At 37.8% G+C, this 260,979-nt stretch overlaps 19 protein-coding genes and 1 long non-coding RNA gene across 54 annotated transcripts; 12 read left to right on the top strand and 8 right to left on the bottom strand.

The window, feature by feature from the left end:
* Positions 1-14,399: 14,399 nt before the first annotated feature.
* On the bottom strand, positions 14,400-28,312 carry LOC100113577 (multiple inositol polyphosphate phosphatase 1). 6 transcript variants are annotated; one of them, XM_031925415.2, is made up of 9 exons: positions 19,379-19,582; positions 19,035-19,237; positions 18,640-18,950; positions 18,439-18,564; positions 15,502-15,646; positions 15,323-15,423; positions 15,129-15,238; positions 14,838-15,029; positions 14,400-14,759 (listed from the first exon to the last, which is right to left on the bottom strand). In XM_031925415.2, the coding sequence occupies exons 2-9, from the start codon at positions 19,204-19,206 to the stop codon at positions 14,648-14,650; spliced, it is 1,269 nt and encodes a 422-aa protein (XP_031781275.1). In that variant the 5' UTR covers positions 19,207-19,237; positions 19,379-19,582; the 3' UTR covers positions 14,400-14,647. The 6 variants fall into 6 exon arrangements, with proteins under 6 accessions (XP_031781275.1, XP_032457486.1, XP_031781274.1 ...); XM_031925414.1 differs by lacking the exon at positions 19,379-19,582 and adding an exon at positions 28,198-28,310 and having other exon boundaries at positions 14,403-14,745; XM_031925413.2 differs by having other exon boundaries at positions 14,403-14,745.
* Positions 20,407-27,400, top strand: LOC116416548. 2 transcript variants are annotated; one of them, XM_031925412.2, is made up of 14 exons: positions 20,407-20,897; positions 20,980-21,277; positions 21,987-22,052; positions 22,146-22,181; positions 22,249-22,329; positions 22,438-22,709; positions 22,790-22,917; positions 23,014-23,221; positions 23,317-23,692; positions 24,581-25,047; positions 25,111-25,263; positions 25,391-25,555; positions 25,846-26,043; positions 26,269-27,400. In XM_031925412.2, the coding sequence occupies exons 1-14, from the start codon at positions 20,880-20,882 to the stop codon at positions 26,803-26,805; spliced, it is 3,003 nt and encodes a 1,000-aa protein (XP_031781272.1). In that variant the 5' UTR covers positions 20,407-20,879; the 3' UTR covers positions 26,806-27,400. The 2 variants fall into 2 exon arrangements, with proteins under 2 accessions (XP_031781272.1, XP_031781271.1); XM_031925411.2 differs by having other exon boundaries at positions 21,987-22,181.
* A 2,596-nt stretch (positions 28,313-30,908) lies between the features above and the next one.
* LOC100679774 lies at positions 30,909-32,067 on the top strand. The gene is made up of 2 exons (XM_003427414.4): positions 30,909-31,158; positions 31,327-32,067. Exons 1-2 carry the CDS (start codon positions 31,104-31,106, stop codon positions 31,971-31,973), a joined length of 702 nt encoding a protein of 233 aa, XP_003427462.1. The 5' UTR covers positions 30,909-31,103; the 3' UTR covers positions 31,974-32,067.
* A 70-nt stretch (positions 32,068-32,137) lies between these two features.
* LOC100121156 (facilitated trehalose transporter Tret1) lies at positions 32,138-42,694 on the bottom strand. 2 transcript variants are annotated; one of them, XM_016982402.3, is made up of 3 exons: positions 42,377-42,694; positions 34,228-34,514; positions 32,138-34,137 (listed from the first exon to the last, which is right to left on the bottom strand). In XM_016982402.3, exons 1-3 carry the CDS (start codon positions 42,457-42,459, stop codon positions 32,861-32,863), a joined length of 1,647 nt encoding a protein of 548 aa, XP_016837891.1. In that variant the 5' UTR covers positions 42,460-42,694; the 3' UTR covers positions 32,138-32,860. The 2 variants fall into 2 exon arrangements, with proteins under 2 accessions (XP_016837891.1, XP_001604742.4); XM_001604692.6 differs by lacking the exon at positions 42,377-42,694 and adding an exon at positions 38,943-39,524.
* Positions 35,885-58,258, top strand: LOC100121134 (carotenoid isomerooxygenase). 2 transcript variants are annotated; one of them, XM_008212908.4, is made up of 10 exons: positions 35,885-36,077; positions 53,003-53,268; positions 54,636-54,782; positions 54,886-55,030; positions 55,178-55,328; positions 55,416-55,645; positions 55,722-55,904; positions 55,999-56,418; positions 56,490-56,588; positions 56,710-58,258. In XM_008212908.4, exons 1-10 carry the CDS (start codon positions 35,925-35,927, stop codon positions 56,884-56,886), a joined length of 1,971 nt encoding a protein of 656 aa, XP_008211130.1. In that variant the 5' UTR covers positions 35,885-35,924; the 3' UTR covers positions 56,887-58,258. The 2 variants fall into 2 exon arrangements, with proteins under 2 accessions (XP_008211130.1, XP_001604720.2); XM_001604670.6 differs by lacking the exon at positions 35,885-36,077 and adding an exon at positions 52,400-52,888 and having other exon boundaries at positions 56,710-58,255.
* LOC116738647 lies at positions 50,011-52,263 on the top strand. Its single transcript, XM_032601594.1, has 3 exons — positions 50,011-50,176; positions 50,269-50,401; positions 50,502-52,263. The coding sequence occupies exons 1-3, from the start codon at positions 50,172-50,174 to the stop codon at positions 50,811-50,813; spliced, it is 450 nt and encodes a 149-aa protein (XP_032457485.1). The 5' UTR covers positions 50,011-50,171; the 3' UTR covers positions 50,814-52,263.
* Positions 57,336-93,894, bottom strand: LOC100121106 (chloride channel protein 2). 6 transcript variants are annotated; one of them, XM_031925487.2, is made up of 15 exons: positions 72,451-73,086; positions 72,122-72,209; positions 64,796-65,081; positions 64,140-64,403; positions 63,725-63,790; positions 63,322-63,592; positions 62,998-63,232; positions 62,678-62,840; positions 62,239-62,469; positions 61,722-61,945; positions 60,368-60,559; positions 60,127-60,269; positions 59,863-60,037; positions 59,550-59,777; positions 57,336-59,480 (listed from the first exon to the last, which is right to left on the bottom strand). In XM_031925487.2, the coding sequence occupies exons 1-15, from the start codon at positions 72,645-72,647 to the stop codon at positions 59,262-59,264; spliced, it is 2,982 nt and encodes a 993-aa protein (XP_031781347.1). In that variant the 5' UTR covers positions 72,648-73,086; the 3' UTR covers positions 57,336-59,261. The 6 variants fall into 6 exon arrangements, 5 of the variants coding, with proteins under 5 accessions (XP_031781347.1, XP_001604692.2, XP_031781348.1 ...); XR_004345204.1 differs by having other exon boundaries at positions 59,863-60,057; positions 63,322-63,790; XM_001604642.6 differs by having other exon boundaries at positions 63,322-63,790.
* LOC100119252 (uncharacterized oxidoreductase YjmC) lies at positions 83,648-93,637 on the bottom strand. 4 transcript variants are annotated; one of them, XM_032601591.1, is made up of 5 exons: positions 93,334-93,637; positions 87,427-88,063; positions 87,127-87,338; positions 86,168-87,052; positions 83,648-84,982 (listed from the first exon to the last, which is right to left on the bottom strand). In XM_032601591.1, exons 4-5 carry the CDS (start codon positions 86,555-86,557, stop codon positions 84,134-84,136), a joined length of 1,239 nt encoding a protein of 412 aa, XP_032457482.1. In that variant the 5' UTR covers positions 86,558-87,052; positions 87,127-87,338; positions 87,427-88,063; positions 93,334-93,637; the 3' UTR covers positions 83,648-84,133. The 4 variants fall into 4 exon arrangements, with proteins under 4 accessions (XP_032457482.1, XP_032457484.1, XP_032457483.1 ...); XM_032601593.1 differs by having other exon boundaries at positions 86,168-86,452; positions 86,530-87,052; positions 87,127-88,063; positions 93,334-93,447; XM_032601592.1 differs by lacking the exon at positions 93,334-93,637 and having other exon boundaries at positions 87,423-87,963.
* An 11,335-nt stretch (positions 93,895-105,229) lies between the features above and the next one.
* Positions 105,230-109,876, bottom strand: LOC100119212 (vesicle-associated membrane protein 2). Of its 4 annotated transcripts, none has more exons than XM_016983097.3 (3): positions 106,775-109,876; positions 105,923-106,248; positions 105,230-105,853 (listed from the first exon to the last, which is right to left on the bottom strand). In XM_016983097.3, the coding sequence occupies exons 2-3, from the start codon at positions 106,239-106,241 to the stop codon at positions 105,792-105,794; spliced, it is 381 nt and encodes a 126-aa protein (XP_016838586.1). In that variant the 5' UTR covers positions 106,242-106,248; positions 106,775-109,876; the 3' UTR covers positions 105,230-105,791. The 4 variants fall into 4 exon arrangements, with proteins under 4 accessions (XP_016838586.1, XP_008211112.1, XP_001600600.1 ...); XM_008212890.4 differs by having other exon boundaries at positions 106,907-109,876; XM_001600550.6 differs by having other exon boundaries at positions 106,920-109,876.
* Positions 109,877-110,238: 362 nt separating this feature from the next.
* On the top strand, positions 110,239-128,589 carry LOC100121081 (vesicle-associated membrane protein 2). 7 transcript variants are annotated; one of them, XM_003427409.5, is made up of 6 exons: positions 110,273-110,740; positions 115,223-115,449; positions 116,845-116,924; positions 117,002-117,053; positions 118,544-118,599; positions 121,376-123,513. In XM_003427409.5, coding segments are annotated over exons 1-5 (375 nt in total). In that variant the 5' UTR covers positions 110,273-110,738; the 3' UTR covers positions 118,558-118,599; positions 121,376-123,513. The 7 variants fall into 7 exon arrangements, 6 of the variants coding, with proteins under 6 accessions (XP_001604664.2, XP_003427457.1, XP_008211110.1 ...); XM_008212888.4 differs by having other exon boundaries at positions 110,347-110,740; positions 118,544-118,586; XM_031925520.2 differs by lacking the exon at positions 121,376-123,513 and adding an exon at positions 125,373-128,573 and having other exon boundaries at positions 110,350-110,740; positions 118,544-118,586.
* Positions 128,590-139,749: 11,160 nt separating this feature from the next.
* LOC100121033 (methylcrotonoyl-CoA carboxylase beta chain, mitochondrial) lies at positions 139,750-145,972 on the top strand. Of its 2 annotated transcripts, XM_031925330.1 has the most exons (10): positions 139,758-139,972; positions 142,297-142,550; positions 142,638-142,909; positions 143,534-143,681; positions 144,065-144,480; positions 144,670-144,678; positions 144,961-145,095; positions 145,282-145,418; positions 145,496-145,581; positions 145,663-145,972. In XM_031925330.1, exons 1-10 carry the CDS (start codon positions 139,859-139,861, stop codon positions 145,778-145,780), a joined length of 1,689 nt encoding a protein of 562 aa, XP_031781190.1. In that variant the 5' UTR covers positions 139,758-139,858; the 3' UTR covers positions 145,781-145,972. The 2 variants fall into 2 exon arrangements, with proteins under 2 accessions (XP_001604618.2, XP_031781190.1); XM_001604568.6 differs by lacking the exon at positions 144,670-144,678 and having other exon boundaries at positions 139,750-139,972.
* On the bottom strand, positions 145,860-199,610 carry LOC100121010. Of its 3 annotated transcripts, none has more exons than XM_001604547.6 (8): positions 199,267-199,610; positions 169,799-169,900; positions 166,614-166,723; positions 166,278-166,456; positions 149,439-149,669; positions 149,019-149,166; positions 148,557-148,701; positions 145,860-147,963 (listed from the first exon to the last, which is right to left on the bottom strand). In XM_001604547.6, the coding sequence occupies exons 1-8, from the start codon at positions 199,340-199,342 to the stop codon at positions 147,794-147,796; spliced, it is 1,161 nt and encodes a 386-aa protein (XP_001604597.2). In that variant the 5' UTR covers positions 199,343-199,610; the 3' UTR covers positions 145,860-147,793. The 3 variants fall into 3 exon arrangements, with proteins under 3 accessions (XP_001604597.2, XP_008211108.1, XP_016838384.1); XM_008212886.4 differs by having other exon boundaries at positions 145,860-147,939; positions 199,267-199,592; XM_016982895.3 differs by lacking the exon at positions 169,799-169,900 and having other exon boundaries at positions 199,267-199,592.
* On the top strand, positions 157,040-165,172 carry LOC107980730. The gene is made up of 8 exons (XR_004226908.2): positions 157,040-157,715; positions 160,710-160,916; positions 161,007-161,142; positions 161,222-161,369; positions 161,446-161,660; positions 161,724-161,949; positions 162,028-162,406; positions 164,637-165,172. It is a non-coding gene; the product is annotated as an uncharacterized LOC107980730 (long non-coding RNA).
* On the top strand, positions 175,740-179,075 carry SPH90 (serine protease homolog 90). 7 transcript variants are annotated; one of them, XM_031925329.1, is made up of 7 exons: positions 175,740-175,862; positions 176,235-176,529; positions 176,843-177,079; positions 177,173-177,469; positions 177,888-178,156; positions 178,250-178,413; positions 178,529-178,642. In XM_031925329.1, the coding sequence occupies exons 3-7, from the start codon at positions 176,865-176,867 to the stop codon at positions 178,535-178,537; spliced, it is 954 nt and encodes a 317-aa protein (XP_031781189.1). In that variant the 5' UTR covers positions 175,740-175,862; positions 176,235-176,529; positions 176,843-176,864; the 3' UTR covers positions 178,538-178,642. The 7 variants fall into 7 exon arrangements, with proteins under 7 accessions (XP_031781189.1, XP_031781188.1, XP_016837001.1 ...); XM_031925328.1 differs by having other exon boundaries at positions 175,742-175,862; positions 176,273-176,529; positions 178,548-179,075; XM_016981512.2 differs by having other exon boundaries at positions 175,742-175,862; positions 176,235-176,494; positions 178,548-179,075.
* Positions 199,611-202,542: 2,932 nt separating the features above from the next.
* Positions 202,543-214,739, bottom strand: LOC100120960 (protein artichoke). Its single transcript, XM_001604505.5, has 12 exons — positions 214,211-214,739; positions 207,477-207,730; positions 206,807-207,094; positions 206,466-206,703; positions 206,109-206,355; positions 205,763-206,017; positions 205,342-205,658; positions 204,971-205,268; positions 204,413-204,893; positions 204,065-204,328; positions 203,668-203,896; positions 202,543-203,338 (listed from the first exon to the last, which is right to left on the bottom strand). Exons 2-12 carry the CDS (start codon positions 207,724-207,726, stop codon positions 202,999-203,001), a joined length of 3,207 nt encoding a protein of 1,068 aa, XP_001604555.2. The 5' UTR covers positions 207,727-207,730; positions 214,211-214,739; the 3' UTR covers positions 202,543-202,998.
* Positions 214,740-215,459: 720 nt separating this feature from the next.
* Positions 215,460-222,545, bottom strand: LOC100679351. The gene is made up of 3 exons (XM_031925507.1): positions 222,542-222,545; positions 218,267-222,475; positions 215,460-217,998 (listed from the first exon to the last, which is right to left on the bottom strand). Exons 1-3 carry the CDS (start codon positions 222,543-222,545, stop codon positions 216,170-216,172), a joined length of 6,042 nt encoding a protein of 2,013 aa, XP_031781367.1. The 3' UTR covers positions 215,460-216,169.
* A 7,536-nt stretch (positions 222,546-230,081) lies between these two features.
* LOC103316907 lies at positions 230,082-236,166 on the top strand. The gene is made up of 3 exons (XM_008212917.4): positions 230,082-230,268; positions 232,982-233,119; positions 234,559-236,166. Exons 1-3 carry the CDS (start codon positions 230,103-230,105, stop codon positions 234,798-234,800), a joined length of 546 nt encoding a protein of 181 aa, XP_008211139.1. The 5' UTR covers positions 230,082-230,102; the 3' UTR covers positions 234,801-236,166.
* Positions 236,167-237,276: 1,110 nt separating this feature from the next.
* On the top strand, positions 237,277-240,200 carry LOC107980635. Its single transcript, XM_016981581.3, has 3 exons — positions 237,277-238,516; positions 239,171-239,268; positions 239,369-240,200. The coding sequence occupies exons 1-3, from the start codon at positions 238,273-238,275 to the stop codon at positions 239,612-239,614; spliced, it is 588 nt and encodes a 195-aa protein (XP_016837070.1). The 5' UTR covers positions 237,277-238,272; the 3' UTR covers positions 239,615-240,200.
* A 7,227-nt stretch (positions 240,201-247,427) lies between these two features.
* On the top strand, positions 247,428-250,220 carry LOC100120883. The gene is made up of 5 exons (XM_001604425.4): positions 247,428-247,539; positions 247,616-247,763; positions 248,593-248,724; positions 248,802-249,050; positions 249,432-250,220. Exons 2-5 carry the CDS (start codon positions 247,616-247,618, stop codon positions 249,923-249,925), a joined length of 1,023 nt encoding a protein of 340 aa, XP_001604475.1. The 5' UTR covers positions 247,428-247,539; the 3' UTR covers positions 249,926-250,220.
* Positions 250,221-253,339: 3,119 nt separating this feature from the next.
* LOC100120862 lies at positions 253,340-260,107 on the top strand. Its single transcript, XM_016981657.2, has 2 exons — positions 253,340-253,872; positions 259,027-260,107. Exons 1-2 carry the CDS (start codon positions 253,566-253,568, stop codon positions 259,368-259,370), a joined length of 651 nt encoding a protein of 216 aa, XP_016837146.1. The 5' UTR covers positions 253,340-253,565; the 3' UTR covers positions 259,371-260,107.
* Positions 260,108-260,979: the final 872 nt, after the last annotated feature.

Below are 260,979 nucleotides of genomic sequence, written 5' to 3'. Positions count from 1 at the left end.
TCTGATTTAATGAACAAATCATAGCTGTTTCAAGTATATCCGATTAATCTAACAAAAATTTTTTTTGAAACTTTACGAAGACCTTTACCTCTATGTCCATTAATATTAAATGGATTAATACATCTATCAACATGAATTGTTGGAAAAGAATGCTTTGCAGTAGACTCAGACATTATAAATATTTTAGATGCTTCAATTAAGGGGGCACACCACCTTTGAAATTAAAATCAAAATTTTTCATTAAAAATGTATAAATACTTATATAAATAAACCAAATTTTTATTACTATTCTTAGACATAATTACCTTTATTTTGATGGATTTAGACTTTCTATATACCTCTATAATACCTACGTATAGTAGGGAGTCCATAATTCACTTACCGTAAGATTCCAAAGGAACGAATGGCCCAAATGAGCCCAAACTCTAGGATATTGTTTAAAAGTACATTAGTTATGGTATGAATGAGGGGATTTAGTTTAAATTGGGCCATTTGTTCCTTTGGAATCTTACGGTAAGTTAATTATGGACTCCCTACTATACGTAGGTATTATAGAGGTATATAGAAGGTCTAAATCCATCAAAATAAAGGTAATTATGTCTAAGAATAGTAATAAAAATTTAGTTTATTTATATAAGTATTTATACATTTTTAATGAAAAATTTTGATTTTAATTTCAAAGGTGGTGTGCCCCCTTAATCATGGACAAGTATACAAAAGCTATATCAGCTTAAAAGTTAATTGTGTCTGCTTCAAACTAAATTTTCTGTCATTAAAAATACCATGTGGAAAGTAACAGCTAATAAATTTTGTAGAATTTGAAACAAAACTAAAGTATAGAGAAAGATTCTGGACTTCAACAGTATACAGAATAATATTATTTTAAATATACTTGAAATCAAAATTTAATAAATGAGAATAATCTAAACTTTGATTTAAATATTTTAAAAGAATTCTAGGTAAAACAACGTGTGATACAATTTTTACTAAAACTTTACCGTCAAAAAATATATCAAAGACAAGAGTAGCGTCTGCAACGTTTACACAGTAATAGCAAGTACAACTCAATTAATATCATTAAAAAATTATAAACTTAGAATAATTTTTAAAGTTTAGAATTTGTTGGTTGCATTGGACAGCAGATGAAGTTGTTTCGATGAGAAGGTTCGGTAACTTATATTTCCAAATAAACATACATAGCAACGAAGTATCAAAATATTATCATAGTTTGATAAAACGCGATTTATGCGAAACATATTTTAAATATAATAGTTAAGCAATTCCTACAATAGGTAACATAATTTAGAAATATTTTTATATTTTTTATTATAAAAATTCTGATTAGAAAAATATGTTTACCGCAGGCGAAGCGAGACCGAACGTGCAGGTGCTATGAAATTATCATTTAACTTGTATTCGTTTTTTTAACAAAAATGATAATGCTATTTATCTCTTGAAAAAAAGTAAGTAAAGTAAACTAACTTTACTATATGTCATAATATTTAAAATTAAAATGTAAATAAATATTTTGATATTTTTTACAATAAAAATTTTCATTAGCAAGTATCAAAACAGTACCAAATTTTGATAGTATTAAGTATACTGCAATCATAATATCTTATTGGCAATAATAATACTAATAATAATAATAATACTAATAATAATAATAATACTAATAATAATACTAATAATAATAATAATAATAATAATAATAGTAACTGCAGAAAAATAAAAAATTAGAAAAGATGTTTGATTGCACAAAATGTGAAATACGTAAAAAAAATATAAAAGGGTAGAAATCTGTAAAATCTTGTAAAGCATGCTTCTTTACGGTTCTCTACTATTTTTAGTATAATTTTATAACTAAACAGCTAAATTTCTTTTTTATTTTGGTAATTTTTAGGATATCCCAACTAAGGCTTTTCAGAATAAATTCAATTACAACGCGGGCTTTGTTCTGATTACTTATGAAGTTTAGTAATATTTGGTCATTATGAAAGTCATATGGAATTGACGTAATCGAGTTAATTAAATCAATAAATTTCCTAAAATGACAGGTATTTCAATCATTTTCAGTAGTAAGGGCTATGCGGGTTCTGCGCCACTTACCATCCGATCTGGCATTTCTACCATACCGACGCCGGTAACTGTCGGTATGGCAGTTCTGCCTTATCGGACCGCTTCCCTGTGTCATCTCGCGTCCAGTGGCACACTGCATTTTCAGCAGCCCGCGTCCCCTGGGTAAAAGAATCGATGATCTATAACGATTATTCCTGCCATGCCGACGTTTGTAACTCGCAGGCATATAAGTATCTGGCTGCTTATATATTTTTTTCATCCATAGGCCCTATGCCCGAATCCCGCGTCCCGATTTTTATAACGATTATTCCTGCCATGCCGACGTCTATAACTCGCAGGCATATAAGTATCTGGCTGCTTATATATTTTTTTTATCCATAGGCCCGATGCCCGAATCCCGCGTCCCGATTTTTTCTTCACGATTACAGGCTGCTGCCCATGGGCCGAGTCTCACTACAAACTTGATATTTATTAAAATATTAATCACTCTGAGTCTCACTACAAACTTGATGTTTATTAAAATATTAATCACTCGAGTCTCACTACAAAACTTGATGTTTATTAAAATATTAATCATTGAATTTTTTTGCGAGGCTAGCTCCCCACTTTCACGATCACTTTTTTTATATTCACTTTATATTAATTATAAAATAACACTGTTTTATATAATATAACGAATAATTCATCAACTGAATTTGAAATGAAGAGGAGTATAGGTTAAATAAATAAAATTTGCAGGTAAGATAATACATATAGTTAAACAAAAATTATAAAATTATCAGTATTCTTTTACAAAATGTCTTAAATTCACTAAGCTGTTTTTTTATTCTTCTTAAACGTCTATCAAATAAATTCAATTAGACAATTACCTAGATATTTTAATCTACCTTGTCTTTTTTTAGTATCTTCTTTCTCACCTAGTAGCAACTTTTTTCACGTCTGTAATCAAATACGATTTATTAACTTCCAAGTCTCTTAATTTCTTAGTTGGAAGGTAGATAAAACTTGGATTTAAACTTGGATTTTTTCCAGTCTGATTTAATAAATCCATAGTTTTGTTGATCTGTAAAAAGAATATATAATTGTATGAAACAATTAATTTTATTTTATTCACTATAACTGCACATATAGAATTAAACACTTACACTTTATATAGCACAAAAGAGAATTCACTGAACGCACAAAATCGAGTGTGCAAACTGGCGGCCTGCAGCCGATTTTATAGGCCGAGATGAAGGTCAATCCCACCCGTTCGCGAATCTTAGGCGCGCGCAGTGAAGGATACCTCCTACTCTCGCGCGAAGTCACCCGCCACCTCCTACTCACGCACTCATCCGAGGTCACTCACGGCTCCCCGCTCTCGCGTCATCCGCCACCTCCAGCATTCGCACACGGCGAAGGCCGCGCGCCACCTCCCCCTCTTTTCGCGTGAATCAAATGCGCGCGCAATCAAGGCCGCGAATCCCTCTTTTATGTGTGCGCTAACCTTGAAGGAAAATGCTACAGAAAGGCAAAAATGGTAAAACTGAAGTAAAAATGAAAGTGCCTACGATATGGAAGGAACCTTTAAGGAAAGAAGACTGTTATTTTTGTAATACGAATTTGCATGGAGTTAATAGTAAAATCAAGTCGCACATTAATTACGCTAACGTTGAAAGTGTCACGAAACCTATATATGAATCGTCAATTGATAAAAGAGAAGATCCACTGGGTACGTATGTAAGTGGAAGTATGGATCTTGAGGAAAATTTAGAAAGACATGATAAAGATGAAATGATAGAAGAAGAAATGGAGGAAGGAGATGTTATTGCGGAAGAAGAAAAATCGCCTGATGAAGACAATGAGGTTGCTAGTACAAGTGATACAAGTGACGAGGAATACATCCCCTATAATGCTAAGAAGGAGAAAGGTCCACTTACACAAGAAAAAGTGAATGATCTCATACGCGATTTGGGCCTACCAAAGGATGGGGCGGAGTACTTGGCTTCGGCTAAAAGAAAATACTAATGAAGCTGGAAAAATTCAAGTTTCTTACTACCGAGACAGAGATAAGAAATATCGTGATTATTTCGCTAAAGATGAAGAATTTTCCTTAGTTTACTGCAAAGATATAGTTGGGTTGATGAATTGCTTTAAACATGGATGTTACAACCCCAACGAGTGGAGATTGTTCATCGATTCGTCGACGAGAAGTTTAAAAGCCGTTCTGTTACACAATACGAATGTTTATGCAGCCATTCCCATAGGATATTCCGTAATACTGAATGAAGAGTACTGTAAAATGAAAGTAATATTAGACCGAATAAAATACAATGATCATAAATGGCAAATATGTGGGTATCTTAAAATCATAACATTACTTCTGGGGCAACAATCGGGATTCACAAAATATCCTTGCTATTTATGTGAATGGGATAGTAGGGATAGAAAGAATCATTACATAAAGAGTGTCTGGCCCCTTAGAAAAAAGTTCGAACCGGGTTCTAAGAATATAAAAGAAAAGCCACTTGTTGATCCATCAAAAATTCTTATACCACCTCTGCACATTAAATTGGGACTTATGAAACAATGGGTAAAATCTTTAGACAAAGATGGTAGCTGCTTTAAGTATCTGCGAAATCAGTTTCCCAAATTAAGTGATGCTAAAGTAAATGAAGGAATTTTCGATGGCCCTCAGATTCGTAAGATGATAAATGATGAAATTTTTGTTACGAAAATGAATCATACAGAGAGAGAAGCATGGTTATGTTTAGAGGACGTAATTAAAAATTTTCTTGGAAATCATAAGAGACCAAATTACGAACAAATAGTTTTAAATTTAGTAAATAGTTACAAAAATCAAGACTGCCTAATGAATCTAAAATTACACTTTTTATATTCGCATGTTGATGAGTTTCCAGAAAACCTAGGTGATTACAGCGAAGAGCAGGGAGAGAGATTTCACCAAGATATCAAGGAAATGGAGCGCAGGTACCAAGGAAGATGGGACGTAAATATGTTAGCAGATTACTGTTGGTCGTTAAAAAGAGATCTACCATCAACATCGGAGAAGCGGAAGCGTAATCCACTTCGTAGATCATTTGCCAATAAAATAGTTCGTTACCATAAAAAAGAGTAATGGGCTTAATATTTTTACGGGTATTTTATTGAATTGCATATACTTCTAACAAATTTAAAGTAAATGAAGGAGCAGCAAACTATGATATAGTTTTAAAGGATACGATTGTACTTGCATATATATTGTTCTTTGCTTTACGGTTTACATTACCTTTTGCATTGTTTCAGTTTATAACTATTTTTTTCACTCTCTTTACGTCCATGACCTTGAACTAACCTTGAACTGACCATAAATATAACCTTATGGGACTATACTGACCCTGGATTCGGATTCAGCGACCCCAAAAACCCCTAAATGTCATGGTTTGATTTTACTTTTTATGAATCTTTATGATTTAACCTTCAACTGACCTTGACCATGACCTGATAGGGTTGTAATAAGCCCGGATTCGGATTCAGCGACCCCATAAACCCAAAGATACCATGGTTTAGTCTTTTCTTAATGTATTTTGATAATTTGACCCCTATTTGACCTTGACTTAAGATCTGATGGGGTTAAAATGACCCTGGATTCGGATTCAGCGATCCCAAAAACATATAAGTACCGTGGTCAAGTTTTTGGGACTTACAATTTTTTTTTATTGTGGGGCTGTGTTATTAATCCAGTGCTTTTAAAAAAAATCTCACAGTTTTTTTAATACTAAGCAGAAAAATATATAATGGAAAGTTATGTGTATATATATATAAATAAATAAATTAAAACGAAATTAGTTATAAATGTTGTTTATTAATTTTTTTCCTCATTACAAATCATTTTTACTTATCCAACTATTATGTGTATCATCGAATCCTAACCATTTTACATAGTAATTATTACCGCGCTTTTTAACAACTTTTTCTATCAAATAGACATCCGGACACTTCGTATTTTGTAGTTCTTCTTCATAAAATCCTCCAGCTATCGGTCGATTTTGATAGTCTTTCAAGAGATAAGTATATGGACTCGTATGATGTACTCGATCAACAGTAAAAATCTCAGTAGACCAGTTGGGTGTATAACCTTTCTCAAAAATCTGTTTACTTTTACTTACTCGAACTCTATCACCTACTTTGAATTTAGCACATTTAAATAATGGATTTGGAACTTTTCGCTTCTTGATTTTGTCATATATACTAGATGCATTATCAACTGTGACATTTCTAGGTTTAATGCCAATTGTTCGATGCTTAGTATCATTATATTGATTTAATAAACTTGATAAAATTTGCAACCATTTATGATTTCCATTCAAACTAAACAGTTTCCACATTCGAGTTTTAAGTGTACGATTAAAACGTTCACAGATTGAAGCTTTCAGATTGCTGTAGGTAGAGTACACGTGTATTTTATATCGTTTCATGAGATTTTCAAATTCCTTATTATAGAATTCCTTGCCACGATCAGTTTGTAAATTTTTCGGAACGCGTCCTTTCTTCAAAATAGACAGCATCGCTGCTGCTACATCTTTTCCAGTCTTCTGCTTGATTGGAACTGCCCATGCATATTTGGAAAAAATATCAATTACTGTGAGCATATACTTATAGTTCTTATTGTCTCGAGCGTAAGGTATCATCTCGACAAGATCAGCTTGCCACGTTTCATCAATATCTCGAATATCAACTTTTCTGCGTGTATAATTACGTCGAGCAGGCTTATGCAATTCTTCCACAACTTGATGCCGTTGATCCATAGTTTTAGAATCTTTTATAACCTTGTTTTTCAGGAAAAGAATTAGTATTAATAGAATATTTCTCAGTACACTTCTTCCAGCTATTAGAAGATTGGCTATCTTTTGTTTTCTGATTTTCAAATGTATTGTTATCAAGCTTTTTATAACTTTGTTGTCCAGGAAAAGAGTACGTATTCGTAGAATACTTATGTCGATCCATATTCACTTTTTTTTTTTATTTCAAGTAGCAGTTTGTGTATTGTCTCAACCTTAACTGTAAGTATTCTTAACTTTTCATCAATTTCGTCTCTATGCAGCTCAACTATTTCATCTAAATTAGTAATTTCACTTTTTAGTTGTGATGTTGTAGCTTGAGTAACAGTCCGTAGAGTATTTAAGTTAACAGCATCACTTAAATCCTTAGGATCTGCTAAGTTGCATAATCTTTTATCTTGTAAACTATATTGACCGTCAGCAGTGAGTTTATATTCAATTCCTGGAGGACCTCGAAGGCCCTCTGAGCTATTCAAATGCCGTCCGAACAGGTCAACACTCATAGTTCAAATAGCTTGTTTTCTACTCAACTACTTTTATTTATACTCTCATCTAAGTTAATTGATTACCAGATGTTTCAATTGATTATATTAGCTTCACGGAGTTCTTCAATTATAGACTGAATTTCATTCAGATGGTTTTGATTGCCAGCTGATGTTTCAGCTATTAATAATCTCAATGGATTAACAAGTTCGATTCGATCATGCCAGTATATATAATTAGTATTTGTATAACGTCTTGCAATTTTGAAGGGAGGGGGTAAACCTGAACCTTCTTTAGACGTACGTTTATTATCCTTAATGACTGACATTTTTGCAATGTAGTCGACGAATTTTTTTGAATTTGAATCACGTATTGATTCCTCTTCCTTGTAATATTTCTTATGTGCACTAGCTTGTTTAACAATTTTAGCATAGTCTGATAAATCAGTTTTATTTATATTAGTGGATTCGGGTTATTTTTTAAACAATAATTCAATCAATCCGGGTCTCTTTTTATACTGTTTGTTTCCCAGAATAATAAACTCATTATCGTAGGAAAAAGAAGTGTTTCCAGTATAAAAATCATCAGATTTTTTATGTACACCATATATTAGATCTAATGCTTTTGTCTCACCTCTTCTTATCATCGTAATATATTTATCTATAACCAAATCTTTTTTATTACCTCTACTCAGTGTATTAGTATGTTTTACTATATCTACTTTTAAGCTTTTAGCTTCGACATACACTGGTTTTTCTTCTTCTTCGTCCACTACTTCCCTTTCTTCTTGTTTTAATTCATAATCATCAATACCATCATCGCTGTTATCTTCTTTTTTCACTATACCTTTTTTTCTTGAAACTTTACTCTGCGTTTCTGTGATATCAATCAATTTTTCAAGTGGTTCAACAATAGGTTTAAAAGTAGTATTTGCCACATGTTCAGCATCTAATTTACTTAATTTTAAACTATTATATTTTCGTTTGATAGCTTCTCGAGCTTTTTCCATCTGCTGAAGAATACCAATTTTCTCTTCAAAATTAGCCATGTTGACCTGTTAGTGTCTTACATTCAAATGTTTGATCTATTTCAAATTTGTCATATTTATAATGAATTGATCAAAGCCTTTTCTATATCTTCCATTTTCCATATTACAATCTTTCTTAATTACAATAAAGCTATGATTATCAGTCCAGCAAAATCCACAGAAATCTTTAAAGCGCTGAAATGGCATATCCGTATTAACGTGATCATTATAAATATGCTTTAGATTCATATCATCTTGACGGAATATAATTAAAAGGTTAACATTATCACATACAAGATGTTTAGGAACTTGAGCATATGACTGACAGAGGTAGAAAGAATCTACATACACACTTATGTCTACCCATGCAAAAAAATGCTTTAACATTATCTTGTTTTTCACAGGCAATATCATCAAATATCATTATCGAATTTTCTCGAGCTTTGTCTGGCGATACAACAAGATCATGTTCACTAAACGGTAGATATTGAATCCCCTCGATAGGTTCAACGAGTTTCCTTAATAGCTGATACTTAGGTTGATTCAAAGACTTTGAATAAACGTAAATATTCTCAAATTTCAATCCATTTGGATGTGTAATAAGAGATAACAGAGCATTTGTTTTACCACAGTTTGACGGTCCATAAAAAACTGCTCGGATGTTATCTGGTAAAAGATCCCCATGTCTTTTTCCCTTACGTCGATCTGACTCTGTCAGAGTGTCAAAATTTATAACAGGAAGTTTGAGTGATTGTTGTTTCACATCCATACTGTATGAAATCTAAATCGTAACTGACATACGAAATTATAAAAAGTAACATTTTATAACTTAAGTCCAGTAGTGTATAAATCATTGAACAGTCATGATCGTGCATCAAGGTCAAGGTTTAATAAATAAATTTATTAATAAGTTACCGTTTGAAATGCATATTCCAGGCTATCAATACTGTGGTCCAGGCACAAAGCTATATAAACGGCTAGCACGAGGAGATCCTGCCATTAATCCTCTGGACGCAGCGTGTAAAGAACACGATATTGCATACTCCAAAAATCGTGAAGATATAAACGCTCGGAACGCTGCAGATCGAGTATTGGCTGAAAAAGCTTGGCAATATTACATTGCATTATTATACAACTTTGCTAAAAACAAATACAAAAAATACGTATTTGTTTTTAGCAAAGTTGTATAGGTGATGCCTACCTTAGTCATTTCGATACTATTTATATATTTGTTCAGCTGATTCATTGAAGCATAGCATTTGTTATTTCAATTTAAACTTTAGTTATTGTATATTGTTACATGCCACATACATTACGCAAGCATGGCCTTTATCATGCATATTTAAATAAATATTATGTTATCTTTAGATTGACAATGCGTCTGTGGAACAAATTGATTTGTCTTTTCTTATGGTGCAGACACGCGTAAGTAAATAAATGATTCTAGTTTATAATTTAATATTACTTGTTTATTAATATGATGCTATATAATGGATATATTGTAGTGGCATTGGGAGGACTTTCATGAAGTTTCTGTACAGTATGATAGTCACATTGACGTCATTCTGCAGCTTTTGAAAAACGTAACTGACAATTCCTGTAGCATAGCAGATTTAAGAAATAAAGATAAAATGTTTAACCCAGTAAATGTTAACATTGACAAAAGTTTTGGTGAATTACTACTGATGACACTTAAATTTTCATTATCGAGTTCATTACCTTTAACACAAATCACGAATTTAATGAAGTTGATGAATATAATTTTTGGACAAAAAATATTACCTAATAGTCGTTAGGACATAAATAAGTTATGCAATAATACTCTACAGAATGAAACCTTTCATAGTATTTGCTCGATTTGCACTTCGTACCTTGGTGAATTCCAAAATTTTGAGGGATCCATTGTTTGTGAAAATTGCAATAATGAAACTGACTATCGAATCCATCAAATTCGTGTTTTTTTTTTGTAATGATCGATCCATCAGACGCCATTCGTGACCTCTTACAAATTCGTACGTTTTACGAAGGGAGCATGAGATATCAATACTTAGCAATATTACCATTAGAAAGAAATAGAGAAAATGCGATTGAATTTGCCGTAGCAGCGGTAGCCACCGGAAAACCAATGTTTGGTATTAAAAGTGCTTCTCCGCACTTCTTAATTTAAAAAGTTTTAACATGATAAGAGAATTTGTGCCGGACTACATGCATTGTGTTATTAACCGGTGTAACTGCACAACTTACCGAAAGTATTTTGTGAAGTTTATCAAAAGATGCATCGATAAAATTGATCATTTACTGGTGAATATCAAAGCACCTAACCAATTAAGCCGTTTAACAAGACCACTTAAAGATAGAGGAAATTGGAAAGCCCATGAATGGGAAAATTGGTTGCTCTATTACAGCGTACCAATATTTAATTTATTATTAAAAGATAAACAAGTTTTGAGGCATTGGTTGTTGTTAGTTGATTCGATGCACATTTGTTTAAGTACAGACATTTCATTTGAAGATTTAAATAATGCTAATCAAATTCTTCATATGTTTGTAACCCAAATTGAAAGTCTGTACTCATTGAAATCGATGACGTACAATATGCACTAGCTATTGGACATAGTTAAAAGTATATATGACTGGGGGCCATTGTGATCTCATTCGACATTCTATTTTGAAGCTGCAAATCACATTTTACTAAAAGCAATTCATTCGTCAAAAGGTGCGATATTGCAAATCTTAAGGTATGTAAAGCTTCAACGATTTACGCAACTTTTAGAAGATATGCTTTATCCTGATTGCTGTGAATCCGTAAAAAATTATTGTGAAACCATTCTGAGCTCTAAATGCAGGAAGATTTAAAAAATTTCTGAAATAACCTATTTTGGTCGTGAAAAAACAATAGATCAGTCAATATTTACTCAATTAAATGTTTCTTCAAGAGCAAAAGAGTTTCATAAAATAGTGTTTAATGGATGCTGGTTTCAGACGTCAGAAAACCAACGCTCATGCAATTTATACGGGTTACTAAAAATGGCAGTTACGTCAAATTTAATCATTTTGTAGTAGATGTAGCAAATAAAATAGAAAAAACAGTTTGTCAAATTGTGAAAACGAAACCAAATAGTGATTCTGATTTCATAAAAGAGATTATGCACGTACAAAATAGAATTATAATTAGACAAACAACAGATATCAGAAATTATATTTTTATGCGTATAGATAAGAAAATGTATATAGTAGCTGTACCAAACTCTTATCATTATTAAATTGATAATGTGAGTCATTATGTAATTTAATTATAATATGCAGATGTAAATAAAGACTTTTTTTTAAATTACTAAATCAATTGTCTACAACTTTATTCCCTATATAAAAAAGTCATGACAGGATGAAGTGAAGCCAAGAATGCGTCAATATGATTGGCTCATGTAGTGCGCATGCGTCAAAAGTATCGTTAGAATTTTTTTGTTTGTTTTTGATTTCTAAAATTGATTCTAATATTAAAAATGTAATATAATACTATAATACATATCAAATTATAATTTGTGTATTTATAATATTCTAGAGACATTCTACTCTCGAGACTATTCTATTCTCGAGACATAACCTTAAAATTTTAAAAGGAAGTTGGGGACGAAACCGCGGCAATTTTGAAATTTATACGAGCGCGAAATGAATCATATATCGTAAAGTTTGATGTATTTCCGTGATAGAAAACAAATATTAAAAATATCAATCAAGTATTTATATTCCATTTAATAATTTAATGAAATTATAGTCTACTACAGTGCGCGCAGCGCACTGCGCCAAGTCTAGTATCGTTAAAACAATCATGTATAAAAGATGAAGTCATTTCTGCTTGCTATAATAATAAGATTTTATTAAGTATATTTACATTTTTGTATGCTCATATGATGCTCATATGATAATCATATGATGCTCATATGATCGGGCCTTCACTTTTCTCTATTTTTTCTAATTGTTTTCTGATAAAAAACAATATATAATTGAAAACAAAATAAACAGTATAATTATTGAATAAACTTTTTATTAGATGTATACAAATACAAACTTTTTATTAGATTTATACCAATAAAAACTTTTTATTACAAAAATTATAAAAATACAAATAAACGGCCTTACTTGCATATTAGACTTGCCTAACCTTTTACTTTTTGAAAAGTTAATTTTTTTTAGAGATTTTTATTAGACTTGCTTGTTATTCCAATAAACAATCTCAAAGCTACCCCGGTAGAAACGTTCGCGAACCGTTCATTAACGGCTATTTTATAATGTTTGGCCAACAGTTCCAGCAGCCAATGGCCAAAAGACGCGTTTATTTTGTCACGCTTTTACACTATCCATTGGGCAACGGTTGTCCAATTTTAAAACTTATACATAAAGATAATAAATCATCAATGCCTGCTCAAATAATTTATTAATATGACTCTATTATTAATAAAGAAGCATTACACTGAAAAAAAACAGTCGTTTCTGCTGTAAAGTCCGGTAGTTTTAACCGTTCTGCCACCGTAACAACTGTTCAGTAAGAACAACGGTGTGCCACTGGTAGTTTTGGCGAGTCGCGACTCGTAAAATATGTCGCTTAAGCGGGACACCAGCAAAAATGACCGAACTGATTCTTTAAAACTGCTGAACTCTACGGTAATTTTGGCGAGTCTTCGTAAAATGACGGATTACTGGTGCGAGATCAGTTAAAATGGCTGTGTTTTATTTTCAGTGTAGATAATCGAACAATAATATGGTTTTGATATCGTAGAATTAGATTTTAAGTGAGTATAATTATTAAATTTTGGGGTTATGTGAAAAGGTGCACGCACAAATCAAAATTTTCCGCGAAGACTAGCACAACTAAAACTTTCTTACAACTTAAACAACGAATTTCTATAAAAATTTCCCGATTTTTGCAAAACTGTCCCAAATGAACATTTTTAAATATTCACAATTTACAACTTTTTACCAAATTTAAAATTATTTTCATAAATACAATAGATTTTTACAAACATTTTTTTAAATTGTTCACTTTTTTTAGAAATCTTCTAAAATTTCCGAAATCTTTTTCAACTTTGAGGTTTGTCTGTCTTTGTCCAAGGTTTACATGAACTTAACCAACAAAATAACCCAATAAAAACGTAAAATACTCACATTTTAAGTAATATAAAGTCGCGAGCTGTGCTACTCTTGACCGCATTTCTGAACTGTGCTACTCTTCGCGGCAAATCGTAAATTGTGCTAGTTTTCGTTTGAAATTTGACGATATGGTATTTATAAACATTGTTTGATAATTTTTACAGTATGCCTGAGTTAATATAATTGTTTAGTTGATTATTTAAACAATTCAAAGTACATTTACACAAAAAATTCAATCTCATTTTTTTTTTAATTTAAGGTGGTGAGGTCCCCTTAAAACTTACTTTTTTAGTAACTGTCAATACGCATAACCTTGCTATTACGACGAGTTGATTACACACATACACACGTATTTTTTAATTATTTATTGTAAATATTTTAGCTTACGGGGGAATCTCGGCTTGCTTCCTCGCACAAAGCGCATATTAAACAATGTCATATATTTTTATCAAGGTCCTAAGTGTAACAGTTTTTTCAAAAGTACATCGCAAAGGGACGGCATATTTTTGCGTTTACTAAGTATTTATAGCGGTAGACTTGAGAGCCCTTAAGAACGCAACATTATTCTTGAATATAATATTTAAATTATTTATTTTAACAGTGAAAATATTACACATTCTCATCTCAAGTATACAATCAGGGTCTACTGGGCCTATTGGGAAAAACTGTGGATCATTTGTTCAATTTAGCTTTATTATATAAAAGAATTACTTACTTAACAGTTTGAGATAAATCTGTGATCACTGATGAATCCATGTAGTCATAGGTTTGAATCTGAAATATTTGTATTCCTAACTATTTTTAATTTGATATCAAGTATTATAGATAAATAATTGAAACAATTATTTAAAAAACAAGTTATTATATATTTTTTATACACGTTTCATAGATTACGAATCGTATACTTCAGTATAAAAATACGCAACAATAAAAATAAATATCATCTTATCAATGTGTAATACATGTAACTATGACACTTTTATGTGTTTTGGAATATGTGTCATTACACAGCAGTCTCATGTTTCTTTACTTGAAGTACACATGGCATCGAATTGGCATTCTTGTTCAGTATCAGGCAGATGTTTTTTCATTATTGATAGAGGACACAATGCTTCCGGTGGACAACCAGAAATTTGAACTGGCCGTTCTTGATGTAACACAAGGACACTTGGACCTTGTACTTTACAACTGCAAAAATAACACTTCGGCATTTTATTACCAAATGTTTCTAAAAGTTTTAAGTTATCAGGGATTATTTAATCAAAAGATAGAAAACTTACTCATACAAAACAAAAGCTATGTTGCTTGCAAAAGCATCTATGAGACTGACTTTCCAATTTCTATCTTTATGACTTAAAAAGGATTCATGAGTCAAAGGATTTGTTTCTTTTCCTATGCCTAATATTGATAGCATCTTGAGTATTGTGCCAGAGTGAGTAAAATACGCTGTCACTAAAGACTTGTCATTAGAGCTATAAAATATTCAATATTACAATTAAAAAATATTTCAATGCACTTTTTATTAAATTAATATTTGTCGATAATAATGCGTTATTAAGTACAAGGCTTACTCAAAAAATGTGAACATATCTCTAAGAGCTGGACATGCTTGATTGTAATTAAGTTGATGACCATAGCCATCAACCCAATAATATTCTAAATCTTCCATAAATTCCAAAACCTGCAAGTGTAACATATCAGTTAGAGCTAGACTAAACAAATAAATAAAATGTGAATAAGTTACATAAATGAAATTCAATTAGACCTTCATATTGTCAAGTGATAATGTATCACACCATGGTGATTTGCCAGTTTTATTCCAAGCTGTCTCAAAAGCACATATCAAGTAGATCAGATTCACGCTTTCTGTAAATAATAATTTGATGTTTAATAAATATTGGTATTGTATCACAATTTAATCATAAAAACGTATAGATTTATTACCATAGTCAAGTTTTAAGCCTAATCGCTGGGAAATATCAGATACAACTTTTTGAAATGTCTCACTTTTGATGAATAATTCCTTTTCCTTGTAAGTTTCTGGATTTTTATCTATCTCTGTGCGCCAACGTTCGCATCTTTTATAGAACTACAAGGTACATAATTGCAGGGATATTACTTTTAGAGCATGTGCATTCATTTGTACGTGTTTTAAATATTTCTTTTATCAAGGGTTCCAGCTTGAGTTAAATACTGCAATAAAACAAAAAAATATTCGTCTGATTAGATTTTTTTCTTTTCGTGTACATAAAAAAAAATATCTACTCAAAATATTCACAATATACGCTATTTTTACCGAAAATATATCATATATATACCATACAGAATTACTGACCAAAATTCATGACATTTTACTATATAAATAAGTCTTTTTAGTCACAGATTTTGTATGGTATGCATATGATATTTTTCTATAGAAATAGCGTCAATATCATCCGTAGATATAAATATTTTTTTTTTAATATACACGAAAAGAAAAAATTTTTATCATACGAATATTGCGTTCTTTTTTTGCAGAATTTAAGGAGGTTCATCTGATTTAGAAATAACAAACAGATTCGGGGGAAAAAATTCAAACACGTATATATGTTAACTAAAAAGCTTATGCAAAATTTTGAGTCATTTGGATACCTTTAAGACAAAATATTAATAAAAGTATTTTTTACATTTTTACATGACGTCTTAAATGGAGAATCACATTTTCCTCGTTTTAATTTGCAAATAATTATTGAGTTAACAAACAGCTTCTGTTGCAAATTTTTGTATGAGAAAACTAATATTTGATGATTTCAAATTGCTTTTGAAAACGTTTGATGGGTACCTCTATGCATAATAATTAATTGGCCTAATAAAAAATATGTGCACTTAACCTCAGAAACGGAGTCAAATGTCATCTGTATTAAATTTTGTTGTCACATAAAGATTTCGATTTCTTTATTTAAAATCATTATTAGTTATAAATTAGCTTTTCATAAGTCCTAAATACATTATGTCTCTTGTATCAAAAGGAAATAAGAATTTATAAAAATGATCCTCTGATTGACTAGCGACGTACCAGATAAACCTCCTTAACTCAGGCTGAACCTCGTAATTCAAAGTGTGTAAATTGCAACTTATATAAAATTTTTAAAATCCGTAAAGTGCATAAGCGTGCAAAAGATGGTTTTGGACCGGCAACAAAATATTATATTTAGAAAATGCAATATTTAGATACAGCGCGCGAAAAATCTGATTGCACTATTCGCACCGATATAGGAATAATATATTACGGAAGTAGTTCGCAAAGTAGGTATTTTCGCACGGATGTATAAGTTCGTCACCCAAGCGAAAAAAAGTTACCTAATTCCGCGCAGTCGTTGCATATTTTATGTCTTAAAACATAAATCAAAAAATTTGAGTTTAAATTTGTCATCAGTATATGAGCAAATCCACGATCGAGTGGAAAAAACGCGGATGTTGGAAGTTGAGAATTCCAAATTGAGGGCACACCTACCAGAGCAACGTTTTTTTATTCTTTGGGCCATCTGGAATGAGAAAATGTGCGCGTGCATGGCCGATCGCTTGCCAAACTTTTTTCGGGGCAGTTTTAATTCTCTTATGGGAATTTAACACGGGAAAAATTAACGTAAACTAGCCACGATTTAACTTTACCCACTCAGTGTGTGAAGGTGCAAACCAAAAATGTGTATTACTAGGGTCGAAGTATCAGAAGAGAGCTTCAATTGAAGGGCTGGTAGGTTAAAAATGGTTGCCTAGGTGAAAAGTTGTTTAGGCTTAAAAATGGCAAATAAACAAAAATACTTAGATTTTTTTCAAAAATCGTCGATTTTTCTCTTAAAAATTCTCATAACTTTTGATCCGAGCGGTCAACTTTAACCATCCGGGACTCGAATTGAAGCTCTTTTCTCCCACTTTCGTTTTAAAAAATTACAGTAACATTATGTAACATATATATATATATAGCTGATCGTAAAATAAAAATGTTAATCTAAATATTCATAACGAAAGAAGAAGAAAAGAGCTTCAATTTGAGTCCCGGATGGTTTAAATTGACCGCTGGGACTGAAAGTTATAAAGATTTTAAAAATAGGAAAAATTGCTAATTTTTGTAAAAAATCGAAAAATTGCTAACTTTTTGACATTTTCTAGCCTAGACAACTTTTAACTTAGGCAACCATTTTTAACCTACCAGCCCTCAAATTAATTTTTTTTTATACTTTGATTCTATTAAAACACATTATTGGATTGCGCCTCCGGACAAAAAGTGTCAATTTTCTGGTTTTGTTTAATTTTCCCTGTGTTAAATTCCCATAAAAGAATTTCAACTGCCCCGAAAAAAAGTTTGGCAAACGATCGGCCATGCACGCGCGCATTTTCTCATTCCAGATGACCCAAAGAATGAAAAAACGTTAGTCTGGTAGGTATGCCCTCAATTTGAAATTCTCATCTTCCAACACCCGAGTATTTGAAGTGAATACTTCTATTCGCTTTGTTAACGCACCATCACCGACAACTAGTGTCCAAAAGGGGATATATATATATATATATATATATATATATATATATATATATATATATATATATATTGAACTCTTGCGTCGAAGACTATAAAGTACATTTGCAGTCCCGCTGCGAATACTACTACATTTCTCACTTCGTATACGTTTGATTCTCTGCCAACGAAACTATTCAAAATTTGCCAAAATTCCACACCATCTATTTAAGTATTCAGTTCTATCGGTTGTCCCCGAGACAGCCACATTTTTTTCCAACTACTAACTTTATGCGCGCATGTTTACTTCACGCGTACAAGTTCGAAGAATAAATACGTTACTTTATAAATACTAAAATTCTCAAACTGTTATATAAAATATGTCTTACCCTTAAAATAGGATCTTTTTGTTCAGGCTTTGGAAATGTAATGTTTGCACTGTGATATTGACCAAATAGACCAAGTACAAAAGATTGCGCGCTTTTTTCTGTACGTTGTGTGGCGGTGTATTTGAACTAGAATTAAACATTTAGGCCGTATTTGTGTAATTTACCGATATAGAAAAATCTGCTGGTAGAAAAATAACAAACCTTGTACAATTCTGGATCGTAGTTATCTACAAGTATATTTGGAAATCGTGACTGCATTCTTTCTGCAAGATCAATAAGTTCATTCTCTCCTTCGTTTGCTAAAATCATTGTCTGCTTTTCATCAAAAGATAGAGTCCACTTATTAAATTTTTCAATCGTGTCATGTGACAGTTCGGAGTTATTTTGATTGTTACTTTGTACAATTTTCTTTTTTAATTTTGGCAGTTTTTTTATCATTGGTTTAACGTGCTTTTTTCCAGGATATCTTGTTCCATGACGTACGACTAACCACATTTTTTTTTCTGAGCACCCTAAAATATCAATTTATAATTTATTGTATGTAACTGTTTTGAAATGACATTTTAGATAATGGATATAAAAAAAAAATATTTTACCAGTATAAATATACCGTGAGTCATTGTAATTGGCAATAAACCTGTATGGAGTTTTTGAGCCTAATTTGCAGTGGATTTGTTCACTATTTTCAAAACATTTTTGTGACAATGTCCCGTGTGTCAAAATCGTAGTAAAAATGTAAACAAACAATACTAAAATTGTTTTTACCATTTTGTTAACAATGTAACTTACTACAGGTAGCCTGTAAAAATAATAACGGTTTTATAACGATAATCTCTCAAAAAAATGCATAATTATTTTTCTTTTATCCAGTAAAATTAAAAAATATTAGCTTTGAGGTTATAAGCATCGATATGTATATATGAACAATGCAATTTTTTACCTTTTAAATAAATACAAAATTGCGTTTACTACTACTGTTACATTATCAATAAAACTTGATCACAAAACATATCAAAAATGAATAAAGAATCCACACGACATTGTTGTGTCACAGAGGTTAGCGAACCCAACTGATACCGCATTAGCAGGGAGTAAGAGAGAAGGAGACCAAACTATTATGGGGTCGCGTCGCAAAAGTGGACTGCTTTTTCCGCCGAAGATCGCCAGATCCGCTTGGCGGAACGGACGAGACCTAGCGAGTAACAGTGCCACCTGTTGGTGGCTGATTGTACTATAAGCAAATTAGTGATTGTACATACCTACCGACGATATATAGATATATGTTTGTTTATATTACTTTTGTTAATTGTTGATATCTAAAAATAAAGTGTGTACTTCAAAATAAACCAGATTACACAAATGATACTAAAATTTATATGTTCAGTCTTCATGTTACTTTCGATATTATAGTTAATTCTAGCTATTGTTGCATTTTTGTGATAAATTAATATCATTTTTTTATTATTAAAGCTATTTAAGTATAATAATTTTTCTATATACCACTTATGGTAAATATCTTATGAAGCAGTATATCTGTTACTCTTTACGAATATTTGGAATAAGATAAAAAAAATAATATCAAAACCTAATTATTTAAAAGTTGGTTTCTAATAATTATTTAATTAAATTATACCCATCTAGTTACGCCCACCTGAGCGATGAACATATGCTACTTCCAGGGATTACTAACTATTGTCACCGTGGCGAAGCGGTTATGATGCTAGATTCTTATCTTTTGTCCGCACGTTCAAATCCTAGTCTCGTCAATTTTTTTTTCTGTATTTCAAAATTTTTCCTGTATCTAAACAAAATTTAATTCTTTTTGCTAAAACAATTATACAATCTATTTTAAATTGTAAAATGTATGGTAAGTACCTACATATACATATACATATATTAAAAATTTAATCTTTCTTATAACGATAAGAAAGATTAAATTAAACATAATAAGTTTATTAATAACATTGAAAAAAAGGATAGATATTCCAACTTATTTTCAATCATATTTTAAAACGATCGTATTTTGTCTCGACTTTCTGGGAAATGTTTTTCCGTGAAATGTTGAGCAGCTCGCTCGTTCGAGAAGTCCGGGAATTTCGCGACTCCAGATCAGCGTTAGTGGAGTATATACAGCCAAACATTGCAACTCTGATCAAAAACATTAGACTGTGTTTTTTTCTCATACTAATACAGTAGGTCTGCAAGAGTGCAGTCGACTATCAGTTCAGACGTGAGTGCGTTAAAGGAAGAGTACATGGTTATATTAATGTGCAATACATGAGTGCTTAATATTTTACGTTACTAGACTCGATAATTGCATTACTATTGTTACGGAGTGGTGGTGGGTTACGTCCGTGACACTATAAAAATGTCGTGTTTTATAAGTGGATGTAAATCAAAAATAAAAAAAAAAGGACAACGACAGTGAACTGCGTATAGCTATGTTTAGGGCCACATCAGTAATACATTAGGATTTTGTGCAGACTTTCTACGCATCGATAAGTATCTATTTAATGACGATGTAATATATTTGTTTTATAGGATGAAATTTTTCGTTTATGGCAAAAAGCTATTCCAAACGGCAATTCGTTGCGAAAGCACCATCGCATTTGTGAACTTCATTTTAAAAAAGATGAAGTCGAGAAAGAATTCATCCACGTTCTTCCCGATGGCAGTAGATATACATTGCCAAAGGATAAATGTTCCCTAAAAAAAGGTTCGGTGCCGTCTATTTTTCCATTAATTGAGAAAGAAACCAATGCAGAAGATCGACAACCAGTATGCTGTGCTGTAGTCTCTGTAGAAGTTAATTATTTGCCGAAAGCAATTGGTGCATGCAGTATGTGGTTTATTATAAATATTAATAATAATTATTGTATAGTAGTTTGCGAACAGGTGAACAAATATTTATTTTTATATGCTTCCACACTGTATATCGAAAAGTACAATATATTATCGGTTTATAGAAAGAAGCACAGTTGAAAAGTTTTTATTAAAGCTAGCACATTTAAACGTGGTAAACCATCAGAGATAAATATTTTCGCGAAGATCACTGCAACCTGCTTGCAGTTACTAGCAGAATTTGCAATCCAGCGTTGAAAAGTTGCACAATTCAGATCCTAAAAAGATGTATGTATAATTTAACCACCGCGAGTTTTAATCTGAGATATGTTTTTAAAAAGTGGCAAACCACATCCAGAATTTGAAATGGACTGCAGTATATGATATAAAAAATATGTCGAGTATCGGTGAAAATAGCTTACCCCAAAAATTTGAATGAAACAAAAAAAAATGAATTCGAGCCAGTAGTCTAGGAAAATGCGTAAATTACCTTTTCACGGAAATTCCGCGAGTTATGCTAGTCTTTGCTGCAAATTCGTGAGACGTGCTACGTTTTGTGTAGCATTTTTTAAATATGCCACTTTCTGTGGGACATTCTCAATCAATAGTGCTCCTCTTTACTTGAAAATGTTAACTAATCTATAGATATTACGCGGAGTAACAATGTGTATCATAATAATTACTGTGTTAATTAATATATGTTATAGATGCTTCGTCAACTAGTCCGCTGTTACCTTCAGGAAGTAGTAACCAAGAGGTCGAAGTTTTTGAAAATGCCGGAAAAGTAAGAAATGAAATAGTTAACAAAGCTGCAGAAAATACGGAATATTTACGAAGTATTAGCCAAGAGAATGTAGTCCTTGAAAATAACGGAAATTCACGAAGTTATGAGATTACACTAGGTATATCCATTTCTGAATGTATCCTTATTGCATTAAAATCATTATGAAAACACATTATAATTTTTAGACAAAACGTTTAAAAGACAATGTTTAGACGAAACTGCAATTGAGCCTGCGAAAGAATTAACGTATAGCGCTGAAATCAATTGTGAGTATTGTTCAAAGTTGCCTCAAAATGCATTTATATTTTTCTTATACAAAAAAAATATTTGTTCATCGATAGTAATTACAACAATAATATATTTTACCTCAACAGTTACACCAACAATTGCGGGTTGTTGTCGGCAACATGGTACACTGCACGATCTTGCTGGTACTTTACGTGAATCGGAACCTCCTGCGGCGAATGCACAGTTTCAAACAATCTGTAATGATCTCATCAAAAATCCTCAAACAATTCCTTTACCTGCAACGTGGATTCCACAGGTAATAAGTACTGGACAACCATGCATAATGTGGGCGGAATGGAAAAAACAATACAGTGGAATATATAAACGTATCATCCTTTTTCCGGATATGAGTGTAAAAGTAATGAGTCATAATATTATTGAGTAGGTACAGTCTAAAAATAACATTGCAATAACATTAATTTATGTTTCTTTGAACAGATTTACATCGAAGAATGTCTTATTTCTATCGCCCAAATCAACAAAGTGGAAGATGTCGATGATATTAATGAATTAATATCCTTTGTTGCTCAGGCAGTGTTTCCTTGCCAGAAAATTGACGGCATAAAGTATAATATTTTTTTATGTCACTATAATTATTTACCTTGCATTTGTTTCAATATCCGTGAAAAATCTATTACTAATATTCGTATCTCAATTTTCAGAGCACCGACTTGCCCTGGGTATATTGTAACGAAGATTTCTGCACCTGGTCCAAAATTAAGTACATGCACGGATTGCACAATTCTACGACAGAATCGAAAGAAGACACTTACTGCTACTGATCAGATTCGCAAGCTTAGAGAATTCCGCAGAAGGCGTACGTTCCAAAGTCGTAATTATAAAAGAAACAAAAATAGAATGATAAAAAAGGTATGTTTTTGCGTTGAGTACAAGTTATTAATTTAACAGGATGAATAATCAACTATATAACTTTATTATTACACTTATAATTCTATGAATTTCAGATTGCTGATCTGAAAGATAAAGTGCAAAGTCTGAAAAGTAAATGCGCTATGGCAGATGGGAAAGCAGTACAAAAAGCTTGTGAGTCGTTACCCGAAGGTCAACGGACTGCCGTGCAAGCATGTCTTAACGCATCAAAAGTAAAAGATAAAAGAGGTATTAGGTATACAAACCAATGGATATATGAGTGCCTTCTATTAAGAACTAAGAGTCGAAAAACGTACAATCATTTACGCAATCATAATATATTAGCGTTGCCATCTTTACAAACATTAAATCGCTACATGAGAGTAATAAAAAGTTCTTATGGTTTCGATGCAAAAACTTTGGATGTTTTGAAGACAAAAGTCGAGTCCATGGATCAATCAGATGTACATGGTAAGTTATATTTTAATCACTGCATGCGTGAATATGTAATGAAACCTCTGTGCTTAGGCTCTAACAGAGTAACAGTTTCAATGTCTTTACGATCGTTATCGGCGGCTATAATTATTTGCTGCTTTTTATGTATTTAAAGTCGCTAATTCGAAATACTTCATGATGAAATTAACGTGCGCCCTACTACTCTTTATCACGAACGAATACAAATTCAAGGAAAGTTTACGAGGAAACTTGGCTATAATTATTTAATATTACTTTTTCATATATTGTGTTTGACTCTGTCGATCTTCCTGATTAGGCAGTATTACTTGAGCCGATAAGTACAGCCGACCCAGGGATGTATGATAATACGAGTCTTATATATCGTTCTACTACCCCTACTTACGAAAAATATTTATTGTCATATTAATCGGAAATGACAGAAAAATGTTCATTCAGTTATTTGGCGGGCCTGAAGGTTTTGTGTCCCCTATAATATGTTTGTAATTTGAGCGAACGATATTGGTCCCCGAGTGAGTGGTGTCAAGTTAAAGGCCCGAAATCCAAACAAAAATTTATAATCAAAGGCAGAAGTTAAATTTTACGTACGCAAAACGTTAACCGTTGTCATGCTTTTACTTATGCTATGACGAAGAAAACGGTTTATTCTTTATTGTGTATTTTACTGCTTAACGCGACGATTGTTATGAAAAAATTCCTTCCTTTCATTTATCGTAGACATGCATAATTATATCTATATATGTAGGTATACACACACACACGCGCATATTAATATCTTTACAAAAAGATAAAACATCGTTCTCTTGTATAAGAGATATTTTCCCTTTATAATTTTACCTTTATAAGATATATTTCAAAATATTTCAACTGATTTTATATCAATAGGTGTTTTACTAGTCGATGAAATGAAGCTGTCGAAAAGCGTTTCTTTTAATCGGCAAAATTTACAAATGGAGGGTTTCACTGATCTTGGCATATACACACCTGAACATCAGAAGGGACAAAAAGGTGACCACGCGCTTGTAAACATGTTCCAACCCTTCAAAGGGAAATGGGTGCAAGCACTAGGTTGCTTTCTCAGTAAAGGTAGTGCGAACGGCACAGTTTTACATCATATGATGGAGGCCATCATCTTAGCTGAGAAAGCCGGCTTAAAAGTCGATGCAATTGCCAATGATGGTGCATCGTGGAACCGTACGATGTGGGATTTGTTTGGCGTTACGGAAGATTGCGTCAGTATAGAGCACATCGTTGATCCAGAACGCAGATTATGGTTTTTTTCGGACTTTCCACATCTAATAAAGTGTGTGCGCAATTTCTTTTCGAAGCAAGAAAAACATGCTAACGTTTGGGTAAATATATATGAGTGAGTAAATAAAGAATGCTGTTGAACCATCTGATTTACTTTCTTTTAGACACCCGATGGACATGTTTCCTTAAAACATTGGTACGCTCTCCTAGCTATTGAAAATCCCAACGCATATAATTTAAAAGTAAATTATCACTTAAGGGAAGAGCATATTAATCCGCAATACTACCAAAAAATGAATGTTGCTCTAGCGTTTCAGGTAAAGCAAAACATTTTATAACATTTTAATTTGATGGGCAATTTAAAAAGAATTTATAATTATGCTACGCTATTTACAATTCAATTATAATAATAAGTTTTCACAACTATTTTATCTACCCGCACAGTTCTTTGGAGTTGCTGATAGTATGCAAATCTTTCAAGATAAACATCCGGATCTTACAGATTGTGAGGGATATATTAAGTTTTGTAGAAGGATTAAGTCACTTATTACCGCCATGAATAGCAGAACGCCTTTAAATAGCTTAAAGCCAGGCAACGAAATATGGCAGGTGATTATTAGTATTTTTACGTCTTTTATGTCATTTCACTATCAACGCTGCAAGCAATGAATAGTTGAGTTGCAATTTAGTCATATATATAACTCGTTAGCTTTTAAGCGGTGTCATACCCGAGTTTCCGAAATATTTATTTATTAATTATTAATAAATCCTTTTTCAAAATCATATAATATATCGAAGTACATTTCCAAAATAATAAATACGTAATATTTATATTACTATCAAATATATTATGCAATATTGATTGTAATCTACTAACCTATTAATTTATGTTTTTTCAGAGTATTAAATCCTTTTTGGTATATCTAAAAGAATGGGAAGTGCAAGCAAAATCTCGAAATTTTGAATTTATAACTGATTCGACATTTTATGGTTTGAAAGTGTCCTTGAAAGCGGCTTTAGAGCTTTGTACATTTCTTGTTGAAAAGTGCGATTTCAAATACGTCATGACATCTAGGTTTAATCAGGATAACTTGGAGGTATATATAAATTTGCATCAGTTCATTTTTTTTAAAGTATACTCTTCTGATTTCTACGAATACGAACATAGAAATAATTGTTTTTTTAACAGGCTCACTCATTCACTGTAGGTGCTTATTAAATAACACGTTATTTCTTGTTTCGGGCACACCAATCAACTTTAATTCATAAACCATTTTTTAATTCTTGAATCTTACTTTTATTAAACTATGATATTTTTTTAGAGATTTTTTGGCTTGATGCGCAACTGCTGCGGATCGAACGATCATCCCGACTCAACATTATTTATACAGATGTATATACTTGTGTCGACATATTCCCTAATCAAACCACCCAAAGGTTCTAATGTTTCTGGTGCTGAGATCGTGGATGTATTGCTCAGCATAAAAGACATTAAAAATGTGGATGATCGACGGGAGCAGTGGGATGCGCAAATCGACACTATTTTAGATAAGGGTGTGCACGCCGATACCCTATCTGACGTTGTAAAATTGATGGAAGAGCACGACTACTTCCAGTGTTCTACATCAGACTATGTGTTAGCGTACGTAGCAGGCTTCGTAGTACGAAAAGCTACGAGGTTTGCGAAATATATATCGAGCGACGGAAAGCCTTTAGTTTGTAAGGATTGTTTAACGTCGTTGGAACGATCAAAAAATGACGAGGAATCAGACATATACAAATTGATACGCATGCGAACTAAGGGCTTTCTGAAGGAACCTTCGATCAAACTTTTTAATTTAATAAGTTTATTGGAGTAAGCGACGTTAAATGTATTAAATACGCGTTCTATAAACGCAGATACAATATTCCATATAACGAAAGCTTTGGACGAGCTTGCTCCAATTCCGTTCGTCGGTTGTGACGTACATAAAATATCATTTACACACCGGATAATTAGTTTTTTTCTTACTACCAGAATGTTTTTTACAGCCAAACAAGAAAATAAAAATTACTGTATAGAGAAGGAAAGAACGAGAGAAAAACGAAAGCTAAGCAAATTGGCATACGCTCCAGACAATACTACAGAGTTGCAATTGCAAAACACGAATGCAACAAGAAAGCGTAATCTTTCAAAGACTCGCAAACCAAAAAAAACGTAAAACCGCCGCGCAATAAGTGAATGTATAAGAGCTATATTTCTTTCATCTACGTACTTTCATAAATCATGACGACAATATCTGTATGCATATATTAATATATAAGCCATAAATTACTTAAAGAATTATTAAGGTTCTTCATCATATATTGAGATGTATTATATCAAACCATCATATTATAAAGTAGCCTTAATGTAGAATGTTTTAATTATAATAAGTACACGATGTAATAGAAGAAACAAATTGGATATATATTCATGAAGTTGAAAAATATATATCTATATTTATATCGGTTAAAAATAATGTAAGAGTCAAATAAAAATCATTTACTCCAATTCAATTCGAAAAATAATGCATTCTATGTCTACTCATCTTAAGTGATTTATGCACTTCTAAATAGTTGATAATAATTTGCCTTCTTGATACCTATACATATCTAAATCTTTGATTTCAATAATAAAAAAATTAACAGTTATATAATAATTATTGTTTAAAGAAAAAAAAATGAGTTAAAAAAATTATTCTTTGTGCGGATTCGAACCTGGAAATCTTTAAAAATAATGAGATCGCTTAAGAGTACGATTAGCTGCCAACAGGCGGCTCTGCTACTCGCTAGGTCTCGGCCGTTTCATCGAACGGACCTGGCGATTTCCGTCGGAGAAAGCTTGCCATTTTAAAAGCATGGAGTTTGGTCTCCTTCTCTCTTACTCCCTGCGCATTAGGTTGGAGAAGTGCAGCGCTGACTCTGTACTTTTTTAAGTAATGCGCAAGCGCTGTCTGTGAGTAAAGTATAGCGAATAGAGCGCGAAATTTAGAAAAAAGGAATATCTCGTTTATGTTTTTTTGCTAGATAAATAATACGGTAATAAAATAGCATATTTGTGCCTGGTCATAGATACGATTTTTCTGAAAGAATGATTTGCATTTATGATAAAAAGGGAGAAATAATACGTGTGTATAATAAGAGAAAAATCCGCGAAAGATTACTTACAAGCTTACAACAGGCGGGATTTGAAGTTTGTGCATTAAATAATAAATAGAAGTAAAACATACCTTAAATTCGCTCGACTAAAATGCGTTCACTCGTCTATATAGGGCTCTTGATGTTCGCTCGTTCGAGGTCGCTCTGAGACTACCGCCAATGCAGGCCCGCGTTTCAGCTCTGCGAAGCTTAGCTGGGGTTCATTGGAGTTGGAAAAACCCATTCGCAACGTTGCCGGTCAGGTCAGCACAGCCGATCGAGGGCGTTGCACTCGAGGTCGCAGTCAGTCATTCATAAAACCATATAGTTTTATGCAGACACTCTTATTTACACGCATATAATATTTAATTATACGAACACGCTACATACACAGGTTTCGATATTTATATTCATGACCGGGTTTTTTTTGGATCTCAATATCTTCTTTCTATCTCTCAATGTTCTGTACAAATAAAACAGTGACAAACACCGTAATTAAGAATTTTTTAAGAGCCAGAGAAGTAGATAATTTTGTTAATAGGAGCAAATATAAAAACACATATATAAAGATATATATATATATATATATATATATATATGTCGAACCGCATTAAATTTATGAATGAATCTTTTATGTTTAAAGCAATGAACTCAAAATGAGCATAAATTCATTTCTTTTTGCGTTTGAATGTATATGAGTCATTCTACGAAATGCCGGACACTTTGCTGTCAAAAAATTGAGCTTTTGCAATTTTGAGGGACCAGACCAATTTTTTTACAAAAAATATGGGTGCCACCTTCAAACCATATGTTAATAAAAAGTTACGGGTCAATTTAACTACCAAAAAATAGCCTTTATTGCGCCCTGAGTAATTTATTACCTGGCCGAGCTAACATTATTTTTTCCGGCATCAATGGACAGCTGAGCCTGAGATCTTAATTGGATTTGAAAAAAAAATCGTTGAAAATGACCGTCTTTGTCAAATAAGTTGCGAGCAATTTAAAATAGGGTAAAGATCGTCGAAATTGGGAAAAAATGCCAAAAAGCCAGAATTTTTACTTTTTTTGTCGGTTTTTCGCACTTTTGGCAACTTTTACCCTATTTTAAATTCGCTCGCAACTTTTGACAGGGTCGGTCGTTTTCAACGAATTTTTTTTAAATTCCAGATCTCGGGCTCAGCTGTTCATTGATGCCGCAAAAATTAATGATTGCTTGGCCGGGTAATACATTACCCGGGGCGTAAATAAAGGCTATTTTTTGGTAGTTAAATAGGCCCGTAAATTTTGGTTGGCATATATTGGTTTGGAGGTAGCACCTACGCTTTTTGCATATTGTGTGTCGCCAAACACATGTAAAAAACTTGGTCTGGCCAGTGTGCCCTCAAAAATGTAAAAGCTCGATTTTTCGAAAATAAAGGTTCCGACTTCTTGTAGAATGACTTGTATACTTATATGTATCAAACGTAATTTTTCAAGATATTGCTTTAATTCTTGCTTTCTCTTAATGTCTCTAGCTCCAATCCTGGGAAATCTCTCTTTTGTCGTGCAAATAATTGATTAATAAAAACTAAGCGGGATATTTAAATTTCTATTAGTTTTCTAATTACCACATTTTTGTTTTAAATTAGTCTGATGCTTTGTATGTATTTTAAATATATTATCTTTATTGCTTAAGTCGCGGAGGAATAGAGTAATTTATCGCGGCGCTGATGTCTTTTTGACTTTGGGATATAATGCATCCGATAAATTCTGTGTGAATATAATTATTCTGAGCAATTTTTTTATTATTGGCCGTAAGAAATGGTCATTCTTAACGTTCACAAAATGGTACTTTTCCGTTCGGCTTGAACACAAAGATCTCGAACGTATCTTATATATTAGCATTTGCTTTTTACCTGACAAGGTGAAGCTCTCCATTGCACATATTATACGTTATACCGTATCGTCTCACGTTGTCATGGAGACTTACAGAGAGTCTAACGGGAATTGACGTTATTTTTAAGGATGCTGCAGATGACGGCATCGCAGGCTCTTCTTGGAAATTGCATGTTTTGGTGGTACTGAATGTTCAACCGTTTTGTCGATAAGGAGCTTCTTCACATAATTATTTTATGGATCACTGTTTTATAAACTTGATCTTTTATTTTACATACCTGTCTGATTTTTTTCTGAGATCGTCTTCAATAAGGATATTTTTAATCTAACTGATCAGAAAAGTTGGCAATGCAAAAATAAATTAAAAGATTATTTAGAAAATGACAAACATTCGTTTATGTACACACTTACAATGCATGTACGTACATACATACATGCGTATAAGTTTCAATCATACTTATTAATTTTTGTACTTATAACTTAATTGTAATTGTGTATTTGTGTCGTAATTAATGAGGAAATTTTAATAATCCATTTTTTTGTTATGCCAGAAACTCATAATTTCAAAGTGCATTGACATATTTATATATGATTACCAGTTATTAAATTATACGTATACTACAGTAAATCATTATTTTAATGACAGATAACAAAACATATTAGTCGTTACTTTGAGTGTCGATAAGTGGGGAAAAAATCGATAATCTACCTAGACCAAAATCTATAAAAGTTTCTTGATGATGAAAAGATCACCAGTTTCAATCCATCCATTGCAAAGTAAATAATTTTTAATTTATTCATTAGATAAAAATATTTGTACGAATATGTAAAGTTTTTATTTATTAATGTAAAAAATCTGTATATTAGTTGAGTTGAATTCAATAGGAAATTTCGCAAATGGAAGAGTTACATTTCTATGCTTGTTTGTAAATTCAAATATCCCGCGTCGCGTCATCAAATACTCGCGCATTCTCAAAGTCATCGACATTCGACATATTACTACACCAACACCGCGCGGCGTTCGATCATATTGCGGATTCCGGAGCGGAGCAGACGACTAAAAAATACGAACATGTTGATTTCTGAATATTATCTGTAAAGATATAGTTTTTTAACGTTAAAAATGGCAGTTTGCACGTTGTCAAATGCTTTCAGACGGCTCAATATATTCCGAAAAGGTAATTCTATAATTAATTACTATAAATGTTTGCGTGTTCGTAGAAATAATATATTTAAATAGTGCTATATTAGAACATAACCTATCGTACCTTATTTTGCTAATATGAGTTTCTTGATTCTTTCAAATCGTACAATCTAGTCTCACACGAGAACCTTATTTCTTCCAGGAATTATCTCAGCACATCTTTCGACGCAACATACCGAACTGCCATTAAAAGCCAATCTAATTTTGTTACAACCAGAGAAGCTAAGCAACAAGCATTTTGAAAACCATGTTACTTTTACTGCAAGATCGGTCAACCTCAACTTTGATATTCCAAGAAATGGCTTGCCAATAAGCAAAATTATTGAGTGCCCTATAATACCAAATTTTCAAATTGATGAGCCAGTAAAGAATAAGATTGAAAAAAGTGATATTATTCCTAACGAAGTTGTAGAAACACCAGGTACCAATATTATCGAAAAGCAGGCTGCAAGATTGATAGTTATCAGGCGAAAGAAAATGAAGAAGCACAAGAGAAGGAAGTTCCTTAAGAAAATGAAATTCGTAATACTGAAGAGGAGGCAAAAGAAAAAATTGTTGCGTGAAAGAGCTTTCCAAGCAGAACTTCAGGAAATTTATGCCAAAGCTGAACAGTTTGATCCTAAGGAATATGTTGCTGAACAACTTCACATTTTGAAAAGAGAAAGATTGCCGACTAAATGGAGAGGAGAAGTTGTACCTGAGTCAATGATCATACAGTTCATGAAAGAAAAAGCGGATAAGAAAGCTCACAAACAAAGATTGCATAACTATAGGTTAAAACTCGATTGATGTATGTAAGTTTACTTTATGTAAAGTTCACAAATCTTTATAATTGTAATATAAATTTATAAAATAAACTTTTAAGAAATTTAGGTTTCGCAAATTTTGTTTGTCTAAATCAAGTTTATGTACCAGCAAAAAGGAAAAGGTAAATTAATTTGTATACAAACAGCTTGGCATTACACGTAGTTTACTTGACTTTTTACAAAAATAAGTAACAAGTGCTTTTGTACTTAAATTCTACTATTTACAGTTATGATTCAATTTCATTACATTTTTGTACAAAATTTCCATTTTTTGTTAATTATTTATTAGCAGTAAGACTTTTGCATATACTGCGTAAGGATACAAATACAATATAAAAGCATTTATAATAAATATATCTTTTATTCGTACAGTTTCTAAATATAAAAGCTTCTTGTATAGGAAATAATACTATTACTCTAGAGATATAGAAGCATAATTTGGATTGTACTAGTTTCTTATGCAACAGAAGAAAAGTTTTCAAATGAAAACTGAAAGAAAAAAACAAAACTTTAAAACTTTGTGCATTCGCCAACAGTGGGACTCTATCGTACTATAACTGTTTTCCTATAATGCACCAATCGATTGGAAAGTAATTTGCTTCAAAGATTAAAAAAACGAGGAATCAATGCCCACTGCGCAATAACTCACTTTTAATATCATCGAGTGACAGTTATTGCAATTATATACTTTTTACGCTCGCACAAATAAGCAGTTCAACTAACATAATCCATTGCTTAAGAGCTAAATTTCTCATTCAGATTGATCAATGATCATCGTCGTACACTGTATTATTAAAATTCGTACAAGAAAACTGGTCATCTGGTGTGCATAATTTTTTTATCCACGGAGTAGGTATAACTACTATTATATCACGTAGGAAGCGTCTGGCCCTTTTTGACTTCCAAAATCTTTGGCTTGCTAACAGCGATTCTTCCGGTATGCAGGTTGTTGTTTCTGCCCGAGAAGTAGTCCTCAATCTCCTGGAGCGTCTTGTTCTTCGTCTCCGGCAGGCAGATGTAGAAGTATATAGTGCCGACGATCGAGATAGTCCCGTAGAGGAAGTACACGCCCTGCTGGCTGAGACTCGACACGAGCATTGGGTACGTCTTAACGACGGTGAAGACGAAGAAGTGTGTACTCATGGTTGTGAGGCCACCGGCGAGCCCACGGATCTGCACCGGATAAATCTCGCCGATCATGATCCAGGGGATGACAAGAAATCCGAGAGTGCACGCGATCGTGTAGCCCATGATGCAGACCACCGGGATCCAGGAGTAATTCGACAGCTGGTCCTTGAAGCTGACGTAGGAGCCAAAGCTGAGCATGGCCACGCCGCAACCGATCGACGAGATGAAGGTCATGGGCCGACGACCGAATCTCCGGCATGCGATGCAGGCGGCGATGGTCGAGGCCAGCCGCACGACACCCAGCAGGACCGCGACCAAGTACTTGTTCAGCTTGATACCGGAGTCGGCGATGATGTCCACCGCGTAGAAGGTCACGGCGTTAGTTCCCGTCCACTGGTAGATGAGGAAGTAGAGGAAGAGCAACGCAAACGGCTTGAGCGCGTTCGGCTGGACGAGTGCCTTGAGAATCTCTCTCAGGCCGGTGAGCCTCTTGAGGTTGTTCTTGTTGGAAAAGTTCACCAGGGTGTCCATCTCCTCGTTGAGGTCGTACGAGGTGCTGCGGAACTTCTGCAGGGACTCGCGCGCTTCCTGCTGCTTGTTCACGGAGATCAGGTAGGACGGCGTCTCGGGGAAGAGGAACATGAGGACGACGGCAGCCGCGGGGACGATGGCGCTGATGCCGGCTACGGTCTTCCAGTTGAGCACGGCGCCGAGCGTGTACTCGACGAGGACGCCCGTGCTGACCCCGACACTAGCGATGGCCGTGAGCGTGCCCCGCAGATGTGGCTGGGTCACCTCGCTCGTGTAGACCCGAGCCGGGGCTCCGACCATGCCAGAGCCTAGACCCGTGAAGAAGCGTCCAGCGTAGATCATCCGCACGTCCGAGGCGTAGAAGATGAGAATCCAGCCGAGCAGGGCCGGGATCTCGGTCACTATGAGCGAGTACTTGCGACCGAGCACGTCCATCAGGTAACCAGTGAAGAGACAGCCGATCGGCGTACCGATCGCCGACATGCTCGCTGTAATTCAAACATCGGTGATTATTACTCCAGGCTACTTTGCAATAGAGATACCTATACGGAATAGCGATCGAGACAAGCATCCTATACCTATCCAGGACTGTTGCGAATCGTCGATGGGTATGGCGCTGTCGTTGGCCTTCAGCTGGGGAATGGCTATGGCGGAGTAGGCGAAAACCATTCCGGTGTTGACGGTCCCGAGCTGCGCGACCAAGGCAGCCAGGATCTGCCTGTACGGGCTGCCTTTTCGCTTCTTCCTCTCGGGGGCGTCGTTCTTGTCGATGATGCCATTCGTCGAGGCCAGCTGTATCTTCGTCGCATTGCAGTTCTGGTCAAAGAGAGCGGCTTTCTCTGCATCGAGCACCACTGAATTTTTCCTGCAACAAAAACAAACAGAGATAACGTTACGAACTGAGCAAAAAATTGTCACGTATCGTCGCAAAGCGACACGCGTAAGTAATCGAATGTAAAAAGAGTCGTAGAAAAGAAATTCAATCGCAAACTTTCCATCGGCGTCGTCGTAATTTTTCTGTTTTTGAAGCGAGCACGTGGATCTACGCTGCTGCGTTATTGCAAATCAATTTCTTATTGCCTTATCGCGCTCGAGTCGCGAGAATGCCTTCGTAGCTTCACGTGCAAGTGTTTACAATCGTAAAACGTATAAGTATGCACGAGTTTTTTTTTGCTACGAGCAGGTATTTCTGAAAAACAAGTGCTTTGCGCTTAAAAATAACGCGCTGTTATACATCACTTTCGACGTTTGAAAAACAATAATTTCAAAAATAATCAGAAGCGTTTATCCATTGATGTAGGAAGTCGCAGCCGAGGCAGGGACCTACTGACCTTATAAAAATAAACAATGCTGCTGTCGAAATTGAGTTTGGTTTATAAAGCGATAAAAATTTTGTTCGAAATCTGTTAACAGCTTGCTAAACAACCTGCCAATCATAAATACCAGCTATCTCGGAAGAAAATCAAATTCATGAGTATCTAAATTTCAAAGTCGCGAAGTTTCTCCTCGAGTACGAATTAATGAGATAAACACGCGGCAGGCACGCCACCGTCAATGGGCGCGCGAGCGCGTCTGTTTCGTTTTGCACATATCTAACTCCACTATATAGCAAATCTAGCTATTTCTGAAGCATGCGCTGCATAACAAAAATAACCGTCGATAAGGTACCGAAGTATTCAGGCTTCGTTTCCGTGATTATAGTTCTGTTATCGTGTTTCCTCGTGATTGTAGTTCTTTGTTTGCAATTTCGTGCGACTGTCTGCTGTACTGACGTGTTAATTTTTCTTTCCAATAACAAACAGGTAATTGTGTTGAAATAAATGTTCATTCGTTATCTCTCGACTTCGCTTACGCGAGAAGATAGATTATAGTTATGTTCATTACAACAGTTCAAAAATACAACCAGACTGGACCATCTCAAGCGTTTATTGCGAAGTTTATTGTGAATTAGACAGAGCTTCTTATTTTAAATAGAAATCCTCAATAATTTTTACAATTTACAGCCGTGCTATCTGAAAAATTATTTAGATACCCGACCCAAGGTCCACACTGCCGTTCTCGGCAAATATAATTAACCGCTTTTTAATTTTATAAATGACCATCAAGGTCGCGCATTGAATACAATCATAAAAATCGCGGACATTTAAATTTCAAATTTTGTATATCGGCGCATTTGTCAGAGGCGACACCTACTGCCGACCGCATCAGCTGTATACTGCTATACTATAAGGAAATAATATAGTGTTAGTCCGCCCTGCTCGACTCTCGCAAAATCATGACTCTGCGATCGTTCGCCGCTTCTTCTCTTTCAAGTCTAGTTGCCATGGTCGTGATTCGTGTCAACTGGATTCTGCGTCGTTCGCTTTTTCGCGCTGCGCGAACTGATGGAAAGTTTATTGCTGACAGACGAATTTCCAGTATTTTCCCGGTAAGCTTCTGTGTTTGTGTCACTTTTTCGCATAACGATTGTTGTTGTTGGCGATTATCGAACGTCGCAGTTCTGGCAAAGACGAGCGCGTTCATTAGCACGATTTGTTTGGTTAGGTTGTTATTGTTTTCATTGAATTATTTTAGATAAAACCAGCGCCTTCGCATGTGCCGAAGATTTTTTTTACGATCGTATCTCGAGCGCAGGACTGAATAAAATCGGCGATAAATGTTTGAAGCTTTTTTTCTCTTTCCGCGCACTTCGTTCTCTCAACATAAACAAATGCAAATGTTGTCGGCTCGGCATCGCGATATTGTAATATATGTATATAGCCGAAGTGCGCTGGAAGAGTCGACGAAAGAAAGTCCAGTCGCTGGGTGAGTAAGTGCAGCGCTCAACAAAGAGCGGCATGTAAATATATGTATATGTGAATCATTCGAGATAAAGGTTTTGGCGCAAGAAAACTATACTTTACTCATACGGATTTGAAAACCCCGCCAAGGCTGCACACATGCGGCTTTAATGACAAGCGCAGTTTTGAGCCCGAGCTTAAATTAGATTTCTAATTTCGTATATAGCTATATACACAATGTCAAGATAAGCCGGCGCGCAAAGCTCATGCGCTTGTCGTAAGGAGAGAATAAAAATGGACCGTGAAGCTTTGAGGAAAGTCGTTATTGCTTAATTGACGGTAAATTATTGCAGTATAGCATAGGCTCTATGCACTATATACGTTCGCTTCAGGAAGAGGAAGCAATAGCTTCTTATAGAGCTTAAGGATTTAAAAATTATCCGAGTAGCTGTTAGTATTAAAGATTCTGTTATAGAAGTGATTATGAAAAAAGAGACAAATCGATATTATGCAATAAGAGTTTCTCCATACTTTGTTTCCAGCGAAGATTTTCTCGATAGGAGCATGCGTTTACATAACGAGCTGATGAGAAAACTCTTCGCTTAATTGTAGAGAAGCACGAAAATCCTAAATTACATTCATTCGGTTATTGAAGTTCATTAAACTTCAATAAATGTATAATATGTAAAACTGAGTGTTAACACGGGTATAAGTAAACGATATTGCCTAATCGCATTTTTAATTTAAACATTTTTTTTTCTAATTATTTTTCAATTTTATATCTTAATGGGTATGATATATAGTACTTTGACTATATAAAGCAAGCGCGTGTCCGACTTTTGAACGCAGATCATCCGTCAATCATTTACTTGCGTCGTCGATCAGGAAAGGAATAATAATAAGTTAATTGCATCACAAACTGCAAATACATACGATCGTTATCTTCAACAGGTAATAGTGTCTATGTAAGAGCACGACTATATACGTTTGCGATGCGCTATTTAGCGCATTAAGCGTCGAGTAGATAAAAACGAGTTTAGCGAATAATAAAAGCAGGCAATAATTAGAAAATGTAGTCGTATAATTCTTTTTTTCATCGCTATATTTCACCTTCTATATCATCAAATTTATAGTGAGACAAGAAAATATTTTTTCGAAGGATATGCGTTATGAAGATACGCGAACTGAATTGCCGAGCTTGTCTGCATAATAAGTACATCGTATTATGAAAATTTTCTTTCGATTTGTCAACGCTCATCGGAAAAAAACATACCGATCGTGAAACGCTGTGCGAATAACAAAGGTGATTGATTTCACCTGCGGAATTTCAACGAAACAAAACAAAGAACATTTTTTAACAATTTCCGAACAACGAACATGCAGCTCTTATACTTTTTTTTTCAACGTAAGTCATTAATGATCAAATATTATTTTAAAATATTATTTTCATGTTATACACTTTTACATGAAGCGCCGTGTAATGAGGAAATTTTTTTTTGGTGAAAAAACTGCCCAAGGCTAAAACTTGAAATTATTTACCGACGTGTTTACCAATAACTCAGTGGTCACGGAAATTTTTCTTCCGCGTCAATACAGCATATTCGCGACATCGCGACAATTCTATACAAGCTGGTGGAATCGTATGGCTACAGCGCTTGTTGTGGACGATTACAGTATCTCGACCAACTACATGAATCATTCCAAACGCGTGAAACACATGCGTATACTGGTTTCAGTGTATATAAAGTAGACTGGAAAAGATACTAAATTCAGAGAGTCCATTATGCTTGTACATGGAAAAATAAAATGATCAGACTCGGCAATACTTGAATCATTTAGCCGAACCCGGTTCATGACGAATGTTGATCCAATTTTTTTCTTTTCCAAATTAGTTTAATAATTATGATGAAATTGGCCGGTTTATATCGTTCAACTGGCAATAATTTTGACTATTCTTAACGTCAGTATAGATATTTTCAACACGTGCGACCACGCTCGAAGAGTTTATTTTTTATCACTTTTAATTGTTTTTGAAGCCCTACTTAGTTTTGGCAGAGCCGTGACGCAATCTTATTGATTGCCACGTGGAAATTGGCCACAAGGTACAACGACCTTCACATTGCTATATTCTATTTTAACGAATCGCGATCATAAAAAATTCGTTTTTTCACTATTTCGCAACAAGCACGCATCATTTCGCTTCGGTTTGGAATTTTTTTTGTAGAGCGTTTTTACTCTCGTGATATTTTTCTTCGCGATAAATCCCCGATAAAATGTATTTTTAAAAATTTCAGAGTTTTTTTATAAAACCCAAGCCAGATGCGGTCCGCTGATGTTTATCCGCGAACTCATTGAAAAAACCGGGTCAACGAAAGTTTGCAAACGTTCGCTCGCGCGCGTTCTAAATTTTAGTTCAAGCTACTCCTATTTTTAAAATGCAAAACCGAGCCATCCTTGAGAAAAAAAATGATGTCACTCGCGAACACTTGTACAGGATGGAAAAAAGTACTCACTCAGACATTGCGCAGCGTGCAGTCCTCGTGGAATATTTCTTACGGTAAAAATCTACTAAGTCAAATCATCACAGTCTCAAAATCACAATAGGTTCGTCCGATTCGCCAGCAGCAAAACTCCTCCGCGAGTCTACGACATTCGCGCGTCGTCCGCGACTCTCCACGCCGAAATCATTGGTCGCACTCACTCTTTCCACTCGCAGTCTCGTGTCCGCGAGCAATATTAGCTGCTGCTGTAGGAGGAGTGGTGTAGTAGGCTGCTCGAGCACGTGCTGTGGCGAGTGTCGCCGACGGGAATAATCTCATCGCACGCTTCTTTCGCCTGATGCACAAACTGATCAGCGCCGAGCTGTCTAAGTTTTCCCGCGGCGCTGATGGTCTGACTGATGGTCCATCTTATACGTCGTCGTTGTGGGCTCTCTATCCCTCTCTCTTTCTCTGGCTTATCTCTTTGTATCACGGCCTGCACCGGATTTCTTTCTTCCTTTGTCGCGCGAGTATATCTCGCTGTATGCGGCGACGCAACGCGCGGCCGCCCGCTTTTCTGTGTACGTGCTGCACGCGAGCCGAGCTTTTATATATAAACCGATCTTTTGGCGAACGCGTTGAGCGATGAGGCGCACGAGCGCGCTGAAAAGTAGGGGAAAAGAAGCGCGCCGACGAATTGTGTACACACGCGAATTTAGCCGAGAGAGCTCGAGATATGATGTAATCCATGGATATGTGTGCACGCGGGCTTGAAGCCGCGGTGGATGTACGGCTGATGCTGTGGGAGAGACGACGATAGTCTGCGATGATGCTACCGAGAGGTCATTTTTAGAGATTTCCCACGGTAGAAACGTCAAGGATTTGTTGGCTATTTTTTACTACCCTTCACCGGTCTTTCTATATTGTTTTATAAAAATATTAGTTTGGTGAGCTTGCATTGCATACTATTCTGCAAGAGTCAGCTTGAAATGCGTTTGTGCTGCGTTCTTATACACGCCATATCCAAACAGAGAAATTGTTTCCAAAATTAATCTAACTAAACAAACTGGAGGGGTGTTTCTAAATGTTTTAGCCGCATTCATTATTCATTACCGAAGCGCACGCTTATTGGCCGCGGCGCTTGTTTTTGAAAAAAGCGGCCCATATAACGTGAAAGAAAAGCAAAAGATGGTTTCTTCACGTGTCATTCCAGGAAGACTGTTATTGGGACTGTATCCTGCTTCTGCCTGGTAATCTAATGATGCGTTACAGATGTATTTGCAGTTTCGTGGGACTTAGTTACTTGGCGCGTATTTTTCGCTCCTCATCGCGATATTTTACAGCGAGCGAGTGAACTTGATGTTTCAGATACGGTTCATTTTTACGACTGTTTTGACCGTTCAGCGCCTTTGTGTAATAGACAAGTTGAATGTGTTTGTTGTGGGAAGATACAGCGGTACACATGGACACCAACTGATGACGTTTATACATACCAGACCCCTTATATATTTAGCTCTCTTATGGAGTCATCGACCTCACAAAATTCTTCAGAATTAGATATATATTTCTAAGAATTTGGGGTTTCACGTTTTTACCGCATATTATTAGAAATTTGTATTGAATGAATTTTAGATTATCTTTGTATGCAAATGCTCCTTCATCCACTAATGATTACATAAGTCAGTTGCTTCAGAATTTTTTTCTCGTTAAATTAGAAATATAGAAAATTTAAAACCTGATAATTCTAGGCACGCTTCAACTATTTTTCTTTCAATGCCATTGTGTTATTATTACCGGCACACGTTCTGACGATAAGGTAATATTCAAAATACTTTTGAAGTTTTGAAAACGATAATCTACACCAATATACCATCTTTATACTGATGTATTGATTGCGATCAATTTTTTATTTAAATGCATTTGTATATGATTATACAATGCAATATATTTGCTCCATATTAATGCCAGTTTCTAAGCGTTTCCTATTTATTTATCATGTTTCTTGTATATATACAAGCGCTTATTTTTGTCCTGACTGCAGTTCGGCAAGTCTTCACATTTTAAGGTAAAAATATTGGATCATTTGTCAAAACATTTGTTTTTGAAAATCGTGACTTTGACTGATGATTTGTGGTTAAGGAAAGATAAGACAGCGAATTCTTCTGTCATTGGATCCCTGTATTTCATACATTATTTTATCAAAATAGACGGTTTAGCAAATATTATTATATTCAGTTTTAAAAAAACACGGTTATATAAATCTGAATAAGAAAGATTATTTCAGAGAGGTTTAACATCCGTTAGAAGATGCGGTATTGTACAGTATAAGTCTGTCACAACATATATAAACATGCAAGAGAATGAAAATAATACCCATCGGCCTTAATAGAGATTTTTAGTGCTCTATTGTTCCGAAATAATCAGAATGTTTGTTTCATTCTTCTGTTTACACGATGACATCAAGTTGCCATACTACATTATACAAAGAGACTGCTCGTCTTGGTTCCGAAAGAACCTCGGGACAATAGATGTGCAAATTTACACTACACTCATCAATCAGTGCAATCATACGCGTACTTATTCACATGAAATCTTCCCCAAGAACCCCCATTTACGTCACAGATCGGGTATATTCCTAAAAAACACAGAAAAATAATTTCTATCGTACCGCGGAAACACCGTTCGTTCGTTTCGAGTTTTCGTAACCAGCAATACGACGATAATGCTCAAACGTTCAAAACTCCTCGTGATTATAATTATCTATACCCGCCTTTTTCATACGTCCGAACAATCTAAATCTCGAGTATAAGATATCGACGACAATGTCGTACAAGTCACTCGACTATATTCCAAAGTACATCATGTATTTATATACTTATTATCCGGAGCAAGGATCAAAGTGGGCGCGTGTGTCGCGAAAGAAATTTTATCTCGTCTTCCAAAATCTGCGAGCTCGTACGTATGTGCGCGGTCTCGTGATCGCGAAACTTGAAATATCTGGGCTTTCGGTGAATCACACATGAGGCACTTGAGAGTAGCGGCAAAGAGAAAAAATTTACACACGCTTCAGTCCATGCCAACGGATAAACAAGGGATTTTCACGTGCAACACACTTATCGGCTGCTTCGATAAGACCTCACGACTCGATTTCCAGAGAAAGACGCGAGATCCCGCGTGCAAACTTCTCGTAATAGGAGGTGTTTGTCGCTAATCGCCGAGAGGGAGAGAGAGCACGCGCTATCGGCTCGACCATCCCTGTCTTACGCCGGCTTATCAGTTCAGACGGAACTCGTGATTTGCCTATCCTCCTTCCGTCAGTCTGGCTCTTCTAAGCCAGAGATCGGCCTCGAGCGGGCCGCACTGACCACCAATCTTCAGACGCTCGCGCATCGACTGCTGATATTTATTTTTCTTCGTTACGAATACGACAATCGCGATTATAAAAAATGTGTGCAATGGACACTCACCGAGCTATTTGGTAGATGGACTCGTTGCTAGAGCTGGAGGTACTGGGCCGATTAAAGGTCTCGTAGTTCCTGGGACCGGGCATCTTGGCGCTCCACGACTCTCTGCCAGCGCCCGGAGCATATGTGTAAGAAGCGCTTAGTTTCGAGTCAAACGGACGTCGCGATTAAATTGTTTCCCTGCCCTTATCGGGCCACCGTCACGAGTCTTTACTATCGGAGTCAAGTCATGTGCTTCCAGTTTTTTTTCTTCTGCTCTGTATCCACAGAGAACGAGTCATATTACTCGAAGCGATGCTGCTGCGCTCTGTGGCTCCGATGTATGTGAGAGCGCGTGACTTCCTCTCTGTGTACTTATTTTATTTATTTATTGCGGCTGCAGACTCGAGGCGCTCTTTTTTCACACTGAGCTCTTGCGCGAAACAGACGTGCTCTATTAGGCCAAGCAATAGAGAGATATCCTTGACATAAAACTTACTTGCAAACCGCCTATACCATCACGTGCAGGACAGTCGATGGTTTATTCCCACTATGTTTCCTACTCGAAAACGTCATTTGTTAATTTTTTATAAACAATTATTATCAAAAAATCGCGTTTTTTTTCGTTTTTTTATTATAAAATGTAAACTATTGAAGCAATGTTAATAGTGTCAATGGATGAATTGTAGAGAATTGAATTACGACGAGAATTTTTAATATTAAGAACTGAAATTTTGCACAGTAGTAGCTATTCATGTCTACTTTATGTGTGCAAAACCTGGGATCTGTCGGATGTTAGGGTATCGGAAACTGAAGAATCAGCTCATCCTCGGATGTACAATCATCTTCCGAAATAATGACATCATTATTTATTACTAAATTGTAACACGTATCTTCGTGGCAGTGCGCATGGAATATCTGCTTATTCTTTCATCACTCATAAAATCTGAGTCAAGAATCGAATTCTTCAGTTTCCGATACCCTAACATAAAAAAAAATCAATCAAATATCAGCAGTAGACGCTGAGATAATTAATTGAAAAGAATTATAAGTTGCGCGCAGCGCGCGCGTATTACTATATATACATTTCCCCTCAGCCCCGGACCGTCCCCCCACCACTCGACCGCTCTCGCGCGCTCGGCCGTTTTTGCTCATGTTCGCAATAGCGTTTCACCCACTTAAACGTGTTTTATTGAAAAATCAGAATAGACGTTTTGTTGCTGTTCACGTCTACTTTCCAAATCCGTTTTCTAAATTTCAGTCGGACGAGCTCAAACGCATCCAGCCCTCCGCGAAAATATTGCAAAAAAAATTCAAACGGGGATTGTGCAAAAACTACTAATCCGACAGAGCCCAGGTTTTTCACACATAAAGTAGACATGAATAGCTACTACTGTGCAAAATTTCAGTTCTTAATATTAAAAAATGGCAGAGTTATGAATGTTTTAAGAAAACGCTACATTTTCTGGTTTTTCTGGGTTTTCTCCGGTTCTAATTGTCCAATCGAGTCGATCCACCTCTCATTCTCGTCGTAATTCAATTCTCTACAATTCATCCATTGACACTATTAACATTGCTTCAATAGTTTACATTTTATAATAATAAAAACGAAAAAAAACGCGATTTTTTGATAATAATTGTTTATAAAAAATTAACAAATGGGACACAACAGGAAACACAGTGGGAATAAACTATGGACTGTCCTGCACGTGATGGTATAGGCGGTTTGCAAGTAGGTTTTATGTCAAAAAATCAATCATTTGAAGCTCTATTGCTTGGCCTATATGCTTATATCTTCGCTGGTCTTGATTATCTGTGAAACATATTTTTCATATATTGACTTGTTGATGTTGGCTAATCGCATTTTTTTACTTTTTTTATTTTTACAGAAGCGCACGCGGAGACAATGTCTGCTAGAGAACTTTGTGTATTTCAAAACTTATTGACTTGTGGGATCATTATTCACAGTTTGTATTGATCGAGAGCTAATCAGACATGAGAGATAGTACGTCGATTGTATACTGAGCTTTAGAAACGCTGCTCATATACAATCAACGTAATAATTCGAGTATTAAAAACTAACGTATGCGCAGATAGCAATAGGCATAGTTTGCTATGGTCGACGTACTCAAAGACCTGTGTTTATGTGATCAGGACGAATAAGTATGAATTATCGCTGTATCTGAAATGAAAAAACTAAATATTATTTTCTGAAAAATTAATAGGTACATCAATTCAGAAATTTCCGACTTAAAAACTAACATCAACGACTTTTGTACTTGTTAAAAAAAAAAACGCTAAATAATATCATTTTTATTATATTCCAGATATGTCTTTGTTTCTACTTTATCGTTTCGTACGTACAAGTAAAGGTGATGATCATTAAACAAAATAATCGAATTCAAGAAATCTTAAAGAAAAGAGAGACTTTTTATTTACAAAGAAGTACGCAACTGAAATATTTTCTTTAGGCTTGAGTCAATTGTCTTTCGACAGTGACTTTGAGTTATAAATTTTATAGACAAGCTTTCGTAACGACCCAATTAAAATCGTAGGCAGGCCAATATTTGAGATGAGTCTGATTAATCTGGCGATTAATTTTTTAATTACAAATTTGTCTGATGAGTATCTCGTGACGGATTCAGATGATGATGCATTACTTGACAAAAAACGTTATCAGTAATACTTGAGCATTTTTCGAAAAATCAAAATACATTGTTGTGTAGATCAAAGTTCAACTTACTTTCATTTACACACAAAAAATGACTAAAACTCATTGAAGTTCTTGTTTTAGTATATTCCTAAGAAAATTAAAACAAATGCAAAATTTTCGACTCCAGACTTTACGATCTTTTGCTGCCGTTAGTGACTGAAACTATACGATCCTACAGTTCAATTTTACACCATACTTAGGTCTATAGCATATTATATCCCTTCTCACTGGTAAAGTAACGGGAATCTGCAGTCTGTTAATTACATACGTAACATACAGCTGATGAGTATCGACCGACAAACGTATTGGGTTCGTCTTCTTTGTCTTCCACGCATTCATCTATATTTGTATAAAAGTAAAACACCTTTTGTCGCATTCAAGCAAAAGAAGTAAAAATCATCTAAAAACTGAAATGGATAGTTTAGTGGGTGAATCATTCGTTAAACTAACAATTGTGTGTCACATCACAAACTGCCACTTTAGTGCGACGTAGTTGAGAAATAATTACGAATGAAGCTTACTTCCGCGGTGGCCTGTTGGCCATGTTGGCCTGTCACAGACATTGTAATGAAAGTTAATTTGATGTTAACACTCTGTATTTATAAATAATAAAGCAAATTTTTCGAAGCGTAACTTTTAATTTCTCTGTGGATGGGTCTATTCAGTGCCTTCAAGAGTAATAAGTAACTGTGATTATGATATTATACGTTGAACTTGATTAGGATAATCAAAATAAATAATGATTATTACGCGACCTTTAAGAATTAGTCGCAAAGTCATTGTAGATTGTGTTTGAAAGAGTTGATGAGTGCAAGCAGTTACCTAACTTCTGTAAACTTAAGGTTAATCAAGCATCAATGAGAACACTAGTCGAACGGGTTTTCAATGAGCGGAAAAATACGTTCGTACATTATACCAAGATGAAATTCAATTGTCTTTGCAAGTTTTAAGCTAGATTGCATGTATCATAAGAGTTATGAAATATTTGCGTAGATGCAGATAATAAAAAACTGAAAAGAACTCGTAGACATTTTCATACATTGTGTTCTATATTTAAGCAAAATTTTGATTGCATGGAATATGAAGAACAAGGACTGCAAGCAAACCACGATTTTACTGAATCAGGTTTTTAAAAAGTTACTGTATCAATCACAATACTCTGATGTATAGTAAATGACGATACCAAAAAAAGTTCGAAATTGTAAATAGATTAGTAGCAGATTTCAAACTATACTTTATAATATAGTAAAGGTTAATCTGGCTATCCGTATTTGAAACTCTCACATGTACTTGGTATGACATGATCTGCATTTGCAAACAGATGCGTCAGTCAGAGTCGGTCAGGGGAGACTATACGGCGCCTTAAAAATTTTAATCGAGTAGATATACGTTCAATGCTGATTCGAGTGTGATTCTTACAATTGAAAATTTGTATGTTGAACTTTTTCAGAATTTTCAGTCTTTTATAAGATAAAATTATTTAGAAATACTTAGACAAATTAAAAAATGTATCTATGTAATTTTCAGATTTCTTTGTATGCGATAAGATTATACCTAATAGTTTATATTGCTATCGGTCAAAAAAAAATGAAAACTAAGTTGTACAAAATTAAGTTACATTGTATAGACTAGCACGGTGAAAGTTATGTGACTCTAGAAATGCAAACTAAGATTCGTGTTATGTCACAAACCACGTGAGGCTTGATAAAAGCAGGAATCGCACAACCGCGTCAAAATACGCTTTATCTTATGGGCATTCGGGAACATTGACGTTTATCAGTATACATAAAGGAACTTTGTGCATGAAAGGGAATCGTGGACGATAGAAGTGATATTTATTTACTGGTACTGCTATCTTCAACGATTAACGATAATGTAGAAGTCCGACATTCTGAAGTTTTTCTGTTGTAAAAAGAATATATCGAAGATCAAGAAAATATATGATTGTGGAGCAAGAAAACTATATAATTTTATCTTCATCGCATGATTGTAGAAAGTTCCGTATTCTTTAAATACAATAAAATAAAACACAAACCATAATTTTCTACACATAGAACTTAGTTAAATGATATTTGAAATTCAACATGTCTTATGCATCGGTGTGCATTCTTTATACAAACGTTATTGAAATTTAAGAGAAAACTTTTTGTTATAGCATTGCCTCAAAGCATTGAGAATGAAGTAATGACTACATTAGGTATGCACATCAAAGCAGGTCAAGTCCAATTTTGTGCTGTAAAAGTTGTCAACTACACCTTACGAGCGAACCTGTATCTCCACCATTTATTAAAGAAGTCGGCATAAAAAGTGATTTAATTAAATATTTAACTATATTACACATTTCTTTATTACATCATGTTTTTTATGTACGAGTAATACCAGCTTTGTTTACAATGCAATCAAATTATATGAAATTGTAAATAATAAACAGTTAAAATTATAACCTGCAATTCTGAGCACGCCAAGATATAATTACTTATGATATGAGTTATTATACATTTATAATGTAATTAAAAATGTATAAAAATAAAAGTATAGTATTGCTACTATTTAGATAATAACGAAACAATCGGGTACCCGACTAATTCTTTGTTATCACGCGCAATTTGTAATCTCTTTGAAGTGCCGCTTCGATTGTAAAAATGTATGCAAATAAAAGTTTAATAGCAAACATGCGTCCAAACAATGCAATAACATTTATAACTATAAACTGTATGGTATTGATTGAGTTACGCAATAAATAGTTCCATTTCAAAATTAAAATAAACAGTATAATGAGTTTCCTTTCGATCTGCTGCAAAACTATTACATCCAAAATAGGCTATCATAAGCGGAAAATATTTTCCTATGTTTATCCAGAAATATAAAAATAAAATTTTCGACAAGTGGCTAATTGGTTCCGTTGTTATAAACAAGAACATAATATTGGAATATTCATTTATCACTTCGAAAAATTCTGAAATGTGATGCACTAAGTGTAAAATCACAGTTTGTCGAGTTTGTTGACATCTTAGCGATAGGTGAAAATCATAATTTGCTCAATTAAGTTAAAAAAAGACAATTAAGTTCAAAATATACACTGGCCTATTGGGACAAAATATCCGTTCGTTAATTTAAAAACAAGTATTATTGGGAACAACCTAAATCAGCTTGCATACAATTCTGAACTAAATATTTAAAGCTATCTACCTCTTAACTTTTAAGTAAGTTTGGTTTTGTAATCAAATAGCTGAAAACTAAAAACTTAAGTACAATTTCGAAATGGGATTGTGTGTTTATAATTTACAGTGTTCTCGTAGTGGTATAAATTGATGTAGATCGTATCATATTAATAGGTCGTATAAAACTGTTGAGCGACAGCTCCATGAAAGCTTCGCTCATCTTTAACTATTTTTAGTCTCTTAGATGCTTGGTACGAAGATAAAAATACAGCAACACTTGTAAACAACAAAGATCACTTAGTTTTTTTTCACCGCGTCAATTTCAAGAAAAAATAAACGAGAAATAGAGCAAGCATTCAACTACGGTAGAAATTCTGTTCAGGGACATTTAATAGATAAATACGAGAACACCATCTCTTTACAAGTGTATCATCTGCACAGCAGCCAAAACTAGGAACAACAATTTTTGCTATTGGCTTTAATCGAAAATCCATCATCGTTCAACATGATTGAATTTAAGCAAGCCTGTTAATAGTATAAACGGAATATCTTTATGTACAGAGACACTCAATAAAATTTTTAATTTCAATAAAATCGAAAACGTATAAGCGAAAAGCATTGATAAAGAATTCTTAAGAGCGCATCACATGCAAAAATAAAAATAAAATCATGATTTCGTTTATTGACAATAAAACATTGGAATATGCGCGTACATTGATGGCTCTGCTGCATTCTGGAGAAAAACAAGGGTATCAAAAGGCGCCTGGAAAACCTTAATGGATAAGACGACTAATTCAATTTTACTGTTCTTATTTGTTATGCTCGTGCGATGCTATATCATATACACTCGGCGCTGACTGTCGCGTTTAGCACGTGACTAACGCATGCTAGTGACGTGTGTTCGATACTGCACGAAGTGCACTGCAGTATATACGAATGATTCTGCCGTAATATGCTGCACAATTTGCACGCCTGCTTCTCAGACTTTTATACATTCGAAAAAAAATCGCACAATCGGTGTTATGCATATGGCATAACTAACTACTGCATTTATCTTTTTTTAAAGACGAGTATGTAGACTTTTTTTGGTATAACCAAGAATATAATAGGCCTCAAATACCAGTTACGTAACCTGTCTTCAACTGGAATTTCAATGTAAAACGTCGTTGTATGTATGAATTAAAAATATTCCAATAAGTATTTTGTTATTCAAGGTCATTAATTCTTTTCTAAAATAATTATTCACGCTGTCATAAAAGAGATCTATTAATTTTGTCCTTTGATCAATCAGTCAGTAAGAATGCACGTTAATTGATTTTGTATATTTTAACTTCGCTAAAACTTGTTCAAACTTTCAGCATCGCTTTATTTTATAAAAACGAACGAAATTACGAAATTCTGTTATCAGTGCGAGTGAGAGAACACGTATATCCACGCATGCTGAAAAATCTCCTGCGGCACCATAATCTTTCTCACTCGCTCCCACGGTTATAAACATTAATGAGCAGCAATTAAAAAATTAAAAAAAACTGCTACTCGGGTAGCTATACAGGCGCTGCCATTAACCAATCACATTTCTCGATTCATCAGAATCAACCAATCGATTTTCGGCTTCAATTTTCCGGTATCACTTTTTTAAAGAGGATAGATAACATTTTATTCTTTTAGTTATAATACTCATTTTATTAGGTTTTCCATTCTCATTATTTATGAATATTTTTATTCTCTGCTATCGTATCGGCTTTATGGCGAACGCTAAGATGACTTCATTAGTCTAAAAGTTATAAGCAAAAGTAACAAAAATAACGATTTTTTGTCAATAAATTGTCTATACATATCAAAGAAAGATTCATGCACAGTTCCTCTTGCGGAACTGATTCTATTCTTTCGAGTAGTCGTTACTCGAAGTTCGAAGGAGAGTCACTCGATTCGACGCCACTTCGGTATGAGGTATGAGGAGAATAATCGTTATTCCTTAAGTTGAAAGTTGGACGGCCATAAAGATGTAATTGACAATAATCTTTTTTTTGGCATTTATATAGGCAAGCCTTCGAAAATATTTATAAACTATTACGACCGGGAGGACAAGCTTTGATATTATTTGTAGCAAACCATGTAATTTTCGAAACGTATCCAAAACTGTACGACTATCCAAAATACCAGGCTTATATGGAGGTAGATCATGAAACATGTTTGAATTCATTATAATGCATGGAATTATATAATAGTATTACTTAATATAGTCTAATAATCAATCAAATTTCCATGTTGATAGGATTATTTAAACTTTGTACCTTACTTCCAAAATCACGACGACGCAGGAACAGCATTAAAGAAAATGATCCAAGGATCGGGTTTTGAGGTCCTACACTGTTGTAGTCGAAAAAGAACTTGTATTTTTAAAAATTGGGAAATCGTAAAAAGTAAGCAAAAAAATATATCAAGATTTATGTTTTTGGATAGTTTTGAAAAGGATATAAAAGGAAAAAAATACAAAGAGGATCTTTTGCGCGAAGTATCGAATTTCGAATATGCATTTCTGACGCAAGGCAACGAATTATCAGAACAGCCCAAACTATTTGGATAGATACAGCGTGCTAATAGAATATATTAAAAAGCCAGCAGCTTAATTTACTTTGAAAGAAAGAAACTGTTCAAGATAATATGGGTTTAATTCTTGATTAATAATTTTCTGTGCACCTGGAAGATATTTACTTGAAAGAAGAATACACATCCTTACCCGAGTAGAAATGATACTTCCGGGTAGGGTCCGCGCCGGATCCGAAGTCTGGAAAACGAATTACGGTCAAAAATAACACGCGAGATTTTACGGCACGTAACATGGCTGGCTTCTGGGCCGGATACGGTGCCGTAAAAAGTAAATTTCGTATTGCGGCGTGTATCAAATCTTATAAACAAACGAAAGCATAGTTTGTCTTCAAAGTTTTTACCTCCTCAAAGATTTGCAATGCGATTTTCAATTATGTATATTAAGTTAAACTACGAATATTGGAAGTAAGAGAAAATATCGAACACCAATAAAAATCACATTTTTGAGGTTATGTTTGCTCGGTCTATCATGGGTTTGACAGAGTCTTACTGCGATGTTCCGGGTACAGTCCGGCAGCAGTATGGCTGGACCCGGCCAGATCCGGCCCAGACATTTACCAGGTTACATGCCAGTTACATTTAGTCCCGGCGGCCGGATTAAATTTCTACTCGGGTAGGGCCATGGACTTGGTTAAAACTGAAAAAAAAAGAATTATAAAACTAAGATCTAACTAGCAGTATTATGTTGATCGTCACACACACACACACACACACACACACACACACACACACACACACATACACACAAAGGCTTTGTGTAGGCATTAAAAATTAATGCCTATACAAAGATCGCGCGCGGAAATGAACAGCCAATCATCGGGGATCCTGAGTACAAAATATAAAATTATAACTAAGATTAAAACTACTTATTTATTTTAAAACCTCTTACACAATCGCGTACGTTGCGTAATAATCTTTTATATTTCAGAGCAAAAAGTTTCAGCCGTTTATAATAATAAGAGTTAACTATACTTGATGCCGCTAAATTAATATTTCATTGGTTAGCTGAACAATTCAGTGAACACGTAGAGAAAAAGATAATTGACTTAAAAATTGAAGCCTCGTATACTAGAAACTGTAGAATACTTTTAACATTAAAATAATAACAAATATTCGATTAGTAGGAAGCCAAGTGTCAATGACTTATTGGCAGTGCTTTTATAATATCTGTTTGATAAAATAAGAATTATTGACTCGTGAACTAAGGTCACAAATATTGAAATTATATAGATGCATTAGTTTTATATTGCAACAATACATCACACGATAAAGTTCACGCAATAGGTATACCTTACTCTTCATTATAGTCTCTCTATGTCATTATAATCCGTATACTGAATTTATAAAATGTGTAATGCAGTATCCATGCAGTTTGGAAGATAGTGGTTGAGTATAGATTTGTACTGTTCTTGAAAAATAGACAAGAGCACGATCAATATTATCTGACCTCCGAATATACTAGATATACGATCACGTTATACTTTTCCACGTATGTCACTTCTACACAGATAAGAAGCCTAAACAATTCCACGTGCTAGCGGTTCGGTAAGGTTTCAGCGGAACGTCTGCGGCTCTAAAGTGATTACTAGCGTCGCCTTTTAAGGTCAAGAGTGAACCAGTCAAACGGCATTCGCTATTCAAGAGTGTTGGATGAATGATGGATTTCACCCACAAGCGTGTTCAACAAATACTAACCGCGATTTTAAGAGTCGACGAAGATGAAATTGAGTTAAACGAGGAAAATACACTTGACGAAGACTAGTGCCATGTATTAATATGATGAAACTAATAACGATGTGACTTTCGTTTCACCGTGGATTTCTCGCTCTTTGCTCATACAAAATTAGTTAATCGAAAGATTTAATATAATAGAAGATTAATTGCTATTTAACGTATTTTTCGCGTAAAATTTTCAATAAGTATAAAATAATGAATATCTACAAGAGATCATATTCAAGTTACGATCTTAACGTTTCGAAATTAAATATCATCGAAAACTTATTGAATGAAAATACTCCAAAATTAAAATCTTCTAAAACCACTATTTTTAGAGTGAGTTATATGAAAATAAATCGAGCACCTATAAATAAGAAATGTTATAACGTGTAAACCAATAAACATGATGCAACATAGAAATTTAAAACATGTGAACCTTTTTGATTCCAGAAGGAAGATGATTCAAAATCATCGACCGGTGTCTTCAACAGCAAGCATAACGCGATCGATGATTACGTCAATTTCTATCCAAATGTCGATACATCGGTGTGGATGCGTTCGTGCGAGCACGAAGTAATAGAACCGATTACTGGAAAAATTTCCGGAAGTGTTCCTGATTGGTTAAAAGGCTCTCTTTTGCGAAATGGACCTGGAAGTCTTAAAGTCGGCGAGTACAGATTTGATCATCTGTTTGATAGTTCTGCTCTTCTTCACAGGTAGAGAGTTTATTTATGCTGAAAAAAATGTTTTTTTTTTTGACACTGTGTGCGAAATTCAATTTCTCCTAGTTGCGTAGCGTGCGCAAAATGCCTGATTTTCACACGAATGCGCGAAACTCTGCATTTCGCGCATGCTCATCTGCTAAGAACAAAGATTCGCACACTCGTGTCGAAAAATAGTATACGATGCTCGTGCGTATAGGTGATCATCACACTCGCTTTTTTGTCACCCTCGTTACATCGGACGATAAAATGCGCTCGTGCGAAAATTACCTACTTCGCGCACTCGTATCGTAATATACTATTCTTTTAACCTGATACTGCAGAAATATTTTTAAAATATTTTCAACCTTAATTACATGAGGAATATATTCTACACAAAAAATATAATTTCTTGGCTTCAGAAACGTCGAAAAAAATTGTTGGCGTACGCACCCGGTCCCCGGACTACTTATTTTCTAATTATACATGTTTAAAACAATTCAAAAGCACGTTCTAAACTTGAAAAAGTGCCTTGTGAGACTATTTTCTCAGCCACTCAAATTCATCAAAAACTAGCCATTTTTGAACGGCATATGGGGAATAATAAAATACACTTTTTTGGTTGCCAAAATGGCGAAAAAAAATTGTTGGGGCACGCGACTGGTACCACTTATTTTCTAATCGTACATATTTAAAATAATGCGGAATCACGTTCCAACACTGAACAAATGCCTTGTGACACTGTTTCATAGACCCATTAAATTTATCGAAAAATAGCCATTGTTCAACGGCATTTACCTAATGCATAAGGGCACAAACAGAAAATGTATTACGGTAGAACGAAAGAACGGGAAAACAGCTTTAATTCGAAAAAATGCGCTTGATTTAGTCCAAAGTTACGCATAATTGAAAATACGGAAAAATCATAAAAAAAGATAAAAATTTCTTGACTTCGAAAAATCCTGCAATATTCATGATTTTTCCGCATTTTCAATCATGCGTAACTTTTGACCAAATCAAGCATTTTCGACGCATTTTTCAAATTATAGCTGTATTCCCGTTCTTTCATTCTACCGTGATACATTTTTCTCCACATCTGCACCGAAAGTACAATTTTCCTCCCGGACGCCTGGAGAGAAATTTGCATTTTCGGTGCTGGTGTGAAGAAAAATAGTATACGCACCAAGGGAGGAGAATTGAACAGCCCATATCTCGTGTATTTACGCGAGATATGGACTGCCCAAGTTTTTTCCTCTCTAGGACCGTAATCTACTATCTTCTGTAGAATTCACCATATATCATTGTAACTTAAAGCTATCAAAATAAGCATCAACTTTAAACTTTTTTGTTATAAATGTTTTGGTATTAACACAAATTTCTAGGTTCGAGATAAATAATGGCAGTGTAACGTATCAGAGACGTTTCATTCAAACGGATGTCTACAAGAAAAATCATGCCGCAAAAAGAATTGTCATCACGGAGTTTGGTACTAAAGCTGTGCCGGATCCTTGCCAAAGTATATTTGAAAGGTGACTCATATTTCTTGATAAAAGTCCTCAATACTATCTATGTAGAAGAAGTTTGTTTCTAAAAAATGTCCCCAGGAATAAAGCTAATTTTGAAATATTTTAGAGTATCCGCAGCGTTTAATCCAGCCGAAAATATGTCAGACAATTCGATGATATCAGTTTACCCATTTGGCGATGAGTATTATACATTTACTGAATCGCCTGTTATACATCGTATTGATCCAAAATCTTTGGAAACCTTACGCAAGGTAATTATTCTTAATACATTTTAATCTTGAAGTTATATCTTTTTTTATCTTGGGTTGTATGGTTTTCTTATAAACATCTTATTTGTTGATTATCTAATAGGTATAATTATAAGATTTATTCATAACGTAAATGAATTGTTTGCCCAGGTTAATGTAGCAAATTTTGTTAACATCGTAAGTCATACATCGCACCCGCATGTGATGAGTGACGGTACTGTTTATAACTTAGGAATGAGTATAACAAAGAGAGGACCAGCTTACAACATTATTAAATTTACCCCAAATATTTTTACAGATGGTACGTAATAATACTTCGTCCGCGCTGTAAAAATAATCGCGATCAATGATACAAAATATTAAAATAATATCAATTTATGATTATTAGACAATAGAGCAAAAAAACGAAAACTGACGATGTTCGAACAAGCAGAAATCGTTTCAACCATTCCTTCAAGATGGATATTCAATCCATCCTACATGCATACTTTTGGAATAACCCAAAATTATTTTATTATTGTTGAACAGCCATTAGCCATAGCACTGATGTCCATGGTAGCATGTCAAATAAAAAATGAACCTATGTGCACCTGCTTAAAGTGGCACGAAAATGAAAATGTAATGTCATAAGTTATAAAAATTCTCGTAGATATTGAAAAATATATCCTTACAAATAATATTCCTTGATTTCCAGACTCGTATTCATCTGATTTCTCGTGATTCTGGAAAAGTTGAGAAAACCTTCATTGCCGAGGCCTTTTTTTATCTCCACATGATTAACCAATATGAGACTCGCGATGGTAATTATGTTGTTTTGGACTTGTGCTGCTACCGCGATGCTAAAATGTTAGACTGTATGTACGTCGATGCTATGCAGGTATTTAGAAACTAAACTGCCTTTCTTGCGCCGTTTATATTTATTACTTCCTGAATGAGCACCTTCATTTTTAAACGCTTGTAAATTCTTACAGAGCATGCATAAAAATCCAGATTATTCAAAACTCTTTCGTGGAAGACCACTTCGATTCATTTTGCCTCTAAACGAGCCTGCGCAAAATACTTCTCCTGATGTTAATCTAGTCAAAATTAATAATGCGTACCAAAGACCCGATACTTTCAACGACAGATTAGATGACAAAAAATTAATGAACAAAAGAAGAGAATTGGATGAAAATAATAATAGTACTCACGACAGCAATAAGTACGAAAATTTGCATCAAAGAAAAGCAGCTGCATTCCGTTTACCAAATGGCAATATTTTTGTTAAACCAGAGTTGCTTTGCGATCTAGGGTGTGAAACACCTCGTATAAACAACGATTCAAATCTTGGCAACGAGTATAGATATTTTTATGCCATATCAAGTGATGTCGATATTGAAAATCCGGGATCAGTAAGTTTTATTTTTCTTGAATTCTAGATTTAAATCACTATTGAATTAACTTTATGAACCAACATTTACAGGTGATAAAGGTAGACACCAAACACAAAACAAAAAAAATTTGGTGCGAAAAAGGAGTCTATCCTAGTGAGCCAATTTTTGTACCTGATCCAAGTGGAAAGGTAATTAAATATACTAACTGTAATGCATTGATAATATTGATACAAAATTTGGTTTTATAGTATCATTTGTATACGTGAGTTTCATCTAATGAAGCGTAATTTTTTATTTTATTTTTTGTAGAACGAGGATGACGGTGTTGTTCTTAGCGCACTTGTCTGGGGTCAAGAGCGCGAAACAGAAGTCGGACTTTTAGTTTTAAATGCAGCTACCTTCGAGGAGATCGCTCGCGTCACCTTTGATACTCCTGGTCCGGTGCCAAAATGTCTGCACGGCTGGTTTAGCAATGTCATTTCATAAATCAATGTTGATTTTAAAAACTACGAACATTATATTTTTCTACAGTGAACTCATTCGATTAATAGATGTTTTATCCAGCTATTTTTGGAATTTTTATCAATTAATTTAGTAATGATGATTATAAATAATAATCGATATAGTAGGGTTTTCTATGAGTTTTTTTAAATTTTATATGTTCTTTTGTTCACACACTTGAATATAAAACACATAATATTTATATTTTTGTAACTAATAACATTTAATAACTTTAATGATGTTTATTATAAATAAAAATAATATATGAGTATTAATTAAAACATTGGCTTCTATTGTTAAAGAATTATAGGTATGTCAATGATAGAACAAATAAAATTAATCAATAAACCGAAATATTATATCTTACGCGTGCAAGTCACGATAGTTTATGAATGTGCAATCAACAGATTTTGTATTTTACATAACACAATAACTTATTTTTATATAATAGATTTTATTTCCAAAGAAATATAATAAATTACTGGTTTTCATTCTTCTTACAATACAGATTATTTACAAGTAATAATAAGAAAAAGCATCGCATTTGCTTGATTCTTAAACATTATTTCATAACTCACGAAGATATTTACAAATCTACTGAACTCATTCTTCATTTTTTGTGTGGAATGTAAGACGCGCGCGCACACGCATACAAAATAAATCCAATTTAATGTGCTATAACTACATAATGGTCATATTGATACGTAAATCAGCGTCACACATTTTCTTTAAAAGAGTTGGAATAAACATTTTTGTATAAGAGCATCTCATGTTTTGTATAAGAGTTTATGTTATAGAGTTTACTCATACAAAAACGGTGATTAAGGAATTACGTCTTATATCGTATAGGAAACTCATTCATATTAAAGCAATATTTATATCCCCAATATATGTACATATATAATGGTAGAACTTACAACTTCTATTTTTTTTTTTTTTTTTTTTTTTGTTCAATCACATCAAAGCTTTATGGTAATGCATTTGATGCATAGAAATGATGATTCAGAGTGTTTGAAGAATACAAAACATCACATATCATACCGTCTTATATGTTTCAAGAACAATATTATAGCATATTCTTTGATTGATTTACAAACTTTCTTGATTCTTAAAATTAATGGATTCATACTCAATGTTGTGCGATGTATTTAAATCTAATTTCAAAAAAAATGTTATTTTGTTTTAAATATCTTGTATCTGCATTTTAATGTAGGATGATAAAGACAGTAACAACTTTATATGAGATCGATGCGAGCATTGAGAGAATTCTTTAATTTAAACTAATTTTACAGAACATTAGCAATATGTTTGATTGGAGTGAGAATCCATAATAAATTTATTCATAGTGATTGAAGTATGCTAAATTGAGTTATTTAAACAATGAGTCCCTTTGAGTAAAAATATTTCTTTTTGCAGATTATTATCAGACTCCAAACTACCAAACTAATATTGTTGTTATGCGTCTACGACATATTCACAGGCATATTTTTACATTATATGCTGTTATTGAGTGATCGACTAATATAAAATGTTATCATTTGTTCGCTTTTAACTACTTAATTATCTCCGTGTGGAAATTTGTGACGAAATTTATCGTACGCGATGGCGAGGTTGCAATTTAACAAGATGCATATGAGTCGATTATTCATGTTGCTCTCGCGACGAGCAAAAAATATCGCTAACTCGAACTACAAAACCATATTCACTGTAATTATTCGATACGTGATGGCCACACGATGCCGATGGCATTCCATTTTATTCTGTTGAAATGATATCTTTAGAGCTATTATCTAATTATTTGTCTTATTTTACTTAATTAAGTACAGCCCTTATCGAGGCCCCTATAGGCTTTTACTATATGAAAAATAAAATTGACATTTCTAGCTATCAGTCCAGAATGCAATTTTTTCAAGTCGCCGCTTTGTTGACATTAGCTTTTGACAGTATAGCGTAATTAAAATTGAATTACAAACATAGAAAAACATTTCAGCTTCGGCTTCGTACATGAATCGGTAAAATATATAACAATTAAAGACGTAAATATATATTCATTACAATTGATAATTAAACTGATCAATGTCCACTGGCATGATAAAAATTCTACATAACAAAATCGTACAGCTACACAAGTACCACGACGAAAAGTATAGGAAACAAAAGAATCAAATGCGAATGCCATCAGCCTTTCGCGCATTTCATTGTTATACCCTCACGATTTGCATTAAATGAGAATTGAATAAAATCTCTGGCTGCAGTAGGTTCAGGGTCGCGTCGTCAAAGGGGACGATGCAACTATCACAATGGATTTATGATATATATCGGGATAAACGTACTAAGCTCCATCAACATTCCGGCGGTGCTCAGACTTTGTCAATCTTTTCCGTGTCGTCGGAATTCATGGAATTAGACTGATGGGCTAGGCTCGCGTTCGTGCCGGGACTCTTGGTCGTGTCGGTAATGCTGGAGTTGGCATCGCTGCTTCTGGCCAGACTCAACTCGGAGACCGTTGGGTGCGTGTTATCAGCGCTGTACTGCGTTGGCAGGATACCGGCGTTTGCGTCTTCTATCGCTTTGCGAAGCTGTGCGAACGAAATCAGAATAAGTTTCAAATTTGGACAGGAAGCGCAATAAATTGTGGACGAGCTTACCTCTTTCAAACCAACCACCCCGACTAGCCTACCGATGGCCGTGACATAAGCGTGATTAACGCCCACCATGCTAAACAGACTGTGGACCTTCAGGAGAGACGTTCTTTCAACGAGCTGGAACGGTGCCGGATCGATGTGACATCGAGAAAAGTCCACTTCCAGCGCCATCTCACTTTCCTCCCATTGCTTCTGATCTTCCGCGGACATATCTATCACTCGTTCACGGGGCTGTTAACAGATGATTAAGTGCTTATTTTTTGTTGTCAAATAAAATGTGTGTAAGTCGATTTATCTAAGTGCATCATTAACGTACCAACTGGACTTTTTTGGATGTCGCTGGACTAGGTGTGAGCATTGGCTGATGCGCACCACCATCGACGCTGTCGCGACGTCCATTTGGTATCGTACCAGAGCCTAGTTCAGGATCAGGATCGACGTCCTGTAAGGTTGCAGATTTGCGGAAAATCGCTTCAAATGCTAACCTTATCCTGGAAAATTAAATTAAAAGCTAATTGAATTTTAATAGTTAAATAATAATACAACTGTATGGTAGTAATAATATGCAATATATTATTACCTGCTTTCAGCTCCCGTAACCGTAGTGTAAGGTGTTACGGCAGGACTGACAAGTGGACTGAAGCCTTTGAGAGTAAACGAATTAGTCTTTTTGAGGATTGATTTCTTCGGTTGCGATCCGAAAACCGGTGTGTGGAAGGTGTGCTGAAACAGTACATTTCAATTAGTTACAATAGTTTAATATTTTACGAGGCTTACTAGTAATTGTGGTAGAATGACGATTGAAAAATACTTGTACTTACGTGATCGGAGTTTACTCCATTGCCACCTGACATAGTCAGATCGTTTACACTCTGCCGCTGCATTTTCAAAATGTCAGGGGCTGGAATAACTTCAAATCTTGATGGTCTTCTCGATCTCTCTTGCTCTCTCAGTTGCCTTTCCATCTCTTCTTTTGCTCGTTCTTCAGCTTCTTTATGCCATCTTTGAGCGACCTAGGCAAAGGGAATGATTTTCAATACCTCATTCATGTTAATATTGTTACGCAAAAAGAGCACCAACGTGTAAATCCGATGTCTTAATTTTAATCATTAAAAAAAACTGCTGCTAATTCTTTGACACGCAGCTTCCTCCAACAAAATTTATAGTTTCAATAACTAAAATATTGCTCAAATATCCAGTATATTAATGATTTTTAAAATACTTTCAAATACTTTAAAATCTTAATTATTTTACTGAAGGAACACCCATTACAATATCAAATCATATAATTTTCACGAAAAAATTTAAACTTTAATATTTTAAATACTAGGGTTCTCATAACCTCATAAAATCATGAATTGTCTCAAAACATTCTAAACTTTAGTTAACGAATTATAAGGTTTAACAAAAATAGTAATTTTCAGTTATACAGGGTAGACAGGGTGAGAGACAAAGAATTTAAATCATAATATCTTTTAAGCTAAACGGTTTTATAAGCTGCAAAAAGAATCTAGCCAAGGTGATCAAAAGATCGATATTTTTTCTAAAATTTTAACTTAATTAAAACCTTTTTGCTCCCGTAATCGTACGACATAGAAAATCCATTTTTCTTAGTTTTCGATTTTTAGCTCGAAAACTAGTTATATATTCACAGCAAATAGATGATATCGTTTTTCATCACCATAAATTTTTTCAAAACGTTTGACAGTTTAGTTTTGGAGATATTGAATTTTTTTCTAAATCACCTTTTTTATCATTAAAATTGAAAGGAACGGTCAATCTGGAAAATCTTGTACAAAACGATAGGCAATTTTATGCTCTTTTAATACACTATTTTTGAATATATTGTATGAATAATATCATCAAAAAAAAGCAAAAATACCTTTCCAAAAATCAAAAAATGGCTAAAATATGGCCATAAAATGGTCAGTTATAAAAAAAAATTTTTCCCGAATTCAGAATCATTTCCAAAAACTATACAGGAAAACGAAAACAATGATTCCCTAATTCAAGACATTGGCGCGCTTGCGCGCCTAATCAAACACTAGTTTTCTAAAAACGCATGATTCGAACTCTAAACACCTCCTAATGCGTTTCTACGAAGTTTTAGCGAAACAGAAAATTTTACTGTTGCAAAGCTTTCTCTAGGAAGAGGCAAAATTATAAATTGTTTACCTGCAGTCTCCTTTCTCTACCGATGTGTTTTTCAATTAGTTTAATTAACTCTAGCCTCTGGATTGAACCTAATAAAATCATGTTATCGGGATTATCCACTAACGGGAAACTGCGAAGTTTTCTGTTCTCCTTTAAAGTTTCCTTTAGCCTTTGATACGTTATTCCGTGCCAAATATATTTTACATCTCGTACCATAAAGTCTTCTACATAAATGTTGTACATTCCTGCAACAAGCATATGATATTTATAAGTAATAAAAATACAGATAAACCATTTTGCATATTTGCCTTTTGTACAGCGTCTTACCATACTCAATCCTAGTGGTAAGCATTGCAAAAAAAGTAAAATATTTTGAGTTTATTGCATTAACTTTTAGTCGGTAATAATTACTCGCGTTTGACACAGATTTTATCTTCTTAATAACAAAATTCAATGTAGAAATTCTTATTTTAAAAATCTATGGCAATAAAAGAAGAGTAGTTCACTTATATAACAATATCCAAATAAATACACGAACCTGAACCCGACGGGAGTAGGTCTGGCAAATAGGGCAGCTTCTTGATCAGTATAATGCTGTCGTAGATGCTTGGCTGAAGCAGAGCGGCAATGGCGTTGCTAATCAGCACGGCTATCATCATCGGCACGATGTGCGTGATCTGACCCGTCATCTCGAATATTATGACGCTCACGGATATTGTGTGGGTCACCGCGCCGGAAAAAGCCGCAGCACCGACCGTCGCGTACCCACCTGTAAATCCAGAATCATACACGCGATCGTTGTGAAATGTCGTTTCAGCGAGGTACAGATACTTAGCGTTGTAATTTAGATTGCTCTCGCAGATCAAGTAGCGTATTTTAAGTCCAAGCGGTATAGTTAATTTTCAAGCTCATTGCGAATAAAGTTATTATTTAATGAATATAATGGAATATAATAGGTCTTGCCCTGTTAAAAATACCTGGAACGATCGGCGTAACGACGCCCCCGTATCGAACGCCAGCTGGAAATTGTAAGGCCATCGCTTCTCCAACTGCTCTGCCAAGAGCAGCTCCGATTTTAAAAACTGGAATGAATATTCCCGATGGTACCGGCACCGTCGAACTAATTATTGAGAATATAAACTGAAAAAGATTGAGTGGATTTACATCACTAATCCAAGAAAATTAAAGGAAAACGTAGTTGGCATCAGATTTCGAAAAACTCGAGGCCCGTTTTATTTGTACTAATGAATCATGTGTTGCGTTTGCCAAATAAAACTCGAATGCATAGTCGTCTTACCGTGAAAGCTGTGAAGCTCAAGAGACCAACAAAAACATCGGAATGCTCGGTAGACCAGTGCTTGACAACGTTCTGCTCTTCCACGTTCAAGTCCGCTTTGGTCCACGTAAAGTTGGTGAAAAGCCCGTGCACTTGATCGTGAGTATTCAAATCGCCGGCCATGAATTGGCCGAGACCCAGAGGAAACGCAACAGATGACACCAGTAGCGAAACAATGCCAGGGTACAAAAAGCGGCTAAAAGAGAAATTCATTATCAAGATTCATTGTTTGCATCGCATTGAACATCGCGTCATCAATAGAAAGCGAAACCAAATCCTGCTCACTTTTTCTGCAGAAAACTGTTCATGCTCTTGTTCTTGCGCATGAATATGACGTACTGCCGATGCAACCACACGTAGAACGAGCCGCAGAGCCCACTGCCGACTCCGATTAGGGCGAAGATGAAGAGCTCCTGAGGGTCGAAGGGAAATTCCATGGTGAAGTTCGTAATGAACATAGCGGTGATGGTCTCCTCGCGCTGGAACCAGATGGCGAGTAGTCGGAACATTGTAGCGCCGCAGACAGCGGTGAAGAAGCCGCGCCAGTAGTTGCGCACTGCGAAGTACACCGTCGTTACTTCAATGCTGAAAAGAACACCACCGATCGGCGCCGCGAAACACGAGGCCACTCCAACCGCGCAAGCAGCGGCCAGCATCTCGCAGTTACGACTCTCGTTCTCGTAAATACCCTGAAAGCTCGTCACCAGCTTCGACAGCAGTGTTGCTACGATACTAGCGATGTGCACAAAGGGACCTGTAAACGCGTAAAAGATCGATTAAATTTAAAGTATTTTACTTTCGATACAGATCTCTTAAATCTCAAGCATATAGTTTTTGTCGCTATTTGCTGAGCTTCTTCTCAAATTTGGCAATGGTACAGAAAATGTACCGTACACGCGAATGTCACCAAGAGATCCTGTAAAATTGATTAATCTAGTTCGGAGTGCTAAACTTTACGGAATCGTTAATTGATTTCTTTGCAAGCTAGCTTTAATAAAACTTTTATTTGACAAAATGTATGCGATAGGAAAACTTAAAAAAATAATGAAAATGTATCGTTTGACTTCAATCACCATTTAGTAACTTTTTCTGAAATTGTATACCTTCCTTTCCAAGCGGCAAGCCCGAGCCAAGCGTTGCCGTCAGCCCGACGATCTTGGCAACTAAAGTGCGGAAGGTCAAGTACTCCTTCAGCGCAACGCCTCTGAGAATCGTCTTCATCTCCGGTATTCCGGAACCGATGCTTTGCGGTGCGACAATGTGGACGAAGCCAGCACTGAAGAGTATCAGGCAAACCGGTAGCGACACCCACGCCAGGTACTGCAGAGCCGGGTGAGACGTGAGGTCCTCATACAGCCATATCCTGGCTGGGGAAAGAGCACGATTATTAAAGGTAATCGCTTGTCAGCTCTATACGAGCATCGATTTATTCAGCCCGATGTACGCGGAAGATGATATATGAGAGTAGACTTTATGACCTTTTGATGAGATGACGGGATGGGGAGTGAAGCGTGTGTGACATTCTCGAATGGCGAAGTAGGCATCTAAAAATTTCGATTAATAAGATTGTATCGTTAATTTTCGTCGGTAATTTCGAGATGCTGCCACAGTTTTACTTGTGTTCTACGTGTTTTCCGCAAAAACGCGTTTCATTTTACATTTCATAGACTGGATCTCGCTCGTCGACTGCACAAGTAGTACACATTACTCAATAGTCGGACTGGTCGCTAACAATTTATACTCAGAAACGAGAACTGACCGTTGTTGCACATGGAAATGCCGCGGTCCATGGCGTAGCTGATGAGAGCCATTATGATGCCGAGCAGGGCAAGGAAGACCCAGTCCTCGCCGAGTCTCGCGCCAGTGTGCTTCCAGGCGAATGCCAGCAGCGCCAGGAGCTTACGACAGACAGGGCCGCGTCTCGACTTGCTGAACTCCTCGGCTCGCACTTTGTCGAACTTCTTGCGCGACGATTTGTCGTGTCGGAGTCGCCTCGCCTCTTCCTTCGCATATTCGCCCAGGTCCTTCGTGTAGCGGCCATACATCTGCGTCGTCGAGCAATGCGATATCGTTAGTACGAAAGTAATTATAACATAGGCATATTTACGAGCTATGATGCATGCTGAGCGCAGTGTGTTTACATGCGAGTGTTGTGTTGGATATTCTACCGATACTGTGTGCGTGTATACAATAGACATAACGGATGCACGTTCCTTTACTTTGAAATAATTTACTGTAGGCAGTTGCGAACGTTAGAGCAAAGGGTGGTGATAGCGCGCGTTTCTTTCGGAAATCATGAGTCTCGCGAACAATCGCGCCGACTGACGCGGTGTATAGTCATGCCACAGATAATCCAATCAAAGTGTATTGGAAGATGCTACAAACAACGAGTCAAAGTAACGAGAATAAATACTGAGTTACGTAAATGCGCCAGACTATAGCTCTGTGCGTTCTCTTCGCTTAATTACCAAATCGGCATCCTGGATCGCTCCGAACTGTCCGAATTTCATGTTGCCCGCGTGGAAGCTTCGCAAGCGATGAACTGCAGTGTGTCTCTCGAAATATCGGCAGATCAGTTCGCCATCGGTGATTCGAGGATTCACGTCGACTCGTGTTTGCTCGAGATTAGAGTGCTTTTATGTGAGCGCAGCGGGAGGAGTTTCGCTACGGTGTACAGTTGCGGAATTTCCAAATACTTTCCCGATGAGTTTCGATAACGGAGAGAGTCTGCGTGTTTGGCAGTTATATTGGCAGTTACAAATAACGATCGATTGTACTCGGAGACGCATAGTAAATATCGCGCGAAAAAAAAAACAACTCTGCGCGCGTGGATTTATGAGCAGTCGTAAGGGTAGAGCAGTTTTGCTTCTGACGTACGCGCGCTGGATGATGTATTTTCTTTTTACTAACTGATATGAGGTAGACGGCGCGTGCAGTGTGTTTTTAGATCCGACGCGTCATTTGTGGTGGTTTAATAGAATAGGGTGTTATGATGTTGTGAAACTTTGTCTTGATAATGAATTATTTGCATTTTCGTTTTGGACGTGCACTCAGAAAATACGTCGGGATTTCGGTGATTATTTATGTGCATTATTATAAAGGTGTGCATACGTGTTTACTTTCTAGTAAATGCGTCTCGCTTTTCAAGCTGCAACTTGATCTAGATTTTCAAATAACAGTAAAATGACACAAAGGCTATTCATCATGGAATAGTTAATAGCCAATGTCCGTAAAGAGTGTATTAAAAGCATTATTATAATTCTACTTTATAACTTTATCACTTCCGAAAACGTACTCGCTAATATGCGTCTACACAAATTTCTACTAAAAACATGATCGCTCTGATGATAAAAAATTTTTAGTTTGAGATAATCAATCGAAAATTCGTATCATCTATAAGCGCCTACTTCTTTGGTATGTGATAAAATTCAACCAAACTGAGGATTCCTATGTCACGTGTGCGTCTGTGACACCTATCAGATATTATAATATCCCTATTAAGATCCTACGAAAAATCCGGCCTTGATTTCTAGTCAATACACTCATTGAAAGCGTCACACTTGAGAGTCTAGAAGCGCACTTCATCCAAATACATACTAATATAACCCGCGTGTGTCTTATACATCGCTGCGTCTCTCTTATACAGATGCGACACAACACACGCCACACTAGTCAAGGCTGAATTTCGACTCAGGTGGCTTACACTTACAACGTAGTCATCGTTGCAGACGAAATAAGACCTGCTCGGCAAATCAGCAGACTGCATATATGCGAGCTCGTATCGTAGCACATACACACACACGGCAAGGCGATATATGCCCCTTTCAGAATAAGCAGCTGATGCACAATCTCGCAGAAGTCTCTCTTAGGTCACGGATGACCTGACGAAGTCGGCATCCTCGTCCGGCCCGAGCAGCACATAACGCGTTTGCATCTTCCCGCGACCAGCCGCCTCTCTCACTCGTCCGTCTAACTGCCGATTTTCTCGTGCGACTATCGGCGATCGTCGTCACGGAGAGATCGATGTGTACCGATCAGAGCGCGCACAAGGACACTTGGCGTAATAACGGTACGCGAATATAACGTAATACAGCACTCGTAAGCTTTACCGATAACAGTAGACGCGATTCGCGGGGTGGCTGCAGCCGCGAAATCGCAAATCTGACTGACCGAACGCACTGTCATCTCGGCGACGCTCTCCGGGTTGGCTTGAATTTGTCGAATTTGGCAAGACTCAAAACGACTATTTTTAGACCCACTCGCGCGCTCTGTCTAGCACTCTTTCTGTCGCTCGCTGTATATATTTGTGTGTCTGTGCCTCTGTGTGTGTGTGTATGGGTGTGTATGTATGTACGATAGCGCACTCGCGCGTGTTCACGCTATTTATCTCATTGTTCCTCGGGATCTAATTAGGCCGAGACGACGGCTGATTGACGGAACGGAGTTTGATACGCGAGAAGATGAGCTTTTGCAGAGTATTGTCAAGACTTGTGTGAAATGGACGGTGTGAGTCTTCAATGTCGATTGAAAGATCGGTATGGACGTTAATTTTTAGTTAATTTGTGCATCGAAACGATTGATTTAATTCGAGGGCTTGTCAATTTGATGCGGCGCAGTGTTTTTGAATAATGGATTTCGAAATATTGTTTGAATATTAAGTGTTATTATTCACAATATGAAACGGAGAATGTGAACTTCTACTTCTGCGTTAGGTAATTCATGATTCATAAGGATTATTTTGTTTGCGAGTTACATAAGTTTGATGAATCGTCTGCTACTAATGTTTTTAAAGTTATAACGTATTGTTTTTCGTGGTATAATTAAGGTAATTTTAAACATTTCTAGCCAACTGAATATTATAAGTGAATGTGATCAAGTACGGAAAAAATATGACAGATAAGCGATAGTTCGCGGAGAACTGGTTTGCTCGGTCATTTTTCGGTTATAACTGGTTTACTGGCGATAATAGCAATTTTGATGCGATTCCAGGGATTCTATTACATTGTAAATGTATCTTCGTAATTATGTCTTATCTGCCTTAAAGAAAGCATTTCGATATTTTAAAATGCTTACGAAATACGAAGATAACGACAGAAGGGGACAGACAACGTAGATATAGAGATACAAGACAGAAGCGAATAATGGCCGAACCTATCACAACAAAAACAGAGAGAGAAAGACGATGTTTGATCTCACAGTATATCCTACCTGATGGTACAACCTCAGCGTCTCTTCAAACGGGTCGACCCGAACCGAATTATCGCTAGTAGTCGGCGCGTCATTTTCAGTTTGAGTCGTGGTTCGTAGATGAAAGTGGCAGTACTACTTATATCTTGCTTTTTAGTCTACTAGAAATAATCTACACTTGGATTTTCTGATATTCGGAAAGGATAATAAATGCACCAGAACAAGTACAAAAATGCATAAGAACAGTAGACAGACCGCGGTGAACATGGTTATTTAAACGAAAATCTTTGCAAACTGTTCGAGATCTGAAATTCGTGATAAACTTTTTGGAGAAAATTCTGTACACATCACATATTGACGGAAGGCCTAATCACTCTCCTCGAACTCTTGAATGACTGATGACACTCATCTTATCGCTTCCCCTTACAGAGACTCTACGTGCGAAGTTTCTCAAGGCAATCAGACCGATTTTATTGTTTCCCTCGTTATCCATACGCGATTTCTCTCGCAACAGTCATTTTTGCAGACGATCAGTATGTGCTTAATTTTTTACCGCCGTATTATTTCTTGTGCCGATGCAGTAAAGTCGTAACTTTTCTTTCAAATTTAGTTCTGCTTTGGTTCTTTCCTTTTTGGTCTCAAACCAACTTTTTAAATAAAAAACCGGCAAGTGATTTTTCGCTCAACACCGCACCTAAGCAACGAGCATAAAATTTTACTTGTTCACTCGCTATTTCAAGGGTGCGACAGACGTCTAATTACACGCGGCCAGCGCGAAGTTGTCAGCAGTAATCGGCGCTGTTCATAAATGCGCCTGTTATGTCTGCACGCGTAGAAAGCGTAATCGGAGCAAAGTGTAGACGAGTGGCCCGACGACCGACACACGAGAGCGCCGAGAGTCGATTCCCATGCAGGTCACGCACGTCTAACGAGTCCTCAAAAGCTCCCATTCAGACCCATATGAAAGCTAAGCCAGCAAAGGCATTGTACGGATAGGTGGATGAATGCAGTCGCCGTCGCGAAGCCCCTCGTTCAAATTGGTTTGCGAGGACCATATAGATCGATTATCTAGAGTAAATTGAAGTCGATTGACTGGTAACGAGAATTTTACTTTAAATTTGTGTTTATAGGGGTTATAGGTTTATAGGGGGGTTTATTGTCAGTTATAGGGGCATACGATTAACGTAATCGCTACCGATTTTTCGCTGAATATCGAGGAGCTTATATTATTAAAGCAGTTACATCCAGTGGCTGCATTTTTGCATCTTTTCAAGCATAAAACCGCGCTCGACAGTGTATTTGCAATGCTAATGATTTGCAAAAGCTGAGTCTTGTGACTTCGGTAGTCATATGCTCTTTCTCTCTTTGAATAACTTCGTCGCCGGTCACCTGACTAGCCTGCACGTATTCTTTATCGTTTGCGTATTCGTGTTATTAGAGCTGTCGTTTTATTTTACATTCCTCTATAAACTGCGCGAGAACGAGTTTATAGTTAACCATAATGATGACTTCACGAAATTTGAGTAGTTCGATAATCATCATCGGCTAATAAATCACAAAAGATTTTCTGCCTCGTTGATTGACCTATTGATGAGTGTCGCAGTAGTTCAAACGGTATGCAAATTCTATTTGAATTACATAACGCTTCATTAGCTTGTTTGCTGTCCGAATAGTTAAATATCAAAGCCATACTAGTCGTTATCGCGGCTTCTGAAACTATTATGTGTATTTTCGTATCATTATGTAGCTAATAGGTGCGGGTCCGCACAGAGAATATTGGGTGCGAGAATCGTAATTCGTAGACAAGGTCGATTACCGGTGCAACACCTCAAGGCTGAGTTACATGCGTGCAAACTCTAACGATTGCTGAACGCGCACACGCGAATTGCAGTTCTTTTAAATAGATTTTTCATACTTTTATCTTCGCAGACGAGCGTATTTCACGTCCTCGGCTAAGAATAAAGGCTTTGGCTATTAATTTTTCTCGCGTTCTAAGCGTTACTGCAGTGAGTGACTTGATGCGCTTAATTACTAAGGTTAACATTATGTACTTCTATCAGATCGCTATCACTCGTTTAGCTTTATTGCTTTTGATCGTTCGTATCGACCAAACGATTTGCAGCTGATTCTCGCAAAACTCGCAATAAAAAGCTATGATTAAAAGTTGTGAATTACAGATACCTATGATAAGCGGTCCTGCGATCTCAATCGCCGAAAAAACGTCACACAAGAGCCGACCTTAGGCATCGAAAAGAGTCATCAGTATAAAAGGCAACCTATTTCCCGTAGAGCACGTGACACGCGTGCTTACCGCTCGAATCCGAATGACCATGTCGCGCGCGGCTAAAGAGAGAGAAAGAGGAAGAGACGATGGGAAAGCACGTGATGTTTCCTCGAACAGGTCTGGCGGCTTACCAAAGGTCAGCATATAGCACCGGCTGGTCTGTTGCAGTTTATGACCTGCGAAAAATCTCTCTTACCTAAATCGCTTTTTGATACACCCGGCCCGCGCTCGATGCCAGCTCGAATCTCTCATTTTCCAGCTTCGAATTTAGCCGCTGCAGTTTCGAAAAACCACGGCGTCGCACTTCCGGTTTATCGCGCTGCGCCAGAACCAACTAGGTGCGGATCGTATTTTCCCGTGTACGAGCATCCAAATTGAATTTCTAGCTTGTATGAGCTTAGTCGGTCATTGGGAGTTTAAACAAAATTATTTTGATGACGGAGTTGGCTATTCGATCCTCGAGCTAGAATTTTTTCTTGATATCGAGGTCAATAACGATAATTCAATTTTCGGCATTTAATAAATGGTCAATTTCAAAAAATTTTCAATTCACAAAACTTTATTAAATGTTTGAAAGCGTTTGCGTCTTGCTGTCGGTAAGTAAACACGGGAAATGTAGTGGTCATAAAAGATCACACTCGCTATTACTATTTTGAATGAAAATGAGGTTGCAATGCGATTTTTATTATGAGCGCTTAAATGATTCGAAAGAAAAATACAGCCTCTCTTAAGTTAGAAGGTTTTTGCCATTATACTAAGTGATAAACATCACCGAGTGCAATAAATAATCTATATGCATTATCCTCAAGCTGTATTGGGTTGTATTGGAAACAGTCATTATCGTAATGAAAAATTAGACCTTGATCACTTTAAATAGACAAATTCGACTATAAACAATGTTAATTGCAGTTCATCAGCCTTGCTCGTCGTTAGATATACGTCAACACGTTAGATTTTAAATAGTGATTCATTGGAAATTTGTAGATTATTGCTCTATAAAACCGGCGATATAACGGTTATTGTGATAAAAATAAACTTTTGTATCATTGAAGAATGAAAATTGTCTCGTTATACAGTATATCGATGCAGTCACAACAAGATAGTACGTAATAGTCTCTTTCTTTCAGAATAAGACCGGCAACACGTGGGCATTTAACGGAACAATGAGCGGGGAGAAAAGAAGCATCGCTAATTGGCAATGTAGATTGGTCTTTAGTCTGGCAAGCGTCTGCTGGTTTACCAATAGCATCGATATAAACACTTTGGATTTGGCTTTCGCTTTAAAACACTTATATAGAGTCTGAAAGAGCATTTCACAATGGCTTGGAAATAAGAAATATAGAAATAGGCTATAACAGCGATATATTATATAGCGCATAGAAAAATTAACATACTTGAGCCTATAATAATGCGGCTAATTGTGTTTTGCGTTATGTGTTCTTTCATGCTGGGATCTACATTCAAATTCGTACTTTGCACAATGTCAATGACACTTTTTTTATTTAGATAATACAAATTGATTTTTTTCGGAAATTTATATGAGAAATCGCAAAGTACAAAGTTTAAATGAGATCTGTGGAATATTCTTCTTTTTAAAGGTTTGTTGGCCCTTACGTAAGTGTTGAGATAGTCGAAAGGATCAAATTCCTGTTGTTCATCGTCGATGACGGACGGAGGGCAAGGGTAGAAGGCTTGCGACGGTCTAGCAAATTTATACATACATTTTAGTTTCTTCTTTATAAACTAATCTAACAATTTAATGAAGAATCGAAGAATGTTATGTATTTCGACAAAATGTTTCGAAACTTGAGATTGATAATTTCCACACAACGTTGCTTTCGTTAATTCATGAGATCGTCAGTAATTATTTTACAAAAAAGGACGCATTGTTGTAAAAGAAATTGCAAAAGAACCGCCGTCAGCCAAGCTTCATCACAAAGTACCTGTGCGATTGATGTTTACGGTTCTCCTTGAACTTCTCCATGAGCTTCGAGAACTCCTCCCATTCCTTGTCGATCTCTTCCTCGGTACCATCTGGATGTAAATGAAGGAGACTTTCCTTCGGAGGATCCTTCTTGTTCGACGCGTGGTGGTGGTGGGCCATCCTCTTCATGTCGATCTTCTCGTGGTTTCTCGCCATCGTGCAACGCTCTTTCCGCGACAACTCGGTCAGCACAAATCAACTAGTAGCGCTGCAACTGCATTTGTCGACGCAGAGAACGACCATCCCCAGAAACATCTTCACCCCAGTATGCGCGACATAATTTTATCTGACACTTGGTTGAACAAGAACGAGGCGCCCGGGTAAGCTGCGATAGGCCGAGACTCAGTGGCGTTCGATTTCTCGGCTGGTGAAGCCTCGCTTGAAAGGTGACATCTCGCAGCTGTTGTCGCGCAGACATCTATACCGGCGCAGTTGTTTCCTCGAGGCGGCGATTTTCAGAGGAAAAAACTTAACGTCACGAGAGAAGCGCTCGAAAAATTAACTGCACGCCATTGGCGTCGTGAGTCACAGACTGAACGAAGAGCTACCCAGCGGAGCTCGTAGAGCGTCCGCTCCGCACACGGCTCAATTTATAAACTCATTAGTCTCTCGCCATCGTACATACACACGTAGTCGTTGTGGACACACGCACACGGCCAATTTTCCCCTACGACACAAATTGCCCCCCCCCCCCCGGGATAAAGAGAGAGAGAGAGAGAGAGAAAGAGAGAGAGAGAGAGAGAGAGAGAGAGAGTGAGAGAGAGAGAGAGAGAACTATGTACACGGGCGACGAACACCTCGACACGCATCTCTTTTCCGATGTGTGTGCCTCCGACGCGCGCGTGTGTGTCTGACTTTGCGGGATTGGAGTGTATAGCATAACCACCGGCCGCTGCTGCTACTGCTGATGGCCGTCGTGTATGTGATGATTCAGGAAACGACGACGCAGACTCTTCCTGGCTGCGACAATGAGATATGCCACTGCCTCGTTGTCACGATCTAATACTGTACTCACTACTCCACTACCGCCTTTTTATATGACTCCCACGATTTCGCCTGACGTTCGACAGCTTTCAGTGTCGCGACGTTTAACTTTCGTTGGATTAAGGCAATGCCGTGTTAGAAGGCTATTATCCCATTATCTTGCTGGCTGAGGATGTCAAGATTGTTATAATTACTGTATACTTCTCACTGTCGTGTGCTTTCGTGCTGAAAGCAAATGGTTGCTTTTACTGAAGAGCGATGTGGTGTATGCATCAATGCGTATATTGTATTTATATATTTTTAACTCGATGTTGAATAAATCAGTTAGAAATTTCAAGTCCTAGGTGTCCAACCTCTCACATGCAGGCTGTTCTACTTGAATCTGATAATACTTTTCACGTAAATAAATGCTGCAGTATTATCATGAAAAAAATTTCTTTACAAAGTATAGATTACTTCATTCATTACAAAAAAGCAATATTTATTTACGTAAAAAAATAATAAATTAGCAAACAGTTGCGGTAACCCATCCCAAGTCTCATTCCCCAGCAGGATTTGTAGTAGCGACTGTACAAAAGCCGTTGGGTAATGGGCCACTTCCCTCGTCGAGGGCTCGTAGGAAGCTAACTTCAAAGTCACGAGTTATCATTGGCCAAAATTACCTTGTAATTTAGCTCGTCTTACTGAGCTGCTGTGGCTGGTACTCGTCGTTCGCGCTTGCTGCAGCAGCAGCAGTACAGCAGCGAGAGCGAGTGGGACCGCAGCTTGAATTTCACTTGTTGTGATCGATCTTGCGCCCACTCTTCTTCCTCGCGAGTCAGCTCTGAGGTCAAGTGTGAGAGGGCAAGGCGAGATCACGAGACCAAAAATCGGCACTTTATGTTATGCTAATTTATGCACATATTTATATGGAGTGCATAATAACTAATTTATACAGTTGAAAATATCTGTAGTTATTTTAAGTAAAAAAAGCAGAGATTTTATTGAGTGCAGATTATACAAAAGATAGATATGGTAGAAAACTCTATACTTGCAAATCTAGATCTTAAAAATAGATAATTATATAACGGCTTGAAAATTTCGAACTTATAGTATTCGATGCAATTTTTGCCTCGAAGACTAGTGTTTTCTCATTTGTAATTGTGAAAATAAGTGGGGTGGATGTCGTTAGCGCCACATATTGTGGTTCTTAGCATTTTGCTTAACTATAGCTTGCGATTACGCTGCATATGAGTAATTAATAAACTACGGGGAAAATGCCATTTTCTGGTTGGAGAAACCGAAAAAAACAAATGTTGGGGCACACTCCCGCAACTTTTTTGTTCTTATTGTGCATGTTTAGAACCATGCAAAACCACGTTCTAACATCAAAAAAGTGCCTTGTGACACTATTTTATAGGCCTTTCAAATTCGTCGAAAAATAGACATTGTTCAAGGGCATGTACCTAATGCATAAGAGCACTAACAGAAAATATATTACGGTAGAATCAAAGAACGAGGAAAGAGCTTCAATTTAAAAATAAAATGCGTTAAAAATGCTTGATTTTGTCAAAAGTTACGCACAATTAAAAATGCGGAAAAATCATGAAAATTGCAGGATTTTTCAAAGTCAAGAAATTTGTATCTTTTTTCATGATTTTTCCGCATTTTTAATTGTGCGTAACTTTTGACCAAATCAAGCATTTTTAACGCATTTTATTTTTAAATTGAAGCTCTTTCCTCGTTCTTTGATTCTACCGTAATATATTTTCTGTTAGTGCTCTTATGCATTAGGTACATGCCCTTGAACAATGTCTATTTTTCGACGAATTTGAAGGGCCTAGAAAACAGTGTCACAAAGCACTTTTTGGATATTGGAACGTGGTTTTCCATGGTTCTAAACATGTACAATAAGAGAAAAAAAGTTGCGGGAGTGTGCCCCAACATTTGTTTTTTTCGCTTTCTCCAATCAGAAATGGCATTTTTCACGTAAAATTCCCCATACATGTGCAAATTCAGAAAAACCAGACACTTCAGGGGTTCTGAGTGAACAAATTGGAAATTTGGGAGCACACCTACCCAAACACTTTTTTTCGTCCTTTAGGTCATACAGAACCCGAAAAACCTTGGGTTCCCGCGATTTCAAAATACTTATTTTTTGCCGGGCAGTTTAAATTCTCTTATGGGAATTTAACACGGGGAAAATTATCAAAAACAAGCCAAGATTCAACTTTACCCACTCAATGTATGAAGGTGCAATCCAAAAATGTGTATTGCAAGGATCGAAGTATCAGAAGAGAGCTTCAATTCAAGGGCTGGTGAGTTAAAAATGGTTGCATAGGCAAAAAGTTGTCTAGGCTTGAAAATAGTAAATAGTCACGAAGAGTAAGATGTTTTACGAAAATCAGCGATCTTTCTCTTATTCTTAAAATTCTTATAACTTTTGACCCGAGCAACCAATTTTAATCATCCAAGGCTCAAATTAAAGCTCTTTTCTTCTATTTTCGTTTAAAAAATTGGATTAACATTTTAATTTTATATCAGCTATGTATACTGTTACAATGCCGCTACCCTAAGCGGGTCTTGGGCGTTGTCGTCCAGATCGGACGAGTGGGTGCCTATCACCACTACACAGCGCGTCCTTAGGTTACGGATAGAGGAACAGCCCCTGAGAAAGAGGTTAGCTGCGAATAAATTGAATAAGCAGCCGCGGACAGCCGATAGGAACAGGCGTGGGTGTGATGAGCCCACACTGTCGAACGCATTCATCTAGAAACGCTACGCAAGCACCACAACAACAAAAACACTTCACATTATCTCTTATCTCTCAATCTATCTCTTTCCTCACACATTACAAAAATGGGCAAAAATCCCGCTGCCGAGGAGGATGCGGGAGCGATGACAACTGCCCCGAAAGGGGATGTGTAGAATGATTCGACACCTGGTCTTACGCGGTAACGATGCCAGCGAAGGCGCGCTGCCTTGCAGGGGGGCGTTAGGATGCGAGAATGAAACCGTAGTGTGTCTGACGACGAATTGACACATATCTGACACAAATTGATCATTTCCTCATTGAAAAAAGGCGTCATACAAATGTTCTTGACGTAAGGGCTTACAGAGGGGCAGATAGCGACTCGGACAACTTCCTAGTAGTAGCCAAATTAAGAGCTAGACTAGTAGCGAATCAAAATAGTAAGCGAGCAAACAAGGTAGAAAGCTTCGATATTGAGAAACTACGAGATAGAACAGAGCGAATTAGGTACCAGATAGAAATTAATAACAGGTTTCAGGCACTTGAAGAAGCAAACACATCGCCGGAGGGGAATGAGGAACCGAATAGCTTATGGGGGGACATCGAAAAAACGCGAACGCGAACAAAGTACTGGGTAAAAAGAAAAAGCCAAAGAGCAAACCATGGTTTGACGAAGAGTGCGAACTCTGGTTTGAAAGGCGCAAAAAGGCTAAATTAGATAGCTTACAAAATAGAAGCGATAGGACCGTAGAAGAGTATTCTAACGTAAGGAAACAGACGAGCGCGATCTACAGAAATAAGAAGCGGGAGTATCAAAAGAATCTTATTAGGAGAATAGAAACTAACAGTAAGGAAAATAACCCCCGCGAAATGTACAGAGGGATTAACGCCATCAGAAAGGGTTTTAGGAGTAGAGCGCAATTGATGAAGGACGAAAACGGGGACCTCGTAACAAATGACAACGAATTACTGTCGCTGTGGAAAAATTATTTCGATAAATTATTAAACGTGCACGAAAATAGCGAAGAATTAGGGGACGAAATTCACACTGCTGAACCCCACGTGGAGGAACCGAGCTACCAAGAAGTAGAGGCCGCGATTAAAAAACTAAAAAACAATAAAGCCGCGGGAAATGACTCTATACCAGCTGAGTTACTCAAATATGGGGGCGTCGAGCTCACTTTCAAAATCTATAAACTAGTATGTGCCATCTGGAAAAATGAAACAATACCCGAAAATTGGAAGGAATCTATCATTATACCGATTTTTAAAAAGGGGGATAAGACAGACTGCAATAACTATAGGGGTATTTCACTTTTAGCAACGTGCTACAAAGTTCTGTCAAACGTAATACAAGCTATACTCACTCCATTCGCGGAAGATATAGTAGAAGATTATCAGTGCGGATTTCGGCGCAACAGATCGACGAGCGATCAAATGTTTACCATAAGACAGTTGTTAGAGAAAAAGTGGGAATTTTGCGAAACCATACACCAACTATTTATAGATTTTAAAAAAGCGTACGACTCTATTAAGCGAAGCAAAATGTATCAAATTCTAGTACTTCTCGGTGTACCGAATAAACTCGTGAGATTAATTCAAATATGTCTGAACGGAAGCACGGGAAAGGTCCGAGTAGGCGGTAATGTATCAGAACCCTTCATGATATGCGATGGTTTAAAACAAGGGGATGGGCTCTCTACGGTGCTGTTCAACTTAACGTTAGAGTATGCCGTTAGAAAAATGCAGGTTAGCCAGCTGGGCGCAACGCTTAATGGAACAACGCAGATACTAGGCTACGCAGATGATTTGGATATACTGGGGGATTGTAGGGAAACGGTAGCAAGAAACGCGGAAATCCTCATAAAAGCGGTGGAGTATACAGGGTTAGAAGTGAGTGAATCAGAAACAAAGTACATGATTGTGGATAAGCTAGGCATCTACAGAGGGGAGGAAGATCTCAGAGTTGGGAATTTTACTTTTGAAAAGGTTAGCGAATTCAGGTATCTGGGTACGACCATAAATGATAGAAACGAGATTAATGTCGAAATAAATAAGAGACTCCATTCGGGTAATGCTTGCTTCTACGCCGTGAGTAATTTACTTAAGTCGAGGCTGTTGTCTAAAAACGTTAAAATAAGAATATACAGGACAATAATACTGCCGGTGGTTCTGTACGGGTGCGAAACGTGGGCTCTCACTAAGCAGGCGGACAACCGTTTTAGGGTATTTGAAAATAAAGTCTTGCGAAAAATATACGGGCCGCAGAAGGATGAGGAAACCGGGGAATGGAGGAGACTACACAATGATGGGTTACACAATCTGTACGCGTCACCAAATATTAACAGAATAATAAAATCGCGCAGATTGGGATGGGCAGGGCACGTAGCGAGAATGGGAGACGACCGTACGGCAGCGCGTGTCATGAAGGGCAGGCCGATGGTAACGCGACCTCTAGGTAGACCTAGACGTAGATGGGAGGACAACGTAATAGCGGATCTAGTATAAATAGGACGGGTGGGTGTCGATTGGAGAGGTGCATCTTGGGTGGGGTTGACACAAGATAGGGCAGCGTAGAAGGCTTGCGTAGATGAGGCGATGAACTTTCGAGTTCCAAATACCATGTAAAAAAAAAATCAGCTATGTATATGCCTATCAATTATGGCCATTTTTTGGCCCTTTTCATCGCCATATATATATATATATATATAGCTGATCGTAAAATGAAAATGTTAATCTAAATTTTCAAACTGAAATCGGAAGACAAGAACTACAATTTGAGCCCCTGGTGGCTGAAATTGGCCGCTCGAATCAAAAGTTATGAGGATTATAAAAATAAGAAAACTCGCTGATTTTCGTAAAAAATCGAAAACTTGGTGATTTTTTGCCATTTTCAAGCCTAGACAACTTGACTAGACCTAGGCAGCCATTTTTAACCCACCAGCCCTCAAATTAATACGTTTTTTTAATACTTTGATTCTTTTAAAACCCATTTTTGGATTGCGCCTCCAGACAAAAAGTAGCAATTTTCTGATTTTCGATTATTTTCCCCGTGTTAAATTCCCATAAGAGAATTTAAACTGCCCGACAAAAAATAGGTATTTTTTAATCTTGGAAACCCAAGGTTTTTCGAGTTCTATATGACCTAAAGAACGAAAAAACAGTGGTCGGGTAGGTGTGCTCTCCCAAATTTCAAATTTGTTCACTCAGACCCCCTGAAGTGTCCGTTTTTTTCTGGATTTGCAGATATGCATATTCAGTTATTTAGTGAAAAAGTATTCAAAAACGAATTCGTAAAATATCAATATCCACTAGATATGCTTATAAAATAAGTTCTAGAAAACTTCTTTTTGGTCCTTTAATCTCCGCGTGAAGATAACTTTAAAAGCACTGTCACGCACGCTAAATTCCTCCCTCGTAACAGTACACTCACAGAAAACTAGTACAATATAAATGAGTTCTAGTAAAGCTAAATTTGTAACGTGAAATCATTGCATTCAGACTTCTCGCAATTAATATCTAAGAATATTTCATTTATGTGTATCTTCTATAAATAATCATAAAATTTGTTACGTATGCGCATGCTTGATCATCAGAAATTCCGTCTGTACTATCTAAGTCTAACTCACAAGAAATTTCTAAAACGTGTATGCTCAAACATCGTCAGATTTTGACGTTCGCGTGATTTTATTTTATTCAATTTTTTGTATGTAAATGTTTGAGTCGCTTTGATTTTAATATATTATAATATGATTGTAATGTTCTTACCTTACTCCAAAAGCCACGTAGCTAAAACAGAGTGCGCACAACCGATCGGGACAAATCACTAAGAGTTAATCTCTTTTTACCTGCGCATTAAGGTGCATAGTTGGCTCTACTATGGGATAGCCAATAAATTAGCTTATCCGCTATATTTGCTTAACATTGCCGTAGCACGATTGTTTTCCGATCAAACAAAATCAAAGCAGCAGAGGCTGCTCGACGACAAATTCAAAGCTACCGCCGTCCATGAGAGATTATCTGGAGATACTCTTCATTTATATTTACTGATTAATTTTGCGATAGGGCGAGCTTGGTATCACTCGTCCTAAGGTAGTTATTTACATCGTAAATATATTTTCCCTAATTGCTTTGAGCTACTTTTTGGATTTGTTTTGATGGAAAATATAACTGCGTGGAAAAAAAATCTAAAAAATATATTGATAATTTTGTTTTTAATTGCCGTAATTTTACCTCCAGTAATATTAAATACTTATGTTCTTGGAAGAAAAGTGTACATCATTTATTATGGATTAACATTAATTCTATAAGGTCTTCTAATATTTCGTAAATAATATGCTCTTAGAAAAATTACGATGATCAATTTATACTTATTGAGATTTATAAGGTACTTGTAGTTATCTCATAGCCCATAAATTGTAGACACGTCCGCATTAAAGTGCGTTCTCACTTTCAAGTACTTCGGGAATGTGCAGCACCTTTTTAGTGAAATTATTTGTAATTTTATTATTTTACCATGGCGACTTTGACTCGATTGTTGAAAGTAACATATAATACAATTTATCAATCTAAGATTTCTTCGAGAAAGCCATTGAAGCAATAATGTCTTAGTATCGTGCTTGTAATGTACAAGTTTGATAGATTGAACCTCCTTGTGGCAAATAGACAAAGTAAGGAGCAAGTCAGCGCTTAGATTAATTAGGTAGCCGTAACTAAACAAGCGCATCGAATATCCGACGGATGGTTCTATTACGGTCCGGTAAATTGTAAGTCAGCGTCGAACACTTACCTATAGGCATGAGCGTCGTCCCATGGGTTCCATGAGCCCGTGACGGTATAAGACTAGTTCAATTACTTAATGCGAGTCACGTGGAGCAGCAGTGACGAATTATCCGAAGCTCTAATGCGCCAAGGGAATGCTTGCAGTTTGGACGGACAAGTTCCGCTGTCTTCTGCGGCTAATTTGCATGTAAGCGCAAGTGACATTGTGTTAAGTAATTCACAACTTGTATCAAGGTGTGTATAAGTATAAGTATCAAGGTAGTGCGTATAAGTAGATTGTTAAAAACGAACAAAATTATTATAGTTTCATCAACTTATCTTCGACGAGAACGTTGTAAAATACTCAAGTACGCGTTATCAGTCTCTTGACTAAAATTAATTTTATCGTCTTTAGTATTAAAATTCTTGAGATCAAGTTATATAAAATTATAATTGATTTCGATCTTGATGTGTATAGTATACAATTAAAGTCTTAAATAATTGATATGCGCAGGTTTTATTTTATTAATAAAACAGTATATTGCGTTATTTTATTGATGGTTCTTATGCAAATGTGTACTATATCGCCTTCAACGATATTCATCTTCTACTATAAATGAAAACACTAACAAACCCAGATTTTCAACTCTTAAATATTTTCTAGCTCACGCCTAGTTCCAAGAGCGTCATTTTTTATCGCGTCACGTGTAATAAGCAGTGCCAATTAGCTCGGGGAATATTTGTTTTAAAAGCTAATGCGTAATAGATGAGCGAGCCGTGATTTACGTTTTAGGGCGCAGCAGGTCACCTATAAGGCGTTAAGTAACGCTAATGTACATGTTCCACTTTATAATTCGAGTGGAGACGGATTCGGCACGCTGCTGCATAACGCCTGCGACAATAATAATTCCTTGCTGCGCGACTTCTTTTTGGCGTTTATACGTCGGATTGCTTATGCGAGAGCTTGGCTGCTGCAGTCCAAGAATAAGCTATTCGGCAACGGCCGATTGTTGTTTTCGAAAATATCACGAGGGATAGAAAGGCAAGGCGCCTTCGAATAACAAACTTTGCAACGATTAAGTGGGCTTTCTAGACGCCATGTGTTGTTAAAGAAGGTATAGATAGAACAGATCTTGTGTCTTTGTTAACAATATTTTTTACTATGCAAATTATTATATTTATGTACAGTATTTTTGATTTGTCTTACGAATATTTTATATATTATGCCCATATGATCGTGTTGTCAAAATTCATTATTATATGATACTAATCTTATAGATTTTTTTAATTTGACTCTATACAAATAATATAATAAGTTGAAACGGGATGTTTTCATACTCTTCTTTTAAAATGTTTTTAAATAATTGGCCGTTCAGCAACAAAGTAGTAAGACTTATCAGTTTTTTTTTCTTACTTGTCAAGAATTATCAATACATAGGATAAAATACAATTCCTTTTTTTTCATATAGATTTCAATTACGAAGACAGCGCAATTTTTCATCTATCTGCTTCGAGAACGTTTATTAAGATTGCACGGAATTCACAATAGCCGATAATAAGGTAATGACGAGGGCGGTGACGAAAATGCGATAACCTTAGTTGCATTGGTGTACTTTTAGCAGGAAAAAGATTTCGCAAACTTATGTTTCGCTGCATTTCTTTACTTATTGAACGCTGTAATCAGCCACCCCCAGAAGTAACTGGAACTTTAATTATTTATGATTGTGTTAATATACGTCATATCAGAAAAATTGTATATTTGTACGATATAACATACATATGCCATAGTGCAATAAATACACGCGTATGATTGCTAATACTAGTTGCAATCATTCTTTTTGAAGTAATGATATAATTTAAAAATTGTAGACTTAAAAAATGATCTATCGAACTATTACATTTCTCTTGATATGACATCATATTCTAGCCGACACAAAATTTCGATACTCTTATCTCTTGTAAAAGCACTTTTCTTACTCAATCCCATATATCTCATTTATCTCTAATATACTTCTGATACTGGATTAGGAAAATTAAATAATATTCAATAAAAAACATTAGATAATTTTTTTCTCTCACGGAACCTATACTATACGAACATTCGCATTCCACGCATTGCAAAACCTTCAAGGCGGAAATAAGTACATTCGAGCCTCGTTATCGAGACTTCCAGTGCAAGCTATATACCATTGCCTGCACACTTCTTACATGTATCCACGTATAATAGGTTGCCGATTGGCCGGACACGCATACGCTCGTGTCACCTGTCGGTGGGATCAAACTCACGTGACTTAATAGAGATTTGATGAGCAAAGCCAAGGTCGGCATCTTCGTGCGCGGCTCTATTAAACGCACACGAGGTATCGAACGCGCGCGGTTCGCCGCCGTTGCGTCAGACAGAACCTCGTTTCCATCAAATTATTAGATTACACACCGAGGTGCTGCTGCTACTTCTCGCGGTAAATATTGACGAGCTGCTGACGTCAAGTCGAACTACAACATACCTGCCCGTGGTACACCGCGCGTAGAATCTCACTTTGCTCTTTTTCCTATACAACTTTTTTATCTTGCGTGTGTTTTTGTTCGTAGTAGATCTTTCACTTGCGATGCTTTTAGTGGCGGAAACAATAGCAGGAGTTAAAAGTGTATTTGAAAGAATTTTTCGATTGATACAAGCGTGTATCAGTTGTTAATTTATCGTAAAAATTTATTGTGCAGTGCAGCTCTTCTTTCAGAAGGTCCATTGTTGTACAAATTACATTTTAAAGACTCTGAGAGCGCTAAGTGTCTTACTTATAAACACAAATGATTTCAGTTGAGTTGGCTGGCACAGTTTTTGTTCATTAGCAACGTCGATAATTGTGACATAAACACAATCGCTTCATTAATTTTACATTTAACAAGTTTGAGAAACGTGTTTTTATAAATATAACACAATAGAAAATTGAAGATCCGTTAAAAAATATAAATCTGAAAATTTCAACATGAATTTTGTACAAAAACAATTTCAAAAAATCCACAACAACAAGAAATGCTTAACAATCTATGTACAATAACAATACTAACTTTATCAAAGAGCAATAAAAATGCCAAAAATATTTCATGAGTATAATGCATCATATCGAAATACTGACAAACGCGTCAGTTTATTGTCCAATAAGCTTTTCTAGTCGATCTTCTTGACGAGTTTCATAGGCTCGATGCCCAACTCCTTAGCAAATTCCTCGGAATTCTTAATCTGGTTCTCATGGTACTGAATACCGCCTTCCTTGTCGACTTTCGCCATGGCAGCACGTTCAGGATCACCGGCAACGAGTACAGGCTTGTCTCCAACAGTAGGCAGTTCTCTAAGCTGCTGCAGAAGATGCGCCAGTCTGTCCTTGGATCCAGGCGCGAACACCTCCGGGTTGATAGCTATGAAGCACTGACCAAGATTGGCCTCCCGGTCGGCTTTCTTCCAGTTGCGGATGTTAGGTCCGTAGTTGCCCCCACTGAGAACGCCACAGAGCACCTCGACCATCGTGGCCAAACCGTAACCTTTGTACCCCGAGTTCTTTTCTTCTCCACCCAGTGGCATCAGTGTGGAAGCCTTGAGAGCTTTTTCGGAGTCAGTGGTTACTTTACCATCTGTATCCATAGCCCAACCTGAAGGGATAGGCTGCTCTTTCCGGTGAGCGAGTTCGATCTTGCCCAGAGCTACGGCGGTCGTTGCCATGTCCAGGACAAACTGGTCACCGTCGCTGGCGCCCATACCCAGAGATAGAGGGTTGGTGCCCAGAGCGCTCTGAGAACTGCGCGTCGGAGCCATCAAGGGACTGGTGTTGGTGCAGCTGAAGCCGATCATGTCCTGCTCGATAGCCATGAGACTGTAGTAACCACTGATTCCATAGTGGTTGGAACCTCGAGCGGTGACCAGGCCGATGCCGAACTTCCGAGCCTTGTCGATCGCCAGCTCCATGCAGTACTTGCCAACAATCTGGCCCAGACCATTGCAGCCGTCCACCAGAGCGATCGCCTGCGGAAAAAAGACGGAGGTATCGGTATGCAGCTTTGGTTTTTTATTTTCGACTCTGTGGCTTCTTTGGCTCGTTGTTAAAGTAAAAGAAATACGAGTGCAGAGAAGGACGAGACGTAGGCGAAGGTTTGCATACATTTGTGTTTGATGTTGGAGCATTACCGCGACTAACCTTGAAACTCTTGCGCTCTTGTTTTCAAAAGCCTTTGTGCGTATGTCAAATACTTTTTTACTTATAAGTTGCATTTTGCATTCCAAGTACAAATTCTTTTATTAAATGAGACAATAAAAAAAATATTTTTTTTCTTGAGATAAATAGAATATTTTATTATTGAATTAACATTTCAATGTTACTTGAATATTACAATGCTGGCATATTCTTTTCAGATGTACAAAAATTCAATGTAGAATGATTTGTACGATCTTTTTAGTGTGATAAGATATGAAGTATGCTCTTACTATAAAGCTTACATAAATTTTTATTATACAATAGGACTCTGCAAAATCTAATTAAATCTTGTATAATCATTTAAAGAAAAAATTGTACTAAAATTTGTTCTACAATAATTTATGATTTCATGAAAGTTGACAGCGAATCCGTAATCTCTCTTCAGGCGTGACATTAAATTCGTTTGTCGACCACACTGATAAAAAAGATAAAGACTATAATTATCTGATAAATAAGACCTTTGCAATATCACACCTTTTACGCTTTTGCCATCCAGATACAATTTTCAATCCAATTTTTCTATAAATATATCCCTATAAAATCGATAGGATTTCAAGAACACAAGAGTTTTGTTAGCAGAACAGCTTAAATAAAAATTAACATTGTCTTCTAACGTGCATGAATAACATCAAAATACCGTGTACAAGTTGTGATTCAAATTAATCGATACATGCTTTACCCGTAAAAATGTTCCGACTTTTTCAGCAACTTGCGCGGCATATTAGATCTCTTGCTTAGACACGTGATCGTTCACGCGTATATAGATTCAACCAATCTCGCAGTACTACTTTAAATCGCGCACTTTGAAATCAGCTGTTGCAGGCAAAGCAATAGAACGTCATACACATGACAAAAATTAATCAATCAAGAAGCCTCTACTTTTTTTCATAGTAAAGCTGCAGCAGTGACCTTCGCTATACTTTAACGAAAATAGAGTCAAACTGAAAAATGCGAACCTGAAAATTGTTGACGATTTGGGGCTTGGCAGTGGCGTCGGTGAGCTTGTGACGGATATCGTCGACGTACATCTGCATCCTGTTCATTCCATGGCTGAAGTGTCCCCTGTAATCAGCAGTCATGAGATGATGCGCGACGGTCACGGCATCTTCTCTGCTGGAGCCGGCCTTTGTCATGCAGTCCGCGATGAACCTGATGACCTCTTCCTTCGGCACAACCATCTTGTTGTACTCCAGGTTAGCGCTCGCCATTTTCGCCGCCTGTTGCTGCTGCTGCAAGCACTCCTGCAACTTGTGGAAGCTCGAAATACAAGCGACAGCTGCGTTCGCGTGACTCTGTAGAATCGTGGCGCTGCGCCTACCGTTTACCCATAAGCATCTGAGTGCCATTATGCCCCTCTCTTTGCACGACGCCTTCTTAATCTCTCCCGATCTCTCTCTCTCTCTCTCTCTCTCTCTCTCTCTCTCACTCCTGTTTGTTCTGCGGACTCTATTGTCTTTTTCGAGGTCTTCGCGCTTATCAAGATTCGCGGCTGTCTCTTATCGCAGTAAGAGAGGGAGAGAGACCCACCGCCACGAAGACGTCGCGCACGCTACTACTGCTGACGTTCGACCACAGCCATGGCTTTGCTGTAGAATGCGAGAGAGAGCTTCTCGCGCCTCCTCAAGCCGTGCTTGTATCGCGATCGTTTGCTTTGTGTCGATCGCTGATGCCCGCGGTTTATATGGAGGCGCGGTGCGTTGATTGATGTCGAAGCATTTGACCTCTCGAGCACTGCTTATCGCTGCCAAGCGTAAAGGGAGCTGACTTATCGACGAGACTGACTGCGTCGGCCTGTGGAGGTGATTTGAATTTTCCCGCGCCACTGGCTTTGATATCAAAGGCTGAAATCCGACGAGGAATACGTGTTAATTATAAATCTTGCTGCAATGAATGATAAATATATTCTATTCCTTACACTACTTTCTTCAGTGATACTTGTAGCTTATACGTAAAGTATCCGTTACTATACTGCAACACACATTTTGTCGGTCCATACTCATCTGTTACCACTTTCCAAGTTCTATTTTCATATACCTATTATACAATTTTTTATTTTTCTTGAGATATTGATAATATTCTAATTTTAATGCTGATTAATACCACGTCATTAATTATATGGTATTATATCTGCAATGCAATTAAACAGTACAATCTCATTGCACTCTACACACATGTGCGCATCAACTACATAGTTTTACGAGATAGACGTACTCACGCGCTAAAAGTTTATATAATCTGTTTCTCGCTCTCTTCACTGCGAGGGCATGTATAAAATAAATGAAACAGATATGTCTAACTCGGAGACATCCATCGGCACGTCGCGAACTGGTATCGATGATATCAATTACTCAGAGTCAGTCATCGCTATATGGAGTAACACTTTTCCTCATAACACAATATTATTGAAAATAAATGAAAATACAATTCACATCACCACCAACGACTTCACTTCTTCGTCAGAACACTTCAATTCAGCACCGCGTCAATTAGAAGCTGTAGGAGATCCTCGTAAAAGGCGGCTCACTTCCTATGATCTCAGCGCGCGATGACACTAGCTCTCGCCTTCGCCATTTGTTTGACATTATACCTCGCGCGAGCGCTTGATCGGCCGCCTATGGCGCTGTTTACTATTACATAAACCTTTCTCGAGCGCGTAAGTATATACGTTAGACGCGAGGTGAGACTAGGTGCGCGATCGGCGGCCTTCGCAACGAGTTTTCCTCGACGATGTCGTCGGCTGCTGCTCTGAGCTGGATGAGGTCGGCAGACTGTAGCAGACGCGAGATCTGGTTACGAAAATAGACTCTTTTCGGAGGCGGTGGATACTTTAAGGCTGGTGGTGTTGAATTGTTCTGAAATTGCAGTTTTCGAGGTTCAAGGAACTGTACATTAGCTTGAAAATATGGATATAATGATCTGATTATAAAAAATTAATGTGGCATTAGCTCTGAACGGTCCATCACAATTTTCATGTTTCTGTGTTATAAATCGTTGTAAATATTATTCCCGTTTTATCAAAGACTCTTGAATTCCACTTTTTACGTGAAAATACAAATGAGGTTTTTTACAGATTCATTGCGATGGCAACATATTATATTGCTGGAGGAATTTTTTTTTTAAATTCTTTTATCGATCTGATTGAATAAATGACAAATTTTACAACAATAAACTAAATCCTCAAACGCAACGTTATGGGTCATGATATGCAAGAAACGTCTTATAAATCACGATCATTTTGTGACTAAAAAACTGCGAATAAAAAAAGTCATGACGAAATAGTAAATGTTATTGCTATAGCCAATTCCAGCATCGAATAAACGATGTCGATCATGCATTAATATTTTCAAAACTATGCATAATATCCGTATATTCGAGCTTGGAGCTACCCTTAAATTCGTATATGCGCACGTGGCGCTTTCTTTTCACGAAGCATCTGAAATTCAATCTATAAAACCCGCATGTCCTCGTGAACTTGCATTATATAAATCAATAGAAAAATAAACCAAGTAAATAGTGTAACTCGAACCGCTATCGAATTACACATTGAGAGCATATACATGAGCAACTATGGCGTTGGGTACGCAGCAAATAGTTGGCCACGATTCGATCATAGAAGACACACCATTTACTCGTATCGAACCTCCGCGTGCTTTATCTCTTCCTTCTTGTTCGCCAACTCGTGCATCGGTCACTTGTTGGAAATAGCCTCGCGGCGCTTATTTATACATGTAGCACGCAGCCCAGCATCAAGTCGGCAAAGACGCGGGCAGTCGTACGACTTCCGCGTATGCACATCGGCATAGAAAATAGCGCATTACAGGTGAAAGCCGACGTTCAAGTGCGATAATAAGCCGATTTGGCCGATAGATGAGTCACGATCTCTCACTCGTGCCCGAGCGCGAGCTTGCGAAGGCGCGCATGCTCGAGGTGTTCCGTTTTAGCTGCTTAATTAGCTGTAGAAGGCGAATCGCCTGTTTTGTATATTTTCTGGAATTGTAGTAGAAATATTCTATAGTATATATCGCAAATTTTAACTTTGTATTTTAAATTCGTTAATTTTATAATAATTACTACTTGAATGCGTCGCGTACTATTTTTGTGTCAGATTTTTCATATATGCCGCAGTTAAAATGTCACCCGAGTCTTATTATGAAACTTCTACGTTTGAGAGGACCATTAATCTGCAGCTCAATACAAAGATACAGATACACTTGTAAAAAGAGATTTTTTTAACCTTACATGATACACGAGTAAAATCGATCAATGGGATTGAACATCAGTATACCGGAATCTAAAAATAATATGAAATTCTGTGCATGCTTTCAATCGGTAAACTACTCATGCATAAAAATTACAACTTAATCGAAATACTTATAACAGTTACATGCTCTCTATGCTCGCTATTTTACAAAATTATTAATCCCATTGATCGACGCTCATTTTTCTAAAAATAGTTGAACTTATCAATATGAAATTAGTTGTAATCTCAAGTAGCATTAATCTAAGGAATAGATAAAATCGCTGACTAGGTAAAAAAATTACGATTCTAATGTGTTGTTGCTTTTAGGTGAGACAAATGTTCACTCATATAACATGAATTGTTAGTCTTTCTTATAAAGCAAAGCTTTTTCTCTGTATTTTTTTCTATTCTACCACGTAATTTCGTTCGTATCTTTCTAACAAAAAAAAAAGTTCTTCAATTTGGAAGAACAAACGACTGCAAATCCGAAATGCTTAGATTTGCTCGAAGATTTTTACATTACGGAAGTTTTCCACGAAATTTCATTAATTCTGCACAACTTTATTGATTCGATAATAGATATTTTTCTTAGCCAATACTCTTTTGTATATGTCTTTAAACACAAAGGCTGCAGAACTATATAATTTTAAAAGCGTTTGTTGTTTTAAATTGTTTTTTGAATATTTACAATACTTGATTAGAAAATTTCTATACAATAATATATCTGAAGGTGTACTACAAGAAAATATTTTCTGTTACTTAGTCAGTAGATGTCATTCCTTACAGAGCTGGAAATGCAGTCACGAATAACGATAATGCACATCGCAATTTCATCGAACAAGGAAATCCTTGCTCGATCACCCGCGCGCGGACTTATCGTCGCCGCAAAAAATGTGTGTACGGTGCACGGTTCTGAGCTTTATACGTCGATGCATAATGCTGCATTATTTTGTACTGTCAACTGAGTACGTTTTTATGCTCGTATTCAATTTGGAAATATTATTTTATATCAGTATGAATAAATATGCTGGTTAATGATCTCGATATTAGTAATTATTTTTATCAATAACCTCAGATAATGATAAACTCTAATATGGATAAAAAATAAATGAGCTTTATTTGCAAATATTTTCATCACAGAAAATATTTTATCAGTATTTGGGAAACAAGTCAGCTTTTACCGCGTAAAAAATGATTACCCTTCGGGATTTTGTTTATACGAACAATGAACATTCATATTCATATTGTCGATAGTAAAGCACTTTACAACAGACGCAAAACCACTATAAAATGTTTCTGTTGTAGAATCAACCTTGATCGATAAGGCGACATGTGTGACACCGATAAGCGAAAACTAAGTTAATATGGTATTTTTTTAATAAAAGATAACAAGGTTAAGTGGATTTGTGTAGTTATAAAATAGCTTTTTTTTCATATGCATAACTTAATTGCTTAGTTGTACTAAACCTCTTTTAGTTTTCGAGCGTTATAAGTGCGTCTCAAGAAATGATAAGCTTACAGAAATCTGCCAATACGATATACACTGAAGTCGCTAACAGGGGAAAACAATTTTCGATAATATTTCTGCGTTATCATGTTATTGCCCCCAAAGTTCCTCTCAAAGTAGAGCCACCAATATGTGTGTATCAAATCGACTTGCAGACTAAACAAAACGAACAATTAAATACTGACGATAAACGTTATTGAGTCGGTAATTTTCTCAGTACGTTAAGGATAAACGTAGACGAACATCAGCCCAAGCAGGGAGTTATACCGACGTGACGTCGACTTAGGACATGCGTAATTGCTAATTCAAGCAAACATAATGATAGATGCAGCGAATTCATTAACATACACTTCTCGAAAACAGGCGTTGACTTGATTTAAATTAATTTGTAAATAGTATATGAAAAATACATGTGATGTGATTGAATCTTGCATAGACGTCAGTGTCAATAGCTTGTCAATAACTTCTCGTATCACTAAATGGGCGGTGCACGCATTAAGGGAATATTTCGAACTCTAGATGTATTTTCAACAGTTTGAATCTCGGGAATCATATAGGAATGTTAGTTCACGGTCACGTGAAACAGAACAAAGCGCGCCGGATTCCAGGAAGATTCTTTTCAAGTAGTCAATTGTGAACTGCACAAAATGAGCGTAAAAGATACACGATATTGTTAAATATTACATCATCGTAGCGTGATCTTTTGCTTCGAAAAAGCACTGATTACATAGACATCGCGGCTAATGGCGATAACTCGGCGCAAAAAGTTCGCTTTTATGTGACAATGATGGAAACCGTGGATGTTAAAGCGTTAATACAATTGAAATACTGAAGAATTCACAATGTTTCTTTTAAGATATATATATATATATATATATATATATATATATATATATATTGCTATATATATATATATATATATAGCAATTTGTTTCGACCGACGGAATATAATACCTGTAGTCAGAAAACGAAAGTTGAGTTTTCTCTTTTTATTCGGTTTGAGAGCATCGATTTCTTTGCCGATAAACAATTCCGCAGAACCCAACAATTTTCACAGTCGGTTTGACTTTTTGATTACGATCACCTATTAACATTTCATAAAGCTTTCCAAACATCGCCTGTCACGTGAAGCTCAGCTGGAGGATGAGTAAATCACATTCGACTCATAATTTTCAAAACAAACCTTCGCGCTCACAATCGTAGTATATTATACCGCGTCATCTGAATCATACACATAGATATAGCCGATGACTTTTACGCGCCGAACTTGAGATCGCGATTTCGTGAAAGGGAAAATACGGTATGTACTGAGTTGTCATTCTTGCCGGCGTAACCGCTTCACAATCAACGTGGAAATTTCGAGCTTCAAATAGAGTAGCACGACGCTGTTACTACTCAATGGGATACAGCCTTGACTATTTTGACGATAACTTCCGACCTTATCTAATCTCGCGAATAATAATAATAATAATGATACGCGCTCTTTGTTTAAGTGCATTACATTTTCCACTCAAGCTCTGGTCTTTGCTCTCGCGCGTTGCTCCAAAAACCGGGTATACTTCCATAAATATTACGGTCACAATCCATACTTTCACGACCGATGCAATTCTGCCAAAAATCGCCGGTCGCAAAATAACGCGAAGAATCAAAGCAGCAAAGCAAGCAGAACGACGCTCGTCGCATAAATACACCGACATACAACACATCACCTACAAGCTCGAGCGCATCAGCGCGTCGTCGAAAGACACATCGGCCTCGTATAAGCGCGCCGACTACGGTCAGCTGACTGCGGCTCTAAGACTCGCGCGAACACGTTGCTCGGCCGCGGCGCGTCGCCTAAAAATAATGGCGAAAATTCTGCGCTCGCGAGGGAGGGACTCGCCGCGCCGGGGAAAAAATGCAAAGTGGAGCGAGAGCTTCGAGCGTTCGCCCGTTTTTCTCTCGTCAAAAATATAGTGTGAGGTAATGTGTGCGCTTGTTATTTCTTTTTCGCTGTGCGCTTTATCATCGCGCTGTGTGTGCGTGTGTTTGTGTGTGTGTGTGCGTGCGTGTGTCTATAATATACCGTTAGAGATGTGCTTGTGAATTCCCACTTCTTTTGCTGCAGAGATTGCGAATGTTCAATGAAACGTATTGCAAGTTTGGAGCAAATCGTCCCGCCGAGACTGATTAGTCTGTATCTCGGAGATTCGAGCGTTTGTGAATATTCTCGTGAATATTCAACGAGCGGCGGTGAACAAACTGGAAGCGAAATTCTAATCGTTTCGCGAACGTCATCGCTCTCCGGAAGAAAAAGAAACGCGAAAGCAAAAGTGCGAATTCACAAACGATTCTCCAACGCGTTTGGTCTACGAAGAAACAATCGATGTACTCACCAAAGTGTTCTGGTACCCGAGCCCGAAATCGTCCTCGTCCTCGCTGTTCCTCGGCATCTTTCCTGCTTTTCCGTCAACGCACTTAGAAGGCCAAGCACAACAATACGTTCTCGAAAAGTCAGCACCGTCTCGACAGTTCACACACTCGCGTGAGGCATCAGCAGCCGCGCGATAGCATCTCGTCCGCACGCACTCCGCGATTTCGCGCAGCAGTGTGCAAGTGCAGAGCGGGGCCCGCGAAAATCCGTGAGGCGCCCGGAAAATCCGCGGCCTCTTCTCGCGCGGGAGCGTTTGCGGGGAATGTGCGCTCGACTCGCGCTACGCGTGCTACGCTACGCTATATTGTACACGCGGTTCCGAAGAGCGAGACACAGAGGCCTGACGTCACGTTGCGGCGCGTGTCGAAATCACCTCGGACTTCTGTGGACTTTCGATCTTCGCCGCGCTGCTCTCTTATCACACAGACTTTGAATGTCTCGCACGCGCAGCCTCGCCGGTGTGTGTATATTGTTCCAACATTCGAGTGCGCTATGCTTGCGACTAGCGACTCGTCGAGCAGCTGCCGCGCGGGAGCATCTTTTCGCTGGTTTTTCTTGTGACGATTATCGCTTCTCTCTCCTCGCCGCTTCTTTCCGCCTAATCTCACTCTCGCGCGAGTTGCTTTTTTTTTACTTCGCGCGAGTACACGCCGCGCACACTTGTTGATCGTGATTCCCTTGTTTGCCAGATCTCCAGCACGGCTCTGCTCCTCTGCGCCTCTATACACGCCTGCGCTCTTGTTTTCTCTTGGCGGATTTTATCGGAATCCGAGAAATTTGAATACTTCTCCTCGTGGCTTGGCCGATCGGTATTTTTAAAGCCGATGTGGAAATTCCAATTTGACGTGAAAAGAACGGCTACGATAATTCAACGCTCGAGTTGACACACACTCCTAAAGCTTCTGCTGCGGCTGCTGTTGCTGTGCACCACTGCGGGAAATCTGAAAATCGTGGTCAGTGGTGAGAGACCGAAGAGCCAAATCGCCCGTGATGTTTTTCATTGGTGGAAGTTGGTATATACACTGAAACTTCGCTCGCGTTTTCTACGAGAACTATGTGCTCAAAGCAAAGCTGTCATGTGATAAAAATGCAAGCTATGATTACGATGCTTTTGCACTTGCGATAAGATCGGCACGTCGATATACACGTTAAACATTTAACCACGTACCATGAATTACAGAATGGGAACTTGGAGCGAACATTTCGAGAGCAAATTATTTACATAATACATACGCGGCTGTCTTTGAACCGATGTTAATTTTTCCTTCTTATTTTGTATGTTTACATAATGTACGCGCCACCGACGCAACAATCTGTTACTAGACGTCTACATGTGAGTAAATCTCACACATGTTCGATTCAAAAGCACGTGACAAGCTGAAAAAATACCAATCGATGACACGTCGATACATTGCAATGTTGAGGAAGATTAGATCGATACAAAGCAGTTCGATTCGACGCGGTCTTTTTCTGAGACAATTTTCCTGGTAAAGTATTAGCGAAATTCAGCGAACTCGAAGACCACACATTTTTTCCGCACATCCACGTTAACCTCAAAAGATTTGAAATAACATTTGCTCAGATTGTTCGAGGTCACAAAATGAAAAACACTTTTTACCACCGGCAACTTGTCGAATAAATGAAAGCACCGCGGGTACACGGCAATATTGATCTAACCGATTTCGTCGCGGCTCAAGTTTCTTCAAACCAATTGGGACACGATTCCTTTGATTTTCAAAGGCAAGTAGTACAAGCGGTGGTTAATTCTCAACTTTGCAAAAGCACACAATTTAATCTTGTTCAAGAAAAAAGCCTGAGTAAATATTCAAATTGCAAGCAACGCTCGACGAAATGTCTCGAAAGATAGCGATCCACGTTATGAATCGACATTTGATAAAAAAACCGCACCTTTTGATAGAAAAACTCCTGAAGCAATTTGCTCAGCCGAATATCCGCGGGCGCAGGTAAAAAATCCCAAACCCAGGTGGAAGCCTCTTACTCATCCGTCCACGCGCTCCATCAAAGCATGCAGAGTTATGCAACGGCAGAGATTTCCGAAAAAATCGGAAGTCCGCGCGTGCGACGATCGATCGGCCAAGATCGGCAGTCACGGAAGAACTCGATTGAGCGACTCGTGCTGTACGAGCACACGGCTCTCTCGAGAGCTGCGCGCTGCTCGCCTCCCTCTCGCGACGACCGGCCGCGCCGACGATATGTGTCCGTTCGGTACGAGGCTCGTGAGTAGACTGATATATAATTATACAGGCGCAAGGTGCTATAGCTGTCGCTCGCACACCGCCGCCGACATCGGCAATCGGAAGAGTGGCCTCCGAGATTTCTGCACTTTCTGCGGGAAATTCGAGTTGCGCCGCTTGGGCGGACATGCAGATAACGCCGCGTCGAGGCGTTGGAGCTTATTGCGGACGATTATGCTTACCTGTATGTGTGTGTGTGTAGTGGATCAGAGCGCTTTGTTTTATTGCGCGAGAACTATATACTCGGCGTTGGAGCTAGTGAAGCGTGCAGAGACGTTACGAGACTCCTCGTGGGTTGACGATTCTTCGAGTGTGAGATGAGACTGCGGATTTCGTGCCTAGTCTACTTTTTACGACTTGGTTGATTGTTTATATTTTCTTGGAGATTCTCAAGACCACGTGCAATTTTTTTGCGCGTAGACGATGATTTAACCGTTCGATAACTCATCGATGTTAAAAATAATATGGATCCTTCTTAATGTACAACGGGGGATGAACGGAATGAGAAAGGTTTTTAATGTTTAAGGTTAAGATATATTTAAGAAAAATTGATATTGTAAATATATCTGCAACGAAAAAGTATTTTAATCAGCGTCGTCCTCGCTAATATTTTAATGAGAATTCTATTACTTGTTTGATATTATGGTAGTAATCGCGGTTATAGTTCAAAATCCTATTATATCTCCGTAAAAGAATGATGTAAAAAATTGTTGTTCGTTATGAGATCTCCAATTATACATCATTTGGGGATTTTGCACGATGACACAACGCGCGTTAACTTATTTAATCACTTTTTTTTTTGTTTACGTAAATGTTTTAGTTTTTTTTTTTTAATTATACACATGCAGACAATGAAATTACATACCTAGTTATGACAGAAAAATAATAATAGGTTTAATGTATTGGCGAATCCAAATAAATTCATTCAAGTATCTATCACGACAAAATTTTTTTTACAGAGCTCTAAAAATTGTTGACACCATACTTATTGATATTTCATAAGAATGATTTATTTGATGATATATACTTATTTAAAAAATAAACCTCATCATCATAAATAAAAAAAAAACATTATGTAATCCTTTAATATCAAAATTGTTTTTAATTCTATAAAGTTTTTGTCCTTTTTCGTTTTATGGATAAAATGATTTCTAATCAATTACATATACGTGATCAATTATAATTCGTTCACTCTCTCCCTCTTTTTCTCACATAGCTATAATTGTTAAACTGAGAACTGTTTTTAGTTGTGCAGAGTATACAGGGTGAGCAAAAAGTTTGTGAACCTCAGTATCTTTGAAACTAACTAGTTACATAAAGTACCCAAAGAAAGGTATCAAGATGATATAATATAATGCTATAACTTAATCTAATATTTAAACTTGATTATTGCCTTTTCACTCCAGTTATTGCGCGCCATAGGAAAACGACTTTTTTCAGTTTTTGGTGTTTTTCTCCAGATCTGCTTCATGAAATGACTAAAAATTAAAGTGGTGTATAGTTCTAACAACTCTTAACAATCATGTATTTTTTTTTTATTTTTCCTGAAAGGTTCGACATTTAGTTTATAAGTTAAACCAGTTTCAAAAAATGGCACTTAATAGTGTATAATAAAGGAACGACTAATCATAATATAAATTTTTGCGGTAAAAAAAGATAGGAAATTTTATTTTCTTTCGGTTGCATATTGAGCAATTTAGTTTTATCAACTTTTCTAATAATTATATTAGAAAAAACTAAAATCTCAAAACTACAAAATCGCTATAAAAAAATGCGTCTACAAAATGTAAAAACGGACTGTTTTCTTATTATATGATAGTAAAAACAAAAAAAGAGGGGACGCTGTATTGAAATCCACTAAGTAGAAGCTGAAATACAGATGTATACGAACGAACACACAAACAGCCGTACGGACATTTCCAAAGACACCATTTTTTGACTGAAAATGCATCAAAACACTCTTCCTACATGTTTTTACACAAACTCCAAAAATCACTATTGCAAGGCTTCCTTAGAAAGGAAGCAACAAAATTATTTATTGAATGATATTTATAATTATTAATCCGAATCATAGAAAACTACTGAATAAAAATGGTTAGTGCATTTTGGACCAAATTCAGAACGATTTTAGTTGAATAAATACAATTAATATTTGACCGGTTAAAATGTTTTTATATTGAAGGTAAAAATACACAGAAAATGTATTGTTGCCAAATGAAATTTACTAAAAATATATAGCTGTATAATCAGCTTGAGCTAACACTCAATTCACGAACTGCAACAGATGTCTCCGAAGTATTAGGGTATAAAATTAAGACAAACATACGGTATATCTCAATAGTGAAATCGATACTTTGAATTTGCTTTTAGAAACGATTTGATTTATTTTATATATTGCGGAACAAATTGCATATTAGATTTTGGATATATATTTATAATCTATACTTTTAGAGTATCATAAACGACGAAATGTAGCGTATATAGCTGTCAATCATGCTTGAAAAATATTTAATAATAGCAATATTTTTAGAAAAAATTGTTTTTCTCTATCTGATGTTGCCCCTCGGTGGTGATCAAGAATGTTGATTTGTCTCTATCGGAGGCAGTGGCCCCTGCCTCGGGAAGACCGATAAAGACAAATCAACATATTTAATAATACATTTGCTAGTTATTCATTAATTTATTTATTGTAACCAAGAATGTAGTTTACAGAGTATACAAATTAGAAGAGATATTGTCACTCTTAACGAAAAGTAGTACATATGAATTACCTGACGAAAACCAGTACATTTGAGTTTCATCGCGAAAACTAGTACATTTCGCACTTTTGCGTCAAGGACTAGTATATATCGCACTTTTGCGTCGAAGACAAATACATTTGGCTTTCCAGCATCGTAAAAATTGCATGTTTTTCTAAGATTTTCACCAATTTTTAAAAAATTTTCAATTGAAAAAAATTTGTAAAATTTTTAGGATTCCGGTAAACCAAATGTACTAGCTTTTGCCGCGGGAATTCAAAATTTACTAGTCTTCAACGCAAAAGTACGAAATGTACTAGTTTTTAACGTAAAAGTGAGAAATGTACTAGGCTTCGACGTAAAGGAGCGTAATGTATTAGTCTTTAACGCGAGAAATGCAAATGTACTAGTCTTCGTTTGGAGCGACGATATACTCATGAACCTTGCAGAGGTAAACACAGTTTACAAACTTAGTATTACATAGTATGTATAAGTTAATTTAAAAAAAGCAAAATATACTTAATCAAGTGGCGCGGTAGCGCCACGAAGACGAGTTTGAGAAGAAGACGAAGCTTTGGCACCCGCGACACTATTTATTTCTATATTGGTATCCGAGATTTTACTTTTCAGAAAAACGATACTTTCCATAATTGTTTCTAAGTAATTTTTATATATTATTACATTCGTGGGCTAATCAGTGATTTTTAATAGAAGTTGTCAAAAAAAACGCTGCCATTAATATAATATAAATAATCTCGTATATGATTTGCTCAAATCATTATCTTTTTCTCCAGTGTGAAAGGAAGGTGAAGTTAGCCGCCTCCAGTGTGAAAGAACGGTGAAGTTAGCTGCGTATCAAAAATGATAGGGAATTGCTTTTCCACCTTTTTTACATATCCTCACATTCTTCATATCATTGCGGCGTTACATACAAAAAAATGTTACTGCGGCGTCCTATTAAATTAAGAGTTTATATTATAGCTATAAAAATCATTCAAGAGCGGTGTCTAGGTTACAAGGTTGCCGGTGATGAGGTCTACGTAGTTCGCCCCGTGGTTTTTGGTGTTTAGGTGTAAAAATCATTTGAACGCGGTGTCCAGGTGTACAGGGTAGCCGATGACGAGGTCTAGGTAAAGCGCTCCGTGGTTTTTGGTGTCTAGGTGTGAAAGCCATTCAAGAGCAGTGTCTAGGTGTACAGGGTGGCCGATGACGACGTCTAGGTAGTTTTCCCTGTGGTTTTTGGTGTCTAGGTATAAAAATCATTTGAACGCGGTGTCTAGGTGTACAGGGTGGCCGATGACGAAGTCTAGGTGGTTTGCACCATGGTTTTTGGTGTCTAGGTGTAGAAATAATTCAAAAGGGGTGTATATCAGAACAATTAGTGATCTCATGTTAGTGATAAAAATGTTACAAAAAAGCTGTGGTCAAAGGGTTAAAGATGCTTATATTTTATTTTTACGACGTCGAATATGAAATACTCAAAGAAATTTACAAAAAAGGAATAAAATCTCTAAAGAAAAATTAACTTTTGAAAAAGTAACACGTTAGGCGAGTTTGATATATTTCGCAACGAAATTACAGATAGAAAAGAACTGAGATCAATCAAACAAAGTCAAGTTTATCATATTTAATCGTAATGAAGCAAGGAGCAACTCTCAAGATAAATACTACATAACTTGCCATGCCCGTTTCATTGTACTTATGGTGTTTGTATGACGTTCTAATATATAAAAAGAAAATTTCAGTTGTCCACCAATAAACAAAGTGAAACAGGTATGGCAAGTTAAATAGTAATTATCTTGAGAGTTGCTCCTTGCTTCATTACGATTAAATATGTTAAACTTGACTTTGTTTGATTGATCTCAATTCTTTTCTATCTGTAATTTCGTTGCGAAATATATCAAACTCGCCTAACCTTTTACTTTTTCAAAAGTTAATTTTTCTTTAGATATTATTTTTCTTCTATTTTAAAAAAGAAATGGCCGGATGTTGAAAAGCCTTTTAAAACTAGATTTGATTAGTTGTATCTAGACATCCGGTTGAATAGCACCCAAATTTGAAATGTTTATATGAATTTATATGACTATACATGATATAGTAAAAACAAAGAAAGTGAGACTTGGTAAATTGCAATCCACTGAGTAGAAGTTGAGATGCAGATGTATACGAGCTAACACACGCACATATACCCGTACGGACATTTTCTAAAAATACTATGTTTTGACTAAAATAATGCATCAAAACACACTTTCTACATGTTTTTGCACAAACTTATTAAAATCTTTGATTTTGCATATATATCTTTTAATTGAAATATTATTTTTATTTTTATAATTCTTTGATACAAAAGGTGAATTCTCTTGTTGTACTTCAATTTTGTTCTATGTAGTGTCAAAAGTGGTAGGCATAGATACGTCTTTGATGTAAAAAGTAAGATAACTGAGAAAGTTTGAAGAAGATGGAGCTTCTGCACACCTATAATTCATGGGCTTCCCTTGTTAGATTATATATGTATATATATATATATATATATATATATATATATATATATATATATATATATATATATATATATATATATATATATATATATATATATATATATATATATACTCACTTATAATAAATTTATAATGTCTTTTAAGTTCTAGTTTTATTATTGTTTCCTTTAATTTAATTATCCATTTACATTTATTAAAAACATGTTTTTAGGGATAACACAGATCGCTGTTTTTATGTAATGTTTGTGTGTTTCATGGTATCGGTAGGTTTTTTGAAAGTGCTTGGTGTTTGAGAACACGAAGTTGACGTACTTATTTGGCAAGAGCTTCCGTTTCAGAATTTGGGAGTTGGCACCAAAGACTACCCAATGAAAAATCGTTTATTACTAGTATTGTTGGAATTCAACGATATCCACGCAGTATCTGCTATGTGCAGTAATGGCTATACGCCCCCACCACCGTCATCTACTCTCAAGAAGGACAAATTGACCTGGAGTTTTATGATAGGGCCTGAGGGTTCATAAGCGGCCGGACCGGCAAGGAACCAGTCAGTACGAGAAATCCATCAGCACAGAAAAGTCTACAGTTCCTCGATATTATTGTTTCATATTTAAACACTTATACATTGTATCTTTCATATAGCCTAGTAATTTTGCTCTGTAATATTATTGACACTGTACAAACTCTACACAAAAATAACCCTACACGCTACACAAAATAATTCTACACAGGAAATAACTGCACGGAAAAATTCTACACAGATATTTATTATTGCACGGAAATTCCCTACACACATTTACGGGAATTTTACTACAGCGCAAAACTCTACACAATCGTATAACCTATTGTTGTCAACAATGTATAACAATAGGTTATATGATTGTGTAGAGTTTTGCGGTGTAGTAAAATTCCCGTAAATGTGTGTAGGGAATTTCCGTGCAGTAAACATCTGTGTAGAATTTATCCGTGCAGTTATTTCCTGTGTAGAATTATTTTGTGTAGCGTGTAGGGTTATTTTTGTGTAGAGTTTGTACGGTGTCATATTATTGAATAAATAAACCTCAAGATTCAATAAATACGTTTCAACAATTATGACTATAGGATGCGATGTAAATTGCAACCTTGCAATTGTGTTATACTTACTTGAGCAAATATAGTATAGAAGAGCGTTTTTTGTGGGACTATTTGAAAGTAAGTGAAATGTATTGGTAATCTATCGAAATAGCCCTCATCCAGACAAATTTTCAAAGTGTCTTGTACCGCCTGGAGCCACGATGTAGAATCCAGGATATATCATTTATCTGAAAACCATTCACGTATTACGTAAATTCATAAAACTATTTTAATTGATGCAATATCTTTGAAAAGACAATTTTGGAATCTTCGATAAAACTGATCCATATATTTAATTTAAACAGTATTTTTGATTCTAATTAAATTTTTGAAGTTTTTCTGATATATATTAATGAACTGCTCGATGTTTGTTATTTCTGTATTTCTTATTACAGAGATTTGTATAGGTTATATAAATAAGATATATATCAACGCGATAATAATAAAAAAGAAATTGTACGTTCTCGACGGGGTCAGTCTTAACTTTATCGTGTATAGCTATATAAACATAAAACTCGTATATCGCTATGATCTTTTTTTCATAAATCTTGGTTCGCAAGCTACTAAATAGTCCATCGGTAAAATATTCGTATCTCTTTGAATATGAGCAACTGCCCTACAATAAGTCCTTTACAGCCCTACAAAGGAAATAGAGCTAAAAAATATCTTGTAGTTTTGCTTTCCATCATTCTGTAGAACTGTATAAGATGTATTACAGTGACGGTTAAACGCTTTTAAAAAAACATTCGGTGACAGTCGATTTCTTACACTTTTATTCTGGCCATTTGCGTCATATCTGATACATTTTGGTAATGTATGCCTTTCGAAGTAAATTTGATCTAGAAACAAAATGAGTCATTTCGCATGTTTCTTTCATTATAGCACTGGGTGGCATAAATCCGCATCTATGTCACGCCTATCCGTGGCATAAATAGTCCATTATTACACCGTGCTGATCGCCCTCGCTACGCTCGGGCGCTAACTGCACGTTGCAAAAATGGACTGTTTAGGCCAGCGTAGGCGTGACAGCGGATTTATGCTAGTCAGTGCTATAAAATAGTGTTCTATACTCGCGGCATAAATAACGTCCGATACGTTATTTATCGAGCGAGGGCGATCAGCACAATGCAAGTATGGACTATTTATGCCACGGATAGGCGTGACATAGATGCTGATTTATGCCACCCAGTGCTATAAACAAATTTATTTGAATTTGCATACAAATGGTTGATAGTTAGTGTCAATAAAAGTTAATGCTATACTACTATAAATTTCGCGCACACAACACTCTATTACACCTATAAGATAGTGTGTGAGACACCGGGAACAAACTGTACACATGAATACCCTCCACAAACGTATTTTCCTACACAAAACATTCCATACAGATATTTTCTACACGGGTATTCTCTATATTTTGTATTGTTTTACCACACGGCGGAACTCTACACAAGCGTATAATATATTGTTGTAACATAGTGAAATAATACAAAATCGGTGTAAAGAATATCCGTATAGAATGTTTTCGTGTAGAAAATAGTATATTGTGTACCGAGGGCGTAAAGTAGGCTTTTTTAGACCGAGGTGGAGATCGCAGTACGAGCAGTAGACGAGTATCCACATAAGGTCAAAATGTCACTTAGCCCTTGGTGCATACCATAGTTTTTATAACGCATGTATCAATTTCTGCGTTTTTTGTGTCTAGAAGCAGAACTAAGGTGACATTTTTTGATACGGCACCTCAAACTATTTAGTTATACATACACGGAACAAAATGGTTGGTAACAGTAACAAACCGCTTGGCAAAATACGCACCAACTATTTTTTTGGTTAACCTTACCGAGTACTAGGTAAGTATAATAAAATAATTGGTAGGTAAGTTACCTACTTTTTTGGTAACATTTATCAAGTTATAGGTAAGGTTAACCAAAAAAATAGTACATATGATACACACATATAGGTATACCTATATTTATATATGTGTTAGTAAATGTTTTAATCATTTTTATAAATTTTTAAAAAAGCGGACAAAAAATAGTACATTGCGATACGTGTTACTTTAATGGTTCTTTTTTACACAGCGTAGTTAGCACCCGAGCGTAGCAAGGGCGCTAAGCGCCGTGTAAAACTAAAATCCGCAAGTCGCGCTTATTTGTGACTAAAGCAGTCCTTATTTGCACCGTGAGCGCACGAGCGTAGCGAGTTTCGAGCATGCAAGAAGGAAATGGCCATTCCCTTCCAATACTCAAACTTAATTAAATCTTAAAATTGATTTTAAAATTTCTTTGTCTTATTCTGATGTCGCAGAGAAATACTCACTACTATAGTTTTGTGTTCTTGGAGTTTGTATACGATTCGACTTGGTGTTTTTGTAGACTTTCGATAGCTTGCAATTGATTTTGAAAATAATTATCAGAGACTTTCTGAAATCGTTTTAATTAATTAAAATTAGATTATGCATTGTTTAAGCTAGAATTTGTCAGAGTTTAAACTATTCCTTACTGTGTTTAAATAAAATGACTTTGTTACGTTTAAGTCGACCCATTTAGGGTATCGTTACATCAGAATGATACAATTTTTCTCGTAACCAAACGAATAATTGTGCGCACCTCAATTGTATCTGTTCAAAATGGACTTCAAATTAAGTGCTACCATACGCACCAATTTGTTTAACATCCGTTGCAACTGTAATACATTAATTTATTAATTCTAAGGTTTGAATCATTAGATTCAATAGTCTAGTATATAAAGGTATCTATTATATGATTACATAATCTTTTTTATCCTGCGGAAACTATTTCGACGCGTACTTTTTCACGACGCCGATCATCACAGCAGGTGCACAGGTAAACCTGTAAAGCGCTGAAAATTTTTAATTTATTATTAAGTAATTTCTTTAGTAACTGTATTGTAGAACACGAGGATTCCTGATTCATAGTATAATACCAGTATTCGAATGTGTTTTTGTAAAGCCTCTTTTTTAGCCATAGTGTCGTGCGCAAGAGTGCACGGATAAAAATTCTCTATGCTATAAATTTATTCTTTAGTTTACACTTAAGTTTCATTCCAGAATTGTATTCCTCTGATCAAAATATATAAATTTGAATATTTACCACTAGATTCTCATATTCCTTATGCATTCACTGGAGTGTATAATATATGAATATAAATATTTACTTTACTATAAATGAATGGTTCTTGGTAATAATAGTAAGTAATAGGTATAGGTTATATCTGAATCAAATAAATAATAATTATTAAACATAAATTTTTATTAAAATTAATTCATCACAAAAGTAGTTTGTCCTTGTGCGATGTCTTATAAATTATTTGATTAGATCAATTTTTCAAAAATACAATTAATAAACTTTGTGAATGACACAAGTAATAATTCACCATATGTATAAGAAGTACAAAATACATTAATCTTTTTGATGAATGAAAAGAGTATATACTATATATTAAATATCATCATTAACCGTACAAGTATTGAAAAATGCGACGTCAACAAAAGGCGTCAAAAATTTGTCGAAATTTGCAAGATCGACAGGAATAATTGATTGTTTACCCGTGGAGATTCAGACAAAAGCCTGATGGTTCTACATTATACATATATTTGTTTTTTAAACGAGAAGGCCACTTTTACTTAATACTGTACTTATTCTAACGTTTGTATATTTTAGTTAGAAAATGTGTCTCAAAAATATTTAAGCTTTTACCAACAATTGTCAACCAATAGTGTTGTAGCGTATTGTCTTATTGTGCTTCGAACCCATCCTCTACTAGTCTTTTTGTAGATGTAACAAAAATAGTTTAGTTTGTTCCATTTCCTCCAGCTGGCGGATCATCAGAACTGCTACTAGACACAGTTGAGGCTGAAATCAAAATAAATAAATGAAGGATTGATTCCCAAAACAAATTAAATGCATCCTAATCAAACGTACCAATGATAATGATCAATATGATTGCACAGATGACACCAATGATTATCATCATCTTAAGATTTTTCCACCAATATTTTCTCTTCAACTTTCCTGCTTGCTGTTCAAACTGAGCAGCTCCTATTTGCAAAGCATCTGCTCGGTTGTCAAGTTCTGACAATTTCTGATCTCTCTCCAATACTTTGTCGACGTTCACCCTCATTATTCCAACAACTTCATCTACCTTAGCTTGTGTTTGTTGTAATTTTTTGTTGGAAACAGTAGGCTGGTCATTGGATCTTGCTCCCAAATCTCCATCACCAGAATAACCACCACCGTCCATGTTTATTCTGTAATAAAAATTATATGAACATTACTTCAAATTATGAACAATATAAAAATTACATCATATCTATATTTCATGTAGCAGCAGAAAATAATTTTTTTAAATAATTCAACGGATTTCAGTGCACACGTTGCAGAGAAAGAAAGCTTATCGACACTTTGTTGATAAGAAGATAAAGAGGTCTAAATGGAGGTGAATAGAAATCGAAAATGTTAAGCAAGAAAACAAATTATCAAATTACATCAAGACCTTGACTGTTATGACTCAACTCTATTCAACTGTCCTAAGAAGCTTAATAAACCGTTAATGTGATGACGAGAATTTAAAAGAACACGCCCATAACCTTAAATTCTCGTACAGATACGATAAACTCTCGAACTTATGCGAGTATTCGAAAAAGGCTGGCATACAAAAATCACGAAAATATCAGTGACAGGCGTAAGATGTCGGCTGCCACGCGTAAAAAGTCAACGCAGTCGGCAACGATCATGTATACTTATGCATTCTCGCATAACGGTCTCGCGAAATACCTTTACTCCGTTGTCAGGCTTTGGCTTCGCTGAATCTACGAATACTCTGTCTTATTGTCTCAATTTCACTGCTATTCAAATCGGCAAATCTTGATCTAAAAAAGGATACGCAAGAAGTGATGGAATACTCACGATTTTCGTTTACCTCAGAGGAATACGACGGAACTACTTATACGAAGGAATTGTGCGTAATCAACGTCAGTTTATTTTCAGGATTCACCGATGACGAGTCGGTCGACGAGAGGCGCACTAACACAGCGGCGGACGATAGACACACTTATACGCGTCGTATAGAAGGAAATATAAGTACTAAGTAGGAACACTTGCTGACGAGTTGACGAGCCGCAGCAGCGCAGATCTTTCCTTTCCAATCTTTCCAGAGCGATTTAAAGATGGCGACACTATGCGTGACGTCACGCAGAGACCGCCGAGCTTACGGTGCACAACGTGTGTTCTTTTTTTTTCATACGGAAAATTAAGTAAAAAAATATTGCGTCGTTTTCAAGACCCGAGTATAACTTAAAAAAAATACAGGATTATTTCTTTGTTACTGTGAGTATTTGTAACACTGACTCTTTTTAATTACAGTTTGCTGTTGATTGTGCCTTAATAATACATGCAATGCATACAATGTCGGTATGTACATACAGCATGGTATGTACATACATGCATTAATGAAAATATTGATTTATTTATCTTATATCATCGTTGATTTTTCTGAATTTTAAGATTTCAAACATTTACTTTGGAACAAATTGTTAAAAAACAGAAGTATACAAATATTTGAACACTTAAGCAGCGGTTGTACGGTTCATGCAATTTAAAAAATTTGCCAGTGCCGCCATCTAACAAAAGTACTTGAAATTCATTATAGAAACATTTGCTTTTCACTCGGTAACGACAGAACGACGTAACGTAACCGGTATTTCAGAATTCTGTTATAATTAAAAAGTTAACTATAGACAATTTTAATACCTAATTAATTTTTATAAATCGCAACCGCGAGCACTAGTGAATAATTAGGTAATGATAAATTAATCGATCATATAACAGTTATGCTATATTATATTTTCGTGAAATAAAATTTGCTGATTTATTTATAATTATAATTCGCTTGATCATTTTTATGCTATTATTTTGCAGCTTTTTTAATTTATGATTTTACAAGATAATAGCTGATGGTATGAGTCTTGTAATGATATTTCTTGTGCGTATACGAATATATTTTATTAAAACCACTTGCGTGTATAAGGCAGTCCCAGGTAAAAAATGTATGACAATTGTTTTTTATTGTAAGTTGCAAATTTCTTATATGATTTGAAAAAATACAAACTTATTATGTATCTTTTGCAACGTTTAACCAAGCGATCATTTTGAAAAACATCAAAAGATTTTATGAAAAAGATACCGCAATATAGATTATCTTATTGTTATATTTATCAAAATACGAGTACCTTAACATACGTATAATTCGCTATAGCGGAGCATTGATTTTAGGTATTCATTATTTCTATTCATTGAAATAAATATGGATATATATTTTAAAGTGGTAGTTTTTCATTTGGAGTTACGACAAGTCCCATTAAATTAATATAATTTTCATATTCATGAAATATTAAGAATAATCATTTTTAGTTTAACAATGAGCGTGTTTTATTCATTTTGTAGAATAACTATATGCAAAGTGCATGGATTTGCATCCATCCCTGATACCCACCGTATTCGATAATTTATTCTTTAGCATGCATATTTATTAAATAAAAGACACACTCAACTGTCACCGGTTAAAAATTCTTTTTAATAAGTAAAAAACTACATACACAATGTTCCGGAAAATGTGGTCTTCCTTCACTATCGATTTCCAAGTATACAATTTCTCAGTCTGGTGAAATTCAATTCAATAGACCGGCAAAATTTCACCCTGTCATCAGATGTTCTTTCTCCATTTGATAAGGACGTTCGAGTCCTGTACATCTTTGCCGCACTTCATGATCGAAAAACTGCGATTTTATCTTTTTTCAGAGAAATTCAACAGTAAAGCATTGCATACACGACCTACGCAATTCCAGAGCGTCACGTATCTAATTCTCGCTCCTCTTCACATTATAACATCATTTAATAATCTATATAAATAACATGACGATGTTTCTTCTCTTGGGGGAAGATTTTCTAATATCTAAAGTTCCCTACTCCCAAAACGACAAAATCCTATAATTAAATCTGAATGCTCAATCTTAAAAATACCTTAATAAAAACAATAAAAAACCAATTTTTTTCCCGATATATTCTGGTATCGAAAAAAAAAATCAAAAGAATTCAAAAAAGCGAATCATTATTCAAGAACACCGCATTTTAACTACAAAACCCTCAAAACACTTTTCTAACATGTTTTTACTGCAGCAATTTCAAAATTAACCGTTACAATAAGCTTCCCTATGCAAGCAAAAGCACCGACCATCCTCAATTATAAGACAAGATTATAAAATCAACAAATTCTTGCGGATACACGACGCCTACGCAAAATCGGATAAACCACGCACCCAATTGTAAAACAGATTCCGTCTACCGAACCAGTTGCGCGCGACAAGTCGTAAAATCCGAGATTTCGCGTACCGCCCCCGCTGACCCAGAAAAGTCCATTCTATATTACCTATATACATACTAGTCGGCTGCAGCACGATTGCGCGTGCAATTTATCTTCCCCTTCCGCGTACTCAGCGGGAGCATCGATTTTACGCGCATCCGGCCGGAAAACCGATTGATTTCCGTCGCTATAATATCAGCCAAGACTAAAGCATAATACTGTAGAACTCGGAGCCCGCCTAACGAGCTAAACTTATACGTACACACATAGGAGAACGACCGCGTTATAAAATATCGTTCGGTTTCGACTCGCCCGCGGGCAGTGCATAGTCCATCGTTGTGTGTACATAGTCTCGTCGACCTGGAGCTCGTCGCCGTCGGCTGACTGAATAATGCATGCCGCGACGTGCGCTCGAGGCGGCGCGTAGGCGCTATAAGCTCGCTTGCGCCTCTTCCTGCCCTCTCGCTCTCCCTGTGTATCGATAATACCTCGCGGCGTCCCTCTCCTTTGACACCGGCGCACTGACGCCGATCGAAGCAGACAGAAGGAGAGGGAGAGAGAGAGAGAGAGAGAGAGAGAGAGAGAGAGAGAGAGAGAGAGAGGGAGGCTTATTAGGCTGCGCTTCCACCTATGTTCGCTCGCGCTTCTCGCTTCACCCCTCGACGGAGCTTCTCCTCGTTTTGTAAGCGCATCGCGAAGGAGATATCTCCGTGCTCGTATCGAAATCGTCGAACATGCCGACGTTGTCTCCGGAGCAGGTGATATGCAGTCGGGAACGCAAGGTGACGAGTGGAAAAGAAGCGACATACGAGGGTGCGCGCGCGCGCTCGAGAGGCTTTATCGACTCCGGCGCTGGAGCACGCTGCGCCCTACAGCTTGCGCGCGACCCGTCGAGAGAGCGGCGCCTACGCGACGTATCGCTTCGATCGCTCGAAGCGCTGGCTCGCTCGGCTCGTCTTTTTACCCTCTCTCTGTCTCCGTCCTCGTCAGTGCGTTGCGAGAAACTTCTGCGGCGAGTTCGTCCGAGCTACCTCCGCGTCGCGAGCTTTCACCCTCGAGTGTGTCCCATACGGCGGAGAGAGCGGGCGAGCTTCTCAGCGCGGGAGATTCGAATCCGTGCAAGCCTGTTCGAGATATCTCGCGGAGAAGGAGAGAGATAGAGAGCGAGTGAGAGGGGCGAAGTGGTGGCGCTCTCGGAAAATTTATCAATACCAGCGCACGCCTAGTAGTCGCAGGCGGCGGGCTCGCTCCTCCGGAAGTGCTGCTGCTGCTGCTGTTTGGTAGTGTTCCATTTTGTGTGAATCCAGGAGCTTTCGCCAGGACTGATCAGCCAACGAAGAGCGTCGATTAGCGCGGACAGCGGCGCGACAGCCCTTCATCATGTGAGTAGTAAATAATTAACGCTCGGCCTCCAAGTCAGCTCGTCGCTCTCCCTCTGATGTGTCTATGTGTGGATGTGTGAAAACTCGGGGCGGTATTGACGTGCGAGGAAGAGGCTCGTCCCTCCTTCTCTCGTTCGCCGTTATAATCCGAGGAAGATCCTTTTCTGACACCTATAGGCTGATCGGGTGCTCATTGAGCCTTCGACTGCAGACCAAGCTTGCGCGCACTCGGCCGTGTGTGTGTGTGTGTGTGTATACTGCGACTGTGCATGAACGTAGCCATTTATACTGGAACCTCGAGTCGCCCTTATGACCGCGCGGATTAACGTCGGTTTTAGAGCTACTGTCGCAGTTTCAGGATTTATTTTCCCGTGCGACACTCGCGTTGTCGAGCCTTCCCTGGCGCATCGCGTGCTTCGATTTATATTTCACCGAGAGTTCCTTACTGGGGCGGCACATGGCCGACTTGGCCTCAGTCAGCCGATAGCAGCACGTCTCTCGCTGAGAAAAAAAAATTCCACCAAACGATCGGCAGAATTCGTCGACACGAGCGAAGAGAAACAAAAAGTCGTTGCGCAACCGAGCGCAAATCGGCCGCAGATAAAACATGTATCTCGCACGAGGAAAAGCGTGCGCGCATTAATGCACGAGTGTACGAGCAAGCGAGCGGACATTGATGCCCAGTCACGTTGGGCGCGACGGACTGGGGAAAATCGAAGAGCGCCGCAGACTCGGAATTCAAAAGTATCTTTCTCTCGCTCGGCAGTGAGGGAGCAGAGATCGATCAATATAGGCGGGGGTTGCTCGCTCGCTCGCTTGCTCGGGGGGAAGGGGCCGCACTTAGCAGCGATAGACGGCGTGCGCGGAAAAGCTCGCAGGATTTTCCTCGGGATATTGTGTCGGACGCTATTCGAGTGGCCCTCGCGAAGAAGAAGACGGCGGCGGCGACGACGACGACGACGACGACGATGCATTTTAAGGCGCAATTTCCCCCCCAGCGCTTTCTCTCTCTCTCTCTCTCTCTCTCTCTCTCTCTCTCTCTCTCTCTCTCTCTCTCTCGCTCTGTCTCTGCCTCGCGCGCGCGAGGCGGCAATCGATTTCTCTTTGCGCGGGGTCGCAGCCAGTAGCAGGTACGTCACTGAATTCCCAATAAAGCGCAACAAAGCTCGACTCGACTCCTTTTAGCGCCGTTGCGGCTTCTTATTGTCGTCGTCGTTCTCCACGCCTGGCTTTGCTTGCGCTCGACATTAAGCTTGCAGAGCTGCCATTGAGTGTGTGCAGAACACATCCGAAGCGAGGTTCGCTCGTCATTTTTATCACGTCTCGGCTGGGAATGAGAAAAATCGATGAGGAAGCACGCGAGTTTCTCGTATACGCAGACACTTTTCTCTTTTTAAGTCGCCGAGAGAGAAAGAGAGAGCTAATGGAGAGCAGCGAGTAATTTTTATCTGCCGCGGCGCAGGTGTGCGGGTTATAATAGCAGCGGTGCGAGGTAGACCTTTCAGGATTAGCTCGTGTGATCGGTGGCTTTCGATTATGCTCGGGCTTTTCTGCCTGAAACAGGATATCAGGCGGGACAACGTAAAACGGCAAGGGAGATGATTTTTTATGGAAACTGCAGAGAGCTCGACTTACGCTCTCGTTTTTTATTAAAAGATCACGCGTGACGTAGGTAGCAGACTGATGAGACACTTTGAACTTTGACCTTCAAGGGGAGTTTGTTGGATGGAGGTTTATTTATAATTTTAATATAAATAGCAGGCAACAGAGGTACCTTGAAAACTGACAGTGAAACCAAATATTTGAGAGGGTGGGTGTCTTTTCGAGGATTCGATTAAAAATCGATTTTAATTTAATTTCGATAGTCGACTCGTTTTGCGAATCCGAATCTCGCCAGTTTGGCAATAGAAAATTCGAGTGTATCGAGTGTATTGGTTTCTGCTTTTTGAAATGCGCAAATCCTCGCGAATGAGAGTTGAATTTTTCAAACGAGCTTGAAAGCATTTCGCATATAGATATAGACTCGGCCAGCCACCGAAAGCAAGATATACAAATATTGGCCGTGTCAACGAAAATTGGATGCAAAATTTACGTAACCTTTTGCCTAACGCGATATATTATAGTTTACGTAAAATTGAATGAAAATAGTGCAATGATTCTATTAGCCGTTATTTACCCAGATCATGTTTAATTTAATTTATCGAACTTTATGGTTCGTGTGCGCTTCGCTCCCTTAAAATCACTCGCTTCATAACAGCTTTAAAGTGCAAAATTGTCGAGTTATGTAACCTGTGATTCTAAAATGCTGCTCGTGGTGAAAATATTGATTGATGTTATGTGCATCTGTCTGATTTCAATACCAATATTTATCACTTTTTTTTCGATTTCGTATACGTATAGTATAGACGTATAGTGATATCGAGTATTGAACAATGTAAAAACGAGAGTAATTATCGATCATCGCGAAGACTAGTGAATGAGCCCCAACCACGTGACTGGTCTGTTTGCATATTAAAAACAAGTTGTTACGTTGGCGAATCGCGGTTTCGAACAGCAATAGTTATTTATTGTAAACCATTTAGGCCTCGTGACATTTTAATCGCGTATTTGTGCACCTGACCACAGCTAAGTAGAATTAGTTGAAATCAAGTATTTAAAGCTCACCCTCACTAGCGAAGTGTAGACAGTTCTTTTTCAATTTTACAAAATGCCTGTCTAACTCTATTTTTGACGAATTTCGATCCAAATCGTCGCAGCAAGGCCAGTACAATACGTGCCTTGAATACACACACACACACACACACACACACAAGGGCGCATAGCAAAGAGAGTTCCGTTGGAGAGCCTGCTATGTACAAAGTTCTGAAAATGAATATCCGCCACGCGTCATGCCCGCATTTCTATATTTAGATAATCGATGGCGAACCGTATATTTGCACTGCGGATATTGTCAAACAAATACTTAAAAATTAACGAGGCTTCGCGGCTTACGACGTAGCTTGTCACGTCGACTGTGCGGTCGGTTTGTGGATTCGTCGTGATATTGCTTCGGAGTGGTGCGCTCGCTCCGTAAATTGAAGAGCGCGTCGCGTCCTTTAATTAAAAGGAAGGATCAATGATAAAAAGTTCTGCTTTGAGCGCGTGCGGGTAAATATTTATAAAAAATATTAGATTTCGTGAACTGGTCACACGACTATCCGAGTTCGAAAAATGAATGATTTCTATTCTGTTTGTCTAACACAATACATTAATCATCTGTTTACACACAGCCACACGGAAAAACGAGCTTTAACTATCTCCATCGCTCGAGGTTCGTCGCAAACTACAGCTACCTGCTCTAAGAGAGCTCATTAACATTAAAGACGAAGAGCTAACTTTTGCGCAACTTTCCGTTAAAAGATTAAACTTTTAACTCTTTCAACGCGTATATACAAGTGAATGCTTTGAAAACGCAACGAAATGCGCACAATTGTGCACAACGATTTTTTTCCAATCGACTAAGCAGATAGAAGGATGTCGAAAATTCTGAGACTCCGCCTTGCTCGCGCGCGTGCATAGGAGCAAACGACCGCCGTGTTCAGCCTCTGACAGTGTGCAGTGTGTATCATCATTGCAGGCCACAATAGGATTATACTGGTTTGCCCGGAAGCGATTCGCTTGCTCCTCCAGCAGCTCTAACGTTTTTTCTTTCCCCGACTATATAGTACCGGAATGATAATTTATATACGCATAATTACACGTAATATTCAATGCTTTTGCTTTTTCTTCGCCTACGCGTTTCTTTGACATTTTTATGCTGAGCAAATGAACCTACGCTCTCTGTGCTCTGCTGTTATTTTTGCACGCGCTCGGAAATTATCGTCAGGTGCGCTAAACGCACGGGACACGTAGCTCCATTTCATTATGGACTCGCTGTATATTCTATGCTGTTTTTGCAATTAGTTTAATGTAAAATTTTAATTGGCCATGCTGAAACTTTTGATGAATTTTTACTATAAAAGGAGTGAAAGTGATAACTATGTTGACGCCCTTTGTGCGAATTTCGTTAATTGATTTTTCTCAAATTTTCGCCCTCCGTTGATAATATTTCTCTCAGGGCAGCGTTTTTCAGTTTAATCATGACGCCACTGAAAGTTTCATCATTGACTAACTTTTACAAAAATTAATAAACTTAACTTTCCATTTTTAATAAGTATATTGAGGTTCGGTGCATATACGGCAAAAGTTCTAAACTTTCAAAATAATTGCATCTCACTCTTTTTATAGTGAAAAGTATGAGCCCCAAAACTTTTCTATCGATACCCTGAGTTTCAACGGCAGAGTCGTTTCATCTGATAACTTCCATGCGAGGGTAAAAAATTTAATATGCGATATGGTGCAGCATATAGTGCTGTCTGAATTGCAAGTAACGATATTGTAGATTCCAAGAACGATTTCATTATAGCTGAACCAGTCATCCATAAAATCGCTTCTGATTTCCAGGGCAACCGAGGGCGGACTTGCCCCTGATGCGGCCGGTGGCGCGGCTCCGGGCGCCCCGGGAGCCGACGGCATCGTCGGCGGCCCGAGGACGCCTCAGCAGGTCGCCGCCCAGAAGCGGTTGCAGCAAACGCAGGCCCAAGTCGACGAGGTCGTCGACATCATGAAGACGAACGTCGAGAAGGTCCTGGAGCGTGATCAGAAGCTCTCAGAACTCGACGATCGAGCTGGTGAGATACAATTAAAAATTTTAATTAATTAGGGATAATGGGAGAGCAAGGATGGTAGGGAAGATAATTCAGTCTTCTACATTGAATTATCTTATGTAAACGTTTCGAGATATAGAAGCGTACAAGAGAATTCAATGTCTTGCGAGTACAGCTGCTTCTCTATAATGATGTTTACACTGCAGTAAGCAAAGTGAATAGTTGCAAGTACACGCCACCTACGAAGCTTTACAGAAGCGGCTTAGAGATAGCTCCGAGCGGGAAAGTCGAAAAAAACGAGGTCAAAGTTCACGAAGCAATATGGATATACCAGCTCTCGAGAATTTTGTATCTATTTTAAAAACCGCGCGGCTGATCGATAATCTCTTCGCAATTTCTACGAATTACTTATTCTGACGTTTAAATATAATATCTCCTCGTACTTTATTCAGATAGTTTTCATAGTTAAAGGAATATACGTCATCCATTTTAAATACCTTAAGTATAGCATTTTTACTATGCTGTATGAGATTTTATATATTTCTGATAGTTGATCGAACATGACAGCTCTTTCATTTTGATTTATGAAAATTATCGCTACTCCTCCCATGCCCCTAAAAGTTTAAGTGTTGCAAAAATATATTTATTGATTCTATTATCGTGCGAGGTCGTTGCTAACACTTCTAATCAATAAAACGGAGGGCTTACTTGCACTCAATCGGCGTATCGTCATGCAGATATTTTGAACGCTTGATAACGTTCATTCAAATTAAAATAATAACAAATGTTAGCATTGGGATTTTCAACGCTCTGTATAAGCTAAAGGATTTTTATACAATAATTATAAGAAACAAATTTTAATGTTGAATTATATAATGATGAATATCGTATTACATTTTTTCTATATACCTTACAAAGAATAGTTCGCCTTGATACATTGAAGATAAAATAGAAAACAATAAAAAAAAAATGATCCTGGGCATTCGTCAATTACGTTAAAACACCATTAGTCCCGATTAATACCTTGGGCGGTTATTTTAAACAGTACCGTGTGTAAGAACTTTAAATGGCCAACGTTTTTCGGCTTGATCTCCAAAATGTCGAGTGCACTATCTATAAACTTATTCCAATAATAATTGTCAAATAGTGCTAAATAAAGAGCAGTATTTCGCTTCGTGTGTGCTTTTAAATCAAATTACTAGAATCTGAAGTAGTTTTATAGTTTTTACACTTGTAATTTATGCTGTTGAATACATGCACGTATATTTTACTTTACTTTCTCACAATTTTGTAAGTTTATAAATTTGAATCACGATTCACGCGCTTCTTTTGACCAAAAAAACCGTCAGAATTAAAGTAACAAGGTGTGCTCTCGACTCTGAAAGCAAGCTAATTTAATTCCTCTTCTCCCGTTCGCAGATGCACTCCAGCAAGGTGCGTCACAGTTCGAACAGCAAGCTGGAAAGCTAAAGAGGAAGTTCTGGCTACAAAACTTGAAGGTAATTTTGTTATTCTAGCATTTCTCATGATTGCTTTTTCAACTGTACCTAACCAATGTTTTTTCGTTTGTGCAAAGATGATGATAATTATGGGTGTCATCGGACTAATCGTGCTGGCCATCATTGTCGGTGAGTAACATCGCACATTATACATATACTTAAAAAAGCTACCTCTAATACTGTTACTGGCCATATAATTGTTCAATGTCAAGAACTCAATGTTATGTGTACGTCGATGTACCTCGCCGGACTTTTCACCGACGAATTGAGACATTCGCTCGAGTTTGACAATATAACTTATTATCGTTCATATCAATGGCAGGTGTTGCTGCTTGCGCCTTCAAGCTAGTTGACAAAGAGACAAAAAAAGTTCGACATAAATAGTTGTAACTCAGCAACGATACTTATGCGACAACGATATTTTTTCAGTATTTTGAACATATCAATGGAATATTTTGTATTTAGTATAATACTTTCAGTTTTAGTTCAGTTTTCAGGTAGAAAATTCTTTTAATGAATAAGCATATTTTGACATTCTCATTATCATAATATTATTTCAACTTTTGGTCAAATGGATTAACCCGATACTGGACGGTGATACTATAGACGTTTCTAAGATTCAATTCCATGCATTCGGATGAACTAGTTTTTCCTCTTGATATAATAGTAACATGAATCACAATTTCACGTATAAATTGATTTACATCTAAGAAATTAGCTATATGAAATAGGATTGTAAGTACACAACCCTTTTTAAAGCGTGAAAAAAATATTTACGAGGGAAAAGTACAAAATTAAAGTAAATAATTTGATATTTTTTTAGTGATACTTGGCAATAAAATCCTCAAATTAAGTGTTCTAAAACATGAATTACCTCTACTTACCCATTGTGGCACTCGGTGCAATGTTTTGTGAATTTATTCATGTCCGTAGGATTTTAATTAAACGAGTGGTTTTTTTAGGCTAATATTTTAGGAGGACACTTTGTACACTTGTAGTTTTGGTATGAATGCCTGGATTTTAATTTGAATGAGTAGAAAATGTTTGGCGATGAAAATACTGGATTTTTTCTTTTTTCCCGCTTATTATGCCACCTTTTTTCGTATAAAACATTTTCTAAACATTTAGATCAAATGTACAAAGTGTCCTCCTAAAATTTTAGCCCAAAAAAAACACTCGTTCACTTGAAATCCTACTGACAGTGAAAAAATTCACAAAACATTGCACCGAGTGCCACAATGAGTAAGTAGGGGTAATTCATGTTTTAGAACGGTAAATTCAAGGGTTTTATTACCAAGTATCACTAAAAAAATCAAATTATTTACTTTAATTTTGTACTTTACTCTCGTGAATCTTTTTTTCAGAGTTTGAAAGTGTTGTGTCCCCTTAACAATCATTATGCTTTAAATATAATTTTATATGTATCGAATATGCCACGTGTCGCAACGCAGTAGTAAATTTCAAAATTTAATGAGAAAAAAATGAATATATTAGCACACCGTTTCATTCGAATTGTACATAAAAAATAACAAATTTATCATTTTCTTCTGTATAAAATCTTATCTATTCAAAATGAACAGTCTCTAACGTGTGACTCTATGTTTCTCTTTTTCGTCTAGCAAACTTCATGTAGGCGCGCTGATTGGTGGAAGAGATTTGTGTGTGAGTGAGTCAGGTAGCAAACGCGACATTGTGTCTCTTTTTTTTACTGTGTAGGTTGTTACCTAACCTGTAATTTAAAGTCCTTTTAAAATGGATGTTAAATATTGTTAACTGTTTTTTTACTCTGTAACTTTTTTTCGATTTTTTTCTGTTAACCTCTTGTTTTAAAGGTCAGCATTCCTTAGGAATCACTGGATCGATGTTCCGTTGTATATTTTGTCTCTATCGTTTCTATACATATACATAGACTTGCTGATGTATTCTGTCGCTATCTGTCTCTGTATGAATCTGTGACACAAACTCTGATGAAGGAAATTCCTACATTCAAAACCATTTGTGTACTCAACATTTTTTTAGTTTCTTTTTTTTTATTTAAACTTTTATTTTATTTGTTTTTTTTTTTTTTTGAGTTGAGAGTATTTAGAACAAAACTGATTTTCGCGTGGTTTGGTATTCATTTAGAATAGCATGGTATTCTATTTTTATAGATTTGTAACATTAATCATAGATTTATACATTAGATCATAGAAATAAAATAAATAATTGACTCGATATTCTGTTTGTTTTTGAATTGGGAATTTTCATTGAGGGTTGAACTCGACCCCTCAGAGTAACAAAACTAATTTTTAAGCCGTGCTTGTTTGGTTGAAGGCAATCTCACTTTGAAAGCTTCGCCTTCTGTACAAACTGTCCATTGAGAGCTTTCACATATCATGAACAATGATGTAAAAACCATCAATAACCATCGTCGGTCACTTTAAAATTTATTATGAAAAGTTACATATTTTACATAGTTCTTACACCATTGGTTTCGATTCATAACTGTGTTCATAATAACTATACTAACCATTTTGCGTATTCATACTAACGAATTTTTAACATAATATAAACATTAAAAGTCGTACAAATATCAAATTTATATACTTGAAGGAAGGTATTACAATACAAGAAGTCTACGACAGATTCGATTACTCCTAAGCAAAGGAGATGAATCTTCTTAGATCATGGACTTCCGTATTTAATATACTTTTTCAACTGTAATACCGTAAATTGGTCAAAGAAACTTGCCATATTATACCAAATATCATATTGCGTCTCTAAAATTGCCTACGATGTTGTTATGTGTCTGTCTGTTTCTAATCGACTCCCGCCCTCTGTATTTTCTCCGAAGCTAGTCCCAGACGTTGTATTTCTGAAGCTTTTGGGCTGCTTTTTCATATGATACTATATGTATTATTTAAACTGAAGCAAAAAAAAATCATCGTCCAAAAGATCAGAAATTCAATAGTCAAAAAACACTACAAAACCCGAACTTTGTAACAACGCACAACACGATTGACAAGAAGATTTCACGGATGTATATCACCCTTAAGTTTTCTTTCCCCTATCGATCCAATACTTTAACTCCCGTTTACGAACCCTCAACTACTCTACTTAATACGGTAAGCTATGTACATGTTTTCTTTATACTCAAATACTCTACTCTCTTCTTTTTCTTATCTATTATGACTTTCTTCTTTCTTTGTCTCTCTGCAATCGAGATTTTTCAATCTATTGACTCATAGAAATCTCTTATTATGCTAATTAAAGAAAGAGAAAGTTTAAGCAATTATTTATTTCTATAATCTTATTATATGACAGCTGCAAGGCATATTTTCTCAGCTATTAGTCTATGTATGGTAAAAACTCAGAGAACGCATTAAATTTTATTCAGTGTTTTTTTCATACAACAATGATTGATTCTTAGTTGAGCAGACGAAAAGCAATCCTCTAGATCGTTAGAATATTTGTGTCGCCTCTATATAATAATCTATTTTGTAATAACAACCCTGAAAATTAAATCCACAATAGCTTATCACTAGATATAAAAAAATCAGCAGCAGTTTTAAGCAATCATTTTTCCATAAAGCATCTCTATGGCATGTAAACCTCAAATGTTCTTTCAATAACAGTTCCCCCTCAATTTTTGTATATACAAATAACTTTATTCCTATACTTACTGATAAACAAGATAGAAAATTTCAAACATGATGATACATACACCTCGACACAAATAACTGGGACGATCTTCGTGCTTAAAGCGCAGAGCTTCATTCTAACGTATACTCAATGTTTGCAAGTGTCTATCCAAGTATCGTGGGACTGCTACTAATTTGCATGGCTTATGAATTTCGAATTTAAAGATGCATGTTTATGATTATTAGATTAAAGAAATAGCGTAATGGAAATAACATAGAAATGCCTCGAATTCTTAATAGCTATGCTCTTAGTGAATCTTAACTTCTGAGTGTTTTTCTTTAAACGTTTTTCAACAACACTTTCTTTTTTCGCAGTTTAAAAAAGAAATAATTAGAATAGCATTGAAAACAGTTTACAGGAAAACACTTGAATTTTTGCTTTTGAAAAATAGTTGATTAGAAAATTTATACTCTCTAATCCATGTTTACCACCGATGAAGAAAGTCGCGTAATTGATCTGCAGCGTAACCCATTCGCGAGTTACACACAGACTTGGGTGACCTACTTTGCATGCTATTGGTTCTTAAGACCGCCTCAAACTGATGGACAAACAAAAATCCAAAATACGTGTCCGCGTTTTTCGCGCTATTCAAAAATCAGTCGATGCATGCCGTGCTACATTTCCAACTAACTCTAGTGAGAAACGCGTTTCGAAAATTTACAACCTGCTATACACATCGCGCTGTTATCCGATTGCTAATACACGTCCATCAGCGACACCAAGCTGTCGACAAAAGTCATCTAAAATCTGTGAAAATGCGTTATTTTCAGCGTGCTACACCGGGGGAAGCGACTCGGAATAATCACGAAATACGAACGTATTCGTGTTGTGAGAAAGTAAGAGACAGAGCGAAAGAGAGGGAGGACAGAAAGACAAACACGCGAGTTTAAGTATAACAGACAGAGAGAAGAGGCCGTAATAAGCGAAGCGAGATCTTGCGCAGGTTTCGCGCGTAACGACAAAGGCCGATCCCCCTCGTCCTTCGTTCTACTACCATCGCACACACAGACACACAGCTGGGGGATGGGCTTTCGTCGAAGCCCGATGACGATGACGATGACGATGATAATGGTGATGCATCGCTGGAGAGAAAGAGATCAGACGGTCTGTTTTTGCCTCCCTCTCGCGAACTCGTCCGTTCTCGCGATTCTTCCATGGCTGCAGCGTTGTCCATCGCGTTCGCGATCCTCCGGTCGGCGAGATGTGAGAAGGAACAGATGGATTGGAACAAAACAAAGATAAAATTTTAAATTCATTTCGACGATAATAAAGTTTTTTGAAGCTTATTTCCACCTTCAAAGTTTTAACACCGAATCAGCTTCCTTGGAGCGTCGACGAGAGAAATTGTATCTACGACTGAGCTACTTACTCGCTGCTCAAGGCTTATTATATCCTTATCCGCGATGTTCGAGGCGATCGAATGAAGAAGAATGTCACGCGATATCGAAGGAGGCTAATTCGTCCGTCACGCATATCCGCAATACATAACTAATTAATTAAGTCTTGAAAAAATTATCTACCGATGTTAAATATATACATACATGTTAATAATATACATATAAATATAACTAAAAAAAAATTTGATGCTAATTATATCCTTGACAAACAAAAACCACAATAACTAATGAAATAATAATGATTATTATTAGTGAATTAAACGAGAAAAAACTGCGTTTTATTAGATAATTTTCAATGTGTACAAATGAGGTGCAAAGATCTTAAGATATAATATGTTTCCTCGTGTGGCACGTCGATCGAGTCCATCAGAGGTATAATGCATTATTTTCTTTTCCAGTCAAAAGTCATTTGATATAAGCTTAAATAGCGAATCGTGCAGCAAATTATAAAAATAATAATAATAATAACGTAAACATCAACCACAAATAGATACCGGCTCTCATCACCATTGAATGAAAAAAGAAAAAAAAATAGAAAACCGTAAGCAAATGCGTTTTACGAGTTCTGTGTGCATTTTTAGCGAAAAGCGACATCGGACACAAGAAAATGCCTCTGTTATACTGTGTCGAGTCCATTGCATGGGCGAATATGCGGCGTGCTTATGTGTTTTGCGACTTAAAATTAAAGGAAATTATAATGAAAAATGGCGAGCTTGAAATTGTCGGTGCACGAGAACGAGAGTAGGTTGGAGCTTATTGTTGTTGTGGAAAAATCGGCGACGAGAGGGACGAGCATACAATACTGAACTTGTTCGTTTAGTAAGAAATTCGAAGCGGTTGAATGATATGTTCAGTACATGTAAATTAGGAACAAAAAAAAAAGAATAAATCAGAAAATCTTGTCTGAAGTATCATAGTTTACGGATGAACTCCCTTTCGGAGTGATTGTCTCGTGCGATAATCGCGCCTATACATATATGACTCAAACGAACATTACATCCTTTCTTTTTTTCGTCAAAAATCGTATGTGCGTAGTACACAATAAGCCAGTTTCCATTGGAGAGAAATAAAACCGAAACAAACGAATACAAGTCCGTGCATTAAATGAATAAAGTGAAATAAAGAAAAGTATTGGAGAAGTGTATCCCACTACTTATAATATAATTGACATTTCCCGCGATAGAGAGAAGATTTTTTTGCTGCTTAAAACAAGTTTCGTATAGCACAAAGTGACATTTTCTTTTTTTTTCGAGTTTTCTGTTTGCCTTACAATTTTTGTTTCGGTGTATCAGTATAGCTGATTGTTGTAAAGTTACTAACCTAACGTTGAGACGAAATAAGTCACATCACGATTCTGTTATTGTTAACAATTGATGGCCGGGACCACCTAAAAATTGATAGTTATATTATTCGCTGTTGTTCAGTACAAAGCATCACAATTATTCTCCTCAATCCTGAATCATAAAGTACCGAATATGTGAAAATAAAATTTACTTATGTATAAGACTTCATAAGATTGCGATTTATTATGATATGTTGTTGTTCACACGATATGCCAAACACAAATTGCAATCTGTAATGTGTGAGACTTATTATTTGTAGGCGCTCGAAGCATTTCTTTTGCGTTTTTGGTTATTATTATTATCTTTTATGTTACCCTTCATTATTTTTAATTTAATTATACAAGAAACTGTTATTGTTACGTTTATACACTTATTATCATTGCCATGGTCCACAAATATATGCTGTTTCAAAAAATAAATTGAATGAAATTCTAAAGACGTATAGCAGCAATGTTTTAAATTTCAAGGATTACTTTTTCTTATTTTCTTGCGTTTTTAATTGGTAAAAATTTTACTCTCTTTGTTTGCCACTTAATTGAAAAGACTAAAAAACTATTAATTGATCAATATTCGACGTCGATCGAGATGGAAGGCAATAATTAGTATTCGAGAGTCGTAGTCGAATTCATCGAATAATAGGTAAGAATATCGCCAATTCTGAATGTGCACGATACTATAATATTTATCTTAGGCATGTTTCTATCTCTATATCTCTATACCATTTTTAATATAATCTTACCTTTATAGACATATAGCTGTACACAAAATATCCATAGCGATTTAACAATCTTACAATAAAATGACTACTTTGAACATGTACGTAACATAAGTGCCGCTTCACAGACGCGAAAATTGCAGAAATCAATACAGGCGTCAAAAGTGTTACCATAGGCAAAAAGAGAGTTCTTTGCACCTACTGCGTTCGTAGTAATACCGTCCACACTCGGTCAAAGAAAGGCTCACTTCTTGCTTTTTGTATAGGACAGTTTCCTGTAAACTACACATACTGTAATTTACACATCAGTCAATGCACACATACTTTTCAGATTTTTTAAACCTTATATTTTTGAAACTTATTCGGTCTTATACAATATCTGTCGGGTTCAACAGTTCAAAAAGGTTTGCGACAGGCACATAACATATCTATACATGAGACATTTATGTATCTCACAAAACTTCTCAGAGTTAATTTAATTGACTAAGTAAAATTTTAGGTTTTCGTTCATTATTTGAAAGACGAATTTCCATGTTATTTGGTGTTTGTACCTATACATTGTGGGGTAATCTGTATATATAATAATAGGAAACATAATAACACTGATATTATTTTCCAACAGAGTTTATATACTTTATTTCATGTATGTATTCTATTTCGTTTATGTTATAACGTTGTGCACCAATTTCTCACCGTATCCACTCTGGTGAAGAAGTATTTCTCTACTAACTTTCATTTATTTACTTTCTGTAATCTATTTGGGAATTGTACTTGCTCATTTGAATTGCTTCAGTTATTGAGCGTGATAGTTATATAATCGGAAATAATATCCCCAAAATCAAATATATTTTACCAATTCTTAATCAAACCTTTTCTCATTTACGGTTAAAATTCACGATCACTCAGACAAACTCAATCTGCTTGATATTTCCATCAATTCCTGAATTCATTACTCGCCGGACTGTTTTTGTTATAAGATCTTTACACGATAATTTTATTTCCCAGACAACTTGCAACTCAGACGTATCCATTATAACACAGAATAACATGTCAAGTACACGCATCGTTTCACTCGAGCAAACCAATACTCCCTCGCAGCATCACAACAGGCGTAAAAAAAATTAGTCCATTAACCCCAGGGTGCGGTATACCCTCAATAACCGAAGCAATGACCACAGTCGAGTCAATAACTGTATACATACGTATGTGTATGTATCTTTGATCCCCTTGTACTACAGTAAACATGTATACCACTTTGTATATTCATCTATATCGAGGTACCTAGTGCTAATCCGTCGTTTAATTTCCACAGCAAAGTTCATGCCGGAGACGCCGGCTGCCCCGCCTCCGCCGATCTACCAGTATCCGCCGCCCGGACCACCGCCTGCCGCTCCCCCTGCCGGCGGTGCCCCGGGAGGGTCTCAGTCCGCCCCGGCAGCCTTCGTCGGGCCCGCGAGTCTGCTACTCTAGGCCCGCGCCTAAGCTCCGCTCCGAGCCCAGCAGCAACATCTATGAATCTCTCCACTTCTACTTTCCGCTGCTGCCACGACAACTCAGCTCGCGAGCAACAACAACACTATGCTATCACACTACTCCACTACACCACGATTGTACTTACTCGACCGAGCGCTCTTCTAGTTTAATTGACGACACTCCTGGGCCCTGCTTCGGTACGCTGCTTCTTTTTCGATGAGGACGTGCGGGATATAGCAAGAGAACGCGTTTATAGGGGGAGTATGAGGAGAATCGGTGGCCGTCGCCGCCGAGGGAATCCCTGTCGGTGGTGGGATTCCCTCAGGCGGCAGTTCGTTTGTTCCGTTATCGGCTGATTACGAGCCGAGCCAATCTTCCAGTTCGAGAGAGACAAGGCAAGGAGCTGTGCCCGCTGCTCAACTGTGGACGTCAGACCAGGGGCTCAGCTTGTATGTGCCGCCGGATGCGAGATGCAACGCGCGAGAACGCGACGCGCGCACGCACAGGGTTGGTTCGCTTTGGTCGGATTCTTAGCTGGCAAAGGAGTCGTCCAACGCCTGCTAACCCCAGCGCCGGCGCTGTTCCCTCGCGCGGTCGGATCTTTCCGCGCGGATATTCCCGTTCGCGCAGAGAACGTCGGAGACTCGACGTCGAGGAGCCGACGTTTTCAGTTATTTGGTAACACTGGCACCGGAAAATAAACAAAAGAAAAAGCCTGGAAGCTTACGGCGATTATTGCGCCCCCGCGAGATACGGGGGCTCTCCGGTGTTCATTTTATTTGTCACGCTCCCGGACGCCGAGCGACGATGCTGCGTGGAAACGAAAGGCAAGACGTTTCCAGCACGACAACTTTGCGTGGATCGCGATAACGTAGAGGCGATCCCTGCGTTCGAGCGGCTTGCTCGGGCAAACTGTGCGGGCCGATACACCTTGGTTTGAGTGTAGTCACAAATTCAAATCAATGTCATTCCGTGCGTTATGGTGATCAATACAAAGCGTTCTCAGCGAGAGCTGTATAGGACTTCTTTGTTTTTCGACAACGGTTTTCGAGACCGAGTAAACTATATAGAGTAATAGGACGGGGACAATAGTGCTGAGAACGCTAATCAAGTAATATATCAATCGTAGGATCTGTCGGCTTTCTAGGACAGTAGTTGGAGTAAAATATAATAATAATAGCGGTCCCCGTCGAGAAGGGATTGTATATGTAAAATACTGAGTTGTTTGAAGTAAGTAGATGAACAACTGGTAGTTCGTTAGGAAAGGATTTTATGTATCCAATCGTAATATTCACGTGCGTCCTGTACTGTCTGCGGAAGCTCTCGCACGGGGATCACTGGCAGATTCTCGCGATTTCGATCGAACTGGAAGATACGCTCGCTCATGCTGCGCAAGAAATACAACGAGTTTAACGTTTGTTCTTTTCCAACGTTTATTTCAATGCTCTGGGATATATCATCGAAGTGAGTACGGAGATGCGTATCTAATCAGAAATGAATATACATCATACTTGAGAGAGTTTTAAAGAAAAATATATAACAATAAGCTTGATGATGCCGTATATCGTAATAAGATTTCTTAAGAAAATCGTAGTTTGCCCCTGTATTATTTGAAGGTATATTTCTGCTATTCCGTTGGTGATTTTACATCCTAATGGAGATCAATGGAATTCAATCTTAAAGGATAGAGGAACTACCGTACTATCAATTTTTAAAAATACTAGCTTAAACGATAAAATACATGAAATAAGGAAACTTTAATCTCATTACGTTATTGAAAGTATAAGTACACGAGGTCTATACTTAGTCATATAATACTGGCAAAAAATTGCGTGACGATTATAATAAAAATTATTTATCACAGTCTTCTTGTAATACACGATATTTTCAATCTTTAAAATCTTTCTCCTTATTCAAAATATCAATGATAATTCGAAAATGCATTTTTACTCTTTATAGAACTAGCGATAACGTACTTTATTTAATTTTTCATCCAAACCAATCTCAAGTTTTATTTGGAGTTTATATAATGCATTATAAAACCACTCTGTACTCAATATAATATTAAGAAATCTTAAAAATAAAGATTACAAAAGAATCTTTGTTACTAAAGTGCATATACATGGATATACGCAATAAACGTATATGTAAATAATAAACGAAAAAACTGATATCGACATAGGTAAATCAATACGCATTGTCGGTCAACAATAAAATCGTATGTTCAAAACAAAGCATTTGAAAGGAAGAGCGAGGGTGCTAGTTTTTAAGGCAAAAGGATTAACACACTACATTATATAACAGTAGGAAATCTTTGTTACTTCACTTAAACTAGACATTTGATTAAAAAATTTAATTAGTAAACCATCAAAGTAAAAATCAAGTATCCATAGACGCAGAACTACCGCTTTGAAATAGTATTTTTAAAAGATAAAATTATCCTACTTGAGTAGCCATAACCAGCCATACTATTATATAATATAAAATAAGGGGAAATTTGTTGCACCAGCAATAATTATTCAACACTCTAAGAACATCTTTTAAAGTCAAAGGGCATATTTTTCAATTCAAATAAAAAAAGGTTTATTGTAAGTAGTCAACAATAACAATACTATATCAAACTTTTTAAATATACATTTATTATTATTGTAAATGATACTGCTTTTATTTTAAACTATGGCATTAAAAGGCTCGTAAACGTAAAATGAGAATAATTATTTAATAAATTTAATAGGCCTATGCGAGTAAAAAAATAGTCAATTTACTATAACCTTATATATAATCATCGCTATTTGTTGAAATGTAAAAGTTTCTCCGTCGTAATTCAACTGGCCGTCGATTGTCGCAAATTCAAGAGAGTTGTAAGCTAAAAATAACTATAACAAATGTTATCCTTAAATTGATAGTTTATATGAAAGAACATCAATTTTGATGCATGCTGTGTCGTTCCTTGCTGGGGGGACGGTGAATGCTAAGAAAAATTGAGCTGCCCGTAAAATCATTATTGTATACCTATATGAAAATAAACAATACCCAAAAGAAATAAATGCTTTGAATATTGTTTTTATCTATGATCTTCATACAACAGTTATTCCATAAAAATCTGCTTTTTATTATAAAATATTGAATTTTGAATTAGTAGCGTGTGGGGAGGTGAGTTAGCGTTTCAAACATCTTACAGATGTTTAACAAATAACATAGTCAATCATGTTGTCTCATCATTGTTTTGGAACTAATCACGGATGCCTTTATGGCGTAGCGTGCCGTGATATTTTTTTTTTTATTTCAAATTTTATGTTTGTTACAGATTTTATTATATTACGGTACATGCCTTTTTTCATCCAGATAATATAATTGAGATATTTAAATGAAACAATTGTATTTGCTTATCTGCATTATAGGTAATCAAACGCGGAATACAATTACAATATACGAAAATCTTAATACTTTATTTTTAAAATATCAGCAAATGGTACAGTTTGATCACATTGTTGGAGAGAAACATATTTTCTCGACGCTCTCGTGAGTTCTGAGGTTCTGTTCTCAGTCGTTGATACTCGTAAGGTCGGTTTGGCCCGAAGAGTGTTTAAAAATGTATTATAAAATCAGTATTGGGCCATTAAGGAGACAGAGAAAGTGATAGAGGAGAAGTTCTGAGAGCTGATGCGGGACACAGCGGTCTATTTATTGCATACATATAATGAATTCAGTATAACGGGACGAGAAATTATCGACGAGTAGAACGGAAGTCTAATTTTGAAGTAATCAAAAGAATAAACTTTATTTTATTGTTTTGGATTTTGTATTTCCTGAGATGTCGGCCCCATCCGGTAGGCAAAAGGGCAGCATCAGATAAGTTATCAACCATGCTAAACTATGTAAGTACCTACCTAATCATAAGTGGATGGCGTGCATTTATAGGATTCTTATAACACAGAAGAGAGGGGCAACCCCGAGTATATAAGGATCTCCAGAATGTGTACGGAATCTCTCGCTCTCTGGCTCTGATTCCAGGTCGACAGATGAACTGTAATCCTAATTAATCAATATATGTGCAAATCCATGACCTCTACAGTACACAACTCAGGTGCTGGAAGTTGATGATTTCAAATTGAGGGTACAACTACCTGATCAACTTTTTTTAGTTCTTTGGTTCATCTGGAGTGAAAAAATGCCCGCGTTCATCGCCGATCGCTTGCAAAACTGTTTTGCGAGGCAGTTAAAATTCTCTTATGGGAATTCAACACGGGAAAACTAACGAAAACCAGTAATTTTTTTTGTCTCGAGGCGCAATCTAAAAATGTGTTTTAATAGAATCAAAGTATCAGAAAAAAGGATTAATTTAAGGGCTGGTGATTTGAAAATGGTTGCCTAGGTCAAAAGTTGTCTAGGCTTGAAAATTGCAAAGAATCGTCAATTTTTCGATTTTTTAAGAAAATCAGCGGTTTTTCTTATTTTCAAAATCCTTATAACTTTTGATCCCAGCGGTCAATTTCGACCATCCAGGGCTTAAATTATATTTAGCACTTTTTTCAGCTTTCGTTTTGAAAATTTAGATTAACATTTTTATTTTACTTGGTATTTAAGCCCTGGTGATTGAAATCGACCGCTCGGATCAAAAGTTATAATAGAATTTTTAAAAAATGAAAAAATCGCTGAGTTTCATAAAAAATCTTATTACTTTTTGTGATTTTTTTACTATTTTTAAGCCTAGCCAACTTTTTACCTAGTCAACCATTTCTAACTCACCAGCCCTCAAATTAAAGCTCTCTCCACATACAATTATTTGTAGATAGAGTAGTAATTCTTCTATGTTGACTCGATCCCTCGGTGGTTATTCAAAATAGAATGATCTTGGCTCTATCGGTCTTCTCGAGGCAATTTGTACGTAAGGAAGGAGAGAAAAACCAGGTTTTTTCTCTCTTCAGATACCTCGATCCTAGTAGAACACATTTTTAGGCACGACCGCGAAACGGAAGTGCCTTAGAGTTTTGTCATCGAAAAATGTGTGAGATGCAATATTCGACCGATCAGGCTAAAATTTTGGGAAGAGTCTCCTCTTGCACAAACCTAAAAACTATTTTTTTTCATCCCGATTGTCTACGTTTTTTTTTAAATGCGGGAACAATTTGTTCAACTTTTGCGTGTGTTTTGAATAAAAATTTTGATGTTACACGATTATCTCTGAGAAACTTTTATCAATCGGGATAAAAATTTGTGTGCGAACCCCCCTCGTAATAGTAAGGTGCTAAATTTATTTTGGGCTTAATCCTGCATGTATACACCGAATGCAGTCACATCCAAAAATCGCTAAAAACGGTCTTTTGGCTCTAACTCGAATTCTATGCACTTGCCTTTATTGATGGATCTGTTATTTTTTGAATCTGCAATTTCATTGTAAACAAAATTATAAACATGTATTATAATACACAAAACCGCTGCCAATTCTTCGGCACGTAGCTTCCTTCAACATTATGTATTGCTTTAATATCAAAATTATTTTACTTCATATATATTTTTATAAAGTTTTTGTACTTTTCGTTTGATAGATAAAATTATTTCTAATAAATTGCATAAACATAATCAATTATAATTCTCTCTCTCTCTTTCTTTCGCATAGCTATAATTGTTAAACTGATCTCCAAGCGTCATCACCTTTTCTTTTTTACCTGACACTCTGTTTACCATCTTATATATTTGTAAACAGGGTGTTAGTTTTATTAGTTGATATATTATCTCTGCCATTATGTTTCATTTTAATAAAATATATTTTACGTAATCTTTGTAATAATTACATTTTGATGATATCGATTCCTCACCACTAAGCGGTAGATATCTCGGGCCGTTTTTTTTTTTTGGAAGGAAATGTAACAGTTTTCCTTTCTCAGCATTTTTCTATTAACTAAACTGAAATTATTTTCAATTTTCTTTTACATTTCCTTAAAACAATGTTTTATATCTCATCATTTAATGAGATTTACATATAAAAGTATTAAAATGAATGATATAAAACTTTGTTTAAAGTGGTATCCCCAATCGCATAATATTTTCTAAATTAATTAACCAATAGTGTAGAATATTGATACCTTCCACCCGATTTACATCAATTTAATAGCTTATTTGTAATGTAATAGAACAAAAAACCGCTGCCAATTCATTGGCACGTAGCTTCCTCCAACTAAATTTATAAGTCCAATAAATAAAATATTGTTTTAATATATCTATATATCTGCTTGCTAACGTATGAGGCGATTTTTGATACACAATTTAATAAAAGTTTTGAATAGTTCATTGTCCAAAAGTTTGCAGACCCCTGTGTTTTCTTATTATAGAATACGAACACTGTCGTCAATTTTTTTTCACAGAAATTCACGCATGTTTACATGTGTTCCTAACCAACCTAACCATCAAAACAGCAGGTTATTCATTAGATAGGTCGCTCGCGCAATTTTCAAGAAAACGATTTTTACATTTTAGCTCTTTAGTTGAAAACCGCTTGATGGAATCGTTTAAAATTTTAACAGCAGATAGCTTTTTTATAGTGAATCACCAAATAAAATTTTGAAGCATTTGACTACATTGTTTTAGAGATATAAGAAATAAAAAATTGTCAAAAAAATATTTTTGACGACGCGATGGCGCCACCCGAAAGTAAGCCGCCTGACAAGGCTGATATAAATTTTTACAAGTACCATAAAAATAAAAAAGTTTCAATTGTGATGTGTTTTATTTGTGGTGGTGTTTATGATAAGAGTTGTTTTGAAAGATTGAATAACACAAAATTCATTGGAGAAAATATGGTAATTTGCCCTGAACACAATGCCATAACCTCAAACTACGATGAGTCAACACTAAATAAAGATACAAGAAAAGTAATTGCACAGTTAAGATTAAGTATGATAAACGAAATAAGAGAAATGGTATTAAATGAATTAGAAAAAGATAATACCTCCAGTGCCAGTCAGCAGGATGAGGATGAAGCAAAAGATATACATAATCTAAAGAAAGAAAACAAGTCACTAAAATTATTAAACATTGAACTACAAGATAAAAACTCATTACTCAAAGAACATGTGAATCATGTTAAACAAGTTAAGAACAAGTCTTTTTCCCAAGTTCTTATGATGAAATTCCTAAACAAAAACGAATTTCCAAAAGCATTATAAAAAAGAAAAATAGAGATGATGGTGATGACCTGAAGAGAAATGTCACTCATTATTTGAACAAAGAAAAATCAATTCAAACAAAGAAAGTGATATTCAATAATGACAGTGAAGTTATTATTAGCTGCATGAATGAAGCAAGTGCTATTGATACCGAAAAATCGCTAACTAAGAAATTATCCAATACATGTACTATTGAAAAGGAAGAGGTTAAAAAACCCAGGCTAAAAGTAGTCGCATTTGATAACTATGAACAAATGGACATAAAAAACTATAGAAGAGGATATAAATACTAGAAACTTTAAGAAATTTGAAAGTAAATGTACAGTTGTGCACACGTACGTAAATAAAACAACAAAATTACAAAGTTTCATTTTAGAAGTTACTGCTGAAATATACAAACACATTAGAGAAAGCAAAAACAGGATTTTTGTAGGATACCAGAATTGCAGAGTTTATGATGACTTAAACCTACAACCTTGTTTCAATTGTGGTAGGTTTGGACATAATGGAAATAAATGCTCTAATGAAAAGGTGTGTTTGAAATGTGCTGCGTAAATTGCCTATACAGTAACAATACGTACAAAACACAGTACGATACTAAGCATGTTACAAACGATAGTCAACACTGCCAAGTTCTAATAAACAGAATTAAAAAGTATATAGCAATTACTGACTATCCATTGACTCCAGTTATCCAGAGATACATCGGTAAGATAGATATCTACAAAAACACCGGAGCAGAGTCAACAAATGCAAGACAGAAATCACAATCCATGACGTCACTATCACCACGCAGCAGTATTCTTTCAATCCCAAGGAAAACTGACGCAGCTAAAAAACGGTAATACGATCATGGAGCAGAACATCGAGTTAATTGACAGTGTACAAAAAGATATAATTCAAACAGAAAATACTTTTCATAGTGTTATCACTCTCAATAATTACGTGAAATATAAAAAAGAATATATTTTATACTTAAATATTCGTAGCCTTAATGGTAATTTTTTACAACTGTAAGCACTTATTGAGAGCTTAAATACTAAGCCTAGTATTATAGTTTGCGTCGAAACTTGGATCATAGATTATTGCAACTATTTTAATCTGAACGGATACAAATTATATTACAATAATAGCAAAATAAACAAATCGGATGGTGTAGTGATGTATATTGAGAATTCCATTATTGAAAGTACTGAAATTATTGAAATAGGTAAACTTCAAATAATTAATTCAATCATTGAAACTGATAATGGCAATATAGAGATATCAGCACTATACAGATCACATGACATTCCAAAAATTGAATTTATTACCAATATAAAACAATTACTATATAACAAGAAATATGCTAATAATCACTTAATTATAGGTGATTTTAACATTGACCTACTAAATCTAGATAATATTAGTCAGGAATTTCTGAACAATTTTTTGGATAATGGTTATCTACCGGGATTTCAAGGTATTACTAGACCGTCCGATAGGAATAATAACACTGGAACATGCATTGATAATATATTTACTAAAGCTAAGACAATACACACTTTACATTTTAAATTATTAAGTACAGTAACAGATCATTACCCATTATTTACAGCATTAAGTAAATTTAAGAAAAAAAAAATATAGAAGAATCAATAACCCAAATAAATTATGATAAATTAAGTAGCATAGCCAGTAGAGAAAAATGGAGTACAGTATTCTTAATGCATGATCCTAATGTAGCTGTGAATACATTGTTAGAAAAAATAAATAATTGTGTACAACGGGCTTCTTTCATATAGAAATTAAACAATAAACACAATAACAAAGTACCCAGAAGTAAATGGATCACTAAGGCAATACTAAATTCTTGCGAAAGAAAAGAAATACTATACAAATTATGGAAAACTTAACCAAATAATGTAAATCTAAAGATAGAATATCGGAATTATATTAAAATTTTAAATAGGGTAATTAAAGAAGCAAAAATAATATATGATAGAGATCAGGTTGTAAAAAATATTGATAATCCCTGAAACCTGTGGAGAGTAATCAAACAAAAACTAGGTAAAAATGCGAAAAAAGATAGAAATATAAACCAGATTTATGTTGATAGGAAAAATTTAATAAATAATCATACAGATATTGCTAACCATTTCAACTCTTACTTTAGTAGCATCGGCAAAACATTGAGTGATCAAATAGTGCAACCAATGAATGTAAACGTCAAATTACCAAAGATAAATAATAATTCTATTTTTATTACACCTACTAATTACTTTGAAATTACTGGCATAATTCAAAATATGAACTTTATGCTCTAAGAATTATACTTATAAACTAAGAGAATGGGTTAAGTTTCACATGTAAAAAAAAAAATTCTTCTTTTTTATAAAATTAATAAGAAATATTGATAATGTATTTATAAATTGCTATGTATTCTGTATACAAATTTTATTAAAACGTTATTAATCAATCTTTCATATTGTAAATCTGTTAAAGTGTAAGTTAGGTACTACATATCTTGAAATAGATTTTATTTTAGTTATAAGGAACTATAGTTAGTAAGTATACCGGCCTCGCGAACAGGTAACTGCGTTTACCTCTGCGGGAATTTTACTATTATGTAAATAATATGTAATTTTTGTCTGGTTAATAAATAAATAAATATTGAAACCTTGATATCTTACGAACCATAGGGGTTTGAAAGCTGTGCAATAAACTTAGCCAAAACACATAAAATATCTACTTTTTCCCGAAATCTCAAGTGCAATAAGGCCTTTTTGCGTCCGTAATCGAGGCACAAAAAAACTCATTTTTTTCAGTTTTCGATTTATTACTGAAAAAATAAGTAGTCAAATCACTTGAAATTTTAATGGGGTATAGTTTGACACGTGACCCATTGACATAATTTTTTTCGCGAGGTTATGACGTTTAGTTTTAGAGATATGAATTTAAAAAAAAATCGCCTTTTTCATTTTATCTGCTGAACAATGCGGTCAATCCCGAGCACCAAACGAGGAAAAGTAGGTAATTTTATTGTCTTTCAAATGCATTATAGCTGAATTGTTTGTAACAATGGGATGATTGAAAAAACGCAAAATAGTGTTTTTTAAAAATCAAAAAATGGCCATAATAAAAATATAGTTAAGAAATTAAAAAATAACTGTTTTTCCCGAATTCAGAATCCAAAAATATATATGCATGTCAAATTTTATTGATATTGACAAAGTAGTTCCAGAAATATTACGGTATACACACACACACATCCATACGGACATTTTCCAAAAACACTTGATTTGCACTTCTAACACACCAAAAAGTATTTTCTAGAAGTTTTAAGAAACTCAAAATTTTACTATTACAAAGCTTCCTCTAGGAGGAAGCAAAACGTAATATAATGAACAATATTATGCAAAAAGCCTTATCCACTTTTTTTTGTTTATTTAGAATCATTTCTCAATTGTTGATAGTTACATATTATTTAATGAATTATATTTCTTCTAATAAAATAAGATAAGCATCTTTGCTGTACTTAGGCCAATTTTGTTTTATTACATCTAAGTCGTCGACCCTTATCCATTTATTATTTTTCCGTGTTCGTATAATGTCCTGAATTGATATTATTACCATGGTGGAATATTTCATTTGTAATTTTAACTGCCAGATTTCATTTCCAGCCACGAAAGCCATGAGATTTCACGTCTTTGACACGAAGAGTATTAAATTTCAATAGTTGCCGCAAAGAATATGAGATTACACATTTTCGCCACGAAAACTAACAGATTTCACGTTTTTGCCAAGAACACTAACAAATTTCAGATTCTGATAAAATCTAGGAACATCAAAGTGCATACAATAAAATCTAAAAAGAGAAAAACAGGAAAAAACGAGCCTAGGTATAGATTAAAATCCATTCAATAGAAGCTGAGATCGAAGCGATGCAGTTTTCAGTTATATAGAGTATACAGGGTGAGAAACAAAATTTTGAAGCTTAATATCTTTGAAACTAACTAGTTTCATAAACAACCCAAGAAAAGGGATCAAGGTGCTATATAATGCTAACTTAATCCAAAATTTCAAATGGATTATTGCCTTTTTACTCCAGTTATCGCGTCACATAGAAAAAAACGACTCATAGTATACAGGGTGAGAAAATAAAATTTTGAAGCTTAATATCTTTGAAAATAACTGGTTTCATAAACAACCTAAACATTGGGATCGAAGTGCTATACAATACTAACTAAATCCAAAATTTGAACTTGATTATTGCCTTTTTACTCCAGTTATCGCGTCCCATAGAAAAAAGACTTTTTTCAGCTTTTGATGTTTTTCTCCGGATCTGCTCCATAAAATGACTTAAAATTAAAGTGATATATGGTTATAATTACCTTCAATAATCATATAATTTTTTAGAAATATTCGACATTTACTTCGAGTTATAACGGTTTCAAAAAATTGCACTTTATGGTGTATAATAAATGAACGACGAACGAGAATATGAATTCTCCGCGGTAAAAAGATAGGTAATTTTATTCTCTTTCATGTACATACTAAGCAATTTACTTTTATAAACTTTTTCAATAACTTTATTGGAAAAAACTGGATTCTCAAAACTAAAAAATCGCTATAAAAAAAAGCGCGCCTACAAAATGTAAAACAGACTGTTTTCCCATCATGTTATAGTAAAATCGAAGAAAATGAAAGTTAGTGGATTAAAATCCACTGAGTACAAGCTGAGATACAGATGTCTACGAACGAACACACACACACACACACACACACACATACATCCGTACGGATATTTTCTAAAACACTATTTTTCGACTAAAAATGTATCAAAACACACTTCCTACATGTTTTTACACAAACTCAAAAATGTATTATTACAAGGCTACCTTAGGAAGGAAGCAATACATCAAACTCGCCTAATCTTTTTTATTTAATTCAAGTTCTTTTATGCTAATTATTGTATATTATATTTTATATATACTATATTGGGATGACTTATTTTCAAGAAACACTTCCAATTCTTTGGCACGTAGTTTCCTTGAACTAAATTTATAGTTCTAATAGATAAAATCGTCGCTCCCTACGAATAGTAGCACTGTTCAAATTTCCCGTCATAAGTAGCACAACTCATTTTACGCACGCTAGACTAGCACAACTCAAACTTTTAACAATTTTTTATAAAAATTTCCCGATTTTTGCAAAACTATCCCTAATGAACATTTTTAAATGTTCACAATTTACAACTTTATACCGAATTTAAAATAGTTTTTACAAATACAATAATTTTTTACAAGCATTTATTTAAATAGTTCACTTTTTCTAGAAATTTTCGAAACTTTTTAAAACATTGAGGTTTGTCTATCTTTGTCCAAGGTTTTCATGAACTTAACTACCCCAATAATCCAATAAAAACGTGAAACACTCACATTTTAAGTAATAAAAATCGCAAATTGTGCTAGTCTTCGCGGGAAATACGTGAGTTGTGCTAGTTTTCGTTTGAAATTTTGAACTATGCTAATCTTCGTACGGAGCGACGAAATATTGTTCAAATATATAGTATATTAATGTTTTTTAACTATTTTAAATCTTAATTATTTTACTGAAGAAGCAATTTTCTTAGCAAAAGGCTATGGTAATCAGAAAGATTCAATCAAAATCTTTAAAATAGGAGAAGGGTGACTCTTCGAGGCGTGGGGCGCCCTGCAATCGCGCCGATTAGCTGTTATACGGGCGCTGTTTCCGACCACCACCCGTCACAATATTATATCATATAATTTTCATGAAAAAACGGCAGCGAAATAATGGAACGCTGGCCAAGAAAAATTGCAAAAGGAAAAAAGCTCAGCCGGGTCCAAGTGGGAACCACGAGAAACATAAAATCGGGGCGCAGCTGCACACGAACCTCTCGTCCTTGACGATGAATTTCGTAGCCTAAATAATAAACGCGATTTTGGTCTTTTTTTGCTTATAACTTCAAAACTAAAGACGCTATCAGAACGAGATGACTTGTAGAGAATTGAAATATCTTCAAAATGAGAGGTCGAACGCATCAATCGGATAATTAGGTCCTGAGATAATTGGAAAAACAGGAAAATAAAGCATTTTTTCGAAAATTCATAGCTCCATCATTTTTTGAGCTGGAGCGCTAAAATTTTGGGAAAAAGTAAGGATTATAATGTTCTTTATATGTGCTGGGTGTTGGGTGCTGTCGGATTATTAGTTTGCTCAAAATCGCGATACAAGGTTTGCGGTCCCTTTTTTTCCGGCAGATCTGTATGCTGTACCGTAAGTCCGATTGAAATTTCAAAAAAGGATCGAAAGGCGTATATATAGTAATAGGCACGCGCGGTGCGCGCGTTAGTTAACTTTGCATTAACATTTCTCAGCATCTAATGTAGCTATTTGAATGATTTTTTTTTATTTTGGGGTAACGGAACCAGAAGAATCCGATTCTTTAGTCTGAATTCAGACAAAATCATTACGAAATGTACACACAGATATACGCAGATACGGATATACAGTACAGAGAGGCCCAAACCGAAAGATCTACTACCTGGGATTTATGACACCCACGCCAGCGTCAGTCTAGTTGAAGCAGCAGCGCTTCAGTACAAATCGTGGAGCCAAGCGAGAAAGATTGGACCTTGTAGTTAGACAGCAATTCTTATAGCATATGCTGAAAATTATGAACTTAAAAAACTTGGATTTTTTGCATTATTTACTTTTGTTCAGTTTATTTGTGAAACTTAAAATGTTAAGTGGTGCAGTTTGCTTTCAGTAAATTTGATAGGTCCACTGTCATAAAAATATGACATAACAGCGTCTGTTAAACTTTGATATATTTGTTTACGTCTAAGTAAATTAAAAATGTTTGACTCCGGTAAAAAAGTGAATTAATTGTATATGTTTTTTCACATCAGATGTGTCACGTTATATTTTATACGTCAACAGATTGATTGAAATTTACCGACATACGGAGCTACAGCTCACTTGACTTGGCTTGTTTTTACTTCGTACTCAAAGATGTCGCCAGCATCTATTTTAAGCAAGCACAAATATGTACATACACAAAGTTAGGAGCTCGTGTAGATAGTAAGAACGACAAGTTGTCGTTCCTCGTAGGTTTTATTTTTATTTTTGTATAAAGTCGTGATTTTTGTACAAAATGTTGCGAAAAAGTAGGCATTTGATTAATAATTTACGTGTCTTGAGGAGAAAATTTCACCAAGAGGCTTCTGTTATCGGCACAACACAGGATACAAATTCACCGGAATATCAGGTTAGTTCAATCGATATCTTATTATCATTTATAGCACAGTGTGGCTAAAATCCGCTGTTAAGTCTCGCCTATCTGTGACTAAAGTAGTCCTTTTTTGCACTGTGTTTATCACACTAGCTACGCTCGTGCACTAACCTCACGGTGCAAATAAGGACTACTTTAGTCACGAATAGGCGAGACTTGCGGACTTTAGCAGTCTGCGCTATAAAATTTTATACGATACTCTTGACTTAAATGTTTCTTTTTTACACGGCGCAGTTAGCACCCGAGCGTAGCGAGTCACACGTATCGTAATGTACTATTTACGTGCGTTAAATTCACGGGTAATCATTATTTAAAAAGAAGGATACAAAAAGTGATAATAGGTCAACATCTATAATAGACTTCCCTTGTTTATACCTTTATCGAAAGCAACGCTTTGATTTTATTATGTTGTTACTCTTTTATATGCCTCTGTATAAGTGCATAAGTAAATAAAAAACTTACCGATTGAGTTTTGAAAACCCTTTTGTCGATAATCTATTATTTAAAAAAAATTGTACTGCTTACATACTTACGAATATGATAAATTTTTACTTGGCTCTAATAAAAATAATATTATGCATATCATCATTATTTTTTTATGTAATTATTGCATCCTGAAATAATATATTGTTAATGATGTATAAAAGTAAATGAATTTTGATTGTTAGAACAGTGTCTCCCCTTTGCTACATATGTTACCTTCCATCAGATGGTTTCGTGTGAATGTGTGAATAGATGAATTCTTATCAGCATTTAGATTCGGCTGCTCATGACCTCGTGACGCAACTTGTTTGTTATTCAAATTCTGAATACGATAAGTGATGATTCTATAAAAAAAAAAGTCAATTTCTCTAATACACTGATACTATAAAACAATTTCGCTTTGCTATAATGCTGTACTAAATTTAAATATAAACAATATTCATAATATACAATTAAGCTGATATTTGTTCTGTAAATGTCATACGGCACAGATGCGTACTATCAATTCAAATTAAGCAATTAGTCACTGCAATTAAAAGTTTGAAAAAATATCGAAGATTTTGAACAAATACATATGCACATGCTTTCTTTAAGGCTTTCTATTTACTTTATTATACATAGGTATATGCCATATTGCTTCCTTCCTAAGAAAGCCTTACAATAGTAATTTTTGAAGTTTGTGTAAAAACATGTAGAAAGTGTTTTTTAATGCATTTTTAGTCATAAAAGGGTGTTTTTTGAAAATATCCGTACGGATTTATGTCTGTGTTCGCTCGTATACGCTATTGTATCTTAGCTTCTACTTAGTGGATTTTAACCCACTAAGTCTCATTTCTTTTGTTTTTACTAGTACATGGTGAACAATAGTTTGTTTTTACATTTTGTGGATGCATTTTTTTTATAGTAGTTTTTTAGTTTTGTGATTTCAGTTTTTTCTAATAAAGTTATTGGAAAAGTTCTTCCTTCTTTTATTATACACCGTGAAGCGCAATTTTTTGAAATCGCTTCAACTTGAAAATTAAATGTCAAACCCTTCTCAAAAACTATTCATCACTTTAATGTTAAGTCATTTCATGAGGCAGATCTTGAGAAAAACAAAAAACTGAAACAAGTTGTTTTTCTACGTGGTGCGATAACTGGAATAAAAAGGCAATAAACAAGTTCAAATTTTGGATTTACTTACAGCATTATATAGCATCTTGATTTCTTTTTTGGGCTGTTTATGAAACCAGTTTCAAAGATACTTCAAAATTTTTTTTCACTATAAATGCTCCGTATAACCGAAAACTGCATTACTTAGATCTCAGCTTATATTCAATGGATTTTAATCTACCTAAGCTTATTTTTCTTTTGTTTCTTTTTAACAATTTGTGAAAAACAAGATTTTCAGTTACGCATGTACGTTTTTCATGTCGATTTTTCGATTACTAGTGATTTTAGATGCATTCCGCAAATTATCCTATAACCATAATTATAACTCGGAAACTATAAAATGTTAAACTTTTAAAAATATCATGCTTATCGAAGGTTGTACAATTATGATACGAATATAAGAGAATTATAATTGAGCACGTATGTATTATTGATTCGAAATAATTTTATTTATCAAACGAAAAAGTATAAAAACTTTATAGAATTATAGATGAAGTAATAATGTTAAAAGTAATGTTAAAAAAAAATTACGTGCCAAAGAATGGGCAGCGGTTTTGAATACTGCATCTGTAATGGAATTTATTTTCTGAATTTCTTTAAATTAATTATAATCAAATAGATTACAGAATGTAAAGCCTATTTATTCAAACTTCTGATTATTACAGGAAAACTATGTTCAAATGAAAGCTGTAGTCGATAAATTAAAAACCGTAGTTGGAAAAGTTGTAGAAGGAGGCGGAAGAAAAGCCATAGAAAGACATCGTAGTAAAGGGAAACTACTGCCCAGAGAAAGAATAAATAATTTGCTAGATGAAGGATCGCCTTTTCTAGAATTTTCTCAACTTGCCGGGTACGAATTGTACGGCAAAGAAGAGGTTCCAGCTGGTGGCATCATAACCGGAATAGGAAGAGTACAGGGGTATTCGAATTTTTTATTGAACTTTAATGCATATCGATGATTTTTTTATGATGATTCTAATTTAAAATTGTTAAACCTATCCTGCAGGACAGAATGCCTCATCATTGCAAATGACGCGACGGTCAAGGGTGGCACTTACTACCCGATAACAATCAAAAAGCAGGTCCGTGCTCAAGAAATTGCGGAGGAAAATAAACTGCCTTGCATCTATCTCGTGGACAGTGGCGGAGCTAACCTACCTAGACAGGCTGACACTTTTCCAGACAAGATGCACTTTGGCCGGACTTTTTACAACCAGGCGAATATGAGTGCGGCCGGGATTCCACAGATTGCCGTTGTAATGGGAAGCTGCACCGCCGGTTTGTCGTTATTTTTAATTTCGCCTATTCCGCACGCTAGCATTCCTTTAACGTCCAACCGATTCCTTCAAAATGTATTATTTTAACTAAAATTATTGAGGATAGTACATGCAAATCTTAAAAGTTCAACATAAATAGTTAAAAATTGCGTGATGATTAAAAAATAAGATACACAATTTTTTTTTTAATAATAGATTATCGACAAAAGGGTTTTCAAAGCTCAATCGGTAACTTTTTTATTTACTTATGCACTTATACAGAGGCATATAAAAGAGTACCAACATAATAAAATCAAAGTGTTGCTTTCGATAAAGGTATAAACAAGGGAAGTCTATTATAGATGTTGACCTATTATCACTTTTTGTATCCTTCTTTTTAAATAATGATTACCCGTGAATTTAACGCACGTAAATAGTACACTACGATACGATAATAGGGTGTATCGAATTTTTGTACGCACTTTGGCGACTCGTAATAGTGCAGAAATTTTAGTAGTTATATCAAATAGAATGTCTGTAAAATTTGGGCGCATAAGGTCAATTGCTCCCTAATATATAACTATAGTCCAATATCGAATGAAAAAGTTAATGACTCAATCTACAATTTTAGCTTGATAAATTACAGGTGGTGCTTATGTACCGGCGATGGCAGACGAGAGCGTGATAGTTCGTAATCAGGGTACGATATTCTTAGCCGGACCGCCTTTAGTCAAGGAGTCAACAGGAGAGGAAGTTACAGCCGAAGAGTTGGGTGGCGCTGCTCTTCACTGCGAGTGAGTTACCCTTTTTTTCTTCATCATTTTCTTCTGATGTCATACACGTCGGAGATGCGATTTATGTACAGCATCAATGCTGCGCCGTGATTTCTAGCTGATGACCAAGTTAATATACCTTTTTTACAAAGTTAATGGACATCCGCATAAATGTAAACGTTGCTTAATTGGGAGATCAATTATTATTATGATATTATTATTTATGATACGTCTTCTCCTGCATCCTATAAATCATACATTTTTCGGTGTTACTTATTGTGCCACTATACCAAGGAATATGCGTGCATTGAAAATGTCATCAGATTATAGCAGACACCTTAGCTATCTAAACAAGTTTTATACGTGAATAACTTCCAAATGATGAATTAATATATTTTTTACAGAAAATCCGGTGTGTCAGATCACTACGCCCTCGACGACACCCACGCACTGCACCTGACGCGCCAGATCGTCTCGAATTTGAACGTTAAGCGCGTCGTCGAGACGACAATCGACCGCGACTTCAAGCCGCCGTTGCACGCGGTCGACGAGATCTACGGCATCGTCGGGACCAACCTGAAGAAGCCCTTCGATGTTCGCGAGGTCATAGCCAGGATCGTCGACGGCTCGGCCTTCCACGAATTCAAAGAGCGATACGGACAGACCCTCGTGACCGGATTCGCAAGAATTCACGGCTTTCCCGTGGGTATCGTTGCCAACAACGGAATCCTCTTTTCCGAGAGCGCGCTCAAAGGAGCACACTTTGTGCAGCTTTGCGCGCAGAGAAAGATTCCGCTTCTATTCTTGCAAAATATTATGGGTACGTTAGTTAGATAGTTAAGTAACTCGTTTATGCAGGGGTATTACTGTTGGAAACGAATAAATAGCTGTATTTAATTTTAAATTAAATTATTTCTGAAATCATTCTAGCAGTGATACCACCTATCGGCATTCGTTTAGTAAAAATAAAATTCGTATAAATCATTGTATTTTTTTTCACATTCTATAGCTGGAGAAGGTTTGGTGAAAAAAATTCAATTTACATTTTACACTGTAGCGTTAGTTTACCCTCTAGCATAAGTAACGCTGGAAATAATTGCACATATTTTTACTTTTGGTACTTTTTCACCCCATTATTAATAATAATACTTATCTTACTGTACTTATGCTGTTGTTAATTTTAAGCATGAATATTTTTTTTTAATTTGCAATAATTTCAACTAGAAACATTGTATATGTCTTTATGCTTGTTGAATGCATTCTTTTGTTATTCGCGACTAATCTATTTTACTATCCACAGGATTCATGGTAGGAAAGGAATCAGAAGCCGGTGGCATTGCGAAGAACGGAGCTAAGATGGTAACTGCAGTTTCCTGCGCTCAAGTACCGAAAATCACCGTCATTATTGGAGGATCTCACGGAGCTGGAAATTACGGTGATTCATGAAACGTTATTCTTTATCCTCTAGGGCATATTTCTAAAGCGTTTTCTATCTTATGCCAGACTAGCTCTTATTCTAATAGAAACTCAGTTCGTTGATTTATCTAAGTAATTTATTTTAATGCAAGTTGAAAATACCTTTGAAATGACTTGTGGATTTGAAATTTTTTTCTTGAAACAGGTATGTGCGGAAGGGCATACTCGCCGAGGTTCCTCTACATGTGGCCGAATGCGAAGATATCTGTGATGGGAGGAGAGCAAGCAGCTGGTGTGCTCGCTCAGGTCACGAGAGACAAGCTCAAGAGGGAAGGCAAAGAGGTACATACGGTTCTTCATTTCGTTTCACTATAGGAGATATAGTAAATAAAAAAAATAATCGACGTTTTTTGTTACAGTGGACCAAAGAAGAAGAGGACAATTTAAAAAATCCTATCATCAAACAATTCGAATATGAAAGCAGCCCTTATTACTCTAGTGCTAGGTAAAGCTTGACATTATAGCTTATCCCATAAAATCAAAATACCAATTCATATACTCAAACGATTTCATCTTTTTTTAACAGGTTGTGGGATGATGGAGTTATTGATCCAGTGGATACGCGAACAGTTGTTGCTCTAAGCTTGTCGGCAGTACTGAATGCTCCGATACCTGATAGTAAATTTGGAATCTTCCGAATGTAAAAATGTGTCCCGTACGTGTGTGTGTGTGTTTATATATATATATATTAAGTACTTTCAAAATTTCAGAGACATAAGTTGTTGAGTTTTTATAAACACACTTTTTATTTTTATACTTTTTGTCGTTGTTGAATATTTCAAGTGTACAGAGTAATTATGAATATTTCAAAATAATATATATACGATGATAAGAAAGCTCCTTAGTCATTATTTAATTATATTATTGCAATATTATGGTGTTCGCTGTTATACATTTAGTTATAAAATTAGTAGAATTATTTGTCGTTAACTGTTTGCAGGAATTTTGATTCTTACTTGCTACTTTCTTTTATAAAATATTATTAATTTTGCATCAACTAATTCAAATCATTCTTTTTTTAAGCATTATATTCTCTGCAGTAAGTGGACTATAAAATATAAGCATGCGATAATAGCAGTTGTTTTTGTAAAATCTTGCTCGCTTTTATCACGCTTTAATTCTCTATAGGAACTAAAATTAATGACATCATATACCTACAGAAAGAAGAAAACTATCTTGTCGGTGAGACTGTCAAGTTTATTTTTTTGTTGAACAGCAGTATTTATTATCAACTATTATTTTTTTATTGCTACGCGCAGAAATTCAAACAAAGTAAGTGATATCTCGAACGAAATGCATCGATTTCTAAAACTTTAGTGTACGCAAAAATTAAAACTTAGGCGTATTAGGTATAATACATATTACAATGACACTAAATAAACAGTACGGTAATTTCTAACTAAAAACGATCTGGCGTCTCTGTATTCTGATCATACAAGCTATGCCGTCGAGTATCGAATTAATAAAATAATTATTGATTATGCTCGTTTCTTTATTAACCAAATGTTCATAATGTATACGTGCTGAATGATCGGAAGTGCTTCGCAAAATCTCATTCACACATGCAAAGAATTCTCGCAGGCTCTCTACACTCATTCACTTCACAATGCATTGTTCCAATATTACATTTATTGAGTACAAATATTATTGATACAGAAAATGAGAAAATCGTTAATAGCTAATCAATTGAGAAACTTACATGCTATACTTTAACAATAAGCCGCTTTATTAATAAATGTTATTACGTCGTCCTACGACTAGGTCCATTAGCTTTCTCCACTCACAAAAGCTGAATTTCTTATCGCGCCTATTTTCTTGTATCATTCCATCGGTTGAATCAACTCTTGCGAAAATTCGCTGCGCGGCAAGGCTAGTTCTCGATCTAGTTGCCCGTTCATATGGCGCAGAAGAAATAAAACGCGAAACTGGAAGGAGAGGCTGAACCCGCTGAAGTGCAAAAGGGTGTACCGCGCTGAGGGAAAGAAGTCTCTCTGTGGGAATAACGAATGGGTGCCCCGTCGATTCAGCAGTTGCAGAGCGGAGAAATCTTAGAAGCTGATGCGCGAGAGAATCGTCGTTGCTGCGTCTCGTCACTGCTATACTTGATGGAGATAAACGCCGCAGCCATCGGCCGCGTGCACGAGGTTCCGTTCGTTTCTTCGGCTCTCGCGCGCGCCTCTTAAGTACGTTACACATTTTCCCCCCGACTTGGCAATTTGATTGCAGCAATTTTATACCTCGTCGTAGCCGTCGCCGCCGCCGCCACCTAAGCAGCAGCTCATCGCTTTTTGCACTCAGGCAGCGATTGCTTCTCTCTCTCTCTCTCTCTCTCTCTCTCTCTCTCTCTCTCTCTCTCTCTCTCTCTCTCTCTCTCTCTCTTCCTCTATACTAGCTGCGAAATCTCGGGCTCTTCGTTTTTCATCTCCTTTTTTTACCTTAATATCACAAGGGCGGTTTGATGTGTAAGACGCCGTTTCCTCTGTTTCCGTTTGTTAGTGTCTGCTTCGAGTTGAATATTAAGGAAAAATAACGTCCTACTAGCAGTTACACTTTTACAAGATCGTTTGAGCAATAATGTGAGTATCTATTTGTGCGCACACCTATAACGGAGAGATAATACAATTTCGAGCATTGCATAGTCTCGATTGATCCAGGCCTTACAGGATTCTGCAGAAGTACAGAAGAACGAGGAAGATTCCGAATATTGGTGAGCTCTTGGAACTGTTGGAGGCTGGGTTGTCGGTCTTGTACTTGAACTGCTCGCCGATTTCCTCTGCCCTCACTGTCCTCTCGCGCGTTTTTCCTTTGCGAATGAATTTAGAAATTTCTGAGGAACGAACGTGGAAAAAACACACAATTGCATGGTTATTACAAGCGTTATGGAATTATTGTGTCAGCGCAATAAAAATAAAATATACAAAAAATTGCTCGACTAGTCTAGTGTTTTTCGTGATCATTTTTTTTTTTTTAAGTGAAACCATACGTCTATAACGTTTTGTTCTCGTGTGAAGCAAAAAAAATTGATTAGAGAATTATTTAATTAGTCGTTTTATGAACCCTTATCGAACTAAAATTTTTTAAGATTGCTGAATTTATACAAAATGAAAGATCTCTTCCTTATACTAATCTATGTGAAGACCCAGTTATCATGCAGTTTCATTCCCATGACAATTCGTCGTCTGAGTAAAACAAATCCAAACCCGTTTTTTTTTCATTAATTTTTTCTACGATTTTAAATTAAAAAAACCAAAATTCTACAAGATCGTCGAAACCAAATTGACGAAAAATAAAAACGTAACCGGGTAAGGAAATTGCTTATATAAACTGTTCTTAAACGTGCTTGCAAGATAGGCTATTATTTTACTCAGGCGTTGAACGTTGTGATCGGTCATAATATATTTATATCAATATTTTATTCACCTTCCTCGGTAAGGTCACTGTAATCCAGGTCTACCTTGTAGAACAACGACATCGCCATTTCCCAGACCTCGTTCTTGTCAGACTCTGGTTTCTCTGCAGATCTTCTCTTTCTGCCGTAGCCAATTTTGCCATTACTGCATTCGATCTGCCAAGGAAAACAAGAAAAAAGTCATTTCGCAATGCCCCTTGATTTAGAACTTCTTTTATTTTCATACTTTTGAAAATACTTCTAACAAAAAAAGTGGAAAATAAAAATTAACAAAAAAGAAAAATGAAAAACAAACAGTTGTAACAGCCCAAGCCAAACAAGCACCTCCTCCACTACATCTCAAGTTCAGAGTTCGACGAAGAGAAAGAGCGAAGTAGGCTGGCTGACGCGGGCGCCTATTTGCTTGGGCTAGATAAATTTCGCTGGCGCACAATGTCATTCGACAGCGTGTGTCAACGCCGAGATTGACTTACCCCGCGACATTTGCCCACACAAACGGTAACGGTACCGTGGAATTGCACGTAGCTGCTCTCCGGGAACTTAAAGGCGCGGAACTTGGCGGATAAGAAGTGGCCGTTCACCGTCTCGAAGTTTTCGAACAGATAAGGATCCACCGAGCACCTGAAAGTAAAAGTTTTTAGTGTTTTATGTAACTATAAGCTCTGCCTATTTCTTGGCTCGTTTGTCGTAGTTTTTTTCTCAAAGTCATCGCTGCCTTTTACTATTTTGCTAATGTCCAAGTAATTTTGACGCTTGATATTGACATGTTAAGTGTCCCATGATAAGGAAGTATGACAGTTTACGACTTCTTATTTGAGGCTTATAAAATGAAACAGTGATAAAATAATTTTTTAAAGAATTATATTTGATAAAATAAATGAAATTCTGATTACCCATTATAGATGATCGTTTCCTCCTGGGTCTTCGTATCGGTAACCTGCATGTGAGTCACTAAGAGTCCGTAAACTTTCGCAGCTTCCTCGCTCAGGTATATTTCCATTTGCAGTGGTGTTCCAGGTTTGACGTGCAATTCGTCTTTGACAATTCTGTTGCCTTGCCTGACGTTCCACAGCAGCTTTGGTTCCGATGCGTTACCAGTCAACATTCCCAGGACTGGCGTGTTTCTGTAACGGCCAATAAAAGATACAATTATAACTATTGAATACATCAAAATAGTTAATTAACATCAGGGTGTATAAGCGAACTAAATTACAATCGTGCAAAGAAAAACGTTTGCTCGTAGTATAAATGAGGTATCTCATGATCAACAACTTTTTAGCCGAACCGCTTCCTGAAGTTTCAATTACACCAATGGCCGTTATAGCGATCTAGGGGTTTTTTCGTCCAGGAAAATAAAATGTACATCTTAATAAGCTCGTGAGATATTTCGTTCCCTTAATTAAAGCGAAATCGCAAATACGATGGCGCACAGTTCATAAATACACGGCGATAATTGGGTAAAACAAGCAAACCAATGCAAGAGCCCCCTGACCAAAAGAAGAATCGTCAATATATAATTTGCTTACAACTTAACAGGTTCCCATATGCTGAAAGCTCGCTCGCGTAACAGAATGAGATCCGCGCAGGAAAGGGCAATGAGAAAGTCGATTTAACAAATCATCGTGTGCCTTATTAAAGACCGCTGAGAACAGAATCATCTCGACGTCCGCTGTGTAAGTTCTCGTTATGTGATAATTTATACCTGCCCTCGGTGCTTTATAACGCCTATATCTGCTCGTCTAGGGTCAAAACGAACAGAGTCTCGCCCAGATCAAACATCGATATACACGCTCTCAACGTCGGTTTAATTACGAAAACATCCGATCGCCTATCGTCATAACATTTGTAAAATACAATCTTTGGCTGACAAAGATACTCTCGGCCACGAGAACTAGAGAATCGTGCTCGTAAAGTCGGGGAGACATTTTGGGAAGAATAACATCCGATCGGAATTCTTATTTGCTGCGCTAACTGCGTGTAATGTAGGTAAAAATGTTTCTTATGTTTTTGCTTGGCTGTTCCATTACATCTCTCACAACATATACCGATATCCTGCGCGATCGACTCCAGCATAGCCGTTACAGGTGCCAACGCGATGATCGCGAAAAGAGCCGTATCGCTTGCAACTCATTATCGCCGATCGCGTACATCCACACCTCTTTTCCAACACACAAAAAAAAACAATATTGAATCAAAATTCCTTAGCCATGCACCGTCAGCCGCCAGGCGAGATTAGTCATTAGTCGCGGACTCCGGAGACGCGCGCGAGCCTTTGTAATAGATGAATTGGGCCCGACATTTTCCCTCGCGGAAAACGCGAGTCGAACACGTAGAGCAAGCGCGGACGCGGAGAGAAAGAAAGTCAGCGGCGAAGTCTTTGATCAGGGGCGCTCTCTCGGGCTCTCGCAGCGCGATCCTTGCTCCAATCTGCTCGGGCGTATTTATGGGCCGCGCGCGCTTCCGAGCCATCGAAAGGGAGGGACACGTATGTACACACGTGAGGACGAAGGGAATTCAAATCATCGATCGTCAGATGTGCAGGAAGAGAGAGGCTATCTGATGCATTGTAACGACGCGGGCAATCTTTTTTTTTTGCTATTTGAATCGCGGATCGAGAAATTTAATGGCGCCCCAAGAGAGATGTGTGGCTTTTTTTGACGGGGATGTATAAGGAGAGATGTAATGAAATCGGTTGCAAGATCGATAGCGCGCAAAACAATAATTGAGTGCGTGCGGCTGGTTTCGCGTAGTCGGAAGCTGTTGGGAATGATCGGTTTGAGATGTATGGAGGATAAGGGAACGTGTGAAATGAACAAATAACCGACGCAGAGCCGAAGTGATCGGATTCTCAATCGGGATAAAGGATCTTCAGAGCTGTGATATAGGAAATGGTCCATTCGGACTACGACAGTCGTCCAGCTATGCCTGTCCGTTCCTATACTTAAAAATAACGCTGTACGAATGACGACGATAATTCGCAGCCCTTATACTCCCCGTAACTCCGCCATCGAAAAAAAGTTCCCAAAAAAGTCGAACCCCCATATCTCGCGTAATCTCTGATACCTGCATCTCGGCTCCTCATTTCTCCGCGCGTAAGCGCAGACTCGCGCAGCGCAAAAGCAGCCAGTGGCGCGTGAGACACTCGGCCGGAGAGTCTCGCGCGCTCGCGCTAGAATATCGCCCCTGCTTTATCGCGATCGGCGCGTTTCCGACTAGGCTCAGATTTAGGATAGCGATTACGCTCTCCCGGCCCGTGGCGATTTATATTTCGAGCACAGGGGGCAGAGAAATACCTATATGCCGGAACGCGCTCGCGCCACGCGTGCTAGCACATATATTTATATTCTAATGAGCATAGTATACAGCCCGCGAGAAAGCCTCCCTGTGTACACGAGGCGTTTCGTATAATTCGCCGCGCGCGGAAAATGGAGCGAGTGTGCGCCTGCACCTATATAGAGCCTTTTCCCCAATGCGCGTATTTATATAGCTATAACGTATGACGTACACGGTACGACGCTGAGAGTGCGATGTATACACCCGATGCGCCTCGATTCTTTCTTTCTCCGACCCTCGCCGCGGTGTGCTCATCGGTGGCGAGACTTGACTTCTGACGGAGTCAGAGTCTTCTCCTGTCAGTTAACGTCGTTAGCACTTTTATTTTTTGCCGCCAACAGAGAGAGAGAGAGAGAGAGAGAGAGAGAGAGAGAGAGAGAGAGAGAGAGAGAGAGCGTTGTAGGGTACACTTCTTCGCGGCGTGTGCATGCTAAGTGTTTAATATTTATGCGCGGGGAAAATTGCAGGTTGGCTTATGAAACGTGTAAAGATAGCACTGATTATGAGCTCGGATCTACTCCGCGAGCTTTCAGTTGGATCAAACAGTCGCAATTAGCAGCCTTAATCCGAGACCTACTATCAGGGAGAAGGAGTATACTGCGCTAGGAAACTGGACGAACAATCTAACCGTTACTCGCGCACCCGAGATAAAACTTGGCACCAACTACAGCTATACTTGACACCTTGCTCCTCGCGATGCACATATACGCCGATAGAATCTCTAATTATTATTGAATAATTTCCCGCCAATGCCCTATCCAAAGCTAATCCGCAAAGTCGCTGAGAGGACAGTTATATTTCTCTCCATGGGATGATTCGACCCGCGTATCTCGGCGCATCTGCGCGTGATCTAGTTTTGCGCGATGATGCTCGTGCGAGTCATGCTTTCTTCGGCGAATCACCCCGGGTAGTCGGAGGAGGCTCGTTTTATCGGACGTCAGTCCGCGGTGTTGCAGGGAAACCGGGTTAGTCAGCTGTTCCGAGAGTTTTCTCTCTCTCTCTCTCTCTCTCTCTCTCTCTCTCTCTCTCGTGACTGATAGGCGAAAAACGGGAGATAATGCTAAGATGTAGCGATATTTAAAAGCCTTTCAAAATTCATACACGTCCGAGGAAAACGCTGCGCTTGTTGAGCGATGGAATAGTTGTACTCGGGGAGCGAGATTTGATGAGGAGAAGAGCTCTTAAACGATGATGAACAGCTGAAAGAACTCGAAAGCGTTAGTGTCAACAAGTGGTGTATGCGACACGAGAGAGGAGAGAAAATAGCGCTGAGAGCAAGCAGAACAGTCCCATATATTTGGACTAGGCCCGTATTAGGCCATCTTCGATGCGCTCTTATCTTACATTATATGGCGCATTAAAGTATAACGTAAGCGAAAAACCCTATACGTTCTGCTTTTACCCGAGACTTCGTTTGCATACATTTGTAAGACATTTTTCTAATCCACATTATACATTATACGAGCTGAATCACTCGTCTCGTCAATTTTCCCTGTTTTAACGAGCGCTGCACGTGCGCCGCATTCATATTATTAAGCCCGCCGAGAGTGATTTATTTTTTTCCGAAAGCCGCGCGTAAATGTCGCTAATGTCTTGACAAATTACGCACATCCCTTTAATAACCCTTAATGCACGGCAATCAACTGTACCCGAGGCTTAATATTCCTCACGAGCACGCAAATACGAAGCCGTAATCAGAATCATATGCACACAGGCCTGAGCAAACATCGCATATCATAAGAAAAAGGCCAGAAAAGCTGCTACCTCCACACCCGTCCGACAAAGCGAACAAAGAAAAACCCCTCTGCTCACACGCGGATCGCTCGATATCCGCCGCCGAGAGACAAAGGAACTCTCTCTCTCTCTCTCTCCTCTCTCTCTCTCTCCTCTCTCTCTCTCTCTCCTCTCTCTCTCTCTCTCCTCTCTCTCTCTCCTCTCTCTCTCTCTCTCTCTCTCTCTCTCTCTCTCTCTCTCTCTCTCTCTCTCTCCTCTCTTTCTCGTCCGTACTCGAATTAATTAAATGCATATTCGATTGCTAGCTGTATACCGTCGGCTAATATGTGCGCACAGCTGTATACCGCCGTCAGCGGCCGCGAGTCTTTTTTCCCTCCTCGGCGAGAGCGCGTCTCCTCTTTCTTTTCCCTCGCGATCGAGAAACGCGCGCTGCTCGTTAAAGCGAGATCTCGTGCGTAACGACCTTCCTTCGCGAAAGCCGCACTGAAAAGAAGACGCGAGGCTCTCTCGCATTGTCGCTCGTCGCTGCTGCCGCTGCTGCTGAGGGCAGGAAAAAAGAATTCGCGACATTATGCTGCGGGGAAATTGTTTTTTCTGCTGTCCTTGTGAGGGACTTGAGAGAGTATGTGCTCTATACAAAATCGGAGCCATGGGAGAGGAGTATGCGGTTTTAATTGAACGGATTCTCTAATCGTGACGCGCATTGTTGCTGTAAAAGGGCTTGGTTGTACCGCGAGGTTATTGTGACGAAGCTAATTGCTGGATTAATATATTGCTTCTTTAAGCATATGGGGAATCCTACAGAAAAATACACTTTTGTGACTTCACAGACGGCGAGAAAATAATGTTGTCACACAGATACGTAAGTATATTAATCGCGAGTTAATGGAATTATTTTGTAATTCTACTGATACCGAAATAGCTGTATATAATGCATGTTGTTTTTGTGAGCACATTTTTTTCTTCCTCCTAGGATAAGTTTTGTAATAATATTTTTTTCGAATCCTACTCTAAAAAAAGAGAGGAATCATCATTCTATTCGTTTACTGACTGGTCGTTGATTGGCCAATAAGATTACAAGATAGATGGCAGGACGCGCATGATAGTTCGTTACTAACCTATAAAAATGTTTAATATAAAGCAGAGCGCGCGGAGCGTGCATTGATCTTGCTAGTTTATTATAAAAACGCATTATATATATATATATATATATATATATATATATATATATATATATATATATATATATATATATATATATATATATATATATATATATATATATATATATATATATATATATATATATATATATATATATATATATATATAATACTTTTTGTTCAATATGTAGTTCGATTAATGAAAAAAATTACATTAATTGAAGTTTCTCATTAAGTTATTTTTTTTATATTGCAATTGCAGAACATTCTCAAATTTTCAGTTTGCAGGCTCTGCCTCAATCAGTTACGTCAGTGACGTAAGCTCGCGGCGCGTGATTAGATTAATACGCACTATTATATTATTTGCAAGAAAAAGATATGAGAGTCTTCACATGTTGCTAATATATCTAAAAAAACTAAACCATACATTGTGAATTACGATTAATAAACGAACGCATTTACCAATAATCTATTGTACTCATTTCATCGCCCCGATATTTTCGCAGCAATCGTGAACTTAACACCTCACGAAGAACAAAACCATCGACTCTTACATGTAACATTTGTACGATACTAGGAATGAAGGTAATACATCATCACGTTATTAGAGCCTGGAGACAACAAAGTTTTGTTTTACCCACGATCCTACTATGGTCTGGCACTCTACCACTGCGGATTCCGCATACTGGCACATCGCTAGCGCGGCGGAACTTTTTTCTCTACATGTATAATTAATACAATCGAATTAATTATAAAAATATTCTTGCACGACGTGCATGAGATATCCAAAATGCTTTGCATGTAGTTATTAAATCATCATTATCATTAATGCAAATTTTAACTTACAACGATCAGCCATGAAAAAAGTATCGGTACATATATATATATATATATATATATATATATATATATATATATATATATATATATATATATATATATATATACATTTAAAGTGATGAGTAAAAAATGATACTTTCCCTACTCAAGAAAGGGGATTAAAATTATCTGATCGTGCGAAACTTCCAATGCAAATTAACTTGCATCTGCTTCTAGCCGCACGCGCTATAAATAGATCGAAAAACTATAAATCCTTGACGTGTACGGCGAAAGCTATACTGTCACTACAAAGTTTATACTGAGTAGTTGTTCGAAGAGCTTGAGTTTTTAGTCTACTTATCGATGTATTATGCGCTTCGACGGAATTGTTAAATTGGTTATAAATTCTTTGATCGAAAAAAAGATTATCCACACCCTGATTGTTAATTTTATCGTAAATTCGTTTCCGCTTCACTGCACCACCTTGGATAATTAAAATAGTATATTGTGAAACTAGGGGGGAAAATTGGCTTTTTCTAGCGAGGGTGATGTTTTGAGCACGAGTGGGAGTCGAGGGCGCCGTTAGGAAAAGCGAGTCTGAAAAAGCCACTCCCCCCTTGTTGCACACCGTACTTTTTATGATAAGTGGAATGGGAAATCGAGGACTTTTCAAAGTAAAACAATAGTATATTGAAAATTTTCAAAATTTCAAAAATTTTGAAAATTTTGAAAATACTTATATAGACACACACATCCATCGGATAGGCTGCGGAGTAAGGAAAAAACTACTTCCTTGGAAGAAAAAAAACTTTTTCCTTCCAAGGGAGTAGTTTTTTCCCGCTGCTAAGACAAACTCGATTTTTCATTCATCTTACATGCATGGAAAATGGCCTTTTTCGTGCACGTATGATAAAAAATTTTTATTTTATTTTTTATTTTTATCAAAGTTTTTTTTTAAGGTTTTTATCATGCAATATATAAGTCACGCTTACTTTTGCTGCAAGGTACTAGAATTACTTTAAAATTTACAATAAAAAAATGTATGCTACATTCTTATCGGAGCCCGACTTTATTATACACATAACACAGGTGTTTGATAAAAATCCTCTTCATTTCTATATCTGATCATAAATCGTGTGTATATCGCAATTCAAGGTATACAATTTCAAAAGCATTCCAAGTAAGAATAAAAAACATTGCTACGGTTAGCTTTCACAAACAAATCTATAACGCGTATAATTGCTCCCTCATACATATTTTTGCCCCCATCACACGCTACATAAAGTTGGCATTGTTGTCGGTAATTGCCTAGCGCGCATTACACGCGAAAATGCGCCTCACTTATGCAAATAAATAACTCGGACAAAACCTTCGATTTCCGCGTTGAAGAAGCGTAGCACCATATACCATCCATCGATGGAAACGTTTTTTACACCATCAGGCGGTCATATCTCACCGGACAGAATCAATCTGAACGGCGGCTCTCCGGCTGGTATACTGTTATATATCGTTTAGCCTGAGTAGGAATGGAAAAAATGAACTGCGGCAAAAAGCGATCGAGCAGCTCTCTATCTTCCGACTCGTCGCAGAATAGCTCTCGCTCGATTTTTGTCATCTCTTTCTTGTGTGTACACTACATGTGTGTGTGTGTGTGTGTGTGTGTGTGTGTGTAGATGAGCTACTGCCTCTGCTGTTTTACCTGCAGCACGCACGAGAGGAGGTCGTGAATTAAAAAGCGCATGAAGAAACTGACTGGGAAAAAAGTCTTGCTTAGAAAGGAATTCTTCAGTCGACCTGCGACACGACAGCCGCGAGCAGTGAGATTCATGCGTACGCTCCCCTGCGCGTTACGTCACGCTTGGACAGCGGCGAGATTAAGAACTTTCCGTTCTCTATTGCGATGCACTGGAGCTTCAAATTCAAGAGATTGCTCGCACAGTCCGCGACCATTGTGTGGGAGAGAAATTGAATAGGATTCGAATCGAAAAATATTATTTCCACGAAATATTCGAGCGAAAAAGTAAAAGCAAACATTCGCCTCGTTCTCCAAAATGGCGCAGTAATTTCATTGTCTGTTGCTCGCAAGCGAGGTCATCGCACACTCGCGATACACACAAGCAAGTGAGTACCCATCAACATGAGTTGCGTGTATAACCTCCGCTATTTCTGCGCAAGGTCAGCTCGTAAAAGTGTTAAGTTCTCGCTTGCTCTCGTGCGCGGAGAGTTCAGTGTCAAAATCCTCACGTTTCATCGCCGAGTCCAAGTACCTTATTCTCTGTTCGCGCGTAGGTACTTATGAGTGTGTAGGTACACATCTGGAGATTTGCGCGCGCGGAGCCGTTCGTTTCTTGCGTGGTTCCGTTTGACTTCCGGGTGACGTGATTATAGAGCTGGTGAAGGGCGTAAAAATAGCGAGAGCGAGTAGCAGCTACTCGTATGCACACTTAGCCTAATGTCTACTTTAACGCGAAGATCCGTTTCTAATGATTGCCTCTTATTGTTTTTGCCCGGTCTCTTACGTGTGTTTGCGTAAGCGTCCTTCTTCTACCGCTGATTTTCTCTTCCCCGGCATTTTTCTCCTTTTTCCCGTTGTTTTTTCTTCCTTCCGCGCACCGACCTTTGTCTGTGTTTGTGTGTGTGTTATTACTTTTTCACATTCACTGATTATACCAGCGAGTTTTTTTAGCCTCGCTTTTGTGAATGAAGCGTTACAGTCATGACCGATCTAAGGAGTCCAATTAACAAGAGACCCGCCGCCATGTTGTGGCGCGTAAAGCAAAGTTATTGTGTCCGGCGACTGTACCTTCAAGCAATTCGGTAACATTTGAAGAATATTTCACGGAAGATATGTGGAATATTTCTGAATTATTTCAGGTGAAATATTTTATTAAATTTTTCAGAAATATTTCTGAATTATCATTTCACTAGTAACTTATAGTGATTATTAAACTTAGAAACATTTCAGAAGTGTTTCTCAAATCTAGGAAAGAAATATTTTATGAAAGCTTTCTTGAATGGTCCGGAATTATATTACTGCAATTTTTCCAGTAACTATTAAACACAGAAATAATTCTGAAAGAAATCAGAATTATTTTAAAGAAATATATTTTGGAAGCTTGCTTAAATATTCCAGAATTATTTCAAATACAAATTTCAGGAGACTACGAGCTAAGAAATAATTTTGAAATGTTGCTTAAATCTAGGAAAGAAATATTTTATGAGTTTTCTGGAATATTCCAGAATTGTTATACTGAAAATTTTCCGGTGAAGATTAAACGCTGAAAGAATTACGAAATAATTCAGAAATATTTTAAAGAAATTTTATGGAAGTTTTCTGGAATGTTCCGGAATTATTTTACTGCAAATTTTCCAGTAAATATTAAACACTGAAATAATTCAGAAATAAATCAGAAATATTTTAAAGAAATATGTTACGGAAGCTTGCTTAAATATTCCAGAATTATTTCAAATACAAATCCCAGGAGACTGCGTGCCACAAAATAATTTAGAAACATTTCAGAAATATTTCAAGGAAATATTTCATGAGAGATTTGCAAGGCGGGGCATTTTATGAAATGATATTATTGCAGTAATATTTCTGAAATATTTCGTGAAAAATTTCAGAAATATTTCTGAATTCTTTCAAAAAATATTTCAATATAGGAATTCGAGGGACATAACATTATTTCAGAAATATTTCGTCGAAAGATTCCTGGAAGATTTCAAATATTTCGTTCCAATATTTCGGAAATATTTCGGAAATATTTCATGCTGTGTGGGAAAGGTATGAAACACGGATACTTTATTTGCACGATATTAATACTGTGGAGTTAATTTTCGTTCAACATGACAAGTGCAATAAAATATGTAGTATATTTGTAATGTAAACTTTGAGCGGCTGACTTTGGTTTTTTTGAACAAATTTTAATCGCGACTAAATAAACATTATCAACCATCGGCAGACTGGTCATCATGACGTTAGTATTCAAGTGGCTTTTCCTTCTGAGTCTGGCGTACAGCGTTCAGATTGTAGTATTTGCTGACCATTTCGATAGTGCTGAGCCCGACATAGTATATTTTTTTCCAAGCCCGGTTGTCGTGTTTCGTAGAGCGATGCAAATTTGGCAGGTATAACAAAAAGTTAGGTTGCTGTTGGACAAGTCAAGTCAACCGACGGATAACAGGAAATTGGACGAAATTTTAAGTAAAATGGAACAACTGTCGGTCAATATATATAACCCGATAAGCACACTTTAAAAAAAAAAACATTCATAAAGAATTTTTGAATGTCCGCATTAAATAAAGACTTATAGTATAAAAAAAGTATTCATAAAGTAATCTTTATAAACAAATTTCTGAAATGTAAAAGGTTATCAACTGAAAGTAAAGTATTTCATAGTCGTGTGAAAAGTATTCATAAAGTATTCTTGATGAATGAACATTTATATCATGAATATCAAGAACTAGTGGACTTTCTACAAACTCAACACTCGGTCTCAGAAAACGCCACTTTACTTTTATTACTGAATAATTATATATTTTGATCTGCAATCATTCATTGCTTGTCATGTATTTATTTATTATTAATTAGCCCATAAGTAAATATAATTAATATATCAGATCTGAAATCCGGTGTATAAGAATTCGATTTAGGTAAATGGTCAGCGCACTCAACTGCCGTACCGAAGTTCAAGGTTCGATTCCCGTCACCGTCAAAAACTTTTAATTTCTTAATTATATTTCTTTTAATATATGAATAACATTAATAACAATAATAATACCTATACAACGCGTGTGCAACATTTTAACGAAAATTAAATTCTTTAAAAGCAAGAATTATTTATGATTACTTTATGAATGATTTATGATTTCTTTAGTGGTAACAATTAATCCATGCTAACTACTAAGGAATACTTGGTGATTACTGTATGACTTCTGTTTTGGTACCAGAGCATCTGCTGCGAAATTTCATTTAAAACATGATAATTCTCTATGAATGTTTCTGAAGCGGACATTCGTTAAAACCTGAAGCTATCATTAAGAATTCTATGAAAATACTTATTCAAAAAAAGCATTCACTAAGAATTCATTACAATTTTTATAAAATTTCCCAAGGCTGATCGGGAAGATTCGTATATAAGGAGATCGAGTTGGACAGCAAACTGAAGGATATCTACGAGTACTCTGGTAAAATCAACTACGCCTTTCATTTGTTTCTATTGTACAGCAATACTTCAATCAGACATGAAAATGAGACTATACGAAAATTCTACGATGTGCTGACCGATCTCGGCGATAGTGGAATGCGTGCGCACCTGTCAGGTAGATGCCGGTTCAGATGTCATTGCAACCCTTGCTGATCACGCACAGGTTAATTGATCTCACCCACGAGCTTCACTTATATTTTTTCAGAGTGAACATTTGAGATATAAAAGGGAGCAATCTTCATTGCAATTGATCAATCATCTCTACAATACTATCATACTTGCCGAAGTGAAGGCAGTGATCATAAGCCATTATGCATACAATTTATACAGACTACCTAATGGTACGTTTAACACTACATGGAACTCGTGTTTTTTATTCGTGCTTGGAAACTGATTCTAGAAACTTTTCTCTGACTACAGACACGATTTCATTTAGAACGGAATTAAATTAAAGAGTACATTGTCGACTCTTGGGAAAGAATAACTTTGCTAATACCAAAGTTTAAGAGTTACATGGATGTGGCCGACCGTGACATATGGAGATGTGACCCTCATCAGCACATAAAAGGTGATACAGAATAGTTTTATCATAATCATGAGTAACTTTAAAAGTTATCAATGAGTTAACGAAGTCGGTAATTTAGGTTCAACCCATATCGAGCTATCTACAATCTTTAATAAAGTAGCTAGAAAAGAAGCTAAGTTTGGATATGTAAAGAATAGTGATGGTTGAATTCGGCCATCAATGGGCAAAGGTACTTGTGAAGATCGCACAAAAGGCTATGAGTAATCAGCGCGCTATGGTATTGTTCAAGATTGCTGGAATTCAAATGATAAAAACGTAGAAGTTTGCATGGCGGTACGTAATACTGCAAAAACCTTACTTGTCGAAAATGTAAATAATAATTTTTTTTCATTTTAGGAATCCGGTAGTAATCGTAGATATAAGTATGTCGAATTAAAGGACACTACAAAATTATATGGTACAAAAATTTCCTGCTACAATCTTAAACATTTAAAAGGAACGAAATTAGGATCTGAGTGGGAGGAATTCGATGTTTGCTGGTGTTCCTGCGAGGAAGACAAAATAGACTCTACACGTTATTTTAGTTTGAGACCTATGTTACTTCAAATATTGGTAAAAATAAGTAAGTTGCGCTATGATATTTGTGGTTGATTACATTTTTTAGTTCTGTTTTATTTTATTTGAATTTAATCAAACTCAGAGTGATAACTGGGGTGAAATTTGTGGAAAAAAAACATGTTCATCCATTTACAAATTCAGCAAGGTTGCCTTTATGAATATGGTAACATTGCCCAAGAAAGTGTCGATTGAAAGCCACTCAAGTCAGTCAATCCTTTTGACAAAGCATCAGTCGATGGTAAGGGCTACCACAAGATAACTTCCGACGCTAGAAGAGTCAATATAGAGAGTCTGGAAGCTCCTGCCAACTGTGCACTCACGGGCTTAAAATTTATGTTTGAAGAGGGCGCCATGAAACTTTCGATTTACTATAACACACCGACCGACTTTAGGTCCGGCAAATTAGCCAAAGAACAAGTAAAATGGCATACGATTCGGATTCCAAGCGGCTACAAAGAAAGGTATACAGTTCTTTGAACAAATGTGAAATTTCGAGCAGTAATTTTTTTTTTTTTTACGTGGCATTTGGAACTCGAAAGTTCATCGCCTCATCTACGCAAGCCTTCCACGCTGCCCTATCTTGTGTCAACCCCACCCAAGATGCACCTCTCCGATCGACACCTACCCGTCCTATTTCTACTAGATCCGCTTTTACGTTGTCCTCCCATCTACGTCTAGGTCGCGTTACCATCGGCCTGCCCTTCATGACACGCGCTGCCGTACAGTCGTCTCCCAATCTCGCTACGTACCCTGCCCATCCCAATCTGCGCGATTTTATTATTCTGTTAATATTTGGTGACGCGTACAGATTGTGTAACTCATCATTGTGTAGTCTCCTCCATTCTCCGGTTTCCTCATCTTTCTTCGGCCCGTATATTTTTCGCAAGACTTTATTTTCAAATACCCTAAAACGGTTGTCCGCCTGCTTAGTGAGAGCCCACGTTTCGCACCCGTACAGAACCACCGGCAGTATTATTGTCCTGTATATTCTTATTTTAACGTTTTTAGACAACAGCCTCGACTTAAGTAAATTACTCACGGTGTAGAAGCAATCATTACCCGAATGGAGTCTCTTATTTATTTCGACATTAATCTCGTTTCTATCATTTATGGTCGTACCCAGATACCTGAATTCGCTAACCTTTTCAAAAGTAAAATTCCCAACTCTGAGATCTTCCTCCCCTCTGCAGATGCCTAGCTTATCCACAATCATGTTTTTGATTCACTCACTTCTAACCCTGTATACTCCACCGCTTTTATGAGGATTTCCGCGTTTCTTGCTACCGTTTCCCTACAATCCCCCAGTATATCCAAATCATCTGCGTAGCCTAGTATCTGCATTGTTCCATTAAGCGTTGCGCCCAGCTGGCTAACCTGCATTTTTCTAACGGCATACTCTAACGTTAAGTTGAACAGCACCGTAGAGAGCCCATCCCCTTGTTTTAAACCATAGCGTATCATGAAGGGTTCTGATACATTACCGCCTACTCGGACCTTTCCCGTGCTTCCGTTCAGACATATTTGAATTAATCTCACGAGTTTTTTCGGTACACCGAGAAGTACTAGAATTTGATACATTTTGCTTCGCTTAATAGAGTCGTACGCTTTTTTAAAATCTATAAATAGTTGGTGTATGGTTTCGCAAAATTCCCACTTTTTCTCTAACAACTGTCTTATGGTAAACATTTGATCGCTCGTCGATCTGTTGCGCCAAAATCCGCACTGATAATCTCCTACTATATCTTCCGCGAATGGAGTGAGTCTAGCTTGTATTACGTTTGACAGAACTTTATAGCACGTTGCTAAAAATGAGATACCCCTATAGTTATTGCAGTCTGTCTTATCCCCCTTTTTAAAAATCGATATGATAGATTCCTTCCAATTTTCGGGTATTGTTTCATTTTTCCAGATGGCACATACTAGTTTATAGATTTTGAAAGTGAGCTCGACGCCCCCATATTTGAGTAACTCAGCTGGTATAGAGTAATTTCCCGCGGCTTTGTTGTTTTTTAGTTTTTTAGTCGCGGCCTCTACTTCTTGGTAGCTCGGTTCCTGCACGTGGGGTTCAGCAGTGTGAATTTCGTCCCCTAATGCTTCGCTATTTTCGTGCACGTTTAATAATTTATCGAAATAATTTTTCCACAGCGACAGTAATTCGTTGTCATTTGTTACGAGGTCCCCGTTTTCGTCCTTCATCAATTGCGCTCTACTCCTAAAACCCTTTCTGATGGCGTTAATCCCTCTGTACATTTCGCGGGGGTTATTTTCCTTACTGTTAGTTTCTATTCTCCTAATAAGATTCTTTTGATACTCCCGCTTCTTATTTCTGTAGATCGCGCTCGTCTTTTCCCTTACGTTAGAATACTCTTCTACGGTCCTATCGCTTCTATTTTGTAAGCTATCTAATTTAGCCTTTTTGCGCCTTTCAAACCAGAGTTCGCACTCTTCGTCAAACCATGGTTTGCTCTTTGGCTTTTTCTTTTTACCCAGTACTTTGTTCGCGGCCTCTTTTACCGTTTTTTCGATGTCCCCCCATAAGCTATTCGGTTCGTCATTCCCCTCCGGCGATGTGTTTGCTTCTTCAAGTGCCTGAAACCTGTTATTAATCTATTTTAGCATTGAAATCGCCTAATACTATTCTTGTGTCGTAAATTTCGAGCAGTAATACTAAACAAATTTCCGAAATTACAGTAGACGCCAAATAAAGTTCAGAAATGATCCGCCTTTTTATCGATTAAACGTACCAATGGTCAACGAGCAAAAAGCCTGGATCTACTTTACTACAAGCTCACTTGAATCGGACCTCGGCAGCATTCATCGACAGCCAGGAGATTACTTCGACACCTGTTGTCTTACTCTTGAGTACAGGTCTTGTCTAGAAGGGTGCAAACTACTCATCAGGCTTTATCACGCTAAAACTTCAGATGTACAACTACGCAGAACACCTCCAAAATGGAGGGGACCGTAATACACTGGACAGATTTCTGCAGAACTATGATAAAATGCTTTCGAATAAAAATAAACGTCTTGATAAAGGTAACAAATCTGGCTAAAATGTATGGAGCATCATACCTCCGATAATAGTTTTATAATAATTATTTTAACAAATGAAAGTTGATCGAACAAATTTGATTTGTTTTTAGTGAAATAATCACTTACATTATATTTCTTAAGTTTTTGTATCAGATGTATCAATAAAAATAAGCATAACAATGATAGAGCGATAATTATGAGTACATGAATTCACACAACTATCTCACAGATAAAATATATATGGTGCAGATTATTGTAAGTCATTACTTCTGTTTTATAATGTTTTATAATGCAATGACCCGCCATTATATCGTTATAATCAGGTATATAATGGTGGGTCGCTGAAGAACTATATTTCAACTTTATTCATCTGCTGTCACGCCAAATTATGAATCGTAATTAACACACAAGATCAAGGGTATTTTCTAGCCGAGAGAATATTACATTGCAGTGTTGCAGTTGCGATTAGTTCTTTCGAGCCAGGAGATCTGAACCTACGATCTACACAAGATGATGCATTATTCAGCTAAATATTAGAAGTTGAAGAGATAGTCATCGTAACAAGAGCAAGGTTCAAGACAATTAGCCTCATGGGAATACAATCGTCAAACGATGCCTTATAACTCAAATTCTTTTATTGCATCAAACCACTACTGCTGCTATACCCTATCGAATTCATCCTTTCATTGCACTAAATCACTAAAGCTTTACACCATCACTTAAGGTGCCTGGTAATTACAGCCGAAAATACACCTGTATACACCTAACGGATATTTCTCATAATATCAATAAATCACGAAATCGTTATCAAGCTTACTCATTTTCACGAAAAATCAGTAGTATTTAAACGTACGCTATCTAAAGATTTCTATCTCTAGCCTTTTTCTCCGTTTTTATCGCCTAAATGACCTACTGTATTTCAAATAACCAATTAAACACTAGGTAATCCTTCTTTCGCTGTAAGGCTCCAGGCAAATGCGTGATTTACGACCACAGGGCAAAATTTATGCAAAGCCACATTAAAGGCATTTTTCCTCGCTCATCCCCGACATTCCGCACCTCAAGTCTCGACGCGTGTAACGCCTCTGTAAGATTTTTCTCCTTTTCACATTTTCAGTACGGCTCGATTCATAATTATTCCTCGCGTTATACACACTGTCTACGGCCCAGTAAAATTTCCCTTCGATATACGCCGCCGTATGCTAATGTAGCTGCGCAAGTATCGATATAAGCCAGACGCGCGCGCGCGTATGAAAAGACAGGAAAGAGGAGAGACAAAAAGGATGTGCGGTGACTCACGCGTCGGCTTCGAAGTCTTCCGGTAAGACGCTCCTCCGCACCGCCGTGTGGTTGTTGTTGTTCGAGAGTTTCGGCTCGTGGACAATCACCTCGGTAATGCTGCACTTGACCGCGAACGTATGCTTGCTGTTATCCGACGGCTCTTCGACTATTATCCGGTGATAGTACATCTTCTGACCCTGTATACAGAACAGAACGAGGTTGAAGAGTATGCGTCATAATAACAATAAACTGCGGCAGCACCGGCAGCAATGTATATTCGAGGCATGCATTTTCATTGGGGGTTTTATGAAGGAAACTTGAGCTCGTACGCTCGCTATACTCGTGTGGACTTACCGTGAGCTTATTGGTGATCCTCATGACCCCGCAGCGAGACATGTCCTTCTCCAGCAGCGACAATCTGAACGTGGCTATACCGTTGCCGAGTTTCGGCTTGCACGCCTCGTCTGCAAATGGAAAAGTCATGCGGTGCATTTATATTTATGATGTGTCTGCCGCCGCCTCGTATCTATGGGCCCTCTAATGAGGAATCGGCTCGCGGGGCTCTCTATGTATGCCTATACCCCCCCCCCCTCTCGCTCTCTGCCTGTGTTAAGGATCTTTTCGAGAGGAAGGGGGGCTTTTAATTGAAAGCCCGGACCGTTACGCGTCACGCGGCTTGATGTTTCATTACTCAAAGATCGAGAATTTAATTATTTCGATTGACCATTTTTCCGGACCCAGCCGTACGGCACCGCGAGCCATTTCACACAGGCGGGAGATCATCTTGTCCAGAGCTTTCGACTGCGAGATGAGCAGACTGAAGCGCAAGTCGCGTTTAATTGATAAATATTTATTAGCCTCGGAGATGCTTACTCGCGACACGGAGTTATTTAATTTTATCCTTCTATTTACGATTGACTTAGTGAAGTACTTGATTATCGAATTATCATATAACTGTTTTTCATGAGCGGTCATAGGACATAAGTCTCAAAGCATGCAAATTTGTGTAGTATAATTATTTGTTTTGTATATTTTCGCATCGTTAAAAAAATCCACTGCCGTGCACAGAAATGTAGCCGTCATTACGGATATTAAAAAAGCACATAAAAGTTTTCAAAATCCCATAACACGACGTCGATAAATAATGCATCGCTCACCGCAAAGTCCGTGCGAAAATCAACAGCTTTTTGCTGTCGACCGCCTCATCACCAAAGACCTCGTTCCCTCGTTCTCTCGCAAACGAGCCCCGCAACCCAGATTTTTCTCTGTCAACCCCTTTTTCCAATGCCAGCGGACCCGAACGCTCGTAATTCGCGCTGCTTGGCGCAAAAAGCCCAGGGGCTTCATGCGCGAATTTTTCCTTCTCGCTCGCTCGAACCATGGGAATGGCTTCGGTTTTCTCCTTGGTCGCGGCGCCACGATGCCGTAAAATTTGTCTAATAAGAATTACTACCGAGCGTAAAACACTGCGCTTTACGGTATGGCGTGGCGTAGAATGACCCGAACCCACTTTTCGAATTTTTCCCGCGCTTTTGTCTAGGTAAAGATCATCGCGAAGCAGAGTGTGCCGTTACGTTAATTGCGCCGGTGCTCTGGAGGCAAGAGTGAAAACTAATGCGAGCGATTAATATTTTGTGGAAGGAGACCTGCCGATGATTCACGCTTAACAGTAGTTTCGTGCACGTATACGCGTATAGCCCATGGCTATTGAAATACACTTCGTATGCACCGTACGAAGAGAAGCATGACGCTCAAGATTGATGAGACGAGGACAATGTTCGCGTAGCTGCGCGGTCTCGAGACGCTGAGCAGCAATTTATTATTTTGATAAAAGGTTTTTTGGATCGATTAAAAAATGTTTTTAATCAACTCGCGGCATAATAGGGAGCTTCGTTATTGCTTCTGGCGGGATGAGTCTTTCGAGGTTTGATGATAATTTTAATCCGTTGATCGCAGCGTTATAAGTATAGCCATCAAGGATTTTTGCGAGCTGTTAATTTCAGCCTCGTTATAGAGGCCAAAGGCGATAACTTTATCAAGTGTTGAACATAATAGTCGTACAAATTGATTATAAATTTTCAATCACTCTTAATCATATAAAATAACAGGTTTTAATAGTACATTATATCATAGATGTATCACTTTTCATAAGAGGGAAAATCAATGTTTCATTTTTCTTTTCACATGCTTTAGAGGACAAATAAACTTCATCCATCCTCTCGAAAAAGTTTACTCCAAGCAATAGAATCATCAAAAATTTTAATTTGACAATTTATTGTAACTTATGAAAATAAACTGCCTCAACTTAACATCCACGGAACCAAGTATATTGAGAAACACAAACACCACTTCCTCGAGTCGAACGACCACGAAGCTCTCGCAGACCCTTGACCACAAGAAAAGGTCACATCGCACGATACTTATCTCGTGTCCACGACCTCTTCACCGATTTTTTCCCACTACATAATACATACAAGACAAGCTTCTCCTTCGCGGCAGTTCTCGCACGCGCAAGTAGCTCAAGCTACTCCGACTTTAGATGAGGCACTGCGCGGCTCCGGGCGATTATACGGCTGCTTCTCGCGCTGCAATTATCGGATTCAATGAGCGGCGCACTGGCCCTAAAGCAATTAATAGCAGGACGCGGCGGTATCTCGAAAACGCAAGCCGGCGCTGTAAAAAGAAACGCCGGGAGTGATGCCGGCTTTGAAAGCGAAACGCGGGAGAGCCGCATTATGTCTTTGTTATATGCTCATTAGACCAACTGCGTAAGCGAGTCACGAGAGTGTGTGTATTTGTGTATGAGTGTCAGATTTATTGTTATCCGGCGCAGCTTTTTTTAGCTCGATTCGTTGCAATTTTGTTTAATTGGTGCCAAGTAGAACGTGAGCACTGAAAAAATCAACACCTGTAAGTGTAACGAGAGTATAGTGATATTTGATATCGTCCAGACTAACCACTTAAATGCTCGTATGAGCATGATTAAAGAATTCACGGTGATACCTGATGTGGCTTTTATTTTTGGCTCTTTGCCTGGAATTCGCTTATTCGACATCGCTAACAACTTTTAAATTACCTCTGCACGCATGCGCGTATCTAAATGCTTCCCGTTTTTGTGCGCGCAGGTGTAATAAAAAGCATAGTCTTGCTCCGATCCGCCATTATACAAAACTTGAATCAATTACTTCAATTATTCCAGCGTATAAACGTATCCGAGTAAACGAGTTTTTTAGTACACGAAATTTATTGAAGCCTGTCTTCGTGAGACGTATCGTTCTCGCAGAAAAAAGTTATCCACCATTAAAAGCGTACAAAATGAGCCAAGCTGTATTACCGCGACACTGGTACACGCCACGATGGCTTTTTTTCTCGAGCTACATTATGCAAACATCCGTTCGTGAAAAATGAACAGATTGTATCTAACCGTATAGCTCTCTCTCTCTCTCTCTCTCTCTCTCTCTCTCTCTCTATCTCTCTCTCTCTCTCTCTCTCTCTCTCTCTCTCTCTCTCTCTCTCTCTCGTGTTCGAAAATATATTACCTGGATAATTCTTCAGCTGCTGAAGGTAGATCAGAGCTTGCGGTGTGGTCCTGACGATGTCAACCTCCATCGTCTGCTCGGAGCATCGCACTTTGCTTTGCACTGAAACAAAAGAGAAAAAAAGAGTTAAACATGCGTTCGAGAGAGGATTTATCGTTCGGAACGAAGGGAGAGCGAGCGAGAGAGAGATGGACTCCGATTCCCATTTATAATCTCCGAGAGTCAACGGTTTTCAGTTACGCGCATTGGAATACATGCGCGCTCTCTCTCTCTCTCTCTCTCTCTCTCTCTCTCTCTCTCTCTCTCTCTCTCTCTCTCGTCAACCTTAAAACTTGCCGTGCACTTGTCCCGTAAAAGCAAGCGAAGCTGTTGCTGCTACGGCGAGTAGGTAAGAACGTAAACGACGCAGGAAGAGGCTCTCGAAAAAGAAGGAGAACGCGAGAGGCGCGTGTAAAGCTCTCTCGCGCGCCGGATATAAACTCGTAAACGCCATCGCGGCCTTGAGCGCAACCTGCATGAAATACTGTTGCCGGCTGCAGCTAGAGAGAGAGAGAGAGAGAGAGAGAGAGAGAGAGAGAGAGAGAGAGAGAGAGAGAGAGCGACGTTAACGACGGGCAGTGCTGTGTGCTATAGAGATCAGCCCTTTGCAATGTTATTATGCGAGTCTCATTTTTTCCGGGAGATCCTTGTAATTTGGAGCTGACTTATTGCAGTGTCGCTGCGCTGGCTGAAGCTCGAAGATTTTCTCCTTTGTCTTCTGCGCTGCGGAGAAGCGCTCGTCCTAGAAGTGGAAAATGATTTTCGTGATTCATGACGGCTCTCGAGAGAGAAGGAAAAAAGTAGCCGTGACATAAATGCTCTTAATTGCAGTGCGCTTCTGGCACTGCCTTCCGGTCGATGATCAAGTGTTGCTCATGCAAAGTGTTCCTCTTTACGTAAGCGCACGAAGTTATGAAAAGCGTATAATAGCCATTCCGGGTAAGCGATAACGCACAAACGAATGCCGCGACACATCTATAATATACGGTGCAATAAGCGGACGGCAGTGCAGCGACATCATTGAAATATCAAGCTAATCGCGTTCCTGTGTTACGAAGCCCTTCGCCGCGGCATGCATGCATGCAGGCAACAATTTCTCCGAATGAAACGTTACCCCGGCGTAGATTTATTGCCACTGAAATTCAGATTTTATTGCCGTATCGCCGCGTCTCCTTCCTTCATGCTGTATACTATTCGCATTCGCAGCGACAAACAAGACCGACGACACGACGCGGACAATGTCGAAGCTGTGTGACGGACGTTTAATTGTACATTCTTCTTCTCCTTCTTCTTCTTCCGATGCATCGCCGGGCTGCCGCAGGCGCAATCTTCCGCTTTGTGCATTCCGGCATTCCGCTATACGTATCAGCGATGACTTCTTCTTCTTCTTCTTTGACGGACAAGCGCATCGGGGCTCTTGTTTGGCATGCTCGCCTTGAAAGCTTCTCCTTTGTTTTTTCGAAGCTATGAGAGATTATCGCGAATGAGAGATTACTGCGAGTGTATCTCGCGATAAGTAACTATATAGCAGTAGTATGCAGTACGGCTCTGCGCGTAACTGCGCTGTAAAATACTTTATATTATATGCATCGCGTTATGAGCGCATAATCGTAGGCCAGGCTTTTAGCGCGTTTATTGTTAAAAATACCGCCGCGCCGCGCCGTATTACAGTACATATAATCAAGAAGCGGCGAATAATTCCGCGTTGGAAATATAATCTCCCTATAAATCTCACTTCAACTTCTAATTGCGCGCGTGCATGCGTGTGCGCCGCGAAAAAAAGCTCAACGCGCGTAAATTCAAATACAAAATGGAAAATCCCGGCAGCAGCCGAAACACTATCCGTATATTATGCATGTGTAATTCATTGTTTAATATTAATAAGCCGAGAGGGAGAGAGAGAGAGAGTGAGAGCGCTTCAAAGCGGCGAGCACACAATCCACAAAAAAGTCGTAAATCAAAAAGCTTTCAGGCGCGCTATTCATTCCGCCATTTTTAACCGCCTGTAGCAGCAGACTGCCTCCCCTTTGTACTTTTCTCGGTACAGTCGCGATTATTTCGCGATTTAAGGAGATACGCGCACCCGCGCGCGACGATCGCCTTGAACCTGCGTGCTTCACCTTTGGCGCGCGCGAGCAAGCGACGGAGCCGCGATGCCGAAGATTGCATTTTTTTTTCTTCGAGCACATAGGCCGTGCTTTTCTTCGCGGGAAAGGAGAGAGTGAGGGAGAGAGGGAGGCGATGAGGGATAACGTTTTGTGTGCGCAAGCGCGATTGTGTGCGAGGGTTCGTAAATTTCACGTTCCTACGAGTACGAGAGAGGACTGGCCGCACTTGCGTTAGTCGAGGTAAAAAGCGATGCCGATATTAAGATTGCGGCTGGAATAGTTTTGCGAAAATTTTGCGGAAAGATGCAAGCTATCAGAGGGCTGGATCTCTCGCTGGGGCGTTCGATGTTGCTGCGAAATTCGTGCGCAACCGGGAATCAATCTTTTGATACGAACATGATTCGCGAAGCTGATGCGATCTTATTTTTATCCGATGCGGGTATGCTGATGATATTCTGAAATTTGATTAAAATGAAGGACGATAAAAAACAACGCTGCTTGAGACAAACTTTCAATTCACACAAAGAACTACACCTATATTGCGTAGAATAATTTAAAAAGCCTGCAAGACAAGTCAACAAATACCAGTCAACCGTACGTAAATATATTATAAAGCTCATCCCCTTGAAGGATTAATTGTTATCCACTGAAGCTTCAAACGGTTATTTGCGACATCCTACGAGAAGCCCTGCGGCACCAGCTATTCTCATATCCCTGGTATAGAGAACCCAACGAATCATTGATAGAAAATAAGTTAATATTTCTGAAATTAGAAAAATAAGCTAACAAAATTAACTAACGTCAGTTAATATTCACACTGTTTTTAAGCGAATATTAGCTAAATGGTAATGTAAGGAGTTTGCCTATTAAAAAGAAGGTGATCATCCAAGTAAATTTGACAAGTATTTTTAGTGTGCGCTTATAGCACCGCCCCTATATATGTATATACCTAAGCCGCATGAATAACGATGGCAAAGGCACAGCATTATTTTTCACCAATACGAAACCAGTAGCGTAATTGCTTTTCGTACCGATAAGCCCTGGCGCATCAAACACGCGCAGCTCTTTCAATTTTATCTGCTTATACGGAGGATAATGACCGGGTATGTGTAGCGCTTTGTGGAGCGTAACAATAAAATTGAGTAATTTTATGGTTATCCGATATAAGCGCATGTCCCACGCAATATTAACGGTCGCTTTACTGTAAACCACGTGAGAATGGGGCTGTGACTGAACGATCTCTCTTATTTAGACGAGCGACTATCGCCATTCGCCGTGCAAATTGTGCATATGCGCGCTATGATTGCGCGCGGGAGATAAATATTCGCGCTGTCATCTAAATCATACTTAAAACAAAGCCAGCGTAACTCCGTACGATGCGTTTACGAGAAGGTCCTGACCCTAGGGGCAGGTGCATTATACTATAACTTTGACCGATAATTTTAATACCGATCCCGAGCTCGACTGCGCGAGCGTATAATCAACGAACCGTCGTAAAGGGAAGAAAACAATGAGAATTAATAAAGCTTTTTTCCCGCAGTAGCTGTCAGTCAGTCAACTGTTTGCTGAATACATTACTTGGCGTGTACTTTCAACTGTGTATCACTCGATACTACTATTTGCTTCTTGATAATCCTATTAGGGAAAATAATGCCAGTAGTATCAAGATATCACACATATATTTTTAAATTCATTTTCTGCGTTTCTTCATTAAATCCTCAAGTGAATGAAAATAAATTGAATTGATGAAAGAATCGCGCTACATTAGTACACCATCGGCTGGCTTGGATACTTTACCGAATACCGCTTAAAATGCGAATTCGTTCATCACGCAGATAAGCAAACGCAGTAAATATACGAAGGAGTATTGCAAATCGTTATAACTCCGGCACATCGAAATTAGTTTCACCCTTTATGCAGCACACTGCACAGTACCTGTGTATGGCAGTAGAAAAAATGCAACATGATTTGTTCCCCTAGCGATGTAGCGCATATTTCTGCGCACACCGCGCAATATACCCGTACGCACGAACAAAATTGCTTATCTTATCGGGTTGAGTAAAATTTCAGAAACAGTGCAGCGAGGGGCGCTCAAAAAACGAAAAACCCGTCTCCGGATACGGAGTAGGCGCGTATTTCAAAAATGCGCATTATTCCACAGTTATTTCTGTTTTATGAACCCGAGTAAGACGTCTTACGGTTATGAGACTGCATTTCAAAAATAGTTGAAAGCCGCAACATAAAACGCTCGGAAAAATGCATGGCTTGAATAGACAAAGGCGATCTAGATATCGTTTTCCCAGTCCGGAAAAAAATAGCCGATCACGAGCATGACCAAACAAGATCGATGTATAGCAGGCGCCCTTTTACCCCAAAAATTTCGAATTGCCAGAGAAAGATCGGCAGTACGAGGAAATTCCCGTTTCGCGTGTTCGGCCCCTATACATATTTAATTCTCGCGCGGCGAGTAACGTTAACAGCGTCAATAGTGTTGCTCACGCGCGTCAACCACGACTTCCTGCATTCTTGCGCCTCTCCCCGAATAAGCGTGAAGATTACCGTATCAGGTGATAGTGCGATCGCGACGACCAGCGATTTTTTTTATTGCATGTTAACCGATAGCCGATTCAGAACTGTTACAACAAAGTATTTATAACAATAATAATTTCATGATTTGAATTAATGACTCTACTACGATATTTATACTTTAATTATTATTAAGATGTATAGTGCAGTAATTTTTTGCAGTTCCACGTTATTCATACGTAAAAATAAAACAAAGTTAAATTAAACGCTCATTAAAACGCTCATTTATATTCCAACATTACGTTCTTATTGTACACTTAGTTTGTATTAATATTAATCATGGTATTTTAAGGTGAAAAAATAAAAAAAACTTTGGTCTAGCTTGTAAATATAGGTATCCAAGAATAAAAAATTACACTATATGCAAAGGTTCGTATTTAGCACTTCCACTCGCATCTCGATCTTATATGAGCAAACACGACCGGTCACACCAGCAGCAGGCAGAAAGAAATTCGTCAGAGCAAGCAGAGGGTGGTCGACAAGCACTTCTCGCACCCCACACGACATACATCTAAAAAAAGACGATCGACTAGTGTGTATACGCGAACTACCGGTACACACAAACGCGCTCGCGCGTGCTAACGCGAAAATAATATAACGCGACTGCTCTTTCGAAGAATCGGCGGGGTGCACGCTTCCATTAGCAAGTTTAAGCGTATGTTTCTCTCCGCGAGGTACACCTCTGTGCTATGCTATGCTATGCTATGCGCGCGAGTGGCTTTCTCAATCCTACGTTGATGCGCGAGGAAGGGGTCACAGACCCTGTGCAGCAGAGAAGACTGAGAGAAGACGAGGAGGCACCGTTCTGAGCAGCAGAAGCAACAGCAGCACGCGACCATCGTGATAAGCTTTCGATCGCTCGTCGTCACCTGGCGCGCGAGGGATCTCTCTGTTCTGCTCGTATGTATAACTGATGCTTAAGGGGATGCTGAAGGCTGTTTCTCCTTTTATTCGTCTGGTGGTATGCAAGAAAATAGCGTGTCATTGTCGCTAGTCCTATCCTTACTTATAATGCCTTCATATGTTATAAAATTGTATACTATCTGATTCATCATAGTTGAATTAAATAAAATTTTCTGATAGCACTGGATTTTAAAATTTTATCTTGCACACGTTTTTTTATTACGCAGATCTACTCGTAGTACTACCCCCTCTTCCTTCAGAATGCTCATCCAAAATTTGTTTTGAATTGAGCCCGGCACAAAACTCTATGCAGGATGATCCAACTCATTCCTAAGCGTGAGCTCGGACTAGAACGATCAGTACAACAGTATATAGTTGTATACAAGTGAAACTTCGTTAACTAAAGCAACTCTTGTAAAATTGACGAGGTACGTACTATTTAATATTTTCTCTTACAAAGTATTTTGTTTCTATGGCCAAAAGGTTCTTTTTCATGCATTAAAGATAAATGGCAACTCATTCACTAAAAATGTTCAGTGTAATTTTTGATAGCGGGTCAAGAAAATGGCTATTTTTTCCGCACACTCAATATAAAAAGCTTCTGCCGTCCTTCCTTTCTCTCTCATACTATTAAAAAATTCTCTAATCAACCCTCCATAAACTTAATGTTTCGAATACTTAGTGTCCGTTTAAGCTTTACAAAAGAACCTTAGTATATTAGAAACCACATAAATTTGGATAAGTACATCAATTTAAAATTTTCGTAAATCGTTAATCAATATTCGTGTTTCAAATACCAGAACTAATATCATCAAGTGATAATAATTTATGTGATCAGCGTAAACAAACACGGACTTGTGAGCAATCAATACGGCCAGATTATGTATTGAGTTCGATTCCGTACAACACTTATAATACATAACCATGCCTTCAATTCGCCAACGGTTCGGAATAATTTGATAGTATCAAGGATATGAAGAATTAAATTACGCCTTATAAACAGATGACTATTCCAAGAAAAACACCTACCAAATTTTTCGCAAACCAACCACAAAGAAAAGCAAGAAAATATGAATATAAGTACCAATTCACGTAGTACGATCATTGCCAAGCGTTTCTTTATGTTATTTGATGTTTTGTTGACACCCCACCTCGAGTCGTAGTTCATATACCATATGTGATTAATAAGACGTATACAATATGAGATATGACGTCAGAAAAAACGATTCTTTAATCTGATGGCGTCGCGTTATATATATATATATATATATATATATATATATATATATATATATATATATATTTATATATATATATATTTATATATATATATATATAAGAATCACTGTATGTATAAAAAACGGTTTTAAGTTTTCTTCTGATGCTAAATTTTCATTTCTTATTACAGCTATACAGAGTGACATAAAAATATGCAGCTAGCACTAAAATTGCTTTTTCTGACGGCGGTAATTAACCGTCACACAAAGGCAGTCCAGGAAATTGTTATCAACGCTATCGGACCAGTAACAACAGCCTGCGAGTGCGTATTTTTTTTACACTGCGAAAACGAAAAGAAAGTAATCAATAACCTCATCAATATTCGATCTGGTACTCTGACGAATATTAGAAACAGTCCGAGTCAACGGCAAGTATACCCTACTCATCAGTCATTGAATTTTTAATTATTTTCGATTCAAAAATGGCGAATATCACAACAATCACAATTCCATTTTCTCAGAGCGAGCAACACCGTGTGCGACAATATTCTAAAGGTCTGCTGCGAGCTGTCGAACTTAAAGTTGCCTCAAAAGAATCGAGCGTCATCGCAATTTGGTCGTAGTTGCGGCGTTCGCAACTTTGATGGCATCAGCTTCAAGATCATGAGCCAGAATAAGAAGAACGAGGCAGAGTTTGGCGAGTTTCCTTGGATGGCCATTGTACTGCTCTACGCACCTGACGAACTAGACTTGTATGTATGTGGTGGTACGCTCATACACCGTAGAGTTGTACTAACCGCAGCCCACTGCATCTATGGGTATGTTTGGGTTTGTCATTGATGACTTATTTTTATTTGGAATTAAATGCATCAAGTTTTCTCGCTCTATGAACGATAAGTTGCCATACCTGTCATTAGAAGAATGAGAATGAAACTGTTAATAGGTTGTATTCAGTATATTTATTACCTGTATATATAACTTAATATAGATCAGAATATTGAATTACAATTAAAATTTTAAAGCGGTAGGATTCATTTCTTATTGTGTTTTAGTCTTTGCTGTAGTATCTTTGTAAATAGCCTGTCTGAAGATCGATTATGATAAGCAACTTTTGAAAATGCGAAAACTTATTTTGAATTATTATTTTTAGCTGTTCTATTATAACAATAAAAAAATCTCATTCGTATAAAAAACTCAACGTATTTTAATAAATTAAACAGAATAATCGATTCACAGCAAAAACGCAGCAGAGATTAAAATTAGGGTCGGTGACTGGGACACCCAGTCAATAGACGAGATTATTACGCATCAGGATCGAGCGATCGAAGCTATAATCATTCACGAAAGCTATCACTCTAAATCCCTGGAAAATGACTTTGCTCTTCTGATACTGAGCAATCCGGTAAGCATCATGGAGAACGTGGACATAATCTGTCTGCCTGAAGCAAGGTACGACTTCGATGTCACTGGCTGCTTTGTCAGCGGATGGGGTAAAAATAAATTCGGTGAGTATTTAAGGGCCAGCTCACAAAAAGTGATGATATAGAAAATTATGATAATTGTTACAGACGGATATTTTTTTGCATTTTGGTTTTCAGGAACAGGAGGCCGATACCAGTATATTCTAAAAAAAATTGAATTATCCTTCATCAATCCTCGTGCGTGTGAACAAATTTTGCGCCGCACGATACTCGGAACAAATTTTGAACTCGATCGAAGTTTCGTTTGCGCTGGTGGCGCCAAAGGAGAAGACTCGTGCGAGGTTTGTAATAAAACGGCATTATAACTTGCATGTCCAAATAGAACTTTAATGTGCCGATTTTTTTGCAGTTTATCGATCACTAATAAATTAATCATCTGTAATAATAAAACGTAAGATTGTTTGATGTTTTGCAGGGAGACGGAGGTAGTCCACTTATTTGTCCCTTGAAAGCGGATCCCAAAAGATACGTGCAGGTTGGCATCGTGTCCTGGGGTATTGGATGCGGTAGCGATGTACCTGGAGTTTATGCCAACGTCTTACACGCACGTTCTTGGATTGACAAGCAGCTACTGTTGCACAATTTCGACAACACTGTTTATCAACATCGAAGGTACACTTAAAGACTTACGAAATTTAAATAAGTGTTAGTAGTGCATAGTATATACTATTGTAATTTTACTGCAAGTTCAATATTTTGAATACTCGCATTTTTAAATTGTTTAGTCATAAAATGTGCGCTTATTTTACTCCAAACTTTGAAAATTATACGGTTACTGTTAAAATTATTGTCATATTAGATAAATAATATGACTAAGAAAATAAACTTTTTTCTTGTCCTAACCCTTTGGATAAAATGTTGTTTATGAAACGTACAGACATCTTGAATGTTTCAATAATTTTATTCTGGTAACAATAAAGTCGAGTGCAAGACGAGATATAAATTATCTGTTCTTCTTTGTATTTTTATCGCAAGTTCTTATATGACGATGTATTTTCTCTGCAAAATCCGTTTACAACAATGTATTTGTAGACGTTATTCAAATATATAAATCATAATTTTTCGAAGATCAAAATCTTGGTTGAATTAGGATCTCGATAAAATAGGATCATGCCAATGCCAAAATTTGTTAAAACATCCGCATAACAGGGTTTGTAATAGCATCAATCGCAAGTTAACGTCTACCCATGCCAAAGCAATTTTGTGGAACATTTAAAGGTGATCTTATCTGAGAAATTTTATAAAGTAACACATATTACGAAGGAAGCTATGGTTATCTTGGTTATGTCTTTATTATAATAGCTACTTACGAGCAATTTTGTTTTCTGTTAATAATTATTGTGGTGCAAAATTCAATTTTTGAATTGACTTTTAAACTCCCTTAATACCGGCATATTATCTCTCCAGTAACGAACTCATATAATTCAATCACCTGAAAAATGAAAACCAATTTCCAGCGCAACACTTTAGCGCCGCATTCGCCTCGTCGATTTATCAGAAAGCTCTTCCTGCTCGGAGCAAATCGCCCAAAACAAACAGCTTTAATTATTCAATTTCCCCGAGCACGCGCACAAAACGCGCACCTCCAGCCGATAACACATCTACGCACAGAGCGACCATATCTTCGTTATAGGAAAAAGACTTGCGGCGCCGCGCGCAACCGATACACACTCACGCCCTAATCGCAAGCCAAGCAGATAGATCACGACCCACAGAGCAATTACCGAACGATTAGTGAGCCCCGTTGGCTTTTGCGCGCATATAAGTTGCAAAAGGATCGGTTGATTAATAATGAGCTAGGGTGAACCGCGACGACTGTATCTAGGTGCATAAAAGAAGGCTCGTGGATCTGCGATCGACGCTGCGAGTTGATTTATTTGTACTCTAGGCGATTTGTCCACCGATTCCGACACTCATCTACTTGTATACTGACCAGCCGACAGTCATCGATCTCTGTAGTCATGATATCTTGACGCGCATCTATGCTTGTATTTGCATACCCGGCACACAATCTTAACAATTGAAAACTTGCCTTCGCTCGAGTAGCTTTATGCGATATGAGCAAGAGAAATTTTATGAATAACTATCGAGTACCTCGATCAAGTTCATCAGCGGCGTTCGCATCTATAACTGTAAGCAAGCAATGTCTCTCGACGCAATTTTCGAAAATATGCTTGCATCCGAAGGCAGCGTGTCCGCACCAGCGACTGCTCTAACAGTATCGAAAGTTTCTTAATCGATGCGCGGTTGCGCGCACGAGACAGGTTGCGTCAAAGATAAAAGAAGAAATAGGAAGCTCATAACGGTGATGTGGCGGCGGCGTCGGTTGCATTACAGTCTCTCTCTCTCTCTCTCTCTCTCTCTCTCTCTCTCTCTCTCTCTCTCTCTCTCTCGCTCTCTCTCGCGCGCGCGTGGATTACAAGTGCTGCGCTGGCGGTAAATCACTGATCATCCATCGGAGCGCGCGCGCACTCGTTAGGGGCGGCTTGGGAGTAGGCCTTATCAAGCTGCGAGGAAGAGACGCGCACCACAAGATCGCATTGGGATAAGTTTCTCTCTCGGTCTCGGCTTCGACGTATATGTGTACTGGATTTCTACGAGATATCGAGACGTATTCAACAAGCCAGCTGTTGCTCTGTTTGTATGTCTGCGCCTTATGAGTTACAATGTCTCTGCTGAGGACGCGAACGATTTGTCGCTGTTGCTTTGTTGCTATACTGTATTGTGGTTGTCGATTCCGTTTGATGCTCACGCAGAAGGGATAAGAGAAGGGACTTGTACACTGTCGCGATGAGTTATGGCTTTGTTTCAGAGGAACGAGAGCTTGCGACGTTGTATTTGTGTCAACTTAATAATGGCTCTGAGTAAATAATCTGGAGATAGCATCGCTCGAGGTGATGAATTATTATCCTTCGCTGTAGTTGAAAAAAGAATCACTTTGTAATTTAAAAATCAAAGTAATGTAGACAAAAATAACACAGGTATTATATGCGTCGCACGACTCACTCAATGAAACAAATTACAAGGTTCGAGCGCGAAAGTCCGACCACTCCCGTCGCCTTCGTCTTCGAGCATCACCCTCTCCTTTATTATAAATAAATTCCCCATCATCCTCCTCCCATCAAGCGCATCCTCGCCGGTGTGCACTAACGAATCCGTTTACAGCAGCCGGCATCCGCTTAATACGTATAATCCAGCGCGACACATCCTCGCGCGAGCGTCATTAAAAGACTTATATGCATACGGTGTTCGTTTTCGTAGAATCGAGCCCCGCTACATAGATACGTCGCACGCGAGTCGGCTGTATAGCATGCACATATAGCCAAGGAAGCGCGTTCGCAGCCCAAGGCAGCCGGAAGAAGCGCTGCACGTGGAGGAGCCCGAAGGAGGAAACGAGCTACTCTTTCTCTCTCTTGCTCGTGTTTCTTTCTTCTTCTCTTTTGTTCGGAGATCCTGCGCTTATTTTTAACCAGCCCTCTGGGCGCTCTTGACTTTATTTGGATTTTCTCTTTTGCTTCCTCTATTTCGAGCACGTTCTCGCTGCCGTGCATGCAAAGCCTGGCTCTGATCGTGATTCGCGATGAGGATTTTTAATTGCCCGATGCGAGAGAGTGAAAAATTGATCTCTTTTAGGCGAATTTGCTTTATTCAATATTCATAATGAATCGCAGTATCTGCCCGAAGAAAAATCTGGTGCAACTGAATGGGAGAGTGTTCTCGATGCAATATGAAATCACTTGAAAGTGCAAGTCACTTACTAACATCGAGATCGGCGCATCCTACTTAAAGAGCCATACCGCTGCAGTGCGTTGAGTTTTAAAAGCCCAATACCAGTGTTCAGTGAGCTGGATAAAGTGGTGCGCGCTGATGCTTGAGTAACTTTAATATTCGTCCGTAATGCGTTCTATACGCTCCGTGAACAGTGAGCTTCGAGCGCGCTTTACATACGTAGTTTATATTCACTGCTCTTCGGATGCGAATGAGCCGAGTAAGTATTTACTTGTCAAACGATTTGTTAAGCTTTGAATCATTTTTGAGTATCCCATAAAGGACCGACCGTCGGGGTGTTTTGTCGAGAGGCGACTTCAGGCATCATCGATACTTTGAGAGTACTTTGCAAAGACACTGCAGTTTATTACACGCTTCAGATCGGCAATCAATGATTGATCCGTGATCGAATGCCGATTGACAGAGGAACTTTTCCAGAAGATCTGGCCCGCGGAATGCTACACTTCTTGTCGTGCAGATGCCGAGCAAAACTTGGTGATTACCGGGACTGCACGTTTTGAATACACATATCCGTTTAAAATTAACGACTACACGACGATAACTCGTGCTCCGATCAATTTTAATGGATGGACATGGACTCAAGGACGCGGTATACTGACGAGGGGCGATCAGAAGAACTCGATCGCGAAGATCGATTTTGAGCTTCGTGCTTTTATTTGTACCATCGCGAGTGTCCGTAAAGTTGCTCACATGCGAGATCGTCGAATCAAGCGATTTCAAAAAGAGCGTGGAAAAAATCGCACTTCGATTGTCAACAATTTACACCCGTTTCCATCACCCAGCATCCATTTGTCAAGGGTACAAGCAATCGAACCGCCCTTCGAGCGGATAAAGCAGGCCGATTCGCACCGACAATTACACTCGATCAAAAGGAACGACTAATCGTTCTCCAATAAACATGGAGAGTCCTGTTCTTCCCGCTCGCTCGAATCCGCAACAGCGGGCAATTACACACGGACACACGAGAGAGCGAGCAAGAGCCTCGTACAACTTCTTCAAATTAGCTCGAAGCTGCTGCAGCAGCATCGCGGACTCACGCGCGTATACGGCGATACCTGTACACTGCAGCGGAGCCGAGTCAAAAGTTAAACGGCTTTCGCGCGCATGGCATCGGCATTTCTGTTAGTGTGGCTTCTCTCTCGGGACGGGAGAGAGTGAGCGTTGGCATGCGGCGCACGATCGATAGCTTCCGCGGCAGTCCTCTTCATTTCGAATTCCGATTCCGCATATACGGTAATTGTTCTGCGCGCGCGAGCTTTGTGCTGCTGCTGCTGCTGCCCGATTTATTCCGCGCGCAACGAGCTGGTGCTTTATGGGACGCATCGCGGTTGTTTCTCCTGCTGCTTTTTTGCCAGGCTCTCCTTTTTCTTGCACTTCTTCCACTTGTTTTTGCACCCCGGCTCGCCGGTTAAGGAAAGAGGCTTTCGAATAGTTATCCGTTGGCTCGTTTGTTCGCGGAAAAGCTGGGAAACTTTTGAAATTTGTTCAACTTGCGAACTCGTGGAGGAATTCTTTTTCTCTTATAATCGATTGCGTACAGTTGCCAAGCCTGATAAAGCATGAGGGGATTAAAGTTATCTATGGCTTTCATAACGCTCAACATAAATTGCACCATACTTGCGAACGTAAATTCATCCGATTTAATTTGATTACCGATTGCCACTATACTCTTTGTAAGATCAGTTCATCTCGCAATCAATATTTTTATGTGAAAGTTAACCCATTTTTATTTTTTATGAAATGGCTACATTTTTTTCATTTGCATAGAACATGTAGCATGAAATCGATTGAAAGTTGAGCTCACTTACTTTATACAGCTTACCGTAAGAATAATAATTTCGAGTCAAACATAATTACACTCTACTTGCGCCACATAAAAATTAATTTCCAATAACGACGATACATTATGAATGTAGCTATTCGAAGCCATTTTTCTTACGACGATCACACGCTAATTTAATTTTAATTGAAATTTGATTCATGGAAAATAAGAGGAAGCTTTGAGATACACATTAGCGTTATAAAACCACCATCCATTAACGCACAGGTGAACACAGAGCTCAGTATAGCTGTATGGACACGCGCAGGCGATAACTACCTGAATCTTTGTATATTAAACGTGAATATCATTACTCGGGAATATTCATTTGAAAATTAAACGAATAAATCACCTGTCCTGGTATATTCGCAAAAACAACAAAAGACTCGTTTTTAACGTTGGATAATTTATTTATTTGGCCATCTCAGCCATTAGTAAAGTTGATGGTCCATTCATCAGTCTTGCAGACAAAAGAGCGGAACAACGGTAAACATTGCCAAGCCGTTGACATAGAGAAAAAATCACAAAACCTCAGGATTCCATCATGAATTAGTACGACAGCGTTAAGAAGCTCTCGGATTATTTGCACAGGCCTTGGACGCGGGTAGCAGCTCGCGGGAGACGTGACTGGAAGAAGTGCCGATAAATTTCTCTCCTCTCTCTCTCTCTCTCTCTCTCTCTCTCTCTCTCTCTCTCTCTCTCTCTCTCTCTCTCTCTCTCCAAGGCAATTTTCACCCCTCGTGCGCCAGAAAAAAATGGACACGTTCCCGTCCGTCGTAAAGTTCGTCCCTCGAAATACACTTTGTATCCGCGCGAGAGCTTTTACTGCGGGGTACCGTCATTACTCTTGTCGATCGTTTTTGTTTAACAGTGGTGCTGCAGGGAGAAGAGAAAAATGAACGAAGAAAAGAAATCAATGATGCAGTCCGACCTCTCTCTCTCTCTCTCTCTCTCTCTCTCTCTCTCTCTCTCTCTCTCTTCGCGATCGTAGATCGGCGTTACAGCTGTGACGTGCGTGAAAACGGTCAAGCCTGCGAGTCGCACGTATGCATTTCATTAGCGGCGAGTCGAGCGGCCAATTAAGATTTTTTTCGCGCAACGCGGCTCGAGAAAGGGGAAAACATCGCCGATTATCGGGAGCTGACAATTAATAACGAGAGCCAACACCTGCGCGAACAAACGAGGAAGTTTTCGAGTTAACGGTCGTACAAAGCGCCTAGTGATATACACACGCATATATAGCGTTAGCTCTGATGTGTCTGGCTATGCTACGGGTATCGGTATATATCGCCAAGCCGGGCGCCGCCGCGCGGGTAATTGAAATGCAATCGCAATCGTAATTACCACTCGAGGTACCGTTCTGGGCTCGAGCTTCGGGAGTCCGAGAGATTTATAAATAAAAAGCGGTGCCGGCCTTTTTTCTTCTTCTTCGCCTGTTTTTGCTCGGGTTATCGAGATCGTGTGAACGTTACTTGTGTTACGCGCCATTTCGAGTGATAGATCGGATAGGTGCGATTGAAATTTTGCGCTTGGGAAATTTAATTCATACAGCCATCTTGAGAAAAAGGCAGACGAGTCGTTTACAGCGTGTGATGATATTTTGATTGCGATTCTTTTTGGACTACTTTATAACTTGTCCCGGGAGATCGAGCCTTGTAATGATAACAATCGAATATCGGAACCGTTACGCTGGAACGCTATGCAATATTTTAGCATTCAATATAATTTCCGCCGTATCGGGTTACAGGGTAATCGGAAATTACCGTTCAATCCTCTCGTTATCTATTAATCGAAAGCCAATAGAACGATGAGCAAAACACCGAAATATACGGCTCGTCAGAACCAGATTTACAACTTCAAATGAGATTATAATGGGAACCAAAGCAAAATATCCTCGATGTTTTTCAAAATGAAATAAAAAAATGAGGCTTTTCAACATCGCCGTCGATAATAACTATAATTAACTTGAATACCACTTATTCTCTCATTAGTATCGGCCAAGCAAAATCTTGATTATTCGAGTGGCGCTGCACCATTCGAGGCTCCATAATAGCTGAACAATAAAACCAGTACCGTTAAAAATTTGAATATCGCATCGACGCGCTCGCGAGCCTCTAGCTTATAAATAAATTATTAGCCGTACGAAGCACGTCAATCATTAAAAGCCACCTCATGCAAATCGGCCGACGTAATACCGCAAGCCGAAATTTTGACGATATTACAGTCCCCCCACTCGAGAGCGTCGCGCGCGCAAGCGAATAGGATTCAGGTTTTGGCGGCTAAATGCGATCCTTCTCTTGTTCTCGCGGCTCTCATCCTTCGTCCCGACAACTTGTCGAACCGGGTTCTCCAAAACCACTTATCCTGGTCTTTCTCTCTCTCTCTCTCTCTCTCTCTCTCTCTCTCTCTCTCTCTCTCTCTCTCTCTCTCTCTCTCTTTCTCTTATACTACGACTGTACACGGTCAGCATTCCCCGGAGTCTTTTTGCCGAAAAACGCAGGGCGCAACGAACCGGCTGCCGCCGCTGCTGCATCGAAAGAATGTTCCCTCCGGTTGTTGTTTTCGTGATGCGCGCGCGGCGCGGAATAGAACGAGCGTCATTTTTCGCATCGACTTAATGATTTCTCGGATCAGCCGGGTAATGGAGTTTGCTCGAAAATAATTATGTTTATGTGTCGGTGGGTTACAATGCGTTTCCGTGGAAATGATATAAATGCAAGGCTGTGTTTATACGGGGATCGATACATCTCCTCTTCGCAAATAATCCACGAACTTTTAATATTTATCCATGTATTTATGTAAATTATAGGATGTTACACTCGCGCTACACGTCTTTATACGATCGACGTCGATTAACGTGTCTTTAACGTTGTATTTCTAGTATTTTATGCAGGAATATTTTCTCCGCATTTTGCTAGCCCGAGGTGTGCATGCGCTTTATAATCGCGGATGCGCAGGTGCAGGACGACACGCGTTGAATTGGATCGAGAATCGACCTAAACAAGTAACTGTATCTTCGATGAAATCAGCTCGCGTGTACAACGCAGAAACTTACGTGACCAGTGGTGAAAAGAGCAATTTCTGCAACTCACCTGAAACAGAGAAAGATAATGAAATTAGATGACGAGAATAAAACAAAGTAGATATAGTGTAACGTATGCGGGCTCGTATAGAAGTAAGAGTAAGTTATGCCCTGGCGCCCCTTATAATAACCGTCGATCTTTAAAATTACCTTTGCGACCAGTTGAACAAAGTATTAAAAGCTCATTTCTGCAATTTCCTAGCGCATGCATGAAACATCCCAAGTCTCTCAAGCGCGGCCAGCCATCCTTACTGGCTCATCTTCGCCTCGAGCCTCCAGCATATAATACTGCAGTCCCTCGCATGCGGAGGTCAGAAAATAGAAAATGATATTTCACAAAAGGCAATAAATATAACGTACCGGCGCATTTATACATGTGTACGTACGCGATTCGCCGAGTTCGCGCTCCGTGCAAATTGGCCAAGCTCGCCGTGGCTAGCTGCATATTTTTTCCCTATGCGGCCTCCGAGACTGGATGAGGACTCACTCGCGAGGCTGGAACACGCGCTCGAGGAAACAATTAGCGGGGGAATCAGATTGGCGTGAGTATCCTCCGGAAAATGTATTCCGAACCGGCATATATCGGAGGAAGTTACTTGCTGCTGCTACTGCTGTTGGCTGCAGCTCCGAAAGAGATTCGACCGAGACAACGCGAGCTTGAGGTGAATTATTCGGAAGGACGGGTTATCGAAAAGTGTCGGCTGTTTGTTGCCATTGTTCTGCCGTGCTGTGTTTGCTTTATGGCCGAGGTGAAAATTAGCCGCTCCTCATGCGCTGTCTGAATATTTATTGCTCGTGATACTGCATTTCTCAAATGGTATTATCATATTATGCTCAGGCGTAATCCATATATTTATTGCAGTATATAAATAAACAGACTAGTATGATTATAATCAAATTCACTTGCGAATCTTCCCAGCGCACGGCCTTATAGCACAATTAGGCCTGGATTGTGATAGCCGCGCGTATTTATTACCTCAGATATAGACGCTTCGAAAAAGGCGCATCTAATAAATGCTAGTTTACACGCACACGTCGCTGTAAAAGAAACGAAACGCGTATCGCAAACAAGTCCTGCAACAGCGGTAGCGCCTGGGAAGTTTGGATTTTTGCTCGAAAAATCACACTAGAATTTTGTACGCTAATCTACGGATGAAGGGATATCCCTTGGTAATAACGATCTCCCGACACGCAGACGTATAACTATACAGAGACATACGCACATTGCACTGCACATACAAAGCCGGACCTTTTGTGTGCGCGAAATCGTGCATGAAATAAAGCATACGAACAGACGTGTGCGAATGATCGATTCGCATGGAGAAAGTAATTACCGGTAATAACACTCCACGTCATCGGCGGTATCGAAAGGAATCGAGGCGGAGAACGCGCGCGTATGCGTAATTGTTGCAGATCTGAACCGACGCAGAAGGTGGTACTAACTCTTCCACGAATGTATACGTGCGCATGCTTCGTGAGAGATCGATAAGCTGGAAAAGAGAAGGCGAGTGGAAGGTATCATTTTGCGCAGCAGGACGTCAGTGTATCTACTTTTGGGTGGTCCTGAAGCAATTCAGTTGTGATCGATTGAGTCATTGAGAACTGCATCGCCAATGATGCGATGAAACTGTTATCCACAATGACGTTTATTCGAAGAGGGTACCTCCGAGATCGTTTCAATTTCAAAGGAGTACAGTTGTAGTGTTGTCGCGTGATGAATAACGAACCGATCTTCCAGAAGAATAACATGCGCCAAACTGATCCCGAGTGAGCCTCTGTTTACAAGTCCGGCAAACATTGAAAAAAACTGCCGGGGTGTCTATAGTGCAGGTATTCCGCAGTGTCAATTACGAGGATGAAAGCAGCGAAATCGGTGAATGAGCGAAATGCAGCTATGCTTAGGTCTTTATAACAGGATCGATCGGAACGAATGAGCTGGATTGGATCGATGAATTGCGGTTTGTGACGAGTGCAGCTTTACTACCATCCCTCCCTCTCTCAATACCTACGAGAAGGAAATCGGTAACCATGTGCTGCTGATGCACTTTTGCATTCAGTTTGCCGTCGCTTTGTTTTTCTATAGTAATTCGATTCCTGATGGGACTGGTGGCAAAAACATCGCTATCCCATTTCACCGAGCGTGACAAGCCGATTACAAGGCGCGAGCATACACTCGTCGTTACGCGCATCACTGTGTGTTTGTCTCGCGAGCGATGCATGGCTGTTTGTTTTCTTGCGCAGCGGTGATACGTCGGCTTCTTCTTGGATATTCGAGTATTAATCATTGCAAGGAATCGCGATATTTTAATTCGTTGTGCGAGGACTGCAGTGTAACGAAGGAAAGTAGCCAAGCAAATAATTTCAAATTTATGTACAGTGAACAGATAAAGGTTCACGACTCGTAAATGTGAATGCTTAAAAATTATATCTTACGTCATATCCAGTAGCTCGACAACATTTTCTCAGACCGTTCACTTCGCGAACTTTCAAAGAGCTGGAATATAACACCCTGGGAAACGACAGACCATACAATAGACGAAAACCCACATTCTGCAGCTTTACGTAATTCCACGACCTCAACGTTTGCGCAGAGCAGCATCCCAACATACGGCGGCAGAATGGAGAATCGCGAGACTATACGTCGTCCGCCTTATTTGGAGCTGGTAGCACACTCGCGGCCGAGAGAACCGCACCCGCGTTTCGCAATCTCGCGCATTACCATTGCCGGCGACTGGAAAAGCTACAGCAGAGAACGGGAGTGTGACTCGCAATAAACATCAGCGGACGCGCGCAGAGAAGGGGGGGGGGGGCGAGAGAAATAAAAAGCGAAGAGGGAGCTAATGAGATGGAAAGTAAGAATGAGATGGAAACACGGACTAACCCCAAGATGGAGTTGGCAAAAAGAGAAAGGTATATAAATATCAAGGCGCTCGCGCGCGCTAAGAGACGTATGAATTGAAAGAGAAAAAGCGCACTGGCTGCGGGGAGGAAGTTAAAGAGAATTGAAGTTGAGAACGAGATGAAGATTTATTATGCAAAAAGGGCCATCAGCTGCGAGGAGAAGGCGCGCGTGGAAATTCGATGCGAAGCGAGCTGCGAGATAATGAGGCGCGAAACGTTGGAGGACACGAGGTTCTAACCGGGATTCATTGTTCGAGAGATGAATGCATTTTGCACCGCGAGAATGATAATGTTAACGAAAGTTTTCAGTGCTCTTTTTATTTTTGGACTGGAAAAATCGAGTGATTTATGGTTCGCGGTTGACTACTCAACGTTGATAATGCATCTATCTGCATTTATTAAGTAGAACGAGTCAGGCAGGCGCGGTATCTTTTTCTTCTTTCATTTGTTGCTCCAGCTTTTGACGCACGGGTTATATAGAAATTGTTTATTTCCACGGACAATTTGTCAATCTTGCTTGCGCATACACAACAATTCATCGATACTCTTCATCGGATCGATCAATAACCATAGACTATAAATTTAAACGCGAGGAATCGGTAAAATTAAATTTTGCTCCTGCTAATCAACACCTTACCTGCATAGATTAAGACTGCACACATGCGAGAATACCCGCGACTGTGATTCATTATCGCACAATAACAAGCCCGTCCCTATATCCTACTGTGCATGTCGTAGCGCACGGAAGCGTACGGCTGATGAAGATTGATTGCACTGGTTAATTACACCGTCGCGGGTAATCAAAAATCGACGTTAACACGAATTTACGGTACACGCAGGCCCCCTGTTAAAAGAGATAGACACGCATGCGTCGAAGCTCAAAGACAGGAAGATAAAGATAGAACGGAGAAAAAGACACGGCGAGTGGCTCTCAAGACGGCGTCGCCAGAAGCAGAAAAGGTCACGGGCCTAGAGCTGCGAGCAAGAGAGAAAGAGAGAGAGAGAGAGAGAGAGAGAGAGAGAGATTCCGCGACGGCAACTAAAAGTCGTCCTGAGGGAGAGGAGAGAAGCACACACAGCCGCGCGCGCGCGCGCGGACACATACAGTAGTGGCAATACTCGCGCCGAAGAATTCCGAGCATCGCCATGTCGGGCGAGATCCTCTCTCGCCGCGCGCGTCCTTTAAATCGTCTCTCTCTCTCTCTCTCTCTCTCTCTCTCTCTCTCTCTCTCTCTCTCTCCTCTCTCTCTCTCTCGCTCCTTTTTTCTCGACTTCGCGAGAATCGACGACAAAATAGGGAGGACGCAAGATCACGCCGCTGCGCAGCTGCCTGCGTGTTATGTCACTTTTAAGCCGAGGCCGTTAACAACACGACCGCGACGAGGAGGATCCGGGGAACCGAGCGCGCGCGATCGATTAATCGCGTGACCGGCAGCGCGTATACCTATACGCGAGAGTAATCGTGTTTTGCGGCGACGATCGTTAATTACACTCGGCGCGGCAGAGGAAAAAAGACGCGTCGCGCTTTGCTGAATTTTTCAGCTTTATTTCGGAGGACGACTGTCCTAATTGCCGCGCTTTTGTTCGCGAAGCTCTATAATTGCGCATCTTTACTTTTAACAAACGAGCTCGCTTTTTGCCGATCGCCGATTGAGATATTTTGCGCGCGATTAATCGGCGAAACGCCGATGAGCCTTACGAATTAACGCAGGGATGAGCATTATTTATATGCGCGTGAGAATCGACGAGGAAATCCACTTAGATCGCCCTGCGCGCGATAGCGCAATAAGAAGCGTTTCCTATGCTCGTTTAATGAAAAGCTAGTTTCTCATCTTCGGTTTCCCTGGACATTTCTAAATCATGGGATCTCGTATACGAGTTTCGCTTCGAGACCCTTGACAAAAGTAGTTCGCGACAAAATTGAATTCGCGACGATGCAAAAAAGAAAGAATCGCGAAGGTATATTTCATTCCTCGAAGTCACAATCCTAGTTCTTGTCACGCACTATGGCACGCATATTCCGAATATCCGTTACGAGCTTTATGACCTTATTGACGGTCGCTCTCACGTGTCAATTTTCTCCCGTTAAATCGGCGCGGTTTTTTCACTTCTCCGCGTAATACAATCAATTCTGAGTGATTGCCTGGAAATTCTATGTCACAACGCACCCATGTATCCACACGTAATTCTTGTGCGAATAAAAAGAACCACCGCGATGTAGGCTGAGAATGGGGAACAGCTGGGATTATACCTGTGTACAGACATCACGCGCGTGTGTGCGTAGCTCACAGGGTTGTTTGAAGGAGTAAAAAGTCTATTTATTTCTGTTTGCAGGAAAACGAGTTTTTACAGCGAGTCTTTGCTCGGCTAGCGCATAGTTAAAATAATTGAGATCGTATGGCTACTTCTCCACAAAACTACGTGGTTTCAGACTACTCGATGAAGCGCAAATCAAAGGAAAGAGCGATGCATTTTAATTGACGTGAATATTGCCATTTCATTAACGATCCGCGAGCTAGACTTGCTTTGCGAGCTCACGCGCATCAAGGTCGCACAGCTGCCCAGTTGAAAGTTGGACTTTTACTCGAAACTATGCGCTTATCAAGCTGTTCGAAGGTCGCTCGATCTTGTAAACTGCAATGGTAAACTCGCGCGTACAAGGTAAGCAAAGCGCGGCGTAATGAAACAATACAGAAAAGCACGCCGTGGTACAGGCTCGCGCCGACACTTTCTACACCGCACATTAACGAGTCTTAAAAAAGCGCAAGAAAGGAAAGGAGGACAATAGCCGTGCCTGCCCCAGAAGCAACGCCGCGTCGCCCGCGCATTATCCCGCTCACTCGATAGTCACACGAAGCTATCCGATAAGGCAAGAAACGGCCTCTCCGTGCGCGCGCGCGCGTTCAAAAAAAAAGTCCTGCATCGATTGTTTTCAGTGCGAGCTTATCTTTCTGGAGCGCGGACTAACTGCGGTAACCGCATGGGCGGCTTTTTCCACTTCGCAAAGGGCAAAGGGACCAGTGAGGACTACTGCTAACGCACTCTGCAACCGGTTTGCGCAGACGAGGGAGAGAGAGTGAGAGAGAGAGAGAGAGAGAGAGAGAGAGAGAGAGAGAGAGAGAGAGATGCAGCGCAGCTTTTGTTCGCGCGCTGTCTGACGTAACCGCGCAAGCGAGAGATTCCATCTGCGGTCGTCCGACGATTTAAGGGCCTGTGCGCAGGAACGATGCAGGAAGGAGAAGAGTTGCGGCGCCCCGGAAGAGAATAAGCTTTGGCGAATTGCGCGCACGGAGCCGAGGAGGTTTTGTATTCCGCTTCGTGTCCTTATTGATTTCCGATGAATTGCGGACCAGATAAACGCTCGTGATTACCATAACACGTTTGTGCAGCGCTTCCGCCGTTGCCGATCGTGCGCACTCATACGGTACTCTCCGTGCGACATTTTTGCGTTCTCACACCGGGGCTGGATTCGCGAGGAGGTATTGTCGCCGGTATATGGTTTGAACTTTATTCTTTTGAAGCGCGAAAGTTCCATTCGATTCTGACGAGTTGCCGTAATGAATCTGTCTGTACGAATAATATAACACTACACGATGCAGGATTCTATGGCTGACTGCAAGCGAGCATTACTTTCGAGATTGTAAAAGGTAACCAGTTATTGAACCTATTACACAAGTGATATTTTCTGGAAAGTTCGTTGACTCGATTCTTGGTCACTCGAACTTTCGCATAGAGCTAGATTTTATTTTAGTATATTTTATTGGAACACAAGCTCTTTGTTGTTCTTATTCTTCCTACCTATAAGGAGCGCGTTACACATTTCGCACCGTAATAAGACCTGGTGATTGGCGCATTCCTGTGTAAATGCACCCTCGGAATGATGAACTGCAATGAAGAATAGTAAATGCATCAGGCTTTTACGTTCAGCCATTATTATATGCACAAGGTTCGATCCTTCTCTGAATCGCAAGTCTATATACTTCTAGTATAGCATCGGAATTCCCGCAGCGAAAGCCAACCAAGTTCGTAAAATCCAGCTGATTATAATTTTGCATCGACTGTGATAAGACGGGAAGCCGTTCGAAGTGGCTCCGAAATAAAAACGTCAGAATCCCGAAGCGCGGGATCCGTTTTTCAACCTCTCGGTAGCTTCACAGCCCGTAAAGTTCGCGAAAGCCAATTTATTTGACAATTACCCCACACAGAATTTCTCATAGCCATCAGCAGCAGCAGCGGCAGCAGCAAACATCATCATCACCATCGACCGCGGGATAGAATAATACTCCAGCCGAGCATTCTACACCTCGGCGGCGTATATAAATAACGCAATATTTCCTATATAGAGAAATCTCTGGATTTCCTGGAAAAAGTTCCCTGGAAGCTCCGTTCCGGTGAGTATGGCACGGCAGTGGTGGATATATATTTATGAAAGACACGACGCCGGCAAGCCACTGTAGGAGCATCCCGCGGAAAACGTGATGCGCCGCGCAGACTGTACGTAGAGGTATATGGACCCAATGCAGCGAAGAAAGGGAGAGAAAAGCGCAGAAATAAGATAGAGTGCGGTGCGACTCCGCCTAGAGCTCACGAGCAGCCACGTGTGTTCTTGCCTCCATCGCGAAATGAAGACGATCAGCCCCGCCTGGGTTCGCCATCCGTCCATCCCGAGCTGCCTCGAGACTATTTATGTTGCGTTTTCGCTTTCGCGTGGAATATCGTGCGGTTTCCAGGATATCTACGCGCGGCCGCGCGGAGAGGGCGAAGCGATAGGCTTAATTGAAAACACGCTCCTCGCTCCCTCGACCGGCTCTTTTCCCGCATGCAGCTATTATATGTATACGCGCGCGGCGAAGAAAGAGTGCCAGAGCTAGATAGGATTAACAGTGGGATCGAGATATCATGTTCGGCTATGGACGACAACTCCCCGATGCGAATTCCCCGATAGAGGGAGCTGCCTTATTCTCTTTCGTTCTCTCTCTTTCTCTCTCCTATAAGTATACGTATTCCCTCGAAGAGCGATTATTCGGTTGCGATGCTCCTTTTTGGCGCCACGCGAAGTAGGAGCGTTTGGCTGCATACGGTTTTCACCGCGGAGATAAGGATTGCCCTCGGAGAGGTCTTTTTTCCCGGTCGCGCGCGTCTACGTAAATACGTGGAGAGATAATCAGGGCTGGGGTTATACGCGCGACCGCTTATAGAAATAGACGAATACGGTTAATTAGTTGTCGTGTAAGGGCTATCTAATACCTTCGTTAAGAAGAGCCTGCTTCGGGAGGATATGCGCCTAAAAATGGCCGGGGGTGTGCTTTATGGCCACGCTGATGCAGCGCGAGATAACACGCAGACAGAGATGTACCTTTTTGGAATCGTCGCTATAACTTGGTAAAACAATTTTTTCTTTACTGCGCGTAAGAATTGACGACCATTGCAGCTTCCAACAGATGATCTAAGTTAGGGTCTCGTGTCATCAGCATTATTAATCGCAGCGGTACCACCTACGCCGAAATGAACGTTAAATTATTTTCATTCATTTACCTACTATGCTATAGAAACTTCATAAACAGTTTATAAATCGCACCTGGAGTACAAATAATGATTGTTAACGCACACTTGCGCACTTAATTGCGGGCTCTATTTGCGTTCAGTAGCCATTGTGAGCCGCGCGAGATGACAGAATTTATCGCGACGGCTAATTAATAAATACAGGTACTTACAACTCTGAAGGACGACTCGATAAAAGCGCCCGCGGAATTCATTGGCTCGTCGCAACGAATAAAAAGACTCGACGATAAATTCGAGGACAGAACACGCGGCGCCTCTTCTTTTTCTTCTCGAATTTCGCTCAATTACTAAGTGTCACGTAATACCAATCGCGCAAACATAGCATCGATCAGCATAATCAAATCTTGATCGGTAAATCGAGCGCGCATATAGAAAGTGAATGCGCCCTCTGAGATTCTTATTACCCCATTCGTTTTGCTACGTGCAACTTCTTCTTCTTATTCTTCTTTTTCTTGTCGTCTACTCCTACTCTCTCCCACGTCTCTACTCATATGCCTATGCTGAGACTTTTCCATGCTATACCGTGCTCGTTTTTTATTCGTGTTTTTTTCTTTCGGCTCGTTCGGGGCTATGTGCAATTTGCTGTTGATGACTCGACGGGCCTTCGTTTGTTTTATGGGTTCGAGGAAAAATTCGCTTGCTCATCTAGTATTCGCTAGTAACAGGCTGAACGAACTTTGTTTCAACTAACTGTGTTTTTCATTGATAAGAATAACCATTCGTACAAGGAACGTGATGTATTTCGCGTGTTCGAAATGCCGATGTATATAATATATATTTCAGAGCATAAATCACAGCGAAAATTAAAGTTTAACGTACAGGTGATATAATAACTGTGGGTACGTGCTTCACTCGTTCAGCGAGCCATACGTCATGTTCGTAACTTCGTCCTGAAGTGCGAAACACCCCTTCGCTCAGTCGATTATATAAGATCAATACTTTGTGAGCTTTTTGCTAGAAAAAAAAAACATAATGTTTCGCTTGAGCGTGTAAATTATCTAGTTATTCATAATTATAACTATTCAATGAAGACGTTCATGAGCTATGCGTACCTCGAGGCGAATTAATGTTTCTATATAGAGTATCCGTACATGATTAATTGTCGAAGCATTAAGGGAGATAATTTAAAATTTGAATTCTATACTTATGTTTAGTCTTTTCATAACTATTAAATATTTAAATTTTCTAATATACAATAAAAACGAATTCAATCTTTTTTGATGAGAGTTAAGTTGGCGATGCGACTCTATAGACAACGTAGCAAAGACATTCCACATCCAAAGATGAAAGACTAGATAAGCCATCTCCAAAAATACCCTTCCTTCGCTCTATCTTAATCTGCTTCACATTCCTCTTCCTCCAACAAATCCCTTATCTGATTCAACCTCTCATCTACTTATCCGTCTTACACGTGACGAATAGAAAAAAGTCCCAGAATCATCGCAAATTCATCGATATCCTCAGCACTTATTTCCGCTGATAAGCTGTTCCGTTTCCTTCAACGCTGCTTTTTTCTTCCAGTTTTCCTAAGCCCTTCAACCCTGTCTCCTGCTAACCGATTTAAATTGCGGCCCATTACCGCGGATAAATGGAGCGATCCATTGGTGGCTTTTTTGCCCGAGAATTCCGCGAGAAACCGAGTCGTTAATAAGGGACACATCAGCGTCGAGCTGATTGTGAATGTGTACACGGACTGCAATATGACGAATGTGAGAAATGCACCACCTAATTCATGCAGGAATCTCGCAATTAAATCATCCTGGCTGGTGCGAGCTTTTTGCGGAAAGGGCTCGAGATAAGGGCGTAAAATTATGCATTTTCTTTGCGTAAACACGTGTAATGGTACGATTACCGGTGTCATTTGCCGAGCACCGCGGTTCTCTAATTAATTTTGTTTTCCCGCGCATGCGAGTTCCTGCGTCGAAAGGAATACGAAGTAGTGAAAGAGAAAAGCACATGTGTGGTAAATACTGACGATGCGCTTCGCGAATAGTGTAGCAGTACCACTAGTAGTAGGAAATTGACTGATGACTGTATTTGCGCTGATGCAAGCACCAGTTATACGGAATGAGCTTCGGCAAACAGACAAGTCAAATAAGTGACCGATTCCGTAACTTGAATAATTTTCGCGTTATTGCGTTGCGGTTGTTTACGCTAAAAGTGGAGCCCTAGTGGCTTATTGATGGTGCATTTATCGGAATAGTAATTATAAATAGATTCATTCAATTAAATTGGTAACAAATGCGCCGAAAAGAATTAACCTTCAGCTAATTTATCGTACATTATTACGCATAAGCAGCTTTGAAATTCGTTGCTACGTTCAATTCACGGCATATGTATCTGGATAAGCTGCAGCGCGTGAGGTCATGAATTATATTTAGAATTTTAAAACATACGCATGACGCTCTATACTATATAGAGGCTTGAAATTCAGTGGAGAAACATTTTACTTCATTAGAATCCAATCCATTACGGGATAATTTTGCTATTATAGTACTCAACAACCATCTGAAAACTCAAAACTTCTTTGAAGATTCGAGAGAATATTTTCTCAAACGTGAAAACGATGGCGACTTTTTGTCCATTACATTTAGTTGTTAGCGCTATTCAACTGTGCTTACAACAGCTGAATTACCGCAGAAACGAGCCGAGAGGCTTACAAATACAGCTGAGAAATGACGCTTGACGAATCGATTCCCGACGAAATACTCGACAGCGAGAAAAATGCGGTCACTAACTCAAAGGAAGATGGATCTAGACTCTTTGCGCTACTACTGATGCTCATGACAAAGGCTATTGTGCCAGCGTCTTGAAATTAGAATGGAAAGATTTGGAGTTTAGAAAAAACGCCTTTACACCGACTCCTTACGCTCTCGTTTGAATTCAGTTGGATTATGAACGCTCGAGTGGTGAGTTCAATGCCCGCAGCAACAACTCTTGCATAAACTGTGTACGGACAGGATATAGAATGGACGTTTTGTGCTTTTAAATACGAAAAAAAATGTCTTCTAATACGAAAATCAGTTACGGAGTATTATGTCCACTATGCTCTTAAACAAACGTATCGATTTCAAGCATCTTTCCAAGAAGCATCTTAGCATCAAGGCCCGCAGCACAAATACCTCAACCTTGACTCTCGCTTGGCTGAAATAAGATTAATCCCCGCGAGGCGCATTAAAAGAAATATTTATTAATGAATTCTGCATAAACGATAGGGCTCTCGCCGCGTAATCATACATTATTTCCCCTGCGCAATAAATTGCCTACGCGTCCGGTTCAAGCCTGCGCGAGCTGTATGAATTTCTTCTATTTTATTTTTTTTTGCTCCCCTTCTTCCTCCTTTGTGTCTACACCTTGGTCGAGCCGCGGTGCATGGATACACTCGAAATCCCCCCTCGAGCTACCGTGCCGAATTATCCGTTGCAAAAAACAACTCTCGGCAATCATGTACACACACGCGCGCCTGAATATATAGTTGCACAAGCCGCGCGCGGCTTTTACGCAACGCGATCCACCAACGCACTGGCGGCGCAGCCAACCAGCTTCCAAGGTCCTATCGGATCGTCTCTTTCTGTCTTTCTCCTCCTCGTCGTGGTCGTCGTTGGTGTTTTCTTTTATGGACTTTTTTGTGCACCGCTGCGTCATTATACCGGTTATCGCAAGATCGCCGATCGGCAACAACGTGCTTTCGAGGCTGATAATAATACACATTCGACAATGACTCCGAAGGATTCCTTGTCCTGCCCCAGAAACCCCGTTAGAAGAGAATTAGAGAAGAAGCCGCCGCCGGCTCTGATGCAGCTAAAATTCAAAACGAGAAACCTCATCGCGCCGTCACCAAAGCCACGCACTCTATTACACGCGACTACTCGTCACTCATCTCCGCCCGCAGGAAGTAACGTATACTCGCGCATACGCGTCGCTTCTCGCCGGTCGTAAAGTGCATTACACGCGGCCCTCGCATATCATGCATGTGCTTACCGTTCGCGTGCGCCGTCTTCGCGCCGAGACAGATCCCGAGGAAGAGGAGGAGCATGAAGCGGTGCAGGGTCCTCATGTTCTTTCTGTCGCACCTCCGCAAGCTTGGCCGATGCAGCTGTCGCAGAGTCGTTATCTCGCACTGTGTTATTTGCTCAGGCCTGACGCCGATGCAGCAGTCTCATGACTCGCGCACTCGCGTCGCGCCGATCGTCTCGGTGGAACGATTCCGAATTTTCGGGAGAACGGCCGACGGTTGCTGGAGAGCGAAGAGGAGAGCGGACGGTAGATGCTTCTCATGCGGAGTCACGCGAGACACTGAACGAGTCGAGGAGGGAGAGTGCGCCGAGCACAGCAGCAGCAGCACGTATAGAGAGAGAGAGAGAGAGAAAGAGAGAGAGAGAGAGGTAGGGACCAACACCGCCGCGACGTGAGTGGGGCCTTAACGACGGGCCCCGACAAAAGACACGAGGATGAGAAAGTCACACACAGCCAGCAGCGGCGAGAGAAGGACTGCTGCAGCAGTGTGGGCGGCTTATCGTAAACTTAGTCGCCGGATTCCCTTTTTTCTATCTCGCCGTGCATGTCCTCTTATGCGCGAAAATTGTAGCTAGAAAATGTGTGTTATTACACGGTGGATCGGGAGGTAGATTGTTGATCAATCCCGCCTTTGAGGCCAGAGTCAGGTAAAACAGTGGAAGTGGGCCGTGATGTCATTCATCTTTTTGATTACTAGTTCCGTGTTGATTCTGCAGGATGCTTGCAGTTGCAAAAAAAATAAAATTTATGGTTAACTTATTAAGAATTATTTCACGATTTTATATTAGTATTATTTTATGTCTTCATTCGCTACAGCCAGGAGTGATTTATTTTATTTTTAGAATAAATTGGCCGTCGTCGATCTAGCCCGACAAAGTTATCGCTATCAGCGTTTTTGAAAATATTCTCCCGATCGTATACGTGCACGTGGGTTTGTGTTATACATACTTCTTTGAACCGCTGATTTATAGTTACAATTTTGTAATCTGTTAGAAAATCTTGAAATATATCGAAGCGCTTTAATGGTGATAAATTGCGTTGAAGTACTACGTATAAGTAAAGAATACTATAAAAAGTTTGGATAAAGTTCTCAGAAAAAGGGCTGCTTTACAAAAAATATTTCTTCTTCTAAATGATCATAGCATATCCTTGAAAACAAAATCTAATTCAAAACATTCGAATTACTTATGTTAAACTTAAATAAGCTAACCGGTTTAAGAAACGAAAAATCAACTCGATATTGGATCAGCGTTCTTTTTTCGACAATTATTTCAATACACGAGTCAATACATTTTAATGCATACGTCTTGCATTGCTTTGCTCTAGGACCATCTTTTTTGAATCGTTCGACAGGTTGAGCAAGGTTGGAAATTATAAACGCTTAAGGCAGTAGCTATTGCATGGCAACAAAGTATGAAATGGGGTCTGCGTGGGATTGGAGCACACATAATAGTATATGCTGGTATAGGCATAATTATTCCAATAAAACCAGTTTAAGTTTAATAGCGCCAAAGAATATTTGTTTATACATACATCTAACATGATAAACCTAATACTGTGCTTTGGATCGTTATCCTGCTTTTAAATCACAAGCTCCTTTTACCGATGCCAATGACGAATTTTACGTACAGAGCTTTTTTGCAAAAAAGCAAGTGCACTATATTCAAAGAAAAGCGAGATATCCTTAAGCTTGAAAGTACAAGTATACGAAAGTGAGATAAATGAACTCAAGCCATCGGGAAAACGTTGAGATGAACAAAAACAAACGTGAATCAGAAATTAGTAGTGGGCGGATTTTCGAGGCAGACCAAAAAAGCAGCGAGTCGTCATAACATCATGAATAAAGGAAACCTCTTTCAGATCCTAAACGAGAACTCAACGCCAACGCGATTCGTGACTCATTTTCAAGTGTGTGCGCGCGATAACCATCCGAACGCATATTTGATGTTAAAACTTCTGAAATTAGCATATAATTGTCCATACACTTGTACTACTGTCGAAATTCGTAAAAACAGACAAATGAACGTTTCGAATATAAGCTTTTTGCCGAGTGCTTACGTTTTCGCAAAACAGCGAGGCTAATTAACGAAATGCAAGCCGCTTTTTGCGCGTGCGCGCGCGAGAGAGAGAGAGCACTCTGCAACTTCTCTCACAAAGAATTACGATCGTGCTCGGCGAATGAACGTAATTTATCTTTGCCGATCTGCGCTCGCGTTCGCGTGAGCTCACGTATACAGTTCGCGCTCGCCGCGACATTACATTGCCGTATGTTCACGTGCCACTTGGAGCAGAGATTGGGTCGACTAGTAGTGAAAGTGCTCGAGCTATTTCATAACGATCTACCATATTAAAACTGCAACCTTCTTCCGAGTTCGGAGCTGAAGTTTTCCTTTGTCGTGGAGAGCGGCCGGGTTTCGATTTCTAACGCGAAAGTGCAGAATAACACAGTGTTTGAATTATTCAATGTAAAAGAATCGTTTTGAAACATTGGCTTGCGCATATTTTTATTACAAAAATCGTTGGGAAAGTTTAATTTGTCTTTCGATCGTCAACTGGCATAACTAATATTTATTTATAAAAAGGGTGGGTATGATAAAGCGGCATTATGCAACGTTATTTTCAAGACAATGAAGCTAAATTTTGAATTAATTGGTCACCTGGTTATTATCCGCCTTGCTTTATGATCATATAAAGTTTTGATGTAAATTCAAGTATCTCGTACCTACTAACTACTTCATTGTAAGAGGAGGAAAAGTCGGCTTTATGGGTGAAATTTTTCACGAGCAATCAAGGTAAACAAGGCGTCACCAGAAATCCCGCGCGTGAAAGGTGCTAGCCTCATTAGGGACTTTTTTCCCTTCTGCGGAGATTCTCGTAATTATAAGGCTGCGCGCGAATAATGAAATAATCTCACTTACGGTGCTGCTGCATTAGGACAACACCGGCTGACTTCCTTGAGAATTTTTGCGAGAAGAAGCTAGCTCCAGAGCAGTTTATTGACCGAGACGACATCGCGAAATTAGACCCGTGGGATGTGCAATGGAACCTTTGTTATTCTGCGGCTTATCCATACGACGGTTTCTTTTATCAACGAGCCTAGATTTATAATGGCCTTGAGCTAGCGATGTGACTGCAGAATAACACTAATGAAGTGGGAAGTACTTTGAGTTTTAGATTCTCCGAATCGCTTAATTACTATATTCTGCACTGTTATAAGTTTTAAAAATGCAATTACAATTATTTCTCACGTCAGATTCATGATTTATTTTTATCTTACAGCATTAAATGATGCAGTGTCGACTGAAGTCGTCACTCGATAACTTAGCGTAAACGTGTAAAAATAGTTTTAATTTTTATTAGGAGTATAAAACCAACAACGCACAAAAGAACGCGAATATCGAGTTCAATTGAAGTTTATAATATATATACAAAATAGTGTTGTATATCTTTACAAATAAATAAACGACGTTCAACGCCATTTACACAATAAACATTGCAAATAATTAACAATTCTCCATTATTACGAGTAGTTACAGCCGATATCTCATCAATTACAATACAAATCACTAATATGCGTAGTGCTCTAGCGTTATACATTATACGTATACAGAGTTAAAAAATCTCCCACCCTCCCAGGTCTCGGTAAGAAAAAAAGACGCTCTCGATCGAGGGCGATATTACAATTATTTTCGCTTTTTACCAGAAGGTAGTGAAAACGATGGGAGCAAGAACGAACAGAATGTTAATAGTCGATTGTCTGCTACTTGAGCTGAAAGCATGCTTATCTAAAATTCTGCACTGCGAGCTTCGGAAATGTTTAACATTTCCCACGGAATCTCTAGCGAGGATGCAGAGTTCATATTTCGCATTAGGATCCGGCAGGTCCCTTATCTTGAAGGATCTCTCCTTGTAGACGATGTCCTTCTCCAAAACATTCTCCCTGCCTCCTGGCTCGCGCACCACGAGGTAAAAATCGCCGGTGTCCTCGCGCGTCGGCACGTACCACGTTACTTTCCAGATGTTTTTCTCGCTATCGCTGAAAATTTAATTGATTCTTAATGTCGCGTGGTAAAATTGATGTCATCACGTAATAGCATAAAATATTGATAAAATTTAATGAGGACCGTGATAAAAATAAGGATGCACGTTACTTTTTTATAATCATTAAAAGTTACGGCAAAATTTAAATATTCCAAGTAGACGTTTAGTTATACAAGGGAATCTAACGCACACTTATTTGTATGTACATGCATACAATGTATCATAAAATTCTTTACTCTACTGCGATATTATGCCTGAATGATCCATTAAACTGAGATCTCATCTTCTCGAAAAAATGTTATTGTTCCAGAGAAAAGGGCTTACTATTCCAGATCCCGGTACTTGACGTCAGGGGAGATGTCATATTTTGGGTCCTCCAGGATTTCCTTATCGCTGCAACTCATCAGCACCTCCGAGACCTCCGGTAGATGCATATCGGCTACGTAACTGGGACTGGTGCATTCTACGCTACGCCAGTCCTCGGGGATCTCGGTGAACGTGTCGAGCCACCTTCGTAAGGGACGCACGTAACAGTCACAATGCAATGGATTACCTGAACAGAAAAATCGATTCATAACTCGTTAAAAATATAGAGTGCATCTTTAATTTTATTGTAATCCAAACAACGTAATCAAATTGCAATACAAATGTTAACAGGCAAATATAATTTTTGGAAAATCAAGAACTTTTGAAGTATATTATTCTTTGAAAGCTATGTTACCTGTATACGTAACCCTCGTTCCATTATGCAAAACTTTCATCAGATTTTCATCAATACTGCTGAAATCATTGTATTCTAAATCTAAATGCTTCAAGTTCGGCATTGATACTATTTTGTCCCATGGAAGGTGATTAAAACGATTGTGATGTAGTATCAAGTTGGTCAAATTATTTGACGGTTGAAAAACATCTTGCTCAGATAAATCGTTTAATTCATTATATGACAAATCCAATGTTTGCAAAGCTGTCATATTTCCTAGAACATCTAAACAGGTTTTCAGTTAAAAATCAAGCAGTCACTTGTATCATGAACTGTCTATTTTGAGTAAATTCTTGTGTGAATACTTACATCTTCGAATATCAACAATGTTATTATGACTCAAATTCATAAAAATAACCTTTTTTGTTCCCAAAGTAAAGTCGAAGTTTATAACTGCTATACTGTTATATGATAAATCCACCTCCTTTATTTTGTAGGGGATCCAAGGATCGTGCGGCAACGTTTTACGTTCTATAGTCGATATCTTGTTGTGACTTAAATTAACCTTTTCGAGTGATAAACAATCATCTAGTAAACCATTTGTTTTATTATCCAGTCTTTGAAGTTGATTGTATGAAAGGTCCAAATTGCGCAGTGATACGAGTCCTCTAAAAGCTCCATTCGGAATGTGTGTGATTTGATTATTTGTCAAATTTAAAGTTAATAGCTGAAGTAATCCTTCGAAAGCGCGTTCAGTTACATTGCTAATTTGATTATTGGCAAGGTTTAATTCGAATACGATTGGAAGTCTACCGAAAGCTGCTTTATTCAATGTAGTTATATTGTTATTCTGAAAACGAAAATTACGTTTTTATTTATTTCGCAATTTTTAATTTAAAAAAGTTGTGATGAATAAACTTCACGTACCTGCATATAAACATACTGTAAACTGGTAAGTGAGCTGAGTGCTTCCCAAGGCGGTTTAGTAATGCCATTATTTTGAAGATTCAGGGTTCTCAATGTGAACAAGCTCTCGAAACTACCAGTACCAAGATTATCACTTAAGCGATTGTTCGACAAGTCAAGGGAAAGCAAAGCATTCATCGATGGCCAGATATCAGTACTTGGTATCTCTTCTAACAAATTGTCCGAAATGTCTAAATGTCCTAGAGATATCGGTATGAGGAACATTTTTGTCAGTTCATTGTGCTTCACAGATAGAGTTCTGAAATTAGTTTGATTGAGTTATATTCTATGATTGTTGCGCTAATAAATAAAAAATATAAGTATATAGTTACCTGCAACTTGCCAATCTTGTCAAACTTCCACGAGAAATGTCATTCAATTTATTGTAACTCAAATCTAAATCTAATAAGGTTGGTAGAGGACCAAATGTCGATGGTTTAATTTTATCAAGTGCATTGTGGGACAAATTCAGAGCACGTAAACTGAATAATGTTTGGAAGATTGCGTTATAAATATCAGATAAATTATTGTAGGATAAATCAATCGTATGGAGTTCGTAAAGCTTTGGAAACGTCTGACGTGGAATTATCCTGATGTTATTGTGCGAAACGTTGAGAACCTTTAGGCCAGTCATGTTTTGCAGAGGAACCTGCGATCAAGTAAAAGTTTGATAAAAAGCATTAAATTGCGTATTGCGCTCAAGGACAGCTACAATGATCAAAAACATTTTATATGAATGAAATATGACATCACCTGATTCAACGCAGTCAGATAATTGAAACTCAGCTGCAGTGTTGTAGCATACGTGGCAGAATCAAATGCAGTTTTTGAAATATTTTCTATTTTATTATGACTGAGATCTAATACGACTATATTTGCACAATTTTCAAAAGCTCCGCTTTCTATTTTGGTTATTGCATTGTGCGAAAGGTTGACAGTAGCTGAATACAGATCTTTAAAGGCCAACTTTTCTACTAAAGTTACTTGATTTTCCGAGACATCTAGAGTCTGAAAAGTAAATAACCATGTTGATATTATATATGATCGTGTGATACTATTTAAATACATTAAAAGGGGTTAAAGTGAGGAAAATATTTACATCAGCATATTGGAGTTGATAGAACATTTGATAGTCCACTTTCTTTATCATATTTTTGCCAAGATCGATTGTACCTATTCGAGTCATAGTTCCAAAGGTACCACGACCTACGTCATTGATTCTGTTGTCTCTCAAATACAAACGCCTCATGAGTCGCATACCTCGGAACGTATTAGAATCGAGTTTTCTTATTTTATTACTATTCAAGTTGAGAACTTTTAGTAACGAATTTCTTGCAAAAACACCTCTGTAAAGAGAATTGCATACAGGTTATATCGAACGTTAGTCATGCCAAATTAAAAATGGAAAGAATCATAGTCATTATAGTACAATCGGTGTCTATGAAATGTGTGTTACCTTTTCAAATCTGCAATAGCATTGTGAGACAAATTACACCATCCCATTTTCGTGAGGTCTCCAAGGTGAGATGAGTCAATCTTGTCGATCAAATTATGCGATAGGTCTAACGATTCGACATCTCTCAATCCTTTGAATTGGCTTTTTTTCAAATCCTTTATTTGGTTTCCATGCAAATCGAGCCATTTCAATTTCCTCAGTGGTGCCAAGGTTTCAATCGCCAGTGAATTGAGAGAACCTGCAATATCGGTGAAAAAAAATTCAATAATAATGACACTTATTACGAGGACTTTCTACTTTTCTAAATATTCTATTGCAGAAAGTAAAATAATAGGCATTACCATTGCTAATTTCGAGTCGCTCAATCTTGTACGCAGCTAAACTTTCTACAAAAATATTGCTTGGCAATTCATCCATTTTATGTCCCCTGATATGTAAAGTTGTGAGATTTCCTAAAATCTGCACTGCTTCTTTGGGAAACTTTTCCAGCGAACCGCCGATAACATGAAGTTCCTGCAACGTTCGATTTACGCCCAGGAAACTATGCTCCTCGATGAATTTTAATGGGGTATCTATAAACTTCAGGATCCGAACATTCAGTGGATAAAGTGCAGGCCCATAAAATCGTGCTGGAAAGAAAAAAGAATCATTATCATATAATAGGTACTTTAAGGATTTCGTTGCGTAATAAGAAAAGTGCAAAAGTTTGTTACGTATACTGAATGATCATCGAATCAGATGAATTAATTTAGCAGATAATTGCTCAATTTTGCATATTCATTGTCTATTTTATCAAATAAACAATAAAACTATTATTAGTAGAATAATCAACATATCTAAGTATCATAAAAAATACACCATACGCTTTCTTTATAACGTTATGTGATATTCTAGACATATCAAAGAGTAGTAAACAAATGCTACTTTCTTTTTGCAAGTAATTAGTATTCTAAATTAAACGCACTTGAATGCAAATACGACTATATTATTTAAAAATTATGCTTTACATACCTATGTTACATTTGTAAATGGTGAGTTCTTCGATTGGTATTCCCTCGTTACCAAGGTTAAGGAAAGCGAGACTCAGAGTCGCTAAATTCGTGTTTTCACACTCTATATAAAGGCCTTGATCACTCCCACGAGTACATATGCATGGGTGAATGTATGAAATTTCCTTTGGGCAATTGTATTTTGGCCCTGGTGGGATGTATCCCCCAAGAGCTGAGAGAAAGCATCCCAAGAGGAGCGTTAGGAGCAACATTTCTCTGCAAAAAAAAAAAATTAAATAATTAGTACCGATTTCTAGTTTGTCGTCCCTAAAACGAATATGATTACGATGGGGAGGTATGACGTAATTGCATGCATTACTTTTCTTTTACGAACGTATTTATAAAGTTGTTAAAAAGTTATGTATTATAATATCTTACTAAATCTTTCCGAATCAGTCTTTAAATCATGTTTATTTTTAAACTTTCATAGATGGCCAAGCCTGAAACGATGACGGTCAAAATAACGGTACAGAAATATAATAGGGAAAGTTTGAAGTTTTTTTCGCACAGCAGCTTCTCGAAACGATCATTAATTAAATCATTAAAAATATTATTAAAATTTTGAAAAAAGATGTGCCTATTTGATTAAAATACGTTGACCACGAACAGAATATCTGCGATCAAAACTTCGCAGAATATCAAACTAGAGATTGGAAAAAGAAAATTCATCAAGCCAATAACGATTTTTTTCAAGCATCAAATCAGCGAGAGCTCTCCCGAGCTATATTCCCCATGAAATCCTCTCATCCGTTCCGACCCAGCTTCAATTATTTTTTCTCCTGCTCCTTTTCCACCTTCTCCTGCAAAGAGAAACGAGTAATTTATTCGCTTGGTCGATCAACAACTCAGAGGATAATCATGATCGTAAACGTCCTTGGTGTACACACACTCATCTCGCGCTGCGCCTACGCCTACCGCGGGATACATATCCTTATGGGCAGTCCCAGTGGTGTAGGCGCCCATCTCTCTATACCAACGCGGCGGCATCTCGCTTGTTTTCTAGCTCATTGTCAAAGACGCTCGAGCGAGCTTCACTGGCGACGACCTACTCGTCAGCTTTATGACTTCGCCTCCTCCAATTCCTCTCGCGAGCGATCTCCACTCGTGCGTGGCACAGTGGACGCTCTCGCGCGAGACCGATGATTATTGTGAACTTTCGATGGCTAGTCGTTACCAGAGACTGTCGCGGGAGGCGATTATTCTAGTTACATACGGCTGATTGTATATGCACGAGGAGGTACTACTTTCAATGGTTTTGATATTCATCAATCTGTTGCGGTTCGATCATTGCCGGTTTCTCACCGATCGAAGACATTCAATTTTTCACGAGCGATGAACATCGATGCTATAGAAGGAAAGCTAGCTGTCCACACCTATGACTGAGTTGCGTGTGAATGATGTCGGAATTTTAACATTATGAAAATCAGCGTAATTGCAAGGGCTTCGCAAGATCCTGCGATGTCGAGGAAATGACGACTTTCGATGCGTTACACTCTAAAGATCGTTTACGAAGTTGACAATTTCATAAGCAGGTTGCAAATGTATGCCGAAAGATTTTATTGTTTTGCTGGGTATCGAAGAATAGCTCATTTATTTGAAAACGTATAATTATATATTTCAAAGGATAGCCTGTCCACGGATGAATTGACTGAAACCAACAGCTTTGTAGAATTTTCTAAATTTCTCTCAAATTGTGTCCCATGAAAATCTCACATAATAATAGTACTGCAGTTTGGTCTTGTTTTGAATATAGGAAAGTAGTTCGATGCTATTTTCCACGTAACTAGATGAGACAGCTGCCTATAAGGAGAAATGCCACACAGATTTCTATCGGGGTGCGTGTTCTATGAAAATTAATGGGATGTTAAATAGGAATCGCGCTTTTTCACCAATAATTTTATTTAGTGCGAAAATTGTTACAGTGTAATTGCATATCCGCGAGAATATTAATAAACATTAGATAAAACATTTGATTAAAATTCTATTATATAAATCAAGATATTTGATAAAATAATAATAATATAACAATAATGATAATGTCCTAACTAATCGCCAAAAATTCTCTCAGGTAACACTTAAATTGTTAGGGTCATTGACCTGTCTGCCGTAGTTAATACAAAAAAGACAATTTGAATGGAATCTAAACAGAGTGAAGTCATCGGTGCGCAAATAATGATCCAGATGCGTAACCACGCGTGTATACTCATTCTTCCGAGCTACAAAAAACGTCTGGTCAGTCGAAAATTCCTTTTATATATGCCAGTGGATTATTCAAAACTAGGATTAGTACTCCCAGTTAATTTATTCCGGGTTGATTCAACCAGGATATAACTCATTTCTTATTATAAAAAACTATCATTTAATTTTACTGTAAATATGAATTTTTCATAAAATTATTATCGCCAACTTATAATTTATTTATTAATTATAAACGCGTTGACGAAATATCAAATTGAAAAATTTTATATCCCTTTTTACCTACTTTACCGCAAAATCTTTAGTGTTCTAAATAAAAATATATAAATTTAGGTACACGTTTCTTGTGCTCATTACAACTATCGCCCGAACATAAACATTTAAACTCCACTCTAAAAGCAAAGCAAAAAGTCCTTTTTTACCAACTCGAAACCCTGAAAATAAACGCGCCTATAACCCTGTCTCAAGTAAATACACGCGAATCCCTAACAAATCCATAAAACTGGCAACTCACGAGCTACTTTCTCACGCAAGAGCAAAAAGACCAGAAAAAAGCAAACGAACAGAATGCAGCGTATCGGCGAGTATAGAGTCCAAGGCGCGGACTCGACGAGCCGGCACTTTGGCGGATTGACAAGACGCGGAGCAAGTGAGTGTACTTTGCAAGTTTAATATCTTCTTCTTCTTCTTCTTCTGCCGGCCGTTAGTGCACGCATCTCACGTTAACTCATTCTGTCATCTTTCGATGCCGCGAGATGACAAGCTGCTCTCCTTCTTTTTGGACCGAGCCGTTTTTCCTACACATACACGTCGGAGAGCGAGAGAGAGAGAGAGAGAGAGAGAGAGAGAGAGAGAGAGAGAGAGAGAGAGAGAGAGTGAAAGAGCAGGTGTAGTGACGGCTAATGGGGCGGAGGTAGGCTGGGACATCGCGAGAAAGAGCGCGTGCAGATCCAGCGCCGATGTATCGCCACACACGAGTAAATGCAGATTTGTAAGACGATCCGCGCGCGCTCGCGAGTTATTCCCGCGAGGCCTTTTGTAGGGTAGTCTCTGATGCAACGCTTATCGCGACAAGGAAGTGGAATATATCGTGTCGTTCGGGACGCCTGTGCGCTTGTAATGCGTCAGATCTCGTGTTATTGTGTTTTTCTGCTGCCGTTTTTCTATCGATCGCGTTGTTTTAGAGGGGATTGTTTTAATACTTATTCGATTTAGGATAATAAGCGTAGAAGTGAAGACTTTATAATACCATAATCATACGTTACAGAGATTATAGCTGAGCTGTTAATTGCATGTTATCATTATAACAGACTATATAGCAAAGAATAAAATAAAACAACCGTATGCGATAATGATATGCGGAAAGTAGCACAATGTTCGAAAAAAAGGTTTATTTAATGTGGTTATCTTTTATAGAGCTCTATAACGGAATAGCTGCTTTCAGCAGTGAAATATTCCCACAGCTATCACCGATGCATATTAATTTTCCACGTAATGATAAGATGCATATATGAAGGTTTTTGTTTCGGTGTGTTGTGCAGATAAACCCTTTACCAATAATCTGGCTTCTCTTATGCGTAAAATGTGCAGCAAATATCGTTCAAGTGCAAAAAATGGACGCAATAAAGTGAAACTAATCACATAATGAGCTTGCACAAGATTGCTGAAATTCGTACTTAATTTTTGCTTGTCCATGGAACTCTTCAATTCAAGTTGATGCTTTCAGAAAAATGCCTGTACGGAGAGAAATCGTTGCTCCTGCAGTTCAAGTTCATTTTTTTTTTTTTTTATCAATTTTACATACAAAATGTAGAAGATCAAAACACTGATCGAGTGAGCAGACAAAAAAGCAAATCACAAAGATTATTTGAGAGTGAAGTCTCGAGAAAACCAACCATGTCACACTTGGGACAATAAAGTCGCTGGTTTACGTTTGTCATACATTAGCCGCGAGTGAACTACCGTGTGAAAATGGAAATGTGCCTTTCAAGTACAAGCACACGCGTACCCTTTCAACAACGTGCGCCGCCGAGTATTAATAGAGAAATGTAATCCAACGGTGGCTTATTACCCGGGTATTGTCGCGCAGTGAGAAAAGCGTGCACGTACATGCGCTCGAGGACCTCGAGAGACAGCTGAGAAAATGGTACGGCGTAGTTCACGCGAGAGCACCACTTTTCAATGAAAAAAGAAGAAAAATAACTCCCCGAGAAAAGAAAGGCACAGCGCTCTAGTTCTGCCCCTGTCGACGACTGGTTTTATGCAACGGGCATAAACGTATGTCAATGTACGCGCAGAGTCTGGTTCTGCTCGAGGTATTTCAACATCCGGGAAAGGTGAACGTTTTGACAACGGCAAAAAAATTGCATTGTTCTGCGCGCACTTTTTGACTTTATTAGCTATCGGCGGATTGGGTCCGTCATAATGAGCGAAATTTCCTGATTCACCTCTTATTTGGACTCAATGTGTATTTGTCTTTGTTTTTGCACGGCCTAATGAGATGATTGTCGTACAGGCTTTCATTTGTCAAAGCTTTACAGTCAATTGGGGCTATGTTTTTAGTTGTTAACGCGTAATAGGTGTATAATAATGAAAATGTCAGTTATTAAAATGTTAAATGTAAAATTGTTGTTTTTTGTTTAAACTATATATATAACTTGGAAGGTTCGTTGTAAAACGAAAATGAGCTGTTTCGTAAATTATCCCAAGCATGGGTAATATAACGAATACGTAAATCATGTTCAGATCTAAAAAATGCTTTGGTCAAAAGCTGTATTTATTTCGGAAGCATAAAAGAGTTAACCATTGGATGTTGCATCCGATTACGTTTGCAAAATTTTAATGTATAAAAAAATTTTCAATTTTTTGCAATCGAAATTTCGATCACGCGACCTAACTTAAATAGGATGCGCATTTCGTCATTAGATTCCGCAAAGCGATGCAATAAGTTTGTCGTAAGGTGAATCCCAGAAAAGATGTAAGCACATTTGGGTTTCGTTTTACCTGCATGTGAAACGAAAACTAGGTGTGTTGGTGCACAAGACTTTAAAAGTAAAGTGATATTTACATTATGAGTTTGCCTATACATGAATAAAACAAGACATTATTAGATCTAGCTAAGATTGTATAATAGAAGATCCAACGCCATTGTTACTAAATTTTGATATGTTTACGTTTATTAGAAGTAATATTATGTTCGCATGAAATAAAATTGTTCAGTGATATAGGTAAGATCAAACTAATATAGTCTAGTCAATGCTCTATCTAGATATAACATTAAATAAATAAGATAAACGACCACCTACTGGAAATAAACCCAAGAAATTTGCTCCCTAGGTTACTGCGCTACTTGAAAAGATTGTAGTTTTTAGAGCATAAATTACACAAGTTACGTGAGTTCTTGCCTGTTACTTGCACTGTAAAAGGACTGAGTGTAATATTTCGCATTTAAAAGTAATGCTGAACTTTTTACTTACTATACATTATTGAAATACATTAATTATTCTATATTATTCTATAAAAATCATTAAATCGGAACTAAATTATTGCATTGATAAATCAACATACCAACTTTTTATCTATAATTTACAACATATACCGAACAACACAGCGTTATTTTAATGGAACAGCGAATGGAAGCAGCCTTGAGAAAACAAAACAATACATACTGTTAACTGTCAATAACAAACATACTCGATAATCGTAGCCAATTATTTCAAAAGGACATTTTGTAATTTTTTATTTAAAAAATGCTCGTTGGACATAAGCGCTAGGAAGTCTGAGAAATTTGAGTTTCGAAACTACCGGCGAAGAAATGCACCGCTCCATACAATGAGCCATCATCGTCTACGCGCCTATTGAACTCCTCACAGCCTTGCAGCATAATTGGACATGGCACGCGTGTTGTATGCTTTATAAATGTAGGTGCATACACCAGCTTGTTTCCCGGGCTAAGAAGCTTGCACTACTGAGATACATTTTTACACTTGTTAAAGTCGGAAAATCTATGCTAAACAATGGCGAAAGTTCATATTTTATCATAATTATATTTCTTCCCACTGTGCGTGCTGATATTTTTTAATTAGGAATATGTGTGCTGAGCTAAATTAGTTGAGTAACTTTTTTACTCGTTTTTTTTTTTATAGAAAATATCTGGTTAAATAGCGTATTGAAAAACTTACTTTTTTATGTAAACTTTCACATAAATTTAAATAGATAAAGTTGAAAAATTATCTGACGTTCGATTAAATATTGACAGCTGTAGCAAAAACTATTTGAACTCGACCATTTTTGTCGCGATACAAGGATAATGTTCACAATTTAAAAACGACACATACATTTACGAAGGAATTCATGTATCAACTGGAAAAATCGGTGGCCATTTTAAAAGATTTTATACATTTAGAAAACGCTATAATATTGCATGGAAATAAACGCGAGTTTATTACAAAACAAACACAGAAACAAGTTCGTGCTCGAAGAAGAAAAAATCGCACCAACCTGTATTAGAGTGTGCTTTGCAGATGCATACTCGATACGTTCCCTCAAAAGTAAAAAACGAGCAATTCAGCATCAGCCGTCGACCTCGCGGTAGAGAGCAGTCGCCGAGAGCGCAGTCACCGGTTCAGGACATTATTCGACGCTGGTTTCGGGAGGAGGCTGGCGCTGAAACTGAGGCCCGATACCGACTGGCCGCGAAAAGCGGAAGGCAAAAGAGAAAGGCCTCACGAGCCGCTCGGCTGTCAGCGCACTCGCGGCAGCGCTCGACTATCAAACTGGAACCTTCTCATTGGAAGCGTGTATAGACACGGCGTGCGCGCTGACGTCCCATTTTCATGCCCCTTACTGTATGGAGTCTACTGCTCTTTCACAAAGTCCTCGTCTATTTCCGCAAGAGCGATCGGCTGTTGGGAAAGGCGCATTGGACTGGCGATCCCCCACTGCCGAGCACGCCGAATCACTGTAGACGAAGCTGCGCGAGGAGCCTGACTTGTTCAGAGACGCGGAATCGTGGGACAGACGGCAAAGAAAGTCGGATGAGACGCTGCGGGTGAAAGTCGCAGCGCTGTGTACCATACCTTGAGCTGGAGAACGCCGATGTGAAATCGGTAGCGGCATCTGTCGGTCTATGGTGTTGAATGGATCGGTAACGACTATCTTTTGGTGAAATTGCTATTGGCCGGTAACGACGTACATCTTATCGATAAATGCTTAACTTTTTGTACCATACGAGTAGGTATTATTTTGGTTTTTTATTCATGCGACAATGCATGATTATAGATTTTTTCTCTAGAAAAGGTATCTTTACATCAAATAAGACTGGAATCGTTAAGTATAAATCCATAAGAAGCAAACTGTCTTTGAAATAGACATTTATACATATTAAATAATATCAATATTCAAATATACCTACTAGTACTATAAGCCACGACTTATGTTTTATAATTTGTTGTTTCATACAAGTTAAATCGAGCAGTAACAAAATGCTGAAAGTTCTAAGATTTGATGAAAGATGACACTACGCATTTAATTTAAAGAGTTCAAAAAACTGTAATAAAACTATAATCTAAACTGGATATCTTGCAAGAATAATTTTTTTAATAATAAGAAAAATAATAAGTTGCAAAAAAAATTTGTTTCAAATATGTAGCCAACACAACAGTTTATTTGAATGATTTGGCATCGTAATGAATATCAGCATAGACATATCTTACTAAGAAATAAAATAAGTACAATAAGTGTATCCAAATATTTTTCAAGTTTTTATTTAATACGCAATTTACGATTACATACATATAGATGACCATAACGATCATACGATCGATGTTTTTGTATTTTTATATTGTTAAGGTCCCTAAAATTATTCGTTACAATTACTTTTTTTAATTCATCATTAACGAAATCGCAGAAAACTTTTATTCCTAATGTTTAAATTCAAACAACACATTACTTAGATCTCCGGTAAATACATAATATTTTTACCAAATTTAACCAGTTGTTTACTTTGTCCAAATATAAAAAAGATACATCGAACTAAACCTAAAATCGAGCTTGGAATATTTCAAATAATACCCCCACCGATCTGTAATTAATTGCATTGAATTGAATTATTCGAATGCATGGCGTTCATTCTGAAACCATTTTCTACATTCTACATTTTGTGTGCAATTGAAATATCGTTATAATGTGAATCAGTCTCAATTCCCTCAGTTTGAGTTATTATAGTGTAAATTTAACAACCCGAAATTATAAAGTTCCACGACATTGCTAATATACAACGTGAAATTAAATTTTGGAACGTTTGTACTCGTGCCAAATATATTTAATATATATATATATATATATATATATATATATATATATATATATATATATACATATATATAATTTATTAAATATTACCTCCGCGTATACATATTCAAGTTAATATTTATTTTGTAATAAAGATGCAATACGAATCTAAATTGGACGTATTGGTGGCGGTTTGAAACTTATAATCGAATTCGCACCCACAGAAGGCCAAGAAATACCTGCGTCATACTTTTCAGTGTCATAAACATATTTTATTTTCTGTTGATTATTAGAACCAAATACCATATCACGAACCATACCAAACATTGCTGAACCTAATGCCATATTACTTAATATTTCGGCGACTGATGCTGCTGCTTTCGCGTGGGCTAATGCTATTTGCACAAGAAATGATACGGCAAGTCCTGCTGCGGGAAGTGCTTGTCTTATCTTCGATTTCATATCTCTGCTAATCAACTCAAAGTTGTTTGTCATTTTTCTACTTGTAACTGTGTCATTCAACCTAGGCAATCGTAACGTAACTTCTGACTGAAACTTTTTTTTATTCAGATTCAAATACTTTTTAATATGGTCAGCTAAATACGCTTTGAGTTTCAATATCTTTTCTTTAGTCATATCAGTTTTATCCTCGCTGTTAAACTCATCTTTGTTGCTGCCAGGTTGGTACAATGCCCGTCCTTTTGACGATCGATTTTTTAATTGCTGCGCTTGGTTGGTTATTTGTGCGTCAAGCGGTGCCAATTTTAATTGTTGGACCGATTGTAATCCTTCAAAATTTTTCATATTTCCAGTTTCTATAGTCTTCAACTGATTAGATATTCTTCCCGCGATCTTCGGACCAAAGAGTACTTGGAATGCTCTGTTGGCATCTTCTATGTTGTAATAATTTTTTATGTCGTCATTTCCGATTTCTGTAAAGCTGGGTCTCATCCTGTCTAATAACATATTTATTACTTGGTCGTCTTTTACAGACCGTTTGGAGTTTTCCTCATTGGGATCGTGTAAGTGTTTTCCAAAATTCAATTCCTCGAAACTGTGTAAACTACGACTTCTTTTATCTTTCTTTAAATTATCTTTACGGTTCTTTGTCTTATTCGGTCTTGTATCAAAAACTTCCTCGATCACTTCGCTTATAATGGTCAAAATGCTCGGTAAATTTTTGTTATCTTTTAATCTCGATAATCTTCCTTCTCGAAATCCAGAAAACGTTACTGCTAATTCACCATCTCCGTGTCCTTTAATCTTTAAAGGTCCTAAGTCTGCTACAAACGTTTCTTCAGTTAGAGTCTTGTACAATTGGATGAAATTTGACTCGATCTGTTCCCTACGACTTAAAAGTTCTGATTCCAAGTCAGATGCCGACACTCCAAAAAGTTGCTGAATTTGTGTTTCTGCTACAGTACGGCTACCCCGGCTTGCTGGAAGAGTAAATGGTAAGGACGGTAGATTACTAGCAATCATCGGCCAAACAAATATTCCTACACAGCGGATGAAACTCAAACTGCGGATACATTGTACTAAACGTGACATAAAGCTTGCTTTTGCTGTTTCAGAATTCAAACCTTGAATTAGCTTCAGAATCTCATATTGATTATTCGTTATTAATGATTTTTCGGTATCATTTAAAGAATCTACAAAATATCCATTTGAAACTATATTCTCTGACACCCGTTCGTGTTTCAATTCGGAGATGTGTCTGAAAATTTGAAGTAATTCAGTTTCTGATATGTTTGGGAATGTTAACTTAGGAGGGATTCTTCTTGAAACGGAATTTTTTTTATCTATTGGGACAACGTCTGGATATGAATCGAGAAGATCGTCAACATTACGTTTATTTCTTTTTAATAGCTTTATAGCAGATAAAATATCTTGCAAACTGATTTTTTGTTGCTTTTTAGAGAAAAATTTGGATTTGCTATTTAAATAATTTGTGGATGATTGAGTTGCATACTCCGAAATGCTGGTTTGATCAGCTCCTGAAAAAAAAATAAAATATGAATTTATAATAATTATATTTGCAAATAATGAAGCGAAGCGTTTTATGGGGCTAAGAAAATGTCTCACTGTATGCTTATTATCGATCGCACTCAAAATTAATATGTGTTATATATATATATATATATATATATATATATATATATATATATATATATATATATCTTTACTGGAATTAAAAAATTGTTATTCACAAATAATAGCATAGAAATGAAACATTATCTTGTTTTCTAAGCGTACAGCGTTCACGTACTGAAGGTGTGATATTTGTATTCCAAATATCTTCAAAATGTTTAAAAATTCGGCTGCCATCTGATAGTCTTCCAAAAGGCATGTAAGAACTTGCCAAGCTATTGGGTGAAACGTTTGAGTTTGAGTAGCCGCCTGCATATCGTGTTCCGAAAGGTATCAAGGTACAAGAGAAACCCATATTTTCACACAAAATTTCGTAGTCATATGGTGGACGTTGATATACCATCGTTGGAGGAGGAGGTAATGTTGCGATTGGATAGTAATCATCTAAATTAAATCCAGGAGCGTCGTAAAACTTTTTCAAAGTGGGATAAATAATATTGTGTCCACAAGATATACTGTCGGAGTATTGAGAACACTGAACCATTTTTATGTATAAATCGTAGTATAGAGTGTCTGGTAATCGATCAATCAACACTCTAAGTCCGTTAGCTTTATCTTCAGGAACAAATTTGTATAAAACATCAATCGACGGAAGTGTTCTTTTTGAGTCATATGCCCTTAAGGAAGTAGAAGGCTTATTAAAACTGTCAATCACTGATAGCATATTTGATCGGTTCAGATCGTTTTTGAAATCTGGAAAAGAGGAAAACTCTGGATACGTTTTTGCCATTGCTGGGTACAGCACATCTCGAGCACAATTGAGGAATGAATCTTTTTGGTTACAGACATACATATTTTCTAAAAGCCCCTTGCGATATTCTTCTGGTAAAATCCCTTCAGCGACTGTCAAGATATGTGCTTGTCTAACGTTAAAAGCTTGCTTGAACTCTGGCGTATAAGCTATGGACAGTTTTGGAAAGTCTGGGAGAGATTCAGCATTTATCTGCACTTTTCTCAGCATGCTGAAAATAACTGATTCGGGATTGGAAGGGTAAATTGGTATTATACTTTTGTCAGATGTAATAATAATATTTTCACCTTTTTTTTCGGCATTGATTTTAGTTTCGATGCCAACAGGACTTATTCTGCTCATATCAAGTTTATTGACTTTCGACAAGTCACTCTTATCTGGCATTATATTGTAAATAGGAGAGAATATAGATCGTTGGAAATATGGATATATAGCTGGGAATATTACATTTCGTGAACACATAGCAAACTTGTTTTTCTGAGCGCATGCAATCATGTCATTGCTGAACTTCACTCGATTTTCGTCGGGTATGATGCTTTCCACTGCGTGAATAATATTTTCTTGATTTTCAGTGAGCAGAGATGAAAATTCCGGAGCTCTTGGATATTGAATTAACTGCATGTTCGAAAACTCAGGTGCGTTAAATTGAATGGATCGCAACATATCTAATATTATTTGCATATTGAAAGATCCTGGTGGAGATAGTTGCAACGATCTTATTATGTAGCCCATAGCATCCTCGCGACCTTCAAAAAAGAATTTTTCTATTCCCCTCATAATAAAGAAATTATCTCTATTTTCAGCTGGCATAAACCGCGTGTTACCGCCAAATTTTTGCTGAGATTCAATGCTGTCGTCTCGAGCAGGAAATTCTGGAAGACCACTTACGTGTCCTCGAATAAATGGCCACATCACCAATTCTGCGCACTTAGTGAATTCATGTTTTTCATTTAAACAAAAGTAAGTATTGGTAATCAAATGTTCACGTGCTATGGGTGGCAGAATACCTTCTGCTAAGGCGAAAATTTTCGATTGATCCTCAGTCATTAGTGGAAAAAGAAATACTTTCCTATTGGTATATGTAGCTGGAGATAATGGTGTTGGCCCCATAGAATCTCTTACATTTTTTAGAATATTATATATTTTACCTTCTAAAACAGTGTCATTTTTCTTTGTATCTTGCGATGATGTGTCAGTCGAAGCAGTTGTACTCTCATCGGTTGGTTTAGCAGTCGTAGTGGTTGTTCCTTGTCCGAAAGGAAATAAGTTCGAAAAGTCTGGAAAACTCGGAAATTCTGGCAATTGAAATTGAGGAAATCCTGCATAAAATTGTTGTATGAGCTCCAAAATATTTGGAAATTGTGGTGGTTCCGGAAGTCCCAAATTACTAAGAAAATCTTGAATACCCGAAAAATCAAACGGATTAAACTGTTTAACCAATGGCAAAGTAGTGTATTTCATACAATTGTAGTAGTCAAACTGTTGGATACATTGAACAGTTCTTGTTACATATTCTGTTCGCATCTTCACAGGTAGAAGTTGTTCCGCTAAGTGTATGGATGCTATTTGATCTTGATTCATTGCTGGGCTCTTGATAACTAAATGTAGTTCAATTGGAGTCGGCAATGTTGTGATTCGCGGATATTGGCTCAAGGCTTTCCTAAAGACATCAGAAATAACCGTTTCTGGCGTACGCCGTTTCGGACCTGATTCTATAACTTCAGGTAAATGGCCGAATCCACTTTCGTAGCCTGGATAAGGAATAAGAGGATAGTTTGGATAAATCAAAGACGATAAGACAGAATCGCTTAAGGGAAATTCTGGTAATGCGGCATAGTATTGTTTAATAACAGGCCAAGAAAAATACTTCACGCAACTAAAGTACTCAAATCGTCGCACGCACGAAAGCATCTCATCAGAATAGCTATCCCTAGTATTCTCTGGTAAAAATTTTTCGGTCATTTGCAAAAGTTTCATTCTGTTACAAGTAAGAAGTTTTGAGAATGTCTCATTCTTTGCATCGATAAACGATGGCAGATTTTCATTTGGTGGGTTCTTCGATAATCCTTCCATTAAAATATTCAATATAGTTGCTTCGGGATCAATGGAATTTGTCAAGAAACCCATTACCGGTACTTGTCTAGCTGATTTTGGTTTATCACGATTACCTTGGAATATATCTGCGACATTTATAACAATCGGGAAGTTTGGAAAAACTTGTGTGACAGCTTCGGGCATATTTTCAACAATGATTGGATATATGAAAATACGCATGCAATTAATTACATTTAATCCACGTATGCACTCAGACATGTTATCAAAAAAAGATTGCCTCTCCTTTTGCGCTAATAGCTGTTGTGCACATTTTATTACCTCGATTTGATTTTCATTTAATCCAGTGTCTTTGAATGCATCTGCATTGAAATCATTGGATTTTTGTATGTTCTTTTTAGTTATGATAGTGTTTAGCATTTCTAAAAATTGATTTTCAGTAAACTTTGGAATATCTGGAAGAACCTCGGATACTTGCTCCTTTAAATTTTGCACAAATGTGGTATTTCGAATTTTTGCTTGTAATTCTAAAGCTTGATCTTTCAAAAACTGAAGTTTCAAAAACGTTTGGGAACGTCTGAAAAGTTCAGAATTTTCATTTTGATCGACTACATTTTCTTGATTTGGTAAAATACCTTCAGACTGATCGTGGATGGAATCAGCTACTTTAATATTCTTTACATTGTCGCCAATTGGATTTTCAACGACTGTAGCATAATTCGGCAATGCGTCCGTGGATGAAATGATCGGATCCTTTGATACATTTTTAATATCTTCAGATTGATCCTGTTCAGCATTTTTAGTTTCGATACTTTGAACTTTTTCATCAGCGCTCGGCTCTACTATTGCTGATTTTTCAACATCATCGGCAACAGCACTTCTCAAGTTACCTTTTGATACATCATGAATTTCTTTCTTGTCCTCTTCCTCGACATCAACGTCCAATCTTCTAATTCCTTCAACGCCAACTCTCTTATTTTGCCCCACGTTGTCATCGCTTTCTAGTTTGCCTTTGTCCTCCACAGACTTGATAATAGCATCATCGATTTTCTCGTTTGCGATATGATTGCCTCTCTTCACTCTTCTAAAGGGATTTTTCAAAGCTTTCTTGCCCATTAAATGCTCTTTCGTCGTCTCATCGACTCGAATTTTTCTATCGTGTGCCGATTCGCGACTAACTGTTACATCTTTCACTTTCGCATCTTCGTGTTCTTTGTCAGACTTACCGAGAGTTTCTGTGACCCGTCGAAGTCTTTTCTCGTTTACCACGTCGACTTCATCCACGCTCTTTAATTCTTCATTAACGTGACCAGCCTGTGTCAAAAAACTTTTCAAGCCCACCTGTGCTTCTTCAACTTTTGTAGCACCACTTTCGTTGGCAACTGAACGCGCCTCGCATAGTCGCGAACCGAGCAAAATGAAACAGCAACAAAGGACTAAACAAGCATCTAGCCTAGGTAAGAACGGTCGACGAGAGACGAGTACTTTCATGGTCACGGTCGCGAAGCGAATGTTGAGCTCTGCCTAGCTGCCGCTGGTTTTCTATATCCTGCAGGCGGTCCGCGGACTCCCCTGTGTAGATGTACCCATACTAACGTAAGAACTGACCGAACGAGTCGCACGCATATGCCCCCAGCCAAGACTTGTTCTTAGACGCGCCGTGCGAAGGCATCCGTATTTTTCTTCTGCGATCGCCGAGATCCTTGGGGTGGCTATTAAAGACTTGCTCAGGGATATAACGGGCGCGTAGTTAGTGCAGACTCGAGGTATTATGGACAAAGAAAAAGTCTTACATGTTATTAATCGTTATATTATTTATTTATTTACAGTACAGCCTTATGTGCTTAATATATAATTAGACGTTTTAAGAGAAATAACGCTTGAAGAAAAATTTATGCAATCATCAGAATATTCCTGAAATAATTTTTCGTTCTATTGAAAACGAAAAAACAAACAACAAAATTGCACACATATAATTATTTAACAGTTAAAATATTACACTATGGTCGACTAAAAAAAGAATCATCCTTTTAAAACCTGTTTACAATATCCAAGTTCCTTCGCTTCGGAATCGAATGACCAATACAAAAAGATCAAAACAAATTAATCCAGACTTTGAAATGTATGTATACGCGATAAAGGAACTGTAAAAAACGTTCGTAAACTTTCAACTGACATGAGTTAATTTTAACAATAAAAAATACTACTACATTATTTTCTTAATATGATATTAGTTTAAATTGAAATGAACTTTAAAATGAAAAAAGCTTCCTTAGAAAGAAAGCAAAAATGCACATATAACATATCTTGTACATTTTTCAATAAATCCTGGTCCTGTAATATTTTTCATTTTACACGAATTTAAAGTATTTGTGCCTTTTAAATTAAAATGCATCCTTATCTTTTATTATTGCAAGCTACAGGCCGGTGTGGAGAAGATTAAAGCCGGAGCGATCCTCGTTTTCGCCAGCTATCTCGCTTGTTTTTCTTGAATACGAGTTGAGAAGAAGAAGAAAAAGCATGGCGGTTGGAGCCGATTCGCTATCACGAAGGCGGCTTTTTTAAGGGATGAATTTTTAGACCTTGAGACGACTCGAGGAATCCTTGCCTCTATGCGTGTTTTATTTTTCAAGATGGTCGAGTGCTCGTCCGTAACTCCCACTTTTCTCTTTCATATATCTCTCCTCTCCTCTTTCCCTCTCTTACCTTTACAGCATGCACATTTGCTACGTGAAGACGATGCAGTAAACCTGTACCTGCCTTTCGTTCTTTCTTTACTGACTGTCTACAGTATGGCTTAGGGTCAGGGCCGGGTAAAGTGTTGCTAAGGCCGATGACCGAAGATGAGCAACTTTAATGACTTCTCTTTATTTCTTTTCATTATTTACCTTGTGATTTAGTGATTATTATCATAAACTAAAGTTTTTTGAAAAAAAATCTTTTATAATATAATATTGTTAATATTATTTCATTTTAGCATATAAATGATAAAAACGGTTTTGGAATCCTTTTCTCTAGATGTTTTTTTGTGACTCTCTTTAAAAATATTGCTTCCTTCTAGAGGAAGCTTTGTAATAGTAAAATTTTGAGTTTCTTCAAAACTTCTAGAAAATACTATTTGGTGTGTTAGAAGTTCAAATTAAGTGTTTTTAGAAAATGTCCGTATGAATGTGTGTGTCTGTATACCGTAATATTTCTGCAACTACTCCGTCAATATCAATAAAATTTGACATGCATATATATTTTTGGATTCTGAATTCGGGAAAAAACAGTTATTTTCAATTATCTCAACTATATTTTTATGGCCATTTTTTGATTTTTAAAAAACACTATTTTGCGTTTTTTCAATCATCTCATTGTTACAAACAATTCAGTATATAATGCATTTAAAAGAGAATAAAATTATCTACTTTTTCTCGTTTGGTCCTCGGGATCGACCGCACTGTTCGGCAGATAAAATGAAAAAGGTGATTTTTTTATTAATTCATATCTCTGAAACTAAACATCATAACCTCGTGAAAAATATTATGCCGATGGGTCACGTGTCAAACTATATCCCATTAAAATTTCTGAGTGATTTGACTACTTATTTTTTCAGTAATAAATCGAAAACTGAAAAAAATGAATTTTTTTGTGCCTCGATTACGGACGCAAAAAGGCCTTATTTCACTTGAGATTTTTGGGAAAAAGTAGATATCTTATGTGTATTGGCTTATCTTATCTTATTCATTGTACAGCTTTTAAACCCCTGTGGTTCGTAAGATATCACGGTTTCAATTTTTTTTTTTTTAACATTTTTTAATTCCTTATATCCCTAAAACAATGTAGTCAAATGCTTCAAAATTTTATTTGGTAATTCACTATAAAAAAGCTATCTGCTGCTGAAATTTTAATGGATTTCGTCGAGCGGTTTTCAACTAAAGCGCTAAAATGTAAAAATCGATTTCTCGAAAATTGCGCGAGCGACCTATCTAATGAATAGCCTGTTGTTTTGATGGTTAGGTTGGTTAGGAACACATGTAAACATGCATGAATTTCTGTAAAAAAAATGACAACAGTGTTCATATTCTATAATAAAAAAACAGAGGGGTCTGCAAACTTTTGGACAATGAACCATCTAAAACTTATATTAAATTATGTATCAAAAACCGCCTCATACATTAGCAAGCAGAAAGATATATTAAAACAATATTTTATTTATTAGACCTATAAATTTAGTTTAGAGGAAGCTACGTGCCAATGAATTGGCAGTGGTTTTTTTTGGGATACAATGTTTACAAATATTTTATTTTCTTTAATTCTTTTTTTCATTTAAATGAGACATTTTCTTTGATTGTAAACTGGTTCTAAATTTTTACGTCCAAGATTATCATACCCGTGAAGGCACAAGTTGCTGGACGTTTATATAAAAGTTATAAGTAGCGTTGTAAAAGATGTGGATTGTCGATCATTTTTGAAAGTATTTAAAATATTTTTATTTCAGTAATATTTTTAAACCGTGTAATCGCCGGTATGCTTATTTATATTTTAGTAGATTTTTAAAGCTTTATGAATATTTTAAAAAGCATTCAGTTTTTATGTTCAGTACGTCATTCATCATTTTGTTACCTCCGCTTTTGGAACATTGTTTTTCACATTTCGTAGGAGAACCAAATGACACTAATATTCCTATAATAAATAAAAAAAAGCAAATACGACAATTATCCACAACTAAAAAGAAAGTACTCTACCTGATACATAAGCAAGTGCTTTTACTTATCATCAGTGGTAAGTATAGTGGCTTCCATACTGTTTTACCTACACAGTTTTTATTTCATTATTTTTTGTTCAAAAGAAATTCAATATTATTCTGAAATTTTGCTTTCTCCTAGAGGAAGCTTTGTAATACTATTACAAAGCTTCCTCATTATAGAAACGTATTTAAAGATGTTTGGAGTTCGAATCATACGTTTTTAGAAAATGTCCATGCGGATGGCCGTATGTGTATGTATGTATACCGTCATAATTCTGAAAGTACGCTACCAATTGTAATAAAATTTGACATGCATATATATTTTCTAATTCTGAATCCAGGAATAAAATTTTGTATAATTTCAACTATTTTCTGGCCATTTTTCGATTTTTGAAAAAATATATTTGCTTATTTCAATAAGATGATTCCCGCAAGATTTTTAATATTGACTGTTCCGTTCAATTGTTATGATAAAAAAACCGCTGCCAATTCTTTAGCACATAGCTTACTACAACAAAATTTATAGTTCCAATAGATAAAGTATTGTTCAAATATACAGTATATTAATGATTTTTAAAATACTTTCAATCTTAATTATTTTACTGAAGAAGCACTCGTCACAATATCAAATCAAATAATTTTCATGAAAAAATTTAAACCTCATTATTTTCAATACCATAGGGTCCTCATAACCTCATGAAATCATGAATTTTCTTAAGGGTACGGATACACCTTAACTTGTGAAAAATTCAATTTTTTGTTTAAATTTTTCCTAAATTATTTTAAAAATGAATTAAACTATTAAATATACTCAGGTATAATGTAAAAAAGATAAAACAATCTTTATATGTGCCATATGATCAGGTATGACATTTCTTCAAAGGCCAAAATTCAGAATTTCCATTTTTCAGCTACCGCAGACTTACTTAAGATTTGGGCTTCGAAGGGCACTTTTATACTGATAGATATGCTTCAAACACGTATAGTTAATATCCAGACAACTTTTTTAAATAATATTTTTTTGCAAAACCCCACATTCATCTGGAAACTATATGTTTGAAGCATATCTATCAGTATAAAAGTGCCCTTCGAAGCCCAAATCTTAAGTACCTAAGTCTGCGGTAGCTCAAAAATGGAAATTCTGAATATCGGCCTTCGAAGAAATGTTACCCTGGTAGAAAATTGGCTGGATGATCTGGCCGCGAAACTATCTTTTGGGCAGTTCTGAAAACATTTTCTGCGCAGATATTTTCGAAGAATCTGCGCAGATTTTGGCAGATTCGGCCAGAATCTAGCCGGGAACATAATTTTAAAAATCGCCCCTAACCATAAATTATAAAAGTGTACATACTACAATAAATAAAAACTTCGTAAATATTGATGCATGATTGATTTGTGGGGTCGCTGAACACAAATATCGCGACGGAAATACTCTCAGAAGTACCTGGTGCCCAGGGTAGACAGTTTTAATGTCGTCACCTAGAGTTTTGTTAGAATTTGTAACATAATTAGTCGAAACTCTTTACTCGGGGGTTTTCGAGGTCGCAGAACACGAATATCATGACGTCAACGCTCCCTGAGGTACCTGGTGCCCAGGCTGAATAGTATCAACGTCGTCTCTTGGAGTTTTGTGGGAATTTAATAGTAATTGAGTTAAATACGTTACTCAGGGATTTCTTGGGCCACGGAACATAAATATGGTGTTCTACTTAAGATAATCTAGGAGACGACGTTGATACTGGGCACCAGGTACCCCGAAGGACCTTGCCGTCGCTATATTCGTGTCCAGCAACCTCGAAAACCACCGAGTAACGAGTTTCGACAAATCATGTTATTAATTTCCTGTAAAACTCTAGAAAACGACGTTGATACTGGCCACCCTGGGTACCAGGTAACTCGGGGAGCGTTGCTGTCGCTATATTCGTGTACAGTGACCTCATAAACCCCCGAATAACGAGTTTCGACTAATCATGTTTTAAATTCTATCGAAACTCTAGGAGAAAACTCGTTTTAATCAATGTATATATGTACCTCAAAATCCTTACTATTATTTGGCTTGCCACCAGATTCTGGACGAGTACCGTCGCCACTGTGAGTAGATTCTGCCCAGATTCTCCAAGATATTCTGGCCACCAAGCATAAAATTCGCCAGATTCTGCGCAGATATGGGGCAAATTTTCTACCAGGGTATACCTGACAATATGGCACATATGAACATGTTTTATGTTTCTTACATTATACCTAAATATATTTAGTAGTTTAATTCATTTTTTAAACAATTTCGGAAAAATATAAACAAAACATTGAATTTTGCATTTTTTGACAATTTAAGGTGTATCCGTCCCCTTAAAACATTCTGAACTTTAGTTAGCGAGTTATAAGGTTTAACAAAAATAGTAATTTTCAGTTATACATGGTATACAGGATGAGAGACAAAGAATTTGAATCTTAATGAATAATTATAATACCTTTTAAACTAATCGGTTTCATAAGCTGCAAAAAGAACTTAGCTAAGGTAGGCAAACGATCTATCTTTTCCCAAAATTTCAACGTAATTAAACCCTTTTTACTCCCGTAATCATACGACATCGAAAACCCAATTTTTTTGGTTTTCAATTTTTAGCTCAAAAATTAGTCGCCAAATTGGCTTAAAATGTTTACCGCAAAAAGATATTATCGTTTTTTATTGTCATCATTTTTTTCAAGACGTTTGACAGTTTAGTTTTGGAGTTATTACACTTTTTTTTTAAATCGTCTCTTTTATCATAACAATTTAACAGAACGATGGAATCTGGAAAGTGAAATCTGGAAAATCTTAAACTAAAGTTCAGAATGTTTTGAAAAAATGTATGATTTATTGAGGTTATGAGGACCCTATGGTATTTAAAATATTCGGGTCTAAATTTTTTCATGAAAATTACATGATCTGATATTGTGACGGGTGCTGCTTCTGAGAGGAAGATTTTTTATTCGAACATGAGCAACTGCTTTCAATAGCTTTCAGAACCACACTGAGAAAAATAATCAAAACATTACCACACTGACAGTAAAAATAAAAATAACAATCATGGCGTCGTTGATGTCGGTCCTAGGGGTCGCTACGCACGATTCTCGGCGTTCGAATCGCATGGTAACGTTCGAGTTCGATCACAAAAATATATATTTTATTCACACCCTACTGCATCTAATTTCTATTCGGGATATGCGTCGATCACGAAAGTGCAGTACGGCACCTATTTTTGAAAACCGTACATTTTGTTTTCTAAAAGCTCGAAGAATATTTAAAAAATATGTCTCAATTTTTTTATTTTTACTAAGCTTCCTCTAGAACATCAAAGACAAAAAGAAAAAATAGTGCGTACATTTACAGGCCGTGCCGTAAAGTACGACTTATGCCACTAGTATCGTAATGTTCATAACGAATTGATTGATAATTGAGCTTCATCCGAATAGAAACATAATTTACGTGGTTATTTCAAACAGAGCATTTTTTAGGCTATTGTAGAATGTTAAAACTAGGCCAAATATGTCTTCTGTAATTAAGATTCTGGGTACATGCAATGATCGTGAAAGTATCAACGACAAGTATGAACGCAGAATAGCTATCGGTATAGGTGTATTCATTAAAGATTCCTGGTATCGTCTGTCGAAATTAATTGCAATTATAGTAGTCAGTCAAAAAAAGGGTTTCTTCAGGTCGAACAAACCATGCTTATTATTCGAGAAAAACGTTAAAAATTTGATTAAAATATATTTGTATTATTCATTCAACAAGAAAAAATCTATAAATTCTCACATTTATCAGGTGAAAATAGATGTACTGTTAAAACGACACTAAAATATCAGAATTATTTTACATCTAAAAAGTATGTTCACCATATCCCCGCACTTACTTTCCATGCGCGTAACAAACACGCCCTACATTAAGCGACCAAGAGAAAAAAACATTTCCGCAAATATGCATTGACATTCAAAAGCTCCGTTCCGCGCGCAACACCTTGGTAATTTTAAAAAGCCCGCTCGTCATCGCTGTATAATGAACACCATAGACAGTGTATAGTGCGCGCCTCGGCGCGTCTGCAAGAAGCTCGCGTTCCCCCTCGTAATTATCCATGCACCGAGCCGTATACACAGACACAAGATACTAACTTTCCAACAACGATGTTGCCGCTCGCGCATACGAATGGAGACCTGCGCGCCGGCCGTGCGCATTTGAAAGGCCCGCGCGTGGATCCGCGGCTAGCCGGACGCTGGCGGACAGCAGGAGCGCAAGTTCAAATTTGACCGCTCCACGAAACGGACGCCCGGCCGAGTCTCTCAGAGAAAGAAGAGGAGCCAACCAAGACGGGCCGAGGATAAAGAGGAGAAGAAACAGAAGAAGACGCGGAGACAGATATTGCTGGAGGAGGGTCATAATGAACCGGTATGGCCTGTGCTCGCCGCTGAGGCCGCTCTTGCTCGCGCTGGTGTTGTTGACCGGAGTCACCCTGTGCGAAGATCAGCCGACGAACAGCCATTCGGTCGACTCGGATATCGCCGGAGTGCGGACTTTCTTCGATGATATTTTCGACAGCTCCGAAGGTCAGTACACGCTTGCTTTTTATTTGCTGATCTTTTCCGTGCTTTTTTCTGGTTCTTCCTTCGCTAAATGGAGTTGACTAGTCGCAGATTTTTTGGCCGATCGGAGTGTTTATGGAAATTGAATTCTATTCACGCCGTCCTATTCGACGTGTGTACTTTTAGTTTGATTGTTGTGAGTGAATTTAAAAATTCAAATCACCAATACAAACATTTGTCGCCACTTAGGATCTCAAATTATGTGAATCGTCGAGTGACATTTCTTTAAATGCGTCAATAAAATGCCCCATGACATTGCATAAAAGTGAGTGACTCTTACGCGGTTTAACGCATCGGTTGATTCACATAAAAAATTGTTGTGCGTAAAACTTTCCATAACCGTTATTTTTTAAGAAAAAGTTGCTCGGATCCTGAAAACGTTATACAAGAACATTTTTTTTTAATAGTCGATTTTTACAAATAATTGCGCAGATGTCATTTGTTAATCGAATTTACTTTCAAGTCTCAAAAATACCGTGCGTAGGATTGAAATAACAATTCGTGCAATAAACGTCAAGAAGATGAATAAGGCATTGTTCCAAGTCACGAATACGTGTCATATATCACATATCTTCGCAGTAGAGTGTGAAAAAAAGTCCGAGTTTAACATTTCGACCCTCTTAACTCGGAGAAAGTCTCAAAAAATATGACATTTATAGCCCAATAATATGACTACGTAAAAAGTCGAATGCTCCGAGCTAATCGATCGATAATTCCTCCGTAACTCGAAACCGCAGCTCACAAATAAGTACAAAATACTTTCCGCCGTACGAACCGCCACACGAAATCTCTTTCCAACAATCATCGCATTCCTAAAACACACTTGGAAATCGAGCGTAAAAATCCAAAACTCATTTCCCAGATTTAAGTAGTACAGATTCCAGACGAATTAACATAATAGGCAGCTCCTTCTCCTCCTCAGCAGCTTCTAAATTGCGAAAAACCAGCCTACGATAACGACTCACTCCTCCTGCACCTCCCACTATGCATTCAAAAAGCGCGTTTAAAGCCGAGAAAGACAAGGCGCGCATACGAATAAAATCCGAAAAGAAATCGCAATAACCGTCAACGTTTGCGCACACGTACACCGCGGTGCTCGGGCGTCGAGCACTACTTAAATGCGACCGAGTCGAGAGTATCCCCGATATGCATCCCATAGACGTCACGTGCGCGCACATGCTCGACTCTCTCGAATTTTTGCGCCTGGATTTTCACCGGCATTATAATACACAAGCACACACATATACATAGAGATGCACCGCGGTGGCTTCTTCCTCTCGGCTGCATTGTCGAAGGATCGGCTGCACGACGCCACTCGAATCATGACCGATAGCCGGCGTGTGGTAAGCAGCTGGTATTTGGGCCAGCATTGTCGACCCAATCGTTAGAAGTTTGCCAACCGTTATGCGGCGCAGTGTGTAAGCCGTGCGGCGCTGCTGCTGCTACAGAGACACACAGCAAAAAAATACGCGAAATTACAAAGGATCCGGGAGCTATATTCCGGCGCGCTGCAGGTTCTTGCGAACGGAAAGTCGTTATACGCGCGCGATTTTATGTACGCTTCTCCTCCGGATGATAGATAGCGCAGCACGCAAAGTCCGTCTCTCACGTGAGCCGAGAAAATTAGAGAATCGAGCGTAGGCCAAGAGCGTTGAACTTGATTTTCGAGAACGTCGATACACGCGCCTGTAGGACGAAGCGCTGCTGTGGGCTCTATCTATTATATTATATACCTATGTATGTACGGTATATCTTGAGGAAAAAAAACATCAATTTACGTGTAATTCCGTGGACTCTGGCGGGCTTGGACGAAGCGGTGTATTATTATAACGCTAATGACATGTCGAATTTTAGTTGATTGTATGAAATTGCGAAGCATTGCGTAGAGTAGCTGTTTGAAAAAAAGCTTGTTGCGCGAGGAAGTTATACATTTACGTTGATTTGTTACCGTAGTCCGACATAGCATTGTCTTTAACGGACTGCAAGTGATTCTTTTTATTTATAAAGTGCAAACGTGCAATAGCCATTCCTAATTTGAACGCATCTAACAGACGTTTGTTGAGCGAATGCAATAATTAAATCACAATCGTTACTTAACAGCCACTTAATTAACTTGATGCATGAATATAAGGGACGTAATAATGTAACAGTTTATATTGATGATATCACTTTATCGGAACTTCTAATTGCATCGCCTTAAACGTCCGAGAGAACACTTGCAGTGCGCACCGACAACACATCTGGGTACACAAATACGGTGTGATTATTTGGAGCGTATCTAATGAATGAAATGTTGTGAGCGTATCCGTAAGTGTAAGTACATTAAGTATATGTATACAAATTTTACGATCTTAAAATGTTCCGTTTTCTATAAATATTTAAAATCTCGCTGATTCAACTTTCAATTACTTATAATGAAAATAAATAACATGAATTTATTATTCAAATAAATGACCTACTTATTGACGGAAACCCAACCGTAATTTATTTTTTTGAATGTATGTATTGTGTATTCATCTCGCAGGAATCTGATCAAAACGTGGCTAGTAAGATAATATTTAGTTAGCTTATTTCTCCCAGTGCTGTACATTCATTGTTTAAATATTAAAAAGTTTATCACTTTTAAATGCAACATATCATACACTTTACTTGCATCAATTAAATCGTCTTATTGCAGGAAAGGCGCTACGAGAAGGAAGGACGTTCGGCCATAAAAGGATCCAGTTCATGATGATGCCCATGATATATAAAATGGGCGTGATGATGACGATGCTCGCGGTTCTAACAGTCATTTCCTTAAAGGGCCTGTTAATCGGTAAGTGCGAAAAAGTTCGCTCTCCACACACACACACACACACACACCGCGAGCACTTATACTCGCGAGCGCGCGAAAGAGAGAGATTAACGGGACCTGCTTACACGCCTCTCCATTTCTATGGGCTCAGTCGTTATTTGCATACTAAACAAGGACATGGATGGCTTACTTTCAGTCCCTCGCGCGCGATTCTTCATATTTTCTCCTCTCTGTCGCCTTTTTCCTTATGCTCGTACGTTCAATGTGACTACCGTTTTCGGCATTCAAATACACGAGCTGCAGACGAGTAGCCGCTATCCGGAGAAAATTTAATGTGACCGGCAGCGAGCTCTGATCTTGTTCCTCGGTAAAAAAAATTAGAGGATTATTAACGCTAGTGAAAAAATGAAATAAAAACTTGGTATGGGAATGGCATGCTACTGCTGCTTTCTTTTTTTCCGATCCTTCGCACTAAACCTACTTTTTCCCTCTCAAGGAACGAGGAAACTTTACTTTTGCACGCGTCGGGTCTCACCCCAGTTCAGACACTTTCGCTAAAAATAATTTTTTTCTTGCGCTGTTATAATATTCACAATACTCGGCTTACTTGCTCGTTAATATTTTATTGACAATGGAGTTAGCGAGCGATTGTTTGGCAATAAAGTCAAATCGTCACATTTAACTTTATAGCTGCTTGAGATTTCAGAAGAAAATAACACGTATCTGGATTTTATAGTCATCAGTCGTAAGTTTGTGAAATGCTATGCAAACAAAAATACAAAATTCTATTTATCAGTTTGACGGCTTTTTTCGTTTCACCAAGCTATACAATATTTCATCAATATTGGTTTCTCTCTGACTATGAAGTAAGAATGTTACTTTTAACGATTCAAATGTCGTTGTGATTTTTTAACCTGAATCACGATTCCCAGATCTCTCTTATCGCTATCCTAGATCAAGATTTTCCAGGTGCACTCCTATAGAGGCCCTTACGAGCAAGTCTGCTCCTAATTAGCCAACATCTCCTTGAATGAAAATGTCGAAAGAAAAGACTTCCACAAACAAAGTACAGCATACGTACTCCCTGATGAGAAGTGACCAGCACATAACTTAACACGCGTTTTCTTTGCTTGCAACTTACAACTCACTTTTCAAATACCTCTCTGTTCTCGGAACGCAGTCCTGATGCAAATTTCACATTTCTATGCGTCACGAGAAATTGTTAAATTCGAAAATACTGCTTGTTTTACTTTCAGCAATTAGACACGCAATGTCCACTGATTTAAAATTTTCATTTGCAAAGATCCAGTATAACAATTCATAAATTACGCGAGCGTCCCGGCATCCGCATAAAAATCAACATTTCCCAAAGTCCCCGTTACCTGACCACAGAACATAATAGCCCGCACTCCCATAGACCACAGAATCGCATCTACAGCCAGTTCCGTTTCAACCCACAGGTCTGATCCTGCTCATACTGAAGCTGAGCACCATCTTCGGCAAGATCTACTCTTGGCACAGTCAGAGCTACGGCCATCATTCACACGCCGCCTGGACACCACCGCAGCCGGTCCACGTGCACGTGCACAACAACGGCGGTTACGACACTCACGGACACGGACAGGCACAGGCCTACAGTGGTTGGGAGCCTGCCGTGGCCGGGCCGCCACCCAGCGACGAAAGCTACTATTACAAAGGATGATTACCGGATCTGCGAAAGCGAAAAGCACCCGCGTGATAGGGAATCAAGGAGCAGCTATTCAGGGATTCTTATAAGATTGTAGAGATATAAATGCGCCACTTTAATCTTCGATGGTATCGTCGACTGTTTTATTGTTAAAATGCGCCGATTCGCCTTAGTCTTTTGTTTCTTATTTATTGTACAAGGCTTGCGAGTGCCTTTGTTTAATTTTTATCGTTCAAGGCTGAGTGCACCGTGCACGATATGATCGATGATCGATGGAGAACTAATTAGCGCCAATGATGATCTGTGATCGATTATGGCTTACATCCAAGTTCTTGTTGACTCATTCGTCGGGGAACACGTAACGCAATGTAGAACGCAATGTGTAACGAATTGTTATTTTGGCGAATTACAAGATTTGAAAGCTGAAGCTTAAAATCGAGTCGATGCTATTGATTTTCTGAAAAACCGTTACGATGCCTGTACTCTATGAAGCAAAAGTGAATTGTATCAGATGGCCGATTGAAATAATCTGTGATGGCATAACGGTTTAAAAGACCCTTTAAAATCGATTTGTAAGCGAGAAAAAAATTGGTTATACCATCTAGTTTTTTTTATAGATATATATTGAGAACATGCAACGATACAGTAACTGGTCGACTCTTACACTTTGCAATTACGAATTTAAAATAGGTCAAATTATTCGTTTTATTTCCTAAAAGTGAGAACGCCGCAGAGATGTCGTCAAGATGTGTCGCGCATATTAAGATTCAATTATAGGAAAAACGAAAAGCAAAACGACAATTTAGTTACAAGTAGGTACCGACAAAAGTGAAATAAGATAAGATCTTGGAGTGCAGTCATACTACGCCATATCAGTTAAAAAAAGTTGTACATTCCTTCACATGAGAGCGCGATGAACTCGACCGGATTCCGTATGAGTAGCAAAAAAGTTAAGAGCTCGTATACACCGATAGCTGATTGACTTTTTACATGATGGACAATTTTATATATGCTATAGAACAATAATTTGTTTTGTAAATCTACCGTGCAAGACTAGCGACCATGCCATGGTTGTGTGCTTTGCACACAAGAGAGTTGTGTATGCATCCGATGCTTTGCAATTCCGAGTGTCTAGCGCGAACATTGAAAAAAGAATGTATACAGTTAGTTCAGCTAAAGATGCATCGTATATCATCATTATTTTGTTTTTAATAATGCAGTATTACAGATAGTAGTTTTTGCTATTACCAAAAGAGATTTTTACACTACAATTATAGCGTCGTACAATCATCTTCATAAATGTAATAACACGCAAAATGGTCACGCAATTAAAATAGACCATAAATATGCAATTTTTTTGTCGTGTTATTCCAGAAGTTGTTTGACGAACTTATTCAACATTATATTAAGCATACAACAGTATCTTGTTTTGATTTTTTAGAATTGTTAGTAATACTTCGATGTAATGTATAATTATCAAAATCAAAAAAATTAATATACCCATTTGTTTTTACAATTGAAATCTTGCGCAAAACTAGTGTTCAAAGAAATTCTGATCAATTTTTATTTCGTCATTGGCTAAAAAACGCATTTAGTATACACATAGTTAGTTACCAAATTTTATTTTAAATACTTTTTCAGTATCTATAAAAACTCACGAAAATAAAAAAAAAATTGTGTAACGTAAGATACATCAGGATATGCGTACAATACAATTAGAGAGCAATTTAACGCTTTCTCAGTACTTTCTGGAAGGCAATTAGTAGCAGATCTATAAGTCGTAAGTGTTACTAATTTATACGTTTCGAAGTAGCTTAATTACTAGTTTATTATTATCTATTTCCCTATTTATTCTAATCTGTAACTGCAATTACACCAATTGTATGCATTGTATGCAAGAGTTTATCAATATGAACGTGGCATACATATAACATACTAGTATCGCCGGACATATAAAAATCGAAGCATAAGCAAACTATTTCAGTAACTCCTTATGCTGCGTCATAACTATATTATTTATTATTAATAGATAGTTGTATACTTAAAAAATCATTATTTATTTTGGACTGTATTTATTGTCATACATTTTATATAAACATTCTTCAAAAATGCTTATTTCTTAAATAGTTCGAGCGTTACTCGATAACTTGTAAATCACTTCGGCTTGCGTAGCCCTGCTTAAACCTACCCGCTCAGCCAATAGAATTGTAGCCTATCAATGAGCTAATTACGGCCGAGGGTCTTACAAATAACTCCAGAGCGTACTATTCAAAGTATACTGTACGTGAGATTCTGAAAACTATAGCTACGGACGCACGTGAGCGTAACTAGACTCGTTTCACGACGAGTTATACTCAAAAGAGAAATGCTAATTATTATAATCGCGTTTCGGCCGCCTGCAACGCTTGCTATCGCGTGTTCGTTCCCAATTCCCGGCTCCGCAATCAATGCCGCGGAGTTCCGTGCAGTCGTAGTTGTTATAAACAAATCGTCATATCGCGCCGCAGTTGAATCCGCGTGTCTCAATAAGGCAGAATCTTCAATCTCGCCAGCGAAATCTACTCTCCCGTGTATCTCGCGTTCCAGATCTCCTAGAAATCGAGCGCATCTCTCGAGGGGCAAGGGGGGGGGAGTCGAAAGCATCAATGAACGGTGTGTGTCACCGGCGCAGAGCGAAACAGAGACGCAGAAGAATTGAACCGAAGTGGCGGTTACGCAAGATAATGGGGCAGTCGTGCTGCCTATATTTTCCAATATACTCTGTCCCGAGGAGCAGTGCGGACGCTCGGCTTTTCAAGCTTGGCTAGCCATCCCAGAAGCCTCCATATACCCGGAGCCGCGGCGGCTCTCTTTCTCTCTATGTATCGGTATGTGAAATAAATTGCAATCTCGCTCGACTATAAGCGCACTCTCGAGAAGGAGAGACCCAGTTAGGGGCTTAGAGTGGGGCTACGCAGCTGTACCGGAAAAAGGAGAATCTCGCCTACTCTATACTGCAGCTGGCTTCCACGGCTTCGCGATCCTGAGCCGTACGCAGTCCTTCTCGCCGCTCGGACCGGGTCCGAGCTTTTTACCCGCGACTCGGAAAAACCATCGACGACGAGTGTCTGTTCAAGCTACTGTTCTCTCTCGCGACGATATTCGGCCCTTAGCGCCACGGACGAGTGGACAAACAGTCCGGAGGCGCGGACAGCCGACACTCGAGAGCCATCGGCAAAAAGTGTTTGGAGATTGGGCTCGAGAGAGCCTCTCCTTTGATTTCCGCCGCGGAAGTATTATGCTAATGCGGCGCCTCTGACATTACTCGCGCGCGGGAGAGAGAGAGAGAGAGAGAGAGGGAGAGAGCGACGAGAACCCAAAAAGTGGAAGTGACACGTGCGGAGGCGCGTATGATACCCACGGTTCCGGCTTGGGAATTCCGCGCGCGCGGATGCCGAATTCTACTGTAACAGCCCGCGGGCCGTGATTCTCGAGAGGCCGCATCATTATGAATGGAGCGAGATTCGGGTTGTGCTGCGTCATCGTTTGGCTGCTGAATCTCGGTCTAGAGGCGTCGTCTTGCAGCCGCAACGATGCCGGCTACGATGAGGAAAGTAAAAGAAATGGCTCGAAGCAAATCAGCGACGAGGATTTCAAGAGATCGAACGGTCGAGCTGGATGGTTCGAGCCGATTACCGGGCTCAAGGTCAATTACGATAATAGCGAGCTCATCGTCAGATATTCTCCTTACGGTGAGCGAGATAATGATTCTCCATTGTTTGGATTAATGGGTTCTCGCTGTTTTCTACTTCGTTGCTTATTGTCTGTGCATAGTAGTACGATGTTGATCTAAACAGTACAACTTCTCTTGATTGCAGTCATTTGTATAAATACGTGATTTAAGCATGATTCTTTATTCTTAAGGTATTTTCGAGAATATTTCAAAAACTTTTCTACATTTGTTGCTGATCAGATCAAAATAGTATGTAGAAACAACAAAATAGCTATGCTCTACAATAAATTGTTTTTGTCGTACTTGTCTGACCCCCCCCCCCCCTGATACAGTTTTCGGTGTCTAAAAACACGAGATTCCATCATTAGTTCCCGCTACGCAGCTAGAACGGCCGTAAAAAAACAATAAAAATAGTCTACAAACAAGAGTGGCTTTAAGTACAGTGGAAGAAAATGAGTTTTGCGAACGATTCCCACAGTTTAGTGGCTTGGATTCTCAGTAACTTTTGCTGCCTTTACTTTTACTCGCTTCACAAAACTCGAAAGTTTTTCGCGATGTTTTTGAAAAAACACTTCGATTGCCTTTTCTTTTCTCCAACGCTCAGTTATTTCCGATTCTCACTGTTTATAATTGAAAACATGCTAACTACTAACGTTCTTTAATGAATATCTAGGTGAGGCAACGGAAGGTCGAGCACTGAAGAGAGCAAAACGGCAAACAATTTTGCAGAGAATTGGAACGTTTATGGCGATGATACCAATAGGCATGCAGGTAATTATTTCTCCTTTCGTTATGATTACCGTGTACGATGTGTAATTACAGTCGAATCATGCAAATTTTATTTTATTTTCATTTTATTTATAATTTTTAGCTACTGCAAATACCAATGGCTGTGGCATCTCTGAAGGCGTCTTTATTGAAAAGTCTTCTTGTGGCTAAGGTTGCTCTGTTTATGTTGTTTTTGAGAGTTTTGTTTATGACCAAAACCCGTCAGAAAATAGTTATTGTGAAATCACCATCACCGAGTGAATTTCATGAACACTATTATCATTCCTTTGAAGATCCTGAAGACAATAAGCCAGGATGGCTGGGTAAAGGACCTGCTTGGATGAACTAAGTAAAATATTTAGTGTTATGTTTGCGTAGTTTATAAATAATTTAGGGTAGAGATAGAAATATAAAACTTTAAATTGATATTTGAAAATTGAAAACCTATGGTGCAAAAATTTTAGCTTTTTCAAGTTGAACTATTTTGTAAAATATAACGAGAGCTTAATAATTTTAATAGTTGAAAAAGTATTATGAAATGGAGATTAATTATGAAGCTTAAAATTCAAAGAAAAATATTCTAGCCATTAAATATGCTTTAAAAACACTATTTTTGAGCTAAAACAGTTACCCCTAAACATACCGAATATGTCGAAAATTGTAAGTATTATTACTATAGTATAATAAGACTGATTTTTAGAATGACAGGAAAAAATGTGTTCTACTATTTTTTATACCATATATTAAAATTAGACGATATTTTGTTATCCAAAAAAAACTATTTATTGAAGTGTTGACAAATGTGAAATCACTATTCTATTAATTATCTATTAATTTATTTATTTATTGTTTTGTATGAGATTATTTGTACATTTATATTAATAACTTCTATTGTACTTGACAAATTTTATTAAACGTTGACGTTTTGAAAAGTATTTTTTTCTTTCAATATTTCTAAACCCGTCGTATCAGGAATGTATATCTCTTAATGCACATAGTAATTCAACAATATAAGGACGATGTCGTTGCAATACTATTTCTACAAAACTGCTATAAAGCTGTAAATATAAGTCTCATTTATATTGTCATACGAGCACATCCTAAGTACCAGTTGCCGATAAAGTAGTCGTCGATAAATCTTCATTGTATGGTCATAGACTTCGCTAAATGTCCTTTCCAGCGCTAAAAATTGCACGTTATGAATGGTGGCATGAATTATGCATCGCAGTTGGTGAAATGATGATTACATTGTAATATATCAAGCCTATTCACTTGTGCACGTGCAGTAAAAAAAAATAAATGTTGAAATTTTTCTTGAAAAAAAATGATAAAAATACAGTCATAGAAAAATATTGGTGAAGCTATAATTTACCAATCTTATCATGTTGAATACATGTAAACCTAGATTTTAACATTGCTAGATCGATTGTTTTGTACATATAAATTGTTTTACTGAATGCTTGATTAAACGATCCATTAGATTTCCCGCACCGGAACCAAGAAAAAGCCTCATACATATTTACGAAACTGCAAAGCGCGAAAATAAAGTAATTCACCGCAGCTATCCCGATAAAGCGTCTATCGAAACATTGAAAAAAAATGTTTATCGTCAATACGAGCGGTTATACAGCCGTAAATACCTAATAGCTTTCACGAGCTGATTGCAATAAAGACCTCTCTACGCCTTTTTCCTCATTTAACGATTTTCCGCTTCAATCTGCAGCAGCATCATCACTCGCAGTCGGCGGTGGCTCGCGCGCCCGTGACTGACAGGTAAGTGTAACTTAGCCGCCCGTAGATGCCTTAAACGGCAAAAATCTCATAATGCAATAATCGAAAAAAAGTTTTTTCCCCACCAACAATCGGCGGATACATCCGATTTAACTCTCTGCCGCTGAGTTATTGGACGTTTTATGGGCCGACGCGCGCGCGCGCCGCGACGACGGTATCCCGATATAGCCGCTCGCGCGACTGTGGCCTACTTCGGCGCGGCTCGTAACGGCATTTCGGTCCAGATACCGTATGTGATAGGCCCAGGGGAGGCCCGAAAGCGCGCGCCTTCGGTTTCTCTCTCTCTCTCTCTCTCTCTCTCTCTCTCTCTCTCTCTCTCTCTCTCTCTCTCTCTCTCTCTCTCTCTCTGTCTCTCTCTCTCTCTCTCTCTCTCGAGCGTTTTTGAAATCGAAATTAATCCAACCTGCGGGAGCCGCTTCTGTGTTATATTATCCACACGGAATATTCTCTTTTACTCTCGGAGTACATACACTATCATGCTATGATTGATGAAGCTGCGCTCGTGATCATCAGTCATTGGTTGCTAAATCTCGCGGGGGCACCGCGACGAGGATCGCAATAATATTAGCAATCTGCGATTTTCGCGCCTCTTTTCCGCGTGTATGGACGTGACGTTATGCGCTTAGGGACTCTACGCCATTGTTATTCGCGACGAGGCGCGCTTTCTTGCCGGCTTGCCTGCGTGTGTGTGTATTTCAAGTTTGATTTACGTATAGGAATTTTCGAGCTGCAGCTTTTATATACAGAGCTCGACTCGAAAGTGTCGACCTATCGGAAATTGCGATCATCCTGGCTAATCCGACGGATCTCTGGTATGCGCGAAAGCTCGTACTTTACGACATGAATTTTAACGGCTTTTTATGGTGATCCCGCATATGCGCGCTTGGATCGTTGCGCTTATTAGCGAGGGAGATTACATTTGAGGGAATTTTGTGCACGCGATCGGTTCACACAAATTCACCTCCTCTCGATTCCGATGCCCAAATCGTGTGCGACTCGTGCGCGCATGGGCTCAATCGAAGAACAATGAAGTATTAAAATTTAATATGCATATATTATTTGCCGCAACACCGATATTCTTATTAGGCTATACGTGAACTCTTTTATAGAGTTGATGCAACGCGAGCCTGTGGCCATGTAATGACACATTCCCGGCGTAATAAACCACCCGACTATCTATCGGCACCTGCACAAGAACGTGCGAGAATGTTTCTCTTCGTTTCTGCAATGAAATCGGTAATAAATGCAAACAATGCTCGTCGAGAATATTTTATACGTTTACCCTTTTCACCAGCCGTCCCGCCACACACAACTCACTCGAGCAACAGCGGCGTTTCCGAAAAACGTAAGCTACGTCCGCTTTTCGCGCGCGACGTATGCATTTAGCGTGCGTGTACCAGAAACCCACCTGACGCTCGACGAATTTTAGTATTCGGAAACCGCACGAAACCGATCGATCCTCCGGTAGGAATACAAAGCGAATCAATGTCCGTTTTCTAAACCAACCGGTGCAAATATTATCCAACGCGCAACGGCTCAATTACGGGTCGACAGTTCCCAAAATATTTGCGAGGCTTCTGTAACGCTAGAAACGTGTCCAGCGTCGACGAGTAGCTGAATGCTCGAAAATTCTTATCTTGCTCCCGCTACCGACTATCGTTTATCCCGAAGACCTAGAATTGCGATGAGCGGCTGACCGTTTTATCTACGACTACTTAATCACAAGCGCAAAAAGCACGTTAAATATCGCTGTGTTTAGAAAGCCGAAGCGGATGAATTTTCCAGCAAAAGATTATTTATTTTTTACATGCACGCGGGATTAGTACACTAGAAAAGCACACGCGCTTTACGATTTTCAAGCATCGACCGGTTCGAGGATGAAAAATCGCGACCGAGTGTAGCAAAAACACGGTTAAGCACACGGCAACAAACATTCCAGCGTTCGCCAGTATTTTAAAATAAATAGCGCTGTTTAGCGTGCGCGCCATCACTCCGCGCAATCAAATCGTAATTCGCACTACTTCTTCTGCCGAGAATTTCCCGAAGATCATCGCGATGCGGGTAGGTACACCTACGCGATGCGGTATCCATATACGAAACAAATTTACAGAAAGTAAGCAAGCGCCCGCGTTACGCAACCGCGACACCATGGGTCGCCAAGTTCGCGTAGCGTCGACAAATAAAACAGCGCCTCGCGCGCGCCAAACAGCGATACATGCAGCGCTCGAAGCTTAACAAACAACAGCAGCAGCAGCGAAGCCCCTTCACGAGGAGCGAGACCTATCGCTCGTCTATATCTGCACGGGGATCGCGCTCCGCGTGTATGCGCGCGAACAGAAGACAAGTCGCGCTGTTTTTGCACGTATCTCGAATCTAAGCCCAGGCTACACTTTATTGACATTAAGGCGCGCACAATGTGCACATAGCCTGCATACACATGTGCCGCGTATAGGTACGTGACTCTATATTTATTACGGCTCATGCCTTGCCTTTTTTCTCAGTTTCATTTGCCCTGAGCAGCCCGCGCGCCGCTTCGCCCTCGAGCGATATGTGCTCGTCGACTACGTGTGTGTGTATGTGTGTATGTGTTTGTGAGAGTATGAAGTTGTATGCGGCTACAGTCCTTATAATAGAATGAGAAACGAAGGCACAAAGCTGCGCGCATGCGAATAAATGCGACATTGCGAGCGAGTATTAAAAAAAAGGCGCATACAGTTTGCGCGCTAATACACGGCCTTTACAGGCATGCGAGCGCGCGCATGGCTATATGCGCAAGACAGATTCCCAAGCTTCGCCCACCTTCGTTTAAATGCGCTCATTGCGAAGAAAGCGTAGGAAGTATGGCTTTGTGAAATCAATATTATAAGTTATTTATTGGATCGGAGGATCAAAGAGATACGCGCTCTTACATACAGGCTAGCTATTGGTAATGGACGAAGCTTTCGCATTTTTTTCCTTTTCAGCGAGATTTTCCCAAGGACCGCTGCTGCTGCTGCTGCTGCTGCTACCGATTACTGATTTATTAACTTTTGTTCACGGTCTGTGTCAGAAAGGTCGCGACGCTTCGCAAACTAGTCACTAATGATTGGAAATGAAAGTGAAACTAATAATTGGCTTGCGGCTGATACAGTGTATACCGCTGTGTGTCTGAAGGTTCTGTTGTGATACTGCGTTGAAATAAACCTCATCCGCACATCGTCTACAAGTGTTTATCGGAATAATATAATGGAGATAAAACAAAGATCAAGTCGCGATATTCATCTTTGTCTCTCGGGAAAAAAATCTATATAAGTATCGAGCGTGGTATGAAATAATTTCGTAAAAAATAAAAAACTTATCCTTTCACGATAAACTTGTTGAATGTTACTTTGGTTAAATGGATATACGTAAAAAATAAATGCGGCTGACCAGTTACGACCTACTCTACTTCTGCAATTTTACATAGACCTACGCAATTAATACGAAGGCGCATGTAAGATTATTTTTTTCCAACATATTTTTTTGGTTTTCAGAAATAAATATTATGAATACTAATTTTCTTGATTTGCAGCGAGTTATAGTGACGTAAAAAAAAAATGCAGTTATTCACTAAATTTTCTTTTGCAATCGAATAATTTCACATTATGATCTATAAAAGAAAACGATTTTATTCAATCACTCTTATAGTACAAATCACTCATACAATACTTTTAATCAAGATTAACTTTTTAGTAATGATTTATTTGAAATTTTCATGAGCAAGTTACCTAAAGATTTAAGATGGTGCCAAAACACACTAGATTATTCAGTACTTTTAGTGTAGAAGGTACTAGAAATATGTATCAAAGTTTTTTAAATCTTTGGTTGAAACCTTGTCTAATCGAAGATAACAACGATTGCTACACTGAGAGAAATAGTGCGTAAATTTTACTATATGTTCATGATAATTTACTGGAAAGTTTGGTAATCTCGTCACAGACTGACAAAACTGACCTTTTTACTAGATTTATATCAATTTTTACTAAACTTCCATATAAAATTTACCATACTCAATAGGAAAAATTAACAGAAACTATAGTGAAAATCGCCAATGTATGAATTTTTACCTGACAGTATAGTAATTTTTAATAGAACGTATAGTACTTTTCATCTGAAAATCGGAACTGATGCGTATTGACGCGTTATGCGCATGCGCGTTTAGCAATCATGGCGGCCGCGAGAAGAAGCACCTGAAAATAAGCATCATGGCAAGACTCGACTTCAGAGCAGCAGTTTGAAGCCGGTGCTGTTTCAAATAAAGTCAAACTGTTTTGTGTGCTGCCGCTAGGGGGTGCACGGAAAATAAAACCCGCAAGCGGTAAGAAGTTAGCTCAGTTAGTATATAAGTCCGTTTAGCAACCCTGTTGTAACAATTGCAAGCGTATAAGCATATGTACTGCGAATTGCGAATATGTATAATAATTAAGCGTTTAGTTGTAGGAAATGTATCTAGGTTAGTTTAATGTCTCTAAAAATCAACTGCGGCGAGTGAATCGATAATGTTCTCTGAATGAAGTGCGTTAGAAGAGTAACCCTCCATAACCATAAAAATTTAGAGCCATACAATAATTGAAAATAATTTTTCCACTATGTGCATTTTTATATTTAATTTAGTCAGGGTAAAAATGACTACTCAGTATAGTAAAATTTATAGTTTTATAAAATTTACTATACAGTTTAGTAAAAATTACTAGACTGTCAGTCTGTGAGTGGATTACCAAACTTTTTATTAAAATTTCCTATCCAGTATAGTAAAATTTACTATAAATTTCTCTCAATGTAGCATACGTCGTCTTGCAGATTCACTAGTTGCGTTAAATTGAGTATTTTTATAGATGGAACCATAATTATTTATTATCCTGCCACAGTTACAAGTTGAACACTGGCATCGCGTGGTATACGCGTAGGAAAAATTTTATTCTAATATGTCCATCTACATATAATTTTTCGAAATTGCTGTTCATAATTACAAAAATTGCAATCTTTCGAATTTACAACCACCTGAGAAGCATAAATGCTTGTGATTGCTCTAAGAGCTTATTGCGATACATTCGTTACCAAATAGAGTCAATGATTTAAATGCACGTAAAACCGAGAATCGCTTGCAAATAGCAAAGATATTTTTGGCTATAGATTATTTTAATTATATTGCTCTGTTGTTTCTAAATTCTTGATAAAAATCTTTCTTGTTTACTCGAGTTCCAATTGCAAAATTATGCTCTTTTGCTAACATTGTACCGCGACTTACCGAATAATTTTTCGTTACAATCGTTGCATAATCAATATTTTACATGAGGAAATGGATGGAATTTATTTGCGTTTACGCGGTACTTGGAGAATATTTGTGAAAACAAACTTTAACACAGAGAGGTGGGAAGGAGGAAGAGTATAGAATCACAGGATTCAATTAAATGGAATGTATTATAATGCTTATGAGAAAACTGTACGTTGCTTTCTTGTTATTTTTACTACAAAAATCTAAACATCAAATAATGACACTTCTTCATCAGCATAATTTGCGGCACTTTCACTTACTTGCTCGTTTATGCTTAAACATTTATAAAAGTTCGATGCGATTATAATTTTGTTTGAGTTTAGTGCGCACGCCACGGGTCATTTTTAGATGACCTCCTCCTAGTTTGCACTCTCTATTATGTGCTTGACAAAAGAACAGTGTGAGAAGTGATAAAAATTAGAAACCAATTGTCTTTGTTCGTGAAAAGCAAGAGAAAACATTTAAGGGGGTGTGCAATCATATGTTAATTACGATAATGATTTTCTAATTAATAGGTAAAGGTATCTCATACTGAATCATTTAATTATCATTTCTTTGTTCTATGCAAATCGGCACCTTGGCGCAATTTAAATGAGGCACAATGTACCGATCATTCATTATTTAGATTCTTACACGGACGATCTACTTTAAGGATCTCAAAATCTTACTGTAGAAACAAATTTATTTTAACATCACCCGTACGAATCTGAAAGTTATTTGTGCACACGCACCTATCAAACGATCGTAAGAAATTAATCCTACTAGTAGTAACGTACAGATCATAGGTGATTATAAAAAGATATTTTTAATAACAAACGATAGCATTGCCAATGTACTTTCAAATGTTTCTATACAGCAATCAAAAATAACAATAAATCAGTATGCAAAATTAAACAAAAAATTTTATGAACGTAGTAACGCTTTTGATTAGTGCTGCGGTTTACTCAGTGAATGCATCTCACGCGTTGAGAAATCTGTCAGTGGCCCCCATAAACAATAGATTGGATGTGGGGAATATATGTGAAAGCATTGACCAGCGGAGGGAGGTTTCTCCTATATCAACCATTATTGAATAAGACGGCTGCCTTTCGTGAGTTACATCACTGTAGAGCTTCGTACGGGATAGCTGACGGTCTAGCGCACGCTCTTCGACACTGCGAATTTTCCTCGCGACATTTTCGCATCTCACAGTGAGTTCTTGCGGATGTGCAGCTGTAAAACCACTAGTTTTTGTGATTATTTTTTATTTATTTCTTACATTTTCAGATGATTTACGTGAAGTCAGAATATTTGTGGTGTTTTGTAATAGGTGTTTGCATTTTTACGGATGCCCAAAATGTGACGGAAAACGAAATCAGACCTTACGAGTTTACGTTTAATATTGTTGATTTTCAACATCGATCGGAGAAAAAAGGTACGAGTAGTCTATTATTTAATCTCGATGCATTTTTTATCGCTAATTCGTTTTTGATCTGTGCACAATGAACGTATCTTTAAAAGTCGTTTATTTAAAAATATTGTATCAAATACAATAGTTTCTTTTATTATTTTGTCAATTTTATCTTCTAAAAAATAGAAAATAAAACTGCATTTTTTTTTTAATTTTTCTCATTCCAATTCATTTATATAAAAGTTTGCATGTTACTTTACATTCAATCACAAAAATGTTTTAAATAACTTATAAATTTTGTAGAATTGAATTGAACCTTTTATTAATTTTAATTATGATTTCTGTCAAATCAGGAAGTGATTCGAAATCATGATTCCATTTATTTGTAAATCGTCTCATTCGTTGTTTCATTTAATTGGATCGTGTATACTTTTATTTTTAAGGTGGAATTCTATTGAACTACTTTAAACAATTATTTTTAACAAAACATCGCAAGCAAATCTTGGATACACAAATTTTTAATAGGTAACTTTAGTCGAAATTCAGCCCACATAGCTATTTTGGGTATAAACTCAATTTTGATTATTCATTTGCAATATTCCTGCTAATATACCACAATAATTGTTCAAAATTTACCAATTTGCCCCCCTTTCCACCAAAAATAAGTGCGAAAGTTGTGAAAAACTTGGTATGAAAGAGTTTAAAAAAGTTCTAGTATGGAACTTCGTTTTAAGAGTATAACATGATGCTTATTTTTATACGATACATATAGTCACAAAGCTTTACTATCTATCTTGCAACAACATCAATAACTATATTTGATAATCTTTGCATCCATGAATTCTATTTTTAGACGATGATGGTTTAATTACTGGCGAATATGGATTTATAACCGCGGATGGTATTTACCATGAAACTGCATATGCAACAGATAAAACTGGTGATTTTATCATCACTAAAATGAGGCATAGAAAAATAACTAGTTGTAAGTAATTTTAAAATTTTCGATAAAATGAGTCATTTGTGTTACAAATAGTAAACGTATTTTATTTTATTGAAAAGTGAAAGATGCTGAAGAAATTTTTAAAGACAAACCAGAACAAGCGAAGATGCTAGCTGAAGCTCTTGTAAAATCTTGCGCGTCGTGTGAAATTCCTGAATTAGAAAGACAAGAAACATCCTCTTTTGTGAAAGCGGAAACTACGACTACTATACCAAAGAAAGTCGAAGTCCGCTTGGATAAAAAATTAGACCTTGCTATGAAGGAGATGATGAAAGTGCTGAGTAAAAAAGCTGATATGGTGCAAACAGGTAACAAAATATCTTAAAATGCAAAGAATATTTGATTCATTTCGACAAAAGCAACGTGTAGAAATTGTTTTTGTTGTTTTCATTGCTCGTTATTATTAGAATTGTAAGCATAAATTACGATAAACTTTTTAATCTTAAACTTTTCAAACTAAAACAATATGATTAAAAGGAAAAATTATTTATAAAAAACTCGTACACTACTTTTGACCTGTACTTAGAACAAATTTCATGAGAAAATGTTAATCATTATCTCTTGTTACGAGGGCAAATTTGCTCTTGTAATTTCGCTTGTATCCATAATTAGAGCAATCAACATTCAAGTTGAACCCAATTTCAAATTATGTAAATTGTGTCCTAAGCATTTCCATTTTTCAATCGTAGACAATACCGAGGATAAATTTTCCCGCAAAGAAAAGAAATTATCTGGTATCTCAGATCGATCAGGAAAGGAGCTGAGCCCGTTGATCAACAACACGACAAACGAGATCATTCGTGACATGATGGATGCAGCGAAAAAGGTCTTAGAGAACGTCGGTCCTGAAAATGAAAGGGAAAAATTGACGAGCGACGAGGTACTGGAGAAAATGGCGAACGATTTGTTCTACCGATTTAACTATACAATTACTTCTCACGGCCATTGGGAGGACGGATTTCGCGACGGTAGAAAAGATGGCGAGTATAATGCGAAATTCAAGGAGGGCATAGACACACACGTAAAGTACATATCCAATGAATTTGGTCATCAGCCGAATATAACGTTGGTTCCACGGCAAGAAAAAACTATCGATGATGACAATACCGACAATGAAGAAAACAAAACTACAACCAAGGAGGAACCTTATAGAGGACACTATTTCAATTGGTTCAAGAAGTAAATGTCATTTCAAAAGTACCTGATTAAATCGTTCAATTTTACCGTAGCGGTATTACTTTATTAGAGCCAATTATATAAATAATTTTATCACATTTTACTGTAACTAAATATGTATGGTTTTATTTTGATTGTAGTCAAACCAAGTATAAAAACTGAAAGTGAATATGATTAGAAAAACTAATCAGTCTCATATTTTAACATTCATTTAGAATGTATATTCAGAAGTGAACACGACTGTCAATTTGGAGATATTCATACTATATTTTTGAAAATAATAATGATAATTTTTGTAATTTTTAGCCTCGTCAGTTTTTTCTTTGCTTATTTTTTTCCATCGGCTTGTAAGATACATTGTAGAACAAGGTCTTTTTCAATATATGATGCTCTTTCCAAAATACCTGGAACGTTGCAGTACGTAAAACGTTAAAATTTTAGCTAAGAACTCAAGTACGACTATAACTGTATTATTAACATTAGAGATTCGCCAGTAACCACGGTATAAAATCGGAATTCCGTTCAAATCTTAAATTTGTCGATTCGTCCTAAAAAAAATCCAGTTTTCAAGAAGTAGTACACGAGGAAATACTTGCAGTGGTTTAAATAAGACGTTCTATTACTATCGTATGATCAAGGCAAGGTGTTAAAGCAATTTTGTTCATACTTTTGGGCACAAATCTAAATACACGTTCAAATATAAAATGTTAGACAATATTTTAATTAATCAAATCGATTATTTGGACTACATATAAAAATGTTATCAAAATAGAAACTGCTTTTACAATAAAAATTTTCTTTTTTTTTCTATATGCAACACGTCATAGAAAGTAGCCTCTAATATCGGTGACAATAAAAAACAACACTATTCTCATGTTGTTAGTTTTAAGCGGAAGATGGCAATCAAAAAGTATACTTGACTTGAGTATACAGCGCTCTGTACACACAATCTTTACTGACCAGATGTCAGAAAGAATCCAGGTAACGAGTGAAATTTCTCTCGAAAGTACTTATACTTTTATTATCATCCCAAAAAGACTCATCAATATCGTATAGTATACTTATAGAGAAAAACATCAGTTTATATTTTAAACCCATATATTAAAACGTGCATACCCAAGAGTATGCATGAAAATCTCAAAGACCCAGTTTCTTAAATTTTATTACACAAGAAACCGTGCTCAACAAGCAGAATTTTTTTCCATCAAACAAGAATGATTATTATGAAATATAAAATGCATGAAAAGAGATTTTGTTGACTAATATAACAAATTTATAATTTAAAATAAAATAATTATAATCAATATTAACAATAATTATGATAAATACACATTTTTCACTGACTTTGAGAAACACAGAAATATACATATAACGCCGTTTTATGAATGAAACTCAAAATTAGTATTCCACGCGCGTGTCGTAAGTAGTATAAAAATGGTTAGACTACCCCTTTAAATTATGTTCGAACGTCTTAAAGTATGACGTTTTTATGAAAATACCTTTGACAATGATACTTCTTCCTCGTTCCGATGCTAATCAACCAATAAAGTCTTGATGATTCACTTCAGCGTGACCTTTTTTCGAATAACAGTGTTCGCCAAGTGAAAGTATCGAATACGTTAGGGCACATACGTTAGATGTGTATTTATAGATTCTATTTGCATTTGAGGAAAGATCGAATATTATGATAATTCTTCTTACTTATGATAATGAATCTTGTATGAATGGCCGTCACATTGTCTATATTTGAACATTATATGTTGATTTAAAGAAAAAACTATTTGCTCAACTGCCTTAACTTGTTTTATATCATATAATTTAATGAGAACATATGTAAAAAAAAAAATAACACATCAATTTTCGTTAGAAAAATCTGATTGAGCGAAAAATACGCATAGGTAAGTTCAAGATCAAGCATTACGAGGCATAAGATCATGATAAGAACTGACAAGACAGTACGAAAAACCAGACAGTGGATATTATTCGCGGTCCATTTTAACATTCCTACATGAGTCAAGTAGTCAAACCACGTCTCCATTCTTCTTCGTTCCCGTCTTGACATTTATCTGTACGAGTCACATAAGCAATACAATAAAATGAAGATTCACGGAATTCTTTCGTACGCCTACTGCACGACATCGGAATTGTATGTAAACGGTGACTTCGGACGCTATTGTCTCTGTTTATAAGCCTATTATCAGAATCCAAAAATAAAAGAAATTTAGAAAGTATTTCAATTGCTGTTCGTGATATAAAATTGACATTACAGACACATATCGCATAGTTTATCGACGTGCGAAATTGCCTAGTTTGCATGGAAACCATAAGCGATGCCTGGCACGTCTGTTGGCAGCAATAACGCGTTAAAACACTGATCATTTGCATATTATTTTTATGTTTTTGGGTATACATTACGATTTGGAAAGTATTTCTGATTGTCAGAAAATCTCAGACAAGTTTATGTGCTTTATGAGTTATCATGCACGGCTTTTGCACGTGCAAGTACGCAGTTACGATCGCATGTATCGATAAGTATGGTATACGTTGTGCCACTAAAATAACACATACAACAAGTTTCCAAACATTTGTATTTTTTATTGTTTGCCTATAGAATAACGTTTAAAAAAATCGATGATTTGATATTTGTATTTGAAAAAGTTCTGGTTCTCATAAATATAATATAATTCTCTATAGATATAGTTTATTCAATATGATAAATTCTTGTATCCACTTAGACTCATTATCACATTTTACTACATCCATTGGCACACCAAGTTCTGTTGAACGATGAAAACTTTGATTTCTTCAGTACGCAATAAAAGCAAATCTGCGCACTGCAATCATTGAACATCGACGCACATAAAACCGAGAATGAAACTAAAAAGAAAGCATATTTCATTGCCCGCAATCGATGCGTCGTCACATCCCTTTAAAAGAGCATATCCCCGCAAAACGATACCACACACCTCGATCCGGCAGCATATGCAATAAGGTCAAGGCTCGAGACAAAGCACGTGCGCGCGTCGGCATCATCAACAGCAGCAGCAACAGCAGCACTCCCCGCAAAATTTACAACGAGAGCAAGCGAAAGAGCTCTCAACTTTCACACCAGCAGCGCTTAACAAGCGAGGCGATCCTCGGCAGACAGCATCAATTTGCCATCATAATAAGCCTGCCAATGAATTCCCCCGCGCGTGCCACCTCTCTAAGGGCAGCATCGTGGCGCTTCCTCCTCTTCGGCACGCATCGTCGGCAGGAGAGAGAAAAAAAGAAGAAAAGTGGGCCCGAGCCGCTATGCACGCATCCCTGCGACGGTGGTGGGGAAAAAAGCCGGGCAGCCGATTGGCCGGAAGCCCGGCACTGGGGGCCCGCATATATCTCCGGTGTTTCGACCACGCGAGCTCACTACAACCACCTCGACGACTGGTTCCTTGACTCTCACACACCCGAGCGAGCGAGCGAACGAGAGAGGAAAGTCGTATATAAAAAAAAGGGGGCATAGCTGCTCGTGCGTCGGTCGCTCGCGGTTTCGCGGTGTGTGCGCGCCTCTCCACAGCAGCAGCAGAGAGCCAAGTACGATCGGACCAACTGGTACCGGCCCAACGGACCCAGCACTTCAGACGTAGGTCAGAAAGCATAAAAGCAACATGAGTCGGACAATCGCGTGCGCGCTCCTCGGGCTGCTTCTGCTCCAGGGAAGCTTCGCCGAAGAGCGCAAGGAGGAGGACAGCAGCATCCTGAACTGCGTCTTCGAAGCCGAGAGCGCGAGCTGCGCCAGGCAGAGAATGGCCGCGGAGATCGACAGGATCGAGCTGCAGGTGACCGGAAGGGCCAGTGAGGTGCCCATGAGCAAGGTCATCGAGGAGAGCGGAAGCCTATTGGCCGATGGAATCCAAGCGATCTTCGGCCCCGAGGACGACGAAGGAGCAGCCGAGGACGACGGTGCCGCAGTTGGTATGTGGATTTTATGAATGAAAATTTTCGTAAATTGCGCGCTTTGACGTACTTCTGTTCGCGCATCGCTCGTAAACTTAACCCGTGGCAACCGCTAATTTGAGCCGCTGAAATTATGATTAACTTCGCTCTAAGCGCGCGACTTATAATGCTATGTTAGAGCCGCTCATTAAATACGAAATTCCCGCGTAGGCATACACTTCGGTACAGACTCGGCTCGAAATCGAAAACGATACGACGTTAACCCACATCGGCGGCTCCTTACAACTGCGCTACCCTCTCAATTATCCGGACAATAGATCGGAACCAAGTGTCGCGTAATTGCGTTGTTGTCCACGAAAAGGATATGGTACTCGGTCGAAATAAGTTTATGATTAGCAAAGAATAAAGTCTGCTGGTTTCTTCTGATGTTACGGTAACAAGGCAATCAGCGCGATGCGCACACACTACACACACCACTGCGCTCTCACGCTGCATCGGACTGTCGTATAGCTTCTCCTTAATTAGTCATCGTTATAAGCTCGGGCTCACGTGTCAATGGAATTACTGTTATTTTTACGGTGAAGCCGTGATTCTTCCGACTTTCAGGGGACACTGGATGCGTCGTTATACTTAGAAACGAATATCCGCGCGCGCGCAGTCTCTATATCTCGCGTGTCTCATCAGATAAGGATTTTTCGGATAATCAGGAGGTGTGCATCTCTCGGCTCATTGGACTCACGCTTGTTAAGTGAAAAGAATATTCTCAGTCGCGATGCTTGTTTTAATTATATACGATCGTCATTGTTGCTACCAGAATTATGCTGTAATTTGAAGTAAAATTAAAATTCATTGTCAATGCCGTATTAACTATGTGAATCGCATGCGTAATTACTGTTTCTATGATTGCACACGACGTAAGCATTGAATTACGTACATAGTATTTACTAATTAAGTCAATTTTGAGTCGATCACGATTATTTGTTTAGCGTGTAATTAAAAATAAACTAGCTTGCGCTTATTAGTTAGCGTACCCACTCATATTTTGCGAAAACATGCGAAGTAAGCTAAAAAAAATGAAACGACGAAGCACACCTGCACTTTACGTAATCATATAAAAAAAACAGGATGGCAGTGGAGTAGTCTGATTTTTCGAGTGCAACGACGCGAAGTCCGATACGTTCTTCGCGCACGACATTGTTATACACAGTCAAACACACACTGGAGGCAAATTGCTAACGGAATAAAAACTCGTGCAACGAGTCGAATTTGGCGCGACTGCTTCAACGAGCCTCATCCGCCTCTGCCTCGTCGTTGTCGTCGTCGTCGATATACGAATTGTGTTTATATGTCACCGGTCATATACATTTAACCGGGCGACGTCACGATAAATCGTATACCTAACGGTCAATCCCACGCGGACTACGTTCCCGAATTGATGAGTGCGATTTGTATGTGCGCGAGCGAGTGCGCGCCCGAGCATTTTTCTATGTGCGCGCCTCTGACCGACCGAAAAATAACGTCATGTTCTGGCACCTGCATTGTTACATTAATTAGGATGCGCACGCATACCGTTAATCAATTTAACACGTGCGCGGCTTCCGATCCTCCTGCTCGCACATTAAATCCGCGATTTATATTCATAGCATCGTAATTTTAGGCTAAAATATCGACGGATTATCGTTCCTCGCATGACGTGCAAATTGAAAACCGTTTTGCCTCTCCCACACTATCAGGCATAGATTCACAATATCTAATCGAAAAAATCATCATTCTGTAATCCTCTTTGAGGAATTTCCAGCATTTAGCTCCTCTCCATTTTCGCGCCAAATCGTATTTTTATTTAAATTTCCAGTTATAACAGTCTACACTTTCGCCGCACACGCTATCTCCGGCTCACCCCTAAGCGGTTCGCGCTCACCTGTTATCACTTATTGACGCGAAAAAGTGCAATTTACACGTAAATTAAAAAATTTCTCCTCGGCAGCTATTCAAAACAGCATCCGCTCCAGGCTGGAAGTGCGTCTTAATGGCACTTAACAACTCCGCGCGAAAGTACAAACGCGTCGATTCGCCGCAGTAGGCTAGAAAAAAGGTCAGGGGTGTACTGCGTCTGTGTCTGGCATCCATGGAATTTCTTGATTTTCACGAGGAATATGGGTCAAACTGGGTCCGTATTCTTTTTCCTGTTTCCTCTCTCTCTCTCTCTCTCTCTCTCTCTCTCTCTCTCTCTCTCTCTCTCTCTCTCTCTCTCTCTCTCTCTCTCTCTCTCTCTCTCTCTCTCTCTCTCTCTCTCTCTCTCTCTCTCTCTCTCTTATTATTCTGATTCATGGGTGGCGGCGACCGGCGGAATGCCGCCTGAGTCACTCATTAACAGTTCGTCGCCGCGGCATCGAATTAGAGAAATTTATTAAGTGATCCATGTACAATGTGTCTGGGAACCGGCTATCGTGTGTTTGAAACAAGTAGTTGGATTAATAGAAACGAGTTGTAACGACGCGTTTTCAGTTAGAACTTCACTGTGAAAGTACGAAATTGAGGAAAAATAAAAAACGCCGCGAGAGATGTTGAAAGAAAGTTTTTACGCGCGAAACGTTCTCTCGGACCTTCACTTGGATTTTTGATATTCGCCGAATGAAAATTTTAAAAAACGATTGACTGACGAGCAACCGATCTTGCGCAAAAATATTCCTAGTTCGCGACCCGAAGAAGATTTATTAATTATAAATTCAGGATGCTCCAACGAAGATCATTTGTACCATTCCGGAATGCGATTTCGAAAGAACCTGCCTTATGAAAAGCCAGATCGGTAGATACACCGAGTCATAATTCACGTGCCGCAAAGAAATGCTTTCGCACAAGTGCATAGCCCCAGCCCTCATAACGACTGTTCCATCATCACAGAAACATTTTTACAAACGATCGCGCATCCGACTTAATTTATCAAACGCTGCATACTTGAATCTAAACGCAGTGCCGTAATTATGGAATCACAAAGGAGCTATTAATTATCGACAGGCATGATTTCCGCAATAAAAAAACTACCGACCGTAATCGACTTCGCGTCGTCAAATTACTGAAATTTATCACATTAAAAAAGAACACTAGTACACGCATCCATCCGTTGAATTGATGCTCGATTATTATTCGCGTGCTTATGCACGCGCGAAAACAATGCCAGTATCTTACGCAGCGCTGCACGTGGAACTTGACGCGTATAACGAGCCACGGCGTGTGAGAGTAAAATTACCCGAGCTTTCGAAGTGGAAAAATGGATTTCAAGGTCAGCTCGCGACGTATTATAAAGCATCCACACGCGAGAGAACTGGAAGATTATTATAAGGAGAAGCATCTGCTCGGCGAGGAAGAAATAATTTACCGTCTTCTCTTTTCGCTCGTTTCGCCGCTCTTGAGTGTCGCTTGAGGCGCATCACATCGCCCCTTCGCTGAAAAGTCGTTCGTTCGGAGTCACATCTTTCGCTTCCGTATACGCACCTGAGCTCATTCTTACGATGTTTACAGCAAGTATAAAACCAGTAGCCTGCCTACCCTCTATGACTCGCCAACTTTTCAATGCTTAGCTCTTCACCGATGAACTCTGATGATTGCCGTATACGTTGCCAGCGAAATTGCACGCTTTGGCACGGCGATGAAAATAAACTTTCTGTTTGAGTTCTTAGCGAGAAGTGTGTTTTTAGCGATTAAAGAGTGGACAAAGCTTTTGCTGACATGGTCGAGTTGATTGAAAATCGGACGACAGTGACCTAGTATAGCGATACCATTCGTTCATGTCGATTCGCTCGAGTTATCTACTTTTTTCTCGCTGAGCCATTAAGGATGTAGACCAGTCCCGAATTCATCATCAAAGAAGAAGCCTTATCGTTTTCCGCATCGTCTGCCTACACCGCCGCGTGTATTTTGCATGTCTCGTGAATGAGCTTCGATAACGGGTTCAGAATACGCGCGTATACGAGAGAGAAATGAATATTCATCCGGTCATCTCTGCGGGATATGTGGATTACGAGGATGCCGAGAGTACTTTCACTTTGATCGTGAGCGCGCGCGCGAGCACGAGCAAGGGGCGTCTAACGGAAGACGAGATAATTGTGGAGACAAGTTTTCGAGACAAAATCTGGGAACGGAATTCATCGGGTTTCTTGATGTAAATTAGCCAGTGAAAGTCGGGAGCGCTCTAGAGAATATACTTTTTTCATCGCGCATAATTTATTTTTTATGTGAGCGTTATTGTCATTTATAAAAAGATTCTTGCTTATGTTGTGCTTAGTTTCAGTTTGAAATTGCTCAACTTCGGTTCTTGCTTGTATTTATTCCTCTGATGAAGCAATAAAAAATCTGATAAATTGAATTAAAAATACCGTACGAAAGAAAGCTATTTAGGAAGAAAGAAGAAACCGGATTCTAACACCTCGAGCGTTCAAAGTTCTCCCTATGCTTAAATGTGAAAAAGGATGGAAATAGAACATGAAAATGTGATTCCAAAACGATTGTACACATCAACATGGAACTAAGCATATATATGCGCGTTCTAAAGATATTCGAAGGTTTATCACAGGAAATCTCGACGCGGCCCATGCATTATTCAATTACAATAGTCATAAAGAATCTCACCTACTTAGTATTAAATAAGACCTTTGTAGGACAAATTTTGCTTTACATTCAATTTTGTTACGACAAAATTTGTATACCATAGATTCAATTATTAATTCAAAAGTGATTTAAGCGACGCTATAAAGCAATAAACTTCATCAACTGCACTAGATTAGTATACGCACGTAGCAGAGTGCGTTGTTCGAGTAGGTCGTGCTCTGCGCGCACTAATTGTTTTTCTCACAAGACAACACGCGTCGGCGCGCTTTTGACCTTTCTAGCCGTACCTACCTTTCACGAGAAGTAAATGTCGCTGACTAGCCTCACATAGCATCAGATGGAGCAGACAATGCTCACGGAGTTTAATGTACCGAGCCCAAGACATAATTACTTTCCAACAACTGCCTCGTAAACGGCATTTAGTTCCGCACGTATAATTTTAAATTTAGTTGATCTTAATTGATATACGGCTTTATTTAGTAAAAAAAAATGGTTATTTTTTATTATTAGTTGAATAAATAAATATCCGTGAACTACTCAATATTAATCATTCTTTTACTTTTTCAGAAGAATCGCGTAAGAAAAAGTTTGGCAAGAAGAAGAAGAAGCACCTCCAGAAACTTCTCATGATCGGCATGCTCATCAAGTCCAAGATTGGTCTTCTCCTGCAGTTGCTCTCGACGCATTTCCAAGTCAAATTCTTCGTGATCGCGATCCTCAGTCTGATCATCAACGCTGCTCGCTTCTGGCTTGACTTGAAAAAAAGCTACAGACCGTCCAAAGTAATCTACTACGAGCACGCCCAGCACCAGCACCACTACGACCACGACGACGATCACGGCATCTGGGGCAGGTCTTCGGACGAAGCTCCCCAGGAACTGGCGTACAACGCCTACGCGCCTGAACATTGATAAGCTTCGATCGATCACATCGAAGCTCGTTCGTTGCGCTGTTTTTCTCTGACGACAACGCTGGACATGCTTTTCAAGTTCTGACATTAAAATCTCGGCTAGTCTAATGTACGAGTTTATCGCGACAGGTTTGCAGAGGCTCTGCTACAGAACGCAGTTTGTCCTTAGTTTTGTCGTTGAAGTATTTGAAAAAGGATCGATTTTATACAGATCTGCGGGATGTTGCAAGCTATTTCTTAAAATTAAAAAAAAAAATGTAACGGATGTCAAATATTTGTTATGTACTCAACTAGAATGCTGAGTTTCAAAATTGCTCTCTTATTAATGATCATTCTGCTTTCACGGGTATTTTTTCATAAAAGTTTTTTTACATAAAACTCTACGAAGCATTGTGAATCTATTATTTGTAATACAAAATTATTATAAAGAGTAGATTCTTAGCTACTTCTATTGATTGAAAACCAAAGTAGTGTGTTCGTATACCTGCTGAGACGCTAAGGCTAAATAACAATTTATACCGACTTAAAGATTGTGTACCTCTAACTATTCTCTTTTTGAAAATAAAAGCATTTTGGCTAACGATTGCTGTAGAAACATTTTATGATGTTAGCAAAATGTTGTCATAAGCGCCATAAAAATTTTAAAATCATACATATTTATTTAGTGCAGCATATAACTTATTTATTAATTTATTGTAGTAATTGTATTTATTAAACTAAAATGCGATAAAAAAATAATTTTAAACATATTTTATTTTCTCCAAAAATCAACGTCCTGTTTTAGCACCATTAACATAAAGTCGAACTCGATAACTTCTTACAGGAGTTATTGTAAAAACCTTCCCAAGATAAATCCATCCGTCTAAGATTGAATTTATAGCGGCAATATACTTCAGTGTTAGACTCGCCTACTTGTGATAATAAGCATTAACCAACAACAAGACAGTGGGCTGATGGAATTGCATAATTCGCGATAAAGACGTTGTGTGTTGCTCGTTTAAAGTCAGCCAAGGGGATAAGAGGAGACAATCGGTTTAAAAACAACTCGCCTTGTATAAGGCTCGTTAGTAATTCGTGGCGCGAGCAGTTCCATGCTGAGCTCTGCTTGCTCCAAGGAATACACAAAGCGTTAGGAGACGATCGGGGAGCTAAAAGAATCTACGGGGAACGGAGATCCCACAACAATTGCAACGCCGTTGTCGTCGCAGTCGTATCAAGGTAAAAGTCAGATTCAATTCTGCCTCACCCCGCTATGTAGCTGCGTTGATCGTAAAGTTTCATACCCGTGCCTCAAATAATCCCAGTAGATAGATTGTAGGTATTTTTTGAGGTACCGGTTAAAAAGAACTTAAATCATATAAGCTTGACAGGATTATATTATAAGTTAAGAAAACACTTTTTACAATAAGGTAAATTAATGTTGGCAATTTTTATTTCATAAATCCGTATCTTTGTATTATAATTCCAACTTTTCCTTTAAAATTAAAAAGTTATGAAATTTTCAAAATAATTGTCAAAAGTTTGCAGCTTACAAAAGTTTTTCTGCATACTTACCAATAGCATACGTACTGAAAATATCTCAGAACACTCGCTGCACAACCCAGTCACCC

Source organism: Nasonia vitripennis (genome assembly GCF_009193385.2).
Source record: "Nasonia vitripennis strain AsymCx chromosome 2 unlocalized genomic scaffold, Nvit_psr_1.1 chr2_random0010, whole genome shotgun sequence".
Taxonomy (NCBI): Eukaryota; Metazoa; Arthropoda; class Insecta; order Hymenoptera; family Pteromalidae; genus Nasonia; species Nasonia vitripennis.
The sequence above is the reverse complement of the archived record's forward strand: the minus strand, read 5'-3'. Positions and strand labels throughout refer to the sequence as shown.

Coding starts and splice junctions, on each gene's coding strand:
- LOC100113577 (XM_031925414.1), bottom strand. CDS start 19,206: ATGGTAAAAACAATTTTAGTATTGTTTGTTTACATTTTTACTACGATT. Junction 15,647..18,438: donor AAAAAGATCCTATTTTAAGG/GTAAGACATATT, acceptor TGTACCTTGTAG/TTCTATAAAAGATGCGAACG. Junction 15,239..15,322: donor TATCACTTGACAATATGAAG/GTCTAATTGAAT, acceptor TTACACTTGCAG/GTTTTGGAATTTATGGAAGA.
- LOC116416548 (XM_031925411.2), top strand. Junction 22,710..22,789: donor TTCCGGATATGAGTGTAAAA/GTAATGAGTCAT, acceptor TTCTTTGAACAG/ATTTACATCGAAGAATGTCT. Junction 25,556..25,845: donor CAGGCAACGAAATATGGCAG/GTGATTATTAGT, acceptor ATGTTTTTTCAG/AGTATTAAATCCTTTTTGGT.
- LOC100679774 (XM_003427414.4), top strand. CDS start 31,104: ATGGCAGTTTGCACGTTGTCAAATGCTTTCAGACGGCTCAATATATTC. Junction 31,159..31,326: donor GCTCAATATATTCCGAAAAG/GTAATTCTATAA, acceptor TATTTCTTCCAG/GAATTATCTCAGCACATCTT.
- LOC100121134 (XM_008212908.4), top strand. CDS start 35,925: ATGACTCTGCGATCGTTCGCCGCTTCTTCTCTTTCAAGTCTAGTTGCC. Junction 53,269..54,635: donor AGTTCTGCTCTTCTTCACAG/GTAGAGAGTTTA, acceptor ACAAATTTCTAG/GTTCGAGATAAATAATGGCA. Junction 56,419..56,489: donor ATATTGAAAATCCGGGATCA/GTAAGTTTTATT, acceptor CAACATTTACAG/GTGATAAAGGTAGACACCAA.
- LOC100121156 (XM_016982402.3), bottom strand. CDS start 42,459: ATGCCCGGTCCCAGGAACTACGAGACCTTTAATCGGCCCAGTACCTCC. Junction 34,515..42,376: donor TCCATCTACCAAATAGCTCG/GTGAGTGTCCAT, acceptor TTTTTGTTGCAG/GAAAAATTCAGTGGTGCTCG. Junction 34,138..34,227: donor TTCGCAACAGTCCTGGATAG/GTATAGGATGCT, acceptor TTTGAATTACAG/CGAGCATGTCGGCGATCGGT.
- LOC116738647 (XM_032601594.1), top strand. Junction 50,402..50,501: donor AATACCAGGCTTATATGGAG/GTAGATCATGAA, acceptor CCATGTTGATAG/GATTATTTAAACTTTGTACC.
- LOC100121106 (XM_001604642.6), bottom strand. CDS start 72,647: ATGGCGAGAAACCACGAGAAGATCGACATGAAGAGGATGGCCCACCAC. Junction 65,082..72,121: donor TCGACTATCTCAACACTTAC/GTAAGGGCCAAC, acceptor TCGACGACGCAG/ATGTATGGCCGCTACACGAA. Junction 60,560..61,721: donor GTAGAGAAAGGAGACTGCAG/GTAAACAATTTA, acceptor CCCTTTGCCTAG/GTCGCTCAAAGATGGCATAA.
- LOC100119252 (XM_032601591.1), bottom strand. CDS start 86,557: ATGGCACTCAGATGCTTATGGGTAAACGGTAGGCGCAGCGCCACGATT. Junction 84,983..86,167: donor AAATCGTCAACAATTTTCAG/GTTCGCATTTTT, acceptor TTTTTTCCGCAG/GCGATCGCTCTGGTGGACGG.
- LOC100119212 (XM_016983097.3), bottom strand. CDS start 106,241: ATGGACGGTGGTGGTTATTCTGGTGATGGAGATTTGGGAGCAAGATCC. Junction 105,854..105,922: donor CATATTGATCATTATCATTG/GTACGTTTGATT, acceptor TTTTGATTTCAG/CCTCAACTGTGTCTAGTAGC.
- LOC100121081 (XM_008212887.4), top strand. Junction 115,450..116,844: donor AGAACTCGACGATCGAGCTG/GTGAGATACAAT, acceptor TCCCGTTCGCAG/ATGCACTCCAGCAAGGTGCG. Junction 117,054..125,372: donor CGTGCTGGCCATCATTGTCG/GTGAGTAACATC, acceptor TAATTTCCACAG/CAAAGTTCATGCCGGAGACG.
- LOC100121033 (XM_031925330.1), top strand. CDS start 139,859: ATGTTGCGAAAAAGTAGGCATTTGATTAATAATTTACGTGTCTTGAGG. Junction 139,973..142,296: donor CAAATTCACCGGAATATCAG/GTTAGTTCAATC, acceptor TGATTATTACAG/GAAAACTATGTTCAAATGAA. Junction 145,096..145,281: donor TCACGGAGCTGGAAATTACG/GTGATTCATGAA, acceptor TTCTTGAAACAG/GTATGTGCGGAAGGGCATAC.
- SPH90 (XM_031925328.1), top strand. CDS start 176,865: ATGCAGCTAGCACTAAAATTGCTTTTTCTGACGGCGGTAATTAACCGT. Junction 178,157..178,249: donor ATGGGGTAAAAATAAATTCG/GTGAGTATTTAA, acceptor TTTGGTTTTCAG/GAACAGGAGGCCGATACCAG. Junction 178,414..178,547: donor AAGGAGAAGACTCGTGCGAG/GTTTGTAATAAA, acceptor GATGTTTTGCAG/GGAGACGGAGGTAGTCCACT.
- LOC100121010 (XM_001604547.6), bottom strand. CDS start 199,342: ATGAGGACCCTGCACCGCTTCATGCTCCTCCTCTTCCTCGGGATCTGT. Junction 169,901..199,266: donor GAAGACGGCGCACGCGAACG/GTAAGCACATGC, acceptor CTTTTGTTTCAG/TGCAAAGCAAAGTGCGATGC. Junction 148,702..149,018: donor GTGTGGGCAAATGTCGCGGG/GTAAGTCAATCT, acceptor TTTCCTTGGCAG/ATCGAATGCAGTAATGGCAA.
- LOC100120960 (XM_001604505.5), bottom strand. CDS start 207,726: ATGTTGCTCCTAACGCTCCTCTTGGGATGCTTTCTCTCAGCTCTTGGG. Junction 207,095..207,476: donor CATTTACAAATGTAACATAG/GTATGTAAAGCA, acceptor TTTTCTTTCCAG/CACGATTTTATGGGCCTGCA. Junction 205,269..205,341: donor ACAAGATTGGCAAGTTGCAG/GTAACTATATAC, acceptor AACTAATTTCAG/AACTCTATCTGTGAAGCACA.
- LOC100679351 (XM_031925507.1), bottom strand. Junction 217,999..218,266: donor AAATATCACACCTTCAGTAC/GTGAACGCTGTA, acceptor TTTTTTTTTCAG/GAGCTGATCAAACCAGCATT.
- LOC103316907 (XM_008212917.4), top strand. CDS start 230,103: ATGAACCGGTATGGCCTGTGCTCGCCGCTGAGGCCGCTCTTGCTCGCG. Junction 230,269..232,981: donor TATTTTCGACAGCTCCGAAG/GTCAGTACACGC, acceptor GTCTTATTGCAG/GAAAGGCGCTACGAGAAGGA. Junction 233,120..234,558: donor CTTAAAGGGCCTGTTAATCG/GTAAGTGCGAAA, acceptor TTCAACCCACAG/GTCTGATCCTGCTCATACTG.
- LOC107980635 (XM_016981581.3), top strand. CDS start 238,273: ATGAATGGAGCGAGATTCGGGTTGTGCTGCGTCATCGTTTGGCTGCTG. Junction 238,517..239,170: donor CGTCAGATATTCTCCTTACG/GTGAGCGAGATA, acceptor ATGAATATCTAG/GTGAGGCAACGGAAGGTCGA. Junction 239,269..239,368: donor TGATACCAATAGGCATGCAG/GTAATTATTTCT, acceptor TATAATTTTTAG/CTACTGCAAATACCAATGGC.
- LOC100120883 (XM_001604425.4), top strand. CDS start 247,616: ATGATTTACGTGAAGTCAGAATATTTGTGGTGTTTTGTAATAGGTGTT. Junction 248,725..248,801: donor GCATAGAAAAATAACTAGTT/GTAAGTAATTTT, acceptor TTTATTGAAAAG/TGAAAGATGCTGAAGAAATT. Junction 249,051..249,431: donor AGCTGATATGGTGCAAACAG/GTAACAAAATAT, acceptor TTTCAATCGTAG/ACAATACCGAGGATAAATTT.
- LOC100120862 (XM_016981657.2), top strand. CDS start 253,566: ATGAGTCGGACAATCGCGTGCGCGCTCCTCGGGCTGCTTCTGCTCCAG. Junction 253,873..259,026: donor GGACGACGGTGCCGCAGTTG/GTATGTGGATTT, acceptor TTACTTTTTCAG/AAGAATCGCGTAAGAAAAAG.